Below are 288,358 nucleotides of genomic sequence, written 5' to 3' on the forward strand. Positions count from 1 at the left end.
TTTTCTTTATGATTTGGAACGACCATAAAATGACTTTTTATAGACTTTTGGTCAGTTTTGACCTTACAACTACCTCTCATAACCAACTTTTAACCCTTTTTCAACTTTTGTTGCATTTTTGCAACTTTGCTTGACAACATTTTATTGTCAAGTTGACAACTTTTACACTTTTGAATAAATGACTTCATGGCTTTACAAAACACATCACATGACTCTTAAAATGACAACTAAATGACAATTTTACAATTTTGTTTGCCCTTAGGCATTACATTTGATTTTATTACATTGAATATCATATCCAAACATATGGATTAAAATCTTAAATTTAAAATATCCCTCAAGATCTCTTGCGATGTCTTGATGTCTAGGTGCTTCTGCACCAATTGCATTAATGATATGTTATGTTGTCATTGATGTCAATTAAATCGGTAATGATCTTGTTGTAATATTGTTTTGTAACCGGCTAGAAGAGCTAGTGAAAGGAAACTATAACCGCTAGGTAAGTTTGTGGAGTGAACCGATATTGCTAAGTATTGGAGAGTTGAACATGTAAGGTTGAACTGGTAAACCTTACCTGTTGTTTTGATAAACCCTAACTGGTTAAGTTTGATGAATTGGTTATTGGTTTATGATCTGATGGTGAGTGGTAATGCTTATGACACATATGCATATTGTATGAAGAGTGTTTCAAAGTGTTTTTGGACCATTGAGGTAACGGTTTTTGTCTTGGGAGTGAGCAAGTATATTGCATGTAATGCAAAGCACATGATGAGTTCCTAAGTTCAATGAAGCGATGATCAAGGAGTGGTCTAGGCTTTCTGGAATGATGTGTAGAGATTGTCATGTAATCCAACAGTCATACTTGAACCAATTTGTTTTTAATCTCTATATGAATTAGGTTTTTGTTGTGTTATCAACCTAGTTGATTTGTTTATAAGGTCTATGAGTTGTTTAGTTTCAGAGTTGGCAAAATTTTTAGTTGAGTGTGTGGTTTCCGAATCGGATGATGTATCTATAGTTTGAGTAAAGTCAGATAGGATAATGAAAACGATATGAACAAGAAAGTGTAGTGTTTTTCAAATAGATCAGAAAAATCTTGTTATTTTCTAACAATTACAATAGATTGAAATCCCCTAACTAGGTAATCTTTAACAAGCTTGGTATTATTCAAATCCTCTAACAAGGTGATCCATTAGCTTAGATTCTAAATACTTTACAAAGGTTACTCCTCACAGGGTATTGCTTCTAACAAGGCATTATAGTCAATCCCTTAACCGGGTGGTCCCTAACAAGATTTGTTCTTAACGAGACTTTTTGTAAAGCTTTAACAGGCTTGGCTCCTACCAGGGTGAACTTCAAAAGAGTTCGGATAGTTATCTTGTGAATCTCATCTCACCGTGGTTTTTCCCATTTGGGTTTCCATGTCAAAAATATTGTGTCAAGTGGTGAATGTTTTTGTGGTTATATTTTCTATGGTTGATTTGCTTAACTACTTAATCCACTTTGATAAGTCATGATAACCGACAGCAATATGAAATGAAGTTTTAATTATGTCAGTAAAAGTATTTGAATGTTTGTGAGTTACAAGTTGTTTACTGTTAATCTATTGTAACAGTCAACCGGTTTAAACTTGACAGTTTTATCTTGACAATGATATTGCATTGATAGTTATAAGTTTACTTTGAGAGATTGATTTTGAGATTGCTGAACTTTACCAATTTTTCTATCTATTGATTCACCCCCCCCCCGCCTCTCAGTAGTTGACTGGATCCTTGTTCTTTCATCATACCTTCATCAGATACCGTAAATAATAAAATTAAATGCTAGATCTAGGGTTAAAGATGGAAATTTGACATAAATGAACATGAGTAGGTAGTTGTAGATTTTATATTAATTTGTAAATATAGATCTAATATGAGGAAGATGAATGGAACCTATGACAAGAATTTAAGCCTAAAAAAGTATGACAATGGAGCTTTGAATAACCCTATCCCTAAAATGTCGTATGCAGACAAAATTGACCTTTTTAGAACCAAAAAATTTCTCAAAATCTACCCTAAAAGTTTTTCTAAAAATTCATTAGACAGAGGTATGCGAGAAACCCCGTCCTTTGCTTTTCATGCCTGCAAAATCTAGATCTAATTATTTGTATCTACTCTACCTAATTCCATATTTATAGCTCCTAAACCTATCACAGACACATAGAAAGAAGAGAAAAGTTATTTTGGATAGGGGTTTTCCTAAGTCAAACCCTAGGTTTGCAGTTAACCCTATAATTGAAATTGAAATTGATATGTAATGGAAGTGTAAAGCATTCCTTTTGAGGGCAGAGATTATATCTGAATTGAAATGCTTGTAATTGAAATGTTATACCTTGATGAATTTGGTTTTGAAGTCTTCATGCAAGTATTGATGTTGTCATGTAGGATGTAGGATGTCTTCATAAAATCTTAATCATGGATGCCATCTTGAATACTTGAGCTCTCCTTCAATGTCTTGAAAATGCTTGATTACTTACTCACTTGAATTAAATATTACTCTTGAGAAGTTGAATTATGAACTTGTAGATGTGTGTGTGTGTGTGTGTGTGTGTGTGTGTGTGTGTGTGTGTGTGTGTGTGTGTTCAAATGAGGGGGTAAGGATTGTTTTGATACCCCATATTTTATGACCATTATTGGCACCAAAATTGAGCCTCTTTTGTTAGGAAAGGGGTACTTAGAGTGCCCTTGTTTGAGGGTAATGGTACTTGGGACATCTTTGTTTATCCAATCAAGGTTAAAGAAAGTCCCACATACCAAATGTTAGGTGAAGTTTGAGAATAGAAGCTAGTGTGAGCATAATCATACATGGTCAAAGTATAGAAGGCTAGAATGCCAAAGTGAGACCTAAGTGAGGATGAAAATTACATATAGATACAAGTTACGATGCTACACATCTAAAACATCAATCTCCAATGTAATTCTTCTATATGCATGTGATATTTGGTAGGACCTACACCATAGTAAATGGGCTCATATATATTGGACACTTTTCAACATCTTATCTATTTATGTTATGTGTCCATACATATTAGACACATGTTAGTATATGAGCTGAAAATTTCAAAGAAGAATGAATCACCAAACAAGACAACCACAAAGACCCTAAGATTCAATCGAATTCCAAAAGCTCAAAACAATTGAAGAATTAAATGAATACAAAATTGAAATCAAATGGAAATCACACAATTATACCTCACTCAAGAATACATCATATTGGCCTCCATTGCTCTTCTTGACCTTCATGTAATGGTAGTGTGTTGCTCTTAGAAACTTTAGCACTATTACAACAACATGATTGCATGAAAGCTCAAAGAAAATGGTTAAGAATGAGAGATGATCAAGGTTGCTTATATAGATTTCCTAATATCTCCATTGCTCTTCTTGGAATATTTGATGACCAATGGTTGAGATTTGATGAGACGATTTGATTGAGATAGTTATGAGGTTAATTGATTGCATGATGGAGATAAACAAAATTGATTTATCGGTTAAGAGTATAGATTAGTCTGTTGAACTCGAAGTGAGTGTGAGTTACAGAAGTGGAAGTGAAGACTTAATTGGTATCAAAGAATTAAAAAATAATTAATTGAGGGCATGAAAGGATAAAATAATGATTTATTTATTTTTAAGAGATATGTGTTTAGAAAGGAGAATAATTAGATAAATTAATGAATTCATTCAATTATAGAAGAATTAGCTAATTAAATAATTAAGAATTATTTAATTAATGTGCATGAGAAAAGAAATTAAATAAATTAAATAAATGAATTGTTTAATTCATGTGCAAGTGGGAAATAAATAAAATAATAATTCTATTTATTACTAGAAATATATTTAGGAAATGAATAATTAAATAAATTAAAATGGGGGTCTGTCATATCTGGTAATGGAATCTCCCCTTGTCAAAGGGTTGTTTGGTTTACTATGACTATTAATAATAAGTCTGTTGGTTTCTGCTCTATTTATGCGCCTAATGACACTAAATGTAGAATTACTCTATGGAATTGGTTATCTACTCTCCCTGATATCCCCTGGTTTTTTGGCGGCGACTTCAACATGGTTGAGTCCCAAACTAATAAAATTGGTGGTAACCCCTTCAAGTGGAAGGACTATGAAAATTTGCATTGGTCTAACTTCATTAATACTAAGAATTTGTTTGATCCGCTTGCTAATAATAAAGATTCTCATCCTGGTATCTGGCATACTTGGTGTAATTTTCAGCAAGGTCAGTCAAGGATTTACTCCAGACTGGATCGCTTTTTTGGCAATAAGGATTTCTTCTCCTTTATTCCTAATATCAATGGTAACATTGTCTTGGTCTCTGCTACCACTCTCTCGGATCACCACCCTATCTTCACCCGTGTTAGTATCAACCCTGAACCCACTCATCACAATCCTTCTTGTGTTAAATTCTTCCTCAACGCCAAGCTCCTGCAAGATGAAGATGTCCTCTGTGCCTTGCATATCATTAGAAACATAAATTGTTGGAATATGAAGGAGTATTCCATGGTTGACAAGTGGAAAGCTAATCTTTTGGCCTGGAAATCTTTGCTCCAAACCATTGGTCAAAAGTGTGCCAAAGATTATAGATTCTCTAAAAAGCTGCTGCACGCTAATCTTCAAATTGCTAAGTGCAAAGTGCAGGCTAACCCCTCTAATTTGGTTCTCTTAAACCAGCTGGTTGCCATTAAAGATACCCTCAGTAAACACCAACAGACTAAAGTTCAAGGAGCTAAAATTAGATCTAGGATTAACTGGCTCCAACATGGTGATCAGGGTTCCAAATTCTTTTTTAATTATCTTAAGCACAAACAAGTTAAAGAGTCAATTGATAAGTTGATTATTGACCAACAGGAGATCTCTGGTCCTAATTGCATATCCTTGGCCTTTGTTGATTATTATAGTAAGCTTTTTTCTACTGAAGATTCCATGGAGGCTGCTGAGCTTAGACTCAAATGTAGGCCTTTTATTCCTGCCAAGCTGGATGCTGGGGCTATTATGTCTTTATCTACTCCCTTATCTATTACTAAGATCGAAAGGGCTATTAAAGCCCTCAAGGATGATAAGGCCCCTGGGCCTGATGGGCTCTCTAGTGAGTTTTACAAGGCTAATATTAATTGGATCAATAAGGATTTATTTGATTTGTATAATGAGGCCATTAACACTAGTTCTCTCAGCCCTGAGATCAACTGTGGTATTATTAAACTTCTCCCTAAAGATGGGGACAAGTCTCTTATCACGAAATGGAGACCTATTACGCTCCTTAATGTGTCTTATAAAATTTTAGCTAAAGTTTTAGCCACTAGACTGGTTCATATTCTCCCTAAATTTGTTAGCATTACTCAAACGGGTTTCATCAAAGGTAGGTACATTCTGGAAAACCTCATTACTACTTGGGAAGCCATGGATTGGGCCAAATGTTCTCATCAAAAAATTGCTCTTCTCCTCCTTGATTTTGAGAAAGCTTATGATAGGGTTGAGTGGAATTTTATCATTATGATGTTGTAGTCTTTTGGCTTTCCGACATATTTTTGTAATGTTGTTCAAACCTTGTTCAAAGATGCCTGTGCCCAGGTTGAGATTAACGGTTCTATTTCAGACCCTTTCCCTCTTAGTAGGTCTATCCAGCAGGGTTGTCCTTTGGCCCTTGCTCTCTTTGTCATTGTGGCTGAAGCTTTGTTCTATATTCTGAGAGATAATACCTTGTCTCCGAAAGTTAGGGGATTATTGCTTCCCAATGATGATGAGCTTATTAATAGTCATTTTGCTGATGACATTGTTGTCTTTCTTGAGCTCTCTGATAATAACTTCAAGAATCTTCAAGTTAAGTTGGATTTATTTTGTTCTATCTCTGGTGCTAGGGTCTCCCAAGCTAAGTCCATCTATTTAGGTTGGGATAATCAGCCTCCTAATTGGTTTCTTCAGCATAATTTTCAATGGGGAGGTCCCAAGAATATTGTTAAGTATCTTGGTATTCCTTACTCTGTTGATCCTTCTATTAAGGACATGTGGGTTTGGGTTAGGACCAAGATTGATAATAAGCTTAATAAATGGTACAATAGATCCTTATCCCTTGCTGGCAGAATTCAAGTTTGTCAAAAAAATTTATCCTCATACAACATTTACTACTCTTCTGCCTGGCTGTTTAGCAATTACCAAATTCTTGAAATTCAAAAAGCCATCAGGCATTTCCTTTGGTCTGATGGCAAGGGAAAGAAAAAGTTTCATGTTGTGAATTGGGAGTGGTGTCACTCTGATAAGTCCCTAGGTGGTCTGGGGTTAAAAGATCTTAAGCTTCAAGGTATTGCTCTTGCCGCTAAATGGATCTTTCAGTCATTGGAAGGTGACTCTCCTTGGAAAGTGCTTGTTAGACATAACATTGAGAGAGGTTTTCCCAAGGAGGCTAAGTCCTGGAAGAACCTCCCTTTTTGTGACCTTATTTGTGGTAAATTTTCGGTTATGGTTCAAGGTTCTGCTGTCTTTAAGTCTATCTAGTGTGCCTGGGACCATGTCTGAAAGTTTCTCACCAATAAGGATTTTCATAGTGATCATCAGCTTTATGGTGAAAGGTCCATTTGGTGGAACTTGAGCAGGAACAATAAACCCTTAGCCCTTTACCAGGGTTGCTCGACCAAGTCTTGGGCTAGAGCTGGTATCACTCAATTTTTTGATATTTTCGAACATGATCTGCTTATTCCTTGGGATGAGCTGAAGAGTAACTTTAACTTACCTTAGTCTCAAAAGAAGACTTATAACTTAATTGTGGAAGCCTGTAAAGACCTCCCTTCGGCTTGCAATGTGGATTCTCATAGATTTCTTAAATGTAAATGGCCTGATGGTACTGTCTTAGACCAACTTAAAGCTAAAAACATTTATAAAATCATTAATCATAATGAGGATATTATTGCTCATTTGAATAGATTCTGGTACTGTTCTTTTGATGTTAAAATGTGGAAAAAAATGCTGAATTATATTTGGAAAAGTCCTGTTGAGCCCAAGATCTAATGTTTTAAATGGCTCTTGTTAATTGATAGACTTCCTATTAAAAGAAATTATCATACTGATTTATGTAATATTTGCAGGCTGCCGGATACTGGTAGACATATCTTATTTGATTGCCTATTTGCTAAAGAAATTTGGAATTTTTTTGGTATTTACTATCCCTTTAATGTGACTATTATTGAAATTGTTACGGGTCACATTAAAGGGCTTAGTAAGGATGCTAACTTCTTCTGGAATATGTTGTCTTCTAACATTCTTTGGCAGATTTGGAAGTGCAGGAATGAGGAAAAGTACCAAGGTAAGCCAAGGGGTCTTATTGAGTTTTTTCATAAACTCACTCATTTTAAAATCTTCCTCCAGGTTCAAGCTACCATGATTATTGAGAAGGATAAATTTCGAAGGTTCCTTGAGGATGGTCAAGCTACCCTTTTCTTCTACGAGCTCAATTATGGATTCCAATGGAGAAGGTCTCTGGACAACTTACGGGTGTTCGAGCATACTTGCCGGAAGTTGAGCTAGGTTATCAGAAAGAACCACAACACTAAACAGGAGCAGATTTTGTTGTTGTCCCAGAATCAGGATCAGAAAACTATTGTTTGGATGGAGGGCCCTCTTGGTTGGTCCGCTTGGGTGGACATCCACCTTGATCTTCTGCTCTAGCTCTTTTGTTCCCTATTTTTCACTTTCAATGTATCTGAGCTTTCCTCTTTGTAATAGTACTACTGCTACTTTGATGTGAGGCCTCCTTTCAGGCTCTCATTGGTTGTACTCTCTTTTTTGATCTCTCTATTTTTAATATAAAAAAATAAATTAAAATAATTAATGTAATTATAGAAGAGGATGCTAGCTAATTAAGTAATTTAAATAATTATTTAATTATAAGAAAAGTGGAAGAAAAGTATTTAATTAAGGTACACAGTGAAAAAAAATAGAATAATTAAATAATAAATATTTTTAATTAATGTTGGAAAAAGATTGGATAATTAAATAATTAAAAAATATTTAATTATGAGAAAAGAGGAAAAAGAATTAAATAATAAAGGTTATTTAATTACTATGCAAGAAATAATTAATTAAATAATAAAACTATCTTAATATATGTTGGAAGGAATTAAGATAATTAAATATATATTTTAATTAGTTAATTATAAATGCAATGGAGGTAAATTTGAAATTTGAATTAGAAGAATAATGTTAGTTTAATTAAATAATGAAATTATTTAATTTAGAGGAATAATTAGTGAGGACAATTTTAAGTGTCTACTGTTAGCATAGACTTGGCTATCATTTATTAGCCTTTCCTTATAAATATTGGTATTGTACACCTTATATAGGGATTCATCAAGATATTTCAAAAGAGGAGTCATCAAAGCATTCAACTTAGTAGTCCAACGCTCAAGTCTTATCATTCTATCACTATAGTCGAGTGAATTCATAACTCCAATCTAGCAAGATAAGCACTCTATCTAAGCATCAACATATTAGAATAAACCAAACATACGATATAGCCTCTCATGTAGTACAATAAAATATAAAAATATGTTTCATCTCTTTTCTAATCATAGGCATACTCATTCTCATATTTTACTATAATGAATACACTTATGTTTTATCCCTATTTTTATATTGAATAGAAACTATGTTTATGCTAATTTCTTTCTCTATATATGTTATGGTTTTTTGCATCTTGTAAGTCACAATACATATTATATGGCTCATAATATTATTTAGGTGGTTATTGTCACTTAATTAGGTTATGAATTATCCTCTAGTTGTCTCCTAAGCTTTAAATGGATAAATTATCAATTAAGGTTATTTATTAAATTAAAGGCATACATTAATGGCATCATCACTTGAATCTTAATAGGAGAATTTTAGTATAGAAAGTCTTTTTGGCTCATTTTTCTTCGTCTTCTTTCCTAATTCACCTTGTTATGTTCTCACTTGCCAACATTTATTCTAAGAGATTCATTACTAGTCCATATACTTTCACAATTACATCTTATTTTTCATTGTTCTTACACGTGTCACCCATCCCATGCATATCACATATACCATGTGTCACTTATCCCATGCTTATCCCATATACCAAGAGTCACTTGTCCCATGCTTATCCCATATACCATATTTTATTTTGTGCCTACATGATTTATTATAGGATGTGGTAGTTGCCTCAACATAGGGGCATCTTCTCACCCCTAATCTTACATGGCTACATAGTTATTATTCAATATTCAATATTTGCTTATCACATGATGCTTATTTATGCTAGTTACTGTAAGCATCTCAAAATGGTTAATGTTTGTGGTGTCATACTTTAACATGTTTGTGTGACCTTATTTTAGGGTTTTTGGTATTTTACTAACACTTCCTCTATGTTGCACATTTGGTCTTTATCATTTGTCAACATCGCATCATTCTTCTGCTTTCTCTTCCTATTCAATTCCTTTTAGTAGTTTCGATTTGGGTCTTATCGATGTCAATCTCAATTGTGATTTCATGATCATGGTTAGACATCAATTTCATATAATCATCATTTTTTATCCTAATCAATTCCAATCAATTCTCAATGTCGTGTCACCAACCATTATCAATCAATTTTCATTTATCAATCATCAATGGATTTTCCATCAATCATTTATCTTCATCAATTGTCCTTGTCATTTCAATCATTAAGATCAATCTTGAGCATTGATTTCAATAAATTTTACTTAATTTGTCAATCATTATATCAATCAATCAATTCAATCATTAAATCCTTATCTTCATCATGTTAAATATTTCACGACATCATCTTGATTTATGTCTCTCTCTTAAGGTTTAATAATTCTTTAATTATTAATCATTTACTAATATTTATTAATTAATAAATGAGAATTTATTAATTAATGTCATCTAATGCCTAATTCTTAATTCCTAATTTCTACCTCATTTTCTAATTTGCTAAATTCAATTTCCACCTAATTATCCTCTTCTAGTTACTCCTATTTTTGTGCTTCCTTTGTCATAAGTTGGAAGCATGATTCTCTCAATTTATCATAAGTGTTAAAATAGCAACATGTCATAATTCTTGACATAGCAACTTGTCCTCACACCTTGCATTGGAAATTTATCATAGTCATAACATAGAAGGTGTCATAAGCCTTCTCTTTTCGAATCAATTTGCCATTTTTGAATCAAATTTCTTTTCTCATCCTCTTTCATACTAATTTCACGATTTCACCAATTTCTTTCATCAATCATTTGAAAAAATCAACCACATTTTCAAGTATCTCTGCATTGTCAAAATCAATCTTGCTTCATGATTTTGCACTTGTAGGTGAGATCCACACAAGCCCAATTTGGAGGAGAAAGAAAGCCAATGAAGAGACATGGAGGAGATGTTTTGATGTCTTATGGTTTGCATTTATTTTTTAGCATCTTGTCTTCATACATTTATTGTGTGTATTAGGAGTTATTTTCATAAGCTTTTAGGTTTGTGGTTGCCTAATTGTATGCTTTGATGCCTTTTCCTAAATTCCTAGTTACGGTTACTATATGCTTTATATGCATTTCTTGACTATGTTATTATTTTCACCACTCTTCCAATACCTTGTACCTATTGGACACAACCATTTGAAGAGAGATATCTATTTTTTTCTCATACCTTTTATGTTGAGATTTTAGATAATATCTTGTGGTATACAAAGACTCATCATTATATTCAAATGTAATTATACCAATTTTGTAAGAGACACAACATATCATGTAGAATTTTATCACATTACTACATTATGTGTGTTTTTATCACATGCCACATTTCATGGAGTTTTATCACAGTCTCACATATTGTGTGGAGTTTAATCACATGCTCGCATCAAATAGACCTTAATTACATTTCCACGTCACACATTTTTTCATACCACTTGCCAAACAAGAAGAAATTCTTATCATTTTTCTTCCCTTTTTTCTCATTTCCATAGATAATTAAAGTACAACTTGTAGTTGAAGTGCTTATTTTGATCATGTGATAGACGTTATTTACTGCACACTTTTCTTATTTTGTTTGTTTCAATGTAATGCTCATCCTAAGGAGAATACAAGATGAATAATTGTCTTATTATGAGTGTTTGAATATTTACTTGTCATATTGGATGAGAATGTCCATATACTTCAAAATGCATGATCACGTTAGATTTTCACATGCATTAGAGTGGGGGGAAATGCAATGGTGAAATTAGCATACCCATGACGATATTTCTAGTTGATTTTTGTGACTACCTTAATACAGGTGTCTTAATGCACTAACATATCAACAAGTTGCATACTCTTGTGTTATAATTAACTTACAATTTGATCCATATTCATCCCTATTTCACATGAGCATTTACAATAATTTTCATACATTCATCACTACCTTGAGACCATTATTTTATCCCCTCACATCATTTTTGTAGTATGAAAGATAGATCCAAGTCAACCCCATGGAGGATGAGAACGACTCCCAAAATTCAAGTCATCAAATTCAAATTCTATCTTTCTCACCCGCTTTTATTACCTATTGTAAACCAGCCTAACAGGTGTTTTATATAACATATTGTTATGTCCTTGTTTTTGAAGATATCTGTGCACTTCAACACACACAAATATAATGATGGGGAACACAAGAGGAATTATATAAGAAGGATTAGTTAAAGCACACTTTAATTTTAAAAGGGCAAGAAAGGAACTTGAATATGCAGCATTGTCATATAGGCCATCTACATGTCTACAAATATTGTCTTCATTATTTCTCATTGTCATTAATTTCTTCCCCCAAGGGGTTTGACTTAATCTAGCTACTTTACATATTGAGTTGACAAACTCCTTAAAGATGTGTCTTGACAATACCTTAACAAACATATATCTAAATGGCAAAGGCAAACATATTCTTTACCTACTAAATTTGTATCAAATTAATTATCTATAACTCACATCATTTCCATGTCAAATCAAGTTTATAACAAACGTGATTAACCTCACAATACACAAGAACAATCAACATCATTTTAAGATAATAATTTTTTTGAGAAAGGTAATTTTATAATTTTATTAAATTAACCTATCACAAAGTCAACATCAATGTAAAACTAAGTACACTTATTTTATTTTCAATACTTATATTTCATTCATCTATCCCAATGTTATATATATCCATTTATCTCTTATTAAGAGCATTTATGTAATGAACATTCATTTAAATATGAAAAGAAGCTTTACATTTATTTATCAATTTGCCCTAAAATATCTATTGTTATGGTTTCTTGCATCTTGTAAGTCACAATACATATTATATGGCTCATAATATTATTTAGGTGGTTATTGTCACTTGATTAGGTTATGAATTATCCTCTAGTTATCAACTAATCTTTAAATGGATAAATTATCAATTAATGTATTTAATTAATGGCATACATTAATGGCATCATCACTTGAATCTTAATAGGAGAATTCTAGTATAGAAAGTCTTTTCGGCTCATTTTTCTTTGTCTTCTTTCCTAATTCACCTTGTTATGTTCTCGCTTGCCAACATTTATTCTAAGAGATTCATTACTAGTCCATATACTTTCACAATTACATCTTATTTTTCATTTTTCTTACACGTGTCACCCATCTCATGCATATCGCATATGCCATGTGTCACTTATCCCATGCTTATCCCATATACCAAGAGTCACTTGTCCCATGCTTATCCCATATACCATGTTTTATTTTGTGCCTACATGATTTATTATAGGATGTGATAGTTGCCTCAACATAGGGGCATCTTCTCACCCCTAATCTTACATGGCTACATAGTTATTATTCAATATTTACTATTTGCTTATCACATGATGCTTATTTATGCTAGTTACTATAAGCATCTCAAAATAGTTAACGTTTGTGGTGCCATACTTTAACATGCTCGCATGACTTTATTTTAGGGTTTTTGGTATTTTACTAACACTTCCTCTATGTTGCACATTTGGTCTTTATCATTTGTCAACATCGCATCATTCTTCTGCTTTCTCTTCCTATTCAATTCCTTTTAGTCGTTTCAATTTGGGTCTTATTGATGTCAATCTCAATTGTGATTTCATGATCATGGTTAGATATCAATTTCATATAATCATCATTTTTTATCCTAATCAATTCCGATCAATTCTCAATGTCATGTCACCAACCATTATCAATCAATTTTCATTTATCAATCATCAATAGATTTTCCGTCAATCATTTATCTTCGTCAATTGTCCTTGTCATTTCAATCATTAAGATCAATCTTGAACATTGATTTCAATAAATTTTACTTAATTTGTCAATCATTCTATCAATCAATCAATTCAATCATTAAATCCTTATCTTCATCATGTTAAATATTTCACGACATCATCTTGATTTATGTCTCTCTCTTAGGGTTTAATAATTCTTTAATTATTAATCCTTTACTAATATTTCTTTTAGGATAAATGAATTTATTCATTTACCCTATGTCTTGTGTTACAATTAAATACTTTATTTAATTGGCTAATTAGTCTTTTATGAATTAATTAATAAATGAGAATTTATTAATTAATGTCATCTAATGCCTAATTCTTAATTCCTAATTTCTACCTCATTTTCTAATTTGCTAAATTCAATTTCCACCTAATTATCCTCTTCTAGTTACTCCTATTTTTGTGCTTCCTTTGTCATAAGTTGGAAGCATGATTCTCTCAATTTGTCATAAGTGTTAAAATAGCAACATGTCATAACTCTTGACATAGCAACTTGTCCTCACACCTTGCATGGGAAATTTGTCATAGTCATAACATAGAAGGTGTCATAAGCCTTCTCTTTTCAAATCAATTTACCATTTTTGAATCAAATTGTTTTTATCATCCTCTTTCATATTAATTTCATGATTTCACCAATTTCTCTATAAATTGGTCTCTTTCATCAATCATTCGAAAAAATCAATGACATTTTCAAGTATCTCTGCGTTGTCAAAATCAATCTTGCTTCATGATTTTGCACTTGTAGGTGAGATCCACACAAGCCCAATTTGGAGGAGAAAGAAAGCCAATGAAGAGACATTGAGGAGATGTTTTGATGTCTTATGGTTTGCATTTATTTTTTAGCATCTTGTCTTCATACCTTTATTGTGTGTATTAGGAGTTATTTTCATAAGCTTTTAGGTTTGTGGTTGCCTAATTGTATGCTTTGATGCCTTTTCCTAAATTCCTAGTTACTGTTACTATATGCTTTATATGCATTTCTTGACTATGTTATTATTTTCACCACTCTTCCAATACCTTGTACCTATTGGACACAACCATTTGAAGAGAGATATCTATTTTTTTCTCATACCTTTTATGTTGAGATTTTAGATAATATCTTGTGGTATACAAAGACTCATCATTATATTCAAATGTAATTATACCAATTTTGTAAGAGACACAACATATCATGTAGAATTTTATCACATTACTACATTATGTATTTTTTTATCACATGCCACATTTCATGGAGTTTTATCATAGTCTCACATATTGTGTGGAGTTTTATCACATGCTTGCATCAAATAGACCTTTATTACATTTCCACATTACACATTTTTTCATACCACTTGCCAAACAAGAAAAAATTCTTATCATTTTTCTCCCCTTTTTTCTCATTTCCATAGATAATTAAAGTACAACTTGTAGTTGAAGTGCTTATTTTGATCATGTGATAGACGTTATTTACTACACACTTTTCTTATTTTGTTTGTTTCAATGTAATGCTCATCCTAAGGAGAATACAAGATGAATACAAGATGAATAATTGTCTTATTATGAGTGTTTGAATATTTACTTGTCATATTGGATGAGAATGTCCATATACTTCAAAATGCATGATCGCGTTAGATTTTCACATGCATTAGAGTGGGGGGAAATGCAATGGTGAAATTAGCATACCCATGATGATATTTCTAGTTGATTTTTGTGACTACCTTAATACAAGTGTCTTAATGCACTAACATATCAACAAGTTGCATACTCTTGTGTTATAATTAACTTACAATTTGATCCATATTCATCCCTATTTCACATGAGCATTTACAATAATTTTCATACATTCGTCACTACCTTGAGACCATTATTTTATCCCCTCACATCATTTTTGTAGTATGAAAGATAGATCCAAGTCAACCCCATGGAGGATGAGAACGACTCCCAAAATTCAAGTCATCAAGTTCAAATTCTAACTTTCTCACCTGCTTTTATTACCTATTGTAAACCAACCTAACAGATGTTTTATGCAACATATTGTTATGTCTTGGTTTTTGAAGATAAATGTGCACTTCAGCACACACAAAGATAATGATGGGGAACACGAGGAATTATATAAGAAAGATTAATTAAAGCACACTTTAATTTTAAAAGGGCAAGAAAGGAACTTGAATATGCACCATCGTCATTTAGGCCATCTACATGTCTGCAAATGTTGTCTTCATTATTTCTCATTGTCATTAATTTTGTTCCCCAAAGGGTTTGACCTAATCTAGCTACTTTACATATTGAGTTGACAAACTCCTTAAAGATGTGTCTTGACAATACCTTAACAAACATATATCTAAATGACAAAGGCAAACATAATCTTTACCTACTAAATTTGTATCAAATTAATTATCTATAACTCACATCATTTCCATGTCAAATCAAGTTTATAACAAACATGATTAACCTCACAATACACAAAAACAATCAACATCTTTTTCTAAGATAATAAATTTTTTTGAAGAACATAACAATCAAAGTTAGGTAATTTTAACCTATCACAAAGTCAACATCAATCTATAAAACTAAGTACACTTATTTAATTTTCAATACTTATATTTCATTCATTCATCTATCCCAATGTTATATATCTCCATTTATCTCTTATTAAGAGCATTTATGTAATGAACATTCATTTAAGTATGAAAAGAAGCTTTACATTTATTTATCTATTGTTACAATCAATTAGCTTTAAGTATAATTAAAATATTATATTATTTCCAATAATAAGTCATCCTCTACATCATGTACTTTCTTGTAGAGATATTTTTCCCCAAAAAAACAATAAAAAAAAATATACCTGTACTTGTCTACACATTTTTTTAAAATATTTTTGGATTATTAAATTGCCTTCATAAACTAAAGACAAACATATCCCTGTCTTTTTCTATTAATAATAATAAATAGCGTGAACAATAATAAAAATTCCTACTCGTACTTATGTCCAAAACTTTATATATTTATTTTCTAGTCTCCTCAATTATTTGGATTGTCAACAATGAAACGTCTTCGGGAATCGCAAAAAGATATGTCACAATAAATATTTAAATATTTAATTATTTATTATTATAGAAATTTTATTTGTTCCTGGGGCCCACATATCTAGTGGATGGATCCAACGAACACTAATCCTTACAGTGAAGGGTCAAAGGAGAGAGAGGAGTCAAATGAGAGAGAAGGTTGGTATTCTATCAATTTAAAGTCAACTTCTTACACAAGACATTTCGCTTACGACATATTGACGTCATGCATGACGTCAGCGTAGTTCTTGCGTGATCATACCATATTATTATATTGTTTTTTATTATAAATAATTGCTTTATTTATTCCAATAAGGAGCCGCGACTATTCGCCACCTAAATTGGTGGTAGGTGACTTTGCTATTTCTTTTTTTTTTTAATCTGTAATTTATTATTTTTAAGATTTGTTTTGCTTTAATAACTTATCATGTGATAACAATTTTGTAAAGGATAATAAATGATTTTCTTCAAATTTGTCTAAGCTCATTAAACATATGCATTTGATTAAACAATAATTAGTTTGGATAGGAGAGTTGGAATTGATAATGGAAAATTGCAGAGGATATTATGTAAATAAATTTGAATGTTATTGGTAGAAATTGTGTAAATTTAATTAAATATTCTATGTTTTTTTATTATGTTTATATATTTAATTTTTTAAAAATTTAAAAATTAAATATATGATTAATAATTACTAATTATTATGATCTAACGAAATATATATTTTTATGAATTTTATTGTTTCTTGATATTTAAAGACATTCATTTGCATTCATTATAAAGATCTTCTTACATTAAAACATCCTCTCTTATCAAAAGGAGAAATCCTTAGAAGATTTTTTTGAATTGGTAAACTAAAAAGAATAAAAAAGTTGTATGTTTATCTTGAGAACATTTACAAGACTGAGTCATGTTTTGTCATTAGCACAAGTATAATTCCAATCCTTTTTTAAAGATTGATCTAGGAAAACTTTTTACCTAGCAAATTGATGATTACATGAAGGTATTGATAAGTATATTAAGATATTCATAAATACCACTAGCAAAGGGAAATTCAATGAATCGAGGAGCAAGAATGTTAGAATTGTAGAGATCAAATCCATATGACAAAAGGACAAATGCATGGATGCAAAAAAAACTTTGACTTGTTAAATTGACCCCAAATAGAACTCATAGATGTTTTGAAAAATACAAGAAGACATGCAAAAAAAAGAGGTATCATTCCCCAACCAAAGATAAGTCAAATCCCACAATGTTCATCATAATTATGTATTCCTTGATCATTGATCTAAGTTTCCTTGTCCACGTTACATTTAAATTCCTAACATAGATTTAATTCAAGATTATGTATGCCCAAATTTGCCATAAAACTTTGGATTCTTGTTCCTAATCTAACATAATCCAAAATAGGACAATTAATGGCATTAACCTTTGAAAGGACATATTTTGTAATCTTATTCTCCACATATCTGTTTATAAGCAAACTCTCCTCTTTTCTTAATTTAAAATATGAAAAATATGCTTTAATATTGTATTACACTTTAATTTAAATACTAAATTAAATAACACTAAACATTTGAAAACAAAAACTACATTTTTTTGATTTCATCTTTCAAACACCCCAACCTCTATTTTTTTTATACATTTATCATGAAATAACCCAACGACTCTATCTAGCAAACCAACACCACCTTACAATCTCTTAACTTTTTGTCGAGTTTTGGGATATAGAGGGAGCAAGTTAAGACAAAAATACTTCAATGGACAACTGAACAGACTCAAACAACCCAATTCTCATATAAACATTATTATTCATCTTTCAACCACGCTAACTTTTACTAACTTTTTAATATTAAATATTATCAAATATATACAAATAAAAATGGAGGATGACAATGGTCTTACAAAAGCAGAGGGAAAAGTAAATTTAAAACTATATGACTAAATCCCCAACACATTGAATCCAAAGATTTGCTTTTGGGGCAGTTAAATCATGCAAATATTTGAGGTGGATTGATCTGTTGGTAGACTTTATAATAGTTTTTTATTGTTTGAAAAAATACAAATCAAACACTATATAAATAGTACAAATTAAAATATGCCCATTTTATCTAATATTTGAGCAGGAGCATTATATGCCCGTGTCTAGAGGAGTTCACAACATGGACTCAAATTAAAAAAAAAAATGTGGATATTTATTGCTGTCAGCTCAAGGGAAACAAATCATGTCTTCTTCTCAGTGATATTTATTACAGACCATTATGCATGCTATTTTGCTACCAACTTCTTCCTAGTATCTTATCTATTGACTAATTTATGTTTTATTATTAAATAAAATCAAATGTACTTTCTAAGATTCCACAAAATCATTAGAGATCATTAAAAAATTGAGATCAGATCGAGGAAGAGAATCAGATCGAGGAAGAGAATCAGTGTGTTGTGGTTTTTCAAAAGGGTTTTGACATCATTTAATTATTTTAGAACATTTTTGTAATGCTCAAACTATTTCAATGATGAGGTGATAGTAACGGGGGATATGAATGTTATTGTGCACAGTGTTCAAGGGAATGGTCCATAAAACAATTATCACTATGATATAATATATTATATTAGTATTTTGTATTTAAGGATAATGTGAAGAATTATGAGGTCTAACATAGTCAATGGGATAGTCCGTCCAATCAAACGTATTTCTGCAATTCAATCTTTTTCTTATGCAAGGTGATGATGAACACTACCAACTTCTCAACGGTTACAAGGAGCCGTCTATTAAGATATTTACATACTTGTCCCTACTGTCTTTGAAGGCACCACACTCTAAAATGAAATGTTTTTTTGTTTTCACTCTTTCGGAAGTGCAAAAAATAGGGGAAGGTGCCTAGTTGCCGACCCTGTTCCAATGACCGTTCACTCCTTGCTCACCCAACCCCCCAATTACTAACTTTAAAGAAACCAACAAAATAATAACTAAAAGTCCATTAATAAGTTTCACATGTACCAATAGCTACCCACTTGTATCCCCAGTAGTTAAAATTTGCAAACTTCAATTGGAGGATTTATGCAACTTTATTGGTAGCCATGGCACACTACTGGGTCATTTGTGCATAAGTTTTGGGAATTTTCGAGATGATTGTAGTGCACAGTTATTGGGGCATCTTTAAGTAGGTATCAAGCAACACTTCTAAATGACCACTTTTTGACCCTTGTGTGCATAAATAGATCCCACACCATTTGCCGTTACTACCCAAAAGCTTGAACAATAGCTATAAGCAATTAAGTCAAATACAAAGACAAAAAAAAAAATCATCGAAATCTAATGTATGAATGGACAAAGTTAGCTATAACTTCTTCTACATACTCTTTCTTCTCAAACTTCTTTTGACTTTTCCAATATCCAACTTATTTAGTATTTAAATAATTTTTTTTTATTATTATATAATTCAATAATGAAATGTTATTTTTTTAATTAAATAGGACAAAAATTTGCCAATTTTAACATTGTCGACATTTCTTTCTAAACCCAAAACCGTCATATAATTTTTAAATAAATAAATTTTTAGTTTTTAAATATCTATTTTTTTAACAAAAAATAGAAGAGATTGAAGGAATATAGTCAACTTCCTCAAAGACAAATCTCTTAAAACTGTCTAGTAAAAGCGGCCCCTTGTTTGTAGGCAAAGCCGGTTCGAATCTCCTCACGTATAATAATATATATTTTTTTACAATAAAAAACAATGTAAATGTTATTGCCCACACTTTCCCTTATAATGGAAAATCATTGCTCATTTAAAGTTTCATTAGCAATATGCATGTTTTTCATTGGTAGCCCATGTTCCTTAACTAGTTGAGCAATAAAGATACACGTAGGTTGACATTAATACCTATTTTAAAACAATAGTAAAAGTAGTAGTATGTATATTTTTATTTAATAATAGGTCAAATATATATTTATAATAATTGTGGTTTATATTTTTATGTTTGGTGGATATAGAATAAATAAGAAGTAGTATAATAATATATATGTACTACATCTCTATCAAATATGAAAAGTACAATTATAATTATTAAATACATAAATGTATATTGTCCTTTTAGGCAGATGTTTATTTATGTGCAAGGGAGATGATATCTTATTTTAGGAGTGTGATATGCAGTAAAGAAAATAACTAAATGCAAGGAAAACAAATTGCACTAGCATGCTTTTATAAGGACAATTTAGGTGGCTATGGATAGGTGAGTCTTGACAAATATGTAGTCATGTTAGGTGCAACAAAATGGTCGTCCCAAAAGAAGAGAAGAGAAAAAAACTCTCATTTGAGAAGGAAAAACTCACCTAAAGAGAGGAAACAAAGAGAAAAAGGGTTATGTGATCCCCTTTGATGGAATACTTGTCCTATAATCCTTGTAAGATTAAGTAAATAAATGTCACCATAAAGAAGAGAGAATGTGAATGAAAATAGTCACATAACAAAGTTGTTATAATAGGTTCCTCTGCAATAACAATGCATCTCCTTATTAGAAGAAAGAAACTCTCAATTTCACATATAATAAATTCCCACTCAAGCGATAGAATTAAGAAAAGAATTTAGATGGAATCTTTTTTAATATTCTCAATCTTCTCCAAGTTGGTGTTGAATTGGAACTCAAACTGATCAATGATATTAGGTACCATGCAAGCTTCTTGCAATTACAATGTAAAAGTGATGCTTAATATATATAAGAGAAATTTAGTAATGAGAATCCAATACACCTATAAAGGACGTCAACAAGAATGATGATTGAATTAGATAAGTCAGCTTATGAATAACTATGACATTTATTATCATGGAAACATGTGTACCTATTAGACATACCCTAAGACTGAGAAGGGGTGGGGTAATCAATCTTGGACAAATCTTAACACTTTATAATTTGATTCAATTCAACTTTAAAATTAAATCTGATTAGCAACAAAGAAAGATAAGCAATGAACACACATACATGAAAGAACACCACATTTACATGGAAAACCCAATAAGGGAAAAACCACAGTGAGAGATAACACACTATATAAACAATATTACAATTTGTTGAAGGGCTCACTACTTTGGAAGGACTTGCAAACTGAGGATTACTTCCTCAAAGAAAGATACAATGGGACTTGCTAAGGAGACTCATTGTCCCTGAGCAAGATACATGAATTTTTGAGTTACAATGAAAATGCATTCAACATCACAACATCCAACAATCTCTTTGAAATTTAGCTGCTCTTGACTCACTATCTCAAGCAGCCATTAAGCAATTTAGCTCCAATACTTCCACCATACACACTTGTTGTTTCACATTTGCATCTTTCACATTCCTCTCTCCACCATGCTTTGCAATTGATTTGATCTTCTTTATACCATTCATGCCTCAACCACAATAGGGTATAATAAGTAACACCATAAAGTCGGCCACAAAAACATAATTATGGTGAAACAATCATATCTAGGAGATAAAGAGAACCCATAATCACCTTAATGCATAATCTAATGTGGTCCCAAACATTACACACACTAGCGCACATCCTCCAAGGTCAGCAACAAGGTAACATGTAGGCAAAATGTGTGCACGTAGCTAGTCGGCCCAAAACACTTTCTCAAATGAATTCCCACAATGTAGATCCTCACAAGCCATAGTAGGACCCAAAATCAACTTAACACATCTTCCAATGCTGGTGAAGACCCCAAAAAATGTTGGGAAATAAATAGGTTTAATACCAAAGATTGTGAAGATCAACTTCTATCCAATAAACTAATCAAATGATGAGATTCAAGACTTGGATAATATTACAAAAAGAGGAATGCATTTGCATTCGGACACATTGCCTAGAGCTCACTGCTCAAATACAAAAGAGGGCTACAACTCGGAGGACTCACTGTCCTACAAATGATTACAAATGATTACAATAGTGTCTTAATTGAAGAGTAGAATATACTAATGCCAATAGCAGTTTCAGTTAAGCTCAAGAGTTCTTCTACCATTGTTCCTATTGGAATCCAAGAACACTGAGAGGGGGGGGGGATGAATCAGTGTTCTACCGATATGATCAATTTTAACCTTATTAAAATATGCATACACCAACTGGTATACCGGTACATATGGAATTGAAAGAAGTAAAGCAACCAATAAGATAATCACATAAATGAATACCATAACACACAAAATTATACGTGGAAAACCTCAAAGAGGAAAAAACATGGTGGGATTTGTGACCCACAATATCAATCCACTAGCCATATTAAGAGATATTACAAAATATAGGGGTCTACACTTGCAGGAAGGCTTACAACCTAGAGTACACTGCTCAATCACAAAAGGAGCCTCACTGACTACATATAAATCCAGACTATGATCCAGAGAAATGATTAAACTGTTAAGATAGAATCTTTTATGCCAGAATACAGTTCCGATTAATCTCTATCTATTCCAATCTGAAACCCTAAACCTTTTACCAGAATAACCCTTACATAAATATCCTCACATACATAATCTCTCTGATATATTTTGCATCTTCTATCCATCCATATTTGCATTCATATCATCATCCACATACCTATTGGCATTATGTGAACCGGTATGAGGACATAATGACATTGTATGTTGTCATTGATGTCAATATACTGAAGAAGAGAGAACTGGTATAACATTGTGAACCAGTATATGTGCCAAAGTGAAGCGGTGTGTTTTTTCAAGGTGAACCGGCATGTTGATATGGGAACCAGTACATGGAAGCTTTGTATGACTATCGGTTGGTAGTCTCAACTTCAGGGTTTCCGGTTGAAGTGCTTCAAGCCTATGTGACTCAATCGGTGACTTTGTGTGATGAGTTAGCATTGTAACGAAGAATAGATCATGTTGCCACGTCAGCCTTGTGCGCGTGAAGGATCTTTCATGAAGGAGATTGTTCCTATCTACCTCAGAAATGTGTGAAGTCTGTAAACGGTGAAAACGCGTGATGGGTTATCAGCCACCATGAAAGTGGTGGAAAATGAACGATGGAGAACGTCTTGAGATCGGTTCAAGACTTGCATTTAATGCAATGTGCTCAATGGTCAGGATTGAACCGTTTGAATTGCTTAACCTAACAGGTTTAGGGTTTAGGGTTTATGCTACCGACCTATCTGTTTCCTATAAGGTCGATGTTGTGTTTCTTTCTAAGGTTGTTGGCAAAAGTTGTGTGTGTATCCAAGTGAAGAGATACGTGATTCTTGCCAGACCAGAGGAGAGAAGTGATACCTGCAAAGTGTAAGTGCAGAAGGTGAAGAGGAGCTACAGTGAATCTGCATTGGCATTGAGTGTTGTTACCAAATCATTGTAATACCTATTGATCTCTAACCACTTCAACAGTTGGGAAATCCCTTAACAGGGTAGCTTTAACCGGCTTACTATAAATCCTTTGACAGGGTGACTCAAAACCATTGAGTTCTTGAAATCCTCTAACAAGGTAACCTTTAACAGGGTTTAACCCTTAACCAGGTATTCTAGCCATCCCTTAACTGGGTGATCCCTAACAGGATCGGTTCCTAACAGAACCCATTTTATTAGTCTTTAACCAGACAAAGCTCCTAATAGAGCGGACTTCTAAAGAGTTCAAAAACAGCTTGTGGGTATTCATCCCCACCATGGTTTTTTCCAGTTGGGTTTCCACATGAAAAATCTATGTGTCATGTGTGGTGTTATTCATGTGATGGTCTAAGTGATTTGTGTCTGAAGGTAAATCATGTTGATCTAGATGTTCATATATTTTTGATGATAGATTATTTGTTCATGCACTAGGGTGAAATGGAAATGAAGTGTTAGACTATATGAAAAGATAAGTGTCAATCAGTTTATGCTTGTCTCAGTTACTCTGGGTTTTGCCGGTTGAACTCTGTTTAAGACTGGTGTTACTATTTGTCTGCCAAAGCACAGTGTATGTTGACAAACCGATTTTAGGAATGTGTTTTTGTCTGTACTGATTCACCCCCCCCCTCTTAGTACTAGTTTGGTACTATCCATTCATCATTGAGTTATCAATTGGTATCAAAGCGTCCTTCAGGTCCTCTGTGTTATAAGCTTAACCGCTTGAGGAAAAGATCCCAGTCTAATGATGAAGAGGGAAGGTCCAAAGTTCAACAGAGATAATTTCAATATATGGAAAGATAGAATGAAGATATACATCAGAAGCATGGGTGCTCAACACTGGAGCTATTTTGAGAATGCTTATGTTGCCCTTACCAGCACTCTCACCGATGACCAAAAGAGAGAGATGCAAGAGAATGGGCAAGTCATGGAAGCCCTAATTAGTAGTTTATCTGACATTGAGTTTATTGATGTCCAAGATAAAGTAAATCCCAAAGAAGTATGGGATATTGCTGAAAATCTATGGCAGTGATGAGCATGTAAAACAGGCTAAGGAAGAAAGCCTTAGAGGGAAGTTTGAAGACATGCAGATGGTTGAAGGTGAGACCATTCAATAGTATGGAATAAGAATCAAAATTGTTGTCGGAGATATCAAGAGTGCAGGTGGTAAAATGGAAGATTCCACTATGGTAAGCAAAGTTCTGAGATCCTTATTATCAGTCTATGCAATAAGGGTTGCTGCTATTCAGGAGTTGAGATCAATACAAGACTAAGGTATCCCTAGACTCCATCATTGCAAAGTTGACAACCTATGAGCTAAATAGTTTTGATGGCAGTGTTCAAAAGACTGAATCAATTTTTAAAGCTTATGTTATACCATCCAAAAAAGGAAAAGAAGCAAGCACTAGTGGTGAACCAAGACAGAGCAGAGAAATGGATGATGAGGAGATTCTGATGGAATTTGATGCTCTTCTTGCCAGGAAACTTCCTAAAGGAACCAGTGAATACAGAGGTAAGCTCCCTTTGAAATGCTTTTCTTGTAACCAGATAGGACATATTGTTGTAAACTGTCCTAATGGTAACAACAAGGACAAACCGGAAAGGTTCAAGAAATTCAAAGGAGGAAACCAGAGAAACTGTTTTGTGATAGTTGATGAAGGTGTCACAGATGAGGAATCAGAAGATGAAGAAAATGAAGATATTGTGTTTGTTGCTGTCAAGGAAGATGTGTCAGACAAGAAGGCTCTTGTCTCCCGCTTTGATAATTTCAATGAGTGGATTATTGATAGTGGTTGTTCTCACCATATGACTGGTGACCGGAGCAAGTTTCTATCCTTGGAAGAGTATGATGGTGGTGTGGTTCGCTTTGGTAATGATGCACTATGTATGGTTAAAGGCAGAGGGTCCATCTCTCTAAATGGAAAGAGTAGTGCTGATAATGTGTATTGGGTTGATGGTCTCAGACACAACCTTCTAAGTGCTGCCCAACTGAATGATAGTGGTCTCACTTTGGAATTTAAGAATGGAGTGTGCAGAATCAAAGGAAATAATGGTGAATTGGTGGCCACCGACATGCAGACCAAAGGTAACCTATTTCAGCTGAATGCAAATATCAGTACATGTCTTATGGCCAAGTTCGATGACAGCTGGATATGGCATAGAAGACTCTGCCATGTAAACTTTGATAACATTGTGAAGGCTAGTAAGATCAAGGCAGTTAGAGGGTTGCCGGTGCTGAGCAAATCAAAAAATCCTTTGTGTAGAGAATGTCAACTGGGGAAAATGTCTTCCTCAACCTTTAAAGGTAAACCTTTCACTGTTGACAATTTACTTGATCTTGTGCATACTGATTTGTGTGGTCCTATGAAAACTAGGAGTGTGCAGGGTGATAGGTACTTCATGATTCTCACTGATGAATGCTCAAGAATGATGTGGGTCACATTCTTGAAAGATAAGTCTGAAGCTTTTGGAAAGTTCAAAGCTTTTAGAGCATTAGTGGAGAAGGAAAGCAGTAAAAGGATTAAGTGCCTTAGAACTGATCAAGGAGGGGAATTCACTTCCGGCGAATTCAACAAGTACTGTGAAGAACATGGCATCAAGAGGCAACTATTTACCCCCCAGACTCTATAGCAGAATGGCCTAACAGAGAGGAATAACTAGACTATGGTTGAAGTAGCAAGAACAATGTTGATTTAAGGAAAGGTTGCTCACACCTTTTGGAGAGAAGCAGTGAGCACTACAGTCTACATAATGAATCGGGTACTCATCAAGAAAGGTAAGGATAAAACTCCTTATGAGTATTGGACCGGTAAGACACCTGTGGTTAGCTACTTTAGAGTGTTTAGTAGCAAATGTTACATCAAGAGGAGAAAACACCAGTGCAAATTTGATGTGAAATGTGATGAGGGAATATTCCTAGGGTATTCCACCAAGAGAAAAGTTCTCAAGTGTTTCAATAATGGGACTCGGAGAATTGTGGAAAGCATCAATGTGAGATTTGATGAAACCTCTGAGAAAACTGAGGAAACTGGCAGTGAGCAAGTGGTAAATGAACCGGTTGTAACCTTCTGGGAACCGGTTCCCAGTCAACCAAGTACCAGTAACAGTGTTCCTACATCAGTAGATGTAGATGTTGATACTGATGGAGATGAGGATGAAGAAGAAAAGAAAGAGGAATATGTTAAGACCATTCCTTGGTATGTCAAGATGAATCATGATCGTAAGCAAATCATAGGAGATAAGGATGCAGGAATTCTTACAAGAAGAAAGGTCAGAGAAAACTCATGTATGATCTCTGAATTTGAGCCTAAATCATTCAAAGAGGCACATAAAGATGAAGAATGGATAAAGGAAATGGAAGAGGAACTTGACCAGATAGAGAGAAATGGTACATGGTCTTTGGTACCTAGACCGGAGCATAAAAATGTCATCGGTACCAAATGGGTTTTCAGAAATAAGCTGAATGAGGATGGCACAGTGATTAGAAACAAAGCCAAACTGGTGTGTAAAGGATATGCCCAAGAAGAAGGAGAAGACTATGGAGAAACCTTTGCTCCTGTAGCCAGATTGGAAGGAGTTTGTATGCTTCTTGCATATGCAGCTTTTAAAGGATTCATAGTATATCAAATGGATGTAAAATCTGCATTCCTAAATGGTGTCCTTGAAGAGGAGGTGTATATAGAGCAACCAGATGGGTTTGCCCTATCTGAAGACAGTGACATGGTGTGTAGGCTACATAAAGCCTTATATGGTCTAAAGCAGGCACCTAGAGCATGGTATGAATGCCTGCACTCCCATCTTGTGAAGATTGGATTTGAGAGAACAAACGAATATAACAATATCTACTTGAAATCTGAAGGAGATCAGATCCTGATCTATGAGGTATTTGTTGATGACATTATCTTTGGTGGAGATGACAAGATGAGTCATGAGTTTGTAGATGAGATGAAGAAAGAGTTTGAGATGTCACTCATAGGGGAGATTAAGTTCTTCATTGGACTGCAGATTCAGCATATGAAAGATGGAATCTTTATCACTCAGTCCAAGTATGTCAAAGAGGTGTTGAAAACCTTTGGCATGGAAGATAGTAAACCGGTTGGTACATCGATGGTGACTAGTTGTAAACTATCCAAAGAGGATGACTCAGCATAGGTTAATGAGAAGGAATACCAATCAATGATTAGTAAGTTGCATTATGTAGTGCATAGCACACCAGATATTGCACATGCAGTTGGTATTACTGCAAGGTTCTAGAAAAGTCCAAGAGAATCTGACTTGGTTGTAGTCAAGTAGATTCTTAGGTATCTGAAGGGAACTATTGATTATGGATTGTGGTATCCATATAGCAAGGATTTTAACTTGAAAGTATTCACAGATGCTGATTGGGTAGGTAATGTGGACGATCGGAAGAGCACAACCTATGGTGCATTCTTTCTCGGTGGTAGACTGGTCTCATGGATGAGTAAGAAGCAGAGTTGTATCTCTCAGTCTACAGCGGAAGCAGAGTATGTTGCAGCTTTCATGAACTGCACTCAGACAATTTGGATGAAGCATGTATTAAATGGCTTCAAAGTTCCTATATCTGAACCGGTAAGTATATTTGTGACAATACTAGTGCAATTAACATCTCCAAGAATCCGGTTTTACATTCTAGAACCAAGCACTTTGAGCTTAAGTATCATTTCTTGAGGGAAAAGGTTCAGAACAAAGAAATTGCACTGGAACATGTTTCCAGTAAGGACCAGTTAGCAGACATATTCACCAAGCCTCTCCCAAAGGCTACATTTGTGTACTTAAGAGGTGAATTAGGGGTGCTACCCCTTTAGGAGGTGAACTAAAGGTATACACTCCACATCAATCAAGTATTGCATAGTCAATTTTTTTTTCAAGATTGATGTGCTAAAGGATGCTACTCCTCAAGGGGAGCAGCATAATGGAACAGGGAAGCTTGTGCCTCCACTTTGGCATTGTTGTCAAAGGGGGAGAAGAAGTGAAGCAGAGAAGATATCTACAGAAATTGGGGGAGAAGAAGTGAAGCAGAGAGATATCTTTGTATATTGCCATCAATACCAAAGGGGGAGATTGTTGGCATTATGTGAACCGATATGAGGACATGATGACATTGTATGTTGTCATTAATGTCAATATATTGAAGAAGAGAGAACTGGTATAACATTGTGAACCGGTATATGTGCCAAAGTGAAGAGGTGTGTTTGTTCAAAGTGAACCGGCATGTTGATATGGAAACTAGTACATGGAAGCTTTGTATGACTATCGGTTGGTAGTCTCAACTTTAGGGTTTTCAGTTGAAGTGCTTCAAGCATGTGTGACTCAATCAGTGACTTTGTGTGATGAGTTAGCACTGTAATGAAGAACAGATCGTGTTGCCACGTCAACTTTGTGTGCATGAAGGATCTTGCATGAAGTAGATTGTTCCTATCTACCTCAGGAATGTGTGAAGTCTGTAAATGGTGAAAACGTGTGATGGGTTATCAACCGCCATGAAAGCGGTGGAAAACAAACGATGGAGAATGTCTTGAGATTGGTTCAAGACTATTGCATTTAATGCAATGTGCTCAACGGTCAGGATTGAACCATTTGAATTGCTTAACCTAGTAGGTTTAGGGTTTAGGTTTTATGCTACCGACTTATTTGTTTCCTATAAGGTCGATGTTGTGTTTCTTTCTGAGGTTGTTGGCAAAAGTTGTGTTTGTGTATCCAAGTGAAGAGATACGTGATTCTTGCCAGACCAGAGGAGAGAAGTGATACTTGCAGAGTGTAAGTGTAGAAGGTGAAGAGGAGCTAAAGCAGATCTGCATTGGCATTGAGTGTTGTTACCAAATCATTGTAATACCTATTGATCTCTAACCACTTCAATAGTTGGGAAATCCCTTAACAGGGTAGCTTTAACCGGCTTACTGTAAATCCTTTGACAGGGTGACTCAAAACCATTGAGTTCTTGAAATCCTCTAACAAGGTAACCTTTAACAGGGTTTAACCCTTAACCAGGTATTCTAGCCATCCCTTAACTGGGTGATCCCTAACAAGATCAGTTCCTAACAGAACCCATTGTATCAGTTTTTAACCGAACAAGGCTCCTAATAGAGCGGACTTATAAAGAGTTCAAAAATAGCTTGTGGGTATTCATCCCCACCATGGTTTTTCCCAGTTGGGTTTCCATGTGAAAAGTCTGTGTGGCGTGTGTGGTGTTATTCATGTGATGGTTTAAGTGATTTGTGTCTGAAGGTAAATCATGTTGATCTAGCTGTTCATATATTTTTTATGATAGATTATCCGTTCATGCACTAGGGTGAAATGGAAATGAAGTATTAGATTGTATGAAAAGATAAGTGTCAACCAGTTTATGCTTGTCTCAGTTACTCTGGGTTTTGCTGGTTGTACTCTGTTTAAGACTGGTGTTACTATTTGTCTGCCAAAGCACAGTGTCTGTTGACAAACTGGTTTTAGGAATGTGTTTTTTTCTGTACTGATTCACCCCCCCCTCTCAGTATCAGTTTGGTACCATCTGTTCATCATTGAGTTATCAATATCCATATCAAAATGATCTAATCCAACTAACCTATATACCCTATATAATTTATCATGCCTTATGTCGGCTTACAAAGATAATTACAATATCAATATATATGCCAGCTAGACAACATAAATACATGAATATCAAAAACAATTGTCGATGCCGGATCCAAAAGATGTCAGCCTCCAATACTGATAACCTTATTCTAAACCATGTTGGTCTGCATTTTTGGTAACCAAAGAAATCCTTTCATCCTACTGGTGTCAGTGAAGTGTCTATGAAGTGCCTATCAGTAGACAACTGAACCAAAACATGAAGCCGAAACAGGATACCATGTTGCCATCAATGACAACATAGTTAAACCAACCAATTGAGTGTCAATTGCCAACAATCTCCCCCTTTGGCATTGATGGAAACACTCATGTGAAAAATGATCATGGTTTCAACTGTTGGTTTCATCCTGAGCTTGCTCCCCCTGAGTTGAATATCCATCAATACAAAATACTCCATACTTACATAGTTTTCCATCTATATAATCCCCCCAATGTATACAACTCCCTCTTTTTCTTTTTCACATTTGTATCACTCCCCCTTTGACATCAATGCCATCAAAAATTCCAAAAAGAGTACCCAAAATCCAAAACTGTACAATGAATATCCCAAAAATACCTTACCAAAGCTTAACATATTTGAAAATTTCTAGATAAGCCTTCTCCAATAGATCAAGATAAGTATCCCAACCAAATTTGAAAGTGTTAGAAATAGATACAAGTCCATTTAGCATATGAGAAAATGACTCTTTCTCACTTAACTTTGTCGGCGTGGGATTACCAGCCATATCCATACACTCCTTCTTATGTACACTGAGTGAATCCAATCGGGGACTCACCAAGCCTCTAAGACTTCTGGCTCTTCTTATGATTTTGTCTTTTTCTTTCTCAAGAATAGAAATTTGGGCTTCCAAAATCAAAATCTGACCATCAATGGATGTAGTCAATGAATTCAGTTCGTCAAAATAATTGGCTATACCTACAATTTTCTCCTTAAATTCCTTAATCTTCTTATCCAAATTAATTGTAAGTACATTTGTGTTACAACATAGTCTATAAATATTTGTACACTGCTTTAAAGATTTGTCTATCAATTTCAACTTTTCATCAATCTTCTTCCTCTCAGACTCAATTACTTGATCAAATGTAGCTCTTTTTTCCTATGTGAACCTCTCTAGTGCTTGTCAGTTTGATATCTGCTACAAAGATTGAAAATCCTTTGAAATGTGCTCAGTAATTTTCTTAAGCTTGCCAAATGGGCTCGCTTCTCTATCAATATTGCACTCTGGGACTAGTCTATGCAAAACAGTGATATATTGATCAATAATCCCTTTATCCATAGATCCCTCCATCAATTTTTGCGTAGCCATATCATGAGTTCAGTAGGACTCATCTTGGTTATGTTTTTCTTTTCAACCTACGAGGTGTCGATTGACAACAATGATGGACTCACTACTGGTTCCCTGTCAGATTCCCCTTTCTTCTCCTCTGATGTTTTATCCTTTATAGCTTCCTCACTTGCATCGGTGGCTTTGCCACTTGGTGCAATCTTAGTAAATGTTGGTTCCTCCCTAGGAACCGTAACCTCATCCTGTACATCTATATCCAGAGGACTGTTGTCCTCAACATTAGTATCTTGTACATTACCAACCTTTACACTCTATATTTGTCAGTATCTCAACATTTGTCTATACATTTGTATCTATTGGGGGCTTAATTTCCACTATCTTAATGTTTTTCAAAATCAAGGGTGAAGTACCCATAATTCCCTTTCCTTTTTCTTCAATCGGGATGTCTACAGTATCTGACTTAGTTTTCAGTGAAGTATAAAAGACACGATTATCTTCAAATAACTTAACCCATGCCTTGTTGGTCTCCTTTATTATCTCATTTACTCTTCCTAACATAAGACTGGTTATTCTATGTCTGTTGTTAAAGATTTTCCTATCTCCCACCTCAAGTGTCCTACCATTTCTTCTGGAGCAATAGAAACATAAACAAATAACAACTCTTGTATCTTAATATCCGTGTCCTCTTGCATTGTGGATAATCTCCTAGCATCTAACATATCATACAATTCTGCCAGTATTTGGTCTTCAATTTCTATCAAGGCTTTCTTATAAATATCCAAATATAACAATATTGCTTCCTCTATTTCTCTTTGTTCATCATCCTCTAAATGTTCATAAAAAAATTGTACATTCTTTAACATACCATCCTTAGTAATCTCATTAACAAACTTTGCAAAAGTTTTTGGTGGAATGATAGTTACATTACCATATTCAATTTCTAGATCAACGTCTCCCTTCTTCTTCCTTCTACCAGTACCAGATGGGGCTGAAGGTGTTACTTTTGGTGCTTGCTTCTGTGCCAGTAACTTGAATGTAACTTTCCCAACCGGTTTCTTTTTAGCCTCTACCTTGGTTTCTTCTATTTTCTTCCTTATAACCCTTTTGAATGCCAAGGGTGTGTCATCCTCAGATGTAGACTCTGTTGTAATAGACTCAATGAATAATTCTGGTTCTTTTCTCTTTATGCCTTTCTCTGGGACAACATAAACTAATTCTTTGATGTCTTGTGAAACCTTTTCAACAAACTTACTTGCCTTACCTTCCTACTTCTCTCTCTTCTTCTGGTTGAAATCAATTTCAACCTCTTGTGTCTTCTGCTTTGCAGTACCACAGTGCTTCTCAACTTCATCAATAGGTGCATCAATCAATATTTTTGCATAAGCATCTAAAATATGTGTATCCACTTCATAGCCCATCTCCTCGATCCAGATCTTTTGGAGTTTGATTGCTTCCATGAGTGTTTCATCTTTCTTCACCTTGAAGCATATGTTGGTTGAGTATTTCTCAACAATGTGCTTAGGAACCCTCTCCCTAGATTTCATAGCCTTTTGGAATGCCTTAAAATATCCCCATACCTTGTCATCCCTTTGACTGCCCAATGTAGCAATTGACTATTTCAGTTTCCTCCCTACCGGGATATCAAATGCCCATTGTCTCTTCCCGAAACCGGGAGTCTCATTCATAAAAAATAACATTAAGCAAACAATTAGGTTACCATATTGGAAAGTCCCTTTCTTTTCTCCTTTAATCTTTCCTAGGTTTATCAACAGTTCATCTAACATCCAACCACATAGATCCAATTTCTCATTTTCTCTCATCATCTTATAAGCTACGAAAAATGCAGGAGCTAGAAATAGAATTCTGTCGATTTTATTGAGTTACCTTATAACCGATGACCATGCTACCGAATCTAATGTTTTTGTCGGTGATAGTGCTTATTCTCATAGATTGCATGTCCGATGTTGCATCGGTAATCTTGTTGACATAATCATTAGAAACCTTCTTATCCAGATGCTGCCTAACCTATGGTAAACTAGTGATTACCTTGATGACCTCCTTTGTAATCTTATATGGTCTATCTAGCCAGATAAACTCTCCATGCACTCTACTCAAAACATACCTAATGATTTCATCTTCAAATTTTGGAATTTCCAGAATGTCGGTAAACCCTAAATCCTCAATGTGCTTGTACTTAGGCTTAATCTTTCCAGAATCTCCCATAAGCTCACTCATGTACATGCTCTTGATATCAGTATATACCAATGTTGATTGGGCAGGTAATGTGGATGACCGGAAGAGCACAACCAATGGAGCGTTATTTCTTGGTGGAAGATTAGTATCATGGACGAGTAAGAAGCAGAGTTGTACTTCCGAGTCTACAACTAAAGCAGAATATGTGGCGGCATTTATGAACTACACTCAAGCAATCTGGATGAAACATGTATTGGAAGGTTTCAAAGTACCTGTATCTGAACTGGTGAATATATTTTGTGACAACACAAGCACAATAAATATTTCCAAGAATTTGGTATTGCATGCTAGAACTAAGCACATTGAGCTTAAATATCACTTCTTGAGAGAGAAAATTCAGAATAAGGAAGTTGTACTTCAACATATTTCCAGTAAGGAGAAGCTAGCAGATATATTCACTAAGCCCTTACCAAAGACTACATTTACCTATTTGAGAGGTGAATTAGGGGTTCTGCCCCTTCATGAAGTCAACTAAAAGTTGTGTGCTTTGCATTAGTCAGGTACTACAGTGACAAATCTTTCAAGGTTGATGTGTTAAAGGATGCTACTCCATAGGGGGAGCGACATAATAGAGAATGGAAGCTTGTGCCTCCACTTTGGCATTGTAGTCAAAGGGGGAGAAGATATCTAATGAATGGGGAGAAGATATTTGATAGTGCAAATACATTGGTCTATGATGTTTACAGCTGCAATGCTACATTGAGTATTGCCATCAATGCCAAAGGGGGAGATTGTTGGATATTGTTGGCATATGATGAACCGACATGTTGATATGATGATAATGTATGTTGTCATTGATGTCAATAAGTAAAAGTGAACCAGTATGCAGATTAAAATAAGTTGGTGAACCAGTATGAAAAGCTATGAAGATATGCTATGAACCGGTGCCGGGGTTTCACTAAGCATGACTACCGGTTGGTAGTCTTAGCTCTAGGGTTTCCGGTTTGGCAATCCAGCTTGTGCGATGCAACCGATGATACTCTGTGATGAGTTAGCTAAGAGATGAGAATGAGATCAAGGTTCCACGTTAGTTTTGTGCACGTGAAGGATTTCCTTGAGGATCTTGCATGTGAAGATCAATTGCATTAAATGTCTACCTCGGGAATGAACATTCTTCTTAGTAGTATGAGAAGAAAGTGTGATGGGTTAGTGATTCCCATATGTGGTGAAGAATGAATGATGCAGATTGTCTTGTGATATGTTTATGATTGTATTGCTCTATGCAAAGTGTTTGGATAGTCAGGATTGGACCACTTGTATTGTAAACCTAAATGCTTAGGGTTTAGGGTTTATGCTACCGACCTAAGTATTGTCTATAAGGTCGATGATGTTTGTTGTTGTAAGTTGTTGACAAATGTTGTGTATGTATCCGAGTGATGAGATACTTGCTAGACCAGTAAGAGGAAAACTGCAGAGTGTGATTGCAGAGTAGAGGAAATGAAAAGGATTTGCCTTGGCATGTAGTGTTGTTATCAGATCAAAGTTTTACCTGTTGTCTTCTAACCATTTCAACAGTTGGAAAATCCCTTTACCGAGTAGCTTTAACAGGCTTATTGTAAATCCTTTAATCGGGTGACTCAAGATCATCGAGTTCTTCAAATCCTCTAGCGAGGTAACCTCTAACAGGGTTTCAACCTTTAATAGGGTATATAACCATCCCTTAACTGGGTGATCTTTAACAGGATCAGTTCCTAGCAGAACCTTATTATAAAGTCTTTAACCGGACTAGGCTCCTAACAGAGCGAACTTCAAAAGAGTTCAAAATCAAGCTTGTGGGTATTCATCCCCACCGTGGTTTTTCCCATTTGGGTTTCCACATGAAAAATTTGTGTGTCATGAGTTGTGCATTTTTCATGCGATGATTAAGTATTCTGTGTTTTAGTAATTATGCATGTAGAGCTATTAGATTATAGTATTACTGGTATACCACATGCATATGTTTATGGGTGTAGACACTTAAAAATAATTATTTTAATTATTTTTAATTCCTCACATAATTAATTAATTAATTATGTTAATTAAAATTCTTCTCAATATTAATTAAATATAATTAATATTGTCACTATAGCATATGATTGATTTATTTAATAAATAAATCCTTTTCTTTATTCTTCTAAAAAATCAAATCCTCACAAATATTCCTCTTAGCTAATTAATTTTAATTAATTGGTTAACCTACATGATTCCTACAAATCATCTTCTTAATTCATCATTAAAATAATAAATTCTTCTAGAAACTCCCTAACATTATTCTTCTAATTTTTTATTCCCTCCACTCATTATCTCTCCTAGTCAAATTCTCTTACAAATATAAATCCCACCTAACATTTCCTCTAATCCCCCTCCTAATGAGTCGTTAATGGCTAATCATCATGATTGGCCACAAAGTCAACTCTTTGTCCTTTCATCCAACCACTAGCTTTAACTGCTCTTTTTCTAGATGAATGTAAGATTTTTGAAATCTCAAATTCCTCTAGGCATTTCCCTCTCCCAAGGAATTTTAAATTCCTTTTTATTCTTCTAATCCCCATAATATCCATTTTTGGAGAATTTTTAATTCCTCCAATGCATCTTGTAGAGTGTGGAGATATGAAATGCCTTTAAGGCATATTTCTTGGTCTCCACACCCTCTCTTGGACCTTGTGTGAGCTCACAAGTAAATCTTAGCCCTTCATCTCGAATTTATCCTAGCCATCCATTTTCCTCTCCTCTTCCTATAAAATTAGGGCTCCATCCCTTCATTCTTAACATCTTGAAATCCAGTAAGCTTATGCTGCCCTTTTGAGCCTAGGAAATCATCTTGGCAACTTGATCATCTCATCCTTATCATTCATCCTTATCATTTGTGCACAATATTGGAGAGCCATCCACATCTAGCAATCAAAGGAGCACATCAAGTGGAGCATTATCTAGGGGCACCTTCACTTCATCAAGCTCAATCTGAAGGAGAAGGTAAAATAGCAAAGTGAAATGGTCTTTTAATGATATATTAACATTCTACATGTTTATTTCGTTATGTTTTGATCAGTTTACCTTTCAAATCTATTTTCCCCTCTTTATTTTGGCACGCCCGGTGGGACCCACGTCCCTAAGAACTAATGTTGTGTTTTTAGGTTTTTGTGAGTTGTGAGACGCAGGTTCCAGAATAGTACGACTGCAATATATATATATATATATATATATATATATATATATCTTTTTCGTAGGTTCCAGAATCGCGGCTCTGCATTTCTGCGCGACAGCTCCTCCTTATTCTGTTCTGTTTCTGTTTTTGTTTTATGTTTCTGTTTCTGTTGCAGCACGACAACTCTGTTATCTAATTTGTTATTTGATTTGTTGTCTACTCTGTTTTAGTATAATCTATGTGAAAGTAGGAGAGTATGCTCTTGTCTATATAGACAATCAGAAATCCAGACCTTTCATTTTTCTATTCTATTTAGCACGACTGTATGCTCTGACCGTAGGAAAGTGTGAAAATAGGAGAGTATACTCTTGTCTATCTAGACAATCAGAAATCCGAACCTTTGACATTTTTCTATTTGTGTAGTGCTATTGTCTGCTTTGTTAATCTGTCTGAAAATTTTAGGCACTAACTGTAGTCTGCATTTAATTTATTTATTTCATGTTATCTGCTCTGTTTAAATATAATTTGTCCGCCCGCAGAAAAGTGTGAAAGTAGGAGAGTATGCTCGTCTATCTAGACAATCAGAAATCCGGACCTTTGACATTTTTATTTTATTTTGTTTAGTGCGATTGTTTGCTCTATTAAATCCAGGGTTTCTGTCTACTCTGTTAAATCTAGGGTTTCTGTTTTGTTAAATTTAGGGTTTCTGTTACGTTAAATTTAGGGTTTCTGTTCCGTTAAAAAAGAAATTTTTTTTCTATTTTTTCGCCATATCTTCTTTATCTTTACTCCATTTTCCTCCAAACTTCACCAGATTCTCTGCATTGCCATTTTCCACATTTTCTTCCTTGGGGGCCTTATCTCAAAAATCCACTTTTTGAAGCCCAAAATCCCATATTCCTCTATTTTTAGGGTTTGCCATAACTTTTTCCCCTTTTATCCAATCACCTCCAAATTTTTTCCATATTATCCATCTCCAACTTTTGCTTCTTTGTCCCTCTTGGACAAATTTTTCCATTCCTTCATCTTTCCTCCAAAATCCTCATTTTATGCTTGCCTATCCCTTGGAAAGTGACAAAAACCTAGTCAAACTCCATTTACCCATCAAAACTTCCTTCAAATCCACATTTGTCATTAGTAAAAAAGTTTTTATTCATGTTTTTCTATTCATTCCCAAAAAATTTAAAAAATTAATATTTTTGTCATTTTGTTGCCTTTTGCAGGACGCTTGTTGAAGACTCTATTTTTCAAACTACTAATCAAGTTGTTTTGTAGGACATTTTTTGAAGACTCTATTTTTCAAACTACTAATCAAGTGGTTTTGCAGGTTGCCTAGCTGATTCAACCAAATATTGTGCATTTATTTAAATTAGGCACCTAGATATTAATTAAAATGGAATGAATCATTGTCTTATGTGTCTTTAAGAAAAGCGTAAAGGTAGGAAAGTATGCTCTCATCTTACTAGACGATCAGAAATCTAGACCCTCCAACCTTTTCTTGTTTGATTGTGTGTTTACCTCTAGCGGGCCTGCCCTCCCAACTTGCTCTTTTAGAAGGTAAGAGGGGAACGACCCAAGTGAGTACACTCGGACCTAGGGTTCCCAACTCACTATAATAAATAGGCCATTGACTACGAAAGGGTTAATGGTTGGGGCTATATGAGAGTTCACTCTCACATTGGGTGCTTAGTAGGATCCTAGAGATCTCAATCATGCTTGGGTGACTACTAAGTTCTTGGTGCTTTGTTGGGCTATAGGCCTCAATTGCGCTTGCTCAACTTCAAAGGGTAGCTCCTAACGGGAAGACTTACTAAACACCTTGTTCATAGTGGCCAAAAACCTTCTAGTCATTGGTGCAGGAGGTCGGACCTCCGAAGCGGCCCATATTCTTACAGCCCTTAGTAGAGACACAAAGTTCGCCATGAGGAGTTTTCATGGGAATTGATGCTTGGCTGCCTCGAGAAGTGAGTGTCGTGGAGGGGAGCCAGTGGGGTCAAGCATCTAAGTGTCCACTCTGGGTAAGCGTAGATGGGAAACCAATTGGGATCCAATGACTATTGTCCTTGCCAGCCTTAAGAATGTTGTATATGAGCATGAGTGTCTTTGAGATAATATACATTTAATCATTGTGTTTGCTTTGTTTGATACATACTTGCCAAGAGTAGACTAAAAACACATCACTATCCCCAAACATTTTGCAAAAATATTTGTCAAGACACAAACAAATTGTCCGAGTCATTACCCACACCAAGTCCAAAATTGCGTTAAAACTCTGTCCATCCCATTTTTCATAAGCCTAAGAGAGAAGCTAAGAGTTTATCCTCTACGTCAAGATTCAAGTTTTTCCTTTGAAACACCTACTATCGTCCAAATCAGGGTGGTCATATCCCTTCATACAACTTGCCATTTAAATAGATCCTTCATGTTCATGCCAAATACAACCTAGTCATCAAGTTATCTTCTAAACCATCACTACCATACCTTCTTCATCAATCATCCTCAAATTTCTTAAATCCTTTCATCCTCAAATTTTTTAAGTCCTTTCATCCTCAAATTTCTTAAGTCCTTTCATCCTCAAATTTCTTAAATCCTTTCATCACACAAATTTCTTAAATCCTTTCATCCTCAAATTTCTTAAGTCCTTTCATCACAAATTTCTTAAGTCCTTTCATCTTCAAATTTCTTAAATCCTTTCATCACAAATTTCTTAAATCTTTTCTTTCATCACAAATTTCTCAAGTCCTTTCATCCTCAAATTTCTCAAGTCCTTTCATCCTCAAATTTCTTAAATCCTTTCATCCTCAAATTTCTTAAGTCCTTTCATCACAAATTTCTTAAGTCCTTTCATCACATATTTCTTAAATCCTTTCTTTCATCACAAATTTCTCAAGTCCTTTCATCCTCAAATTTCTTAAGTCCTTTCATCACAAATTTCTTAAGTCTTTTCATCCTTAAATTTCTTAAATCCTTTCATCACAAATTTCTTAAATACTTTCATCCTCAAATTTCTTAAGTTCTTTCATCCTCAAATTTCTTAAATCCTTTCATCACAAATTTCTTAAGTCCTTTCATCAAAAATTTCTAAAATCCTTCCATCACAAATTTTCTAAGTTTTCCTAAGTCTTTTCATCACAAATATCGTGTATGGTCGCAACTTGATCCCAAAAGAAAAAGATGGCTGATCAACAATATGGCATGCCAGACATTGGTGTCCTATATGAAGATCCCACACAAGATCATACACAAAGTGGGCAACCAAACAATCAAGATCAAAGCCAAAATCTTGACATGGTTAACCAAGATGAACTTTGTCAAGAAGTGCAAACTTTCCTAGCGGATTCTTATAACCAAGAGATGATGAAAAAGTTTATTAAACACAATCCTTCTGCACTTCTGAAAACTCTTCTTGAACATGGAGTTCAACTTCCACCTGAATTTAATAGATCCGCTCTTGTCCAACAACCACAAGGAGACCCGCTCCCACACAAAGTGCTGCACCTACTATTCAAACTCAATCAATTGCAGCCCCATCAATCATCCAAGCCCAATCAATGCCACCCGCGACACCTCCCACCATGGTCTCCATCCCACCTTCTTCCTCCTTACCATCCATACCACTATCAAATCCAATCTCATCCATTCTCCAACAAACTTCTATACCACCTCCTTCTATTCAACTACATATTTCTATTCCACAAACTTCCCTTTCTCCCAACAATGTCGCAAATTTTATCCGGACCGCAACCAACTATCACACAAACCCCAGCGACATCGGTCATCACATCCCATGTTCCCACCTCCTCATCATATCAATATATTGGTGGTGGTGCACCTTCTTTGGTTCATCCAATTCTTGGAGCAAATACAATCCATCAATATTAAAGTCCACAACAAGACCTCATCAAGGAAATTCAAGACATGAAGAATATCATCAAAAACATGAAAGAAAAGACTAATAAAAGGAAAGCTTACTCATTCGAAGAGTTTTTCCCTTGTCCTTATGACCCATCTATATCAATTGCACCATATCCCCTAGGATTTGAGATCCCTAAATTCACCAAGTATGAAGGCAAAGGAGACCCCCGCGACCATGTCCGAGAATTCCACATCTTATGCCAAGAAGTCTCCTATAGTGACCTTTATCTTCACAGACTCTTTCCCAAGAGTCTCACGGGAGATGCCCTGACATGGTTCTCATCTTTACCATGAGGTTCCATTGTCTCTTTTCCAGACTTGGCAGAAAAATTTGTGGCCGACTATGCATACAACATGGGTAATGATGTTTCTATGATGGACCTATGTAATACAAAACAAAGGCCTGGAGAAACCTTTGCCAATTTCCTACAAAGATGGCAACATCCTATCAAAAAATTCCAATGGGACATGCCAGAACAACATCAAATTGAACTATTTCAAAAGAACTTGGTGCCTGAACTTTCAAGACCTTTAATATCTCAATGTATCAAATCCTTCCAAAAATTGACCGATAAGGGCCTTGCCCTTGGACGTGTCTTGTTGGAGGAAGGAACCTTGAAACATTACCAGAAGTCATTACAAAGTTCTTCCTCTTATCCTAACGACAAGCCAAAATTCTGGGCTAAAAATAAAAACGTGGTTAATGATGGTGTAACTGATGCAAAGCGGGTCCAAACCATGGCCGCTCCCCCAAAATCCACCACCAATATTCATCAATCCAACAATCAAAACAATTCAAATCAATCTCAAAAACCTCACAACAATGTCTCAATCCAGGGATGACCACCCCGATCGAATAATAGGACTCCAAGAGATTTCACTCCTCTTGCTGAGCCTATTGAAGTGGTATTTCAAAAACTTGTCCAAGAAGGTATAGTGGTTTTTCCAATCACTCGCCCGTTTGATCCCAATCAACCTAAACCAAGATGGTATAATGAAAATGAGTATTGTGAATACCATCATATCAAGGGACATGATACATGAAAGTGTATGAAACTGAAGATCTACATACAAGATCTCATTGATAGAGGTGAGATTGAGGTAGCAAATACAAAACCTGGTAATAACAATGACAAACTCAAAATGTACCAGGAACCCTTCCCAAAGCATGATAAAGGAAAAAGGCTCATCATCTAACGCAATGGGTTATGACTACGCTAATCATGTAACCGGTTTTTATTTTTTAGTAAGTCGCATTGAACCTGCAGACAATCATGTCAATGTCATAACCATCCAAGGAGTTAATCCTCATTCTTCCCAAAGCAGACCAAATCCGGTTAGAATAGTCATTCAAGGTGCCACGCCTTCCACCTCCCATTTCCAAAATGGCTGCAATGCAACTACACGTTGAGGAAGAGTCACCATCCAAGGAGTTCCTCCCCCACCAAACCCCCCACCCATGTCTTCCACCCACCGATATGACCTCCTTGATCAACTTGGGAAGACACCCATGCATATCTCCATTTTGGAACTTCTCAAGACTTCTCCGGTCCATAAAGAAATTTTGGAACAAGCCCTTCTCCAATCACGCGTTCCTGATAACATCAACGCCACCCAATTTCAAACCCTCATTGGAAACCTTGCTACCTAGCAACACATTGTATTTAACTCCAAAGATGCTCCCGCAGATGAGGACCATAACAAATCTTTGCACATCAAAGCTCTCATCCACAAGCACAAGGTCAAATGTATCCTGATAGATGGTGGATCCGGGCTTAATCTATGTACATACAAATTGATAAAACAATTGGGACTTTCTAAGGATCTGATAGACACATCAAGAAGGATCACAATAAAGACATATGATGATGTGGAAAGAATTTCAAAGGGCGTGATCACCTTACCTCTTCAAGTGGGCCCCATTACAATTGAAACCCCTTGCCAAGTACTCGATCTTGATCTCCCCTACAACATTCTCCTCAGGAGGCCATGGATTCATTCCTTGCAGGTCGTACCCTCCACCTATCACCAATGCATCAAATTCCCCTATAATGGAAAAGTGATCACTATCAAAGGTGATCCCCAACCTTTTCAATATTGCAAACTATTAGAGGGGAAGCATCTGTATCATTGCCCACTAAATAGACCTTCACCAACACCTCCATCTGACACATCAACATGTTTCCTCCACATCATCCCAGCCAAATAATCAAATCAAGATCTTGGACAATGGCTGTGGAGAATACAAATTAGAGGAAGTCTTATTAATAGGCAACCTCCCTCTCTCTCCTAAGTCATTTGGCAAACCAAAAGAGCTAAAAAAGGATCAGAAACTAGTCATGCAATGCCAAAACACCACCTTCCAGCAATGGGGCCCACTTGATAACGAGAACCTCGAAGCAGATATCTCTTCATGGCTGTACCAGGAAGAGGATGATGATCCAACAAGAATATCCAAATAAATGTACCCAAAAGCATTTGCCATAGTTGAAAAAATGGGTTACAAAGGACACAGTTTGGCACCAGAGGAGAAAGGAAGAAAATCACCCATAATTCCTATCTCCTATAGATACAACAAAGGCTTGGGGTACACCCCGGTGCCTAAGATTACTATCGTTGGTGCCCCTTCTAGTCCTTCTTCCAATATCGAAAGCGCTGACGAAGAGGAATTCCATGAAATGCCTTATGAATATGAGAAAGATACCTTCTTCGACGCTTACATCAATACCATCACCCCCGTAACCCCTCCCACTTCACATGAGCTACATCTTATCCATCCTGAACTCATTGACTAGGGCCAACGAGACGAACCCACTTTAGATATCTACGCCAACGATAATGCTCTCATTGCTCTCCTAACAATGCAAAATATGGAAGATTGTAATAGAATTGAGGGTATTCAACTACACGAAAAGGGATACTTTGGTAGTCAAGTCAATGCCCTTATCCACAAAAAAGATAATAAAAGAAAAAGATATGATTTCCTAGGTGAAAACCTCCCTGAGGCACCTTTGGATGAACAAGAAATAAAAACAAAGGGCGTATCTGAAAGTGAAAACCTGGAAAAGGCACTTGACGATGAGGGATTTGACCTCCCTACCATTGGTTACCTTCCACACGACAAATCAAATTTGTTGATAGAAGAAATAGATAGCATCAACATGGGCACCGAAGTCATTCCGAAAAATGTACTCATTGCCAAATCCCTCACCGAAATCGAGAAACAAGACTTCATCAACTTCCTTACAGAGGTTAAAATCAATTTTGCATGGTCCTATTCCGATATGCTAGGGTTGGATCTTGCCTTGGTGGTTCACAATCTCGCCGTCTGCCTAGATGCAAAACCTGTAAAACAAAAACTCCACAAAATGCACCTGCATATTGCTCTCTTGGTCAAGGCAGAACTTCAAAAGTTGTTAGACGCAAAATTTATCAAACCCATAGACTACGCTGAATGGGTCTCCAACATTGTACTTGTCTGCAAACCTGCTGGGGGCATTTGCATCTGCACAGATTTCTAATATCTAAATATAGCTTGTCCTAAAGATGATTTCCCACTCCCAAACATAGATATGATTGTGGATCTTACAACAAGACATGAAATGCTATCGCTAATGGATGGGTTTTCTGGATACAACCAAATCAGGATAGTAGATGAGGATCAGCATAAAACCGCATTCACAACACCATGTGGTACTTTTTGTTATCGGGTCATGCCTTTTGGCCTTAAAAATGCTGGAGCTACCTATCAACAGGCAATGACAACAATTTTTCATGACCTCTTGCACAAAATTATGGAGGACTACGTGGATGATCTGCTAGGCAAATCCAAGACAAGACAAGAGCACATCCCTATTCTAAAATAGATCTTTGAAAGATTGGAAAAATACAAGCTGCGCCTAAATCCCAAAAAGTGTGTGTTAGGCGTCACATCGGGAAAACTACTAGGATTCATTATTTCCCGTAGAGGCATCGAGGTTGATCCCGCAAAGGTAGAAGCTATTATGGAAATGCCTCTGCCAAAAACTCTCAGACAACTACGCAGTCTCCAGGGAAAACTCCAAATTGTCAGGCATTTCATTTCATAGCTAGCCAACAAGTGCCATCCATTTGCACACCTGTTACGTAAAGACACAAAATTCAAATGGGATTGCCTCTGTCAAAAGGCCTTTGAAAAATTAAAAGAATATCTAGCATCACCTCCAGTTTTGATGCCACCTACCCCTAGAAAACCCCTCATTTTATACATATGTACTACTATAGTGGCATTGGGGGCATTACTGGCACAAACAAATGATCAAGGGAAGGAACATGCCATTTACTACATTAGTCGGACGTTGGTAGGATATGAACTCAACTACACCCCCATTGAAAGAGCATGTTTGGCATTAGTGTTCAGCATACAAAAACTACGACACTATATGATAAACAACAAGACAAAATTAATTGCTAAAATTGATCCACTTAAATATCTCCTGTCAAAAGCAGCTCTCACTGGCAGAACAGCTAAATGGGTCATGCTCCTAAGTGAGTTTGACATCGAATATGTGGAAGGGACAAGTTATTGCAAATCAGTTGGCTGAAGCTCCACTTCCAGGTGGTCACCTTCTTCTCACGGAATTACCAGATGAGTTCATTATGACTGTTACCACATCCTCCACATGGCAATTGTATTTTGATGGCTCCTACACTCAAAATGGATCGGGGGCAGGAATATTATTGGTCACACCTCAAGGAGATGGCATCCCCAAATCATACAAGATAGCCTTTGCATGTACCAACAACATAGCAGAATATGAGTCCCTCATCACAGGTTTACGCTTGGCTATCCATTGGAAAATAAAGGAGTTATAAGTTTATGGTGATTCTTAGCTCATTATAAAACTGTAACGTCATAAATTATACGCACTTGCTAAAGCGGTACAATTTAACACCTAGTTTAGCACCCGCCTTAGTGCATTTTACATTTTGCATTGCATTGCTCCTTTAGCACTTAATTAATCAAATTAATTAGGTCTAAGGTCCTATTTCATCATCCTTCACATCATAAAGTCGGGCCCTTTCGTTAAAGTGTGCCCCTTTTTATTTTATTCCTCCAATACATCATCTAATCAAAAACCCTAATTAAGTCCTATTTCGAACTTGGGGGCTTGATTTCGGGGGTCAAAACATCTCGAAATCACCTGTAACTTCGGGATTCTCTCTAAAATCATCATATCTGACGGCCCTGAAAATTTGGTGAAAAGTTGTTAGGACCGTGGCACCCGGAGTGCACACGGTCCCGAACATTTTTCCTGAAATTTTAGGAGCGCGATCCAATCATAAAATAAAGCTTAACCCCAAGAAATTGGTGGGATATTCAATCTCTAGGTCGGCCAAAAGATGAAATTGCGACCTAGGGTTTCATACATAAGAGCTCTCTTTCTTCATTTGAAAGGATCTGAATTTTGTTTCCAGGGACCTCATAGGCAGCGAAAGAGAAGATCTTTGAAGACTTCAACATCCTACAACATCCCTCTATCAAGCATTTATCAATTCCATTCATCCATTTAGGGCTTGGAAGACATTGAAGAACAATAGGAGATTACCGATTGAAGATTGGCTTGTACCTCTCCCTTGGGGGTTGGGTATGATTTCATGTTGTTTTCATGTCTTTGCATAAGTATATAATTCATTCATGCTTTAGATCACTTTGCATCTTGATTTAGAGCATTTACATTATCATTTACAAGCAATTAGGGTTTACTTTCTAGGTTGCTCTAGTTTGCTTTCTTGCATTTTAGGACCTTGCACACACACTAGGTCTGCACACACAATACATTTTACAAAACAACTTGGCTATTCATGGAGGTGGAAATCACTGAAGTGGGGGTTTGACTAAGGCAAAACCCTATATAGCCGCCCATACACCCTTTTTCAGATATTAGTGCAGGTTTCGGGACTCGGACGATGCCGCAGGATACAGATCCAGAGAGAACAGGTCGAGACAGCACTCTGCATCAAATTGCAGAGCAAAAGACTGGGACAGGGGCGCTGGGCACCCTGGTCCTGCCAGGACAGGGGCGCTGGGCACCCTGGTCCCTGGGACAGAGGCGCTGGGTGCCCTGGTCCTCCGGACAGACAACATTTTCGATAGTTTTCGACAGTGTTCCAGAGTGCAAAAACAACAGTTTCTGGTGCAGTTTCAGGTGCAAAATCAAGACAGTGGCGCTCGCGCCCCCGTCCCGAACATTTTCAGTCTGATTTTGACTCCGGGTACGCATTTGCATTCTTGTTTTATCCTTGTGTTTACAGCTTTCCATTGTCTAGGTTCAATTCTGCAATCTTGTTGTTAGTTCATACTTGCATTTTAGGGTTAGGAATTGGACTTGCATAATCTTACCTTTCAATTACAACAAAGGAATAGAAACCCTAATAGGTAGCCCGTGGCTCTCTCTTTCACAAAAATAAGTAGCCAATTGTGTGATACCTCTAGGCTCTTTCGTATTCCGTAATGTGTGACAAGAGGTAGGATTAGGGCATGATAACCTAGTCTCGCTTTTTCCCCCACACATTTTGGTGAACCCGACGTGAATCTATCATTGCTTCTTCTTACATTGCATTTGTTAGATCTAGATCTAGATTTAGTGTGTTTTCATTTCATTTTCATTAAAAAGAAAAAAAAAAAGAGTGTGTTTCTTTGCATTGTATGTTTAAATTTTATGCAACTTTTATTTCAAAATGTCAGACTTTTATTTGCAAAATGTTCATGCTTATGATGATTATTATGAGTATAGCCAAGATGAATTAGATGAAGCTTTAGATGAGTTTTTGAACCCTAAAGATACCAAATCTTCATTTTACCAAAAACTCATAAACCTTGTTACTATGCCATTTCATTGCGATGAGAAAGATAAGGTGAATGAGTCCTCTCAAGGGTACATTCCTATCAACTCTTCCACTAAATCTAGTAACATGGTTGTTTTCAACAATCCCCTCTATGAGGAGATGTCTCCTTTTGAATCAAAAGATAAACCTTTTAATAGATATGATCATGCTTTGTTGGATGATGCTCTTGATGACTTTGTGGCTTTATCGAAATCTTTAAACAAGAACAAGAATTCTAAATTAGTTAACATGATAAACTTGAATGAGCATAAAAAGCCTCTCTTTGAAGTCCAAGGAGCTTATCCTTCTCCCACCTTTCAAGTTCCTAAATCACCTCTCCTTACTGTCCAAGGAGGGTATGATCATGATTCCTTTCGTACTCCGAATAAACCAATCATCATTGTGTAAGGAAGAAAACCTATAAGTCCTTATAGTTATGCCAAGCAAATAACTAGAGAGAGTTATCATGCGGTTGCCCATACTTATCATACCAGAAATAATAGGCAGCCTAGTCCTCCTCCTGTTATCCCAGTTTCTCTTCCGAATCCTCAACCGATTCTTCCACAAGCTCCCCGTATTTCGCGAGTTCTTAGTAAGGAATATGATCTCATAGAACAACTTAAAGCTACCCCTGCTAAGATATCCCTTTGGGATTTGATTCAAACTTCTTCCGCTCATCATGGAATGTTACAAGATGCCTTGAAAGATTTGAATGTTCCTCCACCGAATACATCTAGTAATATAGCATCTTTGGTTAGCTCTGTGATGAATCCTAAAGCTCAAATTGTGTTTACCCAAGATGAGTTTCCTACTAGTGAAATCCAACAACAATATGATCCCTTGATGATTGTGGTTATCATGAAAGACACTGCTATAAGATGAACACTAGTGGATAATGGTTCTGGTCTCAATGTGTGTAGCATTAATCTTTTGCATAAGATGAATGTGGATACATCCTTAATTGAACCGGACTCTCGTCCTATTCGAGGCTTTGATAATGTGGCTAAAACTTCATTAGGTACTATCACCTTACCCATCACAGTGGGGCCTGTTACTTTGCCTACACCTATCCATGTTATGTCGGGAAATCTAACATACAACTTGCTACTAGGGAGACCTTGGATTCACAGTATGCAAGTTGTCCCCTCTACATTGCATAGACAAGTTAAATTTATTTATAACAATAAGACATATACCTTGATAGGTGATACTAATTTTCAAGCTTGTTTGCAAACATCTACTTCCAAGGGGGGTTCTTCTAAGCCGTCCTCATCTAGTGATGACTCTTTAAATAAGATACCTATCAGTGAATCCTCGCTCTCCGATGATCAAAATTCTTTGGATGAGTCTGGAGCTCTTGAAGAAGATTCTTCTCAACTTGAAACTACACATAAGAAGGATTTTGATCCTGGGAAGATCCTCGAAGAAGATGATTGGGGATCTCTTGATTTTAATCCCACCTTTGTAGGTGAATATAAGGTTCCTTCTAGAGAGCTTAAAGTCGAAAAGAAGGAAGAAGCTAAAAATCAATCAATCTTACCCGAACCTATGAGTAATAATTTTGTGGCCGCTTCTCAAACTTCTTCTCCTCACACCTCTAATTATGAAGAGTTTGATTCTTTGTCTTATGAAAAACCACCTTCTCTTCCTGAAATGGTTGATTGTTATGGTCGTGGTTTTTGCATTTTTGCTAAGCATGGGTATCATGGAAATGGTTGCGGTGCTCATGAACAAGGGATAAAAGTTCCTCTAGAGACTAATTTTCACAGTTATGCCTTTGGACTTGGCTATAATCCCTGCAAGCGCACTAAAGCTTCTAAAAGACCATGCATTAGTGTTAATGTTATTTCTACATCTCTATCAATGCAACACCTCGAGTACATTGATGAGGATCCTTTGTGTGCTTGTGCTTTTGATGTTTTCCCTACCGATGATGCTTTAGCTGAATTTTTAGGAGCATATGACACTCTTCCTCATTATCATCACAATAGGGGACTCCCTTATTGTTTGAACACTGAAGCCTACTTTGGAAAAGAGACGGATAATGATGAGATTGTGAAAGAATTCCCTCAGCTAAAGGATACTCCTCAACAAAGTAATCTTCTCATAAGTGACACCACTGATGTTAAGATGGACCCTTGCAATAAAGAGAAAGTTATTAAAATTGGAAAATGTTTGGATGAAGAGGAAAAAAAAAATATGAAGATTTATTGCATGAATTCCCCGAGATCTTTGCTTGGACATACTCTGACATGCCTGGTATAGATCCTAAGATTGTTACTCATAACATTATCTTAGTTCCTGATGCTAAGCCCGTGAAACAAAAGATTCAAAAAATGAATCCTAAGGTGGCTCTGCTTGTTAAGGCTGAGATTGAAAAGTTATTGGAGGCTGGATTTATCCGCCCTATTGATTATTCCCCATGGATTTCAAATATTGTCGCTGTGGCTAAACCAGATAACAAAATAAGAATGTGTACCGACTTTTGGGATCTAAATAAGGCTTCTTTAAAAGATGATTTTCCTCTTCCAAACATTGACATGATAGTTGATTCTACGGCAGGAGATGCCTTGTTATCCTTCATGGATGGTTTTTCAGGATACAATCAAATTTTTATTAACCCTCAAGATCAATTCAAAACCGCTTTCACCACTCCTTGGGGTACGTTTTGTTGGATAATGATGCCTTTTGGACTTAAAAATGCCGGTGCAACTTATCAACGAGCGATGACCCTTATCTTTCATGATTATATGCATAAGATTTTAGAGGATTATGTTGATGACATTTTAGCCAAAACCTTTCTTCGCATGGATCATATTAAAATCCTTCATCAAATCTTTGAAAGAATTCATAAATATCACATGCGCTTGAATCCCCGAAAATGTGTTTTTGGTGTGGATAGTGGAAAACTATTAGGATTCATAGTTTCGCATCGTGGGATTGAGGTGGACACTAAGAAAATAGATGCTATTGTCAACATGCCACCTCCTAGAAATGTGTCTCAACTTAAAAGCTTACAAGGAAAGATTCAAGCCATTCGTAGGTTCGTGTCTCAACTTGCGGATCGTACCTTTCCTTTTACTCAACTCCTTAAAAAGGATATCACTTTTCAATGGAATGAGGATTGTCAGCAAGCATTTGAAGATTTAAAAGTGTATTTGGCTAGTCCTCCTATTCTTCAACCTGCTGAACCTTCCAAACCCTTCCTTCTGTATACAGCTGCTTCCTCTCATGCTCTTGCAACATTATTGGCACAACATGATAAAGATGGTAAAGAATGTCCAGTTTATTACATAAGTCATACCTTACTCGATTATGAGACCCGATATTCTGTGATAGAAAGACAATGCTTGGCCTTGGTGTTTGCGACTCAGAAATTGAGACATTATCTCTTAAACTCAGAAGTCCATGTCATGGTAAAGTTTGATCCGTTGAAGCATCTTTTCTCTAAAACTAAATTATCAGGACGCCTAGCTAAGTGGGTTATGATGTTAACTGAATTTGACCTTAAATTTGTTTCACAAAGAGCAATTAAAGGGCAAGCGTTGACCGATCACCTAGCTGAGGCCCCTTCACCTTTCTCCTTCCCTAACCCTGAGTCTTTTCCTGACGACTTCATTCTTTCTATAGAGAAAGATGAAACTTGGGAGTTATACTTTGATGGCTCTAAGTGTTGTACGGGATCGGGGGCAGGTGTTGTTCTGATTTCTCCTACAAAGAAACCCATTCCCTTATCCTATTGTCTAAATTTCCTGTGTACCAATAACATTGTTGAGTATGAGGCTCTTATAGCGAGAATAAAAGCAGCCTTAGCTCTGAACATAAAACACATACATATCTATGGAGATTCGCAATTGATTATAAGACAAGTAACAGGAATATATCAAGCAAAACAAGACAAATTATCACAATACAAAGACCTTGCCATCTCTTTATTACAAAAATTTGATTCTTATACCATGGAACCTGTTCCTCGAAAAGATAATCGACATGCAGATGCAATGGCATGTGTGGCTTCTCTTGTATCTTTAGAGGACCCTGTGGTTGATCTTAAATTTGTTATTCACAACCTTATTTCTCCAGCTATTGTAGACGATCCTAGTCTGGTAACATGTTGTGACTTTATAGACTCAGATGAATGGTACTCGCATATCGTAAGATATTTGACCGATGGTACCTTTCCTGATTCTGCTAATAGAAACACTAGGGCTAGAATCCGCAAGTTGTCTGCTAGATATATCATTCTTTCTAATATCCTTTACCGAAGGGGTTATGATGGTCTTCTCCTTCGCTGTCTTAACAAATCGGAAATCCCCGTTGCTCTTGAAGAGGCACATTCAGGTGCCTGTGGGGGGCATTTTGGAGGCAAATCCTTGGTTCATAGATTGCTTCGTATGGGATACTATTGGCAAACTATGCAGAAGGATTCTTTTTCATTTGTTAAGAAATGTCATCAATGACAACAACATAATAATCTGATTCATGCTCCTGCCCAAGAACTCCATTCTCAAGTAGCTTCTTGGCCTTTTTCCGCATGGGGTTTGGATCTTATTGGTAAAATCTCTCCTCCTTCATCTCAAGGACACACCTTCATTATAACCGCAACAGATTACTTTACGAAGTGGGTAGAAGCTATTCCCCTTCGCTCTACCACTGCTGAAGTGATTTGTCAATTTCTTCTAGAAAACATCATTTCTCGATTCGGGATACCTTCTACTATAATCTCAGATAATGGGACATCGTTTAAGAATAAGGACGTGAAGAAATTCCTTGAGAAGTATCATATCAAACATCGATTTTCTACACCATACTATCCTCAGTCAAATGGTCAAGCCGAATCATCCAATAAAATAATCGAACAAATTCTTCGCAAAACTATGAATAAGAATGGTAAGGATTGGAGTAACCAGCTAATCTATGCTCTTTGGGCCTACCGAATGAGTGTGCGAATTGCTACGGGAACTTCTCCTTATAATCTTGTTTATGGTGCTGATGCTATTATGCCTTTAGAGCTAGAGATTCCATCACTTAGGGTTTCTCTCAAAGGTATAGTAGATGGTGACTCTTATAGAGAACAACGACTTCAACAACTTGAGATGCTTGATGAACAACGTATAAACACTCTTGAGCATATTCAAGCGTATCACAAAACTCTACAATGAAGCTATAATGATAAGGTCATTCAACGTTCCTTCTCAGTAGGTGACTTAGTCCTTTATGAGAATCAACGCAATGTGAATGCCTTACCTGCAGAAAAGGGAAAATTTAGTCCTAATTGGCTTGGACCATATATCGTTATTGAGGATTATGGATCAGGTGCCTACAAAATAGCAGATGTAGACGGTACGCCTCTTAAAGAACCTATAAATGCTATGCACTTGCGTAGATATTATGCTTAATTCTTCATTCCTTATTTATCTTCTTTTCAGTTCTTCAACATTGGGTAATATGTTAGTATCTCCTAATTAGAGCAAAATAGAATTAAATGTTATGATGTTTAATCTATATTGCTTCGTTCTTGACAAGCGTGTTTCCTTACTTCATAGTTTGTCTTGAATTCATTTATGTAAGTTGTAAAAGATTTACATTTCCATTATGCTAGCATATTATACAGTGTCTTTATGTGTTAAGTAGAATCGTATCATGTTGTGTTTAAGTTCAAAATTAAATCACGTTAGTTATATGATTCTTAGACTTAATGCATATTTCTTCCCTATCATCAATGTAGTACTTGATTAAATTAAGTCACACATGTATCAATTTAATCATGGTGCATTGAGAAATCAATCGCATGGAAATTAAATTCTGAACATACATGTACATTTACCAAATGTATTAGGTTTAATCAAAGCAAAATATACATTGTTTTAAGCATTAAAGATAACACATTTGAGACAAAAGAGAAGCATGTATATATACATATATATATGTGGATCGTATACAAATATAGGTCACTATACATCCAAAATGTGACCTCTCCTACATCATAAAATCATCTCCTATCTCTAGGACTAGTGGCTGGAGAGTGTCGATTGGACGCTCCCTCCTAATCTGGCCGTGAAGGTGGACCCATGGGTGTGTAGCGCGATACAGACCGTGAGTGACTCCGAGAGGAACTCCTACGATCCCTATCCATAAGGATCGCGCGATAGGTGGTAGCCTCGGCCTGAGCTGCTGCTAGATCTCGCCGCGCCCGCTAAAGGTCCTCTGATAGGACTCTCTCTCTCTCCCTCCATATGTCTACCTGTACTCGGAATGGGGAAAACAAGTCCTCATGCCGACCCGTGTTCCCCTGAGCCTATAGGCAATCTGTGAGGAACTGGGGATCTGTGCTATCGTGGAAATGTCTGTCACTACCTGCTGAATCAGGGAACGCCACTCCTGCACATTAGCTGTGGCAGTAGAATAGATTTTTGTATTAGTACCATTCTATATCATCAAAACATTAATAATCAATTTAAACCTACTATACCTGGGTCTCCCTCACGCTAGTAGGGATCATGATACGGTAGCATCTGTGATTGGGATCTACTAGGCTCCCCTCGCTTGACTAATCTGTGCACGATGGGTGTAGGCTGGACGGTACTAGGAATAGGTCTCCGTATCGCCTCATGTTCCCCCTGTTGGGGAATAAGAGGAGGATCCAGAGCTATGGTATCATCCCCTGAATGGTGAGGAGCTGCATCTGACTCCTCATCATCCTCATCCTCATCTGCATCCTTGTTCTCCTCATCATCAGTTCTCTCCTCCTCGTCCTCATCTCTATCTGTGTCCTCCTCCTCCTCAGCGCTAGGCTGATCGCCTGTAGGTGGATCAGAATCTCCTGCCTCCTCATGACCCTCGCCCTCCTCTGACCTGGATCCCTGGTCCTCATCTCGGTCTCCATGTCTCCATGGGCCTGGATGGCCTGTCGGGTGATCCGGTGGAAAGATAGGACCTAAATATGATCTCATAAACCATGAGACATACCTGCGCTGTGCTCCAGGCTCTGCAGAATAATCAGTGACTACATCCTGATCAGATCCCTCTATATCTGTAGTCTCGATGTCATCTATCATCGGTCTCGCTACTGCTCTAGGTCTGGGAAGGACCCGTGAGTGTCGAGTATAGATGGGCACATCGGCTGGAACACACTGCTCTAGCCCGAATTGCCTCCATACTCAGTCAAAGTAGAAAGGGACTATGATGTGTGAATATTGTCCCTACAGTAGGCAGTTCCTCTGTAAGCATGCTAACTGTCTCTCCATCCCATCCCATCTGTGCATCCGCAGGTAAGGTCTCCACACTGTCACCTCGGCTGTCAGTCTATCAAAAATCACTCTCCAATATAATAGATCTCCGAATCTCCACTCACTAGTAAGTGGATAAGCAAACACCCTAGGTCGCTCGCTAGCCATACTCAGCGGAAAGCCAACAGGCCTGGTGCATGTGAAGTGCTCTAAAATCCATACCTGCAGAAGTGTGCATGTCATCAAACTGCAACCCTATCTAAATACATACTCCTCAAGGTCGTGATAGAGATGTGCAAGCATACTCCGACCCCAAGCATACACTCTCCTGTGTCTCTCCATCGCTCTGATGCACCATGTGAGACCCCCATGCATGTGCATACCTCGCCCATTAGGGCAGACGGCTAGTGCTATGATGGCGATCATAAGGCATCTCAGAAGGGGTACCTCCCCTATAGGATGTAAGAGCCAGCTGACCATGATGCGACCTCTCGTCTCGCTCAGCATGACTCTCCCTATGCAATATACCTGCTCCCTCTGATGATCCTCCGCTGACCGATCGGTCGTGTATGTGACAGTCGCTCCTCTGATAGGAAGACGAAGTATACGGTATACATCCTCGAGTGTAACCGTCAGCTCCCCTATTGGAAGATGAAATGTGCATGTGTCAGGATCCCATCGCTCCATCAATGCCATCAGCATTGCAGGATGGAACCGAATGGCTGGCATGAGGATCACATACCATAATCCCACAATCGATAATGTGTCTCTCTCTGCCTGAGTCAGCCGCGGAATCTAATCTCGCAAACTGCGAAGAATATGTCCCGCTGTATGCTCTCTCATGTATGGGAGGCCCTGCAACACAAAAACATAACTGTAATCAATACTCGATCATCAAAATCGCTCATGCAAACTGTCGAACATCGTATGCCAAGCCCTGATTGGGACCATGGTGCCCTGTCAGGGACCATGGCGCCCTGGTTGGGACCATGGCACCCTGAGGGGACCATGGCGCCCTGGGGGGACCATGGCGCCCTGGGTGGGGCCCGGGTCAACCTTCAGGGCCCGCAAATGATCACAGAAAAGTCAAAATGCGAAAAATCAAAAGTCAAATGTTCACTCAACTCACCTCGTCCAGTGGCTCGTCGTCAATCACGGCCTGGCGCAGGATCTCAACCCTCGTGGGATGCTCCGGTCATCGTGAAGGCATGATGATGGCTATGTGGGCTCCACTGCAATGAACAGTATTCAGAAAACAACAAAGCGACAAATGCAAATGTCTCTTTCAAGGTATATACTTTCATTTCTTTATCTTTACCTTTCAAATCCTAATTTTCCTCTGTCACTCATTTCATCATAACTTGAGTTTTGGAGATGCGATTTTCGAACCGTTTGTTGCGTAGGAATCGTATTTTCATTCCCCTACTCTCAGGATGTTCCAAAAAGTGCTCTGATGAAGCCTATTTAGTGAACATCCCTCATCAATGCTCTCTTATACAATTTGTCGCAAGTAAACATGCTACCCTGTTTCACCTCCCTGATAAGCAAGTCGAAACAAGGGGGGCATATAGCTACTCACAAATTTCATCACTTTCTTTAGTAAGCATTAGGTGATTTTGTGATCTAACGTGTGTTTTGTAGGGTGCGGTTCCTAACTGTGTACTGCAGATACCGCTGGGGGCTTTGTCCGACAACTTATGGATATATCCTTTTTCAAATGATGTTTACTTTTCTGTACTTTAGCTTGCATATGCACGTAGTACTCATATGACCGCTAAAGTGGGGGCTAAATGTAACGTCAGAAATTGTACGCACTTGCTAAAGCGGTACAATTTAACACCTAGTTTAGCACCTGCCTTAGTGCATTTTACATTTTGCATTGCATTGCTCCTTTAGCACTTAATTAATCAAATTAATTAGGTCTAAGGTCCTATTTCATCATCCTTCACATCATAAAGTCGGGCCCTTTCATTAAAGTGTGCCCCTTTTTATTTTATTCCTCCAATACATCATCTAATCAAAAACCCTAATTAAGTCCTATTTCGAACTTGGGGGCTTGATTTCGGGGGTCAAAACATCTCAAAATCACCTACAACTTCGGGATTCTCTCTAAAATCATCATATCTGACGGCCCTAAAAATTTGGTGAAAAGTTGTCAGGACCGTGGCGCCCGGAGTGCACACGGTCCCAAACATTTTTCCCGAAATTTTAGGAGCGCGATCCAATCATAAAATAAAGCTTAACCCCAAGAAATTGGTGGGATATTCAATCTCTAGGTCGGCCAAAAGACGAAATTGCGACCTAGGGTTTCATACATAAGAGCTCTCTTTCTTCATTTGAAAGGATCCGAATTTTGTTTCCAGGGACCTCATAGGCAGCGAAAGAGCAGATCTTTGAAGACTTCAACATCTTAAAACATCCCTCTATCAAGCATTTATCAATTCCATTCATCCATTTAGGGCTTGGAAGACATTGAAGAACAATAGGAGATTACCGACTGAAGATTGGCTTGTACCTCTCCCTTGGGGGTTGGGTATGATTTCATGTTGTTTTCATGTCTTTGCATAAGCTTCAATATATCATTCATTCATGCTTTAGATCACTTTGCATCTTGATTTAGAGCATTTACATTATCATTTACAAGCAATTAGGGTTTACTTTCTAGGTTGCTCTACTTTGCTTTCTTGCATTTTAGGACCTTGCACACACACTAGGTCTGCACACACAATACATTTTACAAAACAACTTGGCTATTCGTGGAGGTGGAAATCACTGAAGTGGGGGTTTGACTAAGGCAAAACCCTATATAGCCGCCCATACACCCTTTTTCAGATGTCACTGCAGGTTTCGGGACTCGGACGATGCCGCAGGATATAGATCCGGAGAGAACAGGTCGAGACAGCACTCTGCATCAAATTGCAGAGCAAAAGACTGGGACAGGGGCGCTGGGCGCCCTGGTCCTGCCAGGACAGGGGCGCTGGGTGCCCTAGTCCCTGGGACAGAGGTGCTGGGCGCCCTGGTCCTTCGGACAGACAGCATTTCTGACAGTGTTCCAGAGTGCAAAACAACAGTTTCCGGTGCAGAATCAGGACAGTGGCGCCCGCGCCCCCGTCCCGAACATTTTCAGTCCGATTTTGACTCCAGGTACGCATTTGCATTCTTGTTTTATCCTTGTGTTTATAGCTTTCCATTGTCTAGGTTCAATTCTGCAATCTTGTTGTTAGTTCATACTTGCATTTTAGGGTTAGGAATTGGACTTGCATAATCTTACCTTTCAATTACAACAAAGGAATAGAAACCCTAATAGGTAGCCCATGGCTCTCTCTTTCACAAAAAGAAGTAGCCAATTGTGTGATACCTCTAGGCTCTTTCGTATTCTGTAATGTGTGACAAGAGGTAGGATTAGGGCATGATAACCTAGTCTCGCTTTTTCCCCCACATAAAAACAAGTCAATGATGAATACAAACAAAAGATGATAAACTCCTTCCCTACCGTACCATGGTTGAAGATCTTAAACAACATTTCACAACAATCAAGTTTGATCAAGTCCCACGAACAAACAATAGGGCTATAGATGCAATGGCCACCATTGGCTCCCTCCTTCAAATGCTAGAACACAGTCATAAGTGCGAGTTCTTGGTCGAGCAATTCTTTATACCGGCGTATGACCTACCAGAATCTGAAATGGTGTATGTTCGCGTTGGTCCAGAGTCCCCTTGGTACCAAGAAACCTTTGCTTTCCTTAAAGACAACACGATTCCCCCACATCTCACCAAAACCCAACAACAAACGTTCATTAGCCGATGTGCCCGTTACACCATCCTTGCAGACACCTTGTTCAGAAGGCATTTTGATAGTTCCCTCCTAAGGTGTTTAGATAAACAAGAAGTCGAATGGGCATTACGCGAAGTACACGAGGGCATCTGTGGGGCACACTCAAGTGGACTCACATTGGCTAAAAAACTTTTAAGAATACGATACTATTGACCTAAAATGGAAGAAGATGCATACAACTATGTGAAGAAATGCATCCCTTGCCAGTAGCATGGTGACAAGATTCATGCATCGTCACAAGAATTGCAACCATTCATTACACCATGGCCCTTCTCGTAGTGGGGGCTCGATCTCATTGGGAAAATCCACCCTTCATCTTCCAATGGACATAAATTCATTATCACCACCATCGAATACTTCACCAAGTGGGTAGAGGCTATCCCTCTTACTTTCACCACCGACAAGCAAATATCCAAATTCATTTTGAACTACCTAATCTGCCGATATGGCATCCCAAAAATTATCATCACAGATAATGTTAAACAATTTAAAAACCAGGATGTTAAAGAACTCTGCCAAAAATTCAACATCCAACACCGCTTCTCCACTCCATATTATCCCCAAGGAAATGGCCAAGTTGAGGCTTCTAATAAAACCCTAATAAAAATCCTCAAAAAGACAGTCAATGAAGTGGGTCGTGATTGGCACCTCCAAATCCATCCTGCATTGTGGGCCTACTGCACCTCCATCCACACCCCCACAGGTGCCACTCCTTATTCCCTAGTATTTGGTTCTGAAGCTATCCTTCCCCTTGAGATTGAGATCCCCTCTCTAAGGGTATCGCTGCAAAACATCCTACCAGAGGAAGAATACAGAATTGCCTGCCTACAAGAGATAGAATTGTTAGATGAAAGGCACCTCAAGGCCTTGAATCATCTCCGGGTATATCAAAACTGTTTGCGCATGAGTTATCATAAAAAAGTTAGAACTCGAGAATACCAAGTTGGTGATCTTGTCCTCATGGAGAATCAGAAAAATCTACAAGAAAGAGAAAAGAAAGACAAGTTCGAGCCTAATTAGCTTGGACCATATGTAATCATAGTGAAATATGGATCAGGAGCTTATCAGTTGGCTACTCCTGAAGGCGATCCTTTAGATGATCTAATGAATATCATGCACCTCAAAAGGTTTTATGCTTAGTCCTCAGAAAGTCTTAAATTGTCAAAAAAATTAAAAAATGAGAAAAAAGATCCTAAAAAAATCGTCACTTTGGTGCAAACCTGGCAAACAGGCACCTTATGATACAAAAAAATAAAAAATAAAAAAAATCAGAAAAAGAAAGAAAAATAATTCATGGCGCTATGGGCAAGTATCTTGGTGAAAACCTCTGTGTAGGCGCCAAGGTAAATAACTGGATCCACTGTCTATCATGTCGATACTACAAATCATTTGCCATCCAGCCCACCCATGCACAACATTCCTTCTTTTCCGCCTCCCAATAAAACATGCGTATGATGATGAGTCTTCGCCTGAGTCATGAACAAGAAATGTCCTAGTGAAACTGAGCTTTTATGCCTCTGTATAAGCTTCAAGAAGTCTTGAGAAACAATCCCAAGTCCATCCTAGTTCTACTCTTGGCAAGAGGTATCATTTGGTCGCAAGGAAGAGACTTGTTAGATTTTGCTAGATCTTTTCATATAGGCTTGCATCTTTTTCCCTACGACTGCCACTATTTACGATTGCCTGGGTTCTTCCATATCCAGGTATGTTATGATAGGTGCATACTGGGACATATTTCATAGTATGGCATGTTTTAGATCCTTCTTGTATAAACCGGCGACCTAGTACTAGTGTTTATCAACACTTACCTTCTCGTGTACAAGAGGTATCGGCATGTTTGAGGGTTTCCTTGCACGAACCAACAACTTTGTATTAGTGTTTCTTAACACTTGCATTGTTGTGTGCAAGAAATTCCCATTTGTCTATAGAGTCAGTCCACGCCCTATGTTTCTCATGGCATCCTGATTTCTATAATCAGTGGTGCAAGTCACTCAGGGCAACATCAAACTAGGTTGGCTCTCCACATTTGTTGTGCACAAAATCTCACCATCATTCCATCAAATCCTAAACTCAATAATCCCATGGAGTTCTCAATTGCCCCCATTTTCCTCCGCGGTCTCGCATCTCGCATTCTTCTTTCCAAATACCATACGACTGCTTCATATTTCTTCCTCATTTATCCCTTCCACCCTAAGTTTTCTTCCTCTATTTTTTTAATTTTTTTAATTTTTAATTTTCCTCACATAATCAATTCTGATTCTGATCATGTCTTATACAGGATGAATCCTTCCCGAAACCAGACGTTGTGATCGATCATGTCTTATATAGGATGAATCCTTCCTGAAACCGGACGCTCTTATCATGTCTTATACAGGATGAATCCTTCTTGAAACGAGACATTGTGATCGATCATGTCTTATACAGGATGAATCCTTCCTGAAACCAGACGTTGTGATCTGATCATGTCTTATACAGGATGAATCCTTCTTGAAACCAGACGTTGTGATCTGATCATGTCTTATACAGGATGAATCCTTCCTGAAACCAGACATTGTGATCTGATCATGTCTTATACAGGATGAATCCTTCCTGAAACCAGACGTTGTGATCGATCATGTCTTATACAGGATGAATCCTTCCTGAAACCAGACGTTGTGATCTGATCATGTCTTATACAGGATGAATCCTTCCTAAAACCAAACGTTCGTTGTGATCAATCATGTCTTATACAAGATGAATCCTTCCTAAAACCAGACATTGTGACGATCATGTCTTATACAGGATGAATCCTTCCTGGAACCAGATGCTCTTATCATGTCTTATACAGGATGAATCCTTCCTGAAACCAGACGTTGTGATCAATCATGTCTTATACAGGATGAATCCTTCCTGAAACCAAACACTTTGATCATCTTTGTCTTATACAGGATGAATTCTTCCTAAAACCAGACTGAATCTAGATCTTATCAATCGAATCGATCAAAATTTTTCAATCTTACCAACCTAAGAAATCAAGCTAATCAAAGAACTTTCTTTTTCATCACATCAAATCTATCGGGATATCAATTTCGCAAAACTCCAAAGATCAAATACCTCAATTGATCTCCCGAGGGGGCATCACCATACAGTAATCTATCAATTAAGAGCTGGGGCATCCTATCAAACCAATATCAACATCAAAACAAGATTATTCTTTGAATCAATGCGTCATCACACCTCACTTCAAAGAGGGGCAAAATGTAGACACTTAAAAATAATTAATTTAATTATTTTTAATTCCTCACATAATTAATTAATTAATTATGTTAATTAAAATTCTTCTCAATATTAATTAAATATAATTAATATTGTCACTATAGCATATGATTGATTTATTTAATAAATAAATCCCTTTCTTTATTCTTCTAAAAAATCAAATCCTCACAAATCTTCCTCTTAGCTAATTAATTAGTTAACCTACATGATTCCTACAAATCATCTTCTTAATTCATCATTAACCTAATAAGTTCTTCTAGAAACTCCCTAACATTATTCTTCTAATTTTTTATTCCCTCCACTCATTCTCTCTCCTAGTCAAATTCTCCTACAAATATAAATCCCACCTAACATTTCCTCTAATCCCCCTCCTAATGAGTCGTTAATGGCTAATCATCATGATTAGCCACAAAGTCAACTCTTTGTCCTTTCATCCAGCCACTAGCTTTAAATGCTCTTTTTCTAGATGAATGTAAGATTTTTGAAATCTCACATTCCTCTAGGCATTTCCCTCTCCCAAGGAATTTTTAATTCCTTTTTATTCTTCTAATCCCCATAATATCCGTTTTTGGAGAATTTTTAATTCCTCCAATGCATCTTGTAGAGTGTGGAGATACGAAATGCCTTTAAGGCATATTTCCTGGTCTCCACACCCTCTTTTGGACCTTGTGTGAGCTCACAAGTAAATCTTATCCCTTCATCTTGAATTCATCCTAGCCATCCATTTTACTCTCCTCTTCCTATAAAATTAGGGCTCCATCCCTTCATTCTTAACATCTTGAAATCCAGTAAGCTTATGCTGCCCTTTTGAGCCTAGGAAATCATCTTGGCAACTTGATCATCTCATCCTTATCATTCATCCTTATCATTTGTGCACAATATTGGAGAGCCATCCACATCCAACAATCAAAGGAGCACATCAAGTGGAGCATTATCAAGGGGCGCCTTCACTTCATCAAGTTCAATCCGAAGGAGAAGGTAAAATAGCAAGGTGAAATGGTCTTTTAATGATATTTTTGCATTCTGCATGTTTATTTCATTATGTTTTGATCAGTTTACCTTTCAAATCTGTTTTCCCCTCTTCAATGGGTAAATTTGTTATCAAGTATCGAATGTATTTGAAGTGTTCAGACTTATCAGTTTATATTGTCTGAACTCTTACTGTGTTTAACCAGTATTGCCATGGTTAAGTTTAGTAATGAAGACAATCGGTTGATATTGCTTTAACTTGATAAGTTGTTGAGAAAGTTTTTGTTTGTATTGATTCACCACCCCTCTCAGTACCGATTATGGTATTTGTTGTTCATCATTATTCATTAGGTTGATGTGTTGTCATTGATGTCAACATCTTCTTCTGTGTATTATAGTGTTACAGTTTAGTTGGATGAGTTGGTTTAGCCTATGTGTTGCAGATGAGATGATGCGGTTTAAAGGGTTTCTAGTATATTGTTTGTAGATGGTTCATTCCCATTTTCAGAGGTTCGCATGATGTTTTGATTGAGTAATGAGATCTGGTATTGAGGATGTTATTCAGTTGTTCATGTTATTCAATATTCTGGTTTGTGCTCCATATTGCTCCGAAATTGTAATATCTTTAGTTGTGGATATATGGGATGTATTCTTGATATTGATGTGTGTCCTCAGTTTGAGTGGTTCATGATTTGGAAATCCACAAGTGAATCTTTTAGGTTGACAGTCAGTTATGCAGGTGTTCTTGAACTCCAGTAGAGAGATGATGAGTATTCTACTGATCTGCGTTGTTGCGGTGCAATTCATGTTGCTTGTGAATATCTCTAGATTGTGTTCTATGCATATTGGTGGTCCACATTGATTATTGTGCACGTTATTGAAGATTTTCTTTGTTTGGTGATGCTCTTCATGTTATGCAACATTCTTGGTGGTTGTAGCATGTTGCAGATGATCGAGGCATAATTGTTGGAGGTGTTGTGTGTTTGCGGTATGGATTTGGGTCCAGACTATGTCTTAGTCTATATCGTTTTGATCTACATGTATTGTTGTAGCGTGTGAGGCTATTATTTTATAATTTATATTAAGGGTTTGACCGACCTTGAAATAGAGGTTGATGACTTGTCTAAATGAATGTAATAATTATGGAGAGGTGTAATGCTATGTGTGAATATTGTATCAATCATTCAGTAGTAGGGAAGTTGTGCGAAGTGTGTTGCAGAGAAGATTTTAAAGTGAGCTTAACTGGAACTATACTCAAGCATATGGAGATGCTATTTTCATAGCTCATGTAATCCGGATTGTTGTCTGAATGCTTTTGTAAGTCAGTGAGCCTTCCTTAAAGGTTGTAGCCTTTCTAGGTTTTGTTGGTATTATGGATGTGTTGCATTGGTTTTGTCATTGATGTGAACAATTATCATTTTGGAGATCTACATTGTTGATTTGGCACTATGGTTATATTGGTTTACTATTGAACTGGCACATTGTGTTCACCGGCAAGGTCAGTGACTTATGCACAGTCACCAGTATATGCTCACCGATAGGTTATATGGTTCACCGACACTGATGATGACTTGTTATCATCTGGAGATCACTTGATTATGTCAAAGACATGGTTTGGATACTTGGTTTTGGTGTTTTGGTTATTGGTCTAATCAAGTTGACATATTTGTTGTTACCGACAGATTGGTCTAGGTTATGGTCCAGTATGTGTTATCTATTCCAGATCAGCACGACACGTTATGGAGATGATTTATTGATTGAATATTGTTGTAATTGTATTGAGCCGACATGTTTTATCGCATCAAAACTTATTTGTAATTGATTTAATTGTAATATTCTTAATGAGCTGACCTACACATCTGGTCTTAGGTTTTGTATAAATGTAAGATCTCATTTGTGAGATGAAGAGTGGAAGTGTGGAATTGTGGTATGATCATGGTATGTGCGAATATTGAAGATCATATGAGCAGATCATAGAGAGAATCAAGAAGACATCATTTGAAGGTTCAAGGAAGGTTTGAAGGTGTTTATCAGAGCTTAACTGGTACTGAATCCAACATTGGAGATTCTATTTTGAGCAGTACATTATTATAGGATTTAACCATTCTACTGTAGTCATTGCAACTCCCATTTGAGTAGTGTGCTCTAGGTAGTTGGCCTTTTTGCATGTGCAGACCCCATTTGTATACACATACTATCTGCAGTAGTATCATCTGATTGTGGGTAAGGTTTCCCACCGTGGTTTTTCCCCTTATAGGGTTTCCATGTACAAATATTTGTGTTATGTGTTGTGGATGTTGTTTCTCTTTCTATTTCATGCATTAAGTTTCACTGGTATTGATATTAACTGCTAATCTATTAACCAAAATTAAGTTTGGTTTACCGGTATTAAGTATTAAGTTGGATTAAGTTTTAATTGGGTTGAAATTCATTGACAACTGATTCACCCCCCCCCCCTCTCAATTGTCTTTCCAGTTCCTAATAGGTTTCTTGTTTGGTAAGTGAGCTATAGGCAGTGTGCTTGAATGCATGCACATTCCCATTGTAATATTGCATTTACTCCTAACAAGGTATAATCTCATTGTGGGTAGGTTCCCACTGTGGTTTTTCCCTTAACTGAGTTTTCCGCGTCAAAAATGTTGGTGTTATGTGTGTTATTGATGTGGTGTTGTCTCATGCTTTAACTGTTAATTATCAAATCTGATTTGTGGTTTAAGTTGTAGTAAGTTTTTGAGCAAACTGATTCACCCCACCCCCCCTCAATTTGTTGCATTGTTGTCAACACCCCTCTCCTCTACTTCCTTACATATGATAGATATAACCAATTGAAGGGGCATATTTTATTACTTACAATCTTATATTGAAAGTAGAGATAATTAAATGTGCCTACATATAAATTCATAATATGCATAGATAGACCATTATTAAAGAGCATACCAAAATTTAATACATTTTTTATTTCATGATTGTCAAGCTAAGTGAAAGAGTATCTTTTTATACAAGGAAAAAAATTCTAACCCTTTCTTCTCCCTCTCCCTTTCATGATATAAGACAACAAAGTTATTTTGTAATCATCTTCATTTTTACTTGTGTGCATAAGCTACTTATTGTACAAATTTCCTCATTTTTTTGTAGATTCCAATAAAACATAGACGACAAAGAATAGATTTACATGATGAAATTTAGTGAGGTTCATTGCTTTATATGGACACATGATATCCTTTTGTGTCTAAATATTTACTTTACATGCATGTTTGGAAGCACTACATAAGTTGAGATACATGAATATTCAAGGATTCACATGTGCCTCAAAGTGAGGGCAAAGTTTAATGTTGAAATTTGTATTCATGTGTTATTTCTCATTTAGTTTTGTAGCTATTTTGAGAAAATGGCTCAATATGTTAACGCATTAAAAAGAAATGGTGCAATCTTATGCAAAGTTTGACTCCTTTCCCTATGTTGTTACTTATCCATTTACACACATTTTTACACATTTATGTTCAATCTTGTCCATATACACACATATTTTGATATATTCACTTAGATTGTTCCTATTCATGTGTTCATCACCATACACTCATTAGCCATCCAAATTTTATCATTTCATGTCTTGGGTCAATTCCACAAGCATGAGATTGCCTCTAAATTTATGTATTTAATCCAAGTGTTGAGATTTCAAATTTAAATTTAACTTCTGGCCATGTCACCTATTACTTTCCTACCTAAAGCTAACCAAGCAAACATTTGTAAAATTTATTATTATATCCTTATATATAAAGGCATTCAAATGTATTCATTTATCATCCATTATCATCTGAGCGTAAAATGAATTAGAATATACATATTCATTCTAGGGTATCTGCATGTTTGAAGAGTATTATCCTCATCCATTCACATACTTGTAAAATATGCCTTTTCTAAGGGTTGATCTAAGAAAGCTTGTCTCCTACCAATCTGACAACCATCTAAAGGTATTCATAAATACCATGAAGCCTTAGAATAAAAAAAAGAATAGTGAAACATACAAACTAGGAACCGAAATCACACACACAATCAACTAAAACTTATGATGGTGAAAGACATGAATTTGAAGACTCAAGCCTCCAAAGAGTTAAATAAATTATTCCAAATCCACTATAAAATACAAGCACAAAATTTTAAAATTTTCAATCTCAAAATATCAAATTTTAATACATCAATAATATATTTAATATTGTCATAGATTAGTCTGAGTCTCCGAGACATACATCAATGTCTTCTTTTGTAACCCATAAGAGACATGGCCTAGTATATAAGGGACGACATAATGGACCCCTTAATTTTGTTAATAGTTGGATATGTAACTGACATTGTAATGGTCTTTTTGCAAAATGTCAGGTATTTAAGATAATCTATGATCAAAACTTAGTCAGGTCAAGAATTATCAATAGTTTGAAATGAGATATAATATACTCAATCAGTGAGTATATGAAAGCTGATATTAATGTATGAATTTGACGTTTGCCCTGTTTCATCATATAGTATAATCCTTTCTTAATATTTTAATATAAATACAAGCATAGGCCGCTAGCCTTTTGCACACACGCACACGCACACACACTCATATACCGACATTCTTAAAATTAAATACCTTAATATTTTTACATTTATTTTTTAATTATAACATTCAATTGTCTAATCATCACTTTCATAATTGTTAATTAGTTTATACTTATACACATCTTATTAAGTTAAACTCGAGGAAAAGTCTTTCATAGAAATTAAGGAGTAAAATACTCGTCCATCTATCTACAAATATCTAATAAAGTTACATAATATGCAAAATAAAAAAATATTTGTTCTCTTTAAACTTTTATTTCCAATAACTTAAAGATACCTAAAATTAAATACAATACAATTTGTAAATGGTCCCATCTGATGTGTGTATAATGTTGAGTTCATAATCTCACCTACTTGTAGGTAGGATTACAATAAATATTCTTTTAACTTTTATAGAAAGTTATTCTCGTCCCACAACTTTAGGGGTGGAGTTATACGTACATATCCAATTGTGACTCAAATCTAATTTTATGGACAAATCAAATCTTACAATTGAAAACACGGGCTTAAGCTTTTAAATTACAAAAGAAATTGAATAGAAATCTTAGGCATATTTTGATAATGAATTTTTTTTGTTCCATTAAATTTAAGGATATAATAATTGGGAGATTTTAACTCGATGTTTTACACATTTATATAATTTAAATTTTTGAAAGATTAATTTTATTAGGAAAGTATCGTGTTATTTTTATTTTCTTTGGAATGATAAAATAGACTTATAATTTATTGAAAAGTAAGTTTTAATTAGACATTATATTATAGGAAAGAATTCAACATCTAGCTATATGATTTAAATTTTTTAGAAGATCAATTATGTTACAGAAGTTTTGGTTGTGTTTATTTTCTTTGTGTTGTATATGAGTGAATAATCTATGGAATGATATAATAGGCTTACAAATTGTGGATTAAAATTATGTTTTCAATTCCTTGAGTCTAAAATACAAAATATTTTAAAGATGTTTTGGCTTGTGTGTGTGTGTGTGTGTGTGTGTGTGTGTCTCTCTCTCTCTCTCTCTCTCTCTCTCTCTCTCTCTCTCGATATATATATATATATATATATATATATATATAAGCCATAGTTAAACTGGCTCCAAAACCGGGTTATGAAACTCACGTTATTGATTTTTCCAAAAATTTTAGATTGTTGATTGCGATGAGCATAACAAGCTATAGTTTTTATTTTTCAAAAAAGTCAATAACATGAGTTTCATAACCGGGTTTGGAGCCAATTTAGCCGCATCCCACACATATACATATGGAACTTTACCCCCCCACAACCTTCATCCTCCCTCCAACCAACTATTGAGAACCCGACTATCCTCCCACCCTTTCCTAGCCATTCCCTCCCAACCCGCAACTTTAAATTGTTGTGTGTGTGTATACACACACACACACACACACACACACACACACACACACACACACACACACACACACATGCATGCATATGTATGTATGTATGTATGTATGTATGTATGTATTTGTGTGTGTGTGTGTGCGCACGCACATGTGCATGCTAGTGTAGAGGTGGAAAGTTTATCTTTAGTATTTTTCTCCTTTGGTTTAGACTTTCTTTGACATTTTGTCGCTAGTGAAATAATTTAATGTTCAAATAAAATATTTTTGGGTGAGATTATCATTTAGCCCAAACCTAATCTAACTCTAAATCATATTCCCTAGTGAATCTCAATCTCATCTTTAGTCTTATTATTTTCAGACCTAGATCAAACCATGGGTGCAATCTTAAATTTGATTCAAAACACACATGTGACTTTGAACCCCAATTTCCAAAAATAAATTTAACCATGGACTCATGCTAGCTCACCTCCAACTAGACATAAATTGCCATATTCAACTTGAAATATTTAAATTTGAATGCAAGGGTGTTCTATAAAAGGACAAAACCTAGATAGTTTTAAATCATCACATCATCAAATAAGTTGAACACCCATACATCATATAGCAAAATAGAGATCATTACATCAAGATAGACAATCATAAGGATAAATCCAATCATTAACATTCTATTTGACATGTCTATGATCTTGTTATAAATTATTATTAATCAAGGTACTTTATGGGAGCACAAGGTGGGAAGCTACTCTTCTTCTTTCCATAGCATAAAATTCTAGTAGTGCCTTTGAGCACCACCTTCAGATATATAGATAAACATATTCCTAAAGAGTAGAGAGCCCAACTTCAAGGTTTCAAATACAAGTTAAAGTTGCTTAGTAGGTTCAAGGTCACAAATTTCTAGACAGAGGTTTCACATGTAGTTTTCAACCATATCTTATAGTGGAAGTCTAGTTTGGATCATTGAGTGTGTACTACAAGAGAACATTCATTATTGCATATAGAGAAAAGTATCTCTATCCCTTTTTTTTTATTTAATATTTATTATAGTTTATTTAATAACTTGTTCTAAGACTCATCTCTTATATGGATTTTTTTCATATTAAATAACCTAGATGCATAGTAAAAGATTTATTGTCACTTCTATGTTGTAGTGAACTAGATATCCTACATTGTACTAGGTTTGTCCTTAGAGTTTGTTCTTCTACCTTTTTTTAAAAATTGATAATTGCTTTCACCTTTTATTCAAAACTAAAATTAATATATGCTTTCATTGCTTTGACATTTATATTTAATGCCTTTATTATTTGTTACTTCTTAAATTCCTACCCTCTCACATTTTCTCTCTTTGTGTATCATTTATGTATTATTCACCACAAATTACTAGGCAAAAACAAATTCACCTCTATCCACAAATGCATTACTTATTTTAATTTATTCTTACATTTTATTACCTTTTATTATTTAATCCTTTAGCATCATGTACTTGCACCCCACAAATGGTAGTGTATATTATATAGAAATGTTGTTCCAAATTATATATGTGACTTTTCATATTTCATAGAGTTGATCATTGATATCTCTTCCCTCTAATATGTTCTCACTTCACTTGTTTATGAGATTCGCATTCAATTTATACTTCTCTTATGAATATTGATAGTGGTTCTCACAAGTCTAATGATAGTCTTTCCATAGTTTTATTTATGATATACTTTTGAGCAGATTTCCTTCAATTCATGATAGACCTAATGATAGAATATATGATGATTTCCTATGTAGTATATGCTTTACTTATTTTCTTCATATGCTATACATGTATTGATGCTGATTTTTTTCTAACACACACATTTAGAAAAAAAATAATTGATGAATGTTAGTTTGGTTTGTATCTTTCTTATTACTCCTCTTTAATGGGTCTTGTATATGCTACCTAGAGCTTTTTACTTTTAAACTTAATGAGCATTTTAATGATATTTCAATATCAAGTGTATATGCTTATTATACAATTTCATATATTTATCATTTTATCCCACTTGAGAAAAAACATAAGAATGAGGTTACAAATGATAAACCTAGAGGATCCAGTTAATATTGAGAGGGGGATGAATTAGTATTAACAAAAACTAAAACTTTCAACACCAAAATAGACTTATCTCATACCTGAAAACATTCAATACTTAAACCAAATCTTCATAACATATTTCCTTATCAAATCTAGATAATCATTTCCTCTTATGCAATCTAATTAATTAGATCAATCATCAATTCAATATAAGATCAACAAACAATGTTACCAACTTATCAACTGATCAAAATACTTCATCAATCATATAATCATCAATACTGATAATCACTTTAAGATCTCTAATAAACAAACATAAACTGTCTTTACCGGTTAACATAAATAAAACATGAACATCATCAGAAAAGCATACCACACATGAACACCATGTTTTTCATGTGGAAACCCAAATAGGGAAAAACCACGGTGGGAATTGGTACCCACAAATATTTTGTACTCTTTCGGAATGCGCCCTGTTAGGAGCCAAGCCCGGTTAGAAGCTTACAAAGATGCCCTATTAGGAGTAGACCTTGTTAGGAGTCACCCGGTTAAAGGATTTACCTCATCCCTATTAGAAGCTTTGATCTATAAGGATCAACCTCGCAAGAGGATTTAGAACTCAGATATTGAGTCACCTTGTTAGGGGATTTTACAATGTGAGGCCTGTTAGGACCTACCCGGTTAAGGGATTTTAGCTGTTGTAATTGTTGGAAAACAACAATGAATGATCTGTGTATGGCACTCTACTTCTTGCTTGATCAGATCCAATTAAGTTATAATTATGTATCTCTCTGGTAGATCTTCTCACACACTAGTTTGACTTCACACACTTCTCAAAATCACCGACACTACAAAACATCAACCTTGTCGACATAAAGAACTTTTACAAAATAGGTTGGCATCAACACCCTAAGACTTACTACATAAATCATCACAGATCTTTACAACTCATTACAGATCATCATAAGGATCATTACAATCAATTACAAATTAATAACAGTTGTTGAATGATCATAAATCATTGCAGTAAGTCTATCTAGTACAAAGTCAAACCCTTAGCACATTCCCAAGAAATTCATTCTCCAAACGTGCCAAAACATCTTTCAAACTCATCACACGACTTGTGTCACGTTATCATCAACATGTGAACTTGATGTAGATCACCGCCAAACCAAAAATCATTAACGGTTAAGAGAATTCTTTACCGGTTCTTAAACTCTTCTTAAACCCTGGCAAAACTTCATAAAAAATTCAAAACATGCCTTTTGGTAATCATCATAGTATGCGGTTCTGGTTACATACTCAAATCCATCATAAAAGCTTATGTATCAAACCACAAGTCATCAAACATCGCCAATCACCCGATTCCATCAAAACTTATATGCTTTACTGATTAAGGTCCTAATTCGCAATCTTGTTGGTAAACTTCTATCAAACTGTCAAACTCTTACTCCGGTAGACTAAATCACTTATCCAACAAGTCAATCACCAAAAATAAACTGTAAACACCATTAAACATCAATTGAACCTGGTTGACAATATAAATAACTTATCATTTCGTCTTCCTCTACTGGTATAGTCATCCACCATCACCTCATCTTCATCAGTTATGCCAAACATGCCAACAACCTCCCCCTTTGGCATTGATGGCAACACTAAATATCAACATACTCAACTCATATTGTTCCACTCTGTTCTAGGCCTTCTCAACAACTCTTCTCTTCTCTGCTGCATCATATATGTCGGTTACACTATATCTACTCCAACAGATTTGTGTGGTCCAACTAGGACAAGAGAACTTGCAGGTGAAAGATACTTTATGCTCTCCATTGATGATTAATCAAGAATTAAATGGGTCACCTTCCTACAAGACAAATCACAAGCATTTGAAAGATTCAAGATCTTTAGGAAGATGGTGGAGAAAGAGAGTGGGTGCAGGTTAAAATGCCTAAGATCAGACCAGGGTGGAGAGTTTACCTCAAATGAATTTGAAGATTATTGTGAAAAACATGGAATTAGAAGGCAATACTCAGCTCCTAGGACACCACAACAAAATGGTGTGGTAGAAAGGAAGAAAAGGACAGTCAAGGAAATGGCCAAAACCATGTTAAATGAGGCTAGTTTGTCAGACACATATTGGAAGGAAGCTGTTCATACTGATGCATATACTTTGAATCAGGTTCAATTAAGAACAAACAACAAAATGACACCTTATGAGTTGTTGTATGACTAGAAGCCATTAGTCAAATACTTCAAAGTATTTGGAAGCAAGTGCTTTATCAAGAAAGATATGGATGGTCTAGGAAGTTTTGACTCCAGGAGTGATGAAGGAATCTTCCTTGGTTACTCATCTAACAACAAGGCCTACAAATGCTACAACAAAAGACTAAGAAGTGTCATTGAGAGTGTGCATGTAAAAGTTGATGAGGATATGCACAAAGAATGTCAACCACGGGATAATCGGTATGATAACTCCGATGATGAAGATAATGAAGCTCAATCAGACATTGAACCAAAGGAAGCATCCAAGAAGAATCCCAACCGGTATGTACAACTAAATCACCCAGAAGAGAAAATTCTGGGAAATAAGAGTGATGGTGTGCAGACTAGAAGAAGACTTGCCCGAAATGATGAACAAGTCAACCTTTGCCTCATGACTGAAGTTGAACCTAAAATATTCAATGAGGCCAACAAAAGACAAGAATGGATGGATGCCATGGAAGAAGAACTACAACAGATTGAGAAGAACAAGACTTGGGAATTAGTCCCTATACCGGAAGACAAGAACATCATTGGCACAAAATGGGTCTATCGGAATAAGATGAATGAAGAAGGTAAGATTGTTAGGCATAAAGCTAGACTAGTGTGCAAATGATACTCTTAGGTAGAGGGGATTTACTTTGAAGAAACATTTGCATAAGTAGCTAGATTAGAAGCAATTAGAATGTTTCTAGCCTTCTCTGCCTACAAGGTTTATAAAGGTATATCAAATGGATGTAAAATCTACCTTTCTAAATGGAAATTTAGAAGAAGTATACATGGAGCAACTAGAAGGGTTTCTGCTGCATGATGATGAAACATTTATGTGTTAGTTGAAGAAGGCCCTGTATGGCCTTAAGCAAGCCCCTAGAGCATGGTATTCAAGATTCGATCAATACCTGAAGGAGAAAGGATTCAAAAAGGGGAGTGCTGACAACAATTTGTACATCAAGAAATATGGGAACCACATGATCATTGTGGTTGTATATGTAGATGACATTATCTTTGGAGGTAACAAGGACACCCTTTGTAAAGAATTTGCTGATCAGTTGCAGTCAGAATTTGAGATGTCAATGCTTGGTGAATTGACATACTTCCTTGGTTTGTAGATATTACAACAAGATAAGGGAATCTTTATCTCACAAATCGAGTATGCAAAGGAGATGTTGAAGAAATTCCAACTGGAAGATTGTAAACTGGTAAGTACCCCCATGGTGACCGGCAGTAAATTGAGCAAGAATGATGAATCAGTGGTGGTGGATCAGACTCTATATAGATCCATGATACAAAGTCTATTGTATCTAACTTCTTCTAGACCAGATATAGTACAGGCAGTATGCATGGTGGCCAGATTTCAAGCTGCACCTAAGTAGTCACATATGAATGTTGTAAGTAGAATATTTAGGTACTTACAAGGGACACTCAGTTATGGATTATGGTATCCCAAAAAAGGAGATTTTATCTTGGAAGCATACACTGATGTTGATTGGGCAGGCTACATTGATGATCGGAAGAGAACAAGTGGTGGTGCATTCTTTCTAGGTGACCGGTTGGTCTCATGGCATAGCAAGAAGAAGGACTTGGTCTCTCTATCTACTACTGAAGTTGAATACATTGTTCTTGCTACATGCTTCTCTTAGGTTCTTTGGATGAAGAAAACCCACAAGGACATACAAGTGGACATCACTGATCCTATTCTCATCCAGTGTAACAATTCGAGTGCAATCAACATAGCAAAGAATCTAGTGATGCATTCTAGAGAAAAACACCTTGCTATCAAGTATCATTTTCTTAGAGAAAAGGTTGAAGGATAGGAAGTGAGGATGGATTATGTCCCTATCGGAGAAAAAGTAGTAGACATTTTCACCAAACCATTACCGGTAAGCACTTTTGAGTATCTCTGACACAAGTTGGGATTTGTGTCATCTACCTAGAAAAGATTTATGTGGCTTAGGGGGAGTTGATAGAGGTCAAAGGGGGAGCTCAGTATGGATTAAAAGGGGAGTGTACAGTACCCTTTGTCATTGTGTCAAAGGGGGAGAAATGTATCGGTATGAAGTGTCTTGCGATAAGTTGACATCAATGCCAAAGGGGGAGATTAATGGCATCTTGGCATTAAGTTGTCATTGATGTCAACAGTAAGAAACACAGAGTAACCAGTATGATTGCAATTCACATGAGAGTGAGTAGACAGAATGAAGGCTTACCGGTAAGGCATAAATTGAGATGAAGACTATGTGTATACTAACTTGGTGAGTAACAACCGGTTAACAGAAGAAGAAGGTCTCATCGGTAAAGGGATGTACCGATATGAGTTTGCTAAATGATCAAGTATGAACCGACTATGTGTTGGTGAGCTAAGTGATTGACCGTTGTGATGCCATGTCAAGCTGAGGTGGCAAACATGCAGAGGTCGGTGAAGCCTCCATCGACATGGTTGTTGAAACAACCACAAATCATGGGATTGAAACTGACTGATGCGGCTTGAGGAAGAAAGGATAATAGAGGAAGATCGAGGACCAGTTGGCGCCTGAATCAATGGAAAGGAAATTCGATTGCAAGGAGACCTCGAAAAGGAAATAGCTGTGCATTTTATGAGTCGATAGATTTCAAGGTAGGAAATCTTGTATGTGATTTCTATCTTTAGAAAGTATGCATGGGTATTGGAAAACGTGTACAGATGCATCCCTGGAGTACAGGTGATCGACCCAAGATAGACTAGATCGGATCTCATGCAAGTTGTGTCAGGAAAAGGAAACCCTAACTGCTCTGAATTTAAATTGCTTCTTGGCAGGAAACCATGGTGATAAATATATGAGCTCGAGAGAGAGAAAAATGATGTTGCAGAGGAGAAAAAGAGAAAAGAGAGATTAAGTACAGAGAAGATTTTTAGACTTAGAATTTGTTTTAAGAAAGTTGTAGAGGAAGTGAGCAAGCAAATTGGTGAGAGGGTTTAACCGGCAGTGATTGAGTACCGGCATAGCTATAGCTCAATAGTTAAGCAAACCGACAAGGTGTAGTAGAGCAAGGCAATATCCAAGTGTGACATAGTGTATGGTGGGGCTGTAAGAGAGGAAGAGTGATAATAGAGGCCAAGAATTAGAGGAAGTAATCTCACAACCGGTAGTGTGAGATTCAGTGGAGGAGAAAAGACAGTCAACTGACAGTAAGATATTTGATCAAGAGTTGTAGAATTCATTTGCAACAAGAAGCCTTAACTGCATCTAAATTGTATTTTCAATATACATCGCCAAGTTGGAGCTTGGTGCAGGGGTTGGTGCTCCTTGGGTTGGTGCCCTAAATCTTTGTAATCCAGTGCTTTACTTGTGAGGTTGGATTGGAGCAATAGCCTCCAACAACTTTTCTCACTGAGGTTTTTCCCATGTTAGGTTTTCCTCGTACATCTAGTGTTGTGGGTTGCATTTGTGTGAATGATCTCTTTGGTTTTCATTTCTGCTTTACCAGTTTGATTGTTTAGTGCTTAAGTTAATAACCAGTATTTTGAAGTTGTTTAGAAAGGTCAAAAAGATCAAGAACCATTGATTCACCCCCCTCTCAGTGGTACTCTATGTTCAACACAAGGACTAAGGGCGTATATGAGGACGATAATGGGGATGATAATAAGGACTAAGTACGCATATGGGGATGATAATGGGGACAATAATGAGGACTATGGAAGGACTTATGCAAAGTAAGGATGTAAATAAGGATTATATAAGGATGAAAATGAGGACTATGCAAGGATTTCCTATGGTCACAAGTATGTAAAAATTTTGATTTTGTAGGCCCGTCTAACGTTTCAAGATGAACTTTCTTTCCAGTAATTTTGTGTGTAGGACAAGTTTGTTATTTTCAAAATCTGAGAATAGTTGTTTGAAGATAGGTATAGGTGAATGAACTGTGTTCTGACCAACTCTGAGAATTTAGAGATATGTAAGATAGGGTCTAAAATAGTCCAAATACTGACTCAATATTGGTCTGGTACAATGATACATATAAAAGCACATAATACAATCTTAGGTTAGAAAGTGGACACCATTCAATGAGGCCTCCACAACAAAATACTGAAACAAGATGAACAGATAGAGAGTCTGGCAGCATTGGCTCCACTCCATGGGACACACTTTTCAGGCATGCTAGTCTCTCTTACCCTGAAGATCCGAAGATCTTATCACCGAGGGATTTTTGTCTCATAATGCAAGGTACATGAGGGGTATCTATCATAGAAATCCAATCAAATTCAAGTCATGATTAAGAGGATCTCATTCAAAATCCTTTCTCATCAGGCCAATGTGTTGAAACATTCCAAGAATCTCCCATGCATATCCAAACTCCTTCCCCAAACGTTGAGTTCACCAAAATGTCATATGCTAAAATTCATCATGTAATCAATCAACTAGGAATGAAAGGGAAATCATGAATCCCTATTCTAATTGGAATTCAAACAAACAGACAATGTAATAATGAAAAAAAAGCAAATAATGGGAATATAAAGTTTATCAATCAAATTCCCAATTCCAAGACTGCATATAGTTTCCATTGCTCTTCTCCTTTTTGTGGTATGGTGGCTCTCAGATATTGTGCTGGCAACCTGCAAGTGACACAAAGATTCAAAGTTCATGATTATGTTGCGATCATGACTGAATGCTGAATTTATAGATAATTAGAGAGGATTGATTGAAATGTGGAACAAATTGATCAAGAGGTGGACTCAGGTGAGATCACATGCTGATTGATAGTTGAACTACTAATTTGGAGGTGGAATAGAATTGATTGAATAGATTAAATGAGTCAACTGATTAAGAAAAAGATGACTGAAGGATGAAAAAGAATGATTGGAGGAAATAAAGAGGAGGAGATAGTTAACTGATTGAACGCTGATTGAGAGCTTTATTTAGAAAAAGCTAACTAAAAGATAGAAATAGAGATTGAAGAGATAATTGAATTAATTAATTAATTTATCATGTGCTTGAACTTTGACTTGGATTTTCAATTTAATCTTTGCATGAGATTTTATTCAAATATTAAATTTATTTTAAATTCAATTTGTTATTTGAATATATTTAGAACTTGACTTTGAAATTCAATTTGATTTTTGAAATCATGCACATTTATTGGAAATTAGAAGAAATTAGAAGAATTTGAATTTGAATTTGAAGAAATTAGAAATTAAATGAAATTATAAGAAATTAGTTAATTAAATAATTTAAAGAAACTATTTAATTATTTAGAAATTGAATTTAATTAAATAATAAAAATTATTTAAATTAAAGGATTAAAATCATAATTAATTAAATAAGGAAAGGGTTTAAATGATTAAATGATTGGAGATAGAAATTGAAAATGAATTTATTTAAGTAATAAAGATTATTTAAATTGAGGGATTAAAATCACAATTAATTAAATAATAAATATTTAATTAATATTTAGAAAATGGTTTAAATGATTAAATGATGGTATAATTGGAAAAATGAATAATTAGTAAGATGATGAAGAAATATGAAATTAGAAGAATAAGATTAATTAACTTTATTAAATAATTATTTAATTAATTAGAGGAATAATTAGTACATGATCAATGAGACATTTTTAGGTGTCTACACCTATCTCTCGTGACCCTGGTCATCACATGGAAGCCCACTCCCCCTAACATGGCCCAAACAATAAATACAACAAGAGGCTCATAATAACAATCAAATCTGAATTCATAATCATCATACAACTATACACGTACATGGCCATCCAAGGTCATAAAGCCAAATAAACATCAAGAGCCTCATAGCATACAAATGCATCAATAAGATAACCAAAACTGCTCATCAAATGAAATAAATAACAACAACAAAGCACATCAACTTGCAGGACTGAGCACAATATATATAACTCTCTCTACCACAGCTTCTCAAAATGATAGAGGCATAAATTCATCATAAAAAACATATAGAAGCGAAACCATAGAAGATTCATCAATCGATCAAATGTACAATATGGAAAATCTGTTGGCATTTGCATGAAGATTGCATTATGATGAATACTAAGAGGGGGGGGGTGAATTAGTATGCCAAAAATCTTTGCACTTAAACACCTTGCTAGACTAACAGTAAACCGGTAAAACAGTTTAGTAGACAGACTAGTTAGAACATATGCAAACCAAATAGAAAATAATGCATTCACCCTTAGAAGCACAAACACCATAACACAAGAGATTTTGACGTGGAAACCCAAATGGGAAAAACCACAGTGAGATGGAACTCACAAGTAACTATCTGCAGAATAGGAACCAAACCGGTTAAGGTCATACAATGTTCTTTACCAGAATAGATCCTGTTAGGAATCTCAATCTCTGTTAGGAGATAAGTCCGATTAAAGACTACCTTGCTAGAGAATTTTAGATCCACAGATGTGAACCACCTTGTTAGAGGATTTACAAAAGGCTTTTGGGCCTACCCAGTTAAGGGCTACAGACTTGTCGAAGATGTGAGTAATCAACAAGTGAGTGGTCTAGCTGATAGCATAGATTGCTTGGTTAGATCCTTGATAGCTCATTCCTAATGCATTCCAGCATTACTTCAGTCTTCTACACATTCATACTCTCTCTAACTCCTCAACCACCTTGAACCCTAGCAACAACATCAACAACCTAAAACCCCAAACATGATGTCCTTATAAAGGAATCTGATTTCATGTCGGTCCAATAGGATTACATTACAATTTCCTAGGTTCAATGCATCTAGACATATTCTATAACATGACACAAAAAACACCGTTAAAGTGTCAGCACCATCAAACAATCGGTGGATGGTAACTCATCACAAAATGCCGGTTGGTAACTCATCATAGAGTATTACCGGTTCATACAAAATACCGGTTCAAGCAAAATACTGGTTGCTGGTTTGAAAAAATGAAGACTGGGAAATATGTGTTCCCCCGCTTTGATCCTTTGTACCGCTTGAGATCCTCGAACCGCTTGGGGTCTACATACCGCTTCAGATCGGTAATCACTTTCTACAAAACACCAATAGTCTAAGGACTATAATGCACCATACCGGTTGAAACAATTGCTGGTTGAGCATAACTCATACATAAAAAGAAATGATCTCAATGCAAGTGTGTGTCCATCAATGACAATCACAACATAATCATCAAAAATGCCAACAATCTCCCCCTTTGGCATTGATGGAAACACTTAGGAAATTTTGACATCTAAGTGTTTTACAACAAAAATATGCCAGAATCAAAATTACTCCCACTAAGCATATACACTATCCCTTTTTATATCAAAACATTCAAAATTTATACTTCTCCCCCTTTGCCAACAATGACAACAAAATATTACAGACTAACACCTGTGTCATTAGTATTAAAAGAATAAGAGTTTATGACAATAAGGAATAAAACTTGTCAAAAACAGATTTAAAGTCCTGCAAGAATTGTTTCATAGATAAAGACCAGGACTCAAGTAGGGAGGTTGCCACTTCTTTCTCTATCTGCATCTGAGAGACTTGTTCTTCCATGGCATCTAGTGTGCTCATCTCTTGTGTTGCCGTTAAGGCATCCAGATTAAGATAGCACTTCTGAAGTATTTGCAAATGTGGGAGTAGAACCAATTGTAGCTCCTGCAAATCTCGTGACCGGGTGTTGATCTCATGCTCTATTTTAGTAGACTGGATATGAAACTGGTGAACGGTTTGCCCATAAGTTGTAAAGGAGTCATATGGCGGCTTGAAGGTGCTCATGTATGACTGTAAATCAGATAGAAGCTTTTTCTTCTGTGCAAGGATATCATCACAGAACAAATGGGGTTGGCAAATCTTGTTGAGTAGAAGATTCCCCTCATCTAGAGCATTCCTTATATCCTTCTATGCTTTTTGCAATTCAGACCGAAGCTCATTAAGCTTCTTCACTAGGGCAATGTTGAGAGCCTTTTGATGCTCTTTCTTGGCATTTTCCTCTGCTACCTCCTCTAAGCTCTGCACTTGATCATCCACTACTATGCATAGGAGCTTCAATTGGGCCAATGATGAGTCAGTACTGGGGAGGTTTGTGCCAGGTAACAAACTGATAAGAGTGTCCACCACAACTTGGATCACATCTTCCTCCTTCTTCCTCCTTAATACCTCAAGGTATTCTTGAGCAACCTTAATGCTCTGTAGTAGCTCCATTTCACCTGCAGACTGGAGGTCAATGGGACTAGTGAGGTTAGCCAGTTTGGCTTGACTACTGGTTGCCTTTGGAGTCTCCATCTGCGTGCTCTTTGCCACTTTTGCATCCTTGTCTTCTTCTGCCTTCTTATTCTCTGCTTCTTTTCTCTTTTCCTCTTCCTTATCCTCCTCTACCTTCTTCTTCTCTGCTTCCTTCCTCTTCTCATCTTCCTTTCTCTTCTCCTCTTCCTTTCTTTTCATCTCATCTTCTTTTCTCTTTTCTTCCTATTTCCATTTCTCCTCATCTTCTTCCTTCTTCTTTTTCTCCTCTTCATCCTTCTTCTTCTTCTCCTCTTCCTTCTTCTTCTTCTTCTCCTCTTCATCCTTCTTCTTCTTCTTCTCCTCTTCCTTCTTCTTCTTCTCCTCTTCATCCTTCTTCTTCTTCTTCTCTTCATCCTTCTTCTTTTCCTCTTCTGCTTTCTTCTTCTCCGCTTGCCTCTTTGCTTCCTCCTTTTTGTCCTCAGTTTCCTTTTGCTTATCTACCTGTTCTGCTTGTTTCTTCTATCCTATTGCTTCTGATGGTTTACCCTGAGCAACATCCTCTCCATCCAGAGCATCAACATTAATAGTGTCTATGGGTTGAGTAATCGGGTTTCCTTCATCATCAAACACTTCATCTAGTTTTGTTATTTCCAGTTCTTGCTCAACCTTCCTATTGGCTTCAGCTACTCTAAGCATCTTAAGAGCTTCTAGAGAAAGAGTGTGTGTATTCTTGAGCACTTCTTGACCCTTTCCTTCTAGTAACAAGAGTCTTCTTCTTCTCATGAAGAAGAGGCCTTTGTATTTATTCATTACTTCAAACATTTTTGAATTTGATACATTAGGAAAATGTTCAGCAAAAACTTTCTCTCTCATTTCCTGTTCCTTTTCTATGGCAATGCACCATTTATTGTCTAAGGAATTATACAAAGAATCCGGTGTCTCAGATATAATTTCTAAAGGCAACCGGTCATTAACACATAAATACTGAATGATTTCTTTTTCAACTGCTTCCTTTTCATCATCATTAAATTCATCAAAACAATCAATCAAATCGTTCATCACTTTTCTCCTAATATTTTTGATGGTTCTTTGACAATGTGTCAAAGGTTTGTAGGAGGAAATGTCAATATTTATTGGTGCCGAAGATGTCGGTTCATTCTTTGTGTTTTTCTTTGCTTGTCTTGTCTTCTTAGGTTTTTCCTCAAACACAGTTTCTTCTAAGTCCGGTGAGGCATTCCTTGTCTTCCTCTTTCTCTCAAACACTTTGGTAGGTGCCGCTACCGGTTTCTTCTTTGCAGGTGACCGCTTGGTCACTTTGGGATTGGCTATAGTAACCGGTGCCGATGCCAAAGGCACTGCCTTTCCTTTCTTTTTAGGGGATTCTTCAATTGATGCAACCCTTTCCAGATAGGTGCCAGTTCTCTTTGCCTTGGGATCTAGGGGTGAGGCAATTAGGGTAGAGGCATACCTGTCCAACATATCATACATCACCTCATAGCCCATAGGCTCCACTTCTTCTTGTCTGGGCTCAATAGCCTCCATTAAGCATTGATCAACATTGATGATAAAGCAGATATCATCTTCATATTTCTTGACAATGTCACTGGATATCCTCATCCTTAGGCTCATCTTGCTTCTGAACTCATCAAAGTACCTATTTAGAACATCAAGGTAACCGGTTCCAACTGCTTGTAGGCTTTCTTTAATCTGCTTGGTAACCAGTTGGTCCGTAGACCACTAAATATCTCCCACTCCTGGGAAGTAACCTTGGAAATAAAAGAATGATTTGACTAGTAGCTGATCAAAGTTTGATTAATTTCAGATTCAACAGGAGTTGCCTTTGCATACCAGTGCAAAGGTTGATTGTTGCATCTTCCTTGATCATCCAGTAAGCTGCATTTACCGCTGCAACAGATACATAGTTAATTTTGCTGGCTGAGAACGTCTGGTATCCAATCACAATGCACACATATTTCACAAGGTCATCCTTGATGGAATTAATAGTCATTCCTCTTGAGTCTCTTACTGAAATGGTGAGCTTGGACATTTCCATTTTGCTGACCTTCCTTAGGGCTGGCATTTCCCCTGTATTGCAGAAACTGGTGATGACATGAATAGCTTGTGGAGTGATATCATGCGTTCTCTCTAGGTACATCTTGTCACCATGAACTCCGCTCAGAATGATTCTAATATGGTCATTTGTGAAATCTTCCCGGAAGTAAACCACATTGTGAAGTTTCTTCTTCTCCAAAATGGTATACTTCAGTTTGATCTTTCTATCTTTCCCACAGAATAGACCTAGCCGGTACTTGTGACAAAGCATTATATTTTGATTTTCTTTGAATGAAGTCAATAGAATCGACAGTTGCACTAGAACTATTATGCGATGTGGAAGCCATGACAAAACAGAAAGCTTCGAGAAATACCTTTTGAAAATCGAGAATTTAGGGCTTTGCAAATTCCACTTCGCCTTCCTCTTCATCAGTTGCTGAGTCACCGGTTTGAGTTCTTCTCTTGACCATTTGCAATTTGCTTTTGAATCTCCTTCAAGGTTTCCAACTTTCTCTGAATCGTAGCACAATTCACTTTTTCATCACTCTGCACTTGAAAACCTTCTTCGCTTCAAAAAATGATAGTGAGAAATGATTTAAAAATTCCTTTTAAACATATTCCTCACCTACCACAATTAATGCTCCATCATTAGGGCGTAAACCCTAATTTGCCTTTTACCATTTCCTGTCTTCCGTCGAAAGACAAGTATCGTATACCAGTTAAGGTCTTTTACCAGTGTAAACTGGGGGTTCGAAACATTTTTCCATTTGCTCCCCCTAAGCTCTTTTGATGCTTAGTTTGCCGGTTCCGATATTTCCACACTAGGTACAAAAACTGGTTCTTCTTGTAACACCGCTGGTTTCTTCTTCTAGGTTTTGTTCATATCTGCTTGAACAGTGTCAATATCAATCTTTCCTTCCGAAGTGACTGGTATATCATCATATATGTTCTTTCTTGATCTACAGAATCTGACAATGTGACCCGGTTTGTTGCAATGATAGCAGACCATTCCAGGTGCTCTCCAAGGTCCATTATTTATGTTGCCATTCTTCCTCCTGCATGTTGCAGCAGTGTGACCATGATTATGACATATCAAACAGTTTGCTCTCCATCTAGATGCCGCTTCATAGCCACCACTTCTTGATTGATGATTGAAGGCATTAAACCGGTTGTGATTCCGGTTCACAAAAGGTTCTGGACCAACTCCTTAAGTCCTCTAAGGATATCTTCCAGCTTGTTCATAACAGATCTGCCTTCAGATGCTCTATGCCCAAACTTGTTGCATGCATAATAGTTACCATTGAATCTATAGGATCTAGGCTTATCATTTAGGAAATAAGGAAAATTATTGTAAGCCTTACTCCTACACACATTGGCAGTATGTCCTTTAAGATAGTTAAAGCAAACAAATTTAAACTTTTTCTTACCTGTATCCTTTGATGTCAGTTGTTTCTTTGATGTTCCAACATTTGTACCAGAGGTCTCACCTTCCTCATGACCAGAATAGCCAAGTCCATCAGTATTCTTGACAAGTTTGGCAAATTCAAGCTTTTGCTCTAGCTTGACAATACTCTTGTTGAACTTAGCAAGTATTTCCTTTGACTTAGAGAGTTATTTGGAAATAGCAGCATTTGTTTCCATCAGGTTTTCATTTTCAGAGATGGCAATGTTTAGTTCTCCTTGCATGTCTTCCTTTTCCATTTTGCTCGCATGGAGTTAAGCAGTTAGGGCACTGATCTCTTGCTTCAGCTTGGAGTTTTCATGATCTTTGTCTTTGACTAGATCTTCAACTTTGCTCTAGTTCTCAAGCTCTTGGCACATTCGAATAGTCAATCCTTCCAATTCCTTTCTCAGATTGGAATTGGATTCATTCAACTTATCTACTTCTTGAATCAGGGCTTCCATGTCCGCTTCATCAGAAGAACTATTTTTAGATAGCTCCATCAACTTTTCAGCATGTTCCCTCCTTTTTGCTTGAGATGCCTTGTATTTGACCATAAGATCATCATAGGCTTGCTTAGACTGAGTGAGCCAATGAGTAAGTTCCCTCAATGTGTATTCCCCCATATCTCTTTCCAAGTGGTTAAACTTATAGAAAGGTTGGCTCTGATACCAATTGATGAATACTAAGACAGGGGGGGGGTGAATTAGTATGCCAAAAATCTTTGCACTTAAACACTTTGTTGGATGAACAGTAAACCGGTAAAATAGTTTAGCAAACAAACCGGTTAGCACACATGTAAACCAAATAGCAAATAACGCATTCACCCACAGAAGCACAAACACCATAACAAAAGAGATGTTGATGTGGAAACCCAAATGGGAAAAACCACAGTGAGATGGAACTCACAAGTAACTATCTATAGAATAGGAACCAGACCGGTTAAGGTCATACAATGTTCTTTACCAAAACAGATCCTGTTAGGAATCTCAATCTCTGTTAGGATATAAGTCCGATTAAAGACTACCTTGCTAGAGGATTTTTGATCCATAGATGTGAACCACCTTGTTAGAGGATTTAGAAAAGGCTTTTGGGCCTACCTAGTTAAGGGCTACAGACTTGTTGAAGATGTGAGTAATCAACAAGTGAGTGATCTAGGTAATAGCACTGATTGCTTGGTTAGATCCTTGATAGCTCATTTCTAATTCATTCCAGCATTACTTCAGTCTTCTACACATTCATATTCTCTCTAACTCCTCAACCACCTTGAACCCTAGCAACAACATCAACAACCTAAAACCCCAGACATGATGTCCTTATAAAGGAATCTGATTTCATGTCGGTCCAATAGGATTACATTACAATTTCCTAGGTTCAATGCATCTAGACATATTCTATAACACGACACAAAAAACACCGTTAAAGTGTCGGCACCATCAAACAATCGGTGGATGGTAACTCATCACAAAATGCTGGTTGGTAACTGATCACAGAGTATTACTAGTTCATACAAAATATCAGTTGCTGGTTTGACAAAATGAAGACTGGGAAATATGTGTTCTGCCACTTTGATCCTTTGTACCACTTGAGATCTTCGAACCGCTTGGGGTCTACATACTGCTTCAGATCGGTAATCACTTTCTGCAAAACAGCAATAGTCTAAGGACTATAATGCATCATACCAGTTGGAACAATTGACAGTTGAGCATAACTCATACATAAAAAGAAATGATCTCAATGCAAGTGTGTGTCCATCAATGACAATCAAAACATAATCATAAAAAATGCCAACACATTAATGATATGTTATGTTGTCATTGATGTCAATTAACCGATAATGATATTGTTGATATTGTTGTAATATTCTTACTGTAACCAATAGGAAGAATTTGTGGAGTGAACTGGTAACCGGTGTAAACCTTATCTATTGATGTAACTGGTAAACCCTACCTATTATTTTTGATAAACCCTAACCGATTAAGTCAGGTGAATTGGTTATATTGGTTTATGATTTGATGATGAGCAGTAATGATTATGACACGTTATGATTATTGTATGAAGACAATTCCAAGAGATTTTGGCGAGTTGTAACAGTTTTTGTCTAGGGAATGAGCAAATGTATTGCATCTAATGCAAAGCACATGATGAGTTACTAAGTTTGATGAAGCGATGATCAAGGAGCGATCAAGGTTTTCTTGATTGATGTGCATAGATTGCTATGTAATCCAACGGTCATACTTGAACCGATTTGTTTGTAATCTCTATGAGAATTAGGGTTTTGTTGTGTTACCGACCTGATTGATTTGTTTATAAGGTTGATGAAGTTGTTTAGTTTAATGAGTTGGCAAAGAATGAGCACAGATCAGTTGAGTATGTGGTTGCCGAACCGGATGATGTATCTATAGTTTGAGTAAGGGCAGATAGGAGCATGAAATGGATATGATCAAGCAAGTGTAGTGCTATTCAGATAGATCAGCAAACTCTCCTATTGTTTTCTAACAATTACAATAGAATTGAAATCCCCTAACTGGGTAAGCTCTAACAAGCTTGGTGTTATTCAAATCCTCTAACAAGGTGATCCATTAGATTGGATTTTCAAATCCTCTACTGAGGTTACTCCTTACAGGGTATTGCTTCTAACAAGGCATTTGTAGTCAATCCCTTAATCGAGTGATTCTTAACAGGATCAGTTCTTAATAGGACTTTTTGTAGAGCTTTAATAGGCTAGGCTCCTAACAGGGTGAACTTCAGAAGAGTTCATATAGTTATCTTGTGAGTCTCATCTCACTGTGGTTTTTACCTATTTTGGTTTCCACGTCAAAAATATTTGTGTCAACTGGTGAATGTTTTTGTGGTTATGTTTTCATGGTTGATTTACTTAACTACTTAACTATTTTGATAAGTCTTGATAACTAGAAGCATTGAGAAATGAAGAAGTTGTTTACTGTTAATTTGTTGTAACAGTCAACCGGTTTATCCTATGAGTTTTTATCTTGATAGAGGTATTACATTGTTAGTTCTAAGTTTACCTTGAGAGAATGATTTTTGAGATTGGTGAAGTTCGTATCAATTTTTCTGTCTACTAGTTCACCCCCCCTCTTAGTAGTTGACCAAATACTTATTCTTTCCTCGTACCATCAAAATCATCAATAAACATTCGAAAAGCCTCTGGTGCAAAAGTCAGACTCAAAATAACCAAACAAAAAACTCAACTCGAGTGAAATACTAAAAATCCACAGAATAGCGCATATGATACTTATTATAGCACATATGAATAATTTTTTAGTGCTTATGACCAGAACTTTGGTGCATACAAACAACAAAATAGCGCATACAATCACAAGAATAACACATACGATCACTAGAACAATGCATACAATCACCAAAATGATGCATATAACAATTTATTTAGCACATATGATAAATACTTTAGCACATATGACCATTGTTTTAGCACATATGACTTGGATGAAAGAAAACACGAATAAACAATAAAATAAGTTTAAATTAAAAATCAAGGGAATTAAATTCCAAGTTACAAAATCAACTTGTGTGCAGGAAAAGTTGTGTGATGAAACGTAAAATCCGGTTTCTATACAAGTCCACACACCAATGGGACTCTTGGTGCAAGTTATGGAGATATGTTGAATAGCTCAACTTCTCAAGGGATGTTCCATTGTTCTCTATCTCATAGGATCCCTTAAGTCAATGCCTTTGCTCTCAGATCACTGAGCAAAGTGACTTAGGAATGACAACTATGAGAATGAGGGATATTGATCAAATTAATCTGAATGCATTCCTAGTTATGCATGATATTAAATCTAGTATGAATTAAACTAGCATAGATATGATGATAAGATAAAATATTAGTAAACCCTATCCTAACATGATATACCAGTCTAATATGAGAGTGCTATGATGAAAAATGCTTCTTAAAATGCTTATTTAGATGATTTCTATTCAAAGAGAGGCTAAATGCTTGATTTAAAAATGATTATATTAGATGCATGAAACTTAGATACTTAGCAAAATGTCTATAAGTTTGATACTAAAGACTTGGATATCAAAATGAGAGAATGAGAGCTCTATTTATAAGAAAATAGGGCAATGGATGGTCAGGATTGGATGATCTTATCAAGGGCCAGGATTGGAAGTTATCAATCCATGTTTACAATTCTCACCAATGAAATGGTGACAATTGTCAACAAGAGACTACTTGAGAGGAGATGTAAGAAGCATTAAATGCTTGAGAAGACCTCATGGCTACCTTAGAAGGTAAGGGTTAAGATTAGGCTAAGATTATCCATTGGATAAAGCTTTTACCCAAAGGATAAACTCTTGTGCAAGGGTTAAAGGAATAACCATGGTCAAAGCAATGAATGCTTGATAAGACCCCTGGGTTAGATGAAGGTTGAGTTAGGCAAAAAGTCTCTAACCATGTAAGAAGGTTGAGTTAACCATTAATGGTTTGGAAGGCTTTGGAGGTTAACTTGTTGAGGACATAAAGCCTTTAATGGTTTTCAAAGACTTTGAGGGTTTGAGAAGTGACTTCCTCTTACTTAGGGATGTGACAATATTTAGGAGATGGATTAGGCTAAATTTATAAGTGATTAGAAGAATCTAGAAGGGGGTTTAGGGAGGCAAGTTGGAGATGTAGGAGAACGCATGTGGATGGAGGGGATTTTTAATTAAAATAAATTACTTTATTTTAACTAAAATAGATGCAACTTGCATAAATACAAGTGGGGGATTAAAATAAATAAATTAGATTTATTTACTTGCAATGAACAATTTAATTAAATGTAAATTTAATTAAAAGGGGAGAAAGGGGAATTAATTAAATAAATTGGTTTATTTAATTAAAGGCTATGAAAGGATTAGGTGAATTTAATTAAATAAATTAAGTAATTTATTTAATTAAATAAATGAATTTGAATGATTTAATTAAACATAATTTAATTAAATAGAGGAATGAGGTTAAAATGAATATTAAATATTCACTTAGGAAAGTGGTCATTTTTATATGTCTACATTTTGCCCCTCTTTAAAGTGACGTGTGTGCACATGTTGATTCAAATAAAATTTTGCCAGATATGATGTTTGTGTCGAGATGTCGATATGATGCCCCATATTTGATGAACAATATTGATGATGTCCCAGATATGAAGAATTGATTTGATATGAAAAGTTGATATGAGACTGATGTCGATATGAAACTGATATGAAATTGATGTCAATATTTGATATGATAATGCCCCCTCAGGAGATCGTTCGTGCACAAAATGCATGAATGATCTCTCGAAAGAAGAAGAATGCTATTTGAAAGAGTAGAAGAGTGGATATTGACGACATGCATGGGCTTGATAAGATTGATTGGATTGAGATTAAGATTGATTAGATTAAGATCAAGTCTGGTTTCAGGTATGAAACCTCCTGCATAAGATATAGATGATCGAAACGTCTAGTTTCAGGAATGATACTGCCTGTATAAGACAAAGATGATCGAAGCGTCTGGTTTCAGGAATGATATATCCTGTATAAGACCTGATCAAAAGGTCTGGTTTTAGGAATGATATATCCTATATAAGAGCTGATCAAAATGTCTGGTTTCAGGAAAGATACATCCTATATAAGACATGATAGATGATAGTTGGAAGAATGATGAAGATATGAAAGTGAAGAAAGATTATATGATGATCTGATAGATATGCATGCGGGGGTTTCAATGATGAATGTGACTAGATGATGATGATGAGATGTATCTTGAAAATGAGATGTATGATAATGATGTGATGTGAGATGTATCTTGAAAATAAGATGTATGATAATGATATGCAACTAATTGATCACCCTCTTTTCCTTATTGTCATTCTTGTGTAGTCATATATTTCTGCTCCATTTTTGTTTGTCATCATTGAGATTTTGATATGTTGGAAGTTTATACAAGAATAATGGTATAATTGAACCATAATGACCAGAGTAAAACGTACATGGATTTTGATATTGCAAGATGATACAAGCGTCGAGGTATAATTAAACCAAGATGACCTGAGTGTTGCTTGCATAAAAAAGACAAGAGCTAACCTTTTGTATGCGCAAAGTGGAACAATGTATTCAATGATATGTTTCCAATCATGTCTCAAGACAAATTTTGCACTATACAAATGATCACATGATAGACAAAAAACCAAAAAATTATCAGACTCCCCCACTACTTTCTCTAGCTCGATGCATCATTGAGAAATTCAGAAGGTTGAATGATTCAAAAATTTTGAAGTGAAAAATAGTCAAAAATTCATGCGAGATGTAAACAAATTATAATTCAGAAAATCATCCATCATGTGTGTGTTGAAGTTGTCAAGGGGATCAGTGTCTTGTTTTCTTGGCTGATGAGCTATTGTTGACAGGGTTTCCTTAACGTGTCGTGATTCTTGTTTGCTTGTTGTTGGAATACTTGAAGTCAGAGGAATGTTTCCTCTAGCTATAGATACCGATTGATGTGGGTATTCATAGTGATTACAAAACTATGGTGGGATATGATGAATTGATCTTCAGATAATCAAGGACAATGACTACACTAGGTATGTCTAGGATAATGCTGCATAAAAAGTGTTGGGCGATGGTCATTTAGCTCTAACTTTGGATGAAAAAGATATGAGTAATGATAGATAGAGGAGTTGTTCCCTCACAAAGAGCAACTATTGCCAGGTTTTCACCATTTGGTTTTATTGCACCTTTTTGTTGTTTTTTTTATTTTTTTGTATTTTTCTAATTTTTTGATGTTTTTATATTTTTTACTTTTTCTGTGAATTTAGACCACTCAAGTATAGAATTTCTTTAGATGAATATTGTTGATTGGTTCATCAAGTACATCTCCCTCTGAAGTTTTTAGCTGATAGGTGCCTGATCCATAGGCTGCTAAGATAACATAGGGACCTAACCAGTTAGGTTCAAACTTCCCCTTCTTTTCTCGATCCTGTTGATTTCTGGGATTTTCTTTGAGTACAAGATCACCGACTTTAAAAATCCTAGGGATGACTCTGTGGTTGTAGCTTCTACACATGCTTTGTTGGTATGCTTTGAGGTGATCATAGGCATGTCATTTTTCATCTAGAAGCTCTAGTTCTTGCAATTTGTTGACCCGATATTCCTCAACTGGTATGAGTCCTGTAGACACCTAAAAATGGTCAACGCTTGCGGAGTCATACTTTAACATTTGCGCATTGCCTCATTTTAGGTTTTTGTGTCGCATTAACATTTCTCCTATGTCACGCACTTGGTTTTTATCATTTGCAAGCATCGAGTCTTTCTTCTGTATTCTTCATTCATCTCGCTCTCAAATTTGGTCTTGTCGACAACACAATCTTCAGTCATGATTTTGATCGATTTTATCCTATTATATCAATGTGCGTGCTCATTTTTCATCATTTTGGACATCGTCAATCCTAATTAGGGTTTTGTCCTCTTATCAATCTTATCATCTGGTGATCGATTTGTCATCGATCGTTGTTATGTTCGATCTTGTCACTTTGTGATCAATTTGTCATTGATCATTGTCATTTTCAATCTTGTCGTCTTGCAATCTATTTTGTCATCAATCCTTGTCCTCTTGTCAATCTTGTCATTTTGTGATCGATTTGTCATCAATCGCTATCATTTTCAATCTTGTCATTTTGCGATCGATTTGTCATCGATCGTTGTTTGTCTCAATTATGTCCATTTGGATCAATTTGTCATTGTTCCTCATCAATTGGTGCATTTATCAATCAAATCATTTATCAATTCAAAATTATGATCAAATCGAATCGGAATTAATTATCTTTTGTCAAGACCTAATTGTCATTCTTGCATGGCTAATTCATCTTCTAAGGTTTTATGATTTATTCATTTAACCTAATTTGTCATTTCTTCCTCTAGGTTAAATTATTTGTTTATTTATCCTAAGTCTTCTCATTGCAATTAAATATTTATTTAATTAGGTAACTTATTCCTCTTTTTGTGAATTAATTAATAAATGACAAATTATTAATTAATTTACCTAATTTTTAAATTTTCCATCATTTCTAATTTTCCTATTTTCTAATTTCCTAATTTTCATCATTTCTAATTCTTAATTTCCACCATTTTTTCTAATTTCCTAATTTTAATTTCCACCTAATTAACTTGTCTCTAGTTCTCCCTATTTTTGTGCTTCGATGGAAGCATGAATTTCTCATGCATCATACTCTTGACATAGCAAGATGTCATAAGCCTCTAGTCCTCTAACCTTTGCATTGACAATATGTCATAATTCATGACATAGAAGGTGTCATAACCTTCTTCTTTCCACTCATTTTTCCCATTTTGAAATCAATTGCTTCTAATATCCATTTCATGTTAATTTGATCTTTTCTCCAATTTTTCTATAAATTGGATGATTTTTCTTCAAAAAGGTAATTTACTTTGTCGAAATAATCGCTTTGTCAAAACAATCACATTTCGAGTACTCTTGCGCCATAATCTTGTCTATTTGCTTTCATCTCATGTGTATGCACTTGAAGGTGAGATCCACAAACAAAGGTTGTTTGGAGAGGAAAGAAGAACAATGGAGCTGCATGAAGGAAGCATTCATATCTATGTTTGGTTTGCATAGTATTTAGTTTTGAATGTTTTGTCTTTATGTCTTTATTGAGTGTGTTTAGGATAGATCATTACATTTAAGCTTTCATGATTGAGCTAATGATTAATATTACTTGCTTTGATCATAGGCATGTTGTCGTTTTTCATCCAGAAGCTCTAGTTCTTGCAATCTGTTGACCTGATATTCCTCATTTGGTATGAGGCATTTTAAAGATATTATGAGGGATGGAATTTCTACTTCAAGACATAAAATTTCTTATGATCTATACACTAATGAATATGGTGTAGCCCCTATAGGTGTCCTGATACTAGTCCTATATGCCCAGAGTGCGGGATTGAGTTGTACATGCCAATCCTTAACTGCCTCATTTACTATTTTATTTAGGATTTTCAAGATTGTTTCATTTGATGCCTCTGCTTGACCATTTCCCTATGGGTAGTAAGGTGTAGAGAAACAATGTTGGGTTTTGAATCGATCACACAAGTTCTCGCACATCCTGATTTTTGAAAGGATGCCCATTGTCTGTGATGATGGAACTAGGAATGCCATATTTGCAAATTAGATAATTGAGAATGAATGAGGCAATCTATTTTCTAGTTACTGCAGTCAGTGGGACTGCTTCAATCCATTTTGTGAAATACTCTTTTGCAGTGATAATGAACTTGTGTCCATTTGAAGAGGAAGGATGGGTTTTACCTACTAAATCAAGTCCCCATTGACAGAAAGGCCATGATGTTGTAAATGGTTGTAGCTCCTGTACTGGTGCATGGATAAGAGTGCCATGAATTTGGCACTTAGGGCATTTCTTTGTAAATTGATAAGAGTCTTTTTCCATTGTCGGCTAGTAATATCCCATTCTCAAAAAAAAAATTAGCGAGAGTAGGACCACTTGAATGCATGTCACAGATACCCTCGTGAAGCTCATGTAAAACAGAGTTAGATTCATTACGTTCAAGGCAATGAAGAAGAGTACCATCTAGACCTCGACGGTAAAGTGTGTTAGCATTTAATGTATAATGGGCATCTTGTCGGATAAAGTTGCATTTTTGGATACGAGATAGGTCGATGGGTAGGGTATTGGTTTTAAGATATTCATAGATTGTCCCGTATAGAGGAGAGTCTGAATTAGTTAAAGCATAGATGATGTGGGATACAAAATTGTCATAGGCTGGGGAAAACTGTTGCTCCACCAGAAACTCATAATGACTTTGTTGTTTTGGAATTTGTAGCAGTGAAGCAATAGTAGCCATTGCATCGGCTTCTCTGTTGTCCAACCTTGGTATTTGCTCGAAGGTGATATGTACAAAGTATTGTTTGAAGTCATCCCCCATTATTTTCTATCACAGTAGCTTGTCATCTTTTGTCTGATATTGATTATTGATCTGATTTATAACCATTTGGGAATCTCCATAGACTTTCAATTTCGTGAATCTCCATTCCATGACCATTTTGATTCTTGTGACTAGGGCTTCATACTCTACAATGTTATTGGTGCATGGAAACATGAGTCTATATGATCTTGGAATGGTGTGGCCTTCAAGGGTGACGAAAAAGATGCCGACACCTGAGCCTTGTTGAGTGTAGGAATTGTCAAAGTACAAGGTCCATTGCTTGAGTGTAATAGAAAGGACATCCATGTCTTTAAATTCTACCTTCATTGGTTGCTTATTTGGTAGTGGTGCTTCAGCTAATTGATTTGCAATTACTTCTCCCTTGACAACTCGATGCTCTGTGTATTGGATATCAAACTCACTGAGAATCATGACCCATTTAGCTAGTCGGCCTGTAAGAGCTTCTTTGCTGAGTAAATACTTGAGAGGATCAATTTTTTCTACTAGCTTGATTGTGTGAGCTAGCATGTAATGGCGGAACTTTTGAGAAGCGAATACCACAACTAAACAAGCCTTCTCAATGAATGTATAATTTAGCTCATATCCATTTAATGTTCAGATAATGTAATATATAGCTCGTTCCTTGCCTTCTTGATCTTCTTGTGCTAACAGTGCCCCCAATGATACTTCCATTGTTGATATGTAGAGAATGAGCAACTTTCCTGCTATTGGTGGTACCAGAACTGGTGGATTCATTAGATATTGCTTAATTTGATAGAATGATTCTGCACATTTGGTTTCCCATCTAAATGGTATGTTCTTATGTAGCAGATGATTGAATGGTAGAATTTTATCTGCTAGTTGGGCTATGAATCACTTGATTGATTGCAGTCATCCTTTTAGAGATCTAAGTTGACTAATGTTCCTAGGAGGTGGCATCTCCATGATGGTCTGTACCTTCACTGGATCTACTTCAATGCCCTTTGCAGACACACTATAGCCTAATAATTTGCTTGATGTTACCCCAAAGACACACTTCTTAGGGTTTAACCTGACTTGGAATTTCTCCAATCTTTGAAATATTTTATCTAATATGCCCAGATGTTCTATCCGGGTGAATGACTTAGCTAGTAAATCATCCACATAGTCCTCCATGAAGGTATGCATCATATCATGAAAGATTTTTGTCATTGCTCTTTGATAATTCACCCCAACATTCTTTAAGCCAAAAGGCATGACATTCCAAGAATACGTTCCCCAAGGATAGGTGAACGTTGTTTTATTTTGATCCTCTAGAGCTATCTTGATTTGATTGTAACTAGATAAACCATCCATTAATGATAGCATTGCATGGCCTGCTATGAGGTCCACAATTATGTCGATGCTCGACAAAGGAAAGTCATCCTTTGGACAGGCTTTGTTGACATCTCTAAAATCTGTGCATATTCTGATGCTTCCATCTAGTTTTGAAACTAGTACAATGTTTGAAATCCATTTAGCATAGTCTATAGGTCAAATAAATCCAACGTCTAACAGTTTCTTTAATTCAACTTTGACCATTAATGCTACATGCGGATTCATCTTTCTTAATTTTAGTTTGATTGGCTTAGCGCCTGAAGCAATAGATAAATGATGCATGATTAAGTTTGGATCTATTTTGGGCATATCAGCATAGGACCAAGCAAAATTGATTTTCTTTTCTTTGAAGAATCTGATAAACTCTGATTTTTCCTCTTCTGTCAATGATTCTGCTAGGTGTATGTTTTTAGCTACTGTCATTATACCAATGTTTATTGATTGAGTGGGCTCAATCAATATGGGTGATCGCTCCTGATAGTGTTTAGGAAGAGTGTCAAGTCTCCCATCCTTAGGTGCCTTAAAAAGGTTTTCACCCTCAGATGCATCCTTTATTTTGATTTTTTTGTGATCTAGTGCTGCCATTGACTGTTTTTCAGCATTAGATCCTTTGTTTGTTTCATTTTTGCAACGAAGAGACTTGACACCTTCTTGATTGCAAATATCATTATTTTGTTCATTGGTAGAGCCTATTTTTGGGTTGACTGTACATAGGTAATGGACAATGGACTCATCATTTGGTAAAATAGGTATATCATGGTGTTCAGGTTCATCCCAATCTATCAAATCAAGAAATACAAGTGGTAGAGAGTCATTTGGTGGGTCGAGGTCAACTGCAGTAAGTGTCATGATAGAGTTATTGTTAGGGTTGTTTGGGATGTTGGTTAAGTTAATGATATTGTCAAGGTCTTTGATGGTATCATCTTCTATGTAGACTTGCTTGTAGTGTTGCTGCTCATTTTCCTTAGCTTCGTAGATATGTTGTGGACCGAATTCAAGTAATTGAGACTCTGTACCTTGTCCTTATTGAGAAAGGGGTGTGTGTATAGCACCTTTAGGGACATCCTCAGTAATATTTGAACAACTACCCCATTCATAATCATTAGAATCATTTTCAGAAGTACTATCCCAAAGCCTTTCAGTGTTGTGGACAGGTATGTTGTAGGGTGAAAAGAGATCCCTGATAATTGATACTAGTCTTATAGTTTTTTCTGATTTCGAATCAGAACTTGCTTGTACCCTTTGCATTTGTTCATACACTGTTTCTCCTTGGGGAGTAGTGATTTCTTTATGAGGTAACTTTTCCTTGTTTTGAATAGGTTCCTGAACATGGTGCACTTCCTCATAAGATTCTTCTTCCTTTTGAATGGCCAACTCTATTGGCATATGCACACTCCAATGAGACATTGTATGTGATTGAAGGTTTTGTCATTGATGGCAACCTTACAATCCTATGGCACCGACAAGATAGTTCACCGATATCAACTGGATCACACTCTACACCAGCACTTAGACCACCGACACCGGCATAGAGAAAGGAAGCATACCAGCACAGAGGCCGACATGATTTTTGTTATATTATATTTTGTTTATTATTGTAAAAACCTTGTAAGCCGACTTGGAAAGTTGTAAAATGACTCTTATATATAAAAGAGATCATTGTAGACATTTAAAAAAAAAAGGGATGTAAGCGAAAAAGGAAGATATTAGGCAGACCTATTATGAGAAATATAGGTTAAAGGTTTTATGTAAAGAACAGAGCAGAAACCGGTACTGGATCAGGCATTATAGATGCAATTGTAAAGCAGTACAAGATATTGGATTTGTATAATCCACATTGTAAGTCAGTGAGACTTCCCATTGAGCAATGAGCTCTAGGCAATTGGCCTTCCTGCATGTGCAGGCCCCCTTTTGTAAGTAATATTCTCTTATTGGCTAGTAAGTGGATATTGTGGGTCACACATCCCATCGAGGTTTTTCCCACACCAGGTTTCCTCATTAAATCCTTGTGTCATGGTGTGCTTTTCATGTCGATGTTTTAAATTCTATTTATTACATTATTTCTTGCATACCAGTACACTGTTATAATATGTTCTGCGTGTTTTAAGTTGAGAAATTCTAATTACTGGTCAGATACTGATTCACCCCCCCCTCTTAGTATCTATGAGATTCCTAACAATTGGTATCAGAGCCCGGTCCTCTATTTTTAGAAGCCTAACAACTTGAGGAAGATCATGACACCGGTAGATATGGAAAATCTAATGAAGCAACTTGAAGCAGCTCTCTCAGACTATGATACAGAAAAATTGAAAAATATCAAACTAGAAGATGATCTAAAAGTAGCTTAGGATATCATTCAGGCACTTCAAGAGAATCTTACTATTGCAAGAAATAAGAGAAGAGAACTTTGTGAAAAAATGCAAAATGAGAATGATGAAAAGGAATCACTTAATGATATGTTAAGTAAGCTGAAACTGGAGAACATAACTACAAAGAATGAGATGCAGGATATGACTATGAGATTTTGTAAAGAGATTGAAGATAGGAAGAAGAATGAAGAAGAATTGACCAAAAGACTAAGTGATGCAACAAATGAGAACACAAGACTTAGCTATGAAAATGATTTATTAAAGACAGATCTGATGCACACTCAGAATGACTCAAATGAACTAATGAGACAGAAAGAAGTCTTAGAAAGAGAACTAGAAACTGCAAATCAACATAAAGAAAAATTCAAGAAAATCTCAGAGGAACTTGGTAACTTACTGAAGAATCAAAAACCTAAAGGTGACACTTCTGGAATTGGCTTTGAAGTTGGTGAAAGCTCCGGTACTGCAAACACACAGGATCATAGCAAACCGGTAAGGCAACCTAATGCTTATAAATTCAATGGAAAATGCTTTAACTATAATAAGTATGGTCATAGAGCAAATGAATGTAGATCTAGAAATTATCAGAATATCAACACACCCACTGGTCAATGTTCAAAATGCAACAAAGTTGGTCACAATTCTAAAAATTGCAAAATGAATGTGAGATGTTATGTTTGTGGAAGATTTGGACATTTATCTAATCAATGCAAAACACAAACTGGCATAGGTTATGGGAAAGATATTCAGAAGAATAATGTGACTTGTTATGCATGTAACAAGATTGGGCATATTGCAAAATTTTGTAGAAGTAAAGGATCACTGACAGACAACAAAAGTTCTAGCTTGAAAGGTAAAGAAAAAGTTAAAGAGGTTAAGCAAGAATTCTCAAAACAATGGGTTAGAAAAGCTGATCTAAATGTTGGGAATACTCCTCCATTGGTAGAACCATTCAATGCTTCACTTGTAGGATAGAGTGATGCTTCACCGGTAGGATAGAGTGATGCTCCACCAGTAGGAAGTTCTTCATCAAATTGAAGAAAGTTTCCTTGAGGGTTTGGAAATCTAATGACACATGTGCTATTATTCCCTCGATTAGAGATGAGAAGTTGGAAATTACTTCATTATCGAGAGACAATGTTAAGTGAATACTTAACCGACATGCATTTAATGTGGTAGATGGCAAATTAACACTATAAATTTGTGGTTTTGGCTCCATTTCATTTCACCATGAATTCAAACATTCGTAGAGCACGAAATTTGTAGAGCTAAGGAATTTCAAGCAAAGAGGCGAAGCACTTCAAGCAATCAATCCATCCAAGATAGAAAAAGGTATTTATCATCATGGCATCCACCTCCACACTTGAATATATAGAAAACCCTACCGTAGTCGAGGTCATAAAATGCCCTAGGCCTGTATTTCAACTAGTTCCCGAAGTAGCAAAGAAAGATGACAATATAGGTGCTTTCTCACAAATACCAAAAGGAATTGTTTATGCTGAAGACACAAGAATTTACATTCACTGCAACATAGAGGAATTGGGAGATGAAGAGATCAAAACTATGTATAAAACTGTCATATGTGATAATTCTAGAAATGTGAAACTAGAACATAAAATCATTGAAACCCTAGGATTTACTGAAATCCTCTGCATTCCTGAATTTCCCAAGGATGTGATTAGGATAGTCTTAAGCAGGGTACATGGTGAATTTTTCTAGTTAGATACAATTCACAAAATCACCAAGGAAGCTGTGAAAGCTGTCACAGGGTTACTGACCACCGGTAAAAGGCCAGACAAAACTAAGAAGGTCTCCAATGACCTAGTTACTAAGCTAACTGGTGATACATCTAATAAAAGGTCCCTAAGAGTCAATGATGCAACCGACATCAATGTAAGGTTTATCAGCATGATACTAGGGTATAAGGCAACTCATGCAAATAGAATCAATTCAGTTTCAAGTTTATGAATTAAAATTGCTTATGACATGATCACAAATAATGTAAAGTGAGTGGTTGAAGGATGAGTTAATTGACAACCTAGGCAAGATTAAGAAGGATAAGAAAGGAACTTTTAGGTTTGAAAATCTACTAGTATGTTTGATGCTACATATAACCAAACAAGTTCCCGGTATAGGATACAAAGAACTTGGATTTGATATACCGGTAGGTAAACAACTAACAAAACTATTTAACAATATGGGAGAAGATAAGGAAAACAATATCCATGATTTCTTTCAAGCACTTAAAGCCAAAATGAAGAAGAGAATTAGATTATCACAAAAGATTGTTGACAAATATAAGGATGAAATATGTTCTGTAATAAAAAAGGATGAAATCTAGATGGAAGCAGCCATCCCAAGAACAATCTGGGTAACAGAGATGGGCTATGAGACAGATGATCATATAATTGAGACTTATGCTAAAGCACTTCTGGAAGCACCATACAAACCAAAGGAAGAATTATTTGGTAGTGATGAGACTATAGAAAAACAAATACAATCTAAGAAGAGAGTGAAAAAGGTTGAGGCAGTTGTGAGAAGAGGCTCTAGATAGGAAAAGGCTATTAAAGAAGATGTGTTAAAACAAACCGGTATCACTGAGGATGATCTAGGAACTCTACAACCTGAGACTCATCTATCACCAGTAGGCACTTCTTCGAAGAGTAACATGCCTGCAACTTTCAAAAGAGTTGTAAGGAAAAGAGATCCCTCACCGGCAACCACACCTTCACCTAGGAGGACAAGACAAAAACAACAAGCAGTGAGATCACCGGTTAAGAAGACTACACCAAAGAAGAAATTGACACCTAAGAAGAAGAAGAGAACAAAACAAAACCTAGCTCCTCTTGACATACTATTGAATGAAATTACAGAGGAAGGGAAACTGAAGAGTATAGAGAAATTGTGTGACACTCGAACTATAGATGAAAAAGAACAAGTAGAAAATAGTGTTATATTGCATATGGACATGTATAAGAAATTTTTGATGGAAGTTGTAGATGAAGTACCAGATGAACTGTTCAAAAGACTAGAAGCAAGGAGACAAGCAGTAATAGAACTTGACAAGAAAATCAAGATAGAAAAGCTACTTGCTGTGTACCCAGTGAACTCACCTAAAGAAATTGATGATTTAATTGCTGAAGCCAACTAGTCAGTATTCTCTACTGCACATTGGCACATTGCATTAATGGTTGGAAGAGTCAATGAGGTGATTGAAGAAACAAAAAATGGATGGGATATATTCCTAGTTGAAAAAGAAAAATAGGAAGAATATAGGAACCCCAAACCAATAAAGGTATATCAAAAAGAAAGAGACAAAGGAAAAGGAAAGGTTGGTGGACCTCTGAGTATTAAAGTAAAAGACAACTTACCCCCACCTTCTTTTACATCACCGGTAACAACAACTACAGAAGATCAACCAACAGTTGAAAGTATGGATGTGGAGGATGTCAATCCTAATCTTGAAGTCTTATATACAGTAGATGTTGATACACAAAAGATCAACATTGTGGTAGACAAAGATACAACTGGTAAGACTGAAATGGCTAGTGAGCCATCAGTAGCTGAGCAAACTGTTAAAACACAAGAGAAAGTAGTAGATGATAGAACAATAGGCAGAAGCTCAGACTGAGACAGTGCAACAAGAAGAGCAACATCAACAGAAACAAGCTCCAAAACAAAAATAGGAACAGGTTCATGAGGAAACAGTGCCACCAAAAACTGGAGAAGTACACAAACCATTGCTTAAAGATATGCAAACACAAACAGACCTAACAAAGGTCACAACAAGCTTGGTTACTTCTTCCACCGGTGGAATTCAGAATGTTGGTTCCTCCTCAATAGGCCACAAACCAACAAATGTAATTGAAATACTTTTGGATTCAATCAAAAGGATAACAGATTGTAGTTCACAGGTTTACAAAGCTATAGATGACACAATCCCAATTTTGAAGGTAATTGCTCCTAACTGTAATATAGACAATAAAGATTCTTTAGGACAACTTGATACTTTGTGTAAATATATCATAGAGAACATTGAGAAAATAAAGGAAGAGACATTGAAGGACAAAGTAGAAATTGAAAAGCAAAAATTCTTTGAAGATCAGATAAAGAAGTGTACTAGGGAATTTGACACACTTCTACCAGAGCTGTGTAACTTATTAAAGGAATACAAAACTCTATACAAAGACACCTGCAAAGAAAACTTTTTGACAGTAGACATAGATAAGAAAATAAGATAGGTATAGGATGAAATCAATAAACTTGCTGATAATTTTGTTAACTCACCTAATACATTATCAGTTTTTGAGCAAAGGATAACAAATTTTGAGGAATAGTTACTTAAATTAGAAAGAGAAAAGGAGAGAATAGTGAATAAGGCAAAGCATCTGAGATTAAAACTGAGTCCAAGATTGGACTATCTAGCATCATTGTGGAAGGAAATATCTGAGGCACTGATACAGGGACAAAAAGCACTAGCAGAGCATATGCAGCACCTCACTGGTATAGTTAAAAGAACAGAGATAGCAATAAGAGACAGTAAAACTATCATGGAGAGTATAAACTTGATTTTGGTGGATCTATTTCAAATTGTAACTACCTAGTTACAAGGTTGAAACTACAAACTCTACTGACATCTTGACAACCTTTGTCATTGATGCCAAAGGGCGAGTAGTGGTATGGGAAAATTCAATATCACAAGAATCATATGCTCAGGGGGAGCACACATTTTTGGTAACATTTTTGGACTTCACATTTTTGGATACACTTTTGAAATTTCTCATGAGTGTTGCCATCAATGCCAAAGGGGGAGATTGTTGGCATATGTACACTCCAATGAGACATTGTATGTGATTGAAGGTTTTTTCATTGATGGAAACCTTACAATCCTATGGCATCGGCAAGGAATTACATCATAAAGGCATTACACTAGAAAGATAGTTCACCAGCATCAATAGATGACACTCTACACCAGCACTCAGACCACCGGCACCGGCACAAAGAAAGGAAGCATACTGGCATAGAGGTCAACAGGATTTTTTTTATATTATATTTTGTTTATTATTGTAAAAACCTTGTAAGCCGACTTGGCAAGTTGTAAAATGATTCTTATATATAAAAGAGATCATTGTAGACATTTAAAAAAAAAAGGGATGTAAGTGAAAAAGGAAGATATTAGGCAGACCTATTATGCAAAATATAGGTTAAAGGTTTTATGTAAAGAACAAAGCAGAAACCGGTACTAGATCAGGCATTATAGATGCTATTGTAAAGTAGCACAAGATATTGGATTTGTATAATCCACATTGTAAGTCAGTGAGACTTCCCATTAAGCAGTGAGCTCTAGGCAATTGGCCTTCCTGCATGTGCAGGCCCCCTTTTGTAAATAATATTCTCTTATTTTCCAGTAAGTGGATATTGTGGGTCACAAATTCCATTGAGGTTTTTCCCACACCGGGTTTCCTCATTAAATCCTTGTGTCATGGTGTTCTTTTCATGTGGATGTTTTTAATTCTGTTGATTACATTATTTCTTGCATACCGGTACACTGTTATAATATGTTCTGCATGTTTTAAGTTGAGAAATTATAATTACCGGTCAGATACTGATTCACCCCCTCTCTTAGTATCTGTGAGATTCCTAACAAACTCCTCTTGTCATCTCTCTTTTTCCTGGTGTTCTCTCTCTTTCCTTATTGTTTTTGCTACTTGGTGTAGTACCTCTTGCCATGAGTCCTTCTTGCATTTCTTCTTTGCTTTCCACTAAGGTTTTTGATATTATTTTGTTTTTACCTTAGGGGTATGCTGTGTCCATATCCCAGTCCTGTTTTGTCTCGAGAAAATTGTGAAGGAGGATCTAGTGGTTCTGTAATGCATTCTTGACACTTTCCTATAGGTTCATTTCCATTGTATCCCATCCGTTGCATGATCAAGAATCCTTTTCTATACTATTGTGTTGGTATGGCTACCTCCAAAGTAGTAGCTTTGACTTCTCCCTCATCCTTGTATAGCCAAGTAAGGATGTCTTTCTCTTCTAATTCATGTGCTAGTGTGCCCAATTGGTTAAATTTGCCATCAAGCTTGGTGATGGGCTATGTTACGTGATGTGCCAATGCAGAAGGTTGCCCATGATATTTTGGTGATGTTGGCAATTTGGATAAGCACATGGGTTTGAAAGAGTATTCCCCCATGCCTCACTGTTTGATTTCATCTTTTGTTTGAAATCCATGGATAAAGACTTGAGCTTTTCTTGATGATGATCTAATGCTGAGGAAGTGGGAGATTCCTTGTTGTTTGGAACCAGGTTGTCTTGAGCTGCCCCCATAACATTGCAATGTTGAAAGGGATTATTATCAGTAGAGATGGAAATCTCTTGTCTATTATATGGGAATTTGACACACTGATGGTAGGTTGATGGCACTGCTTGCATTTCATGTATCTAAGGATGACCCAATAAAATATTGTATGTTAAGTCTATATGTAAGAGTTTGCACATAGTGTCTCTTTGTATTGATCATACCTAAATAGGTAGTATTACTATCCCTTTGGATGATATTTCTTCAACATCATATGCTTTGATGGTGATCTTTTTGTGTGGATCATTAGTCTATTCAGAGAAGCCTAATGCACGAATAATTTTTAAGGTATAGATATTGAGGCCAGCTCCTCCATCTATTAATACTATTTTAACTCGATGTTTGTAGACTAAGACTTCAACATGAAGGGGAGTGTTATGTGGATGGCTCAAAAAGATATTATCATGTTCGGAAAAGGTGAGATTATGAGGCACTATCATATGAGCCACCATGGCTTGGAATTTATCAATGTCCAGATCATGAGGCACATTTGTTTCAAATAGTACTTGTTCTAAGATGTCCTTATGTTTTGGTGAGAGTTTGAGTAACTCGAGTATGGATATCTAAGTAGGAGTTCTCCGTAGTTGATTTACCAAATCACATTGAGTCTTGGGGATAGTGGTCGATGTTGATGTATGTCCTTTCAGGACGTATTTTTGAGCTTGGGTTGTCACATTGATTGATGTATGGTCTTGTTTGTCTTTAATCTTTATGACATTTAATTGGTTATCATCTATTGATATGTGATTGATGGTGTTGTTGTATAGATTAATTATGTGATCTCTCCATGTATCGTTTGATGATGAAGCTCCTTCCTTGTTGTAATTTGGAAGAGGATTTTTAAAGGCGTCATGATCACCATTTGTTTTGAGACCATCAACCATTAAATCACCTCTATCGATCATATCTTGAACAATATTTTTAAGCCTCATGGAATCATTTGTGTGATGTCCTTTGTTTCGATGAAAATCATAGACATGTGAGTCATTCCACCAAGGCAGTTTGATCTAGGGTTCAAAGTTGTTTATGGCTGGCAATGTGATAATCTTGTTTGCCAGGAGTTCACAAAATGCTGATTCTAAGGATTGCCCCAATGGCGTGTAGATGTGTCTATTTGGGAAAGTGTTGGTGTTACCTCTCTGATTTGTATTAGTCCCTTGATTAGTGTTGTTGCCTTAGGTATTGTTGTTGGTGCTTTAATTTGAAGGCCCTTGATTGGTATTTTGTGGATAACTGTTAGTGCCTTGGTTAGCACTTTTTTTTATTCTTGTTAGCTTGCAGATTACCTGGTAAAGCAATACTGGTTGTTTGGACTTCATATCATTAGCATCAGTTCCTCCCTCATTAACAATATTTATGTTTTTGGTCCAGAATATGGATTTGTCTAAAGTGTTGTTGTTGTTGTTTTGGTTATTAAAGGAAAGAGTGTTGGATGAATTAGTTCCTTCCTTAAAGAACTTTAGTTTTCCTTTCTTGACGTAGGCTTCCTCTACTTGGATTCTATCTTTGATTAACTTGGCAAAAGATGGTATGCACTGGAGCTTGAGTAGATAACTCATCTCATTATTTAGATTATCGATAGAGATCTCCATCTTTTCCTTTTTAGGCACATCTCAAGGATATCTTGAAACCATACGTCTCCAACACTGAAGAAACACCATGAATGTTTCATTGTTTTTCTGTTTGGTATTACATACATCCAACATGGTGACTACGTGTTGAATATTATAGGAGTATTGTGTGATAAATTTGCTTACCAACTCGTCAAAGGATCTGATGGGAGGTGTAATTTTATATAACCACTCCATTGTTTTCCCTCCCAAACTTCTTGGGAATAGCCTCATTAAGTAAGTGTCATCGTGAGAAAATTCAAGGCTTATGGTACAAAATTCCCAAACATGATCACGAGGATCACTTTTACCATCATATTTATCGTATTTTAGTATATTTGAATTTAGGGGAAAAGGTATCATGTTTAATCTCTTGTCAAAGGGGTAAGGATAAATTTCATTTAAGGAGTATCGTACTGTGGTGCCCTGTTGCATGTCCTGCATTTGTCTTCGCAGCATTTGAATTTGTTGTGTAAGAGTGATCATGGGTGCATTTTTTCGCCGAGGTAAAGCTTCTTCCCTTTCATTATCCCTAGTTCGGGTATGATTATGTTCAGGTATGTTATGTTTTTTAGGTATATTATGTTGTTCAGGTATGATTTTAGGGTCATGCTTTTCTTCTTCTCTTTGTTGTTCTTGATAGGCATAATTTCAAGATCTTGTCCTAAAAATTTGTTCGTCAACCTTCCTTAATTTTTTCAGTATCAAAGTCTTCAGGAAGCCTAACTCCTTTGCTTGTTAGCATGAGCATATATTTTTCTTTGTCAGCCTCAATGAGTTTCTCCATGAGTTTTTGGAGTGAGGGGTTTTCTTGACATTCTTGGAGAAGTTCCTCAGTGATCTCTATATCTCCCAAATCAGTATAATCAAAAGGGTTGGATAATCTGCGACCCATGCTTGTATCTAGTTACGGTTCACTTTGCTTGTTTCATTGAGAGCGAGTCGTAGTGGGCATCTAGTAGAAGCTTTTTGTGACAAAGGGGATAAAATCTTCTTCTACTTGTTCAGGGGTTGGTGGTTTAGGTCGAGCTACGTTATAAGTGATGCTGAATTGTGAGAATAAAGCGGGATTAATATTTCCTCCACGATTCAAGCATTGGTTGAATGTCGCTTTCTGAATGTAAGCTCTTCTTCTTAAGGTTTCTTTGTCAAATTCATTTGATTTTCCTTGAAGATATAATTTCATATGATGCAAGAATGTGCATGTGATTTAAAAAGTTGGCGATTAATATAGAGAAACTTATTCTGTTTGGGAAGGATTTTAGAACTAGGTTGTCTCCTCTTCAACTCAATTTTGTGATGAAGACTTGTTCTTCTCAAAATATGAGGAGTGGTCATACACAAATGATGAATGGTTTCCTTCGATGTTTGGATTGAGATACTTTGTTTGAAAAACTCAAGCTTACTTTATCAAGTAGAGGTTTAGATCGCCCCCACGACAAAGTTTGTCAAATGATATGGATAATAGTCTTCCGATATGAAAACTCGATTTGACAACTCAAGGATTAAACTTGGTATTTTGTTGGTTTGATAGAATCTGTTTAGATGGCAGACCTTTTGATCAATGTGATGAGACTACTTGATTTTGGTTGGATGAAGTCTTATCTCTAGCTAGTTTTGGATTCGACAAATTTGTTCTAAGGATCCTTGCTTGATTTGGAATTGATTTCTCTGATGTTTGGACTCTAATTCTGATAACTGATTTAGATACAAGGACTTGAAAGGGTACTCAAGAAGTTTGATGAATTTTCCTCAAAAGGTCTTCTTTTCTCTTTGGTTTTATGAGTTTTAACCATGCCCTAAGCCAGAGACCGTATGTGCTAAGGTATGATCCAGATGTGCTACACAAAGTTCCTTATGCGCTAAACTACCTATGTTACGTGCTAACTCAGAGTTTAGAAATTTTTTTTGACTAGAAAGATTATATACTATTATATCCTGAATACGCGCTATAGTCTAGACTAAAAGTGCTAAATTTTGCCCCTGATGCGCTAGGCTGATGCTCTAATGCACTAATATGGTATCTAAAAGTGCTAGTGAAATTTTTACCAGTATGACAACTATTATGCACTATTTTGACTGATAAAAGCACCAAGATTCAATTGGTATGCACTAGAGAATGTTTCAGATGCACTAGGAAGTTGCTCCTACATGCTAAACTGCCCTGATTGCTCTGTTTCTAGATTTTTTGAAATTTTTCAAGAGTTGTTTGTTTTTGATGGATGATTTTCTGAAAACATAACTTGAAAACACAACATGAAAGAGATAACCAATTTTGTCTATGCTAAACAAATAGTGTATGTTCTATGAGGATGTGTTCAAATCCCCAATGTTTTCACAGGTTTGGATATAAAGAAGACAAATCAGATAGACTCTTTATTCAAGGGTCATCAACAATACCATAGCTCACTAGTCTCGATACTCCATTAGCTCAAACAATCGTGTCACCCCCTAGGGGGCGCAGATTTTTTTGCCTTTTGACAGAAATTAACTTAAAGTGAATTACTTCACAATTGAGTAGTTATCTTGGGAGATATATGGTGAGTATGATGAATACTAAGAGGGGGAGGTGAATTAGTATGCCAAAAATCTCTGCACTTAAACACTTTGCAAGACTAATAGTAAAAGTAGACAAACCAGTTAACACACATGCAAATCAAATAGCTAATAATGCATTCACCCACAAAAGCAAAAACACCATAACACAAGAGATTTTGACGTGGAAACCCAAATGGGAAAAACCATGGTGAGATGGAACTCACAAGTAACTATTTATAGAATAGGAACCAGACCGGTTAAGATCAAATCGGTTAAGGTCTTACAATGTTCTTTACCAGAACAGATCCTGTTAGGAATCTCAATCTCTGTTAGGAGATAAGTCCGATTAAAGACTACCTTGCTAGAAGATTTTAGATCCACAGATGTGAACCACCTTGTTAGAGGATTTACAAAAGGCTTTTGGGCCTACCTGGTTAAGGGCTACAAACTTGTCAAAGATGTGAGTAATCAACAAGTGTATGATCTAGCTAATAGCACAGACTGCTCGGTTAGATCCTTGATAGCTCATTCCTAATGCATTCCAGCATTACTTTAGTCTTCTACACATTCATATTCTCTCCAACTCCTCAACCACCTTAAACCCTAGCAACAACATAAAATTTTGCTACAACCACATCAACAACCTAAAACCCTAGACATGATGTCCTTATAAAGGAATCTGGTTTCATGTCGGTCCAATAAGATTACATTATAATTTCCTAGGTTCAATGAACCTAGACATACTTGGTAACACGACACAGGAACTACTATTAAAGTGTCAACACCATCAAACAATCGGTGGATGGTAACTCATCACAAAATGCTGGTTGGTAACTCATCGCAGAGTATTACCGGTTCATACAATATACCAGTTGTCGGTTTGTCAAAAATGAAGACTGGTAAAAATTGTGTTATGCTGCTTTAATCCCTCATACCGCTTGGGATCCACGAACCGCTTGAGGTCAACATGTCGCTTCAGACCGGGAAACACATTTTGCAAAACACCAATATTGTAAAGACTACAACATACCGGTTGGAACAAATACCGGTTGTGCTCTAACTCATACATATAAAGGGGATCTCAATGTAAGTGTGTGTCCAACAATGACAATCACAACATAAACATCAAAAATGCCAACAATCTCCCTCTTTGGCATTGATGGCAACACTTAGGAAAATAAAATTTTGACATCTAAGTGTTTTACAACAAAATCATGCCATTAGCAAAATTGCTCCCCCTAAGCATATACACTATCCCTTTAACAATACAATGTATAACACTTTTGCATATAGAGCATAAACATTGAGATATTCAGAGCATATATCAAAATTTTGATTACTAGATAGTTCTCCCAAATAGAATTCTTCTCCCCCTTTTCCAACAATGACAAAGTATAGCTGAACAACCCTATTTTTATTTGATATTAAAATAATAAAAGTTTATGACAATAAGGAATAATACTTGTCAAAAACAGATTTAAAGTCTTGCAAGAATTGTTTCATCGATAAAGACTAGGACTCAAGTAGGGAGGTGGCTACTTCTTTCTTTGTCTGCATCTGGGAGACCTATTCTTCCATGGCATCAATTGTGCTCATCTCCTATGTAACTGTTAAGGCATCCAGGTTTAGATAGAACTTTTGAAGAATTTGCAATCGTGGGAGTAGAACCAGTTGTAGCTCCTACAAATCTTTAGATCAGGTGCTGATCTCTTGCTCCATTTTTGCTGACTAGATGTGACACCGGTGAACGGTTTGCCCATAAGTTGTAAAGGAATCATAAGGTGGCTTGAATTTTCTCATGTAGGACTAAAAGTCTGTTTGAAGCTTTTGCTTCTGAGCTAGCACATCATCATAGAATAGATGGGGTTGGCAGATCTTGCTGAGTAGCAGATTCCCCTCATCCAGAGCATCCCTTATATCCTTTTGTTCTTTTTTCAGTTCAAACTGGAGCTTATTCAACTTCTTCATCAGATCTATATTAAGATATTTTTGATGCTCCTTCTTGACATTTGCCTTTGCTTCCGCTTCTAGGCTCTACACATGATCATCCACTAGTATGCATAGGAGCTTTAGTTTGGCCAGTGATGATTCAGTGTTGGGAAGATTAGTATCATGTATCAAACTGGTAAGAGTGTCCATAGCCACTTGAATTACATCCTGCTCCTTCTTCCTCCATATGTTTTCAAGCCATCCTTGGGAAACTTTGATGCTTTGCATTAGCTCCATTTCACTTGCAGACTGGAGGTTGATAAGACTGGTGAGGTCAGCCGGTTTGGCTTGACTACCGGTTGTCTTTAGAGTCTACATCTGGGTTCTCTTTTTCGCTTCTCTCTCCTTATCCTCTTCTGCTTTTTTCTTCTCCACTTCTCTCCTCTTCTCCTCTACTTTGTCTTCCTCAGCCTTTTTCTTTTTTGCTTCCTTCCACTTCTCCTCTTCTTTCTCTTCCTCTTCCTTCTTCTTTTTCTTTGCTTCTCTCCTCTTTTCCTCTGCTTTGTCTTCCTCAACCTTTTTCTTTTCTACTTCGTTCTTCTTCTCTTGTTCCTTATCTTCCTCTTCCTTCTTCTTCTCCTATTCCTTATCTTCCTCTTCTTTCTTTTTCTTTTCATCTTCTTGCTTCTTTTTCTCTTCTTCATCCTTCTTCTTCTTCTTCTCCTCTTCATCTTTAATCTTCTTCTCTTCTTCATCCTTTTTCTTCTTCTCTTCTTCATCCTTCTTCCTCTTCTCTTCTTCATCCTTTTTCCTCTGCTCGACCTGTTCCTTTGCCACTTCCTGTCTGTCCTTAGCTTGCTTGTCAACCTATTCAACCTGTTTCTCTAGTCCTATTGCCTTAGATGGTGTTTCCTTTGCAACATCTTCTATGTCCAGGGCATCAACATCAATAGTGTCGACCGGTTAATCAACCGGATTTGCTTCATCATCAAGTACTTCATCTAGTTTGGATATAACCAGTTCTTTCTCTTGTTGTTGGTTGGCTTTAGCCACTCGATGCATCTTCAGAGCTTCTAGAGCATGAGTGTGTGTATCCTTGAGAACTTCCTTACCCTTCCCTTCTAGTAACAGGAGTCTTCTTCTTCTCATGAAGAAAAGACCATTGTATTTGTTCATTACATCGAATAGTTCCGAATTTGATACATTAGGAAAATGTTCAGCAAAAACTTTTTCTCTCATTTTCTGTTCTTGCTCTATGGCAATGCACCATTTATTGTCTAAGGACTTATACAAAGAATCCGGTGTTTCAGATCTAATTTCTGAAGGCGACCGGTCATTAACACATAAATACTGAATTATTTCCTTTTCAACCGCTTCCTTTTCATCATCATTAAAATCATCAAAATACTCAATTAAATCATGTAGCAATTTTCTCCTAATATTCTTTATTGTTCTTTGACAATGTGTCAAAAGTTTATAGGAAGAGATATCTATATTTACTGGTGCAGATGATGTCGGTTCATTCTTTGTCTTCTTTCTTGTCTGTCTCGCCTTCTTGGGCTACTCCTCAAACACAGTTTCCTCTGAGTCCGGTGTATTGCTTTTTGTCTTCCTTTTCCTCTTGAAGACTTTAGCTGGTGCTATTTTCGGTTTCTTCTTGGTTGGTGACCGCTTGGTCACTTTTGGACTTGCTGTTGTAACTAGTGCAGATGCAAATGGCACTTCTTTTCCCTTCTTCACTGAAGGCTCTTTTCCTTTCTTTGCTGGTGGTTCCTCAACTAGTGTTATCCTCTCTAGGTAGGTGCCGGTTCTCTTTGCCTTAGGATCAAGCGGTGAGGCAATAAGGGTAGAGGCATACCCTTCCAGCATATCATACATCACTTCATAGCCCATTGTCTCCACTTCTTCCACTCTAGGCTCAAAAACCTCCATTATACATTGATCCACCTTGATGGTGAAATAGATATCGTCTTCATATTTATTGACGATGTCACCTAATATTCTCATTCTTTTGCTTATTTTCTGTCTGAACTCATCAAAATACTTGTTCAGAACTTCAGGGTAACCAGTTCCCACTGCTTGCAAACTTTTCTTTATTTGCTTGGTAACCGGTTGGTCCACCGACCACTGAATGTCTCCCACTCCTGGGAAGTATCCTTGAAAGTAAAAGAACAATGGAACCAATAGTTGTCCAAACTTGAACCTCAGTGCATTATCTTGTTTGATCAACTTCAGATTCAACAGGAGTTGCCTTTGCATACCGGTGCATAGGTCAAATGATGCATCCTCCTTGATCATCCGGTAAGTGGCATTTACCGCTGCAGTAGATACAGAGTTAATTCTATTGGCTGAGAATGTCCGGTATCTAATCACCATACATGCATACTTCACCAGATCGTCCTTGATAGAATTGATGACCATACCTCATGAGTCGCTCATTGAACCGGTGAGCTTGGAAATTTCAGTTTTGCTTATCGTTCTTAGGGCTGGTACATCCATTGTATTGCAAAAACCGGTGATGACATGAATTGCTTGTGGTCTTATATCATGCATTCTTTCTAGGTACATCTTGTCACCATGAAATCTACTTAGAATGATCCTAATGTGATCATCTTTGAAATCCTCCAAGAAATAAACAACATTGTGGAGCTTCTTCTTCTCCAAGATACTATACTCCAATTTGATCTTTTTATCCTATCCACAGAATAAACCTAGCTGGGAGTGGATAGCTAGAGACCCTAGGTCTTCAATCTTGCAATCTATGTAATTAGAAATCCCTTCTACTATAACACCAACCGGAACTTGTGATAGGGCATTATACTTAGACTTGCATTGAATAAAACTTGCAGACTCGACAGATGCACTAGAACTGGTATGAGATGTGGAAGCCATGATAGAAACTTAAAAACTTGAGAAATACCTTTGAAACATGTGAATTTAGGGCTTTCAGATTCTCCTTCACTTCACACTCTATCAGTTGCAGAATCACCGCTTTGCATTTTTCACTTGGCTGCTTGCAATTTGAATTTGAATCTCCTTCGCGGTTTCTCAATTTCTCAAAATCTCAGCACAAATCACTTTGTCATCACACTGCACTCGAAAATCTCCTTTGCTTTGAAAATTGATAGTGAGAAATGATTTGAAAAATCCTTTTAAGCATATTCCTCACCTACCTCAATTAATGCTCCTCCATTAGGGCATAAACCCTAATTTGCCTTTCACCATTTCTGGTCTTCCGCCAACTGACAGGTATCACATGCTGGTTAAGGTCTTTTGCCGGTGTAAACCAGGGGTTCAAAACATTTTGCTATTTGCTCCCCCTATGATTTTCTGAAGCTTAGTTTGCCGATTCTGTGATTTCCACACTAGGCGCAGAAATTGGTTCCTCTTGTAACACCGCTGGTTTCTTCTTCCAAGTTTTGTTCATGTCCTCTTAAATAGTGTCAACATCAATGTTTCCTTTCAGAGTGACCAGTATATCATCAGATATGTTCTTCTTTGATCTACAGAATCTGGCAATCTGACCCAGTTTGTTGCAGTGATAGCAGACCAATCCAGGTGCTCTCCAAGGTCCATTGTTCATGTTTCCATTCTTCCTTCTGCATGTTGCAGCAATGTGACCATGACCATGATAGACCATATAGTTTACTCTCCATCTGGTTTTCACTTGATACCCACCACTTCTTTGCTGATGATTGAAGGCATTAAACCAGTTGTGATTCCAGTTCAAAAAAAGTTCACGACTAGTTCCTTGGGTCCTCTAAGGATATCTACCAATGTTGTTCATAAGTGACCTGCATTTAGATGCTCTATGCCCATACTTGTTGCATGCATAATAGTTACCATTGAATCTATAGGATCTAGGCTTATCATTTAGGAAATAAGGAAAATTGTTGTAAGCCTTACTCCTACACACGTTTGCAGTATGTCCTTCTTTAAGACAGTTGAAGCAAACATGTTTAAACTTTTTCTTACCTTTATCCTTTGATTTCGGTTGTTTCTTTGATGTTCCAGCATTTATACTAGAGGTCTCACCTTCCTCATGACCCGAATAACTAAGTCCATTGGTATTCTTGACCGGGTTGGCAGATTCAAGCTTTTTCTCTAGCTTGACAGTACTCTTGTTGAACTTAGCAAGTATTTCCTTTGACTCAGAGAGTTCTTTGGAAATGGTAGCATTTGTTTCCAACAAGTTTTCATTCTCAGAGATGGCAATGTTCAGTTCTCCTTGCATGTCTTCCTTTTCCACTTTGCTTGCATGGAGTTGAGTAGTTAGGGCACTGATCTCTTGTTTCAGCTTGGAGATCTCATGATCTGTTTCTTTCACCAGATCTTCAGCTTTCCTCTGATTCTCAAGCTCTTGACACATCCAGATAGTCAGTCCTTCCAACTCCTTTTTTCTTGAGATGCCTTGTATTTGACTGTAAGATCATCATAGGCTTGCTCAGAGTGAGTGAGTTGATGAGTAAGTTCCCTTATAGAGTATTCCACCATATCTCTTTCCAAGTGGTTAAACTTATAGAAAGGTAGGCTCTGATACCAATTGATGAATACTAAGAGGGAGGGGGGGGTGAATTAGTATTCATCAATCTCCACACTTAAAAACTTCGCAAGACTAATAGTAAACTGGTAAAATAGTTTAGCAGACAAACCAGTTAACACACATGCAAATCAAATAGGTAATAATACATTCACCCACAGAAGCAAAAACACCATAACACAAGAGATTTTGACGTGGAAACCCAAATGGGAAAAACCACAGTGAGATGGAACTCACAAGTAACTATCTGTAGAATAGGAACCAGACTGGTTAAGGTCAGATTAGTTAAGGTCTTACAATGTTCTTTACTAGAACAGATCCTATTAGGAATCTCAATCTCTGTTAGGAGATAAGTCTGATTAAAGACTACCTTGCTAGAGGATTTTAGATCCACAGATGTGAACCACCTTGTTAGAGGATTTACAAAAGGCTTTTGGGCCTACCCAATTAAGGGCTACAGACTTGTCAAAGATGTGAGTAATCAACGAGTGTATGATCTAGGTAATAGCACAGACTACTTGGTTAGATCCTTGATAGCTCATTCCTAATGCATTCCAACATTACTTTAGTCTTCTACACATTCATATTCTCTCCAAATCCTCAACCACCTTAAACCCTAGCAACAACATAAACTTTTGCTACAACCACATCAACAACCTAAAACCCTAGACATGATGTCCTTATAAAGGAATCAAGTTTCATGTCGGTCCAATAGGATTATAGTACAATTTCCTAGGTTCAATGAACCTGGACATACTTGGTAACATGACACGGGAAGTACCGTTAAAGTGTCAGCACCGTCAAACAATCGGTGGATGGTAACTCATCACAAAATGCCGATTGGTAACTCATCACAAAGTATTACCGGTTCATACAATTGATGAATACTAAGAGGGGGGGGGGTGAATTAGTATGCCAAAAATCTTTGCACTTAAACACTTTACAAGACTGTCAGTAAACAGGTAAAATAGTTTAGCAGACAAACCGGTTATTAGACATGCAAACCAAATAGCAAATAATGCATTCACCCACAGAAGCAAAAACACCATAACACATGAGATTTTGACGTGGAAACCCTAATGGGAAAAACCATGGTGAGATGGAACTCACAAGTAACTATCTGCAGAATAGGAACCAGACTGGTTAAGGTCTTACAATGTTCTTTACCAGAATAGATCCTGTTAGGAATCTCAATCTCTATTAGGAGATAAATCCGATTAAAGACTACCTTGCTAGAGGATTTTAGATCTATAGATGTGAACCACCTTGTTAGAGGATTTACAAAAGGCTTTTGGGCATACCTGGTTAAGGGCTACAAACTTGTCAAAGATGTGAGTAATCAACAAGTGTTTGATCTAGCTAGTAGCACAAACTACTTGGTTAGATCCTGGGTAGCTCATTCCTAATGCACTCCAGCATTACTTCAATCTTCTACACATTCGTATTCTCTCCAACTCCTCAATCACCTTAAACCCTAGCAACAACATAAACTTTCACTATTTTCCACATCAACAACCTAAACCCTAGACATGATATCCTTATAAAGGAATCTAATTTCATGTCGGTCCAATAGGATTACATAACAATTTCCTAGGTTCAGTGAATGTGGACATACTTGGTATCATGACACAAAAAGAACCATTAAAGTGTCGGCACCGTCAAACAATCGGTGGATGGTAACTCATCACAAAACGTTGGTTGGTAACTCATCACAAAGTATTACCAGTTCATACAAAATGCCTTTTGCCAGTTTGACAAAAATGAAGATTGGTAAAAATGTGTTATGCCGCTTCAGTCCCTCGTACCGCTTGGTATCCATGAACCACTTGGGGTCAATATGCCGCTTTAGACTGCGAAACACATTCTACAAAACACCTATAGTCTAAAGACTATAATACAACATACCGGTTGGAACAAATACCGGTTGTGCTCAAACTCATACATATAAAGGAGATCTCAATGCAAGTGTGTGTCCATCAATGACAATCACAACATAAACATAAAAAATGCCAACAATCTCCCCCTTTGTTATTGATGGCAACACTTAGGAAAATAAAATTTTGACATCTAAGTGTTTTACAACAAAATCATACCATTAGCAAAATTTCTCCCCCTAAGCATATACACTATCCCTTTGGCAATGCAATGTATAACAATTTTGCATAAAGAGCATAAAAATTGATATATTCAGAGCATATATCAAAATTTTGATTACCAGATACTTTTCTCAAATAGAATTCTTCTCCCCCTTTGCCAACAATGACAAAGTACAACTGAACAATCCTGTTTTCAAAATAATAAAAGTTTATGACAATAAGGAATAATACTTGTCAAAAATAGATTTAAAATCCTGCAAGAATTGTTTCATCGACAAAGACAAGGACTCAAGTAGGGAGGTGGCTACTTCTTTTTCTGTCTGCATCTTGGAGACCTATTCTTCCATGGCATCAATTGTGCTCATCTCCTGTGTAACTGTTAAGGCATCCAGGTTCAGATAGCACTTCTGAAGAATTTGCAATTGTGGGAGTAGAACCAGTTGTAGCTCCTACAAATCTCTAGACCAGGTGCTAATCTCTTGCTCCATTTTAGCTGACTGGATGTGAAATCGGTGAACGGTTTGCCCATAAGTTGTAAAGGAATCATAAGGTGGCTTGAATGTGCTCATGTAGGACTGCAAGTCCGTTTGAAGCTTTTTCTTCTGAGCTAGCACATCATCATAGAATAGATGGGGTTGGCAGATCTTGCTGAGTAGCAGATTTCCCTCATCCAGAGCGTACCTTATATCCTTTTGTTCTTTCTTCAGTTTAGATCGGAGCTCATTCAACTTCTTCACCAGAGCTATATTAAGAGCTTTTCGATGCTCCATTTTGACATTTGCCTCTGCTGCCTCTTCTAGGCTCTGCACCTAATCATCCTCTAGTGTGCATAGGAGCTTAAGTTTAGCTAGTGATGAATTGGTGTTGGGAAGATTTGTACCAGGTATCAAACCTGTAAGAGTGTCCAAAACCACTTGAATTACATCTTGCTCATTCTTCCTTCGAATAATTTCAAGGCGCTCTTGAGAAACCTTGATGCTCTACATTAGATCTGTTTCACTTGCAGACTAGAGATCAATAGGACTGGTGAGATCAGTGGTTTGGCTTGACTCTCGGTTGCCTTCGGAGTTTCCATCTGGGTGCTCTTCTCTACTTCTCCTGCCTTGTCCTCTTCCACTTTCTTCTTCTCCTCTTCTCTCCTCTTCTCCGCTTTCTTGTCCTCCTTAGCCTTTTTCTTTTCTGTTTCCTTCTTCTTCTCTGCTTCCTTCTTTTTCTCCTGTTCCTTATCTTCCTCTTCCTTCTTCTTCTTTTCTTCTTCTTGCTTTTTTTTCTCTTCTTCATACTTCTTCTTCTTCTCCTCTTCATCTTTCTTCTTCTTCTCCTCTTCATCTTTCTTCTTCTTCTCCTCTTCATCCTTTTTCTTCTTCTCTTCTTCATCCTTTTTCTTCTTCTCCTCTTCATCCTTCTTCTTCTTCTCCTCTTCATCTTTCTTCTTCTTCTCCTCTTCATCCTTTTTCTTCTTCTTTTCTTCCTTTTTATGCTTCTCTTCTTCATCCTTTTTCCCCTGCTTGGCCTCTTCCTTTGCCGCTTCCTGTCTATCCTCAGCTTGCTTATCAACCCATTTAGCCTGTTGCTCCTTTCCTGTTGCCTCAAATTGTGTTTCCTGAGTAACATCCTCTACGTCTAGAGCATCAACATCAATGGTGTTGATCAGTTCAACAATCAGATTTCCTTCATCATCAAATACTTCATCCGATTTGGATATATCCAGTTCTTTTTTAGCTTGCCAGTTGGCTAGACACACTTTGTGAGACTGGACTGTAGTTGTCATATAGTGATGAGTATCTTTTTTGACATCATCAACTCTACCTTCTAACAGCCAGAGTCTTCTTCTTCTAGTGAAGAAGAGTCCTTTATTTTGGTCAATAACATCAAATAATTCAGAATTTGATAGGTCAGGAGAGTATTATGCAAAAAATTTCTCCCTAATTCCCTATTCCTTTTCTATGGAAATGTGCCATCTATTATCTAATGACATATATAAAGAATCCAGTGTCTGATATTTAATCTCTGAGGGCGACCAATCATTAACACATAAATACTGAATTATTTCCTTTTCAACTGCTTCCTTTTCATCAACATTAAAGTCATCAAAATAATCAATTAAGTCATGTAGCACTTTTCTCCTAATATTCTTTATTGCTCTTTGACAATGTGTCAAAGGTTTATAGAAGAGATATTTATATTTACCAGTGCAGGTGATGTCGATTCATTCTTTGTCTTTCTCTTTGCTTGACGAATTTTCTTTGGCTTTTCCTCAGACACAGTTTCTTCTAAGTTTGGAGAGGTATTCCTTGTCTTCCTCTTTCTCTGGAACACTTTAGCCAGTGCTGCTTCCGGTTTCTTCTTGGCTGGTGACTGCTTGGTCACTTTTGGAGTTGCAGTAGTAACAGATGTTGATGCTGCAGGCACTACCTTTGCCTTCTTCACTGCAGGTTCTTTTTCTTTCTTTGCAGAGGGTTCCTCGACCAGTGTAACCCTTTCCAGATAGGTTCAGGTCCTCTTTTCCTTAGGATCAAGAGGTGAGGTGATAAGGGTAGAGGCATACCCTTCTAGCATATCGTACATCACCTCATAGCCCATTGGCTCCACTTTTTCTTGTCTAGGCTCAACAGCCTCCATTATGCATTGATCCACCTTGATGGTGAAACATATATCATCCTCATATTTCTTGATGATGGCACCAGATATTCTCATTCTTTGGCTCATTTTCCATCTGAACTCATCAAAATACTTGTTTAGAACATTAGGGTAACCGGTTCCAATTGCTTCAATGCTTTCCTTGATTTACTTGGTCACCGGTTGGTCAGCAGACCACTGGACATCTCCTAATCCTGGAAAGTAGCCTTGGAAATAGAAGAACAACCCAACCAGTAGTTGCCCAAAATTGAACCTTAGTGCATTATCTTGTTTGATCAACTTTAGATTCAACAGGAGTTGTCTCTACATACCGGTGCACAGATCAAATGATGCATCCTCCTTTATCATCCGGTAAGTGGCATTTACCGCTGCAGAAGATATAGAGTTAGTTCTGTTGGCTGAGAATGTTTGATATCCAATCACCATACATGCATACTTCACCAGATCATCCTTGATAGAATTGACTATCATGCCTCATGAGTTGCTCACTGGATCGGTGAGCTTGGACATTTTAGTTTTGCTTACCATCCTTAGGGCTAGCACTTCCCCTGTGTTGTATAATCCGGTGACTGTATGAATTGCCTGTGGTGTGATATCATGTGTTCTCTCTAGGTACATCTTGTCACCATGGACTCTGCTCAGAATGATCCTTATATGATCCTCTGTGAAGTCCTCTAGGAAGTAAACAACATTGTGGAGCTTCTTCTTCTCCAAAATATCATACTCTAATTTGATCTTCTTATCCTTTCCACAAAATAAACCTAACTGGGAGTGGATGGCTAGAGACCCTAGGTCTTCAATCTTGCAATCTATGAAGTCAGAAATTCCCTCTTCTACTATCACACCAGTTGGAACTTGTGATAGGGCATTATACTTAGACTTTTGTTGAATAAAACTTGCAAACTCGACAGATGCACTAGAACTAGTATGGGATGCGAAAGCCATGATAGAAATTTTAAGAACTCGAGAAATACCTTTTGAAACATGCAGATTTAGGGCTCGCCGAATCTCCTTCACTTCACACTCCGTCGGTTGCTGAATCACCGCTTTGTGTTCTCCACGTGACCGTTTGTAGTTTGAATTTGAATCTCCTTCGCGGTTTCTCAATTTCTCAAAATCTCCACTCAAATCGCCTTTTCATCGCTTTTCTCTTTGAAAAACTTTTCTTCGCTCGTAAACTGATAGTGAGAAATGATTTGAAAAATCCTTTTAAACATATTTCTCACCTACCACAATTAATGCTCCTCAATTAGGGCATAAACCCTAATTTACCTTTTTACCATTTTTGGTTTTCTGCCAGACGATAGGTATCACATACTAGTTAAGGTCTTTTACCAGTGTAAACCAAGGGTTTGAAACATTTTGCCATTCACTCCCCCTAAGCTTTTCTGAAGCTTAGTTTGCTGGTTCCGTGATTTCCACACTAGGTGCAAAAACCAATTCCTCTTGTAACACTGTTGGTTTCTTTTTCTAGGTTTTGTTCATGTCTGCTTGAACAGTGTCAACATCAATGTTTCCTTCTGGAGTGACCGGTATATCATCAAATATGTCCTTTCTTGACCTACAAAATCTAGCAATGTGACCCGGTTTGTTGCAGTGATAGCAGACCAATCCAGGTGCTCTCCAAGGTCCATTGTTCATGTTTCCATTCTTCCTTCTGCATGTTACAGCAGTGTGACCATGACCATGACATACCATATAGTTTTCTCTCCATCCAGTTGCCGCTTGATAGCCATCGCTTCTTTGTTGATGATTGAAGGCATTAAACCAATTGTGATTCCGGTTCACAAAAGGTTCAAGACCAACTCCTTGGGTTCTTTGAGGATATCTTCCAGTTTTATTCATAATAGACCTACATTCAGATGCTCTATGCCCATACTTGTTGCATGCATAAAAGTTACCATCAAATCTATAGGATCTAGGCTTATCATTTAGGAAATAAGGAAAATTGTTGTAAGCCTTACTCCTACACACATTTGGAGTACGTCCTTCTTTTAGACAGTTAAAGCAAATAGGTTTAAACTTTTTCTTACCTTTATCCTTTGATGTCAGTTGTTTCTTTGATGTTCCAGCACTTGTACTAGAGGTCTCACCTTCCTCATGACTGGAATAACCAAGTCCATTGGTATTCTTGACCAGTTTGGTAGATTCAAGCTTTTGCTCTAGCTTGACAGTGCTCTTGTTGAACTTAGCAAGTATTTCCTTTGACTCAGAGAGTTCTTTGGAAATAGCAGCATTTGTTTCCAATGGGTTTTCATTCTCAGAGATGGCAATGTTCAGTTCTCCTTGCATGTCTTCCTTTTCCACTTTTCTTGCATGGAGTTGAGCAGTTAGGGAACCGATCTCTTCTTTTAGCTTGGAGATCTCATGATCTCTTTCTCTCACCAGATCTTCAGCTTTCCTCTGGTTCTCAAGCTCTTGACACATTCAGATAGTCAATCCTTCCAATTCCATTCTCAGGTTGGAGTTTGATTCATTCAACTTATTTACTTCTGCAATTAGGGCTTCCATGTTTGCTTCATCTGAAGAACTATTTTTAGATAGCTCCATTAGCTTTTCTGCATGTTCTCTCCTTTTTTCTTGAGATTCCTTTTATTTGACCATAAGATCATCATAGGCTTGCTCAAACTGAGTGAGCCAATGAGTAGGTTACCTTATAGAGTATTCCCCCATATCTCTTTCCAAGTGGTTAAACTTATAGAAAGGTAGGCTCTGATACCAATTGATGAATACTAAAAGGGGGGGGGTGAATTAGTATGCCAACAATCTTTGCACTTAAACACTTTACAAGACTGACAGTAAACCGACAAAACAGTTTAGCAGACAAACCAGTTAGCACACATGCAAACCAAATAGCAAATAATGCATTCACCCAAAGAAGTACAAACACCATAACACATGAGATTTTGACATGGAAACCCAAATGGGAAAAACCACGGTGAGATGGAACTCACAAGTAACTATCTGCAGAATAGGAACCAAACTGGTTAAGGTCTTACAATGTTCTTTACCAGAACAAATCTTGTTAGGAATCTCAATCTCTATTAGGAGATAAGTCCGATTAAAGACGACCTTGCTAGAGGATTTTAGATCCACAAATGTGAACCACCTTGTTAGAGGATTTACAAAAGGCTTTTGGGCCTACCCAGTTAAGGGCTACAGTCTTGTGAAAGATGTGAGTAATCAACAAGTGTTTGATCTAGCTAGTAGCACAGATTGCTTGGTTAGATCCTTGGTAGCTCATTCCTAATGCACTCCAGCATTACTTCAGTCTTCTACACATTCATATTCTCTCCAACTCCTCAATCACCTTAAACCCTAGCAACAACATAAACTTTCGCTATTTTCCACATCAACAACCTAAAACCCTAGACATGATGTCCTTATAAAGGAATCTGATTTCATGTCAGTCCAATAGGATTACATAACAATTTCCTAGGTTCAATGAACCTGGACATACTCGGTATCATGACACAAAAAGCACCATTAAAGTATCGGCACTGTCAAACAATTGGTGGATGGTAACTCATCACAAAATGCCGGTTGGTAACTCATCACAAAGTATTACCGGTTCATACAAAATGCCGGTTGCCGGTTTGACAAAAATGAAGACTGGTAAAAATGTGTTATGCTACTTTAGTCCCTTGTACCGCTTGGTATCCATGAAACACTTGGGGTCAACATGCCGCTTCAGACCGGGAAACACATTCTACAAAACACCAATAGTTTAAAGACTATAATACAACATACCAGTTGGAACAAATACCGGTTGTGCTCAAACTCATACATATAAAGGAGATCTCAATGCAAGTGTGCATCCATCAATGACAATCACATCATAAACATAAAAAATGCCAACAACAATATACCAGTTGTCGGTTTGTCAAAAATGAAGACTGGTAAAAAATGTGTTATGCCACTTTAATCCCTCGTACCGCTTGGGATCCATGAACAACTTGGGGTCAGCATGCTGCTTTAGACTGGGAAACACATTTTGTAAAACACCAATAGTCTAAAGACCATAATACAACATATCGGTTGGAACAAATACTTGTTGTGATCTAACTCATACATATAAAGGGGATCTTAATGTAAGTGTGTGTCCACCAATGACAATCACAACATAAACTTAAAAAATGCCAATAGAGTAATCTTGGGGGTAGATTCTTCCCCACCCTTGCACTATGATATTGAAGATGTTTGGATACTAACTCAGTTCAAAGTTTCTATTGCTAAAGTTTCTAATTAGACTTCTTGCTTGGTCTTCAGTGATAAACTCCCTTGGGAGGCTTCCCAACCTTTAGAACAAAGACTTTACGTATCATAAAAATACTAGGGGAAGGATAATCGCTGAGAAAAACTGTTGAAGGGACTTTCATCAAGCTCCACTTTTGATTATAGTGGGTTGGAACACTTGGCAATAAAGCCATTTCCCACTTAGGTCATTTGCCTCTCACTGACTATTTAAATGGCTCTCTAAGAACAACTTGGGAGGGCAAGCCTATTAATGGTTTTAAAATGCTTTAAGTAAAGAAAGCTTTAAGAGTGGTTTGGCTTTTTGGTCACCCAGCTAAGAGGAGAGCATATACCTTCCACTTTTGAGACAAAGCACACAAGTTCTTTTTATCCTTTCAAAGCAGTGATTTGTTAACCTCTATTTGGAGATTTTGCTCCAACAAACATGGGGTTCGATTTAACCTTTCATAGCAAAGTGTGCATTTTCAAAATAAACTTTGAATCAAACCTGGTCAACAAAGTAAATTGCGATTCGGTCAACAAAAATTCAAAGTCGATAGGGGAAGATCTTCCCTCTTTTCTTTTCCTAAATTTGAAAATAAAGTTCTTTTACCTTTGCAAAACTAAAATGGATCCTTTTAGACACCAAAGGAAGGTGAAGTTCATTTTGAGCTTTGCAGAAAGTAAGTTTGTTTTGTTCTTTTTATAGCTTCCAAAATGAAGTGTTTTTCCTCTAATCTTGCAAGAAAGCAAATATGAATTTATTGTTCTTTTTACCTTGCAATAAAGAAAGATGAATTTTCTTTTAGGCACCAAAAGGAAGTCTAATGTTCATTTTATGTACTCCAAAATAAAATGTGAGGTTTATTTTAACTTTGCATAAAAAGGGAGAGTGAATTCTTTTTAACCTGCTTCTTATGAAAGAAACTAAAAAAGAAATTTAAATCTTTCTAAACTAACTCCTTACTTTGCACAAAAAATATTAGAACCTACACATAGTCATTGATCAAATGTTAGTGTGGGTTTACACAAGCCTAAAATAATCTTCCTCGGTTACAATATATTTTTTTGTTTTCCCTGCTAACTCTATGCGCTAGACTGTTGCACCAATGCACTACAGAAATGCACAAATGCACTACAAAACAAACCCTATGCACTAAAATGATCCCTGGATGCACTAGACTGATGCTCTAATGTACTGTGATTTTACCGTTGCCAACAGAATTGGAATGCATTAGTCTAACTACTCAATGCACTAAGGTTAGGGTCTAATGCACTAAACATTGAGCAACATGTGCTAAAAATGGTTTTTATGCGCTAAAGAAAGACTCCAACATGCTAACTCAGCTTTTCCATGTACCTGCAATATCACTCCTGCATTAAAAATGATGTTATTTATAGGGTTATGCCCCACAGTGGGTGCCATAAATGTGTGCGGGAAAAGTGGTGCGATGAAACGTAAAATCTGGTTTCTAGACAAGTTCACACACCAATGGGACTCTTGGTGCAAGTTATGGAACTATGTTGAATAACTCAACTTCCCAAGGGATGTTCCATTGTTCTCTCTCTCACAGGATCCCTTAAGTCAATGCCTTTGCTCTCAGATCACTGAGTAAAGTGACTTAGGAATGACAACTATGAGAACGAGGGATATTGATCAACGTAATATGAATGCATTCCTAGTTATGAATGATATTAAATCTAGTATGAATTATACTAGCATGGATATGATGATAAGATAAAAGATTAGTAAAACATATCCTAACATGATATATTATTCTAATATGAGAGTTCTATGATGAAAAATGCTTCTTAAAATGCTTATTAAGATGATTTCTATTCAAAGAGAGGCTAAATGCTTGATTTAAAATTGATTATATTAGATGCATGAAACTTAGATACTTAGCAAAATGTCTATAAGTTTGATACTAAAGACTTGGATATCAAAATGAGAGAATGAGAGCTCTATTTATAGGAAAAATAGGGCAATGAATGGTCAGGATTGGATGATCTTATCAAGGGCCAGGATTGAAAGTTATCAATCCATGTTTACAATTCTCACCAATGAAATGGTGACAATTGTTAATAAGAGATTGCTTGAGAGGAGATGTAAGAAGCATTAAATGCTTGAGAAGACCTCATGGTTACCTTACAAGGTAAGGGTTAAGGTTAGGCTAAGGCTATCCATTGGATAAAGATTTTACCCAAAGGATAAACTCTTGTGCAAGGGTTAAAGGAATAACCATGGTCAAAGCAATGAATGCTTGATGAGACCCTTGGGTTAGATGAAGGTTGAGATAGGCAAAAAGTCTCTAACCATGTAAGAAGGTTGAATTAACCATTATGGTTTGGAAGACTTTGGAGGTTAACTTGTTGAGGACATAAAACCTTTAATGGTTTTCAAAGACTTTGAGGGTTTGAGAAGTGACTTCCTCTTGCTTAGGGATGTGACAATATTTAGGAGATGGATTAGGCTAAATTTAGAAGTGATTAGAAGAATCTAGAAGGGGCTTTAAGGAGACAAGTGGGAATAAGTGATGCCCAGTCAAGATGAAAAGAAAGCAACAAATGAATCTCAAATCCATAAACATATGAAGAAAAAATTACATTTCAAACCAAAAGGGGCTTCCCTTCCAAAATACACAAAAAGTTCAAACAAAGAACTCAAAGAAAGACTAAATCAATTTCTCCATATTAAATCACACTCAAGAACCACAAACATACCTTAAAGATTTCATTAAAGACTAGAGAAAATAAGTTTAACTCTGCAAACTTCCTTCAAAACAATAACCATGCAGAAAACTCACCAAAAAATCCAATCTCCCAAATAAGTCCAAAATTGTTGAGCACAACCAAATTCTTCAACAATCCTTCAAGCCAAATACACTAAGAATCCAAAAAGAACCAAGATTCAAACAAAGATATTCCATAGAGCTGTACATTCACGAAAATCACACCCAACTAATGGAAATAAAGTATTTTTCCCAAGCCCTATAGTTAAACTTTATAATAAAATCTTATGCACATACAAATTTCTCCAAAACTATAGTATAAACTATACAATAAATCTTTTTCCAAAATAAACCCACAAACAACAATTTTGTAGACATGAAGTATACAGGAAAATAAAATAAATTTACAAAAGACAAGAGCTCCAACCTAGAATTAGAAGTAATAGAACAAATTTGATGAAGAGCTCCAAATCCACAATCCAAAACACAAGCTTCAACAAAACAAGCCAAAATCCAAATGTTGCAGAAAAATCTCCAAGAATGGTAACCTAACAACAAGCCCAGACTACCCATTAAAGTGAAATCAAAAGTTAAAAACCTTAGCCAATGAAAATAATCCAAAATATAATATTTTCTACCAGCCCCATGTTAGGTTACTTTTATATTTTCTATTTCAAATTCAACCAATGAGAATGGAGGGTACGTAGAAGAACCATAAAATCTTCTCATACAACTAAGTGGGAAGATATTATTATTTTATTTAAATGTCTTCATACACTCCGGCTAATAGATAAAGTCAACTATATGAATAAAACATTAGCCATAAATAAATAAATAAATCAAATAAGGGAATTAAAACCAAAAGCTCATAAATAAAATAAAAAACCAAATAAATATTTAATATCAAATGAACTATTAAACCATAGACAATAAATAAATAAATACCAATAAAGATTAAACAATAAATACCAAATAAATATTAAAATTACACAAAATAATTAAACATACAATATCAAATAATTAAATATTCAAGGCCAATAAATTAAATACATTAAAAAATGAGCATTATTAATGATAAAATCACACATCAAGGATCACACAATAAATCTAAACATAACCAAATAAATAAACCATATCTAAACATACTCACAATACTGAAAAGATAAAACTCACTAACTGACGTGGTAGATTACGCTAAGATGCTTATGACACATGGTGAACACCTTAGACCTAGAGTATGCGTAGGGAACTCATGTCATCTCCAAACCACATAAGCCATTGGAATTAAAGACATGCTCAGACATGTGAAGCCAAGTGGAGTTGATACCTGCAAAGTCCTGCAACCACAAAACAACAATACAACATATACATATACATATATAGAACAAGCAAGTGATAGAGAATTGCAATGACACTGTAAAGTTTTGATGCCAATAGCTAACAAGATGAGAGGGGGGGTGAATCATACAAACTTAATCTTCCATAAAATTAACAGATTCAACCTCGATAACTTATACTTCAACAATATAACCAAAAACTGCCAAACATGCAAACTCATAAACACATAATCATCATAACACATATAGCACCAGATTTAACTTGGAAACCCAAATAGGGAAAAACCACTGTGGGTTTTCAGACCAACTAAGAAATATACTCTTCTAGAGTATGCTCGGTTAAAAGCAAATCCTGTTAAACATTACAAACACATTGCTAGATGTGACCCGGTTAAGGGATTTCCCTCAGATCTATTAGGATCTTCACTTTGTTAGAAGTGACCTTGTCAAAGGATTTCAAACACTCATTTATAATGTTACCTTGCTAGAGGATTTACAAATAAAACTGTTAAGTCCACTCGGTTAAGAGATTTTCTATCACTTACAAAATAAATAATAGTAATAAATATATTTGCAACTTCACATCTAAAATGCTAAAGTAGATTCTTATTTGCTCAAAACAATCATGTCATAGGACTTATCTTGTCCCTCTACTGGGCTCCCTACTCTGTTACTCAAACAGGTCTTCAAGCTTCTGTGCCCGGTAATCACTATGTAGCATCCCTGTGCTTACACTTGCCCGCATCCATTGTTCATCAATAATTTCTTATTTATAAAAAATTTGCTAACTGCTGAATCTCCTTGATCACATTTCCTATGATCAATCTTAGCCATTAGATCTTCAATCTTGACTAGGTTCAATGCATCTTTCAATCTGAAAACATTTTACCTTGCCTTGGGACTTGCATTACTTTCTTGGAACTTGCACAAGGTTATTGTAGTTCAATCTGCCCTGTAGATCTTCCTGCCAATCTTCCATTGCCATAGATCCTTAACAAACTTCATGCACGACATACCAATCATTTATAAATGTCCAGCTAATCATTGTCCTTCATTAAATAATGCTTTTATCCATCCAATGCGATCTATCATAACTCGGTTGCAACTCAGTAAATACTAAACTTTACTCGATAGACATTCCTCCTTCATTAACCGATATTGATAACCTTAGGGTTTACCGACTAGGTTCTTTGCTCGGTGACATAGTATAGTATTAACCTTACAATCAACAACATATGTAGGATATCAAAACAATCTAAACATCATGATCTCATCATTGTCTAACGCGATAATAGTTGCCCATTGAATATCTTATTTCTCCTCTTTCTTATCACATTCTTTCTGTGTCTTTTACCAACATCTTAATTCTCTTCAAATCAATCTTCTCAAGATATGGCAATATCATACTAAATCAGAAAATCAATTTCTTGACATCAATGACAAAATAATGTTATAAAGATAGTTATCATCATTTTTCAATTATATCAAATAATCTCCAACAACCTTCTCATCATTTTTCAATGAATATCAACAATCTTTCTTTCTATTGAAATGCCAACAATCTCCCCCTTTGGCATTCATGGAAAAACCAACTTTTAAATGGTAATACCAACAAGATATTCAAATTGATTCAGATTCAGATTGCTGTTAGACTTCTCCTATTATCCTTGAGCTATTAAAATCTCCTGAAGTCTTCTCCCTTTTTCATTAGCTTCTAAGCTGTTGTCTTGCATTTAGTCTTCTCCCTTTTGTAATCTCCTCCCCCTGTCATTAGTCTTCTATTATCTTCTTCATTTAGGATTTTACCATTTAGTCTTGTCCCCCTTTGACAACAATGCCAAAAAGTAAAAGAACTAAATCATGATTTCTTCCTCTGTGAAGTGATTTTCCTTGCTGTGTATCATCTCAGTCTTGGCCAGAGAAAGTTGTCTCTATTCACTATTTCCTACATACCTTTAGAAAACCTTCTAAAGTGCATAAATCAACATCAATCCACACATAATATTTTATAAATTCATCAAATTGATGCTTTCACCGAACTTTGTCAGTGAGTAGAAGATAGGGGTAGGACCCCTAACTTGCTTTTGAGATACTTAAAAGCATCCCTTGGCAGTGGCTTTGTGAAGATGTCTACTAATTGCTCCTTTGAACTGATATATTCAAGCACAACTTTCTTCTCTGAGATAATGATACTTTATAGAGATATGTTTTGTCTTAGAGTGCATTACCGGATTCTTTGAAATGTTAATGGCACTCTTATTATCACAGAATATAGTTACTGGCTCGGTAACCTTTTCATATATACCTTCCAACAGTTGTTTGATCCATGCTATATTGGTACAATTCAATGCTGCAACAACATATTCAACTTCTGTTGTTGACTGTGAGATACATCCTTGTTTCTTACCAAGCCAACTCACTAGTCTTTCTCCTAAAAAGAAAGCTCCACCGCTTGTGCTTTTCCTGTCATCTATGTTGCTTGCCCAATTAGCATTAGTATAAACTTTTAAATCAAAATCATTTCTCTTTTCATATACTAAGACATAATCTTCAGTGCCTCTCAGGTATTTGGAAATTCTCTTGATTGCTATCATATGGGTTTCCTTGGGATCTACAGAAGATCTTGCAACAATACCTACTGCATGTGCTATATCCGGTCTACTATGCACAACATATTGCAACTTCCCAATCATAGATTGGTAAAGTGTCTCATCAACATATGCAGATTCATCATTCTTTGATAGTTTACAGTTAGTAGTCATAGGAGTACTTACTGGTTTAGAATCCTCCATTACAAATTTCTTCAAGATTTCCTTTATGTACTTGGATTGAGTAATGAAAGTATCATCTTTCATTTGTAGTATCTGTAAACCTATAAAATAATTTATCTCACCGATTAATGACATCTCAAATTCTTTGCACATTTCATTTCCAAAGTTCTTGCATAAGGAGTCATTACCACAAAAAATAATATCATCAACAAATATGGCTAAGATCAATATTCCATTGTCCTCATCACTCTTCATGTACATGTTGTTGTTTTCACTTGTCCTTATAAAATCAATCTTAATCAAATAAGAGTGAAGTCTCTCATACCATGCTCTAGGTGCTTGTTTCAGACCATATAAAGCTTTGTTTAATTTACATACCTAATCTTTACTCTTGTCTTATACAAATCCTTCAAGTTGTTCAATGTAAACTTCTTCTTCTAGTATACCATTCAAAAATGCAGATTTAACATCCATTTGATATACCTTAAAATTTTTGAAAGCAACATATGCCAACAATGTTCTTACTCCCTCAAATCTAGCCATAGGTGCAAAAGTCTCACCATAATCTATTCCTTCTTCTTGAGCATAACCTTTGCAAACTAGTCTTCATTTAGCTTGTTTCTGAAAATCCACTTTGTACCAATTACATTTTTGTCCTTCGGTCTTGGGATCAATGTCCATGTGTCATTCTTCTTGATTTGATCAATCTCTTATGTCATAGAATTTACCCAATCTTCACTGTTAAATGCCTCTTTTACTATTCTCGGTTCAAATTCAGATACCAGACATGTGTTCTGTTTCAATTTGTTCCTTGTCATCACTAGATCATCCTTATCTAATATAATCTGACTTGATGATGATGTCTTCTGACATATTTGGCTAATATAGGCTCAGTAGGTTTTGTATGATCTTCTTCATCACTTAGTAACTAGACATTATCTTCATTTTCTTCAGCAACTTTTTCGGTAGGACTTCTCGGTTGAACATAAACAAATTCTTCATAATCTTCTAGTTCTTTGGAATTTCCTTCATCATTTCTTTTTGCAAATTCATCAATTTTCACATTTGCACTTTCTACTATTTTGTTAGATGATTTGATCAGATATTTAAATGCTTTACTTCTAGAAGAATAACCAAGAAATGTTCCTTCTTCACTTTTTTGATCAAACTTTCCATTTCTGTCATCTTTGTGAACATAGCATCTACTTCCAAAGATTTTAAAATAGCTCACATTAGGTTTCTTGTCATACCAGATCTCATATGGTGTCTTCATAGTTCCTTTCTTTAGTTGAACTCGGTTCAGGGTCTAAACTGCAGTGTTGATTGCTTCTCTCCAAAATGTTTGAGGTACCCTTTTTTCTATCATCAGGGTTCTGGTACAATCTACAATTGATCTGTTTCTTCTCTTGGCTATCCCATTTTGCTGAGGTGTTCTCAATGCAGATACTAGTCTTTTTATACCATGATCATTGCAGAATAGGTTAAATTCATCAGAAGTGAATTCTCCTCTATCAGATCTAAGACATTTTAGTTGTCTTCCTGTTTCATTTTCAACTCTTGCCTTGTACCATTTAAACATTTGAAAAGCTTCTGATTTTTCTTTTAAAAACATAGCTAACATCATCCTTGAGTAATCATCCACAAATAATATGAAATATTTATCACCATAATAACTTTGAACTTTCATGGGACCACAAAGATTAGTGTGTACTAGATCTAAAATTCCTTTAGAAGTGTAGGACTTACTTGTAAAGCTTGATCTTGTCATCTTACCCATCTGGCATCCTCGACATATAGCATTCTCAGGTTTTTCCAGACTCGGTAGACCTCTTACTCGGTGCTTCTTACTTATTTTGATCAGATTATGAAAATTTACATAACAAAACCTTTTATGCCATAATCAGGTATCATCTATCTTTGTATAAAGATACTTGTTCCGAGTTGAGTCAAGATGAAATGTATTACCTTTTGTTTGTGTACTGGTAGTAGCTAAATTTCCACGCTTGTCATGAACTTTGACAATTCCTTTTTGAAATTCTATTCGGTATCCTGTATTGTTTAGCTGTGCTACACTCAACAAATTGTATTTCAAACCTTCAACCTAGTATACATACTCGCATTTAGCATTGTCAAGAAGTGTTATAGATCCTTTACCTTTCACCAGACATGGTGCATCATTACGAAATCTTACATAACCTCCTTCATAGTCTTCTAATTTAACAAACTTGTCTTTATCACCTGTCATGTGATGTGAGCATCCACTGTCTATGATCCAAGAATCATTATTATTTATGTGAGATATTAGGGCTTTTTCTTCATACCTTTCTTCATCTGATCCATCTTTAATAGCCACATAAACAACTTCCTCTGTATCCATTTCATCAGATTTGTCATCATTGGATTCCTCATCAGCTACTAGGCATGTCTTTCTATCTCTCCTTCTGAAGTCTCAGTGTCCTCTATATTGGTTGTCTTTCTACCTGTTATCTCAGTATTCTCTCTTTTCACTAAATTCTTTGTCAGGGCAGTTAGAAGCCACATGTCCTATTTTATCACAATTGAAACATTTTAAAGGTAGCTTTCCTTTATACTTACCTTTTCCTCTTGATAACCTTCTGGTTAATAATGCTTCAAACTCTTCTTGCTTCTTGATTTCCTCATACAATTTGTGCACTTCTTCCATGTTCTTGCAAAATCTTTCACTTGCTCCACTATGATTCCCTTCAGAGTACTTACTCATTCTATTATTGTAATCATCAGATTCACCAATATGAAAAGAACTGAATGCAGATTCTACTTTATTTACCAAAGACCCACTGTTATCAAAATTAATTAACTCAAATGCATGTAGCTTACCAATAGTATCATCCAAAGAAACTAGCATGTTAGGTACATACCTTAGTTCATTGATTGCAGAGACTCGAATGGCATAAGCAAGTAGAAGGGTTCTCAACAACTTACTTATTATATCCTTTTCTTCAATAGTTCCTCCTGCTCCTTTAATTTGATTGACAGTCTCCTTTAACCTTGTACTGTATTGGGTTATGTTCTCACCTTCATTCATTCTCATGGATTCAAGTTTTCCTCTTAGACTATCTACTTTTTCTCTTTGGACATGTTCATCACCGCCATACACAGATATGAGCTTGGTCCACATTGCTTTTGCATCATTGCAACCTTCTAGATCATTAAACTCTGAGTCGCTCAATGCTGATGTTATTTCAATCATAGCTTGAATATGTTGTTGCTTTGCCTTTATCTCTTCCAAGGTCATCAAGTTGGTGCTTGGTGGTATGCAATCATTCTCCAAATAGTATGTTGCATATTCTCCAATTCCTGATAAATGCAGCTTCATCCTTTTCTGCTATTTGGAGAAACTTGACTTGTTCAGCTTTGGTGCATCCCTTTTATACATCTTCGGATCTTTGCCTCAAGTACCTTTAAACTTTTCTTCTGGAGTCCAAAGCTCTGATACCAATGGTAAAGTTCTGATGCCAATAGCTAACAAGATGAGAGGGGGGGGGGTGTGAATCATACAAACTTAATCTTCCATAAAATTATCAGATTCAACCTTGGTAACTTATACTTCAACAATATAACCAAAAACTGCTAAACATGCAAACTCATAAACACATAATCATCATAACACATAGAACACCAAATTTAACATGGAAACCCAAATAGGGAAAGACCACTATGGGATTTTAGACCAACTAAGAAATATACTCTTCTAGAGTATGCTCGGTTAAAAGCAAATCCTGTTAAACATTACAAACACATTGCTAGATGTGACTCGGTTAAGGGATTTCCCTCAGATCTGTTAGGATCTTCACTTTGTTAGAAGTGACCTTGTCAAAGGATTTCAAACACTCATTTAGAATGTTACCTTGCTAGAGGATTTACAAATAAGTCTGTTAAGTCCACTCGGTTAAGAGATTTTCTGTCACTTACAAAATAAACAACAATAATAAATATATCTACAACTTCACATCTAAAATGCTAAAGCAGATTCTTATTTGCTCAAAACAATCTTGTCATAGGACTTATCTTGTCCCTTTGCTAGGCTCCCTACTTTGTTATTTAAACAGGTCTTCAAGCTTCTATGCTCAGTAATCACTATGTAGCATCCCTGTGCTTACACTTGTCCGCATCCATTGTTCATCAATAATTTCTTATTTATAAATAATTTGCTAACCGCTGAATCTCCTTGATCACATTTCTCATGATCAATCTTAGCCATTAGATCTTGAATCTTGATTAGGTTCAATGCATCTTTCAATCTAAAAACATTTTACCTCACCATGGGACTTGCATTCCTTTCTTGGAACTTGCACAAGGTTATTGCGGTTCAATCTGTGCTGTAGATCTTCCTGTCGATCTTCCATTGCCATAGATCCTTAACAAACTTCATGCATGGCATACCAATCATTTATACATCTCTAGCTAATCATTGTCCTTCATTAAATAATGATTTTATCCATCCAATGCGATCTATCATAACTTGGATGCAACTCAGTAAATACTAAACTTTACTCGGTAGACATTCCTCCTTCATTAACCGATATCGATAACCTTAGGGTTTACCGACTAGGTTCTTTGCTCGGTGAGATAGTATAGTATTAACCTTACAATCAACAACATATGTAGGATATCAAAATAATCTAGACATCATGATCTCATCATTGTCTAACTCGGTAATAGTTTCCCATTGAATATCTTATTTCTCCTCTTTCTTATCACATTCTTTCTATGTCTTTTACCGACATCTTAATTCTTTTCAAATCAATCTTCTCAAGATATGGCAACATCATACTGAATTAGAAAATCAATTTCTTGACATCAATGACAAAATAATGTTATAAAGATAGTTATTATCCTTTTTGAGTTATATCAAATAATCTCCAACAACCTTCTCAATATCCTTAATGAATATCAACAATCTTTCTTTCTATTGAAATGCCAACAGACACATCCCACTCGCAATGAGTGATTTGGTATCATCTCTATCACGAAGACAGTCAAACAATAGTCAGACACATCTCATAAACATCTCATCAAATTTAATCATAAAATAGGTTTAGCATAATCATAGTCAACATCAAATCCATGATCAACACAATCTATCAGTGATCCATCACATAGTAAGCATATCAAATCATCACATACATATGTCCATTAAATCACATGATCAATAATTATAGTATCAACATCCACATAGATCATCAAAATAGCATATGTCCAATAGTGTCTAACATCAATAGTAAGTAATCATCATCCAAATAATCAAATATAGTCTAGATAAGTCTATCAAACATGAAATAACAGTCAACTCTGATCAAAATTGGTCAAATCAAGGGTGGACACTACATCCTCTCCCCTTTTGCCTAGGCTTACTCCTAGAAGCCTGGGAACAAATAGGGGTATAGCTCTCTCATTTGTGTTACATCCTCCCATGTAGATGAAGAATCATCAATCGGATCCCACTGGACCCTTACCTACTCTACGCTTTGACCTCTAAGGGACATCTCTCTGTGCTGAAGAATGCACACGGGCTCAATAGAAAGTTGCCCGTCCTCGACCTATAAAGAATTCCAATCCAACACATGTGAAATATCAGGATGGTATAACCTCAAAAATAAAACTTGAAAGACATCATGGATGCAGGACAAGCTAGGTGACAAGGAAAGGCTATAAGCCACAGGACCAATCCGCTCCAAAATCTTGAAAGGTCCGATAAATCAAGGCACCAACTTAGAGCCTTTTCCGTAATGGATCAGACTCTTCCGCAGGTGAACTCTCAAAAACACTCTATCACCAATAGAAAAATGCCTATCCACTCGATGTGAATTTGCATACTTCTTTTGGCTATCTTGTGTGGTCATCAAATGCCCTCTAATGTGAGCCACTTACTCCTCCATATCCTGCAACATCTCTGATCCAATACATACTTTGTCCTCCAAACGGTCCCAACTCAAGGATGTATGACATGGTCTACTATATAATGCCTGGTAAGGAGACATACCAATGTTAGGGGTCCCATAGACACTAAGAGGGGGGGTGAATCAGTATCTAACCAGTGATTGGAATTTCTTAACTTAAAACATGCAGAATTTAATATAACAGTGTACCGATATGCAAGAAATAATGCAATAAATAGAATCAAGAACATCCACATGAAAAGTACACCATAACACAAGATGTCAACAAGGAAACCCGGTGTGGGAAAAACCTCAGTGGGATTTGTGACCCACAATATTCACTCATTGGCCAATAAGAGAATATTACTTACAATAGGGGCCTGCACATGCAGGAAGGCCAACTCCCTAGAGCTCACTGCTCAATGGGAAGTCTCACTGACTTACAATAAGGATTATACAAATCCAATATCTTGTACTGCTTTACAATAGCATCTTCAATGCCAGATTTAGTACCGGTTCCTACTCTGTTCTTTACATATACCCCTTGACCTATATTTCGCACATTAAGTCTGCCTAATATTTTCCTTAATGCTTCTACATCTCATTACCAAATGTCTACAATGATCTCTTTTATATATAAGAGTCATTTTACAATTCGCCAAGTCGGCTTACAATAATAAACAAAAATATTATATAACAAAATCCTGTCGGCCTCTGTGTAGATATACTTCCTTTCTTCTGTGCTGGTGTCGGTGTCCTGAGTGCCGGTGTAGAGTGTGATCTGCTGATGCCGGTATAATGTCTTTGTCGGTGCCATAGGATTGCAAGGTTGCCATCAATGACAAAAACTTCAATCACATACAATGTCTCATTGGAGTGTGCATATGCCAACAACCAATAGAGTTATGGTAACCATTATTGTATGCAAACTCAACCAAATAGAGGTAATCATCCCAACGAGACTGTTGATCCATCACGTACATCCTCAACATGTCCTCCAAAACCTAGTTCACCCTCTTTGTTTGTCCATCTGTCTCGGGGTGATAAGTTGAACTAAAGTTCAATTGTGTGCCCAAATCATGTTGAAGAGCTGTCCAAAATGTTGATGTGAACACTAGATCACGATCTGATATGATCCACCAAGGAATACCATACAACATCACAACTACCTCCAAGAAAACTCGAGCCATTTTCGCTGTTGTATATGATGATTTGATCTAAGAAAAGTGTGCTACTTTGGTCAATCTATCCACTGTGACCATAATAGAATCATGACAACATGAAGACATGGGCAAACCAATTATAAAATCCATAAATATAATATCCCATTTCCAACCTGGAATCAAATGTGATTGTAACAATCCTACGGGATGCTAATGCTCTACCTTCACTTGCTGATACTCTATGCAACATGACACAAAATATGCAATGTCTCTTCTCATACCAGACCAATGATATATCTGTCTCAAATATGCATGCATCTTCTTGACACCTGGATGTGCCGAGTAAGGTGTATGATGTGGCTCTAACATGATAAAATCTCGAAGACCGTTTGATGGTGGAATGTAAATGCGTTCCAAATGTCTAAGAAGTCCATCTAACTCCACTTAGTAACCTGCATATCTACCTATTGGCATTTGCATGAAGATTGCATTAATGATTTGTTGTCATTGATGTCAATTAACCGATAATGATGTTGGTGTAATATTATTTTGTAACTGGTAGGAAGAGCTAGTGAAAGGAAATGGTAATCGGTAGGTTAGTTTGAGGAGTGAACTAGTATTGCTAAGTATTGAAGAGTTGAACCGGTAAACCCTACCCGTTGTTTTGATAAACCCTAACCGATTAAGTTTGGTGAATTGGTTATATTGTTTTATGATCTGATGATGAGTGGTAATGATTATGACACGTATGCATACTATATGAAGAGAGTTTCAAAGTGATTTTGGCACATTGAGGTAACAATCTTTTTGTCTTGGGAATGAGAAAGTATATTGCATGTAATGAGTTACTAAGTTCAATGAAGTAGTGATCAAGGATCGGTCGAGGCTTTCTTGAATGATGTGGATTGTTATGTAATCCAATGGTCATACTTGAACTGACTTGTTTGTAATCTCTATGATAATTAGGTTTTTGTTGTGTTACCGACCTAGTTGATTTGTTTATAAGGTCGATGAGTTGTTTTAGTTTGAGAGTGTTGGCAAAGTTGAATTAAGTGTGTGGTTGCCAAACTAGATGTTGTATCTACGATTTGAGTAAAGGAAGATAGGAGCATGAAAAGGATCTAAACAAGAAAGTGAAGTGCTATTTAAACAGATCAGCAAACTCCTATTATTTTTTAACAATTACAACAATTAAATCCCCTAACCGGGTAAGCTCTAACAAGCTTGGTGTTATTCAAATCCTCTAACAAGGTGATCCATTAGCTTGGATTCTAAATCCTTTACAAAGGTTGCTGCTCATAGGGTATTGCCTTTAACAAGGCATTATAGTCAATCCCTTAACTGGGTGGTTCCTCACAGGATGAGTTCTTATCAAGACTTTTTGTAAAAGCTTTAACAGGCTTGGATCCTAAAAGAGAAAACTTCAGAAGAGTTCAGATAGTTATCTTGTGAGTCTCATCTCACTGTGGTTTTTCCCATTTGGGTTTCCATGTCAAAAATATTATGTCAAGTGGTGAATGTTTTTGTGGTTATGTTTTATTATGGTTTATTTACTTAACTACTCAATCCTTTTTGATAAGTCATAATAATGGGAAGAAATATGAAGTTTTACTTATATCTGTATGCGGGAAAAGTGGTTCAATGAAATTGAAATTTTGAAAATATTCAGACTTGCCCGCACACCCATGGGACTCTTGGTGCAAGTTGTGGAGCTATGACGAATAGCTCAACATCCCAAGGATTGTTCCATGGTTCTCTATCTCACAAGGTCCTTCAAGCCAATGTCTTTGCTCTCGGATCACTAAGCAAAGTGACTTAGGGATGACAAATGCAAGAATGAGGGATGCTTTAGATCAAATTTAGTATGAAAGCATCCTATTTATGCATGATTCTAACAAATGAATTAAAATAGATGATAAGATGACAAGGTTAGTAACAATACTATCTTAACATGATATACTAGTTATATGATTTAAGCTGAGATGATAGAAATGCTTCTAAAATTATTATTAGAGCTATTTTTATTACAAAGAGAGGCTAGATGCTTGCTAAAATTGAGTATAAGTATGATGCTAAAGACTTGGATTATAAAATGGAGGGATGAGGGCTCTATTTATAGGAAAAACAGGGCAATGGATGGTCAAGATTGAATAATCTTATCAAGGGTCAGGATTAAAAGTTATCAATCCATTTTTACAATTGTCAACATAAGACTGTTTGAGAGGAGAGGTAAGAAGCATTAAATGCTTGAGAAGACCTCATGGTTACCTTAGGAGATAAGGGTTAAGGTTAGGTTAGAGTTATCCATTGGATAAATCTTTTACCCAAAGGGTAAACTCTTGTGCAAGGGTTAAAGGGATAACCATGGTCAAAGCAATGAATGCTTGATGAGACCCCTAGGTTAGATGAGGAGGAAAAAATTCTCTAACCATGCCACAAAGGGTTAGTTAACCATTAATGGTTTGAAAGAGTTTGGGGACAAATTTGTAAGAGTCCTTCCAAATTTGGGGGTATTCAACAAGTTAGCTTGTTGAAGGCATAAAGGCTTTAATGCCTTTGGAAGACTTTACTCCAAATTTGAGAAGTGACATCCTCAAATTTAGGGAAAGGGGATAATTGAAGGATTTAGGCTAATTGATTAGGATTAGATGGGTTCTAGAAGAATGCTTTAGGAGGCAAGTGGGAGATGTAGGATTTTGCAAGTGGGTGAGGGATAATATGATTTAATTAAAATAAATTACTTTATTTTAATTTGGTTGCAAGTGGAAGATTTAAATAAAATAGATTTATTTATTTGGGGTGAACTATTTAATTAAATGTAAATTTAATTAAAAGTAGAGAGAAGGGATTTAATTAAATAAAATGATTTATTCAATTAAATGATATAGAGGCTTAAGTGAATTTAAATAAATAAATTGAATAATTTATTTAATTAAATAGAGGAATGTGGATGATTTAATTAAATTAGATTTAACTAAATAGAGGAATGAGAATAAAATGAACATTAAATATTCATTTAGGAATATGGTCAATTTTATACGTCTACATTTTTCCCCTCTTTGAAGTGACATGTGTGCACATGTTGATTCAAAGAAAATTGATGTGTCATCAAAATTTGATCATGATCAGTGTGATGTTGTGTATCGAGATGTTTATGTCGTGCCCCAGATTTGATAAATGATGTTGATAATGCCCCATTAGGAGATGAATCAAAAATTTTGAAAATTTGATTTGATTTTGATAAATTTTATTACATTTTAAAATTTTGTCTATGTTGAATGTGTCAATTTGATTCATCTCCCGATAATGATGTTCATTAGGGTTAGAAGCGAGACCATGAGCAATTTACATGTTTCACCGCCTAACCCTAATTTCTGTTGACCCTATAAAAAGGTAAAAAGTGGTTTTATTTGTATCATTTGTGCTTGTTGACTTTGGAGAAAGTGACCTTTTGAGAGAAAGACAAAATGTCAGTTCCCTATGCTTCTCATCGATTCGAGTGCATTTGGCAGTATCGGAGACCTGCCACGTATGGACCATCGGTAAGTCATCGATTTTTGCCCCTTTGTGTTTGTCATTTTGTCATTTTTAGTTACATTTTTCATTTTACAAAGCAAAATTTAATGGTTTAGCATGTAGGGTATGCACCCTAGCGCATACGATAAAAAAGGTAGCCTGTAGAGTGTTAGAAACAAGGGTAGCATCCAGTTTGGGTTTGGTAGCGCATAGGTAGTGTAGGATAGCGCCTAGATGAAAGTTAGCACATAGGGCTAATAGGGTAGCGCATAGGGGGGAAAGGGTAGTGCATAGGTAAGACCTAGTGCATACGATCAATAGGGGTTTGCATGGGTAGAATAGGATAGCGCATAGGTGTAACCTAGCGCATAGGGTAAAGTTGGCAGCGCAGGGGTAGATTAGGATAGCACATAGATAAAGTCTAGCGCATAGGGTTATTTAGGTGGCGCAAGTCTAGAATAGGATAGCGCATAGGTTTAGTTTAGCGCATAGGGTGAATACGGTAGCACACCGTGGATTTTGGGTAGTGCATAGCTAGCATCTTAGTGCGTAGATAAACATTTGTAGCGCGTAGGCAGAAAATGTTGGAGAAAATAGGATTTTGTGAGGGATTTTGAGTAGAATGAAGATAGGTAGGTGTTTTCCAGTTTTTACGGGATGGGTGTGATAGTCAGTCCACTTGCCTGCTGTGTGTTGTTTTGATAAATTGTTCGATATGAGTTCCGATATGGTGCTTTGATTTGGATTTTTGATATGGATTTGATAGATAACTTGATTTGGTTTTCAATGTTTCAAGTTGATGTTGATGTGATATTGATTTGGATATGATGTGGATTTTGATATGGATGTTTGATATGAACTTGATTTAATATGCAGTGTTTCAAGTTAATATGAATGGGAAACTTGAGTTGTTTTTCAAGTTGATATGGTTGTGAAACTTGATTTATTTTTCAAGCTGATATGGATGTGAAACTTGAGTTGTTTTTCAAGTTGATATGGATGTGAAACTTGATTTGCTTTTCAAACTGATATGAATGTGAAACTTGAGTTTTTTTTCAAGTTGATATGGATTTGATAGATAACTTGATTTGATTTGCGGTGTTTCAAGTTGATATGATCTGATTTTGATTTGGATTGGATATGATGTGAAAATTGATTATATTTTCAATGTTTCAAGTTGATATGAATTTTGATTTGGTGAGGAAACTAATATTGGACATGTTTTGTTTGTGACAGGAGTGGCTTGGGGTTGTGCAGTCGCGAGAGAGATTTTCAAGACCGTGGTTTTTAATACCACGACTGACACAGGAAGACAAGGACATCATTGAGAGATGTGGACTATCCTCTTTGTTAGAGATGCCCCTGTATATCATTAACTAAGGTTTATTGACAACTTTGGCTGAGAGGTGGCATAGTGACACCAACACCTTTCATTTGGCGACAGGTGAGATTACAGTGACACCAAAGGATTGCTATCAGATTTTGCGGATTCTTGTGGTAGGTGCACCTTTTCCATATGAGCAGACTGAGGAGGGCAGGACAAAGGCTCTTCACCGTATTTTGTATGAGGAGCATATTTGCAGATATGAGATCCCATGGCAGGAGTTCATTGATTTGGATTATGCCCCACTACCATCAGTACTGGCAGGTTTTGTAGGTGGCTTCTTGTGTCCCGACCGTAGGTCGAAGGGACTAGCAGTAGGATGGGGGTTGGTCCTAGAGGATATGGTGACACAGGGTCACCGGTTTGCATGGGGGTCTGCTATGTTGGACCACTTATACATGGACTTGCATCAGGTGGTGTACTTGGGGTATGGGAGTCTATCAACTAGGGTTACATTGCTACAGGTATGGGCGTGGGAGTACATTCCTACAGCGAGGCCACGACAAATAGGGATAGGCCAGTTGGATGGGCCTATGCATATGGATATACAGGGATAGTTGTCCAACGTAAGCTAGGCAAACTAGAGCATTGGAGGAGGGTGCTTGGTGATATCAATACGGTTGTCTGGAGACTATATATGGAGTGCAAGGTGTGGGAGGAGGATGGGATGGAGATTCCCTATGTCTATATGTCCCGATTTTTGATAGGGCAGACGTCCTTTGTTATTGAGAGATTCCTGCATAGCTGAGTTCAGCAGCAATATGGATGACAACAAGGGATACTACAGGGAGCATGCTTATATGCTTGACAAAGGCAGGATGTGCCAGAGTGGGGACCCACAATTGATAGAATTGTGGTGGTTGAGGAGTATATTCACCTAGCTGGCTAGATATGGGATTATGCCTATGAGGCAGTTGATGCAAGCATGATAGAGGAGTTCTCAGCACTCTTTGTGGCTCATGTAGTGGCCAGGATATCTGATCCAGTAGAGATGATTCTCACTTTTGATGACGATGAGGATGAGTAGCCTGAGAGGTTAGGGAGATGGAGAGAGGAGGGAGAGGAATTTGATGAGGGAGGTGGGGATGGTGGAGGAGGTGACAATGGAGATGGTGGAGGAGGTGGTCGAGGTTGGTGTGGAGATAGAGGGAGAGGAGATAGAGGTGGAGTCGGTGGGGATAGAGGGATACGAGTTGAGAGAGTAGTGTGGCGGGCCATGGAGGATAGAGGTAGGGGAGGTTTGGCAATTGGAGTCGAGGGTTGTGGGCGAGCAGGGGAGATGATAGGTAGTTGTGGGAGGGATAGATGATTTTAGATGACCTACCCAGAGGAGGAGGTTAGATGTTTTACCCCCACCAGTACCAAGGATAGGAAGAGGGACAAGGAGTACCACGACACAGGTACCCCTCTAGATTCAGATTCCCACTCACCGAGAGGACACTCAGATTAGATCCTTACAGTTGTCAGTGCAGCATCTGCAGACATAGTTATTGGCACATCCATTAAACTAGTTGTATGCACAAATTGGAACCATGTCTTCAATGATATGCTTTGAATCACGTCTCGAGACAAGTATTTTCACAGTACAAGTGATCGCATCATAGACAGAAAACTAAAAAATATTGGAGTCCCAATTGCTTTCTCTAGCTCGATGCATTTTTGAGAAAATTTAGAGGATCCAATAGTTCAAAAAAATTTCAAGTGCAAAATTAGTCAAAACTTCATGCAAGATGCAAACATTTTATACTTCAGCAAATCATCCATCCTGTGTTGTGAATTTGTTAAGTGTATCAATGTTTTGTTCTCTTGATTGTTTGTTTGTTTGTTGGAAATGATGCTCTTAGTCTGCTGCAAGTTTTGACTTAGGATAGAATGTTGATCAATGTTTCCCCTAGCTAAATTTACCTCATGACATGGATATGTACAGTGATTACCAAGCCATGGTGGGATATGATGAAATGATTATTAAATAAACTAGGATAGTGACTACGCTAAGTATATCCCAGATGATGTTATTTTGATAAAGTGTTGGGGGATGGCCAGTAGTGCTGGATTGTGGATATAAAAGTTCTTTAGTATAGATAGATAAAGGAGCCATCCTCTCACAATAGCACCTGTTGCCAGGTTTTCACCAATTGTTTTTATTGCACCTTGCCTTTTTGTAGTTGTAGCGTCGTAAATTGTACGCACTCGCTAGGGTGGTACAATTTCACACCTAGTTTAGCACCCGCCTTAGTGCATTTTGCATTCTGCATTGCATTTCTCCTTAAGCACTTAATTAATCAAATTAATTAGGTCTAAGCTTTAGATGAGTTTTTAAACCCTAAGGATGCTAAACCTTCATTTTACCAAAAACTCATAAACCTTGTTACTATGCCATTTAGGTGTGATGAGAAAGATAAGTCGAATGATTCCTCTCGAGGATACATTCCTATCAATTCTTCCCCTGAATCTAGTAACATGGTTGTTTTCAATAATCCCCTCTATGAGGAGATGTCTCCTTTTGAATCAAAAGACAAACCTTTTAACCGATATGATCATGCTTTGTTGGATGATGCTCTTGATGACTTTGTGGCTTTGTCGAAACCTATAAACAAAAACAAGACCTCTAAATTAGTTAACATGATAAACTTGAATGAACATAATAAGCCTCTCTTTGAAGTCCAAGGTGCTTATCCTTCTCCTACCTTTCAAATTCCTAAATCACCCCTCCTTACTGTCCAAGGGAGGTATGATCATGATTCCTTTCATACCCCGAATAAACCAATCATCACCGTGCAAGGAAGAAAACCTATAAGTCCTTACAATTATGCTAAACAAATAACTAGAGAGAGTTATCATGCGGTTGCCCATACTTATCATACTAGAAATAATAGGCAACCTAATCCTCCTCCTGTTATTCCAGTTTCCCTTCCTAATCCTCAACCAATTCTTCCTCAAGCTCCCCGTATTTCACAAGTTATGGGTAAGGAATATGATCTCATAGAACAACTTAAAGCTACCCTTGCTAAGATATCCCTTTGGGATTTGATTCAAACTTCTTCCGCTCATCATGGAATGTTACAAGATGCCTTGGAAGATTTGAATGTTCCTCCACCAAATACGTCTAGTAATATAGCATCTTTTGTTAACTCTGTGATGAATCCTAAAGCTCAAATTGTGTTTTCTCAAGATGAGTTGCCTACTAGTGAAATTCAACAACAATATGATCCCTTGATGATTGTGGTTGTCATGAAAGACACTGCTATAAGACGAACACTAGTAGATAATGGCTCTGGCCTTAATGTGTGTAGCATTAATCTATTGCATAAGATGAATGTGGATATGTCTCTTATGGAGCCTGACTCTCGTCCCATTCGTGGCTTTGACAATGTGGCTAAGACTTCATTAGGTATCATCACTTTACCTCTCACAGTGGGACCTGTTACTTTGCCTACTCCTATCCATGTTATGCCGGGAAATTTAACATATAACTTGTTATTAGGGAGGCCTTGGATTCATAGCATGCAAGTTGTCCCCTCTATGTTGCATAGACAAGTTAAATTCATTTATAACAATAAGACATACACTTTGATGGGTGATACTAATTTTCAAGCTTGTCTACAAACATCTAATTCCAAAGGAGAGTTTTCTAAGCCATCCTCATCTAGTAATGACTCTTTAAACAAGAAACCTATCGCTGAGTCTTCGCTCTCTGATGATCAAAATCCTTTGGATGAGTCTGGAACTCCTGAAGAAGATCCTTCTCGACTTGAAAATACACATAAAAAGGATTTTGATCCTGAGAAGGTCCTCGTAGAAGATGATTGGGGATCTCTTGATTTTAACCCTACCTTTGTGGGTGAATATAAGGTTCCTTCTAGAGAAATTAAAATTGAAAAGAAGGAAGAAGCTGAAAATCAGAAAGTTGAAAAGAAAGAAGAAACTAAAAATCAATCAACCTTACCTGAATCTATGAGTAATAATTTTGTCACTGCTTCTCAAACTTCTTCTCCTCACATCTATAATTATGAAGAGTTTGATTCTTTGTCTTATGAAAAACCACCTTCTCTTCCTGAAATGGCTGATCGTTATGGTCGTGGTTTTTGCATTTTTTCTAAGCATGGGTATCATGGAAAAGGTTGTGGTGCTCATGAACAAGGGATAAGAGTTCCTCTAGAGACTAATTTTCACAATTATGCCTTTGGACTTGACTTTAATCCCTGTAGACGTACTAAAGCTTCTAAAAGACCATGCATTAGTGTTAATGCTATCTCTACATCTTTATCAATACAACATCTTGAGTATATTGATGGGGATCCTTCGTGTGCCTGTGCTTTGGATATCTTCCCTACCGACGATGCTTTAGCTGAGTTCTTGGGAGCTTATGACACTCTTCCTCGTTATCATCACAATAGGGGACTCCCTTATTGTTTGAACACCGAAGCTTATTTTGGAAAAGAGATTGATAATGATGAGATTGTGAAAGAATTCCCTCAGTTAAAGGATACTCTTCAACAAAGTAATCTTCTCATAAGTGACACCATTGATGTTAAGATGGATCCTTGCAACAAAGAGAAAGTTATTAAAATTGGGAAATGTTTGGATGAAGAGGAACAGAAACAATATGAAGAACTATTGCATGAATTCCCTGAGATCTTTGCTTGGGCATATTATGACATGCCTGGTATAGATCCTAAGATTGTTACTCATAATATTGTCTTAGTTCCTAACGCTAAGCCCGTGAAACAAAAGATTCGAAAAATGAATCCTAAGGTGGCTCTGCTTGTTAAAGCTAAGATTGAAAAACTATTGGAGGCTGGATTTATCCGCCCTATTGACTATTCCCCATGGATTTCAAATATTGTCACTGTGGCTAAACCAGATAACAAAATAAGGATGTGTACCGACTTTCGGGATCTAAATAAGGCTTCTTTAAAAGATGATTTCCCTCTTCCAAACATTGACATGATAGTTGACTCTACGGCAGGACATGCCTTGCTATCCTTCATGGATGGTTTTTCAGGCTACAATCAAATTTTCATAAACCCTCAAGATCAATTCAAAACTGCTTTCACCACTCCTTGGGGTACGTTTTGTTGGATAATGATGCCTTTTGGACTTAAAAACACCGGTGCAACTTATCAACGAGCGATGACCCTTATCTTTCATGATTATATGCATAAGATTTTAGAGGATTATGTTGATGATATTTTGGCCAAATCCTTTCTTCGCATGGATCATGTTAAAGTCCTTCGTCAAATCTTTGAAAGAATTCGTAAATATCACATGCGCTTGAATCCCCGAAAATGTGTTTTTGGTGTGGATAGTGGAAAACTATTAGGGTTCATAGTTTCGCATCGTGGGATTGAGGTGGATACTAAGAAAATAGATGCTATTTTTAACATGCCACCTCCTCGAAATGTGTCTCAACTTAAAAGCTTACAAGGAAAGATTCAAGCTATTCGTAGGTTTGTGTCTCAACTTGCGGATCGTACCTTTCCTTTTACTCAACTTCTTAAAAAGGATATGACTTTTCAATGGAATGAGGATTGTTAGCAAGCATTTGAAGATTTAAAAGTGTATTTGGCTAGTCCTCCTATTCTTCAACCTGCCGAACCTTCTAAACTCTTCCTTCTGTATACAGCTGCTTCCTCTCATGCTCTCGCAGCATTGTTGGCACAGCATGATAAAGATGGTAAGGAATGTCCGGTTTATTACATAAGTCATACCTTACTCGATTATGAGACCCGATATTCTGGGATAGAAAGACAATGCTTGGCCGTGGTGTTTGCGACTCAGAAATTGAGACATTATCTTTTAAATTCAGAAGTCCATGTCATAGTTAAGTTTGATCCTTTGAAGCATCTTTTCTCTAAAACTGATTTATCAGGACGTCTAGCTAAGTGGGTTATGATGTTAACTGAATTTGACCTTAAGTTTGTTTCCCAAAGAGCAATTAAAGGACAAGCGTTGACCGATCACTTAGTTGAGGTCCCTTCGCCTTTCTCCTTCCCTAACCCTGAGTCCTTTCCTGATGACTTCATTCTTTCTATAGAGAAAGATGAAACTTGGGAGTTATACTTTGATGGCTCTAAGTGTCGTACGGGATCGGGGGCAGGTGTTGTTCTGATTTCTCCTATAAAGAAGTCCATTCCTTTGTCATATCGTCTAAATTTCCTGTGTACCAATAACATTGCTGAGTATGAGGCTCTTATAGCGGGAATAAAAGCAGCCTTAGCTCTGAATATAAAACACATACATATCTATGGAGATTCACAATTGATTATAAGACAAGTAACAGGAATATATCAAGCAAAACAAGACAAATTATCACAATATAAAGATCTTGCTATCTCTTTATTACAAAATTTCGATTCTTATACCATGGAACCCGTTCCTCGAAAAGATAATCGACATGTGGATGCAATGGCATGTGTGGCTTCTCTAGTATCTTTAGAGGACCCTATGGTCGATCTAAATTTCATTATTCACAATCTTATTTTTCTGGCTATTGAAGATGATTCTAGCTTGATAACATGTTGTGACTTTGTAGACTCAGATGAATGGTTCTCGCATATCGTAAGATATTTGACCGATGGTACCTTTCCTGATTCTGCTAATAGGAACACTAGGGCTAGAATCCGCAAGCTGTCTGCTAGATATATCATCCTTTCTAATGTCCTTTATCGAAGGGGTTATGATGGTCTTCTCCTTCATTGTCTTAACAAGTCGGAAATCCCCGTTGCTCTTGAAGAGGCACATTCAGGTGCCTGTGGGGGGCATTTTGGGGGCAAATCCCTGGTTCATAGGTTGCTTCGTATGGGATACTATTGGCAAACTATGTAGAAGGATTCCTTTTCATTTGTTAAAAAATGTCATCAATGTCAACAACACAATAATCTGATTCATGCTCCTGCCCAAGAACTTCGTTCTCAAGTAGCTTCTTGGCCTTTCTCCGCATGGGGTTTGGATCTTATTGGAAAAATTTCTCCTCCTTCATCTCAAGGACACACCTTCATTATAACTGCAATAGATTACTTTACGAAATGGGTAGAAGCTATTCCTCTTCGCTCTACTACTGCTGAAGTGATTTGTCAATTTCTTCTAGAAAACATCATTTCTCAATTTGGGATACCTTCCACTATTATCTCAGATAATGGGACATCATTTAAAAACAAGGATGTGAAGAAATTCCTCGAGAAGTATCATATCAAACATCGATTTTCTACACCATATTATCCTCAATCAAATGGCCAAGCCGAATCATCCAATAAGATAATTGAACAAATTCTTCATAAAACAATGAATAAGCATGGTAAGGATTGGAGTAACCAGTTGATCTATGCTCTTTGGGCCTACCGAACGAGTGTACGAATTGCTACGGGAACTACTCCTTATAATCTTGTTTATGGTGCTGATGCTATTATGCCCTTAGAATTAGAGATTCCATCACTTAGGGTTTCTCTCAAAGGTATAGTAGATGATGACTCTTATAGGGAACAACGACTTCAACAGCTTGAGATGCTTGATGAATAGCGCATAAACGCTCTTGAGCATATTCAAGCGTATCAAAAAACTCTACAACGAAGCTATAATGACAAGGTTATTCAACATTCCTTCTCAGTAGGTGACTTAGTCCTTTATGAGAATCAGCGCAATGTGAATGCCTTGCCTACAGAAAAGGGAAAATTTTGTCCTAATTGGCTTGGACCATATATCGTTATTGAGGATTATGGATCAGGTGCTTACAAAATAGCGGATGTAGATGGTACGCCTCTTAAAGAACCTATAAATGCTATGCACTTGCATAGATATTATGCTTAATTCTTCATTCTTCATCTATCTTCTTTTTCAATTCTTCAACATTGGATAATATGGCAGTATCTCTTAATTAAAGCAAAATAGAATTAAATGTTATGTTGTTTAATCTATATTGCTTCGTTCTTGACAAGCGTGTCTCCTTACTTTATAGTTTGTCTTGAATTCATTAATGTAAATTGTAAAAGGTTTACATTTCTCATTATGCTAGCATATTATACAATGTCTTTATGTATTAAGTAGAATCGTATCATGTTGTGTTTAAATTTAGAATTAAATCACATTAGTTATATGATTCTTAGGCTTAATGCATATTTCTTCCTTATCATCAATGTAGTACTTGATTAAACATTTTAATTAAGTCACACATGTATCAATTTAATCATGGAGCATTGAGAAGTCAATCACATGGAAATTAAATTCTAAACATACATGTACATTTACCAAATGTATTAGATTTAATCAAAACAAAATATACATTGTTTTAAGCATTAAAGATAACACATTTGAGACAAAAGAGAAGCATGTATATATACATATATATGTGTGGATCGTATACAAATCTAGGTCACTGTACATCCAAAATGTGACCTCTCTTTTACATCATAAAATCATCTCCTATCCCTAGGGCTAGTGGCTGGAGAGTGTCGACTGGATGCTCCCTCCTGATCTGGCCGTGAAGGTGGACCCATGGGTGTGTAGCGTGATACAGATCGTGAGTGACTCCAAGAGGAACTCCTACGATCCCTATCCATAAGGATCGCGTGATAGGTGGTAGCCTCGGTCTGAGCCACTGCTAGATCTCGCCGCGCCTGCTGGAGGTCCTCTGATAGGACTCTCTCTCTCTGCCACGCCTGCTGGAGGTCCTCTGATAGGACTCTCTCTCTCTCCCTCCATATATCTACCTATACTCGGAATGGGAAAAACAAATCCTCATGCCGACCCGCGTTCCCCTGAGGCCTATAGGCAATCTGTGAGGAACTGGGGATCTGTGCTATCATGGAAATGTCTGTCATTGCCTGCTGAATCAAGGAACGCCATTCCTGCACATTAGCTGTGGCAGTAGAACAGATTTTTGTTAGTACCATTCTATGTCATCAAAACATTAATCAATCAATATAAACCTACTATACCTGGATCTCCCTCGCGCCAGTAGGGATCATGATATGGTAGTATCTGTGCCTGGGCACTGCTAGGCTCCCCTCGCTCGCATACTCTATCCACGATGGGTGTAGGTTGGACGGTACTGGTGACAGGTCTTCGTATCACCTCCTATTCCCCCTGTTGGGGAATAAGAGGTGGATCCAGAGTTATGGTATCGTCTCCTGAATGGTGGGGAGCTGCATCCGACTCCTCCTCATCATCTCTATCCTCCTCATCCTCATCCTCATCCGCATCATCACCTGCATCCTCCTCATCCTCTTCTCTATCTGCATCCTCATCCTCCTCCTCCTCGTCACTGGGCTGATCACCTGTAGGTGGATCAGGATCTCCCGCCTCCTCATGACCCTCTCCCTCCTCTAGCTCCTCTGACCTGGATCCCTCGTCCTCGTCTCGGTCTCCATGTCTCCATGGGCCTGGATAGCCTGTCGGATGATCTGGTGGAAAGATAGGACCTGGATATGATCTCATGAACCATGAAACATATCTACACTGTGCTCCAGGCTCTGCAGAATAGTCGGTTTCTACATCCTGATCAGATCCCTCTAAGTCTATCGTCTCAATATCATCTACCATCGGTCTCACTACTACTCCAAGTCTGGGAAGGACCCGTGAGTGTCGAGTATAGATGGGCACATCGGCTGGAACACACTACTCTAGTCCGAACTGCCTCCGTACTCGGTCAAAGTAGAAAGGGACTATGATGTGTGCATATCGTCCTCGCAGTAGGCGGTTCCTCTCTAGACATGCTAACTATCTCTCCATACCATCCCATCTGTGCATCAGTAGGTAAGGTCTCCACACTATCACCTCAGATGTCAGTCTGTCAACAATCACTCTCCAATACAACAAATCACCAAATCTCCACTCTCTGGTAAGTGGATAAGCGAACACCCTAGGTCGCTCGCTCGCTGTACTCAGTGGAAAGCCAACAGGCCTGGTGCATGTGAAGTGCTCTAAAATCCACACCTGTAGAAGTGTGCATGTCATCAAACTACAACCCTATCCGAATACATACTCCTTAAGGTCGTGATAGAGATGCGCAAGCATACTCCGACCCCAAGCATACACTCTCCTGTGTCTCTCCATCACTCTGATACACCATGTGAGGCCCCCATGCATGTGTGTCCCTTGCCCATTAGGGCAGACGGCTAGTGCTATGATGGCTATCATAAGGCATCTCAGAAGTGGTACCTCCCCTGTAGGATGTAAGAGCCAGCTGACCATGATGCGACCTCTCGTCTCGCTCGGCATGACTCTCCCTATGCAATACACCTGCTCTCTCTGATGATCCTCCATTGACCGATCGGTCGTGTATGTAACTGTCGCTCCTCTGATAGGAAGACGAAGTATATGGTACACATCCTCGAGTGTGACCATGAGCTCTCCTACTGGAAGGTGAAAGGTGCATGTGTCAGGATCCCATCGCTCCATCAAGGCCATCAGCATCGCAGGATGAAATCGAATGGCCGGCATCAGAATCACGTACCACAATCCTACAATCGATAGAGTGTCTCTCTTTGAATGAGTCAGTCGCGGAATCTGATCTCGCAAAGTGCGAAGAATATGTCCCGTTGTGTGCTCTCTCATGTACGGGAGACCCTGCAAACGAAAACATGACTGTAATCAGTACTCGATCATCGAAATCGCAAATGCAAACCATCACACATTGTATGCTAGCCTTGTAACCTCTCGCCAGACCCTGATTGGGGACCATGGTGCCCTGATGGGGACCATGGCGCCTTGTCAGGGACCATGGCGCCCTGAGGGGACCATGGCGCCTTGCAGGGACCATGGCGCCCCTGTCAGGGACCATGGTGCCCTGGGGGGACCAGGGCGCCCCTCAGGGACCATGGCACCTTGGGTGGGCCCCGGTCAGCCTTCAAGGCCCGCATACGATCACAAAAAAGTCAAACATGCAAAAAATCAAAAGTGAAACGTTCAGTCAACTCACCTCGTCTAGTGGCTCATCGTCGATCACGGCCTGGCGTAGGCTCTCAATCCTCGTAGGATGCTTCGGTCATCGTGAAGGCATGATGATGGCTATGTGGGCTCTGCTGCACTGAATAGTATCCTGAAATCGACAAAGTGACGAATACAAGTGTCACTTTCGAAGTATATACTCTTGTGTGTTTATTCTTACTTTTTGAAACCCTAATTTTTCCTCTGTCATTCATTTTATCATAACTTGAGTTTGGGAGATGCGATTTTCGAGCCGTTCATTGCATTGGAATCGTATTTTCCTTCTCCTACTCTCGGGATGTTCCAAAAAAGTTCTCTGATGAAGCCTATTTCGCGAACACCCCTCATCAACACTCTCTTACACAATTTGTCGCAAGTAAACATGCTACCCTATTTCACCTCCCTAATAAGCAAGTCGAAACAGGGGGGGGCATATAGCTACTCACAGATTTCATCACTTTCCCTAGTAAGCATTAGGTGATTTTGTGATCTAACGTTTGTTTTGTAGGGTGCGGTTCCTAACTGTGTACTGCAGATACCGCTGGGGGCTTCGTCCGACAACTTATGGATATATCCTTTTTTCAAATGATTACTTTTCTGTACTTTAGCTTGCATATGCACGTAGTACTCATATGACCGCTAAAGTGGGGCCTAAATGTAGCATCGTAAATTGTACGCACTCGCTAGGGTGGTACAATTTCACACCTAGTTTAGCACCCACCTTAGTGCATTTTGCATTCTGCATTGCATTTCTCCTTAAGCACTTAATTAATCAAATTAATTAGGTCTAAGGTCCTATTTCATCAGTCTCTACATCATAAAGTTGGGCCCTTTCACTAAAGCGTGCCCTTCGCATTTTATTCCTCTAATACATCACTTAATCAAAAACCCTAATTAAGTCCTATTCCAAACTTGGGGGCTTGGTTTCGGGGTCAAAACATCTCGAAATCACCTGTAACTTCGGGATTCTCTCTAAAATCATCATATTCGACGGCCCTGAAAATTTGGTGAAAATTTGGGACCGTGGCGCCCGGTGCACATGGTCCCGAACATTTTTCCTGAAATTTTAGGAGCACGATCCAATCATAAAATAAAGCTTAACCCCAAGAAATTGGCGGGATATTCAATCTCTAGGTCGGCCAAAATACGAATTTACTACCTAGGGTTTCATACATAAAAGCTCTCTTTCCTCATTTGAAAGGATCGGATTTTCATTTCCAGGAACTTCATATGCAGCGAAAGAGCAGATCTTTGAGGACTTCAACAACATTCAACATCATTCTATCAAGCATCTATCCAATTCATTCATCCACTTAGGCCTTGGAAGACATTGAAGAACAATAGGAGATTACCGACTGAAGATTGGCTTGTACTCCTCCCTTGAGGGTTGGGTATGATTTCGTATTGTTTTCATGTCTTTGCATAAGATTTGATACATCATTTATTCATGCTTTAGATCACACTGCATCTTGATTTAGAGCATTTACATTATCATTTGCAAGCAATTAGGGTTTACTTTCTAGGTTGCTCTAGTTTGCTTTCTTGCATTTTGGACCTTGCACACACACTAGGTTTGCACACACAATATGTTTTACAAAACAACTTGGCTATTCGTGGAGGTGGAAATCACCGAAGCGGGGGTTTGACTAAGGAAAAACCCTATATAGCCGCCCCTCCCCCTTTTCAGATATTATTGCAGGTTTCGGGATTCGGACGACGCCGCAGGATACAGATCCGGAGAGAGAAAGTTGGGATAGCACTCTGTGTGAAATTGCAGAGCAGGAGACTGGGACAGGGGTGCTGGGCACCCTGGTTCTGCCAGGACAGGGGCGCTGGGTGCCCTGGTCCCTGGGATAGAGGCGCTGGGTGCCCTGGTCCTCCGGACAGACAGTGTGCAGACAGTTTCCAGACAGTGTTTCAGAGTGCAGAACAGTGGTTTCCGGTGCAGTTTTCAGGACAGTGGCGCCCGCGCCCCCGTCCCGAATATTTTCAGTCCGATTTTGACTCTGGGTACATATCTGCATTCTCATTTTATCCTTACATTTACAGCTGTTCATTGTTTAATCTCAATTTTGCAATCTTGTTATTGGTTCATACTTGCATTTTGGGATTAGGGTTTGAACTTGCATTACTTGATCTTACAATTTCAACAAGGGAATAGGAATCCTAATAGATATCCCATGGCTCTCTCTTTCACAAAAAGAAGTAGCCAATCGTGCGATATCTCTAGGCTCTTTCGTATTCCGTAATGTGTGTCAAAGAGTAGGATTAGGGTATGTTGACCTAGTCTCGCTTTTTCCCCCACACAGTAGTTTTTGATTTTTTGACTTTTCCATGCATTAGACTGCTCAAGTATAGTATTTCTTCAAATGGATGTTGTTAGTTGGTTCATCGAGTACATCTCCTTCTAAAGTTGTTAGCTGATACGCACCTGATCCATAAGCTGATATTTTGACATAGAGACCCAACCAGTTAGGTTCAAACTTCCCTTTCTTTTCTTGATCCTGTTGATTTCTGGGATTTTCTTTGAGTACTAGATCATCAATTTTAAAAATCCTAGGGATGACCTTGTGATTGAAGCTTCGACACATGCGTTGCTGATATGCTTTGAGGTGAGTATAGGCATTCTGTCGCTTTTCATCTAGAAATTCTAGCTCTCGTAGTCGGTTTACTCGATACTCTTCATCTAGAATGAGGCCTTTCAAAGATACTTTGAAGATGGGATTTCTACCTCCAGGGGTAAAATTACTTCTGATCCATATACCAATGAATATGACATAGCTCCTATAGGTGTGCAGATACTAGTTCTGTATGCCCAAAGTGCTGGATTGAGTTGCACGTGCCAACCTTTTCCTACATCATTCACTATTTTCTTGAGGATTTTCAATATTGTTTTGTTGGATGCCTTAGCTTGACCATTCCCCTATGGGTAGTAAGGTGCAAAGAAATGATGTTGAATTTTGAATCATTCACATAGTTCTCGCACATCCTAGTTTTTGAAAGGTCATCCATTATCTATGATGATGGAACTTGGAATGCCATATTTGTAGATCAAATAATTAAGAATGAAAGAGGCAATTTGTTTTCCAATCAGTGTCGTCATGGGGATGGCTTCAATCCATTTGGTAAAATATTCTGTTGCAGTGATAATGAACTTGTGTCCATTTGAAGATGAAGGGTGTATTTTACCCACTAAGTCCAGTTCCCACTAGCAAAAGGGCAAGGATGTTGTAAATGGTTGCAATTCTTGTGCTGGTGCGTGTATAAGATTGCCATGGATTTGAGATTTAGGACATTGCTTTGCAAAATGATAAGAATCCTTTTCCATTGTCGGCCAATAATATCCCATTCATAGAAGTTTTTAAGCAAGAGTAGGACCACTTGAATGTGTGTCACAGATACCTTTGTGAAGCTCTTGTAAAGCATAGTCATATTTGTTATGATCAAGGCAACGGAGAAGAGTACCATCTAGACCTCGATGGTAAAGAGTATCAGTAGTGAGGTTATAATGGGCGGCTTATCAGATAAAGTTATGTTTTTGATTTTGAGATAGGTCAATGGGTAGCGTATTGGTTTTGAGATAGTCATATATTGTTCCATATAACGGAGAGTTTGAACCAATTAGGGCATACATAACATGGGATGCAGAAATGTCATAGGCTGGGGAGAACAGTTGCTCTACCAGAAACTCATAATGACTCTGTTGTTGTGGAATTTGTAGTAGTGAAGCGATAGTAGCCTTTGCATCGGCTGCTTTGTTGTCCAACCTTGGTATTTTCTTGAAGGTGATGTGTACAAAATATTGTTTGAAATCATTCACCATTTGTTTGTATGGTAGCAGCTTGTCATCTTTTGTCTGATAGTCATTGTTGATTTGATTGATGACTAGTTGTGAATCTCCATAGACTTTTAATTTTGTGATTCTCCATTCCATGACCATTTTGATCCCTGTAACCAGTGCCTCATATTCAACAATGTTATTTGTGCAAGGAAACATGAGTCTATATGATCTTGGTATGGTGTGTCCGTCAAGAGTGATGAACAAAATGCCAGCACCTGAGCCATGTTGAGTGTAGGAACCATCAAAGTATAGGGTCCATTGCTTGGTGTTAATATTAAGAACATCCCTATCAAGAAATTAGATCTCCATTGGTTGTTTATCTGGTAGTGGTGTATCAGCTAATTGATCTGCAACTACTTGTCCTTTGATAGCTTGACACTCTGTGTAGTGGATATCAAATTCATTGAGATTCATTACCCATTTAACCAATTTTCTTGTGAGAGCTTCTTTGTTGAGTAAGTATTTCAGAGGGTCAATTTTTGCTACTAGTTTGATTGTGTGAGCTAGCATGTAGTGTCAAAACTTTTGAGAAGTGAATACCACTATTAAACAAGCCTTCTCAATGAATGTATAATTGAGCTCATAGCCATTCAAAGTTCTACTGATGTAATAGATAGCTCGTTCCTTTCCTTCTTGATTTTCTTGTGCTAATAGTTCCCCCAATGATATGTCTATTGTTGATATGTAAAGAATAAGTGGCTTGCCTGCTATTGGTGGTACCAAAACTGGTGGGTTTATTAGATATTGCTTGATTTGGTAGAATGATTCTGCACATTTGGCTTCCCATATGAATGGTACATTCTTATGTAGCAAATGATTGAATAGTAGACTTTTATCTACTAGTTGAGCAATGAATCACCTGATTGATTGGAGCCGTCCTTGCAAGGATCTGAGTTGACTGATGTTCTTAGGTGGGGGCATCTCCATGATGACTTGTACCTTTGTTGGATCTACTTCAATGCCCTTTTCTGAGACTATGTAGCCTAATAATTTTTCTGATGTTACCCCAAAGACACACTTCTTAGGGTTGATCCTGACTTGAAATTTCTCCAACCTTTCAAAAAATTTCTCTAAGATGCCCAGATGTTCTGCTCAGGTAAATGACTTAGCTAGTAAATCATCCACATAGTCCTCCATGAAGGTATGCTTCATGTCATGAAAGATTGTTGTCATTGCTCATTGATAAGCTGCCCCAACATTCTTTAAGACAAAAGGCATGACATTCCAAGAGTACAATCCCCAAGGATAGGTAAACGTTGTTTTATCTTGATTTGATTATAGCCAGAAAAGCCATCCATTAGTGATAACATAGCATGGCCTACTGTGAGGTCTACAATTATGTCGATACTGGGCAAAGGAAAGTCATCCTTTGGACAAGATTTGTTGACATCTCTAAAATTGGTGTATATCCTGATACTTGCCATATAGTTTTGAAATTGGCACAATGTTGGAAATCCATTCAGCATAGTCTATAGGTCGAATAAATCTGACATCTAATAGTTTCTTTAGCTCAGCTTTGACCATGACTTCTACATGTGGATTCATCTTTCTCAATTTTTTCTTAACCGGCTTAGCTCCTAGAGCAATAGATAAGTGATGCATGATTAAGTGTGGATCAATCCCAGGCATATCTACATATGACCAAGCAAAATTGATTTGTTTTTCTTTGAAAAATTTGATAAACTCTAATCTTTCTTCCTCTGTCAAAGATTCTGCTAGGTGTATGTTTTTGGTTGCTTCTGTTGTACCAATGTTGATTGATTGAGTGGGCTCAATCAATATGGGTGATCGCTTCTAATAATGTTCAGGAAGAGTGTCAAGTCTCCCATCTTTAGGTGCCTTAAAAAGGTTTTCACCTGTAGATGCATCCTTTATTTTTACTTTTTTGTGATCTAGTGCTGCCATTGACTGGTTTTTCAGCAATAGATTCTTTATTTCTTTTGTTTTTGTGACTGAGAGACTTAGCACTCCGCTGATTGCAGACGTCGTTACTTTGTTCACTGGTAGAGTGTTTTCGGGTTGATGGTACATAAGTAAAGGATAATGGCATCATCATTGGGGAAAATTGGTATGTCATGATTTTCAAGTTCATCCCTGTCTATGAGGTTAGGAAAGATAAGTGGTAAAGAGTCATTGGGTGGGTCGAGTTCAGCCACTGTAAGTGTTAGGATGGAGGTATCATCAAGGTTGGCCCAAATATTAAATAATTTAATGATTTTGTTGAGGTCTTCGATGGTATCATCTTTCATGTAAACTTGCTCATAATATCATTGCTCGCTTTCCTTGGCATCCTAGATATTATGTGGACCAAATTCAAGTAGTCTAGGTTTTGTGCCTTGTTCTTCTTAAGAAAGGGGTGTATGACTGGTATTTGCAACAATATCTTCAGTAACATTGGAACAACTGCCCCATTCATATTCATTTGAATCAGTCTCCAAGGTATTATCCCAGATTCTTTTAGTGTTGTGGACTGGTATGTTGTAGGGTGAAAACAGGTTTTTGATGATTGATACTAGTCTGATAGTTTCTCTGATTCTGTATCAGATCCTGCTTCTACTCTTTGCATTTGCTCATATACTGTCTCTCTTTGGGGAGTAGTGATGTTGTCCAGGGGTGATTCTTCTTTGTTTGAAAAAGATTCCTAAACATGATGTACTTCTGCACAAGGTGTTTCTTCTATTTTAATGGATGACTCCTCGTGTTGTTTCTCTTTTTCCTAGTATTCACGTTCCTTTCATATTGTTTCTGTTGATTCAAATAGTGCCTCCTATCATGAATCTTCCTTGTTTTTCTTCTTTTCCTTCCACAGAGGTTTTTGATATTTATTTGGTGTCTTCTTTGTGGGTAGAATGTTTTCATAGCCCAATCCTATTTTGTTTTTATAAAACTAGGAAGGAGGATCCAATGGTTCCATGACACCTTCCTGATGCTTGCCAATAGGTCATTTCCCAGTGTATCCCATTTGTTGCATGATTAGGTAGCCTTTTCCATACAACTGTGTTGGTATAGCTACTATGTCTTCTTCCTCAGCCTTGTATAGCCAACTAAGGATGTCCTTTTCCTCTGATTCATGAGCTAGTGTGCCGAGTTGAATAAATTTGCCATCAAACTTGGTGATGGGCTATGATATTTGATGTGTTGATGCTGAAGGTAACCCATGAGATTTAGGTGATGCTGGTAAGTAGATTAAACAAAAGGGTTCCAAAGAGTATTCTCCCAGGCCTTGTTCTTTGATTTTCATTTTCTATTTGAAATCCATAGATAAAGATTTAGGCTTTTCTTGCCAAAAATCTGGTGCTAAGGAAAGTTGTTTTTCTTTGTTATGTGGAACCAAACTGTCTTGAGCTACCCCCATAGCATTACAATGTTGAAAAGGGTTATGATCTGCTGATATAGAAATATCTTGTCCATTGTAGGGGAGCTTAACACACCAGTGATAAGTTGAAGGTACTGCTTGCATTTCATGTATCCAAGGTCGACCCAATAAGATATTATATGTGACGTCTATGTCTAAGACTTGGCACGTAGTGTCCTTTTGTAGTGGTCCCACTTGAATTGGCAATACCACTGTTCCTTTGGATTATCTTTCTTCATCATCATATGCTTTGATAGTGATCTTTTTGTGTGGATCAATAGACTGCTTAGAGAAGCCTAATGCACAGATAAGTTTTAAGGTACAAATATTAAGACCAGCTCCTCCATCTATTAATAATCTTTTGACTCAATGTTTGTAGACCAAGACTTGAATGTGGAGTGGAGTATTGTGTGGATGGCTTAATGAAATATTATCCTACTTAAAAAAGGTGAGATTATGAGGCCCTATCATATGAGCCACCATGGCTTAGAATTTGTCAGTATCCAGATCCTGGGGTACATTTGTTTCCAATAGTGCTTGTTCCAAGATGTCCTTGTGTTTTGGTGAAAGTTTCAGCAACTCAAGTATAGATATTTGACCAGGCGTTTTGCACAGTTGACTGACTAGGTCATATTGAATCTTGGGTATGGTGCTTGCTACTGACATATGCCCCTTCAAGACATATTCTTGAGCTCTGGTGGTTACATTGATTGATTCATGTTCGTGTTTGTCTTTGATTGTAATGACATTTACTTGATTGTCATTGGTTGATATATGATTGATGGTATTATTGTATATGTGATTGATACGAGCTCCACGTGTATTGTTTGAGGTTGAAGCTCCATCCTTGTTGTAGTTTGGAAGAGGATTCTTAAAGGTGCCATGGTCACTATTTGTCTTGAGACCATCGACTATTAAATCGCCTCTATCAATCATGTCTTGAACAATGTTTTTCAGTCTCATGCAATCATTTGTTTGATGTCCTTTGTTTCGATGAAAATCACAAAAGTGTGAGTCATTCCACCAAGGTGGTTTGATTTGTGGTTCAAAGTTGTTGATTGCCAGTAAGGAGATAATTTTGTTTGCCAGGAGCTCTTTGAATGCAAACTCCAATGATTGCCCTAATGGGGTGTAGATGCATTTTGGAAAGTTGTTGGTGTTAGCTTGTGAGTTTGTTTTAGGTCCTTGATTGGTGTTATTGTCTTTGTTGGCATTATAACAGACAAGGAAGATTGTTGGCATTTCAATAAGGATATTGAGAAGGTTGTTGATGATTATGGATATAACTGCTAAAGGATGTTTACTATCTTAATATTATTATTTTATCATTGATGTCAAGAAATTGATTTTCTAATTGAGTATGATGTTGCCATATCTTAAGAAGTATGATTTGATGAGTATAAAGATGTCAGTAAAAGACACAGAAAGAATGTGATGAATAAGGGGAGGAATAAGTTATTCAACAGGCAACTATTACCGAGTTAGACAATGATGAGATCATGATGTTTAGACTATTTTGATATCCTACATATGTTATTGATTGTAAGGTTAATACTATACTATGTTACCGAGCAAAGAACCTAGTCGGTAAACCCTAAGGTTATCGCTATCGGTTAATGAAGGCAGAATGTCTACCGAGTGAAGTTTAGTATTTACCGAGTTGCAACTGAGTAATAACAAAATGCATAGAATGAATAAAAGCATTATTTAATGAAGGAATCTGATGAGCTGGCTATGATTAAATGATTGGTATGCCATGAATGAAGTTTGTTAAATAATCTATGGCAAAAGGAAGATTGGCAGGAAGAATCTACAGCTCAAATTGAACCGCAATACCCTAACACAAGTTCCAAGAAATGTATGCAAGTTCCAAGGTGGGGTAAAACATTTTTAGATCGAAGGATACATTGAACCTAGTCAAGTTTGAAGATCTAATGGCTATGATTGATCATGGGATATGTGATCAAGGAGATTAAGTGGTTGGCAAGTTATTTATAAATAAGGAACTATTGATAAATAATGTATGCGGGCAAGTGTATGCACAGGGATGCTACATAGTGATTACCGAGCATAAAAGCTTGAAGACCTATTTGAATAAAAGAGTATAGAGCCCAGCAAATGGACAAGATAATTCCTATTGTATTGAGCAAATAAGAATCTGCTTTAGCATTTTTAGATGTGAAGTTGCAGATAGATTTTTATTACTGTTATTTTGTAAAGAGACAAAAAATCTCTTAACCGAGTGGACTTAACAACCTTATTTGTAAAACCCTCTAGCAAGGTGACATTCTGATTGAGTGTTTGAAATCCTTTAACAAGGTCACTTCTAACAAGGTGAAGATCCCAACAGATCTAAGGGAAATCCCTTAATAATGTTTTTTCCCTATTTGGGTTTCCATGTTAAATCTGGTGTTATAAGTGTTATGATGTTTATATGCTTATGAGTTTGCATATTTAGCAGTTTTGGTATATTATTGAAGTATATGTTACTGAGGTTGAATCTGTTGTTTTTATTGAAGGTTAAGTTTGTATGATTCACCCCCCCTACCTCTCATCTTATTAGCTTGGCATATGTACTTAACATTAAGTATCAGAACTATCAATTGGTATCAGAGCTTTGGACTCTGGAAGAAAAGTTTAAAGGTACTTGAGGCAAAGATCCAAAGATGTATAAGAGAGATGCACCGAAGCTGAACAAGTCAAGTTTCTCTACATGGTAGAAAAGAATGAAGCTGCACCTATTAGGAGTTGGAGAATATGTTGTATATTATCTGGAGAATGATTTCATTACACCAAGCACCTATCCATTGACAATGGAAGAGATAAAGGCAAAGCATGAACATATTCAAGCAATGATTGAAATAACATCTGCATTGACCGGCTCAAAGTTTAATGATCTAGAAAGCTGCAATGATGCAAAGGCAATGTGGGACAAGCTCATATCTATGTATGGTGGAGATGAACATGTTCAAAGAGCAAAAGTGGATAGTCTAAGAGGACAACTTGAATCTATGAGGATGAATGAAGGTGAGAACATAACCCAGCACAGTACAAGACTAAAGGAGATTTTCAATCAAATCAAAGGAGCAGGTGAAACTATTGAAGAAAAGACATAACAAGTAAGTTGTTAAGAACCCTTCTACCAACTTATACAATCTGAGTCTCTGCAATCAATGAATTGAGGTCTGTACCCAATATGCCAATTTCTTTAGATGCTACTATTGGTAAGCTACATGCATTCGAGTTAAGTAACTTTGATAATAGTGGGTCTTCGGTAAATAAAGTTGAATCTGCATTAAGTTCTTTTCATATTGGTGAATTTGATGATTACAATGATAGAATGAGTAAGTATAGTAAAGGGGATCACAGTGGAGCAAGTGAAAGATTTCACAAGAACATGGAAGAAGTACACAAAATGTATGAGGAAATCAGAAAGCAAGAAGAGTTTGAAGCACTATTAGCTAGAAGGTTACTGAGAGGCAAAGGTAAGTATAAAGGAAAACTACCTTTGAAATGTTTCAATTGTGATAAGATAGGACATATGGCTTCTAACTGTCCTAACAAAAATTATGCCAAAAAGAGAGATTACCGAGATGACAAATAGAAAGATAATCATTACAGAGGATACTGAGACTTTAGAAGAAGAGATAGAAAGTCATGCCTAATAGCTGATGAGGAATCCAATGATGATAAATTAGATGAAATTGATACAGATTAAGTAGTTTATGTGGCTATCAAAGATGGATCAGATGAAGAAAGGTATGAAGAAAAAGCCCTGATATCTCACATAAACACCAATGATTCTTGGATCATAGATAGTGGATGTTCACATCACATGACAGGTGATAAACACAAATTTGTTACATTAGAAGATTATGATGGAGGGTATGTAAGATTTGGTAATGATGCACCATGTCCAGTACAAGGTAAAGGATCTATAACACTTCTTGACAATGCAAGATGCAATGATGTTTATTGGGTTGAAGGTTTGAAATACAATTTGTTGAGTGTAGCATAGCTAAACAATACAGGATACCGAATAGAATTTCAAAAAGGAACTGTAAAAGTTCATGACAAGCATGGAAAGTTAGCTGCTACCGGGACACAAACAAAAGGTAACACATTTCACCTTGACTCAACTCAGAACAAGTGTTTGTATGCAAAGATAAACGATACCTGGTTATGGCATAAAAGGTTTTGTCATGTAAATTTTGATAATCTGATCAAAATAAGAAAGAAGCACCGAGTAAGAGGTCTATCGAGTCTTGAAAAACCTGAGAATGCTATGTGCCAAGGATGCCAGATGGGTAAGATGACAAGATCAAGCTTTACAAGTAAGTCCTACACTTCTAAGGGAATTTTAGAACTTGTACAAACTGATCTTTGTGGTCCTATGAAAGTTCAAAGTTATTATGGTGATAAATATTTCATATTATTTGTGGATGATTATTCAAGGATGATGTCAGTTATGTTTTTAAAGGAAAAATAAGAAGCTTGTCAAATGTTTAAATGGTACAAGGCAAGAGTTGAAAATGAAATAGGAAGATAACTGAAATGTCTTAGATCAGATAGAGGAGGAGAGTTCACATCTGATGAGTTCAACTTATTCTACAATGATCATGGTATAAAAAGACAAGTCTCTGCACCAAGAACTCCACAACAAAATGGGATAGCTGAGAGAAGAAATAAATCTATTGTGGATTGTGCCAAAACCCTGATGATTGAAAAGAAAGTGCCACAAACATTTTGGAGAGAAGTAATAAGCACAATAGTTTACACCCTGAACTGAGTACAACTGAAGAAACGAACTTTGAAGACACCATATGAGATCTGGTATGACAAGAAACCTAATGTAAGTTACTTTAAAATATTTGGAAGTAGATGATATGTTCACAAAGATGATAGAAATGGCAAGTTTGATAAAAAAAGTGAAGAAGGAACATTTCTTGGTTATTCTTCTAGAAGTAAAGCATTTAAATGTCTAATCAAATCATCTAGAAAAATAGTAGAAAGTGCAAATGTGAAAATTGATGAATTTGCAGAAAGAAATGATGAAGGGAATTCCAAAGAACCAAAAGATTATGATGAATTTGTCTATGTTCAACCGACAAGTCTTACTGAGAGAACTGTTGAAGAAAATGAAGAGAATATCCAGTTACCGAGTGATGAAGAAGATCATACAGAGCCTACCAAGCCTGTATTAGCCAAGTATCTTAGAAGACATCATGCATCAAGTCAGATTATAGGAGATAAGGATGATCCAGTGATGACAAGGAACAAACTGAGACAGAACACATGTCTGATATCTGAATTTGAATCGAGGATAGTGAAAGAGGTATTTAACAGTGAAGATTGGATAAATGCTATGACAGAAGAGATTGATCAAATCAAGAAGAATGACACATGGACACTGGTCCCAAGACCGAAGGACAAAAATGTAATTGGTACAAAGTGGATTTTCAGAAACAAGCTTAATGAAAAAGGTGAGGTCATTCGAAATAAAGCAAGATTAGTTTGCAAAGGTTATGCTCAAGAAGAAGGAATTGATTATGGTGAGACTTTTGCACCTGTGGCAAGACTTGAAGGAGTAAGAACATTGTTGGCATATGCTGCTTACAAAAAATTCAAGGTATATCAAATGGATGTCAAATCTACATTTCTAAATGGTATATTAGAAGAAGAAGTTTTTATTGAACAACCTGAAGGATTTGTTGAAGACAAGAATAAAGATCAGGTATGTAAATTGAACAAAGCTTTATATGGTCTGAAACAAGCACCTAGAGAATGGTATGAAAGATTGCACTCTTATTTAATCAAGATTGGTTTTATAAGAACAAGTGAAAATAGTAATATGTACATGAAGAATGATGAAAATGGAATGCTAATCTCAGCCATATTTGTTTATGATATTATATTTTGTGGAAATGACTCTCTATGCAAGAATTTTGGAAATGAAATGAGCAAAGAATTTGAGATGTCATTAATCAGTGAGATAAAGTATTTTATAGGTTTACAAATACTGCAAATGAAAGATGAGATTTTCATTACTCAATCCAAGTACATAAAGGAAATCTTGAAGAAATTTGGAATGGAGGATTCAAAACCAGTAAGTACTCCTATGACTACCAACTGTAAACTATCAAAGAATGATGAATTTGCATATGTTGATGAGACACTTTACTGGTCCATGATTGGAAAGCTACAATATGTTGGTCACAGCAGGCCAGATATAGCACATGCAGTAGGTATAGTTGCAAGATTCTCTGCAGATCCTAAGGAAACACACATGACAACAATCAAGAGAATTGTCAGATACTTGAAAGGCACTGAAGATTATGGCTTAGTATATCAGAAAGGAAATGATTTTGATTTAAAAGTTTATACTGATGTTGATTGGACAGGAAACATTGATGTTAGAAAAAGCACAAGTGGAGGAGCTTTCTTTTTAGGAGAAAGACTAGTGAGTTGGCTTAGCAAGAAACAAGGATGTGTTTCACAATCAACAATAGAAGCTAAATACATTGCTGCAGCATTGAATTGTACCAGCATAGCATGCATCAAACAACTGTTGGAAGGTATAAATGAGAAAGTTACCGAGCCAGTAACTATTTTCTATGACAATACTAGTGCCATAAACATTTCAAACAATCATGCTATGCACTCTAAGACAAAGCACATCTCTATCAAATATCATTATCTTAGAGAAGAAGCTCAAGAGAAGAAAGTGGTGTTGGAGTATGTTAGCACAAAGGAACAAATAGCAGATATCTTTACCAAGCCACTACTAAGGGACACTTTTGAGTATCTCAGAAGTAAGTTAGGGGTCCTACCCCTATCTTCCATTCATTGACTGAGTTCGGTGAAAGCATCAATTCGATGACTCTACAAAATATATTTTAAGAGTTGATGTTGATTTACACACTTTAGGATGTTTTCTAAAGGTGTGCAAGAAACAAATACAGGCAACAGGAATTGAAGACAAAATGCTCTAACCGAGACGAAGTTGACACATAACAGCAGGAAATCACTTCATACAGGAAGAAATCATATTTTAGTTCTTTACTTTTTGGCATTGTTGTCAAAGGGGGAGAAGACTGAAGAAAAGGGGAGAAGACTAATGTATGGGGGAGAAGACTGATGACAAGGGGAGAGCATTTCAGCATTTCAAAATCTCACAGAAAACTGGATCAATTAGGTCATATCAATTGGTTTTGGCATCAATGCTAAAGGGGGAGATTGCTGGAATTATAACAGACAAGGAAGATTGTTAGCATTTCAATAAGGATATTGAGAAGGTTGTTGATGATTATGGATATAACTGCTAAAGGATGTTTGCTGTCTTAATATTATTATTTTTTCATTGATGTCAAGAAATTGATTTTCTAATTGAGTATGATGTTGCCATATCTTAAGAAGTATGATTTGATGAGTATAAAGATGTCGGTAAAAGACATAGAAAGAATGTGATGAATAAGGGGAGGAATAAGTTATTCAATGGGCAACTATTACCGAGTTAGAAATGATGAGATCATGATGTTTAGACTATTTTGATATCCTACATATGTTATTGATTGTAAGGTTAATACTCTACTATGTTACCAAGCAAAGAACCTAGTTGGTAAACCCTAAGGTTATCGCTATCGGTTAATGAAGGTAGAATGTATACCGAGTGAAGTTTAGTATTTACCGAGTTGCAATCGAGTAATAACAGAATGCATAGAATGAATAAAAGCATTATTTAATGAAGGAAGCTAATGAGATGGCTATGATTAAATGATTGGTATGCCGTGAATGAATTTTTTTAAAGAATCTATTGCAAAAGGAAGATCGACATGAAGAATCTACAGCTCAGATTGAACCGCAATACCCTAGCACAAGTTCTAAGAAATGTATGCAAGTTCCAAGGTGGGGTAAAACATTTTCAGATCGAAGGATACATTGAACCTGGTCAAGTTTGAAGATCTGATGGCTATGATTGATCATGGGATATGTGATCAAGGAGATTAAGCAGTTGGAAAGTTATTTATAAATAAGGAACTGTTGATAAACAATGTATGCGGGTAAGTGTATGCAAAGGGATGCTACATAGTGATTACTGAGCACAAAAGCTTGAAGACCTATTTGAATAACAAAGTATAGAGCCCAACAGATGGACAAGATAAGTCCTATTGTATTGAGCAAATAAGAATTTGCTTTAGTATTTTTAGATGTGAAGTTGCAAATAGATTTTTATTACTGTTATTTTGTAAAGTGACAAAAAATCTCTTAACCGAGTGGACTTAACAGTCTTATTTGTAAAGCCCTCTAGCAAGGTGACATTCTGATTGAGTGTTTGAAATCCTTTAACAAGGTCACTTCTAACAAGGTGAAGATCCTAATAGATCTGAGGGAAATCCCTTAACTGGATCACATCTAGCACTGTGTTTGTAATCTTTAACATGATTCGCTTTTAACCAAGCATACTCTAGAAGAGTATATTTCTTATTGGGTCTGAAATCCCACAGTGGTTTTTCCCTATTTGGATTTCCATGTTAAATTAGGTGTTCTGAGTGTTATGATGTTTATATGCTACTAGATTTTGCGGATTCCCATGGTAGGTGCACTTTTGCCATATGAGTAGATTGAGGAGGGCGCGACATAGGGTCTTCACCAGATTTTGTATGATGAGCATATTTACGGATATGAGATCCCATGGCAGGAGTTCATTGATTTGGATTATGCTCCTCTACCATCAGTGCTGGTAGGATTTATAGGTGGCTTCTTATGTCCCGACTGTAGGTCAAAGGGATTGACAGTAGGATGGGGGTTGGTCTTGGAGGACATGGTGACACAGGGTCACTGATTTGCATGGGGGTCTGCTATGTTGGCCCACTTATAGAGGGACTTGCATCAGGTGGTGTACTTGGGATACGACAGTCTATCAGCTGGGGTTACGCTGTTACAGGTGTGGGCATGGGAGCATATTTCTGCAGCGAGGCCACTGGTAAACAGGGATAGGCCAGTTGGGTGTGCCTATTTCTATGGATACAAAGGGATAGTTGTCCAGCGTAAGTTGGGCAAACTAGAGCATTGGAGGCAAGTGATTGATGATATTGACACAGCCGTCTGGAGACCATATATAAATTGTGAGGTTTTAGGTAGAGGATGGGATGGAGATGCCTTACGTCTACATGTCCTAATTTTTGATAGAGTGAACACCCTTTGTTATTGAGAGATTTCTGCACAGCCAAGTTTTGCGACAGTATGGATGACAACAAGGGATACCATAGGGAGCATGCTTTTATGCTCGACAGAGACAGGATGCACCAGAGTAGGGAACCACTATTGATAGCGTTGTCGTGGTTGAGGAGTACATGTACCTAGCCGGCCAGATATGGGACTATGCCTATGAGATAGTGGATGCGAGGATGACCGATGAGTTCACAGTGGTGTTTACAACTCATGTGGTGGCCAGGATATCAGATCCAATGGAGATGATTCCTTGTTTTGATGATGATGAGGATGAGAAGCCCGAGAGACTAGGGAGATGAAGAGAGAAGGGAGAGGAGTTTGAGGAGGGAGGTGGGGATGGTGGAGGTGATGATGGTGGAGATGGTGGAGGAGGTGGCCAAGGTCAGCGTGGAGATAGAGGGAGAGGAGATCAAGAGAGGAGATGAGATAGAGGTGGAGTCGGTGGGGATAGAGGGATACAGGTTGAGAGAGTAGTGCAGCGGGCAGTGGAGGGTAGAGGAAAGGGAGGTTTGGTGATTGGAGCTGAGGGTGGTGGGCAAGTAGGGGAGGTGATAGCAGCTATGGGTGGGACAAATGATTTTAGATGGCTAGCCCAAAGGAGGAGGTCAGATGTTTTACCCCCACTAGCACCGAGAATAGGGAGAGGGATAGGGGGTACCACAACACAGGTATCCGTGCAGATTCAGATTCCCACGCACAATGAGGATGCTTAGATTAGATCCTTACAGTTGTCAGTGTAGCATCTGCAGACATAGTTGTTGGTGCATCAACATCAGATTACATAGTTGACTACCAAGTAGGACAGAGAGAGAGAGCATTGGGGTCGAGCAGAGGAGCTTGCAGAGAGATTGTAGAGAGTGACAGTAGGTGCCCTGATGTGAGACACACTGAGGGAGATATGACACACTACCATGGTAGTCAAGTACTATAGGCAGTTGTATCAGGACCTAGTCCCCAGAGAGCAGAGGGCCCCTAGCTTTAATGCTAGTCGATCATCTTGGAGTCAGTCAAGGATAGAGAGTAGGGGTGTGACTGGGCCACCTCGACATGATCCACCTGGAGATCTAGGTGCTGGGACATTTATCGCGAGACCATCACACTTACGAGATAGTTATACCTGAGAGACCTTGTCCCTATTTTATTTTTATCATTTGTTGTATCTTGTGATAGATGTGACATTTTGTGTACTTGATCATTTTTGTTATATATATATATATATATGACACCATTTTCTTTGATCCACATGTGATGTGTTTGATGGATAATGCTTTCTATATGATCTTGATGAGTCTATGATGATGATGATGCAATGCTTAGATAGATGCCTATGATTTGATATTTGATGCATGATGGATGATGTATGAGATGTATCTTGAAAAAGAGATGTATGATAATGATAATGATGTGAGATGTATCTTGAAAATGAGATGTATGATAATGATAATGATGTGAGATGTATGATAATGATAATGATGTGAGATGTATCTTGAAAATGAGATGTATGATATTGATAATGATGTGAGATGTATCTTGAAAATGAGATGTATGATAATGATAATGATGTGCAACTATTTGTAAAATGGTATGCAACTAATTGTAAAATGATATGCAACTAATTGTAAAATGATATGCAACTAATTGATCATCCTCATTCTTTTGTTTGTCATTCTTGTATAGTCATATTTTGTTGCTTTCTTTGTGGTTATCATCATTGAGCATGGATTTGTTGGGATATGTTGAGATTTTATACAAGCATAATGGTATATTTGAACCATAATGACCTGAGAAAACTTTACATGATTTTTGATTTTGCAACATGGCACAAGCGTCGAGGTATAATTGAACCAAGATGACTAGAGTGTTGTTTGTGTATAAACAGACAAGATTAAACCAGTTGTATGCGTAAAGTGGAATCATGTCTTCAGTGATATGCCTCGAATCATGTCTTGAGATAAGTATTTTCACAGTACAAGTGATCGCATTATAGACATAAAACTAAAAAAATATTGGACTCCTCATTACTTTCTCTAGCTTGATGCATCATTTTGAGAAAATATAGATCCAATAGTTCAAAAAAAGTTCAAGTGCAAAAATAGTCAAAACTTCATGCAAGATGCAAACATTTTATATTGCAGAAAATCATCCATCATGTGTTTGTGAATTGTTGTTAAGTGATCAATGTTTATTCTTGTGATTGTTGATTTGTTTGTTGGACATGATGCTCTCAGTCTGTTGCAAGTTTTGATTTAGAATGGAATGGTGATCAATGTTGCCCCTAGCTAAAGTTACCTCCTGACATGGATATGTTCAGTGATTACCAAGCCATGGTGGGATATGATGAAATGATTTTTGGATAAACCAGGATAGTAACTACAATAAGTATATCCTAGATGAGGCTATTTTAATAAAGTATTGGGCGATGGCCGATAGTGCTTGATTGTGGATATAAAAGTTCAATAGTATAGATAGATAGAGTAGTTGTCCTCTTACAATAGCACCTATTGCCAAGTTTTCACCAGTTGTTTTTACTATACCTTTTTATTTGCTTTTTTTGATTTTTTGATTTTTTGTGATTTTTGATTTTTTCGTGCATTAGACTGCTCAAGTATAGTATTTCTTCAAATGGATGTTGTTAGTTGGTTCATCGAGCACATCTCCTTCTAAGATTGTTAGCTGATAGGCACCTGATCCATAGGCTGATATAATGACATAGGGACCTAACTAGTTAGGTTCAAACTTCCCTTTCTTTTCTTAATCCTATTGATATCTGGGATTTTCTTCGAGTACTAGATCACCAATTTAAAAAATCCTAGGGATGACCTTGTGATTGTAGATTCGGCACATGTGTTGTTGATATGATTTGAGGTGAGTGTAGGCATGTTGTCACTTTTCATCTAGAAGTTCTAGCTCTTGCAGTCAGTTGACTCGATACTCTTCATCTGGAATGAGGCCTTTTAAAGATACTCTAAGAGATGGGATTTCTACCTCTAGGGGTAAAATTGCTTTTGATCCATACACCAATGAATACAGAGAAGCTTCTGTAGGTGTGCGGATGCTAGTTCTATATGCCCAAAGTGCTAGATTGAGTTGCATGTGCTAATATTTTCCTGCATCATTTACTATTTTCTTGAAGATTTTCAATATTGTTTTGTTGGATGCCTTAGCTTGACCATTCCCCTGTGGGTAGTAAGGTGTAGAGAAATGATGTTGGATCTTGAATCATTCACATAGTTCTCCTACATCCTAGTTTTTGAAAGGTCATCCATTATCTATGATGATGGAACTTGGAATGCCATATCTGCAGATCAGATAATTAAGAATGAAAGAAGCAATTTGTTTTCTAGTTATTGTGGTCATGGGGACTGCTTCAATTTATTGGTAAAGTATTATGTTGCAATGATAATGAAATTATGTCCATTTGAAGATGAAGGGTGTATTTTACCCACTACGTCCAGTCCCCACTAGCAAAAAGGCCAGGATGTTGTGAATGGTTGCAGTTCTTGTGCTGGTGCATTTATAAGATTTCCATGGATTTGGCATTTAGAACATTTCTTTGTAAAATGATAAGAATCCTTTTCCATTGTCGGCCAGTAATATCCCATTCGTAGAATTTTTTTAGCAAGAGTAGGACCACTTGAATATGTGCCAGAAATAACTTCATGAAGCTCTTGTAAAGCAGAGTCAAATTTATTACGATCAAGGCAACGAAGAAGAGTACCATCTAGACCTCGACAGTATAGAGTATCAGTAGTGAGAGGCTGCTTGCTGGATCAAGTTGCGTTTTTGGTTTCTAGATAGGTCAATGGGTAGAGTATTGGTTTTGAGATAGTCATATATTGTTCCGTATAACAAAGAGTCTGAACTAGTTAGGGCCTAGATAACATGGGATGTGGAATGGTCATAGGCTGGGGAGAACAGTTGCTCTACCAGAAACTCATAACGACTCTGTTGTTCTGGAATTTGTAGCAGTGAAGTGATAGTAGCCATTGCATCAGTTGCTTTGTTGTCCAACCTTGGTATTTGCTCGAAGGTAATGTGTACAAAATATTGTTTGAAATCATCCACCATTCATTTGTATGGTAGCAACTTGTCATCTTTCATCTAATAGTCATTGTTGATCTAATTTATGACTAGTTGTGAATCTCCGTAGACTTTTAATTCGGTGATTCTTCATTCCGGTCATTTTGATCCCTGTAACCAGTGCCTCATATTCACCAATGTCATTTGTGCATAGAAACATGAGCCTATATGATCTTGGTATGGTGTGTCCATCAAGAGTGATGAACAGAATGCCAATACCTAAGCCATGTTGAGTGTAGGAACCATCAAAGTATAGGGTCCATTGCTTGGTGGAAATAACAAGAACATCCCTATCTGGAAATTCAATCTCCAGAGGTTGTTTATCTGTTAATGGTGCATGAGCTAATTGATCTGCAATTACTTGTCCTTTGATAGCTCGTCGCTCTGTGTAGTGGATATCAAATTTGCTGAGAATCATTACCCATTTAGCCAATCTACCAGTGAGAGCTGCTTTGCTAAGTAAGTACTTTAGAGGGTCAATTTTTTCTACTAGCTTGATTGTATGAGTTGTTGGCATTATGTGAACTGGTATGAGGACATAATGACATTGTGTGTTGTCATTGATGTCAATATGATGAAGAGAAGAGAACCAGTATAACACTGTGAACTGACATTTGTGCCAAAGTGAAGTGGTGTGTTTGTTCAAGGTGAACCGACATACGGTTATGGGAACTAGCACACGGAAGCGTTGTATGACTACCGGTTGGTAGTCTCAACTTTAGGGTTTCCGGTTGAAGTGCTTCAAGCCTGTGTGGCTCAACTGATGACTGTGTGTGATATGTTAGCATGATAACGATGAACAGATCGTGTTGCCACGTAAGCCTTGTGTGTGTGAATGAGATTGTTCCTATCTACCTCGGGAATGTGCGAAGTCTGTAAATGGTGATAATGTGTGATGGGTTATCAGCTGCCATGAAATCGATGGAAAATGAATCAGGGAAAATGTCTTGAGATTGGATCAAGACTGTTGCATTTAATACAATGTGCTCAATGGTCAGGATTGAACCGTTTGAATTCCTTAACCTAACAGGCTTAGGGTTTAGGGTTTATGCTACCAACCTATCTGTTTTACTATAAGGTTGATGTTGTGTTTCTTTCTAAGTTTGTTGGAAAAAATTTATGTGTGTGTATCCAAGAGAAGAGGATGCATGATTCTTGCCAGACTAGAGGAGAGAAGTGATACCTATAGAGTGTAAGTGCAGAAGGTCAAGAGGAGCTTAAGCGGACCTGCATTGGCATTGAGTGTTGTTACCAAATCATTGTAATACCTGTTGATCTCTAACCACCTCAACAGTTGGAAAATCCCTTAATAGGGTAGCCTTAACCAGCTTGTTGTAAATCCTCTAATAGGGTGACTCAAAACCATTGACTTCTTGAAATCCTCTAACAAGGTAACCTTTAACAAGGTTTAACCCTTAATTGGGTATTATAGCCATCCCTTAATCAGGTGATCCCTAATAGGATTGGTTCCTAATAGAACCTATTGTATTAGTCTTTAACTGGACAAGGCTCCTAACAGAGTAGACTTCTAAAAAGTTCAAAAACAAGCTTGTGGGTATTCATCCCCACCGTGGTTTTTCCCAGTTCAGTTTTGTAAAGCGGAAAAATCGAACCCTAGTCGTTCTCCCCTCCCCAACTCCGAGGAGGGAGAAGGGAGTCACTAGGGTTGATGGTTTTCACTTAGGAGGGACTTTACATTCAAAAGAGGGGTTGAAACCCACAAGATCCAATCCCACGCAATGCAAGATTGGATTCTATATGAGTTTCAAGGGTTGTGATAGCAAGGATACCCTCTTTTGTAAAGAATGTAGATGGAAAGATTGAACTAGGAATGCATAAAAAGTGAGAAATATTCGCTTATAAACTGAGTTAGGGATATAGGATGAAGCTGCGGACCTGGAATTAGTAGTAAAATGTCGAGACGGCACTGTCCTGCAAATTTGAGCAAAAGTTGACGGGACGATGGCGCCCGACATGCACACGGTCCTCCAAAAAATCCGCGAAACGAAGGGGGATCTGTTCGTCTCTGCACAAGGATTCCAGATCTTCAATTTCAGCCGCGAAGACGATTGGGGGGTTAGGGATTAGGGGTTTGCCCTTAGGTCAAACCCCGGTTTTGGAATTAACCAAGAAATGAGAAGTGTTGTAAATGTAATGTAAAACAAGTACTAGTACCTTGTTGTAAGGATGTTTGTATCCTTATATGCGAAGGTATAGATGTTGTTGTTTGTTGTATGTTGTATGTTGTAGCATGTAATGTGTTGTAAGTGATCTCCTCTTCAATGGTTGAATCCTTGTCTTGAATGCAACACTTAGCCTTGAATGGAGACTTAGAATGATCAATTGCTTGAAGGAATGCTTGAATGCTTGAATGCTTGAATGTTTGAATATCGTTTTCACGTCTTGTACACATATGTCCTTCCCTCCTCAAATGGGAGAGGAAATGTAGTTTTTATACTTGCCAATTAGGGTTAAAAGACTGATTTTCCCGACCTTAGGCCGACCAGGAAATGTTATTTTCCAATTTGCAAACAAAAAGGCCCGAAGTCCCATAGGAGACCGAGCCCAAAATAGGGCCAGGGACCAGGGCACTGGGCGCCATGGTCCTGGGGGACCAGGGCGCTGGGCGCCCTGGTCCTAAAGGACCAGGGCACTGGGCGCTCTGGTCCCACGTCCCGGGACAGCAAGGTGCAAGGAGGATCAGGCCAGGGTGCTGGAAAAATGCAGTTTTTGGTGTCATGAGCAAGTTTCGGGGTCACCATTCAGGTTTAGTGTTGCGTCGCCATCGTGAAGACCCAAATGTGGTCGAAATTGCAAGTGTCACAATTTTAGGATGCTACATTTAGCCCCCACTTTAGCGGGAGTATAAGCGTATGCTCATACTTCCGGTAAAGTACAAGGAAACAACATTGAAAAACTTTCACCACGTCAAGGAGGCAAGATACACCAAGCCCCCAGTGGACTAAGGATCTTACGACTTTGATTGACAAGGTAAAAGGGAAGATCACGAGGGAGAACCATGACTATCAGTAGCAAGGTTCCCTCACTATGAGTCATGCAAGAAAGATATCAAAAATTTTCAAGGCAAAGCTAAATTTGTCAAGAAATTTTCAAGTATCTTGAAAAGATATGAACGGGATGTATGCCCCCCTACGTTAAAGCGATCGCAAATGCCTCACCGGGGGTGATTTCTTTGAGGTAGTGATACATATAAGAAAATGAAAAAGGGAAAGGAGCACGTTATCACAAGGATTTAGCCCCCAAGTGTGAGATAAGCCCAAGGATAATAGACACAAAACACAAAGCACGAGGTGACTTCACTTTCCTCGGGGTCAGTATGCTGTATGATAATTCATATATATCATATGTATGTATGCATAATTGTTCTTCATTCCCCAATCAAGGAAGGTCACCTAGAAGAAGGGAACACATGTGTCTTTTGAGTCAACATGAGAGAGATCGAGAGATCTCAATGCTTTGCATCGTCCTCAAGTAGACAACACTAAGGAAAACAAATAGAAGAATGAGAATAACACATAGAAGAAGTAACGAAAGAGAGGAGGACAGGATCTTCTATGCTAATGAAACTAGTCTAGCACGTCATCTACCCCCCGATCTTGCTGATCAATGTTTCGGGAAGGCAGGGAACATGCTAGAGGAGGAACATCCAACACAGCAGATGGAGCTATCACAAGATCCAAACAAGGGCTATGTTCATATCCCAAGCCACGGTGTTCTTGTCTAGGAGCTAGGATAAGTGCTTTAGAAAATTCGTTAGATAAATGGTTATCAATATCAACAAGTTCATATTCACTATCAGAATGAACAGGAGAAGTAGCATTTTCATCATGAATAACATTTTCATCTATATCATCATCAAGATTTATAAAAATAGGGTTTTTAACTCGCACAGGATCAAGACCATCATGCATCTTATGTTTAGGAGATTTCGGCTCAATCGTCGGCTGAGGAGAAAATGGAATAATGCTTGTTGAAGGTGTTTTTGGGGATTGCAAAGTTTGAGCTCTAAGATGACGCTTTCGCCGGCATTCACGTGCAGAACGATTTCGTCTAGTCTTAGTAGGAAGTTGAGAAGATTGAGAAGGAGGAATGTTCTCATCCTTATCACTTGGGTGTTTAGGTTGTGGTCTCTTAGGCTGAACAATAGGAGAAGAGGAAGGTCTCTTCTCTCCATAAGAGGAAGGAGGAGGAACTGCTCCATATAAAGGAGGAATATTTGGTTTTGGAAGGAGACCAAGTCCATCATGACGAGGAGGGATAGGTCTACTTTTAGGAAGTTTATTAATCATAGGCATAGTCACATCCATAGGGATGGGTTGGGAATCTTCTTGAGGAAAGACATTAGTTTTATCTTTCAAAGGAAGAACTTCCTTCTCAAGAATGATAGGAATGTCAAGTTTAGGTGTTCTAGGTTCACTTAGAGATAGGATCATATCTGTTTTCCACTTTTGATAACATTTGAAAAGATGATCACTTCGCGGAGGAAGAGATTGGAATTGTTTAGGCCAAAAGTAATCAATAGGAATGCTAGAAGTTCTTTCAGCTGGTTTAAAGAGACTATGATTGATAGTAACAACTTCACCATTATGGGGAAATTTCAAACACTTGTGAATAGGAGAAGCAATAGCTTTCATGGAAGATAGCCAAGGATTGCCAAGCTTCACACGAAATTGGTCGGAAGATGGAATAATAGCAAAGTTCACATCAAGGGATTTCTTATGAACTTCAACAGGTAATGTAATAGAACCAATTGCAGGAGAAGAAAATGCATCAAATAGTTTCACAACCACATCTGTTTTGTCATAGATAACTTGATTCAATTGCAAAGTAAAAAGAAATTCTTCAGTAATGACATTAACCATACAAGAAGGATCAATAAGCACTCCACGGCAAGGTGTATTCTTGACTTTTGCAACTATATATAAAGGACCATCAGGTGCCCTGATAGTTTCACTAGAATCAAATGTGATGGAAGGTTCTTTAGGGATTTTCTGTTGCTCCACAAAGTTAATCACATTCAGAGTCATAGACACAAGATCATCAGGCGAGACAGAGGAATCAGTAGTATCAATCGCATTAGAGGTATGAGAAGGCAATGGATCAGTGAAAATCTAAAGATTTTGGTTAGGAGGAGCTACAGATGTATTGCCTTTATCATTCACACCAGAAACAGAGATAGTATTATTATCAATCAAATCTTGAATTTTCCCCTTTAAAGCAAAACATTTTTCAGTATCATGCCTAGGTTGACGATGAAATTGACAAAAAGATTTGTTATCAAAATAGGGTGAATTAATCTTTGCAGGATCAATTTGCCTTATAGGAGGAAGAGTAAGCACATTTTGTTCCAATAACTTATTCATAATACTATGCAATGATTCATTCAAAGGAGTAAACTTTCTTTCTTTCTTGAAAAACTTAGAAATAGGAGACACCCCTGATGCTGCATTCACATTGTTGTTGATGATGTTTTCATTGAATTTAATGGACTCTCTATTCGGTTTAAACTTCCCAAATGGTTGTTGACTACTATCACCCTTATCACTCGGAGTCATAGGATGTGATTGTTCCATTTGACTCACAGTCAGTTGATAATTGTGAAGAGTTGCGCACAACTGTTGGAAAGAAGTAAACTCAGAAAACAAGAGTTTTTCTCTAATGTCTTTTTGTAAATTAGAAATAAAGATTCTTTGAATATCATTGTCAGGCACTGGAAAAGAAATTTGAGCATACAAATGCTTATATCTACCAATGAAATCAGTCACTTTTTCTTTAACACCTTGTTTACAATGCATTAAATCAATCAAGGTAACTTTAGGACTTATATTGTTTTGAAATTGTTGAATGAAAGCATTTGCAAGTTGTTCGAAAGAAGTAATAGAATAGGAAGGCAACGAGCAATACCATTGTAGGGCTTTGTCTCTTAATGTTCTAGTAAACAATTTTGCAAGCAACCTTTGGTCATAAGCAAAATCAGTACATATTGTTTGAAAGGTCTTAACATGTGTTAGAGGATCACCCTTACCATTATAAAGCTCCAGATGCGGAATTTCAACATGTTTAGGGGGAATAGCTTGGACAATGTCAAGAGAAAGTGGACTTGCAACATCAAATGTGGGCACACTAAACTTAGATTGATTCATAGAGGCAATTTGTTGCTGTAAAGAAGAGACAGTTTGTGCAAGATTGTTAATGGTCGCTTCAGTAGAAGAGTTCATATTAGACGTGTTAGATTGTGATGGAGGTGTTATGTTATTGAAAGAAGGTAGAGAGTAAGGTGGTGGGACACTATGATAGTTAGTCATAGGAGATGATTGGACAGGAGGAACACTACAAGGAGGAATGGAATGATTAAACGAGTTGCCCCCTTACGTCATGTTCATTTATGGTGATATAATAGGAACACTCATTGAAGGAATGAATGAAGAAGTTGGATTGAATGAAGGAAGAGGGTTAATTGAAGAAGAGGGATTGCCCCCATGACTGGTGATCATAGGAGGAATGTCTTGTGTTGAAGTAGTCATTATGTTTGATGTAAAAGTAGGTATACTAGCAATAGGAGTCGTCAAAGGAATAGAATGATTGTCTTGAGTAGGAGGTTGTGTATAACCTAAGGTTTCGGCACAACTTTTCATAGGCATCACATTTGAATCCACAATGTGTGCAATACCACACAAAATATCAATTCCATTCTTATCACTTTGAAGCATACGTTTTAGACCCTCAATTAAAGGAAGAGCTTGACTATCAGGGTATTCTTGAGACATCCATTGTCGAAAATCGTCAAATTGGTTATCCAATTTTGAAAGTTGTTCTACAGAAACCTCATGGAGAGCTTCTTCATCATTAAGAGGATTAGAGGAATTACCCATGTCCTCGTTAAAAAGACCATTCAAATTAGGTTCCATCTCCTCAGTAATTAAACCTTGGAAGGACTTAATTCTAAGGCTTCGTCTAACGGGAATAGTGTAAGTAGGACTTATTGTTGTAAAACTCATGCACTAAAGAGAGAGAGAAGATTTTGAATTTTAGAGGTAGCAAATTTCAATAAAACCAGCCAATCTTCTAGATTTAAGCTGTTAAACACAATCAGGACAATCTCCCGAAATTTCGGAAAAAATGTCCGGGACCGTGGCGCTCGGGGTGCACACGGTCCTCGCAACTTTTTTTGAAATTTGCAGGGATGAAAGTTATGATGATTTTACAGCTAACCTAAAAAAATTGAGTGATTTTACGATTTGTAGATAGGCCAAATTAAAGTTGCAATTTCAAAATTGAACCCTACCAAGATTGTCGAAAAATGCAAAATTTGAATTTTGAAAAAGAGAGGGAAACTGAAATTTTGAATTTTATGATTTTAGAGGGAATACCAAAAGCAATGCAAGTTTTGAAATTTGAAAGTTGACTCAATTTCACGCAAAATTCAATTTTGAAAGCGGAAATCAAAGTTGTTGTAATTAAGCACTTAATTTCAAAAGTCACAAATTGCAAAAATTTGAATAAATCACTGAAATTTCGAATGAATGCTAACACACTTTTCAAATTTAGGACTGTAAGAAACACAATTTTGACACAAATTTCAATTTCAACAATTTTTGAATGATTAGAAGCCTCAATCCAAGCAATCACTAGACCAACTTTGACTGTAATTTTGAAGGTGTTAAAATTGATAAAATCAGCCAAAATTCTGGATTTTAGCAGGAAAATACAGTAAGATCTCGCTCCCGAAATTTCGGAAAAAATGTCGAGGACGATGGCGCTCGGAGTGCACACGGTCCTCGCAACTTTTTTTGAAATTTTCAGGGATGAAAGATATTGTGATTTTATTGCGGAATCCAAAGTTACAGCCGATTTGGAGATGTTTTGATTAGTGAAATTATCAGTCAAAGGTTGAATCAAGAGGGTTTCAAAAATTAGGGTTTTGACACTTAACCACTTAATTTTCAAAATTAAAGCACAAATATGAATTGATAATTTGTAATAGAAGGGCAGATCTGAAACAAGCATCAACAATTAAACATTTCATAAGTTTAATTACTTAAAAGGAAAATTTAGGGTTTTTATGCAATTAACCTCTAAAATTTTGCCGAAGATCAAACATGGAAATGTAATCAAGGAATCCAATTTTCAGATCTAACTATGAATAATTAGAAAGGATGTTCACGTCGGGTTCACCAAAATGTAAAGTGGAAAAATCGAACCCTAGTCGTTCTCCCCTCCCCAACTCCGAGGAGGGAGAAGGGAGAGTCACTAGGGTTGATGGTTTTCACTTAGGAGGGACTTTACATTCAAAAGAGGGGTTGAAACCCACAAGATCCAATCCCACGCAATGCAAGATTGGATTCTATATGAGTTTCAAGGGTTGTGATAGCAAGGATACCCTCTTTTGTAAAGAATGTAGATGGAAAGATTGAACTAGGAATGCATAGAAAGTGAGAAAGATTCGCTTATAAACTGAGTTAGGGATATAGGATGAAGCTGCGAACCTGGAATTAGCAGTAAAATGTCGAGATGGCACTGTCTTGCAAATTTGAGCAAAAGTTGACAGGACGATGGCGCCCGACGTGCACACGGTCCTCCAAAAAATCCACGAAACGAAGGGGGATCTGTTCGTCTCTGCACAAGGATTCCAGATCTTCAATTTCAGCCGCATACCTGCAACCTACACAGAGAAAAGCGAAGACGATTGGGGGGTTAGGGATTAGGGGTTTGCCCTTAGGTCAAACCCCAGTTTTGGAATTAACCAAGAAATGAGAAATGTTGTAAATGTAATGTAAAACAAGTACTAGTACCTTGTTATAAGGATGTTTGTATCCTTATATGCAAAGGTATAGATGTTGTTGTTTGTTGTATGTTGTATGTTGTATGTTGTAGCATGTAATGTGTTGTAAGTGATCTCCTCTTCAATGGTTGAATCCTTGTCTTGAATGCAACACTTAGCCTTGAATGGAGACTTAGAATGATCAATTGCTTGAAGGAATGCTTGAATGCTTGAATGCTTGAATGTTTGAATATCGTTTTCACATCTTGTACACATATGTCCTTCCCTCCTCAAATGGGAGAGGAAATGTAGTTTTTATACTTGCCAATTAGGGTTAAAAGACTGATTTTCCCGACCTTAGGCCGACCAAGAAATGTTATTTTCCAATTTGCAAACAAAAAGGCCTGAAGTCCCATAGGAGACCGAGCCCAAAATAGGGCCAGGGACCAGGGCACTGGCCGCCCTGGTCCTGAAGGACCAGGGCGCTGGGCGCTCTGGTCCCACCTCCCGGGACAGCAGGGTGCAAGGAGGATCAGGCCAGGGTGCTGGAAAAATGCAATTTTTGGTGTCATGAGCAAGTTTCAAGGTCTCCATTCAGGTTTAGTGTTGCGTCGCCATCATGAAGACCAAAATGCGGTTGAAATTGCAAGTGTCGCAATTTTAGGACGCTACAGGTTTCCACGTGAAAAATATGTGTGTCATGTGTGATGTCTTCTTCATGTGATGCTATGTTACTTTCTATCAAATGGTGAATCATATTGATCTAGTTGCTTATATATATATCTTTGATGGTAGATTACCTATTCATGCATTAGGGTGAAATGGAAATGAAGTGTTAGATTGTATGAGAAGATAAGTGTCAACCGGTTTATGCTTGTCTTAGTTGTTCTGGGTGTTGTCGGTTGTACTCTGTTTAAGGACCAATGTTACTATTTGTCTATCAATGTGCAGTGTCTGTTGACAAACTAGTTTAAGAGTGAAGCTTTTGCCTGTACTGATTCACCCCCCTTCTCAGTACTGATTTGGTACTATTCATTCATCATTGAGTTATCATGAGCTAGCATGTAGTGTCGGGACTTTTGAGAAGCAAATACCACTATTAGACAAGCCTTCTTAATGAATGTATAATTGAGCTCATATGCATTCAAAGTTCTACTGATGTAATAGATAGTTCATTCCTTTCCTTCTTGATTTTCTTGTGCTAATAGTTCCCCCAGTGATATGTCTATTGTTGATATGTAGAGAATAAGTGGTTTTCCTGCTATGGGTGGTACTAGAACTGGCAGGTTCATTAGATATTGCTTGATTTGGTAGAAGGATTCTACACATTTAGCCTCCCATCTGAATGGTACATTCTTATGTAGCAAATGATTGAATGGTAGACTTTTATCTGCTAGTTGAGTGATGAAATGCCTGATTGACTGGAGTCATCCTTGCAAGGATCTGAGTTGACTGATGTTCTTAGGTGGTGGCATCTCCATGATGGCTTGGACCTTTGCTAGATCTACTTCAATGCCCTTTTCTAAGACCATGTAGCCCAATAATTTGCTTGATGTAACCCCAAAGACATACTTCTTAGGGTTGAGTCTGACTTGAAAATTTTCCAATCTGTCAAAAATCTTTTCTAAGATGCTTAGATGTTCTGTTCGGATAAATGACTTAGCTAGTAAATCATCCACATAGTCCTCCATGAAGGTATGCATCATGTCATCAAATATTGTTGTCATTGCTCGTTGATAAGTTGCCCCAACATTCTTTAAGCCAAAAGGCATGACATTCCAATAGTATGTTCCCCAGGGACAGGTAAATGTTGTTTTATCTTGATCTTCTGGAGCTATCTTTATTTGATTATAGCCAGAAAAACTATTGATTAGTGATAGCATTTCATGGCCTACTGTGAGGTCTACAATTATGTCAATACTAGGCAAAGGAAAGTCATCCTTTGGACAGGGTTTGTTGACATTTCTAAAATTGGTGCATATCCTGATGCGGCCATTTGGTTTTGAAAATGGCACAATGTTGGAAATCCATTGAGCATAGTCAATAGGTTGAATAAATCCAACATCTAATAGTTTCTTTAGCTCATCTTTGAGCATGAGTGCTACATGTGGATTCATCTTTCTTAATTTTTGCTTAACTAGCTTGGCTTTCGGGGTAATGGAAAAGTGATGCATGATTAAGTGTGGATCAATCATGGGCATATCTACGTATGACCAAGAAAAATTGATTTTCTTTTGTTTGAAGAAGTGGATAAACTTTGATTTTTCTTTCTCTGTTAGAGATTCTGCTAGGTGTATGTTTTTGGCTACTTCTATTGTACCAATGTTGATTGATTGACTAGACTCAATCAATATGGGCGATCGCTCCTGATAATGTTCAGGAAGAGTGTCAAGTCTCCCATCTTTAGGTGCCTTAAAAAGGTTTTCACCTATAGATGCGTCCTTTATTTTTACTTTTTTGTGATCTAGTGCTGCCATTGACTAGTTTTCAGCACTGGATCCTTTATTTCATTCATTTTTGTGACCGAGAGACTTGGCACTCCCCTGTTTGCAGATGTCATTACTTTGTTCACTGGTAGAGTCTATTTCTAGGTTGATGGTACATAAGTAATGGATAATGGAATCATCGTTTGGGAAAATTGGGATGTCATGATTTTCAGGTTCATACCAGTCTATGAGGTCAGGAAAGATAAGTGGTAAAGGTTCAGTGGGTGGGTCAAGTTCAGCTGCTATAAGAATTAGGATGGAGGTATCATCGTGGTTGGCCAGGATATTAAATAAGTTAATGATTTTGTCAAGGTATTCGATGGTATCATCTTCATTATAGGCTTTCTTGTAATGTCGCTGCTCATTTTCCTTGGCATCATAGATATTTTGTGGACCAAATTCAAGTAGTCTAGGTTCTATGCCTTGTTCTTCTTGAGAAATGGGTGTATGACTGTCATTTGCAGAAATATCTTCAGTAACATAGAAACATCTACCCCATTCATATTCATTTGAATCAGTCTCGGAGGTATTATCCCAGATTCTTGCATTGCTATGGATTGGTATGTTGTAGGGTGAAAACAATCCTTGATGATTGATACGAGTCTGATAGTTTTCTTTGATTGTATATCAGATCCTACTTCTACTCTTTGAATTTGCTCATATACTATTTCTCCTCGAGGAGGAATGATGTTATCAGGGGGTGATTCTTCTGTGTTTGAAACTGGTTCTTCAACATGATGTACTTTTGCACAAGGTGCTCCTTTCTTTTGATTGACTGATTTCTCTTGATGTTTCTCTTTTTCTTGGTATTCACATTCCTTTCATATTGCTTCTGTTGTTTCAAATAGTGCCTCCTTACATGAGTCTTCCTTGTATTTCTTCTTTTCCTTCCACTGAGGTTTTTGGTATTTGCTTGGTGTCTTCTTTGGTAGTAGAGTGTGTTCATAGCTCAATCCTGTTTTGTCTTTACAAAACTATGAAGGATGGTTTAATGGTTTTGTAACACCTTCTTGATGCTTGCCAATAGGTCCTTTGCCATTGTATCCCATCTTTTGCATGATTATGTAGCCTTTTCCATATAGTTGTGTTGGTATAGCTACTTCCATAGTAGCTGCCCTGTCTTCTTCCTCATCCTTGTATAGCCAACTAAGGATGTCCTTTTCCTCTGATTCATGTGCTAGTGTGCCTAGTCCAATGAATTTGCCATCAAACTCGGTGATGGGCTATGTTGCTTGATGTATTGATGCCAAAGGTAGCCCATGAGATTTAGGCAATACTGGCAAGTTGATTAAACAAAAGGGTTCCAAAGAGTACTCTCCCATGCCTTGTTCTTTGATTTTCATCTTCATAGATAAAGATTTAGGCTTTTCTTGTTGAAGATCTGGTGCTGAGGAAATTTGTTTTTCTCTATTATGTGGAACCAAACTGTCTTGGGCTGCCCCCATAGCATTACAATGTTGAAAAGGGTTATGATCTGCTGATATACAAATCTCATGTCCATTATAGGGGAACTTAACACACCAGTGATAAGTTGAAGGTACTGCTTGCATTTCATGTATCCAAGGTCGACCCAATAAGATATTATATGTGAGGTCTATGTCTAAGACTTGGCACATAGTGTCCTTTTGTATTGGTCCCACTTGAATTGGCAACACCACTATTCCTTTGGATGATCTTTCTTCATCATCATATGCTTTGATAGTGATCTTTTTGCATGGATCAATAGACTGCTTAGAGAAACCTAATGCATGGAAAATTTTTAAGGTACAGATATTGAGTCTAGCTCCTCCATCTATTAATACTCTTTTGACTTGATGTTTGTAGACCAAGACTTCAATGTGGAGTGGAGTGTTGTGTGGATGTCTTAGCGAAATATTATGCTGTTCAGAAAAGGTGAGATTATGAGGCCCTGTCATGTGAGCCACCATGGCTTGGAATTTGTCCATATCTAGGTCCTGGGGTACATTTTTTTCCAATAGTACTTGTTCCAAGATGTCCTTGTGTTTTGGTGAAAGTTTTAGCAGCTCAAGTATAGATATTTGAGTAGGAGTTTTGCGCAGTTCACTGACCAGATCATATTGAATCTTGGATATGGTGTTTGCTGCTGACGTATGTTCCTTCAACACATATTTTTGAGCTCTGGTGGTTACATTGATTGATTCATGTTCGTGTTTACCCTTGATTGTAATGACATTTACTTGATTGTCATCGGTTGATATATGATTGATGGTGTTATTGTATATGCGGTTGATACGAGCTCCATGTGTATCATTTGAAATTGAAGCTCCATCCTTTTTGTAGTTTGGAAGAGGATTATTAAAGGTGCCATGGTCACCATTTGTCTTCAGACCATCGACTATTAAATCGCCTCTATCAATCATGTCTTGAATAATGTTTTTCAGTCTCATGCAATCATTTGTTTGATGTCCTTTGTTTCGATGAAAATCACCAAAGTGTGAGACATTCCACCAGGGTGGTTTGATTTGTGGTTCAAAGTTGTTGATTGCTGGTAAGGAGATAATTTTGTTTGCCAGGAGCTCTCTGAATGCTAACTCCAATGATTGCCCCAATGGTGTGTAGATGCATTTTGTAAAGTTGTTCTGATTAATTAGAAAAATAGGTTTTCAGGACCCGAAACCTTTAACAAAGGAGATTAAAATAAGACACCAAAAAATCCAGTGCTTAAGAGCCGCATACAAAATGACTGGCAAAAAATCTAGCAAACCAAAAGGACAACAAAGCAACAAGGAAGGCGTTACATAGCTATGGTCTTCAATAGGTCCTCCACCTTTTTCACCACCTAGTCATATGTGGCCCCAACAGCTTTGAGATCTTTCGGGTCCTTGTTAGTTTTCTTTTCTTTCTTTTTGCCTCTGGTACAGGTTCTGGGACCTTGAGCTTCCTTTGTTCCTTCAGTGTCCAGATCAATATCCAGGATTTCCTTATCTTCATCCAGTTTGCTGATGAGAGTGTTAGTGTTGCTAGCAGAAATATTTAGGATGCTTAAACTCTGTTCAACAATTCTCTTCAGACACTCCTCAATTTTGTTGATTTTACTGACAGTATCTGAGATAGTTTGGTCATTAGCGCCAGCAAGATTTTTCCTTTCCAACAGATCTTTCTCTATTTTATCAAACCTGGGGTTGAAGGCATCTCTTATGTTTTCAACTTTAGCAATGGTATTTTTCAGGTCCTCTATGTAATTAGCCATGGTCTTCCCTTCCCCAGTGTTGATGGTTTCCAAAATCAGAATTTTGTTGCAGAGTTTTTTGTTGTCATCCACAACTTTCTTGTAACCAATTATAAGCCACTCCATAATATCCATGAAACCTTGCATACCCTTAGAAGGAGGGTTAGGGGGGGGATCAGCCTTATTAGGGATATCCTGTTCCTTTTTTGGGGTGTCTCAAAAAGTAGTTGTGTCTTTAACCCTAAGAGCCTCATCCATGGTCACCTTCTCTGGATTATGTTCGGCTTCCAAAGTCCTTTCCTGCTTATAGACCTCCAGCTCCTTAACATTCTGCTCCTTCTGTTTGTGCTTTTTTATGATCTGGGTGTGGACTTTTGTCTTCTTTTTCAGCATCCCTTGAGGGTTCTCCTCCTCTAAGTCTTCCGAGACCTCCTCCTCCAAGGAAAGGCTAATCTGAGGGATTCTGCCTTTAGGATTTTTACCCTTAGAGGAAGAAGCTCTTGTTTTGATGTGTTTCCTCTTCTTTCCATTTTTACAATCTAAAACATCCATGCTCTCCTCAGAATCACTCGAGGGGTCACTATCAGACTCCTCCTCTAGTGAGAAGGCAGAGTCAGACCCCTCCTCCTCAAACTCTATAGAGGGCTGCATATGGGCTATTTGATTGGCCTTGAGATGGTCATAAATAAGGACCATTAGGCCTTGTGCATGGTAGTATCCCCCATTAGGTTATCTTTGTAGGCCTTAATAGTGGCATTCATTGAGCAGAGCTGAAAATAAGGAAAATTAACCTTTTCATTGTGCCTAAAATGATTTAGGGGGACGAAATGGTAACCATAAAATTTTGTAAACCTACCATCTAATGTAATGTAGTGCATTAAAACAAAGAGGACCTCCCGACAAGGTTTGACAAAAGGCCTAGGAGGGTAGTAGGTTTTGCTCAACTTTACCAGTCATTTTTTCTCCTCAGTTTCCAGATATCTCTCAATAGCCTTCTTGTTGACTTTCCTATCTCTATAGAAGTTGCAACCTTCTCTTCTGAGGCCCATGGCTTGGGCAATAAGATCTTCATCAATTTCAATAGTTTGGTCTCCCATTTTCAGCATACCCTTTCTCCAGTTTTTTTAGAAAACATCGATAACCATGCCATCACGTCCATGGAGTCTCTCCATGAATTTTGAAAAATCACCCTTCTGCAGGATGCTCCAGACCTCCTTCTGTTTCCATTCTTTGCAGCTGCTTGGTTCATATCGTCGCCTATTACCACCCATGTTCTTGCTGTTTAGAGCCAAATTTTGAAGCTTGCAGAGCAAATTAGCCAGAAAGCTTGTTAGAGCTATCAAAGTTACCCGAAAGTGTGGAAACTAATGACATAGGTATTATAATAAATGAGGCTCTCATTATTATAATGACTCAAAGTACTCCAATCAGTCCTTTTCATTATTATCCTATCCATCAAAAATATTTGGAGTGCTTCTATATCAATCATTAAAAATGATTTGCCTGACATTTTCAGGGAGTTCTTGTTCTCCCATCCACGTAAACATTTCCTCTTTGTTAACCGCCGCGTTGGTAGCCCAGTCAGCAGAGCCATTGGCCTCTTGGTAAATGTGGGATATGTAACTTTTTTAAAAAGTGCTAATAAGGTCTATAGTAGTATTGATGATGTTGTTGATTGACCATGAGGGCTTTGAGATCCCCTTGAGATGTTTTATGATATTATTTGAGTACCCTTCAATCCATAAGTAGGGGCAATTCAATTTTTTAGCAAGAAGAATACCTTGGAGAGATGCGATTGCTTCAGCTTTATGGTTTGTTTGGGTTCCAATAGGGACAACAACCATTTCCTTGCAAATTCCTTTGTCATCTCTAAGAATAGCTCCACAACCTGAAGGACCCAGGTTACCTTTTGCAGCACTGCCAAAATTAACATTGAACAAACCATAAGGGGGGGTTTGCCATCTAGCTTCAAGTCTTTTACTGTGATTGGGGTCAGGACTATCGACAATCTTCAAATTTCATTCACTTAAGATATTTGATTCCAAAGGGTTGTTCGAGAAACAAGGACCCTCAATGATCCCAATATTTTCTATAATCGCCTAGTGAATTTTCTGGAACATAATATCCTGATTGAGGGAAACATCCCTAAAGATATGATTATTTCTTTCTTTCCATAGTCCCCACAGGATGTGAGGAAAAGATAGCTGCCACAAAGATCTCAAAAAGGAGTTAGTCCAATATAAGTTCCAAGAAGAAAACAGATCACTGATAATGTTAGGAAACACCCAATCAATGTAAAAACTTTTAAGAAATCTTTCCCAGACTGAGGCTGAGTAAGAACAGTGGATGGCAAGGTGGTCCACAGACTCTTCCTCCTGAAGGCACAAAGCGCATCTATTAGGGAAGGAAAAGCCTCTGCCCTTTAGGTTGTCTAGGGTCCAGATCTTATTTTGGAGGATGGTCCAGAAGAAAAAATAAATCTTAGGGGTAAGACCCTTAATCCAGGCTTTAGACCAGTAAGGATTACCAGAAGGGGTGGGGGAAAGGATACAATACATAGAGGAAATAGTTAAAGTACCTTTAGGTTCATGTTTCCAAATTAGGGAGTCTTCCTATTTATTCAACTAGACCGAAGACAGATGGATCTTGAGCTTAGAAAGGCTAGGGTGAATGCTTTCAATGTTCTGCCATTTGTTACCAGACCAGTTCAGCAACTAAGAAGCCAAAAGTTCTAGTACAGGAGGGAGCATGGAGGGCCCATTCATTGATTCATTCAATGGTTTATCAAAAAGTTAGGGATCCTCCTAGATTTTAACTTTCCTACCATTTCCTACTTTCCAGATCATTCCTTTGGCTATGCTTTCTTTGTATTTAGAGGCATGATTCCATATGTGGGATTTATTAATACTGAGATCCGAATTGATAAAAGAAGAAAGAGAGGAGGATAGAAGAGAGTATTTACTTTGCCAGATTTTACACCATTCGGTGTCTGAATGAAACATTCTCCAGACCTGTTTGAACAAGAGAGCTTCATTTAAGGTTTGAATTCTCCTCAGGCCCAGAGATCCTTTACTTTTCGGTCTACAAACTTGGTCCCAAGCCACCAGAGACATTCTTTTCTTGTCCTCAACCCCAGACCATACGAATCTTCTTTGAATTTTCTCAGTTGTGTCAGCATACTTAACTAGAATTCTAAAAAGACTTAGAGCATAAATCAAAATACTTTGAAGAGAAGCTTTAAGTAATTGGAGCTTTCCAGCTTGACTTAAAAGGGCTCCTTACCAACTAGCTAGTTTTTTATGAAATTTATCCACTAGAGAACTCCAGAAGGGATCAGGAGGTGTAGTGCCCATGGGGAGACCAAGATAGGTTGCAGGAAGATCAACAATCCTACAATCCAGGATTCTGTTGATTCTCTGTTGTCTTCTCTCAAGATTATTGATGAAAAAAACTTCACTTTTGACCCAGTTAATAAGCTGCCCAGAAGAAGAGGCAAACTTACAAAGAGTACTCTTAAAGATTTTAGCTTCAGATATACTAGATTCCCCCATGATAATAGTATCATTGACAAATTATTGGTGGGAATAGATAATTTCAACAGAAGAAGGTTGGAGACCCTTAAAGGAGCCTTGCAAAACTATATTTTACATAGTCCTTCCAAAACATTCTACCATAATTATGAAGAGGATCGGGGAAATAGGATCCCCTTGCTTTAGACCTCTAGAAGCTTGGAAGAAGGGTAAAGGTGAATCATTGACAAGAACAACAAAAGAGGCAGAAGTGATAAGTTGGCTAAGGAGGTCAATAACTGTAGAGGAGAAACCAAAAGACATAAGAACCTTCTCAAGAAAAGGCCAATCAACCCTATCATAGGATTTGGAGAGATCAAGCTTGAGGATGAGACCCTGCTTCTTTGCTCTAACAAGATAATGAATTTTCTCATGGACAGTTATAATAGAGTCAAGAATTTGTCTTCCAGGGACAAAACCATTATGTTGGTGATTAATTAAAGTAGGAAGGATAGACAAAATTCTAGAAGTAAGAACCATGGAGATAATCTTAAAAAAAGAATTGCAAAGACTGATAGGTCTAAATTTGTCCATTGAGTCAACACCTTGGGTTTTGGGGATGAGAGAAATAAAAGTACCATTGATTTCTTTCAAAAGTTTTCTAGCCCCCAAAAATTCCTTGACCCCATTGGAGACATCTTTCCCAACAATATCTCAAAAATCTTGAAAAAAGAACATGGGGAAGCCATTTGGGCCAGGCGCTTTGTTACCATCATAGGAAAAAGCAACATTTTTAATTTCCAATTTTGAAGGAATGGAAGAGAGGGAGATGTTCATTTGATCATCAATGAGACAAGGGATGTTATGAAGAAAAGAAGATTAAGCTTCAGCATCCAATCTGTGATCCCTCTTGAGTAGTTCTGAGAAATACCTTTTAGCTTCATTCCTTATTTCATCCTCCTTGACCAACTCCCCATTATCCACCATTAGTTTGGTTACCCTATTAACAAATTTATGCTTGATCGTCGACATATGAAAGAATCTTGTGTTCCTATCTCCTTCCTTAAGCCAAATGCATCTAGATCTCTGCTTCCAAAAGGTTTTCTCTTTAGCAATGATATCATGGTATTTTTTGAGAGTCTCATTTTCATCAGCAAAGGACACAGTACTGAAACCATCCTTCTGGATTTGAGCTTGTATTTTTTTAAGGTCTTCCTGGACTTTACCCTTGGCCTCAAAAATATTCCCAAAGTTGGATTTATTCCAGAGTCTTATGTTATCCTTTACACTTTTGAGCTTAAGTGTCTCCTTCTATTAGTTGAGTCAGCAATGAAGGTGATAGGAAAGTGATCAGATCCAACCCGAATGTGGGCTAATAGAGAACAAAAATAATGATTGTACCAATCATCAGAGATGAGAGTCCTATCAAGGTAAACTTGGATAAGATCATTACCAGTTCTCCTGTTAGTCCAAGTGTAATTGCATCCCTGTATTTCCAAATCATTGAGAGCCTGAGAATTAATGAAATCCATAAGGGCCAACCTACTTTCCAGCTAAAGAGGACTTCCTCCAAATTTTTCCTCCTCTCTCAAAGGAGTATTGAAGTCTCCCATAACCAATTAGCTAAGATTTCTGAAGTTGTCCCTGGCTTGTATAAGTTTTTTCCAGAAGGAATTTCTAGCCTTCAAAGTATTGAAAGCATAAATGTTAGTGAGAACCCATGAAGTACCATCTTTTAAATGCTCAAATTGGATACAAGAGAAATTATTTTTCCAAATAATAATATGTCCTTTGATAGTATTAAGGTTCTAGATGGTAGCAATGCCTCCAGAAGCACCTTCTGAACTGCCACCACTAACATTACCATTTTTGAAAAACTTCAAAGATTCAAAATTTTCTCTACTCATTTTGGTTTCTTGAATTAGAAAAATATCAGGTTTACTGTCCCTTATCATATTCCTAATGATGTCATGTTTATGGGGATTATTGAGTCCCCTTATATTCGAAGAGATAATCTTCATAGTAACTTACCAATTCCTAGCTCCTTAAGAGTCTTCTGGGTCCCATCTGTAATGTTCTTACTGGCCTCCTTGTCTCTGACTTTATGGTTAGAGGGTCAACCTGGGGAAGAGGAGATATACCCAACATCAACTTGAGCTATTCTACTAGATTTCCTTAGGAGAGAAGTCAAGGGAGTAGTTCCTTTCTTATTCCTGTGTTTTGGTATTTTCCACTCAGCATCTATCTTAGGAGCTGCTTTTGGGTTGCTGAGGATTTTGGAGATTTCTTCTTCGTTACCCTAGTTAGGGGTTCTGGAAGCATTTGAATCATTGTTAACTATTTTTGAGCTCTGGTCTAAGTCCAAAAGGTTCATACCCAGAATTGCACATTTTTGAGCTTCTTGTATTTCAAAACTTGGCATGAGAAGTGAAGAGTCCGTCTTTTCTTCTTGGGAGTCAGGGATCTCCCCTTCCTTGGGTTGGTCATCTTTCTCTTGCAGTTCCTTTCCCTCATAAGTTTCAACTACTACTTCAGCTATATCATTTGAAGATTCAATCTGATCTTTTAGATCCTTTGTTTGAGTAGTAACTGAGGTGTTGAATTTGGTTGATTCGTTTCTCAATACTTCCTGGGTTGAGGGGCTAGAAATAGAAGTTGAGGTCGCTTCCTTCTTCTCCCCCAAAGGATTGAAGTGATTAGAGTTATCTTCCTTATTCTCTAAGTTTTTAACCTACCATACCCTTTTTTCTGGAGCCCTTTGATTTTTAGTCTGGGGTTTAGACTGCTTGGTTTCTGCCTTCCGCTTGATTGGGTAGGATTTTGCCCAATGACCTACTTTTTTACAATAGAAGCAGGCAAAGGGAATAGATTCATATTCAATATGTTGTTTCCATGTTCCCAACTTTGATACTAGATCTATCTGTTCTGGCATATCTACATCATGGGCTATCCCTACACAAAACCTAGCACGAGTGAGTCTCCTTTTTGAAGTTGTGACTGGATCTATAGAGAGGAGTTCACCAAAGGAGTTTGCAATTCCTGAGAAGATGCTTTTTGCCCAATATTCAAGAGGCAAACCTAGTAGCTTTACCCAAACTAGAACTTGTGCCAAGAGAGAGTCATTCATATTCAAGTTCGAATGCCATTTTCGAAGAACCAAAGATGTCTTTCCTACCATCCAGGGGCTCCCACAAAGAATCCTTAATTTATCTTCTTCACATGAAAAAGTAAAAGACAGAAGGCCTTTAGGTAAAGCTGAGATTTCAACATTACCTTTTAGGGCCCATTTTCATTTAACATAAACCCTAACAAGTTCAATATTAGGACGCGAGCCCATAAATTTTCCTACCAAGGAATTCGACATACTATTTATATTATGATCCAGGACTAGATCAGGGATAGAGATAGAAAACTTTCACCAGAAGAATCAGAAATATTCTTGATAGGAGGTAGAGAGGATTTACCAGATGGTCTAGTTCCAAAGAGGGAAGACCGTTTTTTTGTTTCTTTTCTGCTCTCCAAAGAGTCATCACATGGGATGGGCCTCCTATTGGACCCTTCCCCCAAAACCCAGAGGAGCCCATTGTCTTCTCTAGCAGAGTACCACCTATCTGTAGTATGACAACAACCTCCAGAATGTTTAGAGGCTTATCCTTCTCTCCTGTGGGACCAGCAACAACATTGTTATGGCCACTCCCACCATTGGAACTAGAGTCCCCACCTTGCAGAGAATTTGAATTTTGAATTCTCCCATTGTTGCTTCCTACTCCTCCTTTCTCTCCCATTAACGTTGCTCCTTGTAAAGTTGTTGGTGTTACCTTGTGAGTTGGTATTAGGTCCTTGATTGGTGTTATTATCTTGGGTATTGTTGGTGTTGTTTGTGTTAAGATGATCTTGATTGGTAGTTGGTGCATAAGTGTTAGTACCTTGGTTAGCACCTTTTTGATTCTTGGTAGCCAGAGGATTACTTGATAAAGCTAACACTGGTTGTTTGGACTTCACATCATTAGTTTCATTTCCTCCTTCATTTCCAGTATTTTTGTTTCTGGTCTAGAACCTAGATTTGTCTAAGTTGTTGTTGTTTTGGTTATAGAGTTGGATGAATTCATCCCTTCTTTGAAAAATTTCAATGTTCCTTTCTTGACACATGCCTCCTCTACTTGGATGCCATTTTCAATCAATTTAGCAAAAGATGGTATGCATTGGAATTTGAGTATGTAACTCATCTCACTATTTAAATTGTCAATGAAAATTTCCATCTTTTCCTTTTCAAGCACATCTCGAGGATATATTGAGACCATTCATCGCCAACATTGAAGGAACACCATGAACATTTCGTTGTTTTTTTGTTTGGTATTGTAGACATCTAGCATGGTGATGGCATGTTGAATGTTGTAGGAATATTGAGTTATGAATTTCTTGACTAACTCATCAAAGGATTTGACAGGAGGTGTGATTTTGGATAACCATTCCATTTTTTGCCCTCCCAAGCTTCTTGGAAATAATCTCATTAAATAAGTGTCATCATGGGCAAATTCCAGACTCATGGTACAAAATTCTTGGACATGATCACGCGGATCACTTTTCCCATCATATTTGTCGAATTCAAGAACATCTGAATTTGGGGGAAAAGGTACCATGTTTAACCTTCTGTCCAAAGGATAAAGACAAATTTCTTTCAAGGAATATCGTACTGTTGATCCTCGTTGCATGTCTTGCATTTGTTTTCTAGCATTTGCATTAGTTGTGTAAGAGCAATGAAGGGTGCACTTGTTTGCCAAGGGAAGAGTTCTTCCCTCTCATTGTTTCTAGGTTGGAATGGCGTGTGTAGCGGTATGTTTTGCTTGGGTATGTTTTGTTCAAGGATGCTTTTCTCAAGGTCACCTGGGTCTTTTTCTCTTTGTCGTTCTTGATAAGTATAGAGTCAAGACCTTGTTCTAAAAGTGTTTGAATTGAAGTCTTCTAGAATCTTAACTCCTTTGCTTGCGAGCATGAGTAGATATTTTTCTTTGTCAGCCTCTATGAGCCTTTCCATGAGTCTTTTGAATGAGGAACTTTCTTGGCATTCCTGAAGGAGTTCTTCAATGATCTCTGTGTCTTCTAGATTTAGATATTCAAAAGGATTTGATAATCTTCGACCCATGCTGGACTCTGGTTGTGTTTCCCTTTGTATGTTTTGTTGAGAGTGAGTGATAGTGGGCATCTAGTAGAAACTCTCTATGATGAAGGGAATGAATTCCTCTTTTGGGTCTCATTCAGGTGTTGGTGGCTCTACTCAGGGTGTGTTGTAGGTGATGCAAACTTCTGGGAAGAAAGATGGATTGATCTTTCCTCCTTGATTTAGGTGTTAGCTAAATGCTGATTTTTTACAGAATTCCCTACTCGTCAATGGTTCCTCATCAAATTCATTTTTTTTGTCTTGAAGATACAAGCGCATATGATGGAGGAATGTTCGATGAGATTTGAAGAGTTGGCGATTGATGTATAAAAATCTATTCCGTTAAGCAAGTCTTAAAGAACTAGGTTGTTGTTTCCTCAACTTAGTGTTGTGATAAATACTCTTTCTTCTCAGAATATGAGGGTTAGTCATGCACAGGTGATCAATGGTTTCCTTTGATTTGTTTTGGATTCAGATATCTTGTTTGAAAACTTCAAGTTTTACTTCTATCAAATGAAGGTTTAGATGCCCCCTCACGACCAAGTGTGTCAAATGTTATGGGATAACAACTTTCCCGATATGGAAACTCGATTTGACAACTTGGAGTTTGAAACAAGTATGTTTTTGGAATAAAATCCGTTTGTTTGGAGGACCTTTTGATATGTATAATGGTGTTACTTGATTCTGATAGGAAAGATGTGTTAATCCTTTGACTAGTTTTTGGCTTTTCACAACTTCGTTTTAAGGAGAACTTGCTTTTGGAGTAGTTTAGATACTCTGATTTTGATTTTCTATCTGATGGAGTCCAAGTGAGGAAAAAGGGCTTCCTAAATTGTTTTCAAAATTTTCAAAAAAAAATTCTGTTTTGCCCTTTGTTTTCTCAGTTTTGGCTATGCACTAAGCCAGAACCCTATGCGCTACCAAATACCCTCAATGCTAGAGAATGATCTCAATGCGCCAAGATACCTTTCTAACGTGCTAACTTAGACTGTTTGATTTTGGTTTGGTTTGAAAAACTATGCATTAATATGTCCTATTAATGTGCTAACTACTGATCTTAATGCGCTAATTTTTGATCTTGATGCACTAAGATGTTGCTTCAACATGCTTGAATGTTTTTAGCAAGCGCTAAGATTTGAATTGTTGAATGTTGGGATTGATTATGCGCTAAATTTTTGAACTAATGCGCTATTTTGAAGCTTGAATGCACTAATATATGGTTCTAAAGTGCTAAGACGTTGCTCTTATGTGCTACACTGCCCTATTAGTTTGACTTTTTGGTTTTTTATGATTTTTGAACTTTGTCTTTAACTATGATGGATGATTTTATGAAGTAAGAAATGAAAGCACAACACAAAAGAGATAGCCATTTTGCTTAGTCTAAACAATAAGTGTATGTTATGCGAGGATGTGTTCAAATCCTCAGTGTTTTAACAGGTTTTGATACAGAAAATACAATTCAATCAGACTCTTTATTCAAGGGTCATCGACAATACCATAACTCACTAGTCTTGATACTCCGTCAGCTCAAATAGCCTTGTCACCCCCTAGGGGGTGCCCATTTTTTTGCCTTTTGCCAGAAATTAACTCAAAGTGAATTGTTTCACAATTGAGTAGTTATCTTGGGAGATATATGGTGAGTAATCTTGGGGGCAAATTCTTCCCCACCCTTGCACTGTGATACTGCAAATATTTGGATACTGATTCGGCTCAAAGTTTCTAATGCTAAAGTTCATAATCAGGCTTCCTATTCGGCCATCAGTGATAAAATCCCTTAGGAGGCTTCCCAACATTTAGAACAAAGGCTTTACGTATCGTAAAGATATTGGGGGAAGGCTAATTGTTGCGCGCAACCATTGAAAAGGACTTTCATCACTTTCCACTTTTGATTATAGTGGGTTGGAACACTTGGCTTCAAAGTCGTTCCCCTCACACCAACCAAAAAATGGCTTTAAGGGTTGTTCAACTCCTCAGGAGGGCAGGCCTGCTAAAGGATTTAATGCTTAAAAACACTGAAAGCATAAGAGTGGTTTGGATTTTTGATCACCTAGTTAAGGGGAGAGCATATACCTGCCACTTTTGAAGCAAAGCACATAAGTATTCTTTTTAGCCTTTTATTGCAATGATTTGTGTGTGAGCTTTAATTTCATCCTCATAATGTTACCTGTAATAAGTTAGTTTCACAAAATACAAATGGAAATGCATACTAGAAATCCAAATTCCACCAATGAAACTACATGAAATACATACTAAACTAAAATATTATTTTACCTTCATGGCTTATGTCTCATTGTATCCTAACTCCACTGTTCCTGGTTGTAGATGGTGTGCTCTCAGACAATGCACTGTTGGCTTCCAAGATGGTATATGAAGAATGGACTGATAACTTGTAGTTAATTGATGCAATGATATGCAAAATGCTACATGATTATACTAAATGATATTATATGATAATTGCTATTTACTTCAAAACTAAAACTCACGGATGCGTATGATTAGCTTGCAAAATGCACTTGAAGTCTCTTGAAGTCTAACTCTCTCTCAACTGAAGCTCTTGATTTTATAGACTTTGAGAGGATGAGATTATGTGACTTAGATCAACGGTCATGATCAGATCTATGGATTTGGATGGTTGTGAGAAAAGGTGAAGGTTGAGAGAAAGGGGGAAGGAAAAGACAAGTGTCACTCATCTCACCTTGACTGGGTTGCTGACTGAGGGAATCTAGGGATGGTTGAAGGAAATTTAGGCATGATAGGACAAGTGGACTCAAGTCGTTCCTAAGATGTAGGGGGTGTTGGAGAGAATATAGGAAATGGTTATGAAATATGTGTACGTACACAATTTTCATTAAGTTTGGAGGTTCGAGATAAATGATGAATTAATATTAAGAAATATTATTTCCTTAGCCACATGTTTGATGAGTTGGCAAAGGGAAGATGAAGTTGAGATGGAGGGTGAGTTGGATAAGAAAGATTAAATAATTTTGAGAATTATTTAATATTTGAGACTATAGGATAGGAGAATAACTATTAAATATTGGATATTTAATTGTTTGGAGGAGATAATTAAATATTAGATATTTAATTAATTAGAAGAATAGGATAAATGAATTAATTAATAAAATATTAATTAATAGAAATACATGAAAATGAATTAAATAAATTAATCTTTTCAAATTAACTATTTAATAGAAGAATAATTATTAAATAAATATAAAATATTTATTTAATTGCTCATAGCCAATTTTTATGTGTATACATTTTGCCCCTCTTTGAAATGATGTGAAAACAACATTGTTTCAAAGATTAAATCAAGTCTCGATAGTGCGCTTGATAGAGATTGAAAATCCTGTTTGTGTGCCCCCTCAGGAGATTGATCGTGAAATTGTCGAAAATTCTAGTTTGAACGATTGATCTCATGATAATTGATAAAAATTTAGTCAATTAAATTCATTTGGAAAAAACAAATTAAATTGCCCCATTGAAATTAATTACTCTTCAAATAGTAAATATAAAATTAACCAAGGCTAATTTTAATTTCATTGTTATCCTTGTCAGTTGGTTTTGAAAATATTCTTGCTGAGGTTGCGAAATGGTGATTTTGGTGGAGTGTCATCGATTTGAGCAAGTTCGATGTTACCAATGACCTGTCGAGCATGGATATCCGGTATGTATCTAATCTCAAACCTTGTTTTCAAGTTTTCATTCAAATTTTCATGTTTTAGGCGCGTTTTTAAATTTTCCATTTTTTTTGAATTTTTTGGCGTTAGGTTAGCGCAAATGCAATTTTTTTAAGTGCACATGCAGTTAGGATTAGCACAAATGAATAGATTAGCGCATATTCTCTTTGTGTTAGTGCATATGTTAAAAATGTTAGCGCTTATGCATAGGATAGTGCAAATGCATCATTTGTTATCACTTTTGCTAGAAAAGGTAGCACTTTTGCATGGATTAGTGCGTATGCTTGTAGTTTTAGTGCTTTTGTTAAAAAAGATAGTGCATATGCACTAGGTTAGCACAAATGCTCAATATGATAGCGTTTTTTCTCAAATTTGATGTTTTGATAAGTGCAAAAGCTAAAAATTACTTTGATGATTAGATTTAACATGTTTAATACGCATTGATAATGAAATAAGGTATTGATTTAGCAATTGTGTGATTGCATGATTGATAGTTAGCATTGATTGTTGGATTGATTGATAAGATTGCTTTGATTAACTTGATTGATAGAGTAGCTTTGATTAGCTTGATTGATAGATAGCTTTGATTAGCTTGATTGATAGATAGCTCTAAGAAACTGATTTAGTTTCTGATGTAAGAGCTTAGCAGAGTTTTTGAGTAAATTCAATGATTGATAAAAAACCATGATTGATAGGTTTTAAAATGTTTTGATAGCGTAAGTTACTTCAATTTAATTTGATAGATAGATAGATTTGATGATTCAGTTTTGATTTGATAGATAGATAGCGTAGTTTGCTTCAGTTTGATTTGATAGATAGATAGATAGATTTGATTATTCAATTTTGATTTGATTGATTGTTCTTGACAAAATAGGAGAAACTTGATGTTCTCTAGTGTCAGGAGAAATTACCTGCAGTGTGTTATTTAGTTTCGGAGTTGATCTAGGCTGAGATTAGACATATAGATGCTTGTGGTTTATGCCATTTATTGTATATGCCCGAGATTACGCATAATAGAGGATTATTGATAGCATTGGCCGAGAGATGGCACAACAAGCATAACACTTTCCACCTACCAACGGGTGAGATTAGTGTGACTCTCAAGGATGTCTATAGGATTCTACATATCCTAGTGACTGGCGAGCTTATGCAGTATGATTATTAGGATCGGGTTGGGACAGAGGCTTGCAGAGTTGTGTTTGCTAATGATAACATTGGTAGAGGAGAGATTAGATGGCTTGATATGGTGATGTATTATGAGGCTCTTCCTGTTATTCTTGCTAGTTTGATTGGAGGATTTATATGTCCTGATAGGAGATCATGAGGTTTTTTAGTTGGATGGGGTGAGATTCTCCTGAGTATGATGCAGCATCGTACTCAATATGCTTGTGGTTTATGCCATTTATTGTATATGCCCGAGATTACGCATAATAGAGGATTATTGATAGCATTGGCCGAGAGATGGCACAACAAGCATAACACTTTCCACCTACCAACGGGTGAGATTAGTGTGACTCTCAAGGATGTCTATAGGATTCTACATATCCTAGTGACTGGCGAGCTTATGCAGTATGATTATTAGGATCGGGTTGGGACAGAGGCTTGCAGAGTTGTGTTTGCTAATGATAACATTGGTAGAGGAGAGATTAGATGGCTTGATATGGTGATGTATTATGAGGCTCTTCCTGTTATTCTTGCTAGTTTGATTGGAGGATTTATATGTCCTGATAGGAGATCATGAGGTTTTTTAGTTGGATGGGGTGAGATTCTCCTGAGTATGATGCAGCATCGTACTCAATATGCTTGGGGTATTTGTATGTTGGCACATTTATATCATGATCTTCATCAGGTGGTGTATGATGAGAGTGCGAGTTTGTCTACTAGATGCACTTTATTGCAGATCTGGTGTTGGGAGCACATTGTTGTTACCTGACCTATCCATCATAGAGTGCATGGAGAGAGGCAGTCATATGTGCATTTTTATGTAGGTATCCTTACTCAACATAAGCTGTGTAAGATGGAGTATTGGCATTGGGTGTTGGATTCATTGGACATCATTACTTGGAGACCATATCTTGATTGTGAGCCATGGATGGATGATGCACAAACATTACCATTCATCATGAAGAGTAAATATCTCATTGGTCAAACACCTTTCATTGTTGAGCGATAGTTGATTGGTCAGATTTTGAGACAATTTGGTATCATCCAGCCTATGCCTACTGGTGTGATGATATATGCTCGACGTTACAAAGATAAACTAGATTGGGGACCTTCCTTGTCATTTGAGATTGCTCATGCAGAGTTTGTTGCTACTCTGAGAGTGGCTTATGATATGAGATTACACATTCTTGATCCTAGGGTTACTACAGATTATGCCCAGTATATATTAGCTCATCCATTTCCTTGCATTACTGATCTAGCAAATCCTCCTCCTAGTTTAGGAGATTATGAGGATGACTCAGATGATCCATTTTCTAGGAGACACAGATGGAGACAAGAGCTTAGAGCAGCTCATGAGGCTAGGGGAGGTGGAGATGATGGTGGGGATGGAGGTGGTGGTGGTAGGAGACCTAGACGGAGGGGAGGTCGATTGAGAGTCCGTGGAGGACTGTTTGGACCGGCTGGTAGGATTGAGAGAGTATGTTCTATGGGTGGGAGAGATGTTGGATGGATTGGGAGAGAGCATGGTAGGACATGCATGAGATCACCAAGAGGGTTGCCATTGATAGGAGGTAGGCTGACAAGACTGGATGGGGGTTGCGGGAGAGGTATTGATTTTGGACAGATTCAGCCAAATCCTAGGGTTATTGCAGTGCATGGTGGAGATGATGAGGATCCTGAGGATCATGTTCCCCTGATTAGACGATAGGTTCAGAGAGTTACTCGAACCGAGATTCCAGTAGTTGGACAGGTTTCTAGTGAGGGGATTGGGGTTCATGCACCACAACAGGATGCACCAGAGCAAGATGCAATAGTGCATGATATACCAGAGCAGGATGCACCAGAGCATGATGTGTCAGGGTAGGATACTATTGATAGTCTGAGAGAATAGATTGATCAGCTTCGAGCACAGGTGCACTCTTATTACTGAGCAGAATAGAGCTGTTAGGAGACAGCAAGATACTTAGGGTCTTCTTAATCATATTTAGCAAGTTGGATCAGGTACTCTCTTGGTGGATACTGTTAGAGCATTAGTTTGGGATGGGAAGGAGACTTCCCACTGGTGATGACGATATGAGGAGGCAGTTGCAGAGAGCCAGAGAGCAGGTAGTTATCATACCACCGTGTTGATGGATACTAGCAGTGGTGGGGTCATGGGACCTCCTCAGAGGAGTGGTGAGCATGGGAGATAGGTATCTAGAGGATCTTCTCGCCCACAGCCACAAAGATGGATAGAGTCAGGTGGTAGTGGTATAGGACAGCCATGACTTGATTTGTATTTGATGAGGCATTTGTATTGTTTATTGGATATCATTGTATACTTGGACTTTTATTATTTTTATGATGATCTATATGCAGGCATGGATTCTATATGATGATGATCTTTGTTATGCATGTTACTCTATTTGATGATGATGCTTTATATGATGATGATCTTTATGCTTTGATTATATGGATGCAGTGATTATATGTATAATGTTATGTATGTTATTCTATTTGATGATGATACTTCATACGATGATGCATTGATAAATGCTTTTGTTGATTTTCGATTTTGATGACCTTGGATGCAAATAGAAATAATTTCTAACTTAAATGATATCAATGCAATGATCTATACAGATTTGCACATGAATGATTGATTTTCTTTTGATTTATGATGATGTAAATGTAAATGATCTATATGAAAATGTTTTTGAGTTTTTATTTAATGTTTATAATGATTATGCATCTAAGTGCAAAGATGCAACTAAATGATCATAAATGAAATGATAATGCAAACTATAATGATGATACACTATATGAGGAATGAAATGCACTTAATTGAATGCAAACTAATGCAATTGTTGAAATGCAACTAAATGAAATGGATAATGATTTAAAATGATTTTGAAATGAATGCACCTATAATGGGGAAATGCAAATTTGTTTTTGTTTGTCCAAGTATACTCAATCATGATTTATGACCGTTGATATGTTAATGAAATGAAATTCTTTAAATTCAACTAACAAATGAATGCGTATAATGTAGATGAACAATGAGCTAATCTAAAATGATCTAACTAAAAATTGTACTACCATTCTTCATATGCTATCTTGTAACAATGCTTTATTTCATCATTGAGCTTTAAATGCTATAAGAAAGTACAAGTAACTTGACATAATGATTCAAGATGACCTGAGTATTTCTTACATGTATTTTGATATAGCAAGTTAATACAAGCAACTTGATATAATTAGTCAAGTTGACCTGAGTATTGCTTGCAGAATAGACAAGGATTATCCCCTTTCATGCATGACTTGGACTGTCCTCCTTGATCTTTTGCCGATCATATCCTGAGACAAGTTCATACCGTAGTAAGAGATAAACCACAGACAACAATCAAAGAAAATAATCATGCCCTATCATAGCTTCTCTAGTCATGGACATCCTTGAGTTGCATAGAGTACACGATTAGCAATAAAATCAAGATATAAACACTGAATCTTGTATGCCATTCACATGTTCTTATGGTCATCAACTAATATAATCATCCTGACAAATGATATTTGATAATCCTTTTTTACTTGTTGATTGATTCTTCATTTTTTGAGTTTCATGATTCAATTATTGATGAAATGCCTTGATTTTTGTTGCTTGGTTGCTCATTATCTATTTCAAAATCCTAGGTGTTTTTTGGTTTTTCTAAATTTTTTGAATGTTTTGTATTTTTCAAAGATTTCAAAAGATCACCTTAGCAAAAAGGAATCAGGATATTGCCCCCAGTGGAAACAAAATTTTTTTATGGATATATGAATTGATCAAGATCCAAACCATAGTGGGATACAAATGCAGATATGATTGATTTTGATAAAATCTAAGACAGTGACTGCAACAAGTATGTAAAAGATTTATGTTGATAAGCTGCATATTTCTTGCTAAATAGTTCAGAGAAATGGATTTGAAAGATGGAATGGATACGCTAGGATATGATGGAAGTGATAGATACGATATGATGGAGTGGATAGGTGCGCAAAGCGATCTCATAGGTGGAGGAACTCACTTTTTAGATAGCGTTGTTACTAATTATCAAGTTTCCATTAGTTTTACATCCAAAGTCATTCTATATACTCTAGTTAGTTATCTCTAATGAAATATCCAGTTGGTATGAACAAAACAGTCGGTTAAAGAAGAAAGTATCCACAGAGCCCAGTATGCACCGAGATATCTACTGAGTATCATTCCATGTCTACCAAGCAGCAAAGATGATACACCGAGTTGATATACACCGAGTGAAATGTGTTACCAGATTCATTGAACATGGACACACATATGAAAACGTGTTACAAGATCGAGGAACATAGAACCATTATCACATTGGAAATTGCACTTAAAGATTGTGTATGATTTTGAGGTCATTTATCCAATGAAATATTTTGTATAGTTGTTCATTTGATAAATCATGTTTGTAAGATCGAAGCGATGAATTAGATCACCGACATAAGAGATCTATTTATACAACATGGATTGAGATCAGATATATACATGCAGTGACAGACAAAGATATACAGAGGTGTATGAAGCAAGACATGTGTGACACATGAGAAAGAACTAAGTGTTATGACTATTACAAAGACACAAAGGTCATCGAGAAGGATTTCAGAGAACAGTCAAAGAATAGAGTAAACAGAAGGGTTTACCGAGTTACTTTATGGGTTACCAAGGTATGCTATAAGTAAGGTAATCTTATTTTGAGCACATAGAATCTGCTATAACATTCTAGATGTAAAGTTGTAGATATTTGTAAAGATTTTATTGAAATATTTTGAAGTTGTAAGAGAAACCTTTAACAGGGTAAAAGAATCTGACCAAGTCTATAAATTGTAAAGCCTCTAACCAAGTACAACATTTAGTTTAAGTGTTGTAAAATCCTTTAGCAAGGTAGATCTAACAGATCATGATACTCCTAATAGGGTAAGCTATTAAAAATAGCTAAACATGTAGCTCTAACCAAGCACTCTTTATTATTGCAGTAGTGAAGTTGTGTGTGCCATCCCCACCGCAATTTTTCTCTCTAACCAAGAGTTTCTGCGTAACCAAAATATATGTGTTATGAAGTGAATCATGTTTGATTGTTATTTATTAGTTTTAGCTTTATGTTATGTTGCAACAATTTTTGGTTTATGCATAATAGTAAAGATATTGTTGTTAAAAGGATTTGAAGTACTGATTCACCCCTCCCCTCTCAATACATTAGCTTTCCATATTGGGCCTAACAATTGGTATCAAAGCTTGAATCTTGGAAAAAGGTTTAACAACCTAAAGAGAAAGATCTTATCAATGGAAGGTTATAAACAATCTCGAAAAATTGTGTATATGCAAGAAGAGTTGGATCATGCTAATCAAGTGATTGTAGACATGCAAAGACAAATGCAAAAATCATTGAAAGTGAGAAGAATATTATGTGATGATTTGCAGGACTGTCAAGAGTTAGTTGAACAAATTGAGACATCATCTGAGAACAGTATATCTGAAGAGACTAAAGAAATGATTGGAGTATTGAAAGAAAAGAACAAAGCACTAGCCGATCAGCTAAAAGCAATGAAAAGAGGACATGAACATTTCAGCACACAGATGACTGAGAATCTTGATGCATTAAGGACAGCTGAGGATAAAGTAAGAGATCTAGAAAGAGAAAAACAACAGCTTGAAGCATTAGTAACTAAAAAGAATGATGAAATCATAAGGTTGACTGGGATTCAACAAAATCTGTCAGATCAATTAGGTTATGCACTTCATGAAGCAAATTTGAAAGATGATGAGAATCAAGCATTGAAACTTGAAATATCAACGTTGACCAATGAACTTGAAACAGAAAAGAAATCCAAGGAAACACTAAAGAAGAGCTATGAAGCATCAAAGATTTTGGATGAGCAACTGAATACAAGAAGACCCAACAAAGAAGTAGGACTCGACTACAAAGGAAAAGACTCTATCGAGAAGGGAATTAATACAACCGAGAGAGGAGAATCATCAAAGCAAGCTGGAAACAAGAAGCACATCAAAAGAAAGAAGCCTAGTTGCAACTATTGTGGAAATCAATGCCATACCTGCTAACATGTGCCAAATCAGAAAAGGTAAGCAATTGAATGTCACTAAGTCTAATGGTTATTGTTACAATTGCAATAAATATGGTCACACATTTAACCAATGTATGACAAAGTCTATTAACAATTATCAGAAGGCAAAATTCAAAGGGTTTTGTAAAAACTGCAATAGATATGGACATAGTACCGAAAAGTGTTGGCTTAAGCAAAAGAACGACATGTGGTCTGCACACCGAGCAAATACTGGAGGTTACCAAACTCACACAGATCCTTACTGATGATATTTTGCAGTTCCATGGGATTACAATACAAGGATATGGTGTGAATGTTGTGGAAGATATTGACATATAAGTGCCAACTACTTTATAAGGTTTGGAATGAACAACTGAAGATCATGGAGAAATCCTGGTATGGCATGTTTTCATTGTCACAAAGTTGGACACTTGGCTAGAGATTGCAGAGATCAACCTAGAGGAGACACTGAAGAAATAAAAGAAAAATTATAGATGATTTGGAAAAAGAAGGAAATTGTGTCAAATGAAGAAAGCACCTTACCTACCGAGTTAGGTGCACCTATTCCAAATTAATTGATAAAGGTATGAAGGGACTGCATTCTCTCAAAGGTCAAATATTAATAGTTCCTACTTTATTATGTACTTAAGTCAAAATCTGCATAGTTAAAGATGTATTAGTAAGTTTGAAATTCTATCAAAGTCTTTTGGAGCACTATACAGGAAGACTGTCAAGTTGGTGAATACAGGAAGCCTATCAAGTCAGTAAATGAAGGAAGTCTGGTTACTCGGTTAAAATGCAAAAAGGAAAGAAAGTTAAGTGGAACCGAGTGCATTTAATGTTTTTAACCTAACCTGCACAGAGCTTGATAAGGTATATTGTGTACTTAAAGCATTTACGTGGTCATTTTTCACTCACCAAGTTTTCAAGAGAGCAGAGCAAGCGAATCAAAGGCGATCAAACCACCTCCAAAAGCAAAATTCAAGGTATTTACATCAATCTCAACACATTGTTAAGCTAGTTTATCGATCATATCAAGTTGTTATTATCTGCTAAGTGTGAAGCATCTGCCCTTTGAAAATCTTCAAACCCTAAGGATCTTTTGTTATTTCTTTTCTAAAATCTGCAATGGCACCTAAGATCCAGAATCCCATTGTTGTTGAGAACATCGAAAAGCCTTCACTAAAATACTCTTTAACTCCCAAAATTGCATCTGACCCGGATGATAAAAGTGCATTTTCACTCATCACGGATAGAGTTTTGTTAGTTTAGGATGTGAGATTCTTCACCAAATGTCGAGTTGAAGAACTAGGTCACATTGAAATCAAAGACACATATGATGAATTGTGCACCGATGGTAAAATGGATAGCAAGTATGAGCACATTAAGATCAAGGGGTTGACTGAAGCCCTAACCTATCCCCATGTATTCAAACCCTAGTGGGTCAAGTTTGTTCTGAGAAGAGTTCATGATGACTTCATGTGGCTAGAAGAGAAACCATTTAAGATCACCAAGGAGATCATTCATTTGATCACCGATTACCCTATTTATGATCATGCCCGAGCTCAAAAAATGATATCACAAAAGGAATTGATCTGTTTAACTAGAGTAGAATCAGATTGCAAAGGATTAAAATTGAACAATGTCACTAATGTAGAACTAAAGTTTTCCATTAGAGTAATAGGTTACTGTTTCTTCCAATCAGCAAGGGAAAATAGTGTACCCTGTGTAACAGTAGACTTAGCATATAAAATTGTGAAGAAAGGCATGAAAATTGATTTATGTGAGGTGTTGCTAAAAAACCTATTTGAGAATCTGAACACCATAAGGAAGCCAAAGAAGAACAATTCGACCAATACACTAAAGTTTGGATCACTGTTAATATGCATGTTTTTCTATTTTGAAAAATTCTTTCCATTAGTCGGTAAAGTTGTTTGGGAGCTACACCGACCAATCACCCATCAGATCAATGACTTCATCAAGAAGCTAGGTGATAATTTTAATGATATTATGGATGATTATTTCAGCAAGTTTCAGGAAAGGATGCATAACAGGTACCGGATTCCACCCAAGCTAGTGGAGAAATACAAAGATGACATATGTTTTGAAGTGGACATTGATTACTATTATGTGAATGTTGTGGAACCAAGAACTCAATCTTTTCCACCTATGGGTTATGAGATTGATTTTGACGTCACACAACAACAAATTGATGCATTTCTTACATTACCAAGGCATGCTACTGAGCTGAGGTATGGGACATATGAAGAAGTGAAGGAAAAAGTAAAAATGAGCATTGTAGTATCCAAAGCTACAAGGAAGGCAACAAAGATGATAAATTTGGAGAAGATTCTTCCTCCACACTTGTCAAAGGCACTATAGACATTAATAGAGAAATTTGGAGAAGATTCTTCCTCCACACTTGTCAAATGCACTATAGCCATTATGGAAGAGGAATCTAAAGCCCAAGAGGCAACTATAACACTGAGCACCAAATTGCCTAAAGGAAAAGTGCTGAAAAGAAAGAAACAGGATACATCAAAGGCCTTACCAACTCCTCCAGCAAAGCAACCTAACACAAGAGCATCAACAACATCACCGAGTAAGAAAACAAAGATTGTTGCTACACCCAAGGTAACAAAAACTTACAAGAAATCTACTCAGAGACTCATTTTGGCAAGAGAGTCTAGTGACACCGAATCTGAAGATGGAAGCAAATTTCAGATTGTCAAGAGAAAGAAGGTAAATGTACATAGTGTTGAAAATTTTTGTGCTAATCTAAAGCAATATGGTGGATTTGTATCATTCAAATATGTTATGTATGAATCCAAAAATGATGCCAAAAAGAGACAAATAGAAGAAGTTGTCATTTGCACACTTCTAAAGTTCCGATTGGTCCCATTGGAAGTATCCAATTCTCTTCCAAAAGAATTGTATGTGCATATTGATAATAGGTGGAAATATGCAATGGATTCGAAAAAATAGATTAGAGGAAGAAGTCTGGTACATCTCTTTCTAGACATGTCGGTAGATGAAATCAAATAAAATCTGACAAACTACCACAAAAACTTCCTAGTCAAGCAAAAAGCTTTAAAATTGATGAATGGACTTTATCTGGAAGTAGAGAAAGAGACCAAGGAAAAATCGCAGGAAATATTTAGAATCAAGGATGCTGGTCAGAAAGCTACAGTTGAAATTGTTGATGTCACCAAGCAAGATCCTGATGTCGCCGAGCAAGACCCTGTTGACACCATACAAGTAGATGAAGATATCATGGATACATAGGCACCTGAATAGGAAATGATATAAGGAAATGCCTATGCCCAACTTGTATCCAATGAGTCAGTTTTGGAACAAGTTCATCCCTATCCTCTGGTCAATCAACTTGTCTCAACCAAGGCCCCTCAGGATACAGAACAAGGTACCAAAGGTCACAACTCTACAGTAGGAGAAGGTACTTCTCAAGAACAGACCTCACAAGCACCTTCTAGTGCACTGAAAAATGTTGCAACCGAGACACCAAAGGACACTACAGAGGCTAAAGAAACCGACTAAAGTGTTGCCTCTACCAAGTGAACAACCGAGGGTCATCAAGCCTCACAAGCCATTGTCTTAGTTCAATCAGTGAAAGGTAAAGAAAAGAAGATGAAAAAGCATAGTTTTCAAGTAGATTTGTCAGAACCAATAGTGTTGCCCAATGTTGATATATCCAAATTAAAGGGGCAAGCACTCATTAATTTTGGTGAACTATGCAAAGCCAAAGCCAAACAAGAGAAGCAAATGGCTATTCAAAAGAAAAATAAAGTACTTCAGAAGGTGAAAGCACTCTTAACCAGCATGCTACCTGAAGCTACAGTGACAACAAATGCAGCCATCCATGTTCAACTGGATGAACTCCTAACCAAGATAGAGACATCTGGAGTAGATGCATTAGAATATTTGAGCAAATTAAAGGATAAGGAGCTCACTGCTAAGATGATTAAAGAGGTATAGAAGGCTATAGCTATTGGAAAATTTAAACTTGTCAAATTTATTGACGAGTTGACCCCTCAACTCAAGCACATTCTTTATTTATTTCAGAAACTCTGTACATTCTCTTTATTTATTAAAGATATCAAGAATAAAACTGAAGTGATTGAGAAAGAGATCACGGATCTCTCTAATAAGTTGACCACTAAGCCTAATTCCATTCAGAATTTTTATACCAAGCTACAACAGCTCATGGCTCAACAACTGGAACTAAGGAATGAAGAACATAAGATAAGGATGGACATAATGACACTTCAAACATTATTCCTTCCTCATCTTTCCTCCGTCCAAGAGCAGATTAACAAGGCTACATCCCCATCCACTCAACAAGAGGGAAGCACATTAGATGGACTCATTTCACTATTAGCTGACATTATAGCTCAGAATTCACTCATGGATAGTGTTAAGGATGCCCTCTCTTCCGCTCTCACCGATGCCCAAACAAAGTACAAATCTATTTTTGACCAGTTGCCACCATCGAATGGTAACTAAATTTTGATGTTTGTCAAAAAGGGGGAGTGATATAGTATCAAAGCATCAAAGTATCAAACAAAAGGAGTGTAGTATATAAGGGGAGTATATACTGAGCAAAACAAAGCATTCAAAATAGAGTCAATTTTGATAGAGCAGTAAATCGAGTAGCTATCATAGAACATTGATCACCGAGCATGCAAAATCAGAATTTTGTATATTATATTGATAAGGGGAGTATATCTGAATATACTATTTCATTGACTAATGTATATACTCTTTGTTTAGTCAAATTTTGTAAGTATATAGATTTTTGAGTTATGACTTTGAAAGTAGTTTTGTCAAACATCTCAACTAATGACAAAAGGGTAGATTGTTACTACTTATCAAGTTGTCATTAGTTTTACATCCAAAGTCATTCTATATACTCTAGTCAGTTATCTCTACCAAAATATTCAATCGGTATGAACAGAACAGTCAGTTAAAGAAGAAAGTATTCACAGAGCCCAGTATGCACCAAGCTGTCTACCGAGTATCATTCCATGTCTACTAAGCAGCAAAGATGATACACCGAGTTGATATACACTGAGTGAAACGTGTTATCAGATTCATTGAACCTAGACACGCATATGAAAATGTGTTACAAGATTGAGGAACATAGAACCATTATCACATTGGAAATTGCACTTAAAGATTGTGTATGATTTCGAGGTCATTTATCCAATGAAATATTTTGTATAGTTATTCATTCGATAAATCAGGTTTGTAAGATCGAAGCAATGAATTAGATCACCGACATAAGAGATCTATTTATACAACATGGATTGAGATCAGATATATACATGTAGTGATAGACAGAGATATACAAAGGTGTATGAAGCAAGACATGTGTGATACATGAGAAAGCACTAAGTGTTATGATTGTTACAGAGACATAGAGGTCACCAAGAAGGATTTCAGAGAATAATCAAAGAACAGAGTAAATAGAAGGGTTTACCGAGTTACTTTATGGGTTACTGAGGTATGCTATAAGCAATGTAATCTTATTTTGAGCACATAGAATCTGCTATAACATTCTAGATGTAAAGTTGCAGATATTTGTAAAGATTTTATTGAAATATTTTGAAGTTGTAAGAGAAACCTTTAACAGGGTAAAAGACTCTAACCAAGTCTATAAATTGTAAAGCCTCTAACCAGGTACAACATTTAGTTTAAGTGTTGTAAAATCCTTTAGCAAGGTAGATCTAATAGATCCTGATACTCCTAATAGGGTAAGCTATCAGAAATAGCTAAACATGTAGCTCTAACCGACCACTCTTTATTATTGCAGTAGTGAAGTTGTGGGTGCCATCCCCACCGTAGTTTTTCTCTCTAACCAAGAGTTTCTGCGTAACCAAAATATATGTGTTATGGAGTGAATCATGTATGATTGTTATTTATTAGTTTTAGCTTTATGTTATGTTGCAGCAATTTTTGGTTTATGCATAATAGTAAAGATATTGTTGTTAAAAGGATTTGAAGTACTGATTCACCCCTCCCCTCTCAGTACATTAGCTTTCCATATTGGGCCTAACAAGCGCCTGTTTATCAAGTTTTCACTATCTAAATCTATTGCATTTTTTTGTATTTTATATGCTTTTTATTGATTTTCTCAAGATTTTATATTCTTTTTAATTATTTTCTCAGGACTTGATATGCTTTTTATTGAATTTCTTAGGACTTTATATCTCAAGAATATGGATAGAATTGATAGGTTCATCAAACCAATCACCTTCAGGGGTAGATAACTTGTATGCTCCTGATCCATATGTTGCTACTATGACAAAGGGCCCTAGCCAATTCGGTTCAAATTTTCCTTTCTTTTCCCAGTCTTGTTGATTTCTTGGATTCTCTCTTAGAACTATATCCCCAATCTAGAAAATATGCAACTTGACTCTGTGGTTATAGCTTCTTGCCATTCTTTGTTGGTATACCTTCAAATGTTCTGTTGCATTTTGGTGATGTTCTTGGATTAATTCTAGTTCTTGGAGTCAAGATACTTGTTTTTCTTCTTCTGGTAAAAGACCGTGCAAGGATACTCATAGAGAAGATATCTCTAATTCTATAGGTAATATAGCTTCTGATCTATAGACCAGACTATATGGAGTTGCCCCTGTTGGAGTGCAGACTCTACTTCAGTATGCCCAAAGAGCAGGATTTAGCTGAATGTGCCAGTCTTTTCTAGCTTCATTGATTGTTTTCTTCAAGATTTTCAAGATAGTTTTGTTTGATGCCTCAACTCTACCATTACCTTGTGGATAATATGGAATAGAGAACCTATGTTGGATATGAAACTGTTCACATAGCTCTTTCACATCTTGATTTTTGAATGGTCTTCCATTATCAGTGATAATGGTCATAGGAACTCCATAGCGACAAATTATGTAATTCAAGATGAATGATGATATTTGTTTTCCTGTCACTGTTGTTAAGGGCACTGCTTCAATCCACTTAGTAAACTATTTAATAGCAATCAAAATGAACTTATGTCCATCAGAAGATGAGGGATTGATCTTTCCAACCAAATCAAGGGCCCACTGTGAAAATGGCCATGATCCTATCATAAGATATAACTCGTGTGCTGGTGCATGAATTAGATTTCCATGGATCTAGCATTGTTTAAATTTTCTAGCATAGATGAATGAATCTCTTTCCATAGTAGGCCAAAAGTAACCCATATGAATAAGTTTCTTAGCCAATGTTAAACCACTTGAGTGTGTGCCACAAATACCCACATGAATGTCATTAAGAACTCTCTCAGATTTATCTTTTTCAAGACATCTCAACAATGTACTATCTAGACCATGCCTATACAGGATATCAGCAATAATAGTATAGCGAGAGGACTGACAGATAAATTTTCTTCATTGATTACAAGATAATTCAAGAGGAAGGATATAATCTTTCAAATATTGGTAGGTTTGACCATATAAGGATTGACTGGTTCCTGATATATGAAAAATTCGATAGGTATGCTGGAATTGAATGGTAGGGGTTAAGATATCTTCCACGAGAAATTTGTAATGTTGTTGATTCTCCTTATTTTGCTAGAGAGATGCTATTGTAGCCATTGCATCTATTTCTTTATTCTTATTTCTGGGAATTTGGGTGAATGTGATTTCTTTAAAGTGTTCTTTAAATTCCTCCACTAGTTGTTTGTATGGCATTAGCTTATCATCCTTTATTTGATATTCATAATTTATTTGATTAATGATAAGTTGTGAATCACCATAGACATGTAGTTCTTTGACATTCCATTCAATAGCCATTTTAAGCCCTATAGTCAATGCTTCATACTCTGCAGTATTATTGGTGTATGGAAATCGCAGTCTATACGATTTCAGAATTGTGTGTCCTTGAGGTGTGATGAAAAAGATTCTTGCACCTGATCCATATTGAGTATAAGAACCATCGCATTACAATTCCCAAAAGTTTGTACTTATTGTCAAGATATCTGCATCAGGAAATTTGATGTGCAAAGGCATGTTATTGTGTAGAGGTGCATCAACCAATTGATCAATGATGACTTGTCCCTTGATAGCTTTCCGGTCAACATATTCTATGTCAAATTCACTTAGTATCATAACCCATTTGGCTAATCTCCCTATCAATGTTGACTTTCTCAATAGATATTTGAGAGGATCTATCTTTGCTATTAGTTTTACAAAATGAATCAACATATAATGTCATAGCTTCTGAGTTGCAAATACAACTGCTAGACATATATTTTCAATTGAGGAATAGTTTAACTCATAGCCAACAAGCATTTTGCTGATATAATAAACTGCTCTTTGCTTTCCTTCATCATCATGTTGAGCTAGGAGAGTGCCTAATGATACACTTGTTGCTGAGACATAGAGTAACAATGGTTTCCCTTTGGTTGGTGATATTAGTGCTGGAGGACTCATAAGATATTCTTTTATTTGTAAAAAATATTCTTCACATTTTATATCCCATTTGAATGGAACATTTTTATGTAGAAGATGGGTAAATGGAAGACATGTATCAGCCAATTGAGAAACAAATATCTCGATTGATTGCATCCTTCCTTGTAAAGATCATAATTGACTTTTGTTCTTGGGTGACTCCATCTCCATGATAGCTTTAACTTTTCCAGGATCTACTTTGATGCCATGAGTTGATATAATGTATCCAAGTAGCTTTCTAGAGGTTACTGCAAATGCACATTTCTTTGGATTTAATCTCAATTGATATCTTTCCAACGTGTCAAAAAGCTTTCTTAAAATGTTCAAATGTTCTTTTCTTGTGTGAGATTTTGCAAGTATGTCATCGACATAATCTTCCATGAATGTATGCATCATGTCATGAAAAATTGTCATCATAGCCCTTTGATAAGTCACTCCTGCATTCTTAAGCCCAAATGGAATAACATTCCAACAATATGTTCCCCATGCAAGGTGAAAGATGTTTTTATCTTGATCTTCAAGTGAGATTCTTATTTGATTATATCCTGAGAAGCCATCCATTAATGAAAACATCTCGTGTCCTGCTGATAAGTCTACTATGATATCAATGTTTGGTAGCGGGAAATCATCTTTTGGACATGCTTTATTCAGATCTCTGAAGTCTGTGCAGATTCTTATGCTCTTGTCTAGTTTTGATATTGGTACAATACTTGAAACCCATTCTGGATAAGCAACTGGTCTTATGAAACCCACTTCTAATAGTTTCTTGAGCTCGGTTTTGACAAGGAGAGCAATATGCGGATGCATCTTTCTTAGTTTCTTCTTAACAGGTTTTTCTTTTAAATCCACATTAAGATGATGCGTGATAAGGTCTAGGATAAGTCCTGGCATATCTGCATAAGACCAAGCACAATTTATTTGTGTTTGCTTAAAGAATTCCATGTATTCTTTCCTCTCTCTTTCTGATAATGAGGCAGAAAAATGAAGTATTTTAGGATCTTTTGATGTATCAATGTTTACTGCTTCTGTTGGTTCTATCAGGATAGCAGATCTCTCTTGAAAATATGCAGGAACAATGTCAAACTTTCCATCTTCTGGCACCTCAAGGAGGTTTTCACCATCAGATACGCCCTTTGTTTTCTCTTTTGATTGATCTAATGTTGCCATGAAATGTTTTTCAACAATAGGTCTCTTTCCTTGCTTTATTTCTCTTTTGCAACTGGAAAGTTTGGCATTCTCCTGACTATGAGAAACATCACTTGATTCTGCAATGGAAGATATCTTAGGATGGATGGGTTCAACAATTTTAAGGTACATGGCTAAGTCATGATCATTGGAAAAGACATTTAGTTTGGGGTTGTCTAAATTATCCCAATCAATTAGTTCAGGATGCAGAAGGGGTAAATCATAATCACTGTCATCATTAGGTGTTTCAACGTTCATGACATAATGATCATAGCTTGGCATAGAATAGGTGTTGTCATAGAATAGGTGTTTTCATAGATTAAATGTTTTTGAGAATTGTCTTTCTCAAGCGTTTCCAAATTAGTCTTAACAAAATTAATATTAGCATTTTGTAGTTCACACCCAAGTGGTTCTTCAACTAACGTTTGTCCCTTAAATGAATGCATTATATCCACACGCATGTCTTTGATACTGCAAATTCCTTCTTGATTGACCTTATTTGCATTTTGGAGTTGACATATTTGTGTATATGGTAAAGTGGATTCTTTAAATAGATTTTGTCTTATTTCAAACTCAACTTCTTCTAGACTAATAGTTAGTCCAACTTGACTATTTCTTAACTCTTCCATGGTTCTTCCATATCTGATCCATGTTTGCACTTCCTGTGGCATTGCTTCTCTATCTTTGTCATTTCCTTTCCTTTTTGCATACATCTCTTTTCTCTGGATTCTGAGTTTTTCTTGCCTTCTTGCTAACTTCATCTTTTGTTCTGCTATAGACAAGTCTTCTTTTGTGATAGCTACTTTATCTTCATTATGTTCTTTACTTGATGTAGTGGATAAGACATTTGGACTCCATTCGTATTCATTGGAGTCTGTTTCTGAATCCCGATCCAAGATTACTCCACTATACCATACTAGAATGTCATATGGTGCAAAGAGTTCTCTGATTTTCGTCATCTCTATTTTTACTGCTTCTGGAATATCATATCCAAATTTTGCCTTTGTTTGTATTTTCAGGACTTGTTGACAAGATTTTTCTTCATCTTTGATGGTATTCTCCTCTTCTTTCTTTTCATGTTTTTCTTGCTTCTTTTGTTTATTGGTTACTGTTTCAACCGCTTGATGTAGCTTTTCTTGCCAATTTTCTTCTTTAGAAACTGATTTATTTCTGCACTTTTGTTGATGATGATTGTGTTGCTTTTGATTTAATTTTAGATATCCCAACCCGGATTTATCTTTTGTTGATTATGAGTGCGGACAAATAGGTTCTGAAATACCTTGATGTTGCTTACCAATTGGTCCTTTTCCTTCATATCCCATCTTTTGCATGATTTCATATCCTTTGCCATATTGTTTTATGGGAATATTGACTTTTGCTGCTATTGCTATAGTTTTATCTTCATCTTTGTATAACCAACCAAGAATGTCTTTGTCTTCATTTTCCTCTTCAAGAGTTCTAGCACTAACAAAGGTTCCTTTAAACATATGTTTTGATTTTCCTAATGTCTTTGATTGAATATATGTAGAATTTCCATATGACTTAGGGGAAAGTGGAAAATTTTGCAAAGAATACTTTCCCATTCCTTCATCAATTAACTTGAGCTTTTCTTCAAAAGTTTTGGGGGGCTTTGCTTGAATTTCTTTAGTAGGATATACTGATTCTCTGTTATGTGGAACTCTTGTATCTTGTGTTGGCTTCAAATAATTGCAATATTGACTGGAATCTGCAATTGATATGTAGAAGGAACTGCATGCATCTTGTGAATCCATGGTCTTCCCAGAAGAATATTGTAGGAGACATTCAAATATAAAACTTGACACAATGTATCCTTTTCCATAGGTCCTATCTTTATTGGTAGCACAACAGTTCCTTTCGAAGAACATTCTGCTTCATCATAAGCCTTGATGGTTGTTTTCTTTTTCGGGTCTACTGCATTCTCTGAATATCCCAAAGATTTTATCAAACTTAATGCACAAATGTATAAGCTAGCTCCCCCATCTATGAATACACGTTTGATGCGATTTTTATTTATGAAGACTTCAACATGTAAGGGAGCATTGTGAGGATGTTGCAAGGACGCATCATCATTTTCAGAAAATGATAAGCAATGAGGAGCTATGAGGTGTCCTACCATATTTTGGAACTGATCTATATCCAAATATTTTGAAACTTCTATTTCCACTAAAGCTTTCTCCAAAATGTCCTTATACATAGGTAAAATCTTGAGAAATTCCAGAATTGATATTTTAGTGGGTATTCATTGTAATTGCTCTACTAAATTGTATTGTTGTGGATTGGGTGTTGGGTCTTTTTCTATACCTGGAAAGGTAACCTTTGCTTTGTTTCTCATGATAACATTGATTGGCTCTGAAGATGGATTTTTGTTAACAATAATCACATTTACTACATCATCGTAGGTATAAATGCAATTCACCTTGGTTTTTCCTTTGTCATCTTTTAATTGGGACGATTCACCTTTGTCATAATTTAGAAGTGGTGTTTAAAAAGCCAAGTGTGATTCATTTGTCTCATGCTTATCCACTGTAATGGTTTCGTTATCGATTAGATCTTGGATAAGGTGTTTCAATCTCTGACAATCATTTGTTAGGTGTCCTTTATTTTGATGGTAATTGCAAAAATGATTGTCATTCCACCAATTGGGCTTGACTGGTGGTTCATAACTTCTTGCTTCTGGCAAAACAATCAATTTGTTAGAAAGTAAAGTTTTTAGAGCTGATTACAAAGATTCTCCAATGTTTGTGAATTTCCTCCATGGATTGGAGAAAAAGGACTTAGCTTTATAGTTGTTTGGATTGTTATTGCTTGGGATTTGACTTGATAGATTGAAAATTGGTGGTTGTTTTTTTGTAGTACTATTATCGTCATTCCCTTAATTGCTGACATTCTTATTCTTTGACTAGAACTTGGGTTTGTCATTGTTGTTGTTGTTGTTGTTGTTGTTGTTGTTGTATGTATTATTATAAAATTTTAGTTCTCCTTTCTTTACCATTGCGTTCTCTATTTTTAGACCATTCTTGATTGTTTTGAAAAAAGAGGGAGGACATTGCATCCTTAGTCGATAACTCATTTCACTGATAAGATTATCAATGAATATGTCCATTTTTTCTTGATCAGGTACATCTCTAGGATACCTATTAAACATGCATTTCCATCATTGCAAGAAAATCATAAAGGATTCACCATTCTTTTGTTTAACATTGCAAAGATCTAGCATTGTTATTTCATTCCTTATATTATAGGAGTATTGTGAAATAAACCTATTCACAAGTTCTTCAAAGGATTTGATTTTGGATGGTAATCTTGAAAACCACTCCATTGATTGTCCATTTAAAATCCTAGGAAAAAGATGCATAAAGTAAGTTTCATCATGAGAAAATTCCATGCTCATAGTACAAAACTCCCTAATGTGATCTTGAGGATTATATTTTCCATCATATTTGTCATATTTAGGAATCTCACAATGTTGCAGAAATGGTATCATATTCAGATTTTTATCAAAAGGATATGGGCATATATCTTCTAATGAATATTTCTTGGAGCTTGTCCCATTTTGCATGTCTTGTATCTGTTGTTATAGAGTTTGTATTTGTTGAGTAAGGTTTGACAATGGATTATCCACATAGTTTCTCCTTGTTTCTTCATGAGTTCTCTTATCACTACGCTCTTTACTTGTGTCCTCCTTCTCTTTCCTTGTTTCTTCATGACTTTCTTTGTTTACATCCTCATTATTTGGTTCATCTGTGTTTTGGGTGTTACTTGCCTCCACATCTTGTTTCAAGATTTCTATGTTAAAGTCTTGTGGTAGTTTAGCCCCAGATTTTGCCAACATCAAGAGATATTTTTCTTTTTGTGTTGCCAACAATTTTTCCATTAGCCTATCAAATTTGAAATCTTGCTCAAGGTCTCTAATGGTGCTATTGACTGCTTCTTCGTCAACAGCGGTAAATCCAAAAGTGTTGAATACAGGAGTATCTTCTTCCTCCATTTGTTGTTGCTTTCTAAGTTGTTCGTGTTGGGCTCTAGTCCAAACTGGCGTTTGTTTATTTCAAAAGTTGTTGAAAGTTCCAAAGGACAAATTCAATAGGTGATTATTGGTTTAGGAAGATATTCTTTGTTGATCTTACCACTATTGTTTGTTCATTGGGATAAAGTGTCTCTTTGGTGAAAAGCACGTCTTTGTAAAGTTTCCCCATCAAATTCTGTGTCGTAGCCATGTAAGTAGTGACGAAAATGATGTAGAAATGTCCTATGTTTCAATAAGATCTTGCGATTGACATACAAGAATCTTATCCTTTTCTGAGTAGCTTTGTAATTGGGTTTTATTTTCTTAAGGTGATACTTAAGAGTCATATAAGCATTTGAAAATTTACAAGTTTGTTTGATTCCAATGTTAGTGCAATTTTGGTTTTGATATGACCTAGGTTCAAAATAGGTAAGATATATCCAAGATTAGGAACCTAGTATAGATTTGATCAAGCTTCGTGATAGAGGATTTGATTATCCTGATGAGAAACTTGACAAAGATATTGATTTTTTTGCACTTAATATGGTTGAGTCAATAGCTTGTTAAATGTTGATGTTTATAGAACCTTTTGAGTATAACCTGTTGGATTAGTAACCTAGTTTTTTGAGCCAGTTTGAAAATATGTGATGGTTTAGAGACAAAACTTACTTCAAGAATTATTTTGATATTGATGTTTTGATATTTTGATTTTGATTTGGCCTTTCAAGTGTTGGAAAGTTTTTGTATTCCTCTTTTCAATCAAACTTTTTATAGAAGACATAGTGTTTAATAAACAAAATGCACAAGGAAGTACAAATCTTATGGTAGGCTGAGACAATAGTTGTTGAATCTCACGTGGGGTTTCCCCTAAGGCTACGCTATTCAAAGTGGATATTTAGATGCTTGACCCCACTGGCTCCACCCTCGGCACTCACTTCTTTGGGGCAGCCAAGCACCAGTTTCCATGAAAACTCCCCATGGAAAACTTTATATCTCTTCTAAGAACCGTATGCATGTGAGCCACTTCAGAGGTCCGACCTCCTGCACCAACAACTAGAAGGATTTTGGCAACTAGTACATGTGGTTTTTAGTAAATGCTTCCAATCATGTGGCCATACATGTGACACTTTCAGCTCTGTAAATATAGAAGGTTCCTAGCCTATAGAGGCTACGCTCCATAGGGTTTATCAGGAAACATAGTGTCGGTATGAACTTATTAGCACATGTTGTTTGAGGCTTTTGTCACAAACATGATTTATTTATAGTGGATTGGAAGGACTTGGTATTAGCCCATTTCCACTTTGGGTCATTCCCCTCTCACTGGCCCCCTCAAGGCAGCTTGGGAAGGCAGGCCCTCTAAAGGATTTAATTGCTTGAAAGTAAAGAAAGTGTAAAAGAGTAGGTTTGGCTTTTTGGTCACCCAATTAAGGGGAGAGCATATACCTACCACTTTCGAGACACAAAATACAAGCGTTCTTTTTATCCTTTTCAAAGAAACTATTGGCTAAGTCCTATTTGGAGATGTTGCTCCAACAAGCATGATGTTCATTTTAGCCTTTTTAAAAGTCTATGTGTAACTTTCTTTTTTTTTGAGAAAATACTAAAAATGCAAGTTGCATGTTGTCAGTTCATCCTCTTAGTTAAACTAGATGAACAAGATATTATATATTACTTCCCAAATGAAGACTTTTAATTAACTAAGTAATCTGAAAAAATTTGATATCTTGGACATTCGGACCTACAAGAAAATTTTGTCAGTTTTATGAACAAAAGCACTAATCTATCATATGTGCTATCTTTTTCCTCAAAAGTGCTAACCTAGACTACAAAAGTGTTGCTCCGTGGACACAAAAGCACAATTTCTTTGACATATGCGCTAACCAAGGGCACAAATGCGTGAACCTATAATGCAAGTGCACAGATTTTGAGCCAAAAGCGCTAACCTAGAATGCTCATGCGCTAACCTATGTTGCAAAAGTGCTAACATAAAAGGAAAATACGCTAACCTACAGAAAAAAAGCACTGTCAGAATTCACACATGCGTGAATCTGCATTACAAATGCGTTAATTTAACTATTTGCAAGCTTTTTAAAGGTACATGTGTGGCTTATGAGCCCCACAGTGGGCGCCAAAATGTGTGAGCTTGAATTTCATCCTTAGAATGTTACCTATAATAAGTTAGTTTCACAAAATACAAATGGAAATGCATACATGAAATACATACTAAAATAAAATGTTATTTTACCTTCATGGCTTATGTCTCATTGTGTCCTAACTCCACTGTTCCTGGTTGCAGATGGTGTGCTCTCAGACAATGCACTATTGGCTTCCAAGATGGAATATGAAGAATGGATTGATAACTTGTAGTTAACTGATGCTATGATATGCAAAATGCTACATGATTATACTAAATGATATTATATGATAATTGCTATTTGCTTTAAAACTAAAACTCATGGATGCGTATGATTAGCTTGCAAAATGCACTTGAAGTCTCTTGAATTCTAACTCTCTCTCAACTAAAGCTCTTGATTTTATAGACTTTGAGAGGATGAGATGATGTGGCTTAGATCAATGGTCATGATTAGATCTATGGATTTGGATGGCTGTGAGCAAAGGTGAAGGTTGAGAGAAAGGGGGAAGGAGAAGACAAGTGTCACTCATCTCACCTTGATTGGGTTGCTGACTGAGGGAATCTAGGGATGGTTGGAGGAAATTTAGGCATGATAGGACAAGTGGACTCAAGTCCTTCCTAAGATGTAGGGGGTGTTGAAGGGAATATAGGAAATGGTTATGAAATATGTGTACGTACACAATTTTCATTAAGTTTGGAGGTTGGAGATAAATGATGAATTAATATTAAGAAATATGAATTTCCTTAGCCACATGTTTGATGAGTTGGCAAAGGGAAGATGAAGTGGAGATGGAGGGTGAGTTGGATAAGAAAGATTAAATAATTTTAAGAAATATTTAATATTTGAGACTATAGGATAGAAGAATAACTATTAAATATTGGATATTTAATTGTTTGGAGGAAATAATTAAATATTGGATATTTCATTAACTTGGTTAAAGGAATAATTAAATATTAGATATTTAATTAATTAGAGGAGTGGGATAAATGAATTAATTAATAAAATATTAATTAATAGAAAGACATGAAAATGAATTAAATAAATTAATCTTTTCAAATTAACTATTTAATAGAAGAATAATTATTAAATAAATTTTAAATATTTATTTAATTGCTCATAGCCAATTTTTATGTGTATACAATTTGTGTAAAGTCTATATGGAGATATTTCTCCACAAAAACATGGTGTTTATTTTATTTCCTCAAATCAGTGATTGTCTATTCTAGTGAAGAAACTTCGATTTTGGTCAACAAAAATAAATCAACAAAGGGGAAGAACTTCCCTCTTTAGCTTGGAATAAAATTAGACAAGTGAGGTTTTTTATCCTTGCAAAAATTAAAGTTGATCCTTTTAAATACCAAAGGATGGTGAGATTATTTTTAAAGCTCTTTGGCAGAATGAAAATTTGTTGGTTCTTTTTAGATGTTCAAAATAAAAAATTTCTCCTAAGAAAGCAAGAAAGATTTTTGTTGTTGTTCTTTTTAGGTGCCCAAAATGAGGTGTGAGTTCAATTTTAGTTTTAACAAGTAATGAAAGAAATCTAAATCTTTAACTAACTTAGCAAAGTTAGTAAAATTTTCAAACTACTTTAAACCTACCTCAAATAAAAATATGCTCCAAACCTGCAATTAAACTGTTAGTAACCTACAAAACAACAGTTAATCAATTTGCAAAAGAATGATTTTGTGGACTCCCACAAGTCTAATTGTTGAAGTCTCTGTTACAAATTATTTCCTACCCTCTATCTGTGATGCGCTACAGAATACATTGTACGCACTACAAAATGCCTCAAATGCGCTATCAGACAGACCTGACGTGCTAAGCTATTTGTCAAATGTGCTGGACTAATAAATTCCCATGCTGAAAGCTACAGGAAAGACTTAAAAACTCTATGTGCTAAGGAAGGTTTCCCACACGCTAAGATATGAGTCTGACGTGTTGAACAATTCCCTATGTGCCGATTCTCGTTTCTGGCATACCTGTAAAGTTGGTCGTATTCAAAAACCAATTTGATCAATGGGGTTAATCCCCACGGTGGGTGCCAGAAATGTATGCGGGAAAAGCGGTTCAATGAAACTTAAACTGTGAAAATATACAAAGACTTTCCCACATACCCATGGGACTCTTGGTGCAAGTTATGGAGCCATAAGGAATAGCTCAACTTCCCAAGAAATGTTCCATGGTTCTCTATCTCACAAGGTCCCTCAAGCCAATGTCTTTGCTCTCAGATCACTGAGCAAAGTGACTTAGGGATGACAAATGCAAGAACGAGGGATGTTTTAGATCAAATTTAGTGGGAATGCATCCTATTTATGCATGATTTTAACAAATGAACTAAATTAGATGATAAGATGACAAGGTTAGTAAAAATACTATCCTAACATGATATACTAGTTATATGACTTAAGCTAAGATGATAGAAATGCCTCTAAAATGATTATTAGATTTATTTATATTACAAAGAGAGGCTAAATGCAAGCTAAAATTGAGTATAAGTATGATGCTAAAAGACTTGGATGATAAAATGGAGGGATGAGAGCTCTATTTATAGAAGAAACAAGGCAATGGATGGTCAGAAATGAAAGTTATCAATCCATATTTACAATTCTCACCAATGAAACGGTGAAAATTGTCAACATAAGACTCCTTGAGAGGAGAAGTAAGAAGCATTAAATTCTTGATAAGACCTCATGGTTACCTTAGGAGGTAAAGGTTAAGGTTAGGCTAGGGTTATCCAATGGATAAAGGTTTTACCCAAAGGATAAACTCTTGTGCAAGGGTTAAAGGGATAACCATGTTCAAAGCAATGAATGCTTGATGAGACTCCTCGGTTAGATGAGGGTTGAGTTAGGCAAAAAGTCTCTAACCATGCCACTAAGGGTTAGTTAACCATTAATAGTTTGAAAGACTTTGGGGACAAATTTGTAAGAGTCCTTCCAAATTTGGGGGTATTCAACAAGTTAGCTTGTTGAAGGCATAAAGCCTTTAATGACTTTGGAAGACTTTACTCCAAATTTGAGAAGTGACCTCCTCAAATTTAGGGAAAGGGGATAATTGATGGGTTTAGGTTAATTGATTAGGATTAGGAGGATTCTAGAAGAATTTAGGAAGAGGGTTAGTAGGCAAGTGGGAGATGTAGGAAAATGCAAGTGGGTGAGGGATAATAGGATTTAATTAAAATAAAGTGCTTTATTTTAATTGTGGTTGTAAGTGGAGAATTTTAAATAAATTAGATTTATTTATTTGGGGTGAACTATTTAATTAAATGTAAATTTAATTAAAAGTAGAGAGAAGTGATTTAATTAAATAAAATGATTTATTTAATTAAATGATATAAAAGGCTTAACTGAATTTAAATAAATAAATTGAATAATTTATTTAATTAAATAGAGGAATGTGGGTGATTTAATTAAATTAGATTTAACTAAATAGAGGAATGAGAATAAAATGAACATTAAATATTCATTTAGGAATATGGTCATTTTTATACGTCTACAGTCCCAAATGAAAATTTTCTCCTAAGAAAGCAAGAAAGATTCTTGTTGTTGTTCTTTTTAGGTGCCCAAAATGAGGTGTGAATTCAATTTTTAGTTAAACAAGAAATGAAAGAAATTTTAATCTTAACTAACTTAGAAAAGTTAGCAAAATTTAAACTACTTTAATTCTAGCCTAAATAAAATAGACTCCAAACCTGCAATTAAACTGTTAGTAATCTACAAAACAACAGTTAATCAGTTAGCAAAAGGATGGTTTCAGGGACTTCCACAAGTCTAATTTTCAAGGTCTCTGTTACAAATTATTTCCTACTTTCTATCTGTGATGCACTACAAATTGCACTGGATGCGATACATAATGCCCTAAATGCGCTATCAAAAATACCCGACGCGTTGAACTATTTTCTAGATGTGTTGGACTATTAAATTCCAACGCTGAAAGCTACAGGAAATATTAAAAAGTTTATGTGCTAAAGAAGGGTTCCTACGCGCTAAGAGATGAGTCCAACACGCTAAATAGAAGACTGGATGCGCTATGAAAGGTTCCCTACATGTCGATTCTCATTTCTAGCGTACCTGCGAAGTTGGTCATATTCAAAAACCGATTTGATTAATGGGGTTATGCCCCATGGTGGGCACCAGAAATGTATGCGGGAAAAGTGGTTCAATGAAACTGAAATTGTGAAAATATTCAAAGACTTGCCCACACACCCATGGGACTCTTGGTGCAAGTTGTGGAGCTATGAGGAATAGCTTAACTTCCCAAGGATTGTTCCATGATTCTCTATCTCACAAGGTCCCTCAAGCCAATGCCTTTTCTCTCAGATCACTGAGCAAAGTGACTTAGGGATGAAAAATGCAAGAATGAGGGATTCTTTAGATCAAATTTAGTATGAATGCATCCTATTTATGCATGATTGTAACAAATGAATTAAACTAGATGATAAGATGACAAGGTTAGCAACAATACTATCCTAACATGATATACTAGTTATATGATTTTGTTGGCATTATGTGAATCGGCATGTGGACATAATGATATTGTATGTTGTCATTGATGTCAATATGCTGAACTAGTGAGAACCAGCATATGAGAGAACTGGTAGAACACTATGAACTGACATTAGTGCCAAAGTGAAGTGGTGTGCTTGTTCAAGGTGAACCGACGTATGGTTATGGGAACTGGCACATGGAAGTGTTGTATGACTACCGGTTGGTAGTCTCAACTTCAAGGTTTCCGGTTTAAGTGCTTCAAGCCTGTGTGGCTCAACCGGTGAGATTGTGTGATGAGTTAGCATTGTAATGAAGAACAGATCATGTTGCCATGTCAGCCTTGTGCACGTGAAGGATCTTGCATGAAGGAGATTGTTCCTATCTACCTCAGGAATGTGCGAAGTCTGCAAAATGGTGATAACGTGTGATGGGTTATCAGCCGCCATAAAATCGGTGAAAATGGATGATGGAGAATGTCTTGAGATTGGAACAAGACTATTGCAATTAATGGAGTGTTCTCAACGGTCAGGATTGAACCATTTGAATTCCTTAACCTAACAGGTTTAGGGTTTAGGGTTTATGCTACCGACCTATCTGTTTTCCTATAAGGTTGATGTTGTGTCTCTTTCTAAGGTTGTTGGAAAAAGTTGTGTGTGTGTATCCAAGAGAAGGGATACATGATTCTTGCCAGACCAAAAGAAGAGAAGTGATACCTGCAGTGTGTAAGTGCAGAAGGTGCAGAGGAGCTTAAGCGGATCTGCATTGGTATTGAGTGTTGTTACCAGATCATTGTAATACCTGTTGATCTCTAACCACCTCAATAGTTGGAAAATCCCTTAATAGGGTAGCCTTAACCAACTTACTGTAAATCCTTTAACAGGTTAATTCAAAGCTATTGAGTTTGAAATCCTTTAGCTATTGATTTCTTGAAATCCTCTAACAAGGTAACCTTTAATAGGGTTTAACCCTTAACCGGGTATTGTAGCCATTCCTTAACAGGGTGATCTTTAATAGGATCGGTTCCTAGAAGAACCTATTGTAATGTATCTAACTAGACAAGGCTCCTAATAGAGCGAACTTCTAAGGAGTTCAAAAACAGCTTGTGCGTATTCATCCCCACTGTGGTTTTTCCCAGTTGGGTTTCCACGTGAAAAATATGTCTGTCATGTGTGATGCTTTTATCTTGTGATGCTTTCCTATTGTCTGTCAAGCATATGATGGTTCTATGTTTTATGCCTATCAATAAAACATGTTGAACTAGCTGTTATTATGATCTGATGATAGATTACCTATTTGTGCATAAGGGTGAAATGGTAGTGTATGCGGAAAAAGTGGGCTGATAGAACTCAATATGTGAAAATATGACTAAATGACTTGTCCACACACACACACAGGACTTCTTGATGCAAGCTATGGAGTAAAAAAGTATTACTCAGCTTCCCAAGGTGGGTCCCATGGTTCTCTATCTTACAATGTCCCTCAAACCAATGTTTTTGCTCTCAGATCACTGAACAAAATGGTTTACAGATGGCAAATGTAAGAACGAGGGATGCTTTGATAGATTTTAGTATGAGATGTGTTCTAAGCTATGCATGATTTTAAAATGCAATAAACTAGATGATAAGATGACAAGGTTAGTATGAGTACTATCCTAACATGATATATTTAGTCTATGATTGAGCTAAATGATAAAGAAAGTATTCTAAACATGCATATTTAGACTAGTTTCTGATTTTAAAAGAGAGGCTAAAATGATAAGCATAAAATGAGATATGAAAGCTTGAATGTATTTGAGCATAAGTGTGATGCTACAAATTTGGAGGATGATATTTGAAAATGGAGGAATGAGAGCTCTATTTATAGCAAAAATAGGGCAATGGATGGCCAGGATTGAATGGTTTAATCAAGGGTTGAGTTTGAAAGTTGGGGATCCATGTTTGCAATTGGCACCAATGAAATGGTGACAAGTGTCAACATAGGGTTGGGTTGAGAAAAGGGGTTGGAGGCATTAAATGCCTGAGAAGACCTCATGGTTATCTAGAGGGTAAGGGTCAAGCTTAAGTTAGGATTACCCAATGGATTAAGAGTTAATCCAAGGATAAACCTTTGTGCAAATGATTAAGAGATAATCATGGTCAAAGCATTAAAGGCCTGATGAGACCCTTGGGTTGGATGAAGGTTGAGTTAAAACAAATAATTTAACCATGTAGGAGGGTTTGAGTTAACCATTAATGGTTATTGGAGACTTTGGGGGATTAAGTGGTTGAAAGTTGGAAGCCTTTAATGGTTATCAAAGACTTTGAGGAATTAAGTGGTTGAAGGTTGAAAGCCTTTAATGGTTATCAAAGACTTTGAGGGTTTGAGAAGTGACTTCCCTTTGCTTAGGGATGTGACAAAGTTTAGAAGATTGGTTAGGCTAATTAGAAGCAATTAGAAGAGTCTAGAAGGGATTAGAAAGGGGTTTAGGAAGGCAAGTGGGAGATGTAGGATTTTGCAAGTGGATGGAGGGAGAATAGGATTTAATTGATTTAAATGATTTATTTCAATTTGGTTGCAATTTGGGGAAATTAAATAAATTAGATTTATTCAATTTAGGATAACTATTTAATTAATTTTGAATTTAATTAAAAGTGGATAGGGGGAATTTAATTGAATAAAATGATTTATTCATTAAATGGGTATAGTGAATTTAATTTAAATAAATTGAGTAATTTACTTAATTAAATAGAGGAATGTAGGTATTTTAATTAAATTGGATTTAATTAAATAGAGAAATGAACATAAAATATTCATTTAGGAATATGGTCATTTTTATACGTCTACAGGTAGTGTAGTCTTGAGTTGAGTGAAAAGCTAAGTGAGTAACTAGTTAATGCTTGTCTCAGTCATTCTTAGCGATACCGGTTGCACTCTGTTTCAAACCGTTGTCACTGCTTGCTAGTCATTTGAAGTGTCTGCTGTCAAACTGGTTTAGGACTATATTTTTGTCTGTACTGATTCACCCCCCTATCAGTATTGGGTTAGTACTATCCGTTCATCATTGAGTTATCAATTGGTATCAGAGCATCCTCCAGGTCCTTTGTGCTATAAGCTTAACTGCTTGAGGTAAAGATCCTAGTCTAATGATGAAGAGGGAAGGTCCAAAGTTTAACAGAGAAAATTTTAGTATATGGAAAGACAAAATGAAGATATTCATTAGAAGCATGGGTGCTCAACATTGGAGCTATGTTGAGACTATCTATGTTGCTCCTACCGGCACCCTAACTGATGACCAAAAGAGAGAGATGCAGGAGAATGGACAAGTTAAGGAAGCCCTAATTAGTAGTTTATCTGATATTGAGTTTATTGATGTTCAGGATAAGGTAAATCCCAAAGAGGTATGGGATACTCTTGAAAATATCTATGGCGGTGATGAACATGTAAAACAAGCTAGGGAAGAAAGCCTTAGAGGGAAGTTTGAAGATATGTGGATGGTTGAAGGTGAGACCATTCAATAGTATGGAATAAGAATCAAAACTATTGTTGGAGATATCAAGAGTGCAGGTGGTAAAATAGAAGATGCCACTATGGTAAGAAAAGTCCTGAGATCCCTATTGTCAGTCTATGCAATAAGGGTTGCTGCTATTCAAGAGCTGAGATCAATAGACAAGACTAAGGTATCCCTGGACTCCATCATAGCAAAGTTGATAGCCTATGAGCTAAATAGTTTCAATGGTAGTGTTCAAAAGACTAAATCAGCTTTTAAAGCTTCTGCAGTACCATCCAAAAAAGGAAAATAAGCTAGCCCTAGTGGTGAATCAAGACAGGGTAGAGAAATGGATGATGAGGAGATTCTGATGGCATTTGAAGCTCTCCTCTCTAGGAAACTTCCAAAAGGAACCAGAAAATACAGAGGTAAGCTACCTTTCAAATGCTTCTCTTGTAACCAGATAGGACATATTGTTGTAAACTGTCCTAATGGCGACAACAAGGACAAACCGAAAAGGTTCAAGAAATTCAAAGGAGGAAACCAGAGAAACTATTTTGTGGCAGTTGATGAAGGTGTCACAGATGAAGAATTAGAGGATGAAGAAAATGAAGATATTATGTTTGTTGTTGTCAAGGAAGATGTGTCAGACAAAAAGGCTCTTGTCTCCTAGTTTGATAATTCCAATGAGTGGATCATTGATAGTGCTTGTTCTCACCATATGACTGGTGACCGGAGCAAGTTTCTATCATTGGAAGAGTATGATGGTGGTGTGGTTCACTTTGGCAATGATGCACCATGCATGGTAAAAGGCAGAGGGTCCATCTCTCTGAATGGAAAGAGTAGTGCTGACAATGTCTATTGGGTTGATGGTCTTAGACACAACCTTCTGAGTGTTGCCCAACTGAATAACAGTGGCCTCACTCTAGAATTCAAGAATGGAGAATTGGTGGCCACTAACATGTAGACCAAAGGTAACCTATTTCAACTGAATGCAAATATAAGTACATGTCTTATGGCTAAATTTGATGATAGCTAGATATGACATAGGAGACTCTGCCATGTAAACTTTGATAACATTATGAAGGCTAGTAAGATCAAGGCAATTAGAGGGTTGAGGATGCTAAGAAAACTAGATAATACCTTGTGCAGAGAGTGTCAATTGGGGAAAATGTCTTCCTCAACCTTTAAAGGTAAATCTTTCACTGCTGACAACTTGCTTGAACTTGTGCATACTGATTTGTGTGGTCCTATGAAAACTAGAAGTGTGCAGGGTGACAGGTACTTCATGATTCTCACTGATGACTACTCAAGAATGATGTGGGTCACATTCCTGAAAGACAAGTCTAAAGCCTTTGTAAAGTTTAAAGCTTTCAGAGCATTAGAGGAGAAGGAAAGCAGTAAAATGATCAAGTGCCTGAGAACTGATCAAGGAGGGGAATTCACTTCCGGTGAATTCAACAAGTATTGTAAAGAACATGGCATCAAGAGGCAATTGTTTGCCCCCCAGACTCCATAGAAAAATGGCCTAGCAGAGAGGAATAATTAGACTATGGTTGAAGTTGCTAGAGCCATGTTGATTCAAGGAAAGGTAGCTCACACCTTTTGGAGAGAAGCAGTGAGCACTACAGTCTACACAATGAACTAGGTACTCATCAAGAAAGGTAAGGATAAAACTCCTTATAAGTATTGGACCGGTAAGACACCTGTGGTCAGCTACTTTAGAGTGTTTGGTAGCAAATGTTACATCAAGAGGAGTGAACACCACAACAAATTTGATGCCAAATGTGGAGGGAATATTCCTAGGATATTCCACCAAGAGCAAAGCTCTCAAGTGTTTCAACAATAGGACTTAGAGAATTATGGAAAGCATCAATGTAAGAGTTGATGAAACCTTTGAGAAAATTGAGGAAACCTGCAGTGAGCAAGCGGTGAACGAACCAGTTGCAACCTTCTGGGAACCAGTTGATAGCCAACCAAGTACCAGTAACAATGTTCCAACACTGGCAAATGTAGATTCTGATACTGATGGAGATGAGGATGAAGAAGAAAAGTAAGAGGAATCCATCAAGACCATTCCTCGGTATGTCAAGCTGAATCATGATCCTAATCAGATCATTGGAGATAAGGATGCAGGAATCCTTACAAGAAGAAAGGTCAGAGAAAACTCATGTATGATCTCCAAATTTGAGCCTAAATCATTCAAAGAGGCACATAAGGATGAAGACTAGATCAAGGCAATGGAAGAGGAACTTGACTAGATAGAGAAAAATGGTACATGGTCATGGTACCCAGACTAGAGCACAAAAATATCATTGGTACTAAATGGGTGTTCAGACATAAACTGAATGAGGATGGTATAGTGATTAGGAACAAAGCCAAATTAGTGTGCAAAGGATATGCTCAATAAGAAGGAGAAGACTATGGAGAAACCTTTGCTGCTATATCCAGATTGGAAGGAGTCTGTATGCTTCTTGCATATGCATCTTTTCAAGGTTTCAAAGTATATCAAATGGATGTGAAATCTGCATTCCTAAATGGTGTACTTGAAGAGGAGGTGTATATTGAGCAACCAGATGGGTTTTCCCTATCTGAAGATAGTGACATGGTATGTAGGCTACATAAAGCCTTATATGGACTAAAGCAGGCACCTAGGGCATGGTATGAACATCTGCATTCTTATCTTGTGAAGATTGGATTTGAGAGAACAAGTGAAGATAGTAATATCTACTTGAAGTCTCAAGGAGATCAGATCCTGATCTGTGAGGTATTGTTTGATGACATTATCTTTGGTGGAGATGACAAGATGAGTCATGAGTTTGCAGATGAATAAAGAGTTTGAAATGTCACTCATAGGGTAGATTAAATTATTCATTGGACTATAGACCCAGTAGATGAAGGATGGAATCTTTATCACTTACTCCAAGTATGTCAAAGAGGTGTTGAAGACCTTTGGCATGGAAGATAGCAAATTGGTTGGTACTCCGATGGTGACTGGTTGTAAACTATCTAAAGAAGATGACTTGGAATTGGTTGATGAGAAGGAATACTGATGAATAATTGGTAAGTTTCATTATGTAGTGCATAGCAGACCAGATATTGCACATGCAGTTGGCATTACTGCAAGATTCCAGAAAAAGCCCAAGAGAATGTCAGTTGGTTGCAGTCAAGAAGATTCTTAGGTATCTGAAGGGAACTGTTGACTATGGATTGTGGTATCCTTATAGCAAGGATTTCAACTTGAAAGTATACACAGATGCTAATTGGGTAGGCAATATAGATGACCGGAAAAGCACAACTAGTGGTGCATTCTTTCTTGGTGGTAGACTAGTCTCATGGATGAGTAAGAAGCAGAGTTGTATCTCTCAGTCTACAGTGGAAGAAGAGTATCTGAACCGGTAAGTATATTTTGTGACAATAGTAGTGCAATTAATATCTCCAAGAATCCAGTTTTACATTCTAGAACCAAGCACTTTGAGCTTAAGTATCATTTCTTAAGGGAAAAGGTTCAGAACAAAGAGATCACACTGGAACATGTTTCCAGTAAGGAGCAGTTAGCAAACATATTCACCAAGCCTCTCCCAAAGACTACATTTATATACTTAAGAGGTGAATTAGGGTTGTTTCCCCTTTAGGAGGTAAACTAAAAGCATATGCTCCACATCAGCCAGGTAGTGCATAGTCAAATTTATTTTGGATTGATGTGTTGAAGGATGCTACTCCTCAGGGGGAGCAACATAATGGAACAGGGAAGCTTGTGCCTCCACTTTGGCATTGTTGTCAAAGGGGGAGAAGATGTGAAGTGGAGAACATATCTACAGAAAATGGGGAGAAGATGTGAAGCGGAGAAGATATCTTTGTTTATTGTCATCAATGCCAAAGGGGGAGATTGTTGGCATTATGTGAACCGGTATGTGGACATAATGATATTGTATGTTGTCATTGATGTCAATATGTTGAAGTAGTGAGAACCAACATATGAGAGAACCGTTAGAACATTGTGAATTGACATTAGTGCCAAAGTGAAGCGGTGTGCTTGTTCAAGGTGAACCGACATATGGTTATGGGAACCGGCACATGGAAGCATTGTATGACTACCGGTTGGTAGTCTCAACTTTAGGGTTTCTGGTTTAAGTGCTTCAAGCCTGTGTGGCTCAACCGGTGACATTGTGTGATGAGTGAGCATTGCAATGAAGAACAGATCATGTTGCCACATCAACCTTGTGCGCATGAAGGATCTTGCAAGAAGGAGATTGCTCCATCTACCTTGGGAATGTGTGAAGTCTGTAAAATGGTGATAACGTGTGATGGGTTATCAGCCACCATGAAATCGAGGAAAATGGACGATGGAGAATGTCTTGAGATTGGATCAAGACTGTTGCAATTAATGGAGTGTTCTCCATGTTCAGGATTGAACCATTTGAATTCCTTAACCTAACAGGTTTAGGGTTTAGGGTTTATGCTACCGACCTATTTGTTTTCCTCTAAGGTCGATGTTGTGTCTCTTTCTGAGGTTGTTGGAAAAATTTGTGTGTGTGTATCCAAGAGAAGGGATACATGATTCTTGCCAGACCAAAAGAAGAGAAGTGATACCTGCAGAGCGTAAGTGCAGAAGGTGAAGAGGAGCTTAAGCGGATCTGCATTGGCATGGAGTGTTGTTACTAGATCATTGTAATACCTATTGATCTCTAACCACCTCAATAGTTGGAAAATCCCTTAATAGGGTAGCCTTAACCGGCTTACTGTAAATCCTTTAACAAGGTAATTCAAAGCTATTGAGTTCAAAATCCTTTAGCTATTGAGTTCTTGAAATCCTCTAACAAGGTAACCTTTAACAGGGTTTAACCCTTAACTGGGTATTGTAGCCATCCCTTAACAAGGTGATCTTTAACAGGATCGGTTCCTAGCAGAACCTATTGTAATGTCTCTAACCAAACAAGGCTCCTAATAGAGCAGACTTCTAAAGAGTTCAAAAATAGCTTGTGGTTATTCATCGCCACCATGGTTTTTCCCAGTTGGGTTTCCACGTGAAAAATATGTGTGTCATGTGTGATGCTTTTATCTTGTGATGCTTTCCTATTGTCTGTCAACCATATGATGGTTCTATGTTTTATGTCTGTCAATAAAACATGTTGAACTAGATGTTATTATGATCTGATGATAGATTACCTATTCGTGCATAAGGGTGAAATGGTAGTGTAGTCTTGAGTTGAGTGAAAAGCTAAGTGATTAACCAGATAATGCTTGTCTCAGTCATTCTTAGCGATACTGGTTGCACTCTATTTCAAACCAATGTCACTGCTTGCCAGTCATTTGAAGTGTCTGTTGTCAAATTGGTTTAGGACTGTATTTTTGTCTATACTGATTCACCCCCCCCCTCTCAGTACTAGGTTAGTACTATTCGTTCAACATTGAGTTATCAGATTTAAGCTAAGATGATAGAAATTCTTCTAAAATGATTATTAGAGTTATTTCTATTATAAAGAGAGGCTAGATGCTTGCTAAAATTGAGTATAAGTATGATGCTAAAGACTTGAATTATAAAATGGAGGGATGAGGGCTCTATTTATAGGAGAAACAAGGCAATGGATGGTCAAGATTGGATAATCTTATCAAGGTTCAGGATTGAAAGTTATCAATCCATGTTTACAATTCTCACCAATGAAATGGTGACAATTGTCAACATAAGACTTCTTAATAGGAGAGGTAAGAAAAATTAAATGCTTGAGAAGACCTCATGATTACCTAAGGAGATAAGGGTTAAGGTTAGGTTAGAGTTATCCATTGGATAAAGCTTTTACCCAAAGGGTAAACTCTTGTGCAAGGGTTAAAGAGATAACCATGGTCAAAGCAATGAATGCTTGATGAGACCCCTAGGTTAGATGAGGGTTGGGTTAGGCAAAAAGTCTCTAACCATGCCACAAAGGGTTAGTTAACCATTAATGGTTTGAAAGACTTTGGGGAAAAATTTGTAAGAGTCCTTCCAAATTTGGGGGTATTCAACAAGTTAGCTTGTTGAAGGCATAAATGCTTTAATGCCTTCGGAAGACTTTACTCCAAATTTGAGAAGTGACATCCTCAAATTTAGGGAAAGGGGATAATTGAAGGATTAGATGGGTTCTAGAAGAATGCTTTAGGAGGCAAGTGGGAGATGTAGGATTTTGCAAGTGGGTGAGGGATAATATGATTTAATTAAAATAAATTGTTTTATTTTAATTTGGTTGCAAGTGGAGGATTTAAATAAATTAGATTTATTTATTTGGGGGAACTATTTAATTAAATGTAAATTTAATTAAAAGTAGAGAGAAGGGATTTAACTAAATAAAATGATTTATTCAATTAAATGATATAAAGAGGCTTAAGTGAATTTAAATAAATAAATTGAATAATTTATTTAATTAAATAGAGGAATGTGGATGATTTAATTAAATTAGATTTAACTAAATAGAGGAATGAGAATAAAATGAACATTAAATATTCATTTAGGAATATGGTCATCTTTACACATCTAGAATATCAGTAAAAGTATTTGGATGTTTGTAAGTTACAAGTTGATTACTGTTTTATGTTGTAACAGTCAACCGATTTAGCTTGAGAGTTTTTATCTTGATAGAGATATTGCATTGATAGTTCTAAGTTTACTTTGAGAGATTGATTTTGAGATTGGTGAAGTTTTATCATTTTTTCTATCTACTGATTCACCCCCCCTCCCAGTAGTTGACCGGATCCTTTCTCTTTCATCATACCATCACTACCCTCTAGAGTTCTACCTATGGCTACCTCTTCAATAACCTCCTAATACCACACATCTGAAGGAAGGGTACTAAGAATATGACTCCTTAAATCCACACCAAGAGACATTGCTGAAATCTCATGCCTCTTGCCACTCAATGCTTCTGCTACAACATTCTCTTTAACCTAGATGTATCTCACCTCAAAGGAATACTCACATAAAAACTCCATCCAACGCCTCTGTCTAGCATTCAAATTTGGTTGTGTGAAGATATACTGCAAATTGCAATGATCAATGTGCAACTCGAATCTATGACCAAGGAGAAAATGCCTCCATCTAACCTTAGGATGAACCACTACCGCTAACTCAAGATCATGGGTGGGATAATTCTGCTCATTATCTTTAAGTTTTTGCGACTCAAATGCAATCACACAATCATCTCACATCAACATTGCTCCTAGACCCTCCAAAGAAGCATCTATACACACCACAAAATTCCCCAAAGAATCTGGCACTGCTAGATTAGGTGCACTATTCAAAAACTCCTTAAGGATCTGAAATGTTATCTCACACTGCTCTGACCAAACAAACTTCTTCTCTTTCCTCTAAAGAGAAGAGATAGGATGGGCTATCCTAGAGAAATCCTGAACATATCTGCGATAATGTCCTACTAAACCCATGAAACTATGTACCTCTCCCACATTAGTGGGTTCTAGCCAATCAACAGTCGCCTGAATCTTCAAGGGATCAACTGTGATACCCTCTCCTAAAACCACATGACCAAGATATCTCACCTTTTTCTAGAAGAACTCACACTTCACCAAATCGGTGTATAGTTGATTATCCCTAAGACATTGCAAAACCTGCCTAACATGATCCTCATTATCCTCAATAGATCTCAAATAAATTAAAATATTATCAAGAAATACCAATCCAAATCTATCCAAATACAACCTGAATACACCATTCATCAAGCTCACAAAAACTGATGGTGCATTTGTGAGGCCAAAACGTACCACAGTGAACTCATTGTAACCATATCTAGTGCATAAAATGTTGGGTTAAAACATATTTGGATTTGGTGCATAAAATGAATGTAGGAATATGGGTTGTCTTGTATTTTAAAGTAGGAATGCAATATGCTAGTTGAATGGTATAATGCCATGCATATCATGATAGATAGATAATGTAGTAGGATGGATAATTTATGGATTGGAAATTAAATAGGATGCATTAATTTAAGATGGAATATGTTTATCGTGTGAGTATGATGTCACTATGGTAGTTAATCAAGTAATGATATTGAAGTACCTTAGGGAAAAGTTAATGATGTTATGGTATTTCTGCTTGCGTTAATTTATGAAATGCGTAATGATGTATGTTCATAATGGTTAGATGGTTAATGAATATAGTTATATGGAGATGTTATGTGTTACACTAGTTGTCATTAGATGTTAATAAAAAAAAATGTCTCCATTTGCATGTTAGATGTTTAGTTTATCTAGGGTATTTTGGTGGGCATTACATTGGGTATCAGAGCCCATGTTCAAACATTGGGTACTCTAGTTTCATTTGATCCCATTGTGCAGGTTATCCAATAGCATGGGGTGGCCCGATTGTATTAATCCCTGGTATTTATTCTCTTGTTATATTTGTTCTAGATGGTTAGCTTATAATTTTGTTTTCATCTTGTTTAGACAAGATGCTTGCTAGGGGAAGAGATCATCGTCCTACTGGTCATATGGGTACTCACAGGAATCCTTGTCTTGAGGTTTCTAAGGAGTCATACCATGAGGAGCAGTTGCAGGATCAACCTAGAGATGATGCAAATCAAGCTAGAGATGATGTGATTCCATGGTTCGTGAACGTGGTTCAGGAGCTTCTTGGTCGTCTAGAACCAAGACAAGAGGAGAACCAACAGGAGGAATCTTGACATTTGGATCATTAGGAGAGAGAGCGTTTGCATTCTCCTAGGAGGAGAGTTGAGGTGGATTAGGAGGCACTTGCAACTCGCCATATGAGAGATTTGATGAGGACTCATCCTCCTACTTTTGATGGATTAGGTAGCATCTTGGAGGCAGAGGCATGGATTTTGGACTTAGGTAGGTTTTTTTCTATGCACCTGTGTAGCAGTAACAACAAGGCGACATGAGTGATCATGCACCTTCATGATTTTGCAATGACATGGTGGCACTATGAATCACTATGAGTTCAATGCCTCATGAATCCTCAACTGGTGATATCCGGACTTGAGGTCAATCTTGGAGAAGACCTTTGCATCCTTAACCTAATCAAACAAATCATCTATCTAAGGCAAGGGATATCAATTCTTCACCATCACCTTATTGAGATACCTATAATCAATACATAATTTGGGTTTATTTGTCCTAGTGTGTCCCCTTGGGGTGCACTTGTATTATTTGTAAAGAAGAAGGACAAATCTCTTCGATTGTGTATTGATTACAGGTAGCTCAATAAGTTGACGATGAAGAACCGATATCCCTTGTCTCAGATAGATGATTTGTTTGATTAGGTTAAGGATACAAAGGTCTTCTCCAATATTAACATCAAGTCCAGATATCACTAGTTAAGGATTCACGAGGTGGTGAACTCATAGTGATTCATAGTGCCACCATGTCATCGTAAAATCATGAAGGTGCATGATCGCACATCTTGCCTTGGTGTTACTGCTACATAGGTGCATAGAAAAACACCTACCTAAGTCCAAAATCCATGTCTCCACCTCCAAGCTGCTACCTAAGCCATCAAAAGTAGGAGGATGAGTCATCATAAAATCTCTCATGTGGCTAGTTGCAAGTGCCTCCTGATCCACCTCAACTCTCCTCCTAGGAAAACGCAAATGCTCTCTCTGTTGATGATTTGATTATTGAGATTCCTCCTGGTGGTTCTCCTCTTGTCTCAGTTCTAGATGACCAAGAATCTTCTAAAGCATGTTCACCAACTATGGAACCACACCACCTCTAGGTGGATCCACATCATCTCTAGGCTGATCTTGCAATTGCTCCTCATGATGTGACTCCTCAAAAACCTCAAGATGAGGATTCCTGCAAGTACCCATGTGACCAAGATGACAATGATCTCTGCCCCTAGCAAGCATCTTGTCTAAACAAGATGCAAACAAAATTATAAGCTAACCATCTAGAACAAATATAACAAGAGAATAATAGCAAGGATAAATATCGTTGGGCTACCCCATTCTATTGGCTAACATGCACAATGGGCTCAAATGAAACCAAAGTACCCAGTGTTTGAACATGGGCTCTGATACCCAATGTAATGCTCACCAAAATACCCTAGAGAAACTAAACATCTAACATGCAAATGGAGACAATTTTTTTTTATTAACATCTAATAACAACTAGTGTAACACATAACATCTCCATCTAACTATATTCATTAACCATCTAACCATTATGAACATACATCATTACGCATTTCATAAATTAATGCAAACGGAATTAACATAGCATCATTACTTGATTAACTGCCATAATGACATCCTACTCACACAATAAACATATTCCATCTTAAATTCATAAGTTATCCAACCTACTATATTATCTATCTATCATGATATGCATGTCATTATACCATTCCACTATCATAATGTATTCCTACTTTAAAATACAAGACAACCCATATTCCTACATTCATTTTATGCACCAAATTCAAATGTGTTTTAACCCAACATTTCCTATCTACATGCTCTTTTCCGTTTCATGATAATGCAATCGTAATGCATAGATATGATCCACCTTTACTAATCTAATTATTCTTTCCTAACATAATCATTTATTACTCTTTGAACATTCCTCTTCTAAGGTTATTCTACATTCTAACTTGCTTCCTAAACATTATATAAGGTAATACAATTAAACCATAATACAAATTCAATTCCATTTCAACCATAACCATTGAATTCTAAGATACATAGATCACATTCTTACAATAATACAATTACATCTCCAATGTCTCATACAATTTATAACATAATTCAAACTCCAACTACAATTCATCTTACAATTATAGGTACATATAATACATCATGAGCATGGCTCTTCCTACTACAAGATTCCATCTACTACATACAAGTATATAACATGGATTTCATCATATTTATTACATAAATCTACTACAAGGTACATCCATAATCATCATGAAGAAGTATCCACATCCATGCATGAAGAATCCAAGAGAACATCCCAATGGCTAAAAAGAGCCAACCACCCGACCATGTGGAACCAAAGGAACCACCCCCTGTGCTAGGAGATGACACAAGGTCCCAACACGCACTCTAGACCTAAGCTAGCACTCTAGCCAAAGAGACTAACTACATAAGGACACTCATGCAAGATCCACACTAAACAACAAGAATAAACTTCCAGAGCCGTATAACTCATCAAGACATAAATACATCCAGTAAAGCATAATCATAAATCATCAAAGAGGGAACATGTAGGAGTGGAGTGTCATCACATGCCATCCTCAAAACATAACAACATAAGGAACTAGCCTGATGGACATGTGAAGCCATCTCAACCTATGAGAGACCAAGGGAGATTAGCTTACCATCTTCATGGCCTTCTCATGCTTATCCTAAAACATCCTCCCTAGGACTAAGTCATGAGGCTCAATCAATTTATTATCTTATTAATGGATCTAGCTACCCAACCCATCAATTATTAGATTATCACTTACTTATGATTCATGGTGAACTCCCAATGTGCCCTGGCGGTCTAGACTTCATGCATCCTGACAAGGAACCTCATGCAAGCCTATCTCTCATGACCCCAGTGATCACATGGAAGCCCACTCCCCCTAACATGGCCCAAACAATAAATGCAACAAGAGGCTCAAAATAACAATCAAATCTGAATTCATAATCATCATACAACCATACACGTACATGGCCATCCAAAGGTCATAAAGCTAAATACACATCAAGAGCCTCATAGAATAAAAATGCATCAATAAGATAACCAAAATTACTCATCAAATGAAATAAATAACAACAACAAGGCACATCAACTTACTAGACTGAGCATAATATATATAACTCTCTACCACGACCTCTCAACATGATAGAGGCATAAATCCATCATAAAGATAATATAGAAGCGAAACCATAGAAGATTCATCAATCGATCAAATGTACAATCTAGAAAATCATCAATAAACATTCGAAAAGCTTTGGTGCAAAAATCAAACTCAGAAAAGCCAAACAAAAAACTCAACCTGAGTGAAATACTAAAAATCCATAGAATAGCGCATATGATATTTATTATTGTTGGCAAATGCACATACTCACTGGTACTGTGCAGAGAACTCAAGAGGAAATAAATGACAACAAAACATTCAGTAATGGTATAAATTTGATCTTGACAGATATATTTCAGATTGTAACCCACCGGTTACAAGAATCCTAGCAGGACTCCACTGACACTGAATAACAACCTTTGTCATTGATGTCAAAGGGGGAGTAGTGGGATGAGAAAAATGGTTAGAAGAAAGGACATCATCTGCTTAGGAGGAGCATACAGTTTTGAGCATAGTTTTGAGAATACAGTTTTGAGCATACAATTTTAGAAAGACAATTTTTTGGCAGACTATTTTTGGATATCATTTTGGACACTTTTTCTCATGAGTGTTGCCATCAATGCCAAAGGGGGAGATTGTTGGAAAATGCACACTCCAATGAGAAATTGTAGGTGATTGTAGGTTTTGTCATTGATGGCAACCTTGTAATCATAGGACACTAGAAAGACAAAGATACCAGTACCGACACCGACAGACTATACATCAGCAGTGAAAGGAAGGATACCGACACCTTGGCCGACTTCAGTTTTGTTTAAAATGTATTTTGTAATTAATTGTAAAATTATTTTAAGCTGACATGGCAAGTTGTAATATGACTCATATATGTATGAGATCATTTTGTAGTAGTAAGTGTGTGATATAGGATGTGAGATAAGCAGACCTAATATGCGAAATATTGGTTAAGGATTTATGTTGTAGCAGAGCTTAAACCGGTACTGAATCTGGCATAGAAAAAGCCGATCTGAAGCAGTACAAGACATTGGATTAGTATAATCCATTTTTGTAAGTCAGTGTGACTTCTTTTGTAATTGAGTAGTGAGCTCTAGGCACTTGGCCTTCCTGCATGTGCAGGCCCCTATTGTAAGAGTAATATTCCCTTATAGGCCAGTAAGTGAATATTATGGGTCACAAATCCCACTGAGGTTTTTCCCACATCGGGTTTCCTCATTAAAATATTGTGTTATGGTGTGCTTCCCATGTTTTTGTTATTATTCTTAGTTACTACATTATTTTTGGTTTACTGCTACACAGTTTTAATATGCTTTTCATGTTTTGAGTCAAGTAAATTGATATACTATTTAGCTACTGATTCACCCCCCTCTCTCAGTATCTTTGGGAATCCTAACAATTATAGCACATATGACTAATGTTTCAACACTTATGACCAGAACTTCGGTGCATACAAATGACAGAATAGCGCATACAATCACCAGAATGATGCATATACCAATTTGTTTAGCATATATGACCACTGTTTTAGCGTATATGACTCAGACGACAGAAAACATGAATAAACAGTAAAATTACAAGTTTAAATTAAAAATCAAGGGAATTTTTCCAAGTCATGAAATCAACTAAATAAGTGATGCCCAGTCAAGACAAAAAGAAAGCAACTAATGAATCAAAAATCTATAAACATATGAAAGAGAAATTGCAATTTGAACCAAAAGGGGCTTCCCTTCCAAAATACACAGAAACCTCAAATAGAGAACTCGAAGCAAGAATAAATCACTTTCTCCATATTAAATCACACTCAAGAACCACAAACATACCTTAAAGATTCCATTAAAGATGAGAGAAAATAAGTTTAACTCTATGAACTTCCTTCACGACAATACCCGTGTAGAAAACTCATAGGAAAAATCCAATCTCCCAAATAAATCCAAATTTGTTGAGCACAACCAAAGTCTTCAACAATCCTTCAAGCCAAATACACTAAGAATCCAAAAAGAACCAAGATTCAAAAAAAGGAATTCCATAGAGTTGTGAATTGACGACAATCACACCCAGCCAATGGAATAAAGTATTTTTTCGCAAGCCCTATAGTTCAAGTTTATAATAAAATATTATGCACAGAAATATTTCTCCAAAACTATAGTATAAACTATATAATAAATCTTTTTCCCAAATAAACCCACAAACAACAATTCTGCAGACACAGAGTATACAGGAAAATAAAATAAATTTACAAAAGACAAGAGCTCCAACCTGGAATTAGAAGTAATGGAACAAATTTGACAAAGAGCTCCAAATCCACAATCCAAATGTTGCGGAAAAAACTCCAAGAATGGTAACCCGACAACAAGCCCAAACTACCCATTAAAAAGAAATCAAAAACAGAAAACCCTAGCCAATGAAAATAATCCAAAATATAATATTTTCTACCAACCCCATGTTAGGTTACTTTAATATTTTCCACTTCAAATTCAACCAATGAGTATGGAGGGTAGGTAGAAGAAACATAAAATCTTCTCATACAACTAAGTGGGAAGATATTATTATTTTATTTAAATGTCTTCATGCACTCCCACTAATAGATAAAGTCAACTATAAAAATAAATATTAGCCATAAATAAATCAATCAATCAAATAGGGGAATTAAAACCAAAATCTCATAAATAAAATAAAAAGCCAAGTTAATATTAAATATCAAATGAACTATTAAACTATATGCAATAAATAAATTAAATAAATAATTAAATACCAGTAAAGATTAAACAATAAATACCGAATAAATATTAAAATCACACAAAATAATTAAACATACAATATCAAATAATTAAATATTCAAGGCCAATAAATTAAATACATTAAAAAATAAGCATTGTTAATTATAAAATCATACATCAAGGATCACACAATAAATCTAAACATAGCCAAATAAATAAATTATCTCTAAACATACTCACAATATTGAAAAGATCAAACTCACTAACTGACATGTTGGATTACACCAAGATGCTTATGACACACGGTGAACACCTTGGACCTAGAGTATGTGTAGGGAACTCATGTCATCTCTGAACCACATAAGCCATTGGAATTAAAGACACGCTCAAACTTGTGAAGCCAGGTGGAGTCGATGTCTAGTACCTACAAAGTCTTGCAACCACAAAACAATGATACAACATATACATATACATATATAGAACAAGAAAGTGATAGAGAATGACACATCTTGCTCGCAATGACTGATGTGGAATCAACTCTATCACGAAGACAGTCAAACAATAGTCAAACACATCTCATCAAATGTAATCATGAAATAGGGTTAGCATAATCATAATCAACATAAAACCCATGATCAACACAATCTATCAATGATCCATCACATAGTAAGCATATGAAATCATCACATACATATATCCATCAAATCACATGATCAATAATGATAGTATCAACATCCACATAAATCATCAAAATAGAATATTTCCAATAGTGTCTAACATCAATAGTAAGTAATCATCATCCAAATAATCAAATATAGTCTAGATAATTCTATCAAACGTGAAATAACAATCAACTCTTGCCAAAATAGGTCAAATCAAGGGTGGACACTACACATGGTCCATTTTTCAAGGCTACAATCCGAAAACCAAGATGCTTGAGTCCTTCTTTCATATCTTATCATCTATCCATTTTATGCTACAAAGTCAAAATCCAAAGTGAAATAAAAAAAGAAAACAAAAAGAAAATAAAAAGAGTAAAGAAAAATATTTTTTCCTCCGGTGAAAACCTGGCAAACAAGCGCCTTGGGCAAGTACAGTGATGAAAACCTAGCAAACAGACTTCATACATAATTATTCATATTCTTGCATATCACACTTGGGGGAAGATTTAATTTGTGATATCTTATAATATCCTACCAACCTTCCATTATCCTATCATCCCTCATGTCCATATCCCCTTTTTTACCTTTGATCTTGTCAAGACCGAGGATCTTCATGAACATCATGCAAACTATTCATAAATTTTCATCTTTATCCACTAACTTATTAAAACCTTTCAGCAATATTTATTTGTTTATTGCAACCTTTTATCACTATCCTTTAGCTTATTGCAAGCTTCAGTCCATATCCCTAATCCATTTTTTATCTTTCTTATCCTATCCATATCCTATCACCGTTCATACACTATTTTTCGTCCCTTGATCTTTGATCCAACATAAGGACATAAAATAAAAAACATGGTTTCAAAAACCTCTTCACATGTCCCTCATGTCATGCCATTGCTTTACATTGTCATATCCAATCCCTTTTCCCATTGTGCGATAGCCCTTGGAAATTGAATCCGCATTTGTCTTTATAATAAATGCCCTTTGACTTCCCTCTATCCACCAACATTTTAGTAAGCTTATTTATCCATTTGTCATATTCCTTATCTTACTAGACACTAGGGAAAATTAGTGCATAAATATCCTAAAAAATAACTAAAAATCAAATAATGTCCTAAAAAATCAATAAACATCATAAAAATTCTTGAAAAAAAGGAACAAAAAAATCAAAAACTTCAAAAATCCTAAAAATTGGAAAACACCAAAAAACAAAAACAAAAATTGTTTTCATTTCATCAATAAACTATCCCTCTTGTACATAGGTAGACATTTGAGTAGACATCAAATAGAAAACATGATAAACATTGTTTTTAATGAATCATGTATCAACAGATGAACTGTTCAATCAAGCAAGCATTCAAACTTATCAATATTGTCATATCAATCAAACAACATTAACACCATCAATCCTTTGTCAATATTATCATGGGTCTTATACAAGGTGTGGTATACTCAGAACTAGATTGTGGCCTACCTTAGATGGGGTATTGCATTCCCTAAAACTAGACAACATGATCGTCCTATCATCACAACAATATCACTTTTGACAATGTGGATCAGAATGGTTGTTTGACTTATTTGAATTTGTGTCTTATCTTTCATTGATTTTATATTTGATCATGTTCCTATGTTGCTCAATAATGTCACTAAGTGATTTAGGTGGCCTAGATGGCTCATGGTCTTTTGCTTTTGTTTTCTATTTGTGGAGTGTTTCATAAAATTCTAGGGCAAGTATGTCTTAGGTGTCTATGTTGGCACGTTCACATCGTGACTAGCTCACATACCTCAACGTTTGACACACACAATTTCATTAGGATGGTTGAACTATTCCTTGTCTATAATGTGTTCATTTTATGCAAAGGGATTGCATTATCACCCTGGCCTTCATTGACATGGTGTGTTGCATCCATTTTGTCATATCAACTAAAGGTTCTCACCTACTATTTTGCATTTGTGAAAGCAATTTTTCTTCATCATTAATTTTTCTCTATCTAATTTCTTCTTACTAAAATTTCTTCCATCAGTTCTTGCAATCCTCTTGATCTAATCCTAGTGTTATTTGTTGATCGATTGGCCTCTTTTCTAGATTTTTCTGACCAATTCCTCGAGGGGGCATACATATACCCTATCATTCTCTAGGACATATTCCTTGATTGTTCTTTAAAACAACGCTCACAATCACATTGTCTCAAAAAGGACCAAAATGTAGGCATATAAAAATGGTCAACACTTGCGGTGTCATACTCTAACATGTCCATGTGACCTTATTTATGGGTTTTCACAATTATTAACATTTCCTATATGTTGTTTATTAAATTTTTATCATTTTTTGATATCATGTTGTTCCTCTAAATTCCTATCCCCTTCGATTCTAATCTCTCATATTTGAATTAGATTTATCAATATCAATTTTGAATCTCAATAATTGATCATGACCAACCCGTCATATCAATTGGATATCGTGGTGTAGTCATGGTGGGAGGGTCTTCAAAGAGAACAGTTTGGACCATGAAGCAAGAGTTACATAGTAGAAACAACTCAAAGTGATGTAGGCAATGTAGGAATAAACTATATTATATCATGAAAATCAGTTACAAACTTTCAGCCACATCCGGGCTCATAGATTCAGTTTATAGGCTTGAGTATAAAACATGGGTGTTATGCAATTTTTAGCTCCAATAAGAATGTGAGCCAACTCTAGACCTCCTATGCTTTGGATCTATCTTCTATATTCTAACTACTTGATTCTAAATGCTTAATTACATTGATTTATATGATCAAGGGTGATACACATTGGCCCTAGATGAAACAATAAATGATGAACAAGATGAAACATGTGAAACAACAAGGTCGACCTCTACCAAAGAGATCCATTAGAAAAATCCATAGGATGAAGTACGAACCTAAGGGAAGGTCGGCCACATGCCAAGGAACATTGGAAATAACAAATTGAAGCTTCGCAAGCTACAGAAATGATCTACAAGATTCACCAATAGCCAAAATAGGTCCAAGCGGTTTCGGTGTTCTAAGCCAGAAAACTGTCTCAGATTCAAGAAGCAATAACTTTTCAGAAAAAGATCCAAACATCTTGTGGACTTAGGCTAAGGCAAATGAACATGCCCACAATCTACATCTAGCAATGTAAGGTCTAGTGAACAAATCCAAAGAAATGCAGAATGGAATGATAAAACTGCAAAACAAGAAAGTGTTGGCTTGATGATGATTCTAATGTATTCATCACTTGGTGTCATTGATGAAACACTCTTATGCACACATATGATCATATTAACTACCGGAGTAACGACAATTGTTTACACTGTTAACTGGTATGTTAGAGGTTAATCCCTAATCGGAGTAACTACAATTGTTTACACTGTTAACTGGTACTTTGTGTCAACTACTATGTGCATAAGGGACAACCTGTGGTTATACTAAGTTGGCATCAAGATGAAGATAAAGATGGAGATCAAGCGAAGATTCAAGGACAACAGTTTATATTTTTTATTCAAACTGGTATTGATTGTTCCAATTGGTATTTGGTTATTTCTATGATGACTTACAAACATCGACTGCTTGGCGGTCATTTTTGTGATGAGTTATGATCACTTGTCTAGATACACTACACCTAGGAAATTGTGTTTTGATTTCCTTGGACCGACATAAGATTTGAATGTCTATTTAAAGACATCTTAGTGAATCATTTGATATAGATGTCATGGTATGTTATTATGTATGTATGAAGAGAAAAAAAATTTGTTAAGATGAAGAGTGTGTTGAAGAGAAGTGTTGAATGTACTTAGAACGATCTGATCAAGCAAGTAGTGTGCTACTCATAACAGATCAAACCATTCTTGTTGTTTTCTAACCATTACAACAAAATCAAATCCCTTAACTAGGTAAGATCTAACAAGCTTCAATGTACAAATCCTCTAACAAGGTGATCCATTAGTTTGGATTCTAAAATTCTCCACCTAGGTTACTCCTAATAGGGTATAAGCTTCCAAACAAGATTTGGGATCTCTAACAAGATTTTCTCCTAGCAGAGCACTTTGTAGACCTTAACCGGTCAGTTATCTATTATTGCAGATAGTTAACTTGTGAGTCTCATCTCACCATGGTTTTTACCTATTTGGGTTTTCCATGTATAAACATTTGTGTTAAGGTGGATGCTTTACTTTTTGTGGATGTTGTTATATCATTTTGGATTACATACATTGTGTTTAAAAGTTTTGTTAAGTTCATCTACCAGTTAGTGTTTAAAGTAGTTTGGCTTTTGGTGTCACTGATTCACCCCCCCCCCTCTCAGTGCTTTTCAAGTCCATCAAAAAGAACTGAAAGTAAATATTTTTTTGGTTGATGCAAGATTGCCATGAACTGGGGATGCTCCTGCATTAGACATCCGGGGTGGTTGAAAAAAGTGAGTCCCTCACTTTGTTGGGGTCAAAGTAAAACCAAGGCGGTCTACCTCTACCTGATAAATCCATGATGAATCTTCAACTAGTCTTTCCATTTCACAAGATAGTCTCTATACTGATTGCTCTGAGTGCCACATCCAATTCTGGTATCCAAAATCTCTTCATTCTGATCTAGTATCCATTGAGGTATCTACTTCTCCAAGTCTACTACACTGTCATCACTAAATTTTGTCTCATGATACTGATGTAGATCTACAATGTTGAATATAGGTGAAATTTTCAAAGTATTAGGTAACTCCACTTCATATTCATTTTTGGAACTGAATTTTTTCAAGATCTTACAAGGTCCAAACTTCTCATCTGTAACTTATTATAGGTTCCAAATGGAAATCTCTCTTTTCTCAGATACACCATCACTTCATCTTCAACTTCAAATTCTTTATGTCTCCTCTTTTCATCTACTTTCTCCTTATACTTGTTGTTCATGTCTTCCAAATGTTGTTTGACCTGAGTATGTACTATTTTCATATACTCTGCAAATTCTTCTACTTTTGCTCCCCTCTTATCTTAATTACTAATGTCTCTCAATTTTGATATACCTCTAGGGTGTTCTCTAGTGACAATCTCAAAATGTGTTCTTCCGGTACTCATGTTCACTGAATTATTGTAGGAAAATTTTGCTTGTGCAAGAATCAAGTCCCAACTTTTGGTTTTCTCTCCTACTAAGAATCTCAACAAGTTTTCCAAGCTCCTATTCACTACCTCTGTTTGTTGATTAGTCTATGGGTGAAAAGTAGAACTGAACTTGAAATCTATCTTCATCTTCTTCCAAAGTGTTCTAAAAAAATATCCAACAAACTTGGTGTCTCTGTCTAAAACAATTCTCTTAAGTAATCCATGTAATCTCACCACTTCCTTGAAAAATAAGTTAGCAACATGTACGACATCTTTTGTCTTCTTACAAGGTATGAAATGTGTAATCTTCAAGAATCATCCACCACCACAAATATAGAATCATTTCCTCTCTGTTTCCTAGGCAATCCAAGTATAAAATCCATGCTTATGTCCTTCCAAGGTCTCTCTGAAACTGTTTAAGGCTTATACAATCCAACATTCTGACTACTACCTTTTGCAAGTTGACAAATCCTACAGCTCTGCACAAATTTCTTGATATCTTTATGAATTTGAGGCTAAAATTAATTCTCACTCACCAATGCTACTGTCTTATCAACACCAAAGTGTTTGGCTAATCCTCCACTATGCTTCACCTTTATCAAACTTTCTCTCATATAAATTCTAGGTATACACAACTAAATTCCTCTAAGCAACATCTCATCTTGAATGAAATAATCAAACCACTTACTTTTGTCCACCATAACTAGTTCCTTATAAGCTTTCCAAAGTTCTACAAAATTCGGGTCATCCTCATACAAGTTATTCAATTCCTCAAAACCTATTACCTCCACTCTCATTTCTATTAACAATTTCCTCCTTCTGCTCAACGCATCAAGAAAATTTATTTGAATTTCCACTTATATGCTTCAACACAAAGGTATAACTCTGCAATAACTCTACCCATCTCATATGTCTATCATTCAACTTACTCTAACTATTCAAATATTGCAAAGCTTGATGATCTGTATACAACACAAATTCCTTAGGAAACAAATAATGTCTCCACTTCTTCAATGCTTGAATTATGACATAGAATTCCTAATCATACACTAAATATCTCCTCCTTGAATCATTCAACTTCTCACTAAAATAAGCTACCGGTCTTCCTTCCTAACTCAACATAGCTCCGATCGCATTTCCACTTTCATCATAGTCTACTTGAAATACTTTGATAAAATTCGGTAAAGCTAACATAGGCTGCTCAATCACCTTCTACTTCAACAATTAAAATCTCTTATTTGCTCTAGTTGACCACTTGAAATCCTTTCTATCCCCTCTCACTACTTCTTTCATAAGGCTACAAATTGAACTAAAATTTATGATAAACTTCCAGTAGAAACTAGCCAAGCCATGAAATGATCACCTCTCCAATGATTTCTGATGTAAGCCATTCAAAAATTGCTCTTACCTTCTCAGAATCCATCTGCAGATATCACAAATCTCAAATAGAATCTCTTCCTTCATGAAACTTCACTTCTTAATGTTTATCACCAATTTTTCTTCTCTCAACCTCTACAAAACTTGTCTCAAATGCAACATATGCTCTTCCTTGCACTTACTAAAAATCCAAATGTCATCCAAAAAAACAATAACAAACTTACCCAAAAATTTCTTCATTACCTTATTCATCAACCTCATGAAAGTAATCGGTGCATTAGTCAGTCCAAAAGGAATCACCAACGATTCATACAGTCCTTCATTTGCTTTCAATGTTGTCTTCCATTCATCTCCTTCTCTAATTTTGATCTGATGGTATCCACTCTTCAAGTCTATCTTTGTGTAGTATCTGGCTGCACTCAAACAGTCCATTATGTCATCCATTCTAGGAATAAGAAATCAGTACTTCACTATGATCTTGTTTATTTCTCTGGAATCAGTACACATCCTCAATTCTCTATTCTTCTTAGGTACTAACACTATTGGAATTGTACAAGAACTCAAACTTTCTCTGATCAAACATTTTCTCAATAAATCTTGCACTTGTCTATTCAACTCCTCATTCTCTATCGGTGTCATTTGGTGTGCTTCTTTATTAGGCAAACTAGCTCTAGGAATCAAGTCAATGCAATGACTGATACTTCTCACAGGGGGTAATCCATCAGGTACATTATCTTAAATTATGTATGCATACTCTGTTAGTAACTCCTTTATCTCCTCTGGTTGTTCTTCTTCATGCTCTGGATCTTCAGTCTTCTTAGAAACTAAAGAGAAACATACATTCTCATGTCTCATCCCATCCAAAAATTTCCTTCCATCCACCAAACAAATTCTAGCACTGGTACAAACTTTAGTTTTTAGAGGCTCCTCCAAGGGCAATAAGGTCTTCTTCATCCCATTTGCAACAATAGTTTAAATGTTCTTCCTTCCATCATGTATTGCTTGTCTATCATGCTGCCAAGGTCTACCCAACAAGATATGACAAATATCCATAGGAATAATATCACACAAAATTTCATCATGATAAGATCCAATATTCAATTTCACCAAAAATTATTCACTTACTAGTATCTTATGATCATCCTAAATCCATGCTATATGATAAGGCTTAGGGTGCTTCAACATTTCCAAATTCAGGTTATTCACCATCTCCTCTGAAACAAGATTATCTGAACTACCACTATTAATTATAACTTTACAACACTTACCAGATACCTTACATCTGGTCTTTAACAAATTCGTCCTCTGTAAGGGTTCCTCATCATCTCTGGTATGACACAGAGCTCTTCTCATCACTAACAATTCTCCATCTTTTGATTTATTCACTGATTTGGTATGGTCTTCTTCCACCAATGGTGTCCTTCTAGTGTTCTCAATCTCCTTACATTCAAAAGCATGATGTCCTTCTCCTCTGCACTTAAATCAAGTTCCCCTAAATACTCTCTTATCATGTCTTATGTCATATTTTCCATAACTCTCATTCTAGTATCCATCAGGTTCTCTTCTTCGGTAAAAATTTCTATCATCCTTCTAGTATGAACTTCCATCTCTACTAGCTTCTTTGTCTTTGTTTTGATTTGTACAAGGTGTTGCAAGGTGTGCGCCCTTGGTCTCCTTGTGTTGTGCAATGCAGTGCTCGAATCTGTGACATGGCTTAACCACCTCCTATGGATTCTATAAGTCTAGTGGTTGAATCGGGTATTAATAAGTCTATCTTTTGGTGCAATGACAACCGCACTTCTAACAAGTGGTATCAAATCTTGGTCATAGATTCAAACCCCTCTCTTGCACGATTGGGGGGGGGGGGTGGGGTGGGGGGAGGGGGATTGTTGTAAGGTGTGCACCCTTGGTCTCCTTGTACAATGAAGCACTCGGGTTTGTGACATGTCTTAACCACCTCCTATGGATTCTATAAGTCTAGTGGTTGTATCAAGCATTAATAGGTCAATATTTTTGTGAAACAACAACCACACTTGTAACACGGGGTCCTCTTCCTCCAGAATAGCTTCTTTCTCCTTTAAATCTTTCTCCAAAAAATCTTCCACCTCTACATCTTTTCTGCTGCTCATGTCTTTTGTTCAAGTTTTCTTCGGCCTATGAGGCATATTGATAGGCTTCCTCAAGACTCTACAACTTGATTAAACTAATTTTATCTTGTATGGACATTTGTAACCCATTCAAATGCCTAGGGACTTGTTAAATCTGATCATCAATGTGTTCGGATCTGATATTCAACTTGTAGAATTCTTTGATATACTCCTTCACACTGGATTCCTTCTGCTTCAAGTTTTGTAACTTCTAGAATAGATTCACTTCATAATCGACAGGCATAAACTTAGATTTTAACTTACTAACCATCCGCTCCCAAGATTTGATCTTCTATTTACCTCTTCTCTGTCTATCAACCCGCAAATGTTCCCACCAAAGAGTTGCATGTCCTTTCAAATTAGTGCAATCACATCTCACCTTTCTATCTTCTGCAGTGCCTTCAAAATCAAAATACTTTTCCATCTTCGTGGTCCAATCTAACAATTCATCTAAATCCAACTTGCCATCATAAGTTGGTGGGGTAAAATGTGGTCTGGTATTCGCTCTAAATAATGCTCTTATAAACCTTTCTTCATCCGGATCATTGGCTGATGGATTTTCTCCATGTTCTCCATCTACTTCTTCTTCCTCTTCATCACTTACATCTTCAACATGCTGACCTCCCCTCTAGGCCATTTCAATAGCTTCCAATCAAGTCGCAATTCCTCTCAACATTTCCATCACAACAAGGTCTACATTTCCATGCACTCCACCATTTATATTTCCTCTTCGCACCATCTTCATGCAAGTCCTCTATAGTTGTAGGCTAGAACCTAAATCCTCCACCCTACAACAAAATCAAACAACACTCTGCAATTGCCAGAATGAAATCTCGCTCTGATAGCACTTGGTGCAATCATGGTGGGAGGGTCCTCAAAGAGAATAGTTTGGACCATGCAAAAAGAGTTACACAACAAAAATAACTCAAAGTGATGGAGGAAATGTAGGAACACACTATACTATATCATAAAAATTACAAACTTTCGGCCACTTCCGGGTTCATAGATTCAGCTCACAGGCCTAAGTACAAAACATGTTTGTTATGCAACTTTTGGCTCAAGCAAGAATGTGAACCAAATTTGAACCTCCTATCCTTTGGATCTATCTTCTATCTTCTAACTACTTGACTCTAAATGCTTAATTACATTGATTTATATGATCAAGGGTGATTTGCGTCAACCCTAGATGAAACAATAACTGATGAACAAGATGAAACATGTGAAACAACAGGGTTGGCCTCTGCCAAAGAGATCCATCCATAAAATCCATAGGATGAAGTGCAGACCTAAGGGAATTTTGGCCACATGCCAAGAAACATTGGAAACAATGAATTGAAGCTCTGCAAGCTACGAAAATGATCTGCAAGATTCTCTAATAGCCAAAATAGGTCAAAGCGGTTTCGGTGTTCTAAGCCAAAAAACTGTCTTTGATTTCGGAAGCGGTAACTTGTCGGGAAAATATCTAAACATCCCACAGACTTAGGATAAGGCAAATGAACATGTCCACAATCTACATCTAGCTCTACAAGGTCCAGTGAGCAAATGCAAAGAAATCCAGAATGAAATGTTGAAAATGCAAAATAGGAACAAACTGAAAGAAAATGTTTTTTGGTTGATGTAAGATTGCCATGAACCAGGGATGCTCCTACATCACATCTTTGTAACTCTCATCGGTGTTAATTAAGGGTTTGTCCTAAATTTTTCATTTTCAATATCATTTATCTTCAATCATATTTAACCATCAATCGATTTGGATCATTTAATTCATTTTCCAATCTTCTATTAGCAGTCTTTTTATCATTTGGGATCAATTTATCATCGGTCTTTGTCAGTCTTTTTATCAAATTACTCTTCATCAAATCAACTTTTTGCCAATATTTGATCAATTCTTCATCAGTCTCAATCAATTATCAAACCCTTATCATTTCATGATCAATTAGTCATTGATCCCTTGTTAATTGTCCTTTATCAACTCGGTCCCTTTATCATCTTTGATTAATTCATTGCCAATCGCTTGTCAATCAATGTCAGATCCTTGTCAGTTATCCTTTTTGTTATGATCATCATCATATATTTATTTCTTCAATTGCGTCAAGACCTAATTCATTTCTAGTTCATCTCCTAGAGTTTTAATAATTCTTTGATTATTAAAGTCCTATTAACATTTATTTAGGCTAAAATGAATGAATTTTATTTATCCTAATTGTTTCATGTCACAATTAAATTAATTGTTTAATTGGCTAATTCCTTCCTTTTTTGTGAGTTAATTAATAAATGAAAAATTAATGTCGCGTAATTATTCTCCCCAATTTCTCCTCTTTTGTGCTCAATTTTGTCATAATTATGAGCTAATTTTTGGGCTAACTTTTCATAGTTCTTTGCATAGCAACTTGTCTTAGTCTTTGCATAGCAATTCATCATAAAATGACATAGAAATGTGTCATAATCATGCTTTTTTTCGAATCAATTTTCCTCTTTGGAATCATTAATTCTAATTTGACATCATCATTAATTTTCCTATGAATTGAGCACCCCTTTTCATTCATTTTCAACCATACTTCTAGTATCCTTACACTGTCATTTTCAATTCTCTTTTTTCATTCATCTTCCTTGAAATCGTACTTGTCTTGTAGGTGAGATCCACAACATTTTCAAGTAGAAAGAAGAAAAATGGAGGAAAAATGAAGGAGATACCTGCTTTGATTTGCATTTCTACTTTTTATTTCATCTTCATGACTTTAAGGAGATACCCACTTTGGTTTGCATTTATGTTTTGTATTTCATCTTCACGCCTTTATTGAATGTGTTAGGATTTGATTTCATAGCATTTTAGTTTTTGTTCTTGACTAATGTTTGTGTTATGATTTCCTTTGCCTAATTCCTACCTCACAAGTACAATTAGATTAATTTGATCATAAGAAAATTAGGAATCTTGAAAGTTCTTTCATAAGATGAAGAATCTCAAAGAATTAGAGAATTAGGGCATAAAGGTTTGGATATTTGGTGTGAGTTTACATGGTATCTTTTATGAGGATTCAATCAATTTAATCTTAAGCTATATTCAGGATGGTTTCATGATGTTGGACAAACCCTATCAAATTATAAAGGAAGCTATATGAGCAATTTTTTGGTCTTTGTGGTGTTGGAACTGTTCTAGTGAAGAAATTAGTCAAGAACAAAGAAGTCAAAACCCTAATTGGCATTATGGGAGATCAATGGGAATTTCTACACATTAGTGATGTTGCTTATGGTATTTCTTACAAGATTTATTTCTAAAATAGAGAAGGATCTACTCCTGCTATAGTTGTGTATGTTGCACATCAGATGGTAAAAGAAAACAAGGATTTTAATTTGTGTGAGTTATTATAGATGAAATTAAATGAGAATATCACTATGAAAAAATAGGATGGATATCCTTTCCATTTTGGTTCCTTAATCATGTGCTTGATGCTTTATTTCTTGAGATCTTTACCTTTGAAGGAGAATGTTGTATGGAAGTCAAATGTTCCTATTAGAAAGCATATTTATAGGTATCTGAGTCATCTAGAAGACAAAGATAAGGAATGTAAAGATCATTTCATAAATATTTAGAAGATGTGGTGTTCTAGTCCAGTTCCTGATATTGTCGGCTCTTCTAAGGAGAATCCTTCCTCTTGCAAAAGAAGGTTGAACAGATCAGTTGCGGTTCCATCTCCAAAATCGAAGAAGATGAAGAGAAAGTGGAGAGAAGAAAGAAATTATTAATATTGATGAACTAGAACCTCCTAGAGAAGCTAAAGGGAAGATGGCTAAAATTGAAAATCAAGAAGATAGTATGGATGAAGATGACCCTTGTGGGAGAAAATATTTTAAGTATTCTTGAAGAAGAAGAAGATGGCATGAAGAAGATTGGTGATATGTGGCTTTCATGTCCATCCTATGATCAGGATAAAATTGAAGAAGTCTTAGTTGATTATCTACTTCGATAGAACATTGCTTTGAATAATCTGGTAGATATTTTACCCAATGTCCTGGTTGAGCAACTTGAAGATCATTTTAAGTAGTCAACTAAAGAACCTATTGGAAAAGATGAAGTACATGAAGCTATAGAGAAAAGGTGTATCAATGTGCAAAGAAGATTATCTAAAGGCATCAAGGAAATGAGAGTGTGTTGAAGATGTGGCCAGAATATACAAGTATTGTCTTCAGTGACCTATTGCTATTGAAAATTTAAGAGCTAATATTGGCTCCATTGAGATCGAGCTGAACTCTCTTGGTAAAAATTTTGATATTTTCAGAGATAAATATGGTGAACAGAGAAAATAGATAAATTCTTTGTAGTCTAAGATTTTATTTATTCTAAGGTAGAAAGAAGATGTAGACAATACTTTCTAGAAAGTGAAGGAGATAGTTGAAGCCAAATTAGAGCATTTCTCCAGTCTACTTGTAGAAGCTGAAAAGTATGTGCAAAATCCTTTCGTACTTGATTCCTTATCTGATTCTATTGATTTGTTAGTAGAGAACAACAGTTTGTGTGTAAACCTTAGAATGGTTGTGAACTCCTAGAAGATTTTTCTTCTAGAACTTAAAGAGAGGTATAAGATAATTTTTCATGTGAAGTGCAATTGAAACATTTTATTTTTGGGGAAATCCAAGTTTGTGGTAACTTTTTGTTCTTACCCTTTGTGCTTGATGTCAAAGGGAGAGAAATATAGAAAATTTTCTAAGGGGGGGAAATATGGAGTGATTTGGAATAGATGCATAGATAAAGTAGAGAATAGAGAATATGTTTCTAAAGGAGATAAAATTGGTTATAAGTGGTTTTCCATTAATGACAAAGGGAGAGATTGTTAGAAATATATGTTTGGTTATCATTGATGTCAATCCCAGTGATCTAGATTCGTTAGGATATTATAAGTTAGTGTACAGAGTAAAAGTGTTGTAGAGTAGTGGTATGTATGTATGTTGCAGAGTACTAGTATGTATGTATGTATGTTACAAAATAGCGGAAGATAGGTATATATGTATGAAGATGAAGAACCTTGTTGATATGTCATGTTGCACGTGTTACAGTTGTTCCAAATGTTGGAGATGTGTTTACTGAAAGGTTAATTTCTCTAGAAATGTATTTTGACAATATGAGGATATGTTTTCATGTTGACCTAGTTTTGAATTCAATTGTGGGAATTGATTTGGTGCTTTGGAAGTGTATTTGGTTATGATGATGTTCGACAGTGTTTGTAGTGCTCCGCATTCCTTCTCTTTTTGGTTTTTGATGATGATATTTTGGAAATATGTTGTTCATGATCTTAATTTCTTTATGTCAAGTTGGATCGTGTTTTTATGCTTGCAGAAGTTTGAGGACATGATCATTCCCAGGTCTAGTCGACCTTGAATGTTTTTTTTTGGCTTCAATTTTTGTAGCATGTGATCTAACCATTGGAATATTCTTAAAATAAAACATTTAAAAGACCGATGAAGAAGTATTCTTGGGGAAAGTGTTATTGAGGCCAACTTGGTGCATATACTGATAGTATATATATGTTATGAATTTATCAATATGGTGGGTAAGTGGAAGAGTATGAGTGTGTGAGAGTGTGTTCATGTGTTGAAGGAGAAGGGCATAATTGGTGCAACAATGGATTGGTGTAGGAATATTAAGTTAGTGTTGTAGAGATTTTTGACTGGATCTGCTACAAGAACTTGCTTAGATATTTGATCTTATCAAGAACTGATCCCATGCATATGTAGATGCAATTTTCTTGGTTCATTTTTGTCTCTATTTCTTGGTAGTGAGCCTTCTGATAGTAAGTCATTGTAATCAATGCAGTGAGCTCTCTGATAGTGAGTCTTGTGTTGGCATATGTGCAGAGTATGATGACATGATAGTATTGTATGTTGTCATTGATGTCAATATGCTGAAGTATGAACCAGTATATTGAAGTAAGCAGTCTAGAAAGTGAACCGGTATGATGGTAAAAGTGAAACGGTATGATGAAGTGTGAACCGGTATGATGGAATGGACCGGTATATGCAGAAAGTGAACCGGTATGTGAATTGGTATAGGGAAAGTTTGTATCGGGGTTTCTAGTTGATGCATTCTAAGTCTGTGTGATTCGACTGATGACATCCTGTGATGAGTTAGCATTGAAATGAAGAAGAGATCATGTTGCCATGTTAGCCTTGTGCATGTGAAGAATCTTCTTGAGGATCTTGCATGAAGAAGGTTGATTCTATCCACCTCGGGAATGTGCAAAATCTCAGTAAACGGTGGAGAGTGCATGATGGGTTATCAGCTTCCAGAAGCGGTGAAGAACAAACGATGGAGAATGTCTTGAGATTTGTTCAAGATTGTTTTACTCTATGCAGTGTGATTAAACAGTTAGGATTGGACCAACTGTATTGATAACCTAGATGCTTAGGGTTTAGGGTTTATGCTACCGACCTAATTGTTGTCTATAAGGTCGATGATGATTTGCATTGTGAAGTTGTTGGCAAATGTTATGTGTGTATCCAAGTGAAGAGATACTTGATTCTTGCCAGACCGATGTAGTGAGTAGAGATCTGCAGAGTGTGATTGCAGATGTAAAGGAACTAAAGTGGATCTGCCTTGGCATTAAGTGTTGTTATCAGATCAGTGAATTACTTGTTGACTTCTAACCATTTCAGCAGTTGGAAAATCCCTTTACCAAGTAGCTTTAATAGGCTTTGTGTAAATCCTTTAATAGGGTAACCAAAAATCATTGAGTTCTTCAAATCCTCTTGTGAGGTAACCTTTAACAGGGTTTTCACCTTTAACCAGGTATTTAGCCATCCCTTAACTAGGTGATCCCTAGGAGGATCGGTTCCTAGTAGAACCTATTGTAAAGTCTTTAACCGGACTAGGCTCCTAACAAAGTGAACTTTAGAAGAGTTCAAGAACAGCTTGTGGGTATTCATCCCCACCATGGTTTTTCCCAGTTGGGTTTCCATGTGAAAAATGAGTGTGTCATATGTGATGCTTTTTCATGTGATGTTTTAGTGTTTTCTGTTAAAGTGGTAATGCATGCTGATCCAGTGGTTATTATATTTCTGATGTATTACCTGTTTAAGCATATGGGTGAAGTGGAAATGATATATTAGGTTTTAAGCATATGGGTGAAGTGGAAATGAGATATTAGGTTTTGTGAAGATCTAAGTGTTACCGGTTTATGACTTTCACAGTCACTGTGTTTTACCGGTATTGCCTTGATTTAGATCGGTGTTGCTGTTTACTGGTTAGTGCAGTCTTTGTTGTTTAAAGTTGTTAAAGAATTTTTTCTCTATACTGATTCACCCCCCCTCTCAATATTTGTTGAGTATTTACTATTCATCATTATTCATCAATTGGTATCAGAGCAGTCCTCCAGGTCCTCTGTGATATAAGCTTAATCGCTTGAGGAAAAGATCCTATTCTAATGATGAAGAGGGAAGGTCCTAAGTTTAATAGAGATAACTTTAAGATATGGAAGGACAGAATGAAGATATACATTAAAAGCATGGGTGCTCAACACTGGAACTATGTTGAGAATAATTATGTTGTCCCTACTGGTACTCTCATTGATGATCAAAGAAGAGAAATTTAGGAGAATTGGTAAGTCATGGAAGCTCTTATCAGTAGTCTACCTGATATTGAGTTTATAGATGTTCAATACAAAGACAATCCCAAGGATGTATGGGATACTCTAGAGTCTATCTATGGTGGTGATGAGCATGTGAAGCAAGCTAAGGAAGAAAACCTTAGGGGAAAGCTTGAAGACATGCAGATGGTTGAAGGAGATACCATTGAACAATATGGGATAAAGATTAAAACTATTGTTGGAGACATCAAGAGTGCAGGAGGTACAATGGATGATTCCACCATTGTTAGCAAAGTTTTGAGAACCTTATTTCCAGTCTATGCAATAAGGGTTGCCACTATTCAGGAGTTGAGATCTATTGACAAGACAAAGGTATCCCTTGATTCTATCATTGCTAAGTTGACCGCATATGAGCTAAATAGTTATGATGGTAGTGTTCAAAAGATTGATTCAGCCTTTAGAGCATCTAATGCACTATCTAGAAAGGGTAAATAAGCTAGTACCAGCTATGAACCTAGACAAAGCAGAGATATGGATGATGAGGAGATCCTGATGGAATTCAAAGCTCTTCTTGCCAAGAGACTTCCTAAGGGAACTGGAAAATATAGAGGTAAGATCCCTTTGAAATGTTTTTCTTGCAATAGGATAGGACACATTGTTGTCAATTGTCCTAACAATGATAATAAGGACAAACTAGAAAAGTTCAAAAAGTTCAAAGGAGGAAATAGGAGAAACTATCTTGTTGCAGTTGATGAAGGTGTCACTGATGATGAATCAGAAGATGAAGAAAGCAAAGACATAGTATTTGTAGTTGTTAAGGAAGATGTGTCAAACAAGAAGGCTCTTGTCTCCCACTTTGATAATTCTAATGAGTGGATTATTGATAGTGGTTGTTCTCACCACATTATTAGTGACTGGAGAAATTTTCTATCTCTGGAAGAGTATGATGAAGGTGTAGTCTGATTTGGTAATGATGCACCTTGTATGGTAAAAGGAAATGGGTCCATCTCTCTAAATGGAAAAATCAATGTTGATAATGTGTATTGGGTAGAAGGTCTCAAGCATAACCTTTTGAGTGTTGCTCAGCTGAATGATAAAGGACTCACTCTAGAATTCAAAGATAGAGTGTGAAAAATAAAAGGAAAGAGTGGTGAACTGATGGCCACCGATATGCAGACAAAAGGTAACTTATTTCAGTTAAATACAAATATCAGTCAATGTCTAATTGCTAAGTTTGATGATAGTTGGATATGTCATAAGAGACTCTGCCATGTAAACTTTGATAATATTATGAAGGCTAGTAAGATCAAGGCAAATAGAGGATTGCCTGTGTTGAACAAACTGGAGAATCCTTTGTGCAGAGAATGTCAACTGGGGAAAATGTCTTCCTCAACCTTCAAAGGTAAATCTTTCACAGTAGATAATTTACTTGATCTTGTGCATACTTATTTGTGTAGTCCTATGAAAACTAGGAGTGTTCAGGGAGATAGGTACTTTATGATTCTTACTGATGATTGCTCAAGAATGATGTGGGTCACATTCTTGAAAGACACATCTAAAGCTTTTGGAAAGTTTAAAGCCTTCAAAGCACTAGTTGAAAAGGAAAGCGGTAAGAGGATCAAATGCCTTAGAACAGACCAAGGAGGTGAGTTCACCTCTGGAGAATTCAATAAGTACTGTGAAGAGAATGGTATCAAGAGGCAATTGTCTAACCCCCAGACTCCACAATAGATTGGTCTAGCAGAAAGGAACAACCAGACTATAGTTGAAGTAGCCAGAACGATGTTGCTTCAAGGGAAGGTTGCTCACACTTTTTGGAGAGAAGCGGTGAGCACTGCAGTCTACACTATGAACTGGGTACTCATCAAGAAAGGTAAGGATAAAAATCCTTATGAGTATTGGACTGGTAAAACTCTAGTGGTAAGATACTTTAGAGTGTTTGGTAGCAAATGTTATATCAAGATGAGTGAAAACCAGAGCAAGTTTGATGCAAAATGTGATGAGGGAATATTCCTAGGGTATTCCACCAAGAGAAAAGCTCTCAAGTGTTTTAACAATAGGACTCAGAGAATTGTTGAAAGTATCAATGTTAGAGTTGATGAAACCTCTGAGAAACCTAAGGAAACTGACAATGAGTAAGTGGTAGATGAACTGGTTGTAACCTTCTCGGAACCAATTGCAAAACAATCAAGTACAAGCAATAGTACTCCTACACTGGTAGATGCTGATGTAGATGAAGATGAGGATGAAGATGAAAGCAAGAGGATTCAGCCAAGATCATTCCTAGGTATGTAAAGCTACGTCATGATCCAAAGCAGATCATAGGAGATAAGGATGCAGGAATTATTACAAGAAGAAAGGTCAGAGAAAATTCTTGCATGATTTCTGAATTTGAGCCAAAAATATTTAAAGAGGCACACAAAGATGAAGACTGGATTAAGGCTATGGAAGAGGAACTTGAATAGATAGAAAAGAATGGTACATGGTCTTTGGTACCCAGACCGGAGCATAAAAATGTTATTGGCACCAAATGGGTTTTTAGAAACAAGCTCAATGAAGATGGCACAGTGGTAAGAAACAAAGCAAGACTGGTATGTAAGGGATATTCTCAAGAAGAAGGAGAAGACTATGGAGAAATGTTTGCTCCAGTAGCTAGATTGGAAGGAATTCAAATGCTTCTTGCATATGCAACCTTCAAGGGATTCAAAGTGTATCAGATGGGTTTTCCCTATTAGAAGATAGTGATATGGTGTGTAGGCTACATAAAGCCTTGTATGGATTGAAACAAGCACCTAGAGCATGGTATGAATGTTTACACTCCCATCTTGTGAAGATTGGATTTGAAATAACAAGTGAAGATAGAAATATCTATCTGAAGTCAGAAGGAGATCAGATTCTAATCTCTGAAGTGTTTGTTGATGACATAATTTTTGGTGGAGATGACAAGATGAGTCATGCATTTGCAGATGAGATGAAGAAGGAATTTGAGATGTCACTAATCAGAGAGATTAAGTTCTTCATTGGACTACAGATTCAACAAATGAAAGATGGTATCTTTATCACTCAGTCCAAGTATGTCAAAGAGGTTTTGAAGACCTTTGGCATGGAAGACAACAATCCGGTTGGTACACTGATGATGACCCGTTGTAAACTGTCAAAAGAAGATGACTCAGCTTTGGTGAATGAGAAAGATTACAGGTCAATGATTGGTAAGTTGCACTATGTAGTGTACAACAGACCAGACATAGCACATGCAGTGGGCATTGCTGCACATTTTCAAAAAATTCCAAGAGAATCCCACTTGGTAGCAGTCAAGCGGATTCTTAGATATCTAAAGGGAACTATAGATTATGTATTGTGGTATCCATACACTAATGATTTCAATCTCAAAGTGTTTACTGGTGCCGATTGGGCTGGTAATGTGGATGACCAGAAGAGCACAACCGGTGGTGTATTCTTTCTGGGTGGTAGACTAGTCTCATGGATGAGCAAAAAGAAGAGTTGTATCACTCAATCTATAGCAGAAGAAGAATATGTAGTAGCATTTATGAACTGTACTCAAACAATTTGGATGAAGCATGTATTAAGTGGTTTCAAAATCCCTATATTTGAACTAGTGAGTATATTTTGTGATAACACCAGTGTAATTAATATTTCTAAGAATTCGGTATTGTGTGCTAGAATCAAGAACTTTGAGCTCAAGTATCATTTCTTGAGGGAGAAAGTTCAGAATAAAGAGGTTGTATTGGAACATGTTTCCATTAAAGAGCAGTTAGTAGATATATTGACCAAGCCTCTATCAAAGGCTACATTTACCTATTTAAGAGGTGAACTAGGGGTGCTACCCCTTCAAGAGGTGAACTAAAGGTATGTGCTCCACATCAGTTAGGTATTGCATTGTCAAATCTTTTCAGGATTGATGTGTTGAAGGATGCTACTCTTTAGGGGGAGCAACATAGTAGATCATGGATTTTTATGCCTCCACTTTGGCATTGTTGTCAAAGGGGGAGAAGATGTGAAGTAGAGAAGATATCTGTAGTATTGAAGACATATAGTATGGAAGATATTGGGGAGAAGATGTGAAGATGTAGAGATATCTTTGTATATTTCCATGTATATTGCCATCAATGCCAAAGGGGGAGATTGTTGGCATATGTGTAGAGTATGATGACATGATAGTATTGTATGTTGTCATTGATGTCAATATGCTAAAGTATGAACTGGTATATTGAAGTAAGCAATCTAATAAGTGAACTGGTATGATGGTACAAGTGAAGCAATATGATGAAGTGTGAACCGGTATGATGGAATGAACTAGTATATGCAGAAAGTGAACCGATATATGGAAAATTTGTATCAGGGTTTTTGGTTGATGCATTCTAAGTTTGTGTGATTCAACCGATGACAACCTGTGATGAGTTAACATTGAAATGAAGAAGAGATGCTATTTCCATGTCATCCTTGTGCACATGAAGAATCTTCTTGAGGATCTTGCATGAAGAAGGTTGATTCTATCCACCTCGGGAATGTGCAAAATCTCAGTAAATGGTAGAGAGAGCGTGATGGGTTATCAGCTTCTAGAAGCAATGAAGAACGGATGATGGAGAACATCTTGAGATTTGTTCAAGATTGTTTTGTTGGTATTTTGGTTATGTTGATATGGTTTTGTCATTGATGTCAACACCTATTAACATTTATCAACTCTGGCACTTTGGAGGATTGGCAATGTTCACCGGCAAGCAAGTGACTTTATGCATAGTCACCAATATCTAGTTCACTGATAGGATATATTGTTCACTGGCACTTGGAATAACATAGAAAACACTTGGTTATGTTGAAGACATTGTTTGGACACTTTTTCGTGGAGATTTGTTCATTGATATATTCATATTTGCATATTTGTTGTTACTGGCAAATAGGTCCAAAATAAGCACCGGTAGGCTTATCTATTCCAAATCAGCACAACACACTTTAGAGATGATTTTTGTTGTTATTATAAATGCATTAAGCCAACATGTTGAATTGGATATTGCATCGATTATTGATTTACTTGTAATTAATTTTATTGTAATATCTTTTAGAGTCGACCTACTAAAATTGGTCTTAGGTTATGGTATATATGTAAGATCTTATTTGTAAGATCGATATGCGATTGGGAAAAGGAATTGTAAGAAGGTATATGCAAGAATAAGAAAAGATATACATGAAGACATCATTTGAAGGTGAAGCAAGATTTTTGTGAAGGCATATCAGAACTACACCGGTACTGAATCCAACATATGAAGATGCTATTTTGAGCAGTACATCATTATTGGATTTAACCATCCAATTGTAGTCAGTGTGACTCCTATTTGTGTTTGAGCTGTGAGCTCTAGGCGCTTGGCCTTTCTACATGTGCAGACCCCATTTATATACACATACTATCTGTAGTAGTATCATTTGATTTTGGGTAAGGTTTCCCACCGTGGTTTTTCCCCTTACAGAGTTTCCACGTACAAATATTGGTGTTATGTGTTGTGGATGTTATTGTCTTTCTATTTCATGCATTATTCTTTACCAGTACTATAATTAACTGATAAACTGTCTACCGGCATAAAAATTGGTTTACCAGTATTAAGCATTAAGGTTGGTTAAGTTATTTTTGGTTTGAATTTATTTGACAACTGATTCACCCCCCCTCTCAGTTGTCTTTGTGACCTAACATGTTTTACTCTATGCAATGTGATTAAACGGTCAGGATTGGACCGACTGTACTGATAACCTAGATGCTTAGGGTTTAGGGTTTATGCTATCAACCTAATTGTTGTCTATAAGGTCGATGATGATTTGCATTGTGAAGTTGTTGGCAAATGTTATGTGTGTATCCAAGTGAAGAGATACTTGATTCTTGCCAGACCGATGCAATGAGTAGAGATTTGTAGAGTGTGATTCCAGATGTAAAGGAACTAAAGTGGATCTGCCTTAGCATTAAGTGTTGTTATCAGATCAATGAATTACCTGTTGACTTCTAACCATTTCAACAACTGGAAAATCCCTTTACTTGGTAGCTTTAACAGGCTTTGTGTAAATCATTTAACAGGGTGACTCAAAATCATTGAGTTCTTCAAAGCCTCTTGCGAGGTAACCTTTAATAGGGTTTTAACCTTTAATCGAGTATTTAGGCATCCCTTAACTAGGTGATCCCTAGGAGGATCGGTTCCTAGTAGAACCTATTGTAAAGTCTTTAACCGGACTAGGCTCCTAACAAAGTGAACTTTAGAAGAGTTCAAGAACAGCTTGTGGGTATTCATCCCCACCATGGTTTTTCCCAGTTGGGTTTCCATGTGAAAAATGAGTGTGTCATATGTGATGCTTTTTCATGTGATGTTTTAGTGTTTTCTGTTAAAGTGGTAATGCATGCTGATCCAGTGGTTATTATATTTCTGATGTATTACCTGTTTAAGCATATGGGTGAAGTGGAAATGATATATTAGGTTTTAAGCATATGGGTGAAGTGGAAATGAGATATTAGGTTTTGTGAAGATCTAAGTGTTACCGGTTTATGACTTTCACAGTCACTGTGTTTTACCGGTATTGCCTTGATTTAGATCGGTGTAGTTGTTTACCAATTAGTGCAGCCTTCGCTATTTAAAGTTGTTAAAGAATTTTTTGTCTATACTGGTTCACCCCCCCCTCTTAGTATCTTTTAAGTATTTACTGTTCATCATTATTCATCATCTTGTAATCTCATATAACTAGTTATATTATCTTGAGAGTTAACCCTCTCTATGGTTTTACCGATTTGGGTTTTCCACATATAAAAATATGTTGTCTCTCTTATGGTTGTGTATTTCTTTCATTTCAGTTATGTTGCATGCATTTCTTTTCATGGGTTGAGGTTAATTGATAATAAGCTAAATTACAAAAGTTTGATTTTTAATTATAAAGGGGGAATACTGATTCAACCCCCCTCTCAGTATTATGGTTTGTTCAACATTTTATACTTCTACATATGCAATCTACCAGAGCACACTATATAATATCAACACTAACATGTCGAGGCCATACCATGTATCTCCTTTTCCAGGGGGACAAATAGATTTTATTTGAATCTCCCCCTGAGCCAAAGCTCTTGGATCAATTTTTGAAGGATGAAGCATCTGTACCAGACTCGAGTACAAAAGATACAGTTGCCTCCTTCTTTCTCAATACCATAACATTCTTTTTCTTAGGCTCATTTAGTTTTTTGGAGCAATCACATTCCAACATCTATTAGCAAAATGTCCTTAACTTATTGTAATTGTAACACTTGATATTCCTCTATCCTAAATTCATTGAAGTTGTTCTAGATCTGTACTAATTAGCTTTATGACCAAAACCATAGCATAGGTGATAATAGCCATGAAAGGGTTTATTCATCATGTTCATAAGTGATCCATTCACAAATGGTCTATATCTTCTATTCATTACTTGATTACTGCAGTTATTATCCTTGTGTCCAAAACTCTTACAATTAAAGCATTGAGTATTTTAATTTATTTTGTGTCTGCATTCTATAGCCTTATATCCAAAACTATTGCAATGAAAACAATAACCATTGAATGATGGGCACTTTTGCACATTTGGTTGCAAGACCAGAGCTCTACTTGCAATAGGTTCTTGATTCCAAACCTTGTTTGTATCTTCGGGTTTCTTTTTATCTTCCACCTTATCCTCCTTTCCTTTGCCTTTATCATTATGATTTGAGCATTCACCAAAATGAAAACCTAATCTTTCTTTGTCTTTATGAGATTTCTGCATGGTCAATAGTTTATCCAATAATGCACTATTTTCACTGACTTTTTCCTCTGACTTCTGCTTCATTAATTCTTGTTCTAGCTTCCCACATTCTTCTGTCTTTTAATTTATTGTACCTTTTAAACATTCTTCCACTTTCTTGTTCTCTTCAAGTTGCAGCTTCAGACCCGCAACAGACTCATTTTCTTGTTTTAATTCTTTGTTAACCTCTCAATGTCTTTCCTTGAACTTTCAGATCTATTCTCTTAGTTTCTTGACACTTTCATTTTCTTCCTTGATATTTTCTTTCAATTCTTCATTCCCAGATTCCACACTCTCTAGATCTTCAAGAGATTTCTTCAACTCTACATCCAAATAATATTCTCCTTCCATATCCATAGGTGCCATCTATTCAATCAAATAGGATCTCCCTCAAGTGGCTAAGCTAGCAACAAGAAACCAAGCTATGATACCAACTGAACCATCTAGAATACTAAGAGGGGGGTGAATTTATATTCCCTTTTAAAAACTAAAATTTCAAAACTTAGTTTATTCTTAATTAATCTTAGCACAAAATTAATGTATGCAACATAATTGAAATGTAAGAGATACACAACCATAAGAGAGACACCATATTTTTGTATATGGAAAACCCAAAAGGGAAAAACCATGAAGAGGGTTAACTCTCAAGACAATATAACTAGTTATGTGAGATTACAAGGCTTAGTACTAGAGGGATCACTACCCAAAGGGCTCATTACTCAAATTATAATGGCTTACTGCCAGAAGGCTCACTATCAAGAGTGAAATAAACATGAATTGAGAAAATTACATATACATATTCATAGGTTCAGTTGCTAGTTAGCTCAGAGAACTAAACAATTGCTTGCAGTAGATCCAATCAAGAATCTTTGCAACTGTTTTGCAATCCACCTGGTCCAATCACACATACATTCACTGGCACACCAATTTGGCCTTTCTCACACTCATATTCCTTCACAAACATAAAACCACACACACATCTATAAACTCTCTCACCATACTGAGCAAACCATACCATATATATATATATATATATATATTGGCAGGTATATGCACCAAGTCAACCTTAACATCACTTTCCCCAAGAACACTTCTTCATCAATATTCTACATGTTTACATCAATAATCTTCCAACAGTCAAATCACACGCTACAAGCACCAGAGCAAAACAAAAACAAAAACATTCAAGGTAGTCTAGACCCACAATGATCATATCCTCAAACTTTTGCAAGCATGTTTTCGAAGAACAAAAACACAATACAATTTGACATAAAGAAGTTAAGGACATAAACTGTTGGCATTATCTGAACTGGTATGAGGACATAATGACATTGTATGTTGTCATTGATGTCAATATACTTTAGAGGTGAGAACCGACATATGTGAGAACCGGTATAACACTGTGAACCGACATTTCTTCCAAGGTGAAGTGGTGTGTTTGTTCAAGGTGAACCGACATATGGTTATGGGAACTGGCACATGGAAGCATTGTATGACTACCGATTGGTTGTCTCAACTTCAGGGTTTCCAGTAGAAGTCCTTCAAGCCTGTGTGGCTCAACAGATGACTTTGTGTGATGAGTTAGCATGGTAACAAAGAATAGATCATGTTGCCACGTAAGCCTAGTGTGCGTGAAGGATCTTGCATGAAGGAGATTGTTCCTATCTACCTTGGGAATGTGTGAAGTCTATAAATGGTGATAATGTGTGATGGGTTATCAACCGCTAGGAAATTGGTAGAAAATGGATGATGGAGATTGGATCAAGACTATTGCATTTAATTTAGTGTGCTCAATGGTCAGGATTGAAACATTTGAATTCCTTAACCTAATAGGTTTTAGGGTTTAGGGTTTATGCTACCAACCTATCTATTTTCCTATAAGGTCGATGTTGTGATTCTTTCTGAGGTTGTTGGTAAAAGTTGTGTGTGTGTATCCAAGAGAAGGGATGCATGATTCTTGCCAGACCAAAAGGAGAGAAGTGATAGCTGAAGAGTGTAAGTGCAGAAGGTGAAGAGGAGATTAAGCAGATCTACATTGGCATTGAGTGCTATTACCAGATCATTGTAATACCTATTGATCTATAACCACCTCAACAGTTTGAAAATCCCTTAACAGGGTAGCTTTAACCGGCTTGCTATAAATCCTTTAACAGGGTGACTCAAAATAATTGAGTTCTTGAAATCCTCTAACAAGGTAACCTTTAATAGGGTTTAACCCTTAACCGGTTATTCTTGCCATCCCTTAACCAGGTGATCCCTAAAAGGATCAGTTCCTAACATAATCTATTGTATCAGTCTTTAACTGGATAAGGCTCCTAACAGAGCAGACTTCTAAAGAGTTAAAAAACAAGCTTGTGGGTATTCATCCCCACCGTGGTTTTTCCCAGATGGGTTTCCACATGAAAAAATATGTGTGTTATGTGTGATGTCTTCCTCATGTGATGCTTTGTTGTTTTCTGTCAAGCAGTAAATCATGTTGATCTAGTTGCTCATATGTATATCTTTGATGGTCGATTACTTGTTCATGTATTAGGGTGAAATGGAAATGAAGTGTTAGAGTATATGAGAAGATAGGTATCAACCGGTTTATGCTTGTCTTAGCTATTCTGGGGTTTTGCCCGTTGTACTCTATTTTAGGACCGGTGTTACTGTTTGTCTGTCAATGCACAGTTTCTACTAACAAACCAGTTTAAGAGTGTATTTTTGTCTGTACTGATTCACCCCCTCTCTCAATACCTGTTTGGTACTATTCTTTCATCATTGAGTTATCAATTGGTATTAGAGCACCCTCCAAGTCCTCTGTGTTATAAGCTTAACTTCTTGAGGTAAAGATCCTAGTCTAATGATGAAGAGGGAAGGTCCAAAGTTTAACCAAGAAAAATTTAGTAAATGGAAAGACAGAATGAAGATATACATCAGAAGCATGGGTGCTCAACACTGGAGCTATGTTGAGAATGCCTATGTTGCCCCTACCGGTACTCTGACCGATGACCAAAAGAGAGAGATATAGGAGAAGGGGAAAGTCATGGAAGCCCTAATTAGTAGTTTATCCGACATTGAGATTATTGATGTCCAAGATAAGGAAAATCCCAAAGAGGTATGGGATACTCTTGAAAATATCTATGTCGGTGATGAGCATGTAAAACAAGCTAAGGAAGAAAGCCTTAGAGGGAAGTTTGAAGATATGTGGATGGTTGAAGGTGAGACCATTCAACAGTATGGAATAAGAATCAAAACCATTGTTGGATATATCAAGAGTGCAGGTGGTAAAATAGAAGATTCCACTATGGTAAGAAAAGTCCTGAGATCCCTATTACTGGTCTATGCAATAAGGGTTGCTGCTATTCAGGAGCTGAGATCAATAGACAAGACTAAGGTATCCCTAGAGTCCATCATTGCAAAGTTGACAACCTATGAGCTAAATAGTTTTGATGGCAGTGTTCAAAAGACTGAATCAGCTTTTAAAGCTTCTACTGTACCATCTAGAAAAGGAAAAGAAGCTAGCACTATTGGTGAACCAAGACAAAGTAGAGAAATGGATGGTGAGGAGATTCTGATGGCATTTGAAGCTCTCCTTGCCAGGAAACTTCCAAAAGGAACTGGTAAATATAGAGGTAAGCTACCTTTGAAATTCTTTTCTTGCAACCGGATAGGACATATTGCTAATAAATGTCTTAATGGTGACAACAAAGACAAACCAGAAAGGTTCAAGAAATTCAAAGTAGGAAACCGAAGAAATTGTTTTGTGGTAGTTGATGAAGGTGTCATAGATGAGGAATCAGAGGATGAAGAAAATGAAGATATTGTGTTTGTTGTTGTCAAGGAAGATGTTTTAGACAAGAAGGCTTTTGTCTCCTGGTTTGATAATTCCAATGAGTGGATCATTGACAGTGGTTGTTCTCACCATATGACTGGTGACCGAACCAAGTTTCTATCCTTGGAAGAGTATGATGGTGGTGTGGTTCACTTTGGCAATGATGCACCATGCATGGTCAAAGGTAGAGGGTCCATCTCTCTAAATGGAAAGAGCAGTGCTGACAATGTGTATTGTGTTGATGGTCTTAGACACAACCTTTTAAGTGTTGCCCAGCTGAATGACAATGGCCTCACTCTGGAATTCAAGAATGGAGTTTGTAGAATCAAAGGAAAGAATGGTGAATTGGTGGCCACCGACATACAGACCAAAGGTAACCTATTTCAGCTAAATGCAAATATAAGTACATGTCTTATGGCTAAATTTAATGATAGTTAGATATGGCATAGGAGACTCTGCCATGTAAACTTTTATAACATAGTGAAGGCTAGTAAGATCAAGGTAGTTAGAGGGTTGTCAGTGCTAAGAAAACGGGATAATACCTTGTGCAGAGAGTGTCAATTGGGGAAAATGTCTTCCTCAACCTATAAAAGTAAATCTTTCACTACTGACAACCTGCTTAATCTTGTGCATACTGATTTGTGTGGTCCTATGAAAACTAGAACTGTGCAGGGTGATAGGTACTTCATGATTCTCACTAATGACTGCTCAAGAATGATGTGGGTCACATTCTTGAAAGACAAGTCTGAAGCCTTTGTAAAGTTTAAAGCTTTCAGAGCATTAGTTGGGAAGGAAAGCCATAAAAGGATCAAGTGCTTGAGAACTAATCAAGGAGGGGAATTCAATTCCAGTGAATTCAACAAGTACTATGAAGAACATGGCATCAAGAGGCAACTGTCTACCCCCTGGACTCCACAACAGAATGGCCTAGCAGAGAGGAATAACTGGATTGTGGTTGAAGTAGCTAGAACCATGTTGATTCAAGGAAAGGTAGCTCACACCTTTTGGAGAGAAGCAGTTAGCACTGTAATCTACACAATGAACCAGGTACTCATCAAGAAAGGTAAGGATAAAACTCCTTATGAGTATTGGACTAGTAAGACACCTATGGTTAGCTACTTTAGAGTGTTTGGTAGCAAAGGTTACATCAAGAGGAGTGAACACTAGAAAAAATTTGATGTGAAATGTGATGAGGGAATATTCCTAGGATATTCCACCAAGAGCAAAACTCTCAAGTGTCTCAAAAATAGGACTCAAAGAATTATGGAAAGCATCAATGTAAAAGTTGCTAAAACCTCTAAGAAAACTGAGGAAACCAGCAGTGAGCAAGCGGTAAATGAACCGGTTGTAACCTTCTGGGAACTGGTTGCCAGTCAACCAAGTACCAGTAATAGTGTTCTTACACCGGTAGATATAGATGCTGATACTGATGGAGATGAGGATGAAGAAGAAAAACAAGAGGAATCCATTAAGACCATTCCTCGGTATGTCAAGCTGAATCATGATCCTAAGCAGATCATAGGTGATAAGGATGCAGGAATCCTTACAAGAAGAAAGGTCAGAGAAAACTCATGTATGATCTCTAAATTTGAGCCTAAATCATTCAAAGAGGCTCATAAAGATGAAGACTGGATCAAGGCAATGGAAGAAGAACTTGACTAGATAGAGAAAAATGGTACATGGTCTTTGGTACCCAGACCGGAGCATAGAAATGTCATTGGTACCAAATGGGTTTTCAGAAATAAGCTGAATGAGGATGGCATAGTGATTAGGAATAAAGCCAGATTGGTGTGCAAAGGATATACTCAAGAAGAAGGAGAAGACTATAGAGAAACCTTTGCTCCTGTAGCCAGATTGGAAGGAGTCTGTATGCTTCTTGCATATGCAGCTTTTAAAGGTTTCAAAGTATATAAAATGGACATAAAGTCTACATTCCTAAATGGTGTACTTGAAGAGGAGGTGTATATTGAGCAACCAGATGGGTTTGCCTTATCTAAAGATAGTGACATGGTATGTAGGCTACATAAAGCCTTATATGGTCTAAAGAAGGCACCTAGAGCATGGTATGAGCGTCTGCATTCCCATCTTGTGAAGATTGGATTTGAGAGAACAAGTGAAGATAGCAATATCTACTTAAATTCTGAAGGAGATCAGATCCTGATCTGTGAGGTATTTGTTGATGACATTATCTTTGGTGGAGATGACAAGATGAGTCATGAGTTTGTTGATGAGATGAAGAAAGAGTTTGAGATGTCACTCATAGGGGAGATTAAGTTCTTCATTGGACTGTAGATCCAGTAGATGAAATATGGAATCTTTATCACTCAGTCCAAGTATGTCAAAGAGGTGTTGAAGACCTTTGGCATGGAAGATAGCAAACCGGTTGCTACTCCAATGGTGACTGGTTGTAAACTATCCAAAGAAGATGACTCAGCATTGGTCGATGAGAAGGAATACTGATCAATGATTGGTAGGTTGCATTATGTAGTGCATAGCAGACCGAATATTGCACATGCAGTTGGCATTACTGCAAGATTCCAGAAAAGCCCAAGAGAATCCTACTTGGTTGTAGTTAAGTAGATTCTTAGGTATTTGAAGGGAACTATTGACTATAGATTGTGCTATCCATATAGCAAGGATTTCAACTTGAAAGTATACATAGATGTTGATTGGGTAGGCATTATAGATTACTGGAAAAGCACAGTCGGTGGTACATTCTTTCTTGTTGGTAGACTGGCCTCATGGATAAGTAAGAAGCAGAGTTGCATCTCTCAGTCTACAGTGGAAGCAGAGTATGTTGTAGCTTTCATGAACTGCACTCAGATAATTTGGATGAAGCATGTATTAAATGGCTTCAAAGTTCCCGTATCTGAACCGGTAAGTATATTTTGTGACAATACTAGTGCAATTAATATCTTCAAGATTCTGGTTTTACATTCTAGGACCAAGCACTTTTTGAGCATAAGTATCATTTCCTGAGGGAAAAGGTTCAGAACAAAGAGATTGCATTGGAACATGTTTCCAGTCACGAGCAATTACTAGACATATTCACCAAGCCTCTCCCAAATGCTACATTTATGTACTTAAGAGGTGAATTAGGGGTGTTTCCTCTTCAAGAGGTAAACTAAAGGATATGCTCCATATCAGTTAGGTATTGCATAGTCAAATTTTTCTTCAGGATTGATGTGTTGAAGGATGCTACTCCTCAGGGGGAGCAGCATAATGGAGCACGGAAGCTTGTGCCTCCACTTTGGCATTGTTGTCAAAGGCAGAGAAGATGAGAACCAGAGAAGATATCAATAGAAATTGGGGGAGAAGATGTGAAGCAGAGAGATATCTTTGTATATTGCCATCAATGCCAAAGGGGGAGATTGTTGGCATTATCTGAACCGGTATGAGGACATAATGACATTGTATGTTGTCATTGATGTCAATATACTTTAGAGGTGAGAACAGGTGTATGTGAGAACCGATATAACATTGTGAACCGGCATTTGTGCCAAAGTGAAACGGTTCATTTGTTCAAGGTGAACCGGCATATGGTTATGGGAACTGGCACATGGAAGCGTTGTATGACTCCCGATTGTTAGTCTCAACTTCAGGGTTTTCAGTTGATGTGCTTCAAGCCTATGTGGCTCAATAGGTGACTTTGTGTGATGAGTTAGCATGGTAATGAAGAACAGATCAAGTTGCCATATAAGCCTCGTGCGCATGAAGGATCTTGCATGAAGGAGATTGTTCCTATCTACAACGAGAATGTGCAAAGTCTATAAATGGTGATAATGTGTGATGGGTTATCACCCGCTATGAAATTGGTGGAAAATGGATGATGGAGATTAGATCAAGACTATTGCATTTAATGCAGTGTGCTCAACGATAAGGATTGAACTATTTGAATTCCTTAACCCAACAGGTTTTAGGGTTTAGGGTTTATGCTACCGACCTATCTATTTTCCTATAAGGTCAATGTTGTGATTCTTTCTAAGGTTATTGGTAAAATTTGTGTGTTTGTATCCAAGAGAAGGGATATGTGATTCTTGCTAGACCAAAAGGAGAGAAGTGATACCTGAAGAGTGTAAGTGCAGAAGGTGAAGAGGAGATTAAGTGGATTTGCATTGGCGTTGAGTGCTATTACTAGATCATTGTCATACCTGTTGATCTCTAACCACATCAACAGTTGGAAAATCCCTTAACGGGGTAGCTTTAACCAGCTTGTTGTAAATCCTTTAACAGGGTGACAAAAAATAATTGAGTTTTTGAAATCCTCTAACAAGGTAACCTTTAACAGGGTTTAACCCTTAACCGGGTATTCTTTCCATCCCTTAACCAGGTGATCCCTAACATGATCAGTTCCTAACAGAATCTATTGTATCAGTCTTTAACTAGACAAGGCTCCTAACAGAGTGGACTTCTAAAGAGTTAAAAAACAAGCTTGTGGGTATTCATCCCCACCATGGTTTTTCCTAGATGGGTTTCCACATGAAAAAATATGTGTGATGTCTTCCTCATGTGATGCTTTGTTGTTTTCTGTAAAGCAGTAAATCAAGTTGATCTAGTTGCTCATATGTATATCTTTGATGGTAGATTACTTGTTCATGTATTAGGGTGAAATAGAAATGAAGTGTTAGAGTATATGAGAAGATAGGTATCAACCGGTTTATGCTTGTCTTAGCTATTCTGGGTTTTTGTCGGTTGTACTTTGTTTTAGGACCTGTGTTACTGTTTGTCTGTCAATGCACAGTGTCTGTTGACAAACCGGTTTAAGAGTGTATTTTTGTATGTACTGATTCACCCCCCCTCTCAGTACCTATTTAGTACTATTTTTTCATCATTGAGTTATCAATTGGTATCAGACCATCCTCCAAGTCCTCTGTGTTATAAGCTTAACTGCTTGAGGTAAAGATCCCAGTCTAATGATGAAGAGGGAAGGTCCAAAGTTTTATTGAGAAAATTTCAGTATATGGAAAGACAAAATAAAGATATACATCAGAAGCATGGGTACTCAACACCTGAGCTATGTTGAGAATGCCTATGTTTCCCCTACCAGTACTCTCACCGTTGACCAAAAGAGAGAGATGCAGGAGAATGGGTAAGTCATGGAAGCCCTAATTAGTAGTTTATCCGATATTGAGATTATTGATGTCCAAGATAAGGAAAATCCCAAAGAGGTATGGGATACTCTTGAAAATATCTATGGCGATGATGAGCATGTAAACAAGCTAAGGAAGAAAGCCTTAAAGGGAAGTTTGAAGATATACAGATGGTTGAAGGTGAGACCATTCAATAGTATGGAATAAGAATCAAAACCATTGTTGGAGATATCAAGAGTGCAGGTGGTAAAATAGAAGATTCCATTGTGGTAAGCAAAGTCTTGAGATCCCTATTGCCGGTCTATGCAATAAGGGTTCCTACTATTTAGGAGCTGAGATCAATAGACAAGACTAAGGTATCAATAGACTCCATCATTGCAAAGTTGATAGCCTATGAGCTAAATAGTTTTGATGGTAGTGTTCAAAAGACTGAATCAACTTTTAAAGCTTCTACTGTACCATCCAGAAAAGGAAAAGAATCTAGCACTATTGGTGAACCAAGACAGAGCAGAGAAATCGATGGTGAGGAGATTCTAATGGCATTTGAAGCTCTCCTTGCCAGGAAACTTCCTAAAGGAACCCGCAAATATAGAGGTAAGATACCTTTGAAATGCTTTTCTTGCAACCAGATAGGACATATTGCTGTAAAATGTCTTAATGGCGACAACAAATACAAACCAGAAAGGTTCAAGAAATTCAAAGGAGGAAACTGAAGAATATGTTTTGTGGCAGTTGATGAAGGTGTCATAGATGAGGAATCAGAGGATGAAGAAAATGAAGATATTGTGTTTGTTATTGTCAAGGAAGATGTGTCAAACAAGAAGGCTCTTGTCTCCTGGTTTGATAATTCCAATGAGTGGATCATTTACAATGGCTTTTCTCACCATATGCCTGGTGATCGGAGAAATTTTTTATACTTGGAAGAGTATGATGGTGGTGTGGTTCGCTTCGGAAATGATGCACCATGCATGGTCAAAGGCAGAGGGTCCATCTCTCTGAGTGGAAAGATCAGTGTTGACAATGTGTATTGGGTTGATGGTCTCAAACACAACCTTCTGAGTGTTGCCCAGTTGAATGACAGTGGCCTCACTCTGGAATTCAAGAATGGAGTTTGCATAATCAAAGGAAAGAATGATTAATTGGTGGCCATCGGCATGCAGACCAAAGGTAACCTATTTCAGCTAAATGCAAATATAAGTACATGTCTTATGGCTAAATTTGATGATAGCTGGATATGGCATAGGAGACTCTGCCATGTAAACTTTGATAACATTGTGAAGGGTAGTAAGATCAAGGCAGTTAGAGGGTCCTAATAGAGCGGACTTCTAAAGAGGTCAAAAACAAGCTTGTGGGTATTCATCCCCACCGTGGTTTTTCCTAGTTGGGTTTCCACGTGAAAAAATATGTGTGTTATGTGTGATGTCTTCCTCATGTGATGCTTTGTTGTTTTCTGTCAAGTAGTAAATCATGTTGATCTAGTTGATCATATGTATATCTTTGATGGTAGATTACTTGTTCATGTATTAGGGTGAAATGGAAATGAAGTGTTAGAGTATATCAGAAGATAGGTATCAACCAATTTATGTTTGTCTTAGCTATTCTGGGTTTTTGTCTGTTGTACTCTATTTTAGGACTGGTGTTACTCTTGGTCTTTCAATGCACAATGTCTCCTTACAAACTAGTTTAAGAGTGTATTTTTATCTGTACTGATTCACCCCCCCCTCTTAGTACCTATTTGGTACTATTCTTTCATCATTAAGTTATCATAAACAACATATTACCAAAATATCATCATTAGAAACCAGAATGTGGTGGAATGTGAAGTACAAAAAACTGTCAAACAATGTCAAAATTGTTGGATCATCAATCACCATGACAACTATATATACTTCCCAAGCACCAAAAAAATGAATATAAAATCCTTTGCTATGTCCAGCATCATACCAAATTGTATTACCACATCTGCAATGAGACAAAAATGTAGAGTTCTTCAACACTAAGACTTGTCAACTGTATACCACCAAGTGACATTACCACTACTGCATATATACCCAGAGCACAAATTCAATCATCACAACAAAGTCCAAAACTTGGTTAACATGAAAAACATATCCACATACAATCAACACACATTTTCAGAGAAATAATTCTTTTGGAAAACACATCTACATCTTCATACATTCATACCTATCTTCCACTATTCTACATTACCTTCACTCTGTACACTACCTTACTCTATCAGGACCAATCCAGATCACTAGGTTTGACATTAATGAAAATCATTTATACATTTCTAACATATCATATGTAGGAATAATGGTAACAAAACTCATGCACAAAGGAGGGAAATTTGAATGCAAAAATTGTAAACTATGATTAAGCAATGTTACTTGTTGTAACAATGATTGATTAACAAATTAATTGAGCAATTTCAATTGTGATTTTGATCAATAAGTGCCTTTAGAATATAACATAACATGTCATAATGATCAAATCTGAAAATACACTTGAAAAATTATGCAACCCACAAGTTAATTTTAGAATAATAAATTAGGGTTTTTATGAATTTAACCTCTAAATTAATGAAATTCACTTAAAAATAATATCTAAATAAATTTAACCTCTAAATTAATGAAATTCACTTGAATTTTAAAATGCATACAAAATTATATCTGAGACAATAAATCAGAATTAGGCATGTAATATTTTGGGTTCACCAAAATGTAAAAGGTGGTGAAAATTAGGAATTAGGGTTTAAGATTATAAAACCACTAACTAGCCCAATTAACCTGCTTACATTGAAAGAGAGTTGTACCCAATAGATCTAGGATTAGTCCTTGTGGGAAAGAAAATGATATTTTAATTGCATTCAACTAATTTATTTGAATCTTAAGTTGAATTGTAATGTGATTATGAGATTAGGGCGAAACAATGAATTATTGAATAAAACTGACAGAAATAGTAAGCTACAAATATCCAATGAGCCACAAACTTAGATCTGGGCAAAAGAAGATATGTCAAGCTTGTTCCTAGAAGTTGGGCCTAATTTTTTGGGACCATGGAGCACAAATTTGCCCTGGTCCTCTGAATTTTTCATGGTTGAAAGTTGAACATGTTCGTCACTGTCAACTTTGCTAGATTTACCTAGTACAACTTCACACCTATTTTCTGCACATAGAAATAAAGTGAAATATGTTGGGAATGGGGGTTCGCCTTAGTTAAAACCCCAATTTTGGAATTAACCATGAAATTGAATAGACAAATGTAATGAAAGTCTGAAATAGGGTCCTTTCCTTTTTCAGGGAAAGACTGAATCTTGAATTGACAAATGTAATGAAAGACTGAAATATGGTACTTTCCTTTTGAGAAAAAGATTAAATCTGAAATGTAATGATTGAAACCATAATGTTTACCTTGATGAAGTTTTTTTTGTCTTCACACAAAGCTATTAAGGTTTCATGTAGGATGTCTTAATGAATGACTAAAATATGGTACTTTCCTTTTGACGGAAAGACTAAATCTAAAATGTAATGCTTGAAACCATAATGTTTACCTTGATGAAGTTTTGTTTGTCTTCACACAAAGCTATTAGGGTTTCATGTAGGATGTCCTCATAAAACATTGATCATGAATGCCATCTTCAATGCTTGAACTTGACTTTACTTGTACTCCAATGCTTGATGAATGATTGATTGCTTTCTCACTTGAATTTTCTAGAGTGTAGATCTTGATTTCAATTTGTTAGGTTTAAAATGAGAGGGGTAGGACTCTTTGTTAGGATAATGAGTGAACAACTAAGAGGGGGGGGGGGTGAATCAGTTGTTAACAAATTATGAAAATTTAAGCACACAAAACCTTTTACCAGAATAGCAGATAAATCAATTAAGCACAAACATATATCATAAACCAGATACCATGCATCCACAACACATAACACCAAGATTTGTACGTGAAAAACCCGATAAAGGGAAAAACCATGGTGGGAAATCCTAACCATAGTCATATGATACTTCTGCAATAAGTATGTGATTATAATAAGGGGCCTGTACATATAGGAATGCCAATAGCCTAGAACGCACTGCTCATCACAAGGGAGCATCATTGACTACAGAAATATTCAGACTACAATCTGGAAATAAGAATGAGTTGCAAGAATAGCATCTCCTATTCCTAAGTATAGTTATAGTTAAGCTCAATGCCAGAGGTCTTAAACCTCTTATAAAAATCCAATTTGATCACCTATGATTGACCAAAACCTTTGCATATGATTACAACTTTATTCGCACACAGATAATCTCATAACGACCATGGTCTACAAATGAGATCTTACATCATATTTATACCAACCCAAGACCTAAACAATTAGGTTAGCCACCTAAAAGATAATACAATAAATTCATTACATATACCCACAAACCAATGATAACACAAGTCTTCCTAAGACTGAAACAACATTAACCAAACAATAAATCCAACTGGTAATGCATCGAGAGCATCCACCAACATGTTAGATAAATCGGTCCATAACCTAATAGAATAGAATTAGGTTTAGTGCTAAATGCAACACCACCGATCAACTGGAACATGAACATGATAACCATCAGCATCATGAGAACCTTCTAGAAGATGCACCAACACCACTTATCAAATCCATCAAAAGATCTTCAATATAGCTCTATGGGTAAAACTCTTACCGGTAACCAAAAGGCCTACTAGAACATATGATAGCTTCCAGATCACCAAATCTTGAACCAAACGAATGTGACACACACATGAATGACCGAATCAAACCAATTCCACTGATCTGAACATACCAGAGAATACCCGAGATAGTCTCCAGATCAACATTACAATCCAACCACTCTATCAGAACCCGGTAGATAACCAAACAAGCTAGTGTTGACATCAATGACAAACATCAATGCAATACATAATCAATTCCTCCAAATTTCCAACAATCTCCCCCTTTGGCATTGATGGCAACAATAGATGTGAAAAACATCCAAGTGCCAAGAAATGCCAAACAAGTCTCCCCCAATGGAAGAAATCCAACAAATGATATATCAATGAAGTTCTAAACCAAGTAATCAAACCATAGACCAAACTCCCCTTGTGATTGATATCTCTGTTAAGCTCTATTTTTCACATGTATACCTCTCCCCCTTTGATATAAATTCAAAAAATATGACATAAACATCAAAGAAAGATCATAGATCCTCTAAACCACACAGCTGACTACTCCCCTTGAGTAGTAGCACCAACTCATCAATCCAGAATGAATGATAGTCTTGATAACACATATCAGACTGATGCCAATCAACATCACTTAAGTCTCAATTGGAGGGGTAGAGACCCCCAATCTATCTCTAAAGTACTCAAATGATTCCTTGGGAAAAGGTTTAGTGAAGATATCTGCAATTTGCTCTTTACTATTCACATAAACCAATCTGACTTCATTTGCTTCCACCTTTTCCTTCAAAATGTTATACTTGATTGATATGTGTTTTGTCTTTGAATGAAATATCAGATTCTTTGATGTGTCAATAGTAGTAGAGTTATCACAGTGAAAAACTATTGGTTCATCACAATCTACCCTTATATCTTTCAACATTTTCTTCATCCATAGGACTTGTGTACAACTAGTAGCAGTATCAACATACTCAGCTTCAATAGTAGATAAAGAAGTACATGACTATTTCTTGATGATCCATGAAACAAGTTTCTTCCCAAGAAAGAAAGCTCCACCAGATGTGATTTTATGGTCATCTATATCTCTAGTCCAATTTGCATCTATATATGCACATAGTTTAAAGTCATCATCTTTAGGATACCACAAACCAAATTCAGATGTTCCTTGTAAATATTTGAAAATCCTTTTGACTGCACTCTCATGATTCTCTCTAGGATCACTCTGATATCTTGATACAATATAAATTATATTCATTATGTCTAGTCTAGTCTGAGTCAAATATAATAGGCCTCCAATTAATATAGATTTATACCTTGTAGGATTTACCAGAGTTGATACATCTTTCTTTGTCAATTTCTCACTTATAACCATAGGAGTACCAACTGGTTTAGAATTTTCCATACCAAATTTCTTCAACAACTCGCTAGTATACCTAGTTTGATAGATGAAAATACCTTTATCATACTGAGTAATCTACAAACCTAAGAAAAATCTCATTTCTCCAATCATAGACATCTCAAATTCATTCTTCATATTATTAGATAATTCCATACATAACTTTTCTTCACCTCTAAAACTGATATCATCAACAAAGACCTCAATAATCAATATGTCCTCATTAGTGATCTTATAATATAAGTTACTATCAGCATTACCTTTACTGAAACCAAGCTTCAAAAGATATTTGTCCAATATGGCATACCAAGCTCTAGGGCCTTGCTTCAATCCATATAAAGCTTTCCTCAATCTGCAAACCATGTTATTGTCATCTGAAAGTGAAAATCCATCAAGATGCTCAATGTAGACTTCCTCTTCAAGATCTCCATATAGAAATGCACACTTAACATCCATCTAATAAACCTTGTATTTCTTATGGGAAACATAAGCAAGAAATAATCTCACATCCTCAATCCTTGCTACTAGATAAAAAGTTTCATCATAATCAATTCCTTCCTTCTAAGAATATCCTTTGCAGACCAATCTATCCTTATTCCTCACAACTTGTCCATCTGCATTCAATTTATTCCTAAAAACCCATTTAATTCCAATAACGTTCTTATTTTTAGGTCAGGGAACTAAAGTCCATGTGTTGTTCTTTTCTATCTGATCCAATTCCTCTTCCATAGCTTTCATCCAACATTCATCCTTACATGCTTCAACTACTGATGTCAGTTCAATTTGAGAAATTAAGCATACCTCTTCACCTGCCAACCTTCTCCTCATCATCACTCCTTTTCTCTTGTCCCCAATGATCTGATCTTCTAAATGATTCAACCTTACATACCTAGGAGTCTTCTGACTTTCTATTTCTATGCTTTGATCTTCAGTTATTGTTGAATTTTCTGACACTATTGGGGTAATTGGCTCAACATTTTGTTCTAGTATAGGTGTTACTAGTTTAGTTATGATCATTTCCACTTCTGGTTCTCTCCCATAAGTTCTGATTTCACCTCTGTACTGCTCATCCACTTCGACATTAGCACTCTCCCCAATTCTCTGCAATCTTCTATTATAACATCTATATGCTTTGCTTTCATTTGAATAACCAAGAAATATTCCTTCATCCCATCTAGGATCAAACTTTCCAATGGAATCATCTCTTTTGATATAGCATTTACTACCAAATATTTTTAAGTACTTAACATTAGGTGTATGACCAAACCATAACGCATAAGGTGTCTTACTGGTGTCTCCTTTGATATGAACTCTGTTGATTGTGTGTACCATCGTGCTCACATCTTCTCTCCAATAGATATGAGGCAAACTAGCTTCCATCATCATATATCTAGTTGCATCTAGGATAGTTTTGTTCTTTCTTTCCACAACACCA

Source organism: Cryptomeria japonica, chromosome 10 (assembly GCF_030272615.1).
Source record: "Cryptomeria japonica chromosome 10, Sugi_1.0, whole genome shotgun sequence".
Lineage (NCBI taxonomy): Eukaryota > Viridiplantae > Streptophyta > Pinopsida > Cupressales > Cupressaceae > Cryptomeria > Cryptomeria japonica.